General features: G+C 42.0%; 2 protein-coding genes across 3 annotated transcripts in view; one reads left to right on the forward strand and one right to left on the reverse strand.

The window, feature by feature from the left end:
* Positions 1-618: 618 nt before the first annotated feature.
* On the reverse strand, positions 619-193370 carry USP6NL (USP6 N-terminal like). 2 transcript variants are annotated; one of them, XM_070391828.1, is made up of 15 exons: positions 193241-193370; positions 174529-174615; positions 85637-85704; positions 82948-83030; positions 68817-68856; positions 57600-57680; positions 46278-46385; positions 40679-40788; positions 38385-38433; positions 36695-36815; positions 32589-32683; positions 31681-31746; positions 31489-31588; positions 28284-28436; positions 619-4283 (listed from the first exon to the last, which is right to left on the reverse strand). In XM_070391828.1, the coding sequence occupies exons 2-15, from the start codon at positions 174530-174532 to the stop codon at positions 2875-2877; spliced, it is 2487 nt and encodes an 828-aa protein (XP_070247929.1). In that variant the 5' UTR covers positions 174533-174615; positions 193241-193370; the 3' UTR covers positions 619-2874. The 2 variants fall into 2 exon arrangements, with proteins under 2 accessions (XP_070247929.1, XP_070247928.1); XM_070391827.1 differs by lacking the exon at positions 193241-193370 and adding an exon at positions 192382-192549.
* Positions 193371-280369: 86999 nt separating this feature from the next.
* Positions 280370-288358, forward strand: part of ECHDC3 (enoyl-CoA hydratase domain containing 3) — a 19832-nt gene continuing 11843 nt past the window's right edge. Inside the window, exons 1-3 of the mRNA XM_070391829.1 lie at positions 280370-280610; positions 284673-284794; positions 286667-286764. Coding sequence (XP_070247930.1) covers positions 280441-280610; positions 284673-284794; positions 286667-286764 — 390 coding nt within the window. The 5' untranslated portion in view covers positions 280370-280440. The remainder of the gene's footprint in view (positions 280611-284672; positions 284795-286666; positions 286765-288358) is intronic.

Consider the following 288358-nt stretch of genomic DNA (forward strand, 5'->3'; position numbering starts at 1 on the left):
TTCTCCCTCTCCCTTCCCCACTAAGTGAGGTACCTTGACCCACACCTGCCCTTCTTAGATACTCATCACTGGATCCTCTCATCAGAGTGCAGGATGCAGATGTCAATAAACTTGTTTTTTCCTTGTTCAGCTGTCTTTTGTCAGGGCCTGGCTAGAGAACCTAGAAAGGTAGGCAGAAAATATTTTTTTCCTCCCTACAGTTGATATCTGATTTTATATATATCTCCCAGCTTTAAAAAGCTGTCATTAAAAAAAAAAAAATCCTATTAAAAAACATAAGCACCGGAGTCAAAGTTCAACAATCCTTTGAGACTATGGTTCTAGTTTCTTTAACCTTTCAAACTAAACATTAAGAAAATATATAAAAACTATACCAAAGTGCTTAGTGTTTTAGGCAAAACTGCTATGAAGACTTTAACAAAACATTTACACCAAGTACATGCAGTTACAGAGTAAAATCAGTCTTCACACCATAAAAATTCTTACCAAATGTTTTTCATAAATATATTTTAACCCACTTTACCAATATTATTTCATATTTTATCATTATTTCATTATTTATCTTTAGTGAAAGATAAATCTGAAAGCGTGAAATTGTATGGTGGCAAAAAAACTTTAAATAGAATTTTCCTACTTGAAAACCTACCACAGCTATACATTATAATGGGGAAGACTAGAAATAATACCTTATTGCTATTAATAATGGCAGATTACATAAAGTAAAGGTGCTGTGATTCTAAACACAGTACTACTGGAAATTAATAACACATGTAACATAGAACTTGAGTATATAAAGCCATGTCAGCAAACACTGGCAGTATCTACTCAATTAGAAGAGAGTTAGCTTTAGAAGGCTCAGGGATGCAGCACTTCTGCCATATGAAAAAAAAGGCACATAAAAGACACAAAACAAAATATATGTATTACTTTTAGCATGTTAAAAACAATCACATCAAAAAAAGTATACAGATAAAAAATGTCATAGATGACATAAGAAAATAGTGTGTGTATACATATTTTGCATACATACATATATATATAAGTCTACAGTATTTACCACTGTTGATATATAGATTTTGGAGCAGCTCAGATGCTGCTATCATGAACTAAATTGTACAGCTTGATTTATTACAAGTCACAGAATCATGATTTAAAAATTAGAATTAATGTCCTCAGCTACATTTTTACATACATTTATGTCCAAGCTTCACATGATCTGAATCAAGAGCCCAGTGACGTCAGGATTTTGTCTGAGCTTCCGTGTAGTGCTCACCTGCTAATACACTGCATTTGTTTTGTCATTTAATAACATCATTACCAAGGTGATTAAGATTACATTAGACTCATTATATACATAAAAATTATTGTCACATTCACTAGCTAAACAAATGTTACTTTCATTTTAAAAGACATACTTCTGTACCTTGAAAGCTTAAAGCCACAACTTGTAACGAGAAGAACCCTCAACGTTAGGTTTTCCACTCTATTGTTCAAATGTGAACAAATAATGTTGAAAACAAGCTCTCTAAATAAACACAAAGTCCTATTTTCTTGGCATACTCCAAACTTTGTCAGTGTTTTGGTAACTGTAGTGTAAATAGAATATTGTAAAAGACATTGCTAATTTTTTTAACATGGACCTGAATTTTTGTCCCTGAAAAAGAAATATATTTTTGAAATTATGAAAGCCACACTATTAAAAAAGAAAAGGCCATAATTCAGATCATTTTTACAATTTTACATGCTGATAATTTAATGGCCTAAGCGGCGGCAATATCCATTGACTATTTTCTTGAAAGAAAAGAGTGCCAGGAAAAAGATCATGTAAAGGACCACCCAGCCCTTTGTAGTGAGGCCCTGCAGGAAACGAGGGGCAGAAGAAGCAACCACATTGCTAATCCTGCTTTCAAAGGAATTTCCAGGAGTGCGTTCTGCTGCCCCATGGGAACTTGCTGCCTCTCCTACTGGCACCCACAGGAGAGCTGCAGCCTGGGCCACCGCATTCCCTTCACATCTGGCAGGAACATTCTGCTCTGAGCTTTGTGAGCAGGCCAGAGCAAGGGCGCAGAGGCAGGAACAGATCTCGGTGCCCACGGATACATTGAGCCTGCACCTCTGGGCACATGGATACTTACACCTGTGGCCTTCAACTTACTTTCACTGCCACAATTTTTAAGCACCATTAAGTGGTTAGACTTTCCCTCCAATGTCTTTAATTTTCAGATTGAAAGAAAATGGCAGCAGAAAATGAGTATTCTGTGAGATCTGAATTAATCACCTCAAGGCAAACCCTTAGGTCAATTTAGGATCTGGGTTAAAAAATATGAGGGGGTGAGGGGACTTGACTAAAAGACCAGTTAAAGAAAAAAAGGAGGATAAATTATTTCATGGATCTAGATTAAAGCAGGTTTTTTAATGTTTCATTAGTTCTGTGTTGAAGTGTGTATGTGTAGATGTCTATATCTATTTAAAGACAAATACTCTACATAGAGCCTTAAAAATGTCTACTATTCATAGACAGTTTTTCAGTGCTTTGTAACATTACTCAAAGTAAAATGGGCTAGTAGAGTACAAGTGTTAGGTGTTGAGAAGTTATAAATGGAACTAAGTAGTTAATTTATTCTGTGTGCATCCCTAAATGCTATTGCTATGTTTCCACGGTAAATTAATAGATTCAGTGATGATGCAATTACAATGCTCATCTTCAGCAGCATCTACATGGGGATGAAAACACTCCCATCTATTCTTATTACTAACATGAGAATTGTGCGAATTGTTTACAATGGTACAAAATACTGCTTTGGCAATTACAAACATAGCAATGTTGATTCTGGGAGATTTCCACTCTGGTCTCCAGCAAGTATAGATGAATTCTCACAGCAATACCGATTCTTGAATAGAAAGTCCATCCCGCTTTCTGTAGTGATACACTGGAGCCGAGGGCCCTGAATACTGATACCCAGAGGAGCTGGCATCTTCTAAAGCCGGGGAAGTTCTATACCGCACTGGACCATCCACGGAAACTGGGGGGAGGCCATGGTCCTGAAAGGGTACATGTTGAAAGGCAGAATATTTTGTTAAATTGCTTAAGTGGCTACGGTTAGCATCCCGAGTCCATGACTGTTCAGGCATTTCAGGTCTGAATGTGTAACTGACTTCTGACCATTTTCTGTTATCTGGCAAATAATCCACTGGAGGAATGAGGAATTTTCCATTCTTTGGTGACCCTGAATTGCCCGAATATCCCCCAGCACCAATATCAATGGGAAGAACTTCTATGCGACTAGATGGTAGGACAACAGGAGCTGGACGGCTGTGAGATTTCTCTGGAGAAACATTGATGGAAAGAGTGGAACCATGAGGTCTCCTGGGAGGATTCATTTGAGCCCCATGGCTAAACTGTGGTGACACAAAGCTGCTGTTAGTGGTGGGGATGTGCTTTGGAGAATTTCCGTGGTAAATAGGGGGATTGCTGTAAGATGGGGGGTGCACGGGCCCTCGATCTTCCCCATCTAGGTGAGCTGGATATTTTGCATAACTTGGAGGCTGCATTTTAAAAGTAAACTTGTTTGATACTTTCGATGGACTAGAACTTGGCTCAGGAGGCTTCCTTGGACTGTGCGTGTAAACAATATTCCTCGGACTCTGAGAGTAAGCCCTTTCTAGTGCCTCTTCAACAGATGGGCCATTGTCATTTTCAGGTACATTATCATACTGTGATGCATTCGAGCCCCGTTTCCCTTCATCGGCATCCCAGACCTTCATCTTCTGCCTTGCATTTGACACCCGAGGATCTGCAGAATTCGGGATGGTGACTGTAAGCGTGGGGTGTGCAAATCGACTCTTGCCTTCAGTGGCGTATCTGGCAGTTCTTTCAATAGCTGAAACATCTGATGGTTTATTCCATTTGGGCACAAATTCCTTCCTGATATTTGGAAGAGCATTGCTATTTTGGTTAGCAGATGCATGGTCATATTGCCTAGCATTGTCTTGTGGACCTGATGAAGGTTTTCTTTGAAAGTCTGCTTCATCTTTAAGCTTTTTACTGTCCTCCTCCACTGATGCCCGTCCTGGCTGCCTCGCTCTTTCTGGTGTACCAATTCTGCCTTGATGGTGAGGGGAATGCTCGGGCTTTCTGTGAGGCGATGAGCCACTCTCTCTTCTGATCTTATTGGGACTTGATCTGCCAACACTTTGTCCATTGCTCAGGTGACTAATGCCAGCAGACTGAGGTTCAGGTGGAAGCTGTCCCAAAGGTTTCTTTGGAAATTCATCCTCTTTACCTAAAGGAAAGATATACTTATGAGTAACATTAACACATGCGTAAACAGTACCAAATATAAGAACCATGCTATGAATAATTGTATACTTTTCATATGTGTACTCATACACAAGCACACAGAATCATAGTTACAAGAGAAGCACTTTTTAGAGAGATTGACTGTAAAACACACCAAAATTCAAAATCTTATTAGGCAATGTGCAGGTGGTGAAAATATTTTATAACCTTATGTGTAACACATGATTCTTATATTTTGGTAAGACATACTGTTACATGCTTTTTTTTTTTTCAAGAATGCAAGGCTGATAGTCTCATTTCTATTCCTAAAACAATCCTGCTGTTCAATGTCTTACCATCACCTTCACTCTAACTTACTTCAACTTAACATGGCTTTGAAATCTCAGTAAAACTTTTCTTATCAACTTCAAGCAGATCTGCCAAATTTAAAAGCCAACTGCGATCTAAAGCTGTCCCCACATAGTTTATTATTAAGCACCTTTCACCATATTACTGCAAAAAAGAAACAGTACTCTCTATTTTAAAGCTAATATTCTAAGAGGATCCTACTTTAGGGAAAAAAAAGAAAGAAAAAAAAAAAGGAAATCACATTGGGCACTTTTAGTTTTATATTTTACTAGAGGCCTGATGCATCAAATTCGTGCACTGGGGGAAGGAAGGGGTCCCTCAGCCTGGCCTATACCCTCTCGCAGTCCAGGAGTAAGCTGGCAGTCGGACATCCTTAGCGCTGCCGTGTAGGCAAGAGAGGCTCCCACCACCTCCACTGTGCTCACCAGCCCTGAGCCCGGCTCAGGGTTTCTGACTGAGCAGCGCTCCTCCTGTGGGAGTGCACTGCCCACTAGGGGACAGCTCCTGCATTGAGTGTCTGCCCCCTGGTGGTCAGTGCACATCATAGTGACTGGTCGTTCTGCTATTCAGTCAATTTGCAAATTACCCTTTTATTATATAGGATTTTATTTTGTAGAGAATATTCTTAACCCAGCCTATTTCTGGTTTCTCTCAGTGCCCTCCTTCCTCAAAGCTGCAGTCTTCTGTGTTATTGATGATGACAGTGATGCCAGAAATTCTCCATCAACTTGAGTTTCAGGTTGAAGTTTATGTAGGAAATTCTCAAAGTCATCTGCAACTTCGTAAGGTTTCTTGGTAGCCTTTGTTGGAATCTAGCAAGCTCTTTGTTTATTCTTTCCTGCTGCTATCTTAGGAGTTCATTAATTCTGTGCTTATCCCAGTCCCGCTGTGACCTCTTCTGTAAATCCTTGGTTATAAGATCTCTCTCCAGCTAGTCTTCAGTTGGTTATTCGGGATGATTGTCCTATATCTCAGTTGTACTTCCAGTCTGGTCCTGGAAGGAGATGAGTGTAGCTTCCATCTACTACTCTGCCACTATCTTGGATTGAGAGTTTTATGTTTTAAATAACTAACATTAGAAATGAATGAGGAATTAAAGGAAGGTGCAATAAATTTGCCATTTAGCAGACACTGTGTAAACATGACCTATTACAATACCAATAATCAATAAATATCATCTTGAAAAAAACTTGTAAAAATTCCATTATTTAAGATGTGTTTTCACTAATTATTACAAAATATATTCTCCCTTAAAAATAAGCTGCTGCTCACTTCAACTATCCACTTGTTGTCCATCCAACAAATATTTATTGAGTAAGCTCTGCTTTGGGACTGTGCTAAGCAATGAATACATTAGTAGTGAGTAGGCACACCTGGTCTTTGTTTTCATGTAGTTCATTGTTGATAAGGACAATTTTGTTATTTACCCACATATCTTAATTTTCTTTAAGACATTTGAAAAAATAGTCAATGAACTTTCCTTTGGGAGGGGAGTGTGCAGAGAATGTGAAGAAACAATATTCTTTAAATAGGTAAGCTGCCAGAATCAATTAAGTTAAAAATAACCTTTGTGCTCTTCTAATTTGGTGGGTTCTTTTTAAGAAACAGACTTTTTTTCAAACCAAATTTCATATGAAACCCCAGTATATAAAGGAAATCTAAACAACGCTGCTCTAGTTGAAGTGGAGGGGCTCAGGTACCTCCCCTCACCCTTTTCCCACTTCCCTCAGCGGGACAGCTTCTCAGAGATTTCCAACCCTGCCTGCATTTTATAGGCAGGAGAGCAGTCTCGGAGAAGCCAAGTGATATTCAGGGGCAGGAAGAGAATGAGAACCAGGACCCAGCATTTTCACTCCGGGTCACTGTTTTCTTCCACTCTGCCATGTTCATTAAATTCTAGAGAAACTTTGGAATGGTTTTAACCAAATTTAATTTTACTTTGTCAATATTTGTGCAAGCTCTTTATTTTATACATGTGAAAGCACACGAAGTATTAGAATTGGGAATCGTTTGTTTCATTCATTCACCCATTCAACCAATAGCTATAGAGCAACTACTATGGACCAGGCACTCTCGTTGCTGGTGATGCACAAAAAAAACAACAGGGTGAAGCCCCGTCCTGTGGAGCTGCTATGCTAGTTGTGCAGGGCTGTGAGAACAGCACCAGGATTTGGGTGCGGCAGGGCAGAGCAGGGAGAGTCCCGGCAGGAACAGAGGTGCCTGTGCCAGGTGGAGAATGTCTGGGGACAATGAAGAGTCACATCACACAGGGCTTTGGAGACCACAGTAAGAACTCTGGATTTTTTTTCTTTTTCTGAGTTTACTATAAACTACTGAAGGCTTTTCAGCAGAAGAGTAACATGATCTGATGTCTATCTTATAAAGTTCACTTTGAAAGGTGAGTTGGACTTAGATTGTATAATAATTAATGAAAGTAACAGTAATAGCTAACACTCATTGAGCCCTTATATGTCAACACTGCTCAAAAGCTATACATACAGTATCAGCAATAGGCATATAACATAGCTTACTACTACTGTTCTCATTTTATAGATGAGAAAACCGAGGCAGACGTGTCCTTGCCCAAGTGCTCATAGCTAGCCAGTGACAGATGGAGAATTCAAACCCAGAGCTGATTCCAGAGCCTCTTCTCTTTACACTTACACTAAGTGTGAGGGAAGCTGTGAGGAGAGGTTGTGCTAGGATATGCCTTAAGGCAGAGCACAGACACTCGCTCTTGTGCTAGGTGTGACCTGTGAGTGATGAGCGGAGTAAGGTATGGCTCCTGGTTTAAAGACAGTTAACAGCTCGGTGGGTGTTGCTCAGTGGTTGAGTATCTACCTATAAACCAGGAAGTCAGGGCACATGCCTGGTGGCAGGCTCAATCCCTAATAAGGGGCATGCAGGAGGCAGCCAATCAATGATTCTCTCTCATCATTGATGTTTCTCTCTTTTCCTCTCCCTTCCTCTCTGAATCTATAAAAATATATTAAAAACAAAAAAAAAGAGACAGCAACAACAGACAGGTACTACTCAGGAACAGTAGGCATACCAAATTGTTCTGTGTCTTTTCATAATGAAGACATTTTATAATAAGTGACAAATGATTATAAGTGATAGCCCAAATTTTAAAATGCTTGTCACTGGGAAAAGTTTCCTTTGTTCATGAATGCTGCGTATAAAATAACCCGAAGTATTTCAGTTCAGCTCTGACTAGTCTCATAGGAAATACTGAAATCAGGGCAAGAGAGTTGACTCAAAGGCAGCCCAAGTCAAGAACTTTCACAAGCAGTTATCAGCCTTTCTGGTTAAAAACTAACAACAAAAATTGAAATCTATTTAGTGTCCCCAAAATGTTTTTATCAGCTCTACAAATAATGATTCATTAATTCCAAATAAATATATGAATTCCTTCCTCCCTACAGGCAACTGACCGCAACAAACACAAATTATCAAGAAGATATAAAGACCTATGTAATAGAAAAATTGAATCTATGAATTTTCGTTTAGTCCTCACTCTGATCATTTTCTAAGGGCATGCAACTCAGTTAAGTGACTGGCTAAGCCAATGGCTGGTTGATATTCCTTCAGATAATAATATGTCAATCATCAAAACACCCTTTTCAGGTTGGTACATGGGAACCTGATGAAAAACATAACCATTAATAAGAAAAAGAAAATAGTGGCACCCAGAGAGCGGTTAATTTGTGCCTGCAGATGCGTTGTTCCAGAGACAAAACTGGATCAGTTGTAGTGATCGTCATGCTGAGCCCTTTAAGCTGCCCTGCTTCTCCAGCATTCAGTGGCTTTTAGCAGCCTGCAGAGAGAGCCTCGTGCATAGAAAGTAATTTCAAATATATGTATTTTAAATTCTCCATACCAGTACTGTTAAGAAAAAAATAAAAGAATTGCTGCTGCAACTTGCATGTGTGCTCCCTAGAACTCAGGCTGTTAGTGAAAGCTTCTCTTAGTCCAGACTGTGGCTACTCAGACTGTTTTCCCACCTGTATCAATTCACAGCTCATGAGACCAAATCCACTTGGAACTGGATTTTTCAAAGATTAGCTAACTACTGTAGATTGAATGTCTATGGTCCACCTCCGCCCCCGAATTCATATATTGAACTCTCAGTGTAACCTTAATGTAATGGCATTTGTAGGAGGGGCACTGGAAGGTAATTAGGTCACAGGGTAGAGACCACATGATGGAATTAACATACCAACACACTCAGAGTGGAGTACCAGATAGGGCCTCAAAGAGAGGTGTGATCTGCCCAGTGTTCACCTCCCCGTCTGCAAAGGCTTCTAAAAAGTAGCCACGTTGCACTACAGGGACTGTAGCCCTCAAGGTTCCTGAGTTGTGGTCAGTAGTGGGGTGAGGGGAGGCCCTGGCGGAGCAGGGAGGAGCACCCAGTTGGAGAAGTGGTCAGAAAGGGAGCGCTGGACCTCGTGAGGACAGCCATCTTTTTGCCACACCCCTTCTCAAGTACACAGAGAGAGGCGACACCTAAGAGGAAGGCAGGCTGTTCCCTGACTAATGTGTGGAGTCCTGGACAGTGCCTGGCACAGGGTGGCCTCAGTAAAGAGCTGCACTGCCTGGGTCCCATGGATGGACTGGGCACTAGAGTTGGTGATGAGTCACCTGAGAACAAATTGGTGTTTTTCCTCTTCTTCAGCAGGGACTGTGCCTAAAACCACCTCATTGTTACGGGCTGAATTCTGTGCCCTTGGAATTCATATATTGAAGTGGTAATCCCCGGTAACTCAGAATGTGACTGCATTTGGAAGTAAGGCCTTTACTGAGGTGAGTAAGGTTAAATGAGGTCACTGGAGTGGGCCGTGAATCCAATATGATTCATGTCCTTATAAGAAGAAGCCATTAGGACACAGAAAGAAACAGAGACAACCACGTGAAGATGGCCATTTAAAGCCAAAGAGAGAAGAATCCAACTCTGCCAACACTTTCGTCCTGGACTTCCAAGCCTCCAGAATAGTGAGAGAATAAATTTCCATTGTTAAAGCCACCCAGTCTGTGGCATTTTGTTATAGCAGCCTGAACTGACTAAGACAAGACCCTTAGGTCTACATCCTAAATCTGAAAGTTGACTTGCTTTATTAAGTACCCATTTTATGGATTGCTTTTTTTCTGTTAGTAACATGCTGCATATTTCATTATTTATGATCATCTGCTTTTATGGTCCTAGCACATTTTCAATGTCCACAACTATAGTAATTAAAACTTATTTGACATACCACATCAAAGAGGCAACTGAACAGAACAAATGTGGAAGGTGGACGTAAGCGGTACCACATCCAAAGGGCAACTAGAGTTCCATTACTTTGCAGATTCCTGTATGTCATTTTCTAGTCACCAACTTATTGCTAAAACAGTCAGTTTGGGGTTGGCATCCATAAGCATTTTCCACAGACATCAGTTCCAGCTACTTATTGACACTGATGAAGATGAAAGTGCATCCTTGTAAGTGTGGTGCCCAGAATTTAAGCAATATTCTAGGTTTGGACTAACCGAAGCAGAATAAAATAGGGTATAAAAAGGAGCCAATGAGGGGAAAGAGGTTTTGAAAAACACTTTAAAGTAGGAGTGGAAGGAAGAAAGTGGGGAGGAAAGAGAACTAAGGGAGAAAACTGAACATCTTTGGGAAAAATAATACCATTTCATATACTGTTCTTATTCTAATATTCACAGGCTTTTCATCCTGAAATACTTTAGATACATAAAAGGCACACATCGATAAAAACTAACAGGACACACAGTAAAATGTAGCATAGGCATGTATTTCTCAGGACAAGCAATAGAAGAATTGAGAAGGAAGTAATGGAGAGGCTGAGGTGGTAATTTCATGCATGAAACAAAATGGAAAGGTATGCATCATACCCAAGTGGGAGATTTAATTTTTCAATATAAACGGTAAGAGAAGTATTTACCTTATACTTAACACTACTTTATATTCAAGTCAATAGATAAATTTCTCTAAGGAAGAGACATTAATACTCTATGCATCTACACATCGTATTAAAATAATAAGAAAAAGTTAACATGTTCCATTTACTGAATAGGCAAGAGGCCAAAATCCACATTGGGGGAGAAATCTGCCACTATTCTAAAATATCCAAAAGGCAGCATCTTCAAGTAATTTCATGCAATACATTTCTCTTTTCGACTAGACAAAAACCTACGTAAAGTGACTTTTTGTACTCTTTCCTATAATATATAAAATAACAACAGAATTGTGTGTAAGGTGTTGACAAAATGCCCATTGGTATATAGTAAATATACATTATAGTAATGACACACTGTTCATACATACACTACACATGGTTACAAATACCTAAGATCTGCATAGCCAAGAAACTAGGTATAGCAGGGTTTGTAGGGGAAAAAATTCAGTGCAAACAAAATGACACTGTATCTAATCTACACTAATAAAAGAGAAACATGGTAATTAGCGTACGACCGCTACCCTTCCCATTGGCTAATCAGCGTATCCTTATGCAAATTAACTATCAGCCAAGATGGCGGCCGGCAGCCATGCACTGAAGCGATCAGGGAGGCTTGCTTCCTCCAGGGACTGCAGATTCCAACGTTCCCCGCCTCACTTGCCTGGTCTCTCAACTGCAGCTCTAAGCAACTATTACTATGTTGCAAATAAGAAGCTAAACAAAACCAGCTTTCAGTCAGCCCCGGACCGCAACATTGTATCCATGTCTTCAGCAGCGAGGCCTCAGAGCTAAAGCTGGCCCAGAATAAAAAAAAAAAAAGAAAACAAGGAGTGGTTGGGAGCTTTTAGTCAACTGCCAGCGGGAAAACAGCCCTCAGCCCCTCAGCCAGCCTGGCCAGGCACCCCCGTGGGGACCCCCACCCTGATCCAAGACACCCTTCAGGGCAAACCAGCCGGCCCCCAAGCCTCTATCCTATATAGTAAAAGGGTAATATGCCTCCCGGCACCGGGATCAGCATGACAGGGGGCAGCGCCCAAACCCCCTGATCGGCCCTGCTCTGTGTGTGACAGGGTGAGGCGCCCCAACACCCCGCCCCCACGGGCCCTGCTCTGTGTGTGACAGGGTAGAACGATAACCTCTCCATCGGCCCTGCCCTGAGTGTGACAGTGGTGGCGCCCCAACCCCCTGATCGGCCCTGTTCTGTGGGTAATAGAGGGTGGCACCCCAATCCCCCTCCACGGGCCTTGCTCTGTGTGTGACAGGGTAGAGCCATAACCTCCCCATTGGCCCTGCCCTGAGTGTGACAGGGTGCAGCGCCCCAATCCCTTGATCCGCCTTGCTCTGTGTGTGACAGGGGGCGGTGTCCCAGCTCCCCTATCGGCCCTACTCTGTGAGTGACAGCGGGGAGCTCCTCAACCCCCTGATGGGCCCTGCTCTGTGAGTGACAGGGGGCAGCACCCCAACCCCCCTGATGGACCCTGCTCTGTTAGTGACAGGGGACGGCGCCCCAACCCCCTGATTGGCCCTGCTCTGTGAGTGACAGGGGGCAGCGCCCCAACCCCCTGTTCGGCCCTGCTCTGTGCGTGACAGTGGGTGGCGCCGCAACCTCCCCATTGACCCTGCCTTGAGTGTAATGGGGCGGTGCCCCAACCCCCCAATCAGTCTATCCTGAGCGTGACAGGGTGGCATTGCAACCTCCCGATCCGCCCTGCTCTGTGCATGACGGGGCGGCGCCCCAACTCCCCAATCGGCCCTGCTCTGATCCTGACCAGGGGCTGCACCCAGGGATTGGGCCTGCCCTCTGCCACCCGGGAGCAGGCCTAAGCCAGCAGGTCGTTATCTCCCGAGGGGTCCCAGACTGTGAGAGGGCACAGGCCAGGCTGGGGGACCCCCCCCCCCCCCGAGTGCACAAATTTTTGTGCACCGGGCCTCTAGTTACTTTATAAATGTCAATCTCTTGTTAGGAACTAGAACTCTATAAGAGGTACATGGCGAATACCTCAAATGTATAAAGACATTTAAAGACTATGGTCCTTTGCCCCCATAAAGATTTTCAATAAGCACAGAAGAAGATAAAGCAATTTAAAAAGAGGCAGTAAACAACAATGTAAGAAAGACCCTCCTAAAATGTAAGTGCTTAAAAACCCCAATTCCGCCCGGCTGGTGTGCTCAGTGATTAAGCATCAACTCATGAATCAAGAGGTCCCAGTCAGGGCACATGCCCAGGTTGTGGGCTCAGTCCCCAGTAAAGGGTGTGCAAGAAGCAGATGATTGATGTTCCAGTCTCTTATCAATGTTTCTATCTCTCTTTCCCTTCCTCCTTCTCTTAAAAAAAATCAATAAAAACATTTAAAAAAAAACCCAATTCCTCCCCTTCTTAAAGATAGTAATGCCAGTTAGGCTAGGAGGCCTTACATGATAGGGGTGAGGGCCAGACCAATGTGCTGGGATTTGCTTAATTTAAAGGTGTAGATCACATCTACTTTCTATAATGATTTGTGACCAGGGAGCAGACTAAAGACTAACAAGAGAAACGAATTCATGGCTCAGGATCCCGTATCGACATCTATCTTCCATAAGTATTTGTTGACTGATAACACTGTACAAGTTACTCTCATTACTGACCCAACACCTCTGAACAGTGTAAATTCTACATACATTGTTGGCACTTCAGCAAAGGCCCTGGGGGGCCCTCAGGACAACCTCATTTGTGGAGAACCGTGTCTCTCAAAAGATGAGGAGAAATGAAAAGTGGTGGAAAGAAGTGGCCAGAGAAGAAAAGAGGGGAAGAAAGAGAAAGAGAGGACAAGAGTGGGTGATTGTGGTAGGTGAATCATGGAAATGACCGAAAAGAAAAGGAAGGAAAGACGGCAAAGGGATAGGGAAGGCAGAAAGTGGAGATGGCCACAGGGAACCTATGAGGGAGCTTCTCCCGCCTGAGAGCAGGTTGTAATTCCCAAGTCTGAGTGGGGACTTGCTCATGTTACACTGGGCGGGGCAGAGGCCTTTGAACTCCAACAGCAGTACCAAACTCAAGGACTCTGTGCCCAGGCAATGTGACCTTTGCAAATATGAAATTACTTGACTTTGTTATAAAGGCGATTCTTTTAAGAGATTAATTATTCAACTTTCACTGAGCTAAAGATATACAGCATAGATCCTGTGAGGACAAATGCCATCACTAGCAATATTTTCATACGCTACTAAATGTTCTCTACCCTTTTTTCCACAAACATATATCCAATTAAGCATTAAACATTATTGTATAGCCTCTTCTTTGATCCACTGTAACCTACTCGAACACACACACACACACACACACACACACACACACACACACACCGCTGCACTTGGCCTTTGTTTGTATTAATTCTCCTTTCACCTCTAAGCAATTGAGTACAATGAAAGATTGAAACATAATTGATGTCAAAACAGATGACTATGCCCTGGCTGGCTTGGCTCAGTGGATAGAGCATCAGCCTGCGGACTGAGGGGTCCTGGGTTCGATTCCAGCTAAGGGCACATGCCTGGGTTGTGGGCTCCATCCCCAGTGTGAGGTGTGCAGGAGGCAGCCAATCAATGAGTCTCTCTCATCATTGATGTTTCTATCTTTCTCTCCTTCTCACTTCCTCTCTGAAATCAATAAAGAAATAGATTTTTAAAAAACATAAAAAAAAACAGATGACTTAAAAATAGGCAATAAGTATTAATATTTATAATCCATACTTTCATTCTAGACTTCTTTTCAATAGGCATAGTATTGTTTTGTTCACCCCATAATAGCTCCATGCCTAAAATTTCATTCTTTCCTTCTTCCCCCGAAACCACAGGAGTTTTAATGAAGAATTACCGCCCTACTCCTTAAAGGATAGGAAAGCACCACAATTCTCATCAGATACAACAGGGGATGTTTTTGTGAAAATATCACATTAATAATATTTTTTGCTGCTGTTGTCATCATATAAACGGTAAATATTTTTATGCCAGTGCCAACAATTATGATATTCTACTCAAAAAGGGAGATATAACTTGATATATTTAAGAATAAAGGCAATAATATTTAGTAGGTTTTTTAAGCCAACAAAAAGAATACTCTAACCATCCTTAAAAATATAAGGGAAAGAGTCCCGCTTAAGTCCCTCCGGGCTGGTCCATCTTTGATTTTATTCAGTCTCTGTCACCACCCAGTGGACAGCACACTCAACTACAAGCCTTGCAGATTAATTGCCTCAGAAGGCATTAACAGGTTTTTGCACCCAACAAGACATACAATTACAGGAAAGTGCTCTAAGTGCTCTTTCTTGTGAGCAACATTTTACTTTTAAATTTCAACAATAGGAGAATATATATATTCTGACTGTTCTAACAGTATTCACTAAGAAATGGTGGGGGCCACTGTCAGGAAAATTATCCTCAGAGATCTCATTCCCTTCCAGATCAAATATAAAGTTCAACTGAGTTTTAAATTACTGTCACAAAATTCCTTTTAATATACCATCAGCCAAGAGAATATGCAATTCAAACACTATTTTAGCCTCATAACTGGTGATCAAAAGAGTACAGTTTGCTTTCTAAATTATTGCTAGGTTATTTTAAAAATTTTTAAAAAATTACTGTAGTTAGGCTTATGGATTGAATTCCCCCTGCTCCATCATATTAAATCTGAAATATAAGGGAAGTAGAAAGAAGACAATTATTTAAACATTTATCATTTATACACCTGTTTAATACCACATAAATTCAGTAGATTTTTGTGAAAACAATTATTTTTAAAATTTGCACTTCGTGTTTCCTAACATTTCAATTCACATACACATACATCAAAATTGTTGGACATATGTGACTAACACTAGTTTCCATTATGTAAACAAATAAAAGTGAAAATGCACTCACTCAAAAAGTGGGTCAGAGGTTTCTCCTTTATAAACTAACAATAAAATGGACTTATCTCTCTCTCTCTCTGTGTATGTATTCAATCAGGATACAAAACAATTCCATCACTTCAAAAAAGGTCAGTAATGCATTCTGTCCTTTGCATTTTATTTTTGTAATGGTAGTAATAAACATTGCAACATATGAAGAAAATGTTTGTAAGCTGAATTAATAAATTTAAAGAACATTAGTAAGCAAAATACTAATTTCACAAACCTATATAATGCTGTATATGGAAACTTATCCTTGGGGATATTAAAAAACAAACTTACATTGACAAATGCCATATTCCAAAGGGCTGCTGAAAAAAATAACTGAAATGTGTATGTAAAGAAAGCATTTTGTAAGGAGTCTATTATAAGACTCAAAATTTGCTGTTACTATTACTCTTTAAAAGTGGCCAGGAGCAAGAATATCCCAAGAAATCAGAAACACCAATCAGAAAGAATATATGCACCCCTATGTTGATAGCAGCGCAATTAACAACAGCTAAGATTTGGAAACAGCCTAAGTGCCCATCAGCAAATGAATGCATTAAAAAACGGTGGCACATCTATACAATGGAATACTACGCTGCTCTAAAAAAGAACTCTTACTATTTGCAACACCATGGGTGGACCTGGAGAGCATTATGCTAAGTGAAATAAGCCAGTCAGAGAAACATAAGTATCACATTATCTCACACATTTGTAGAATATAATGAACAACATAAACTGATGAACAAAAACAGATCTAGACACAGAGAAGCATCGATCAGACTGTCAAACCTCAGAGGGAAGGTAGGGAAGGGTGGGAGAGGCGGGTAAGAGATCAACCAAAGAACTTGTATGCACATAAGCATAACTAATGGACACAGACAATAGGGGCTGAAGGCCTAGGCTGGGAGGGGGGGGGCGGGGAGGGGGCTGGGAGAGGATAATGAGGTAAAAGGGGACATATGTAATACTTTCAATAATAAAGAATTTAAAAAAAAAAGTGGCCAAGAGGTGGGATGGGTGGAAGTAGGAAAACAAGCGGGCCAAGGGAGTCTTATCTGTCAAACTAAGGAGTTTGGATTTTCTCCAATAAGCACTGAAGCCTCAGAAGAGCTGGCTGTTCTACAAGATCACTCTGGTTCAGCAAGGACGTAAGCAACACCAACACCAGGGCTTCCAGTGTAGCCGATGTGGCTCTGTGGTTGAGCATCAACCTCTGAACCAAGAAGTCAGGGTTCAATTCCCGGTCAGGGCACATGCCCGGGTTGCAGGCTTGATCCTGGGGGGTGTGCAGGAGGCAGCAGATCAATGATTCTCATCACTGATGTTTCTATCTCTCTCTTCCTCTCCCTTACTCTCTGAAACCAAGAAAAATATATTTTCAAAAAAGAAAAAGAAGCACAGAACTTGGCAACTATATGCCATAGCTAAATGGAGAGCCATTGGTGAAGGCAGCAGTGAGAAGGAGATTTTGGATAACTAAGAGGATGAGTGAATGTTGAGTACTTTACCATGATAGGAAATGCAATGCAGAGGAAAAATGGGAAAGGTTGGAGGTGGAATAGGAATTTAGACATTAGGTTTGAAGTATCTGAGGGGCAGGTAGGTGAAAGTGCCCATTTACAGGATCAGTTAAATGGGCCTGGAGCTCAGAAGTCCTAGTACGAAGATCTGGGTGGAGGTTCTGAGCTGGATGTCTTTGAAGTGACTGCATACCAGGGAAATGATGAAAGCACCTGGGGCAGTGTGCAGAATGAGAAGATGGCAAGAACACAACCTCCTAGAGGTCATTGCAAAGACCAGCCCAGGAAAAGGAAGCCGTGGAGGAAAAAGGAAAGGAATGGTTGGAGAGGCAGAGGGGAGAAAGTGAAAAATAGCAGTTACCTGGAAGTGAGCCACAAAGAACTCCAACTGTAACCCATACAAAGCCCTGCTGGGGCCACGTACAAATGAACATTTTCTTCCCATGTTCCAGCAAAAAATCTGGACAGCCGAAACCAGTTTGGCTCAGTGGATAGAGCGTCGGCCTGCGGACTGAAGGGTCCCAGGTTCGATTCCGGTCAAGGGCATGTACCTGGGTTGCGGGCACATCCCGGGTGGGAGATGTGCAGGAGGCAGCTGGTCGATGTTCCTCTCTCATCGATGTTTCTAACTCTCTATCTCTCTCCCTTCCTCTCTGTAAAATATCAATAAAATATATATATATATAAAAAAATCTGGACTGATATTACCAAAAAACAAACAAACAAACACACAAGAAAACAATGTAATGCTGAAGCTGGAAAAGTTTTCTCTAGATAAATAGAATAAAATTCCCAAATTACTCTAGAAAAACACAGACAGGTCCCAGAGCTAAAAGCAAGAAATGTTTTCTTTCTTAAAAAGGTTCCTTCAGTTTCCTATTTTCTCATATTTAAAATAAAAGATAAACTTAAAATGGCTCTCTCAATTATTCTCAGAAAAAGTCTCTCTCAATTGTTCTATATAGGTCATAAGCTATAAATGTGGACCAAACTGACAGCCATAGTAGATCAACATAGGCTTTCTAATCAGAATGACTTTCTTAAGTGACAAAAATCTCTGCCAATGGCTTTATTTGAATAGAAGATAGTTGACGAGAATACAGGGATATTTCTGTACAAATAATCACTAGCCAATGGGGTATGCAAGAAACCATCTGAGTCATTTTAATAGTTCACTTGTCAAAAGTACTTTTATTTAAATTGATGTCTTCATAGTTGATTCACTTGAAGGGATGGAGAGCTAAAACATTATATCTACTTATACATGTTTATTACTAGTGGCCAAAAAGAAGAGCATTATAGAATTAGTCAATAAAACAGGAAAATAACAGAAAACAGGACAGAAATGGTTGAAGTCAGATTAGCAATATAAAGGAAAGGTTTGATACACTCACAATAAATGAAGACTAAAAACACAAATAGTGACATAAGGATAAAGTGTTAGCAAATTAGGATTAGAATGGAACATTTGTTGATAAAAGCCGTCTACAAAAAAGCTACATTCACTTATGTAAATGTATGAAAAGGTTTAGAATATGCCCCAAACTACTGGCCAGTAATTTCCTTTGAAGGAAAGAACAGAAGTATAATGAAGTAATGGGAAGCCTTCACACATAACTCAGCATACTTCAACAATTGTCCAGAGTTCATATGTGGGTATATTTGTGTATTATTTGTGCAATAAAACTTGAGGAACGGGGGATTTTTAGGATAAGCCAGAGATATCTTGTTGCACATAAAAACAAAGAAGTATTCTAAGTCTACTAGTGTTGGATCAAAAGGACACAGGAATCAGTTTAAGAGAGATCCCAATGACCAAATGTACAACAATTTGAGCAATAAAACAATAATAATTATATCTAATTGAAACATTTAGAATAAATCAAATTCCACTAATTCACAATGAGAAAGCAAATGAAAAGGTCATTTGTTGCCATTGAACATAATCTAGATCAACTTCTAATTTTGAAAATTGACAAAGAGAAAGCAAGCATTTATTCTGCCTTTTTAGTAGGAAACACATCTATAATAATAAAAGCATAATATGCAAATTGAGTGAACTACCAAACGGCAGAACCATCCGGACAACCTCTGGCACGAGGGCGTGAGGGCATGACAACCATTTGCATACTAGCTCTTTATCATATAGGATAAGCAAAGCCGAGCCTTTACATCCTTCTTTAAACAAAAAATAATTCTAGATGGTTAAAGAATGAAGCAAAGACCTTGCTGCTAGGAACTGTGTCATTGATGACACACTTCAAGTTAAGATACAGACAATGTCCTCTCCAGAGACTTGTTCCCCATGGACTATCATTGTCTGGGGGACAATGAAAACAGGCCAGTTCAGTGGATGGCTCTGGAAAGTCTGGCTAATAATGAGTTTTCCAGTGCTAGTGACATGTGGGCCTTCAGACTGACACTGTGAGAGCTCATGACTCTGGGCCAAATGCCCTATGTGGACATTGGCCCTTTTGAGATGGCTGTGTACCTGAAAGACGGTTATGAATAGTCCAGCCTATTAACTGTCTGGATGAACTATTTGCTGTGATGGCTTGTTGCTGGGCCTTGGATCTGGAGGAGAGGCCCAAGTTCCAGCAGCTGGTACAGTGTCTCAAGGAATTCCACACAACCCTGGGGGCCTACGTTTGAGTTTCACATCCCACAGTGTCCAGGGCGGAAGGTGCCCACTGGGCTCACTGGGAGCCAGTCATGGATTTTCACCCATCCCGCGACATCAGCAGAAGCACAATCGTCTTCCAGAACACTGTGCCTTAGAAATGCGTCAGAATCTGAACTTTTAAAGACAGACTTAATAATGGGGAATATTTTTTAGATATCACTTTTATTAGGTTGAACTGAAAAGGTTTTTGTAAATTTTTTGGCCAAAAATTTTTAAAACATAGTTACTTTGGACTAGGGGTAACTTCTTACAAAATAAATAAACAGTTTTTAAAATTGTTTTAAAAAAAGAATCAAGCAATAAAAATAAAAACATAAATGCTATAAGATAGAATAAAGGTAAGTAAAAAAAGTTTTCACTCACTATGTAGAAAATCCTTTACATAAGACACAGAAGTGAGATGCCATAAAGAAAAACAATGGTTAAAATTTTTAAAATTCTATATGAAAAGCATCTGCAATGCATATATTAAACTAACCAATTTCTTTAATGTATCAACAACTTGTATAAAAAGGCCAATAGAAAAATGGGTAGAAGATGAACAGGGAAGTTTACAGAAAATAAATAAAACGCCCAATTAATACATAAGAAAGATACTTGATAAAAATGAAAGAAATGCAAATCAAAACAATAATGCAATACTCTGTCCAACCAGCAAAAAAGTTAAAAATTTAATAGTGCTATCTTGTGTTTGTGTGGGTCTAAACAGGTCCCACCACACATTACTGGTGAGAGTTCATAGTAATGCACTACAAGGAGCCAAACAGAAATAACATGCTCACAAAGGTTTTTAAAACTATACATGTGGCACAAGAACAGACATATAGACCAATGGAACAGAACAGAGAACCCAGAAATTGACCCAAGCCATTATGCTCAATTAATATTTGACAAAGGAGGCAAGAGCATACAATGGAGTCAAGACAGTCTTTTCAATAAATGGTGCTGGGAAAATTGGACAGATACATGCAAAAAATTGAAACTAGACCACCAAATTACACCACAGACAAAAAATAAACTCAAAATGGAAAAAGAACTTAAACGTAAAGTGGGAAACCATAAAAATCTTAAAAGAATCCATAGGCAGCAAAATATCAGACATATGTTGTAGCAATATCTTTACCAATACAGTTCCTAGGGCAATGGAAACTAAGGAGAAAATAAGCAAGTGAAACTACATCAAAATAAAAAACTTATGCACAGCAAAAGAAACCATCAACAAAACAACAAGAAAGCCCACTGCATGGGAGAACATACTTGCCAATGTCATATCCTAATCTCCAAAATTTATAGGGAACTCATACATCTTAACAAAAGGAAGTTAAACAATACAATAAAAAAATGAGCAAAGAACTTAAACAGACACTTCGAAAGTGGACACACAGAAGGCCAAGAGACACATGAAAACACTAGTGGCAAGGTGCACGAAATTTGTGCACATTAAAAGGGAATTAATTAGAGGAAACATTTTAATATTGCTATTTGCCCTTTATAATAGAAGTGTCAGAGATGAAAGAAAATTAGTGAAATGTATATGAAAATAATATATACACATATTAATAAATAAACATGATATAACAGCAAAGACATGATATGAAAACAAAAACATGATATAAAAACAACATTGATACAAATGACTGATAAATTAATTAAACTTGTTCTAATATCTCCCTGTATACCACATTAAAAGTAAAAACACTTTCAGAGTGCTGACTAATTTCCCTTGTGATGAAGTATTTACAACTTTAACTTTAATGTCACACGCTGTTCGAACTCGAGAGAAAGCAACATATAACTGACCATGTCTGAAAACGGGATTCGGTAGGAATATTCCTACTCTGTCTAGAATTTGTCCTTGTGATTTATTAATAGTCATCGCAAATGCTGGCATCACAGGAAACTGTCTTTGGATTAAGGTAAATGGGAGGCCAGTGTCAGAGTGGGACAAATCAATTCTTAGAATCAGAACAACCTCTCCTTCTGCAGATCCTGTTAATACTTCAGTTTCGATTATGTTAGGTTGCAATCTTTTGATAATCAATCTAGTACCATTACAAAGACCCCATTTACTATTAAGATTTCTCAGTAGCATGATGATTGCACCACTTTCAATTTTAATTTATGACATGGCATTCCTGAAGGAGTAATACTATTAAGAAATTCGATGGAAAAATTTTCCTTTTTGGCATCATCTGCTGAATCAATGGAGTCATCACTCAAATATGTGTGAAAATCTCCATCAAGTATATCCAAAATTTCTTCATTTAATTTATGAATGTGCTCATTTTTTGGACAAAGAATCACATGTTTAGATATATTTTAATATTATCTACAGATATGTATTTCCAAAGGTAGCTTCAATAATAGATCTGTTACAAATCATTTCACAGGGGATTTCAATAATATCCATTCCTAAATGAAAACTGCTAGCAAGTTTGCCATTTCCAAGTTTTACTAACCATTCACTATAAGCAGAATTCTCTGATCTCATATTTGTTTTAAGAGACAACTTTCTGAAACATCCCCAACCACTACAGTACTTTAAACTCGTTTGTACTATGGCTGATCACATAGCAGCAGCACAATACTGAGACATTGTAGAAAATCCCCTCCAATAAGGAGAACTTTCCCACCAAATGCAACATTCAAATTCATAATTTCTCTTAGTAATCTGTCTACGGCGTTTATAGCATGACTGGATGCCATGGTGCATTCATCAATAATGAGAAGTTTGACCTTTTTAATAGTTTTAGCAACTTCTCTCTTCATATCGAGTCTAGAAATTGAAGTTTCATTTAATGGAATTGGTAATTTATATTGGGAATGAAAGGTTCTTCCACCGAGAAGTAAATTTGCAGTAATTCCTGTGGACGCTGTGGGTAAAACAGTACCTCCTCCCTACTGTCAGGGTCAGGAGTGGGAGCGGGGGCAGGGCTGGTGGGGGAAAGGGCCTATTGGGGTTTTCCTTCCCATGGCTGCCAGAAGCTGGCCCCACCCGAGGCTGCCACTGCTTGCCATCTGTGTGACGTCGCCCCCACTCCACCACCGGTTGCCTCCCTCTTCGGGCAAAAGGCATGGGGTGCCATCCTTGGCTGGCCTGGGTCTCCCTCTGTGGAAAGATAGCTGGCAGGCCCAGCCCCTCTCCCACAGTGTCGCTGGCAGGTGGCCTGGGCCTTCCTTTGTGGGGCAATGGATCACGGAGCCCCCAGATCAATACCCCGCAGAGGGAGGCCCTTCCCACCTGGCCTGGGCTCTGCCATTAATCCCTGCCCACAGGGAGGCCCTGCCCACCAGGCCTGGGCTCTGCCATTGATCCCTGCCCTCAGGGATCAATCACAGAGCAGAGGGAGGCCCTTCCCACCAGGCCTGGGCTCACCATTGATCCCCGCCCACAGGGAGGCCCTGCCCACCCAGCTGGGTCTCTGTGATGGGCCTTCACAGCCTTGGCCGCTTGCCTCGGCCCTTGCAGCCACAGCTTTGTCCGGAAGTTCGTCCAGAAGGTCTCCCGGTCTAATTAGTATATTATTCTTTTATTAGTATAGATGCTCAAAGTCACTAATCATCTGAGATGCAAATCAAAACGACAATGTGATACCATCTCACACCTGTCAAAATGGCTATCATCAACAAATCAACAAATGAAAAGTGCTGGCGAGGATGTGGAGAAAAAGGAACCCTCGTGCACTGCTAGTGGGAATGCAGACCATTGCAGCCACTGTGGAGAACAGTATGGAGTTTCTTCAAAAAATTAAAAATGGAACTCCCATTTGATCCAGTAATCTCACTTCTAGGACTATGTCCCAAGAAATCAGAAACACCAATCAGAAAGGATATATGCACCCCTATGTTCATGGCAGCACAATTTACAATAACTAAGATTTGGAAACAGCCTAAGTGCCCATCAGCAGATGAGTGGATTAAAAATCTGTGGTACATCTACACAATGGAATACTATGCTGCTGTAAAAAAGAAAGAACTCTTACCATTTGCAACAACATGGATGGACCTGGAGAGCATTATGGTAAATGAAATAAGCCAGTGGGAGAAATATAAATATCACATGATCTCACTCATTTGTGGAATATAATGAACAACATAAACTGATGAACAAAAACAGACCCAGAGACAGAGAAGCATTGATAGGCCATCAAACCTCAGAGGGAAGGTAGGGGAGGGTGAGGGTAAGGGGGAGAGATCAACCAAAGGACTTGCATGCATATAAGCATAAGCAATGGACACAGACACCAGGGGGGTGAGGCCATGAGCGAGGGGGTGGGAGAAAAGGGGGGGATAAAGACACATATGTAATACCTTAATCAATAAAGAAAATTTTTTTAAAAAGTTAAAAAAAAAAAGATCATAGTGAAATGATTCTAGGTAACATTGTACCATAATATAAAGCTATAGTCAATATTGAACTCTTCCGATTAGAAATTACATTTATTTTTGCCATATGATTCCTTTAGCTAAAAATTTTCTAAATTTTGCATTCTTGGTTATTTATGAAGTGCTCAATTACTTTCTAAAAGAAAATCTTATTTTTTTGTTAAGAGAATTACAGAATCACAAAAATAAAAAAATCTCAGAAACAAACAAAAGAAAATTAAATGATTTAGTCATACCACTGTGAAGCTAGTAAATCCCATAATCTAGGATTTTTGTTGTAGAATTTGAGGCTCTTTCTACTATATTACCTACTGCTGCTTCCATCATTAATATTGTAGTCAGAAATTTCAAGGGATGTTTAGAAGGAAGTAATTACAGAATACAAATCAGTCAGAATAAGAGTAAGCAATTAAATCTTACCTTATGCAACATTTCATTTTAACCATCTATACCAGTGATGGCAAACCTTTTGAGCTCGGCGTGTCAGCATTTTGAAAAACCCTAACTTAACTCTGGTCCCGTGTCACATATAGAAATTTTTTTATATTTGCAACCATAGTAAAACAAAGACTTATATTTTTGATATTTATTTTATATATTTAAATGCCATTTAACAAAGAAAAATCAACCAAAAAAATGAGTTTGCGTGTCACCTCTGACACGCGTCTCATAGGTTCGCCATCACTGATCTATACTAATAAAAGGGTAATATCCTAATTAGACCACACGTCTTCTGGACATCCTTCTGGACAAAGCCACGGTGGTGAGGCCGAGGCAGAGGCGGTTAGGGGCGATCAGGCTGGCAGGGGAGAGCAGTTAGGGGGATCAAGCAGAGTGGTTAGGGCAGGCAGTCATGTGAGCGGTTAGGAGCCACCGGTCCTGGATTGCAAAAGGGATGTCCGACTGCCGGTTTAAACTAGCAGTCGGACATCCCCCAAGGGGTCCCGGATTGGAGAAGGTGCAGGCCAGGCTGAGGGACGCTGCCCCCCACTCCACCCCGTGCACGAATTTCGTGCACCTTGCCTTTAGTTTTCAAATAAGTATAACAACACTAAGAAGTGTGATGCCTTTATATGACAATATAGAAAAGAATGTGGACTGATACCCACCAAGTTACTGATGATGAAAAGTTGCATTGGTGAATGGAGAACTGTAATGTTTTACCCTGCATATTTGGCATGGCTTGAATCCTAAATAATAAAAGGCTAATATACAAATAGACCAAATGGCGGAACAACCGGTCGCTATGATGTGTGTGGACCATCAGGCGTGTCAGCAAGTGCAAGCAGGGCCCAGCGCCATCAGCAGAGGGAAGCGGCAGCAGCCAGAGTGGGGCTGCCGGCAGACAGGGAATGAGGGGAGGAAAGGCCACAGCAGGAGGGGCTGGGCAGGAGCACGGAGGATGGGCTGAGACCCGCCCCTGTGCCTACCATAGCCTCGTGGCCCACAGTTCCTTTCAAAGTGCACAAATTCATGCACTGGGCCCCTAGTTTTTTTATAACATCTGTGTCTTACTTTTGTAATTATGTCAACTTTAAAACTCACAGACTTCCGAGAAGATTTTCGCTGTTTTTAAACTGTTTAAATTGTTTTTGTTAATTTCCAAAACCAGGAAAATAACAACACACACACACACACAAATACATAGAGACAGAGAAGTATCCAACAGACTGTCAAACTTCAGAGGGAAGGCGGGGAGAGGGAATGGTAAGAGATCAACCAAAGGACTTGTATGCATGCATACAAGCATAACCAATGGACACAGACACTATGGAGGTGAGGGCATGTGCTGGGGGGTGGAAGTGGCCAGGGAGAGGTCAATGGGGGGAAAAGGAGACATATGTAATACCATATGTAATACTTTAAACAATAAAGATTAGAAAAAAAACTATAGATGTGATACTAAAATTTCTTGTTATAATGTTCATCTAATTATTTTAATGTTCCATTTTAGCTTACAAAATGTAAAGAGGTAACAATAGGCAGGCTTCAAGGCAAAAAGTCCAAAAGGAAATGTTGTAGACGTATAGGTGAAAGAGAGATTGTTGTAGTAGAAAGTGCACAGCTACCTGACCATGTTCAACCTTAACTGCCAGCATGATCAGAGCAAAACAGAGCCAATGTTTCTGGTCTTATTTATCTATAGCTCTCCCTTAACCCCCTGTCCCACTCTCCATCCCCATTCTACCATTTCCTAGTAAGGAGATCTTAGAAAGGACTGCAAGATTCCTCATGTGTAAAATGAAGACAAATACTTCCTTTTAAGTTATGTTTAGGGAATAATTGAGATAGTCCATGTAGTAGGTGGAACACAGTAAGTATTCAATAAAGATTAGCTGCTGAATTACATAGATTTTGATATTTCATTTCCGTGTTTAGACAGTTCTACTCTATGCATTTTTCTCTATATTACTTTTACTAAAACTTGCCTTAAACTCTTTTTAAAAAGTAGCCAAGATACTTAAAAATAAATATTAAAGTAGCAAGGATGTAGTTAGTAATTGTGTTCCAAATGCATTCCTGCTACAAGGAAGAATCAGTAGAAATTGGACATTATCATACTGAACAAGAGAGGACTGACCTCACTTAGAAAAGGTGATGGTTTCTGTGCCCACACTCAATTACTGTTGTAATGTTTTGTTTTCCACTGAACCCTGATGACCCAGACAAACTTCAGAGAAACACTAATGATTAGACCCCTTTAATAACTAAAAGCAGAGCATCTTGGTTTTCACCAAAGGCGAAAAGATATGCTTGTTCATGAATATATTTCTGCTTTTTCTGTACACACACATCCAAGGAGACATCCAAGTATGGGTCACATTGATTGGAAATGCTAAATCCAACTGCACCTGAGGTCTTACATAACTGACCACATTTACTTTTCATCTATCACCATGGTCTTCCACTTCCCGGCTCCCTTCCCACACCCATCCATGCAACAAAGGTAAGGAAAGGAAAGGGCAGAATAACTTATTGTCAAGTATTACCTAGTCAAAACTCTTAAAGTTATTCCTACTGTGATAGTTCTACATTTCCTTTGTTCTTCCCACTCATCCTCCATTCCCCTTCCTCGGATCCTTCCCCATGTATCCTATACAGTGGGGCCTTGACTTACGAGTGTCCCGACTAACGAGTTTTTTTGAGATACGAGCCGTCTCTCAGCCGATTTTTGGCTTTGAGTTGCAAGATCAAAAAAATTCGGGTTATGAGCCAGCTTCAGACACCCCATCGCTAGTTGGCGCAGCGAACGTCACAGTGATTTGACATACGAGTAATTCAAGTTATGAGCTCCGTCACAGAACGAATTAAACTCACAAGTCAAGGCCCCACTGTATTTATTTAGCTCTATTATTACCCCTTCACAATCTATTTATCTTTGTGTAAATCCCATCTCTCCTGTGTGTACCCTCAAAACAAGAAGCATGTCTTTCTTTTCAGTTGTTCATCCCTCATAGCACCTAGCAGGAAACCCAATAGGAGGTACTAGAAGATGTCTTGAAATCTATAATAATAGAAGTGTAATATGCTAATTAGACTAAACAACCTTCCAGATGAAGTCACAGCGGTGGGGGGGGCTGAGGCAGAGGCAGGCGTGGTAGCGGCAGGGGCTAAGCCCCTTGCACAAATTTTGTGCATTGGGCCTCTAGTAAGTAAATAAAATATATCATCTTACAGTGTAGTACACTGCAAAGAGCCCTGGATTAATAGTCAGAAAACTTGGACTCTATTGTGAATAATGCTTTCTGCTGGTCCTGTAGCTTCATTTATAAGCATTTTAGTATCAGTTTCCTCTTCTATAAAATAGGACCTTTACTTGCTCTGTAATTGCATATGGTTTCATAAATTGAAATGATGAAAGTAAAAAAGAGCTTATTGTTATGTTATTTTAAAGCTATATGGTTATTTATGTTGAATAATATTACTTGTCAACCAAACTTGCTAAATTTAAGTAGGGATAGTACAGTTATTCTATTAGGAAATGCAGATTTAATTAATACATTTATTTGCTTTTTCTTAAAATAAAGTCATAAACAGCTGGTAAAACACTGATTTACAGTACATCATCACAAGCATGTATAATAATTATGTTTGAAACAGAAATGGCCCGTGTTAACTGTGCCGTATTTCCCAATTATAATTATGATTTGGATAAAGTGTTTGGATATTTCTTACCAGGTTCTGGAAGGTCTAATTTTGCCCGCTTTAGTTCTGCCATAGAAATCTGAAGTTGATCTATTACAAAGTCATCTTCAAAGAAAAAGTCTTTTGCCAAGGTCTCCTGAAGAAATTCTACAAGTTCTTCCATAGACAATTTCATTAAATGTTCTAAGAAAAGACAAAATAAAATACTATGTCAACAGCTACTTTAGGTTGAGAAGATAATGTATTCTATTCTGGTGTAGTATTTTTTTTAAAGGGGCACAACAAACAAATTAAATATGGTATTGCGAATATCACTGAGATTCAGTATGACAAAACAGTCACAGAGAAAAGCAGGTACTCTTAGTGTGGGGGATGAGGAACTGAATACTACTAAACACCTTCTTATTGGTTTAATAATAACCATACCTAGGCATTCATATTAATCCAGAGCAAGAGCTTCTTAGATACAAGAGACATAGACCACCTACGATGACATGAGATCTTTCTGTTTTATTGACATGGAGCTCCAAACTCACTTTTAGGTCTATAATTTTACTGTTTCAGAATTTCAAAAAAATATGGACTAATTTTACTTATATTTCTACTTATGAAATTAATTTTATAGGAGAAAACTCAAATTACAGATATAAAACAAAGTAAAAATGAACTAAGATCCCATAGCAACTGCCCTATAAGATGTGTATACATGTATATCAATTTAAAAAGTAAATAACGCCACCTTGTTTCCCCCCCACTCAATAATCTATATCACAGATATCCCTTATTTCAACAAGTATAACTGTACACCATCATTATTACTAACTGTGTGAATGTACTATAATTTTTAATATTGGGCACCTAAGTAGTTTCTTTTTTCTCTTTTTCTTACTGTTAAACCCACTGTGTGGTGAACCTGTGGGGCAAGGATGGTCCATGTCTATAGTTGCATGTGCACTTCTAATTAGGCCATACAACATAGTTTTATGTTCATTGTATTCACTCTCATATGTTGTTCTAAAATGATTCATCTGTTTAGCTTCCCAACTAAATTATAATCTAACTAGGGGCCCAGTGGAAAGAAGTCTGTCTGCTACTGTGTATATTTTCTTAGGAAGAGAAAGCTCAAAGACTTACAGGAAGTTCATTCACTGCCATATAAAGCTTCAAAAACTGTGTCTGGGCCCTTAACCAATAGTTAGTTGAAGCTCCCAACATTTTCTCTAGGTTATTTCCCAGTTGCTTTAACACTATTGAGACATTGTTCCTCTGTGGTGCCAGCAGCAGGTGCAAGAGGGACCAGCACCAGCAGCAGGTGCGAGTAGTGGGTGCTGCCCCAATTGCCCCTCAGGAGCAGGGGGAGGTGGAGAAGCCCTGAGGGAAACAGTAAAATTATAGACTGTGGTTTGTGTGTTGGGGGAGTAAGGTTCTGGGTGTAAGAGAAACAAAACCACAACACTTCTGAATCCTTTTCTTTCAGAGTAAATAATACAAATGTGATTTTAAAGGGGATTTTCATTCCCGTCTAAAGTTTGGATAATCTGGTGCTCATGAAGTTTACGCTTTTCAGGTAAGCAAACAAACAATCTTATATTAAAGTATCTAACGTCTGCTTAGAACAATGCTAAGCACAGCGTGGGAAAAACTACAAAACATGACCTCAAGTACTCAATCCTTTATAATAAAAAGCTAATATGTAAATAAACTGAACTGGTTGCTATGATGTGCACTGACCACCAGAGGGTACACGCGGAACATGGCAGGCATCAGCAGCAGGCTGCAGAGCGTGGAACATGGCGGGGTGTTGGCTGCAGCAGGATAGTGGAGCAGGTGAGCAGGGGCACCAAACCAAGGTGGAGCACCGTCACTATCATCGGGGCGAGTCTCTGCTGGTTACTGAAAATTCCTTGCTCCTGTGCACCTTGGTCCCACCCGGTACTTGCATCTGCTGCCGGTGCCGGCCCCGGCCCCGCTCAAACCTGCTGCTGGCCCCGATTGCTAGGCACCATCAGCAGGTGCGAGCAGCAGCTGCTGGCCCTGACTGCCCCTCAGGGCTTCTCCACCTCCCCCTGCTCCTGAGGGGCAATTGGGGCAGCATCCACCACTCGCACCTGCTGCTGGTGCTGGCCCCTCTTGCACCCGCTGCTGGCATCAGCCCCAATTGCTCCATGCCGTCAGCGGGTGCAATCAGGGCTGACACTGTCAGCTTGTGGGAGTGGCAGAAGCAGGAGCGGGGCTGCCAGCAGACAGGGGGCAGGGAACTACGGCAGAAAGGGCCAGGTGGAGGCACAGAGGATGGGCGGAGACCTGCCCTTGTGCCCACCGCAGCCTTGCGGCCCACAGTTCCTTTTAAGGTGCACGAATTCATGCACTGGGCCCCTAGTTAGATTATAATTTAGTTGGGAAGCTAAACAGATGAATATTTGAAAACAACATATGAGAGTGAATACAATGAACATAAAACTATGTTGTATGGCCTAATTAGAAGTGCACATGCAATTCTAAAGCTTTCAGTGATTCTCTTCTCCCCAAGTTACAAAAGGAGTCATAATTTTTAAGGTTGAATTGAGACATTAAGATGAATAAGGTTCTTCATTTTATGAAGAAAAACTCTCATTTCTTGATTTTAAACAAGGCATAGCACATCAAATTTACTGAGCCCTAAAAATATTGCAACTGCAGACTTTTTAAAGCCTTGTTGCATTTAGGCCATGCTTGCCCCAGAGGCCACAACGCAGCCAAGCAGATAGATGAGCTAGAGTGTCCCCATCTCTTGTCTACACCTAGGAGCTGGATGCTTTTCTTCCTGGATAAAAGAAACAGTAATGGAAAATATCCTCTCTAGACCTTTAGACTAAGGCGCCTGGTTTCTTTGGTCTCCCTCCTCTCTTATTACAAAGCTGAGATTCAGACTGATGAAAAGAACAGGGTCCCAGTGAAAACAAATACTTAATAAGATTATTAGTATTATTAGCAAAAGCAGCACATTGCATTCTTCTGTTTAAGTATGAAAATGAAACTGATATAGAGAAAAGAATCAAAGACCTTTGCAATTAAGTAAACTTCTTCATAAGAACCAATGAAAGTAAATTATCAACTGAAGATAATTTGTTCACTGATTTTCAGGAATTTTTAAAAATCTCTACTAAAAGAAAATGAAGTTGAGTAGGAAATGAGAACTCAGAGTTAAAACATGACTAGATTTTTGTGAAATCTTTATAGTTAAACATTTTCTTACTTTTGTGTAATTTTAAGATTGTATAAGACATAGCAGTAAGAACTCGTTCTCCTTCAAAGATGTAGATATCCCATATTCTGAGGTTTAGCGTAAAGGGAGTCTATAATTAAAAACAATAAAGAAATAAGATTAATAGTTTGCCCTGTCTTATATTTATAATTTCATGATTGGGTTTTATAAAGAAATACTCACACGATCAAGGAAACATTGAAAAAACCATTTCATTGTGTAAAAACTTGTGTAGATTTCTTGAGAATCCTGAAAAAACAGAGACTTCATAATTTCTGGATTGTAGCAAACAAAACATGACATATAACACTAAAAGTTACAAAAGCTATAGGGGGTTGGCTGTCAAAGCTACACATAAAACCATTTCATTACAAATCTTTTTTCATGTTGCTGGAGGATATCTATTTTTTCTCTTTTTGTTTCCTCTCCTCTCTCATTTTTTACTTTTGAAAATCAAATGCTTCTTATGACAGGATTGTAACACAACATTTTGATTCTCTTTAATATAGTTTATAGTGAAGTACCTTTGCTTTACTAAACTACTGTTTTTTATCATAGATCATATATATGGTTCACTAAGGATGAGTTTATATGACCTTTAAAATATTTTTTGTGCAATAAAAACACCTTCAAGCCCTGGCCAGTGTGGCTTAGTTGGTTGGGTATCATCTCGTTTACTGAAAGATTAGTGGTTTGATTCCCGATAAAGGCATATGCCCAGGTTGCCATTTCAATCCCTCCTAGGGGGCGTGCAGGAGGCAGCCAATCAATGTTTCACTCATATTGATGTTTCTATCTCTCCCTCTCCCTTTCTTTCTCTCTAAAATATCAATAAAAATCTTTTTAAAAAATGCCTTCAAAATTACTGAAATATCATAGCTTCAAAGAAGTTTGAGTGAGGGCTGTGATAGTTGATCAATATTAAATTTCACAAACCCATGTTCTTTAAACAATTGGGAATTATAACTGCATACTAAATGAAATGGACAACAACATAAATTGATAAGGTAATTGGGACCAAAGGCTGCACTCAATTCTGCTAGCTTTATTCTTGGTGTAAATGGGTTTAAGTCAATGTCACGTCTACCTACCAAGTGTTGCTTAAGCTTGGACAGAAATTTATTCAGTATTTTTTCATGATGTTCTTGAAACCTCAAGAGTTTAGGAAAACCATGGACAAAAAAACCTAGAATACAAACATAAAAATAATATTTCTTAAATAAGACCAATAAAGGTTCCTATTTTAAAATACAATCTTTTTTTCATTTTTAACTGTCAATAACAAAAAATAAATCCAGTAGTTACCAAAATATTTTTCCTCCCCACCAAAAAAATAATTGTGTATGAGCTTTGATTAATAAAACCCTGTAGCACAGTATTTGTTTTTTAAAGATCTCCTATAACCAGTGAACAGAATATTTCTGAATTAAAAGGAAAACGAAGAAGCTAAGAAAAAATGAAAACTGAAGTCATTTATCAAGATTATTTGTTCTCTTAAAGTATTGGGCTATATCTTTAATGTGCAAATTTTTATAGGTTATTCTAACTCTGATTTCTTATCATTTTGTTTTACTGTTAATATATTACACAACAAATATTTCATTACTTTTTCAAGATTTACTCTTAACAATTTAATTAGTATCATGCTTCCAAAGTTTTTAGCACTTTTAATCTTTTTATAAGTGATATTTAACAGCAGATAAAAACATTGGTACTATGTGATCAATGTTATATCAAAAATGGAATTTTATCCCAACTGATTATACAATACCCTATATAATAAAACCATAGTATACAAATTATGCCGAAACCGGTTTGGCTCAGTGGATGGAGTGTCGTCGGCCTGCGGACTGGGGGGTCCCGGGTTCGATTCCGGTCAAGGGCATGAACCTGGGTTGTGGGCACATCCCCAGTGGGAGATGTGCAGGAGGCAGCTGATCGATGTTTCTCTCTCATCGATGTTTCTAACTCTCTATCTCTCTCCCTTCCTCTCTGTAAAAAAATCAATAAAATATATTTAAAAATAAAAAATAAATAAATAAATAAAACCATAGTATACAAATTATCCCCTCAACTGAGAGTTTGACCAGGGGGTGGGGCTGGCTGGGGGAAGGGAGGAAGGCCCTGGCTTGTGGCAGGCAGCTGGGGGAAGGGAGGGAGGCCCCAGCTGGTTGCCGCCAGCTGCTAGAGATCCTACCAGTGTACAAATTTTGTGCACTGGGCCTCTAGTAATGTATAAAATTTCTAGATGGCAACTAATTGTAAATAGTCAGTATTAATTTTGTGTATTTAATTCATGGAACCTTACATCTATTTTTATTCACAAGTTTTCTTTCAGATATTCCACACATTCCATTAAAAAGGATATACACTTAATGGATTCACAATTTTTCCATTTTGTATTTAACAACCTGGGTATGTAACTTTGAAAGATGTTAATATTGTTTTTGAAAAAAGAATCCAGGGCAAACACTGTGTGTTACATATGCCCTCCCTAGATATTCCTGATGTATGAGCTTCTTAAAGTTTCTCAGTTGTTTTATAGACTACAGAAACATTTTTCTTTGCTTAACTCAGTCTCCCAGACTTATTTGATCTTGAAACCGTTTTTACCCCACAAAACATCTGTTTCCCAAAGTAAAACTATGTTCCTCACACACTTTTGGGAAACACTGCTTTATATATTCTGGGGAAAGGCTATTTCATAACTAATTCTGTTTTCTAAGGTGTGTGTAAAAATTTCCACAGAGATTCTATTACTTCCCTAGTAATATTTTCCAGTGAAATGATTTCATTAAAAAATCCCTATCTCTGTCTGTGCCACTTTCATGGTCAATTTGATAGTGATGGAAACTGGAAGAATCTCAAGAAGTCTGTATTTTAAAAGTACTGCCCTTCAATAACAAGTACTAGCAAAGATACCTAATATTCCTTCACTTTTCAGTGATATCCCAGACTTGATATTTTAAATCTCATTTCTTCAGCTCTCACTTTATTGTACATACTTATAAATGATACTTCCATATATGAAATGCAAAAAAATAACTTTTCTAAAATAGGGCAGTCTTCTACATATTTATGTATACTTAAATTATAACATTCCACTGTATTTCAACATATATCAGCAACACCATCCCATGGTAAAGCAAAATAAAGACTGACAGGCAGTTATTTTTCCTTCAAGATGCTTTTTAAATCATGCTATTGAATGGCAGTTCAATGTAATATGTCAGACTTTTGGAGTCTGTTCATGGGGTGCAGAGTGTCCAGAAACAGTTGCCATAAATATAGTATTTATCTTTTAAAAATACACAAGGGACACTGAAGGAAATAGCCAAATGCTAACACACATGAGTGCACATGTGCATGTACACACACATACAAAATACACCCCAGCCAACCACATAGTAAGAATGTGAGATTTAATAAACTATAAACTATGGGAAGTCATGTGAGATTTAATAAACTGTGAACTATGGAAGGTCATGTTAAAATGTCACTTTAAACATGTGGCAGGTTCCCCAGAATATAGGTTTAAATATTCACCAACAGAACTTACATGACCCATTCTTGTAGTGATTGGTGTTAGATTTTGCTTTTATTTGGTATTATCACATGAATGGCACTGGGAAAATAATTTTGCACTATTTGGGACATATGTCACTTTTATTTCCAAGATAAGTTGGAATCCAAATTCTTAAATAAAATTCATTGCATATGCTTCGCAAAGAAAAGGACATGGTTATTAAAATCAATCTTCTAACTTAAAAAAAAAGTATCCAGAATGTGTTACCAACCTTTTATGTAAAATGGAATCAATTTTACAGCTGAAAAAACTAGAACATACACTTGTTACAAAACTACTTAGTTCTTATGTACCTTTTCTTTAACCGTTTGAGTCCCAAGCAGCGCAATCGCGCTGCTGAGATTTTATGTCGAGAAAACATACGATTCGTTTCAGTCGCAGGGGGTATTGAAAAAACACTGTCGAAGAATCCCAAACAGCGCAACCGCGCTTTCTCTAAATGAGTACAAGAAGACCCAAACAGCGTGATAGCGCTTGTTTTATTTTATGTCGAGAAATACCAAGCAGCGCAATTGCGCTGCTTGGGACTCAAATGGTTAAACACTTTAAGCACCATTTTTCAATCACTATTCTTTGAAAAAGAGTTATATATCACAATATCCAGTCAATAATAAACAGTTCACTGAAATGATGATAATTGTATGACTATTTAAAAGTTTTGATCAAAAGGCATCTTTTATTTCTCCCAGTAATACAGCTTTTCTAAATTCCTCCAAACATAAATTAGTTTATTCTGATTGGAGAGGCAATTAAAAAAAAGAATTTTTAAATGCCAACAATATACTCTGGGGTAAACACAAAGGAATATAAATGTGAACAGAAAAAAATTAGAAGAGTTCAATAAAGAAGAGTGAAATAAAAAATTAGTAACAAACACTAATTAACCGAATAAGCCCCCAGACAGTAAGTTTTTGTACTTAACTCTTCCAAGCATCTTCCAAAGTTTGTGCTTTAATTTACCTTCTTTCACTCTCCCTTGCTTATTATTTATGACGAGAGACCCGGTGCATGAAATTCATGCACTGGGGGAGGGAGGGTCGTCCCTCAGCCCAGCCTGCACCCTCTCCAATTTGGGACCCCTCGGGGGACATCCCTCTCACAGTCTGGGACTGTTGGCTCCCAACCACTCGCCTGCCTGATTGCCCCTAACCGCTCTGCCTGCCAGCCTGATTACCGCCTAGCCACTCCCCTGGCATCCTGATTAACGCCTAACTGCTCCCCTGCCATATGATCGCACCCAAATGCCCTCCCCTGCTGGCCCGATCGCCCCCAACTTCCCTCCCCTGCAGGCCTGGTTGCCCCCAACTGCCCTCCCCTGCCGGCCTAGTCGCCCCCAACTGCCCTCCCCTGCTGGCCTGGTCCCCCCCAATTGCCATCCCCTGCCAGCCCAGTCACCCCTGACTACCCTCCCCTGCTGGCCTAGTCACCCACAACTTCCCTCCCCTGGCGGCCATCTTGTGGCTGTGGGTGCCACCATCTTTTCGAGGTGGGGCAGTCAATTAATATATTCCCTCCTTATTGGCTGTGGGTGCCATCATCTAATTGACCCCCATGAGGGTCAATCAGCATATTCCCTCTTTATTAGATAGGATAACTATGGGGCTTTCTTACCATGCATGGCATGTTTGGGGCCTGAGAAGAGTTTGACCAGGGCCCAGAAGGCATCTTCTTCATTCATATACATAAGGAGTAAAGCTGTGATCTGGCTCATCCCCTGACAGTATCCAACTTCCTGAAGAGCAAATGAGAACAAAGAAACTGGGGGTTTTAAGATCAAATTACAAGCATATGCACATATAAAACTGACCTATAAAATAATCAGAAAATGCATAAATACATTCTTGAATGAGCAATTCCACAGAAAAATATTAACATCTTCATAGTACTGAGCCACATACTATGAAAGAATAAAATTGTGTTCAAGAATAAATGTAGAGGTATGAACAAAGTCTGAATCTAATTTTTTTAAAATGCCAACAATATACTCTGGGGTAATACTGTTCAATACTGATATACCTTCTGTAAAGAGCACTAGCAGTTGTTTGTTTTTCTTTTTTATGTATGATTCTCAGCTCGATATTCCTCCTCTTTGCTCACATGCTGGCAAATCTCTCTCCTCCTACAGTTCCCAATTCACTGTCTGGCCTTCTCTAGATTTCTGGACCTTTATGTACACACATTTGCAGCCTGTGCCCCTTCTCTGAGAACTGACCACTCTCCCCATGTCCCCTGCTCATCAAGTGGCCGTAGATGTACATGAACCAAAGCTGATGGAGCAGAAGAGGACATCTGACCTCAGGGGAACAATTAATTGGCTGCACTGGCTAATCACAAACTCTTTCCAGGAAATCTGAATGAAGCCAGAGACTGTAACCAGATGGTAGTATGTCCTTGAATAGAGTGGTTACGGTGAGTCTGTGGATGCAATTTTAGCCATGGAAAAACTGATAAGTAGGCAAAGAAAGCAACTGGAGAGAGAAATACTGGAATAATCAGTTTATAGAGGTAATCAGAGTCAGCTCAAGAGGAAGAGAGAAAAAGTATAGCTCTTTCTCACCGATGGCTTCCCACCAGCTTCAACCCCCAGGAGGTCCAACTACTGCTTCATTTCTATGAGAAGTCCCTTTAATAAACTTCTTTTAAACTTGTCCTAGTTTGGGATTTCTGTCCCTTGCAACTTAAAGGTTTTCATCATAATAAAAATGACATATCTCAAGGTCTAAGGCTGTCCTGCCTAAAACCTAGTCAACAAGCATTTACTTAACATCCAAATTAGGCTCAACCTTAATTGATCTTGCCTAAAATTATTATCTCCCCCCCAGAATGATAAATACCTTTTAAGAACAACATGTTCCATTACCAGAAAGGTTAGTCTTAGCCTGCTCTTTGGAATAGCAAGTAGGCACAGGCAGTACTGAATGGATAAAGTGCAAAGCAAAAATTAATCTAGCTATCAACTTCCTGTCCTTCTACCGCTGGTCATTCCCAGTCCTGTTTGCTTAAAATTAAAACAAACAACAACACAAAAATAATAAAACAAACAGGCTGGAGAAAGAGGGGAAAAGTGAGATTCACTGATATGCTGTGATTTTTCCCATTTCCAAATCGGCTTTGCTCTAGACCCAGGGTCATTGTAAGGAGCCCTGAAGAGATCCGCAGAGATCAAAGGCTGTGGAGACCATCTAGTTCTGACATGAAGAAACTCAGCCCAAAGGGCCTTGTTAGGAAGGGAGTGCGGAAAGATTCTCCTGTTCCTCAGAATACTCCCCAAAGAGCTACAGGCAGGCATGCTCCAACTTACCGTATTATAAATAGAATATGCAGCAAGAACATGGAACAGGGACTGTTGCCTAGAAGTGGGGGGAAAAATTCATATTGAACACAACCTAGTTATTTCACACATTTTAAAAATTACAAACTTAAAAAAATAGGTTGACTGAAAACAGATAATCCACATAAAATTACTAATATAATAAAGAAATGATCCCAAGCTCAAATTTTAACAATTTCTATATGGTATAAATTTGAGTTAGATAACATTCATTTTGATAGAAAGAATTTATGCCAAAAAACACAATAGGCTTCACAATTACTTAAATTCGTTGCCTTCTTTCACTGAACTATTCTCACTATAAAATCATCCCCATGGAAGCAACTGAACCTACAGAGCCATGGAATGGCCTCAGTTACAGTGCCAGTCAGCTAGGTGTACAAAACTGTAAGGCTGAGCAATGTCTTCCAGGAGGTTGTATATGCTTTAAATCAGCCTGCAATATATGGTGCCGTCTTCCATAGCCAGGATCCAGGGGTCCAAGCCTGAAGGGGTGGAAGTGGGAAGGGCTCCACCCACTATTATCTCTGGTATTTTACTAGCAAAATGTTTGTTTCCCTTCTCATCAACCTTAGGCTCTCTGGCAGTCCAGAGGTCTTAGTTCCAAAGAGAGGAAGGCTTCTACCAGGAAACACAACGATTCCACTGAACTGGAATTTGAGACTGCCACCCAGATACTTTGGGCTCCTCTTGCCTCTGAATCAAAAGGCAAAAAAGTGGCTGGGATGACTGATCCTGATTATTGAGGGGAATTTGAGTTGCTACTACATAATGGACATGAGGAAGAGTATGTCTAAAATATAGGACATTTAGGATGTTAGCATTACCAAAACTTGTGATTCAAGTCAATAGCAAACTACAACAATCCAATTCAGGATGGGTTGCTAATGGTCGAGACCTTTCAGGAGTAAAGGTTTAGGTCACCTCACCAGGTGCATAACCACAGCCAGCGGAGGTACTTGCTGAGGGAAAAGGAATTAGGGACTGGATAGTGGAAAGAGTTATAAACCAGCTCAGACCATATGCCCAATCGCAGAAATAAAGATTATAAATTAGTATATTTTTCTTATTTTGGTATATGTTTGTATATGTTAAAAATATTTTTTCTTCCTTCTCTTTTTTCTTGTCACCGTATGAGATATAGTAACAACAGTTAATTTTATATCATAGTAATTAGCTGATAGAATATTAAAGCAGAACAGTAAACAGACATCCTTTTCGGGGAAAGAGTTAACATATTCAGTCATAAGCAGTCAGGGCAAGGTATAACTTTGTTATTGTCTTTATATGGAAATTAAACTGACAAGGGTTGACTGTGATGGTCAACTTTGTCAACATGGTGAGACTACAATAGGTGTTGCTATAAAGAAGGTATTTTGCAGATGTGGTTGAAACCTATAATTGGTTGACTTTAAGTAGAGCAGATCATCCTAGATAGTCTGGGTGGGCCTGATTCAATCAGCTAAAAGGCTGTAAGAGCAGATCTGTGGCTTCTCTGAAGAGGAAATTCCTCCTGTGTCAACAGCTTCAGCTCATGCCCAAGAGTCCCAGTCTGCCCTTTGGACCTCAGACCTGCCTAGTCAGCCCCAAAACTGTGTAAGCCAATTCCTCACAATAATTCTCTTTAATATATAGTGTGTCCCCCCAAAATATATACACACAGTTTGAATAATTATAAAGGCAGTGTTTATTAAAATACATTTCATTTTCAAAATTGAACTATCAGCTGTTAAAGTGTATATACATTTTTGGGGACAACCTGTATATCTTTTATTGGTTTCTGTTTCTCTGGTTGAACCCTAACCAATATAGAGGTCAGCAAAACTATACCTTTCATTCATAATTGTCATAGTCATTTCATTCATTCATCTAACTAAAGTTTTTTTAGTTTCATCTCCATATGAGGTCATAGTTATAGGGATATATTTATCACTGACACAGTTCTCGAAAAGCAACACAATCTATCATTTCTTTTCTAAGACTTTTAATAAAGTGCCATATTTTTAAGAATTCACACATCATAAAATGATTCTTTAACAATTTTATAGCACCAACTATGTAAAAAATTTAAAAGTTTAAGTTAACTTTGAACCTAAGTTTCACACAACATGAACCAAATGATCTGCAAAGTGTAAAATTTCAGAACCTGAATGAAGATTAGTCTTTAGGAGGCATTCTAACACTCACATTTTAAGTTAATAAAGATTTTGATTCAGACTACTTACAAAGGCTATTTACAATGCATGATATCAAACTTTACTTACTTAACACCGTATCTGTCTCTAAACATAATATGGTCCCTAAACGTGCGGTTGACATCAAGGTCTATTTGTCTGATATCAGGTGAACAACCACGTGCTCTGAGTTTTAATTTCTGAAGAGGAAAAAAAGGGGGGGAATAAAAGCACATTTTTATGAAAATCAGCTTTTGAAAAGTCTATGACAAATCCTATCTAATAACAGACAAACATGGTAATTAACCGTACCTCCGACACGCTTCCCATTGGCTAATTAGGGTGATATGCAAATTAACTGCCAACCAAGATGGCGACCGGCAGCCAGGCAGCTGAAGCGAACAGGAGGCTTGCTTGCTCCAGTGATGGAGGAAGCCAAGGTTCCCCGCCTGCCTTGCCGGCCTGTGAGCTGCTCTCTAAAAAACAATGTTGCAATTATAGAAGCTAAAAAATACCCAGATACATGCTTTCAGCAGTCAGACCTGGAGCAGCAGGACCGAACAATGTTGCAATTATAGAACCCAAACAAACCCTAGATTCCTGCTTTCAGCAGCCGAGGCCTCAAGCTGGAGCCGAGCCTCAGAGCTAAAGCCGGCTCTCAGCTCCAGGGACAGCCATAGGAGGTAAATAAATCCCAGAATAAAAGAAAAAAAGGAGAGGTTGGGAGCTTCAGTCACCCGCCAGCCTGAAAACGGCCCTCAACCCCTCACCCAGACTGGCCAGGCACCCAAGTGGGACCCCCACCCTGATCCAGGACACCCTTCAGGGCAAACCAGCTGGCCCCCACCCGTGCACCAGGCCTCTATCCTATATAGTAAAAGGGTAATATGCCTCCCAGCACCGGGATCAGCGGAGCCTCCCAACACTGGGATCAGCGGAGCAGTGAGGCCTCACTGCCCTGGTGTCAAGTGGAGCCTCGAGGCCTCCCAGCACCGGGATCAGCGGAGCAGCGAGGCCTCACTGCCCTGGTGTCAAGTGGAGCCTCGAGGCCTCCCAGCACCGGGATCAGCGGACCAGCGAGGCCTCACTGACCCGGTGTCAAGCGGAGCTGCGAGGCCTTCTGGCCCCTGGAGCAGTGTGACAGGGGGCAGCGCCCAAACCCCCTGATCGCCCTGCGGCTCTGTGTGTGACAGGGGGCAGGGCCACAACCTCCCTATCTGCCCTGCTCTGTTTGTGACAGGGGAAGGCGCCCCAACCCCCTGATCGGCCCTGCTCTGTGCCTGATAGGGGGGAGCTCCCCAACCCCCTGATCACCCTGTGGCTCTGTGTGTGACAGGGTGGAGCTGCAACCTCCCCATCGACCCTGCCCTGAGTGTGACGGGGGAGTGCCCAAACCCCCTGATTGGCCCTGCTCTGTGTGTGACAAGGTACGGAGCCCCAACCCCCTGATCGGCCCTGCTCTGTGCATGACAGGGGGCGGTGCCTCAACTCCCCAATCGGCCCTGCTCTAAGCCCGACCAGGGACTGCACCTAGGGATTGGGCCTGCCCTCTGCCCCCCGGGAGCAAGCCTAAGCCAGCAGGTCGTTATCTCCCGAGGGGTCCCAGACTGTGAGAGGGCACAAGTGGGGCTGAGGGACACTGCCTCCCTGCCAGTGCACAAATTTTTGTGCACTGGGCCTCTAGTATTAAATAATTTTCATTTTAAAAGTTCTTTTGGTTTAGGGAAATCATTCCCATTGTTCAAACATGAAAAAATATAAAAAGGTACACAATGAAAAGTTTCTTTCCCATTCATGCCCTATCTCTACTACTCCCATTTCTTCTTTTCCCGTCCCCTTTTCCCTCCTGTCCTATCAATAGAGGTAGAAACTAATTTTGGATAGAGAACTTTTTGGAGTTTGCATTGCTATGTAAAAGCTCTTCATAGCTAAGCCATGTAGTCTACTATAATTTATTTTTTCTTTCCAACACAATATTCTTGTTTTTCTTGGAGTTGATCATTGCATTATTTTTTGATTTGCTTGTCTTCTACACAGCTGTCACTAACTCAATCCCAAACTCACTTTAAGTTGCATAAATCTCTTCTCGTGATGCTCAAACAGAAGGGGTATTTTCTCAATTTCAACTGTTTGCAGACATCGCTCCCAGAGCCTTCTGACCTGCTGTAGTTTGGGCTACTGCACTATCCTTGGGGTCTCCCTTTACCATCTGCTAGGCATCTCTTTGCTTGGGCCCCCTGTTTCCTGCATTTCACATCTTCTTTCCTGGTTTATTTCCTTGTTCCGGAGGACCACATCCTCCAGTAGCTCCTGTGAAAGGGTGTATTTTTTGAAACTTTGAATGCCTGATAGCTACCTCCTTTCTTATTTGGCCATTTTAAATTTTAAATTGGAAAATATTTTTGCTCAAAAGGCATTGCCTTCATTGTCTTCTAACTTCCAGTGTTTCCATTCTAATTCACGCTTCTTTATATGAAGTCTGTTTTTTCTCTCTAGAAGCTTATAGGAGTTTCTCTCTCCAGGTTGAAACTTCACATTTTTGTGCTTGGTTTGGATCTATTTTTAGCCACAGGATTGGGCATTTGATGGATCTTTTCAATCTTAAAAACTCATACATCTCTCAGTTCTGAACAATTTTCTTCAATAATTCCTTTGTTGATTTCCCCAGCCTCTCCTCCCACGACCCCATTTTCTCTTTCTGGAACTCTTATTATTACAGTGTTGGATCTCCTGGGCTGTCATTTAATTTTCTTATATTTTCTCTATTATTTTCCATCTCTTTAACTTCATAATCTATTTTCTGGGAAATTTCTTCAATTGTTATTTTCAACCCTCCTCTAGAATCTTTCATTTCTATTATCATTTTTATAATCCTAAACTCTTTGCTGTTCTCAAATGTTCCTTTAAAGAGCATTCTATACTTGTTTTATGGATGCAATATCTATTTTTATCCTTCTGAGGATATTGATAGTTTTTTTGTTTTCTTCTGGTCTGTTTCTTGCAAGTTCCTTTATTCCCATTTCCCCTCATTTCTCTTTCATATTAGCTCCTTTTCTCAAATGAACAGAGATATTTCGTTGTCTCTTATATTTAAAAGTAGGGGACTAACAGCTGGTGGAAAGTTCTGTGTGGAGAGGTGGGGATTCACAACTGTCTTCAGTGGCTGGGCAGTTTCACTGGGGTTCCCCTAAGTCAGTATCTTTGGGTTCATTTTCTTAGGGTGGTCAGATTCCCCAGAGAAGGCACTTCTGATCTGCCAAAAAGACAAGCACCCAGCAGTCGATGTTCTGGGAGCTGAGTGGAAGGAAAGGCTGCAATGCCCCAAATTCAGGATATTCAATTCCTCCGTGCTTGCACCACAGCAGCCCACCCTCAGCAATGCCTGTGTTCTCCAGCCCAGAGGCCCTCTGTTTTACCCTCTCCAAATGGTGAACCTCCAATCTCCTGCTTGGGTTGGGGAAGGAGACATAAGGGCTCTAACTGCTTCTGCAACAGACTTTTAACCACTTCTACTATGTTTAGCTTCACTTCCACTTCCAGAGGTACCTGGAATTAAGCAATTATCAAAACTTTTGGAGATTCTGAAATATAAATCAAGTGTTTCTCCAATTTCTCACTAGTAGTCCATGATTAGTTTTCTCAGGTTTGCTAAGACTACAAAGTATCTGTCTGAATTCTGGTTTTCAAAAATTGACAGCTGTTATCTCTTCTATTTTTTCTTCCTTGTGGGTTTGCTTTTAAAACACTCTCTGCTGTCAATTTAGTGGCATTTCACCCACATTTAATCAGATGGGAGATTAAAATTTATATAACTTATACTTACCCATGCTTAAGTCTCATTAAGCCATCTACACTAATAAAAGACAAAATGCAAATTGACCATACTTTTGCTACATGTTAAGCCACGCCCATCAGCCAATCAGAGTGACTATATGCAAATTAACCCAACCAAGATGACGGCCGGCAGCCACGGAGCTGGAGCGAGCAGGAGGCTTGGTTGCCCCAATGATGGAGGAAGCCAAGCTTCCCGGCCGGCTGCTACCTCCTCTCAAGGCAACAAAGTTTCAATTATAAAAGGTAAATAAACCCCAGATACCTGCTTTCAGCCAGCGTGGCCATGGAGCTGGAGCGAGCAGGAGGCTTGGTTGCTCCAGTGATGGAGGAAGCCAAGCTTCCCGCCTGCCGCAGCCAGCTCTGAGCTCCACTCAAAGCAACAAAGTTTCAATTATAGAAGATAAATAAACCCCAGATACCTGCTTTCAGCCGGCCATGGCCACGGAGCTGGAGCGAGCAGGAGGCTTGGTTGCCCCTGGCGATGGAGGAAGCCAAGCTTCCCTCCCGCCCACCCTGGCTGGCTCTGAGCTCCTCTCAAGACTACAAAATTTCAATTATAGAAGGTAAATAAATCCCAGAATTAAAAAGAAAAAAGAAAAGAAGAAGAGGCTGGGAGCTTACGTCGCCAGGGGGCTTAGCCAGCCTGAAAACGGCGCTCAGCCCCTCACCCAGACTGGCCAGGCACCCCAGTGGGGACCCCCCACCCTAAAGGGGGTGTGGCCAGCCTGAAAACAGCCATCAGCTGTCACCCAGGTTGGCCAAACCTCCATGGGGTGAGGGTCCTCACTGGATGGGGGGGCTTGACCAGCCTGCAAACAGCCACCAGCCCCTCACCCAGGCTGGCCAGGCACCCAAGCGGGACCCACACGCTGATCCGGGACACCCTTCAGGGCAAACCAGCCGGCCCCCACCCATGCACCAGGCCTCTAGCCTATATAATAAAAGGGTAATATGCAAACTGACCCTAACAGCAGAACAACTGGGAATGACTGGTCACTATGACACACACTGACAACCAGGGGGCAGACTCTCAATGTAGGAGCTACCCCGTGGTGGTCAGTGTGCTCCCACAGGGGGAGCTCTGCTCAGCCACAAGCCAGGCTGACGACTGCCAGTACAGTGGTGGTGGTGGGAGCCTCTCCTGCCTCCACAGCAGCGCTAAGGATGTCCGACTGCAGCTTGGGCCTGCTCCCTGCTGGCAAGTGGACATCCCCCGAGGGCTGCCGGGCTGCCAGAGGGATGTCTGATTGCCAGCTTGGGCCCGATTCCCCAGGGAGTTGGCCTAAGCCAGTAGGTGGACATCCTCCGAGGAGTCCCAGACTGCAAGAGGGTATAGGATGGGCTGAGGGACCCCCTCGAGTGCACAAATTTTTGTGCACCGGGCCTCTAGTGTACATATAAAAGCCTAAGCAACCATCTGACCGTTCGCCTGGTAGCTATGATGCGCAATGACCACCATAGGGCAGACGCTCCGACGAGTAGAGGAGGGAGCCCAATTCATCGTGGAATCGGTCATGGGTTAGGTTGCTGCTAGGGCACTGTTGGCCCCGACTCTGCTTCACCCGCACCCCGCACCCACAGACGAGGGAGGAGGGAGCCCATTTCCTCACAGAATCAGCTATGGGTTAGGGTTACTGGTAGGGCACTGTTGGCCCTGAATCTGCTTTACTCGCATCCCAGATTGCAAGAGGGCTCAGGCCAAGATAAGGGACCACTCCAGTGTATGAATCTGTGGACCGGGCCTCTATCATATAATTTCAAATGATGATACGAATACCTTACATCACCTTGAATGCTTAAAGAAATGAATTTTACTTTTGAATTTCAAAATAACAGGTTGGCATCAGATACTCACATTATAAAGGTCCCTTGTTTCTTCTTTCATTTTCGGGATCTCAAGAAGTAGAGCCCAGACTTCACCTCGGAGCTGGAGTGGGATCCCTTTGTAAATCCTCCTATGAAACTTATTGAAAGGAAACATAAATTGAAATTACAAACTGACAAAAGCTTAGACTGGTCCCTTAAATAAAATTAATTAATATTTGTTAGTCTCTTATTTTCATAGTATCCATAATAATTAATAACACATTTTTAACATGGCACATTTGGATATTATCATCTCTATGTTTCAGATTTTAATATGGAGACATAAATAAGAAAGTAATAAAATGTTAAATACGCCTAGTACATTAGTATTTCCATACCATTCATAACAAAGGTGTTCCCTAAGTAGCATGAAAGCATAATCAATGCTTTTTTAAAGTTGTGAACATCTGATTTATACATTCCCTATACATATATATATATATATATATATATATATATATATATATATATATAAAATTGGTAATATGCAAATTAGCCGGCGTCACGACTAGCTCAGGAGGAGCTGTGTACGCAGATGGGTGGGAGGGGACTGTGTGCTGCCCCCAGCCCCAGCAGACACACACCAGGAGTGGGGGCGTGCTCCAAGGAGCCGCAATGCGGCTCGGAGTATGCCCCCGGTGGGTGGCGGCAGCAGCCGGAGCAAAGCAAGCCCCAGTTCCAGATGGTTGGTGGCGGCTGGAGTAAAGCAGCCCAGGTCCTGGGTGCCTGGCAGTGGCAGGAGCAAAGCAGCCCGGGTCCGGGTGGGTGGCGGCGGCAGGCAGAGCAAAGCAGCCCAGGTCCTGGGTGCCGGAGGGAAGCTGGTGCTGGCAGTCAGGGGAAGGAAGGCCTATTCTTGCACGAATCTTCATGCATCTGGCCTCTAGTTGATATGTAATTAATGAATTACACACTTTCTCCCTTTTATTTTTTATTTTTTAAATATTTTGATTTTTTACAGAGAGGAAGGGAGATGGATAGAGAGTTAGAAACATCGATGAGAGAAACATCAATCAGCCGCCTCCTGCACACCCCCTACTGGGTATGTGCCCACAATCAAGGTACATGCCCTTGACCGGAATCAAACCTGGGACCCTTGCGTCTGCAGGCCGACGCTCTATCCACTGAGCCAAACCAGTCAGGCCACACTTTCTCCCTTTTAATCCACACACCTAAAAGGATCCAAATAGCAAAAAGGTTTCCTTGTGCCAAAAGTGTCTTCATGGAGTGTAGACAGTGCTATTAACCCCTACTCTCTTTCCCACAATCTTCTCACCTTCTCTCTGGGCTCTTTACAACAAAGCAGGCCCCTACGTCTCATAATCTTAGTTAATTCCACCCACAAACTTCATAACCCTCTTCTCCCCCACACTTTCCTTTTCTCTTTTAAATTCTTAATAATTTCTTCAGGAAAACCTTTTTCCTTCTTAGTGACACAGATCCTATCTAATCAGGCAAAAGTAGTAATAAATCTCCATCAGGAAGGAATAGCATCACTTTTGAATGAAATTATCCATAAAACATCAGTATCATCAACTCTTTGGTTCCTTGAAAGTATAATGCTAATGCTCTAAGAATCACTCAATTTTCCAGTCTTGTAATTATATGTTTTTCCTCAAGGCTAATTACTCAAAATAATATACAAACCTATTATGGTCACTATAAAGTTTGCATAATAAAACCTGGAAACTTATATCCTTATGATCAAAACAATGTATTTAAATAGTATGGCTAAGAAAATAAGATGCAAATTTTAATAAATGAAATGTTGGTGAACTATGAATAAGCAGAGTTCAACTTCCACCACTACACTACTTACATTTTTTAAAACTAAAGCTTTAAGAAACTTTGATTAAATGATTTAAAAGGAGTGACACTGTAGAGCAACTTTTACTATGGAACAGTGAATATTGTGAAATCGATTCAATTAGATAATTACATAATTTCAGTTTTGTTCTTTGGTATAAACATAATATGCCCCATATTTAAAATTTCAGCAGATAGTGACTAAAATCATAGAAGCTTTAATGCATGCAGCAGCTCTAACTCGAAGAATATAAACAGAAAGGCTTTGTGTAAACTAGACTCTGCTACTTGTAACATTTCCCATGTACTAAACATTTAGCACCCTTAGCTGCAAACTGAATGTGGTAAAAAAGGAAGTGATTTATTTTCTTAAAGGAAGTTTGTCATCTATACTCACCTCAAAATCATAATATACTTTTTAAAAATATATCATCCACTAAAAGTTACTTCAAATTATCTCCTAAATTTCTAAAGATGCTTCACTGTAAGCATCCTATATAATAAAAGCCTAGTATGCAAATTGTCCCCTCGGGTGGTCATTTGACCCGGAGACTGGGAGTAGTTCAACCTCTCACTATGATGTGCGCTGACCACCGGGGGGGGGGGGGGGGGCGGGCGGCACGAAAAATGGTGGGCGTCAGCCACACGGCGCTGGCAGTGGGTGGCAGTGGAAGCGCTGCCGGCCCTGATGAGCGGGAGGATGGTTGAGCAAGTGAGCGGGTGCAAGGTGGGTGCGAGCTGGGGTCCAATTGCCCCGACAACCGCCCTCCAGATGGCAACCAGCAGTGGCAACAGCAGGGGGCAGGGCCGCTGCCTGGCTCCCAGGCACTGAGGGAGCCAGGTGGGGCTGGCCATGATCAATTGCCCCGTAGGTGGGATGGTGGAGCAGGTGAGGGGGTGGTGCCAGGCCAAGGCATGGTGCCAGGTGGGGCTGCAAGGCTGGGGGCTTGAGCTGGGGCCCGATCCCCAAGGCCACCCTGAGGGACCTCACCCATGCATGAATTCATGCACCAGGCCTCTAGTCTGATATAAATATCAGAAAGTATGGAAATTATTACAAATGTAAAAAATGGAATTTTAATAGTCAAGTAGAATATAATGGCAGATAAACAGATTAACTTTGATAGACCTGAATCTCCGTTAAGCAGATGTTTTTCAAAGAGTAAAATAAGAGCTCCGACATGTACTTCTTAAACTATATTACTTAAAAAGCCTTTTGACATTTGATTGTTGTCACTCAATACTGTGTTCAACAATCGTATATAAATTACTGTCTATTATTAATCCTAAAGTTTAATAGAAATTTAGAAAAAAAACCCATCAAATTCTATGATAAATTGGGGAGAAATAATAGAGAAATATCAGGTAGCAATAAAAAATTAATGGTCCAGTGTTACTACAGGGCTAAAATAAACAATCAATCACATATGGAAAAGGTTGCAAAAAGAAATGTTGGTACATTATTACTATCATCATCAACAATAACAATTAAAGTCAACTTTTAATGAGCATTTATTATGTATAGAAAACTTTTAAAAGTTATTTACAGATATTTATCTCATTTAATCATATTGATAACTCTATGAGAATTATTACTCCAATTTTATAGATATTGAAAGTAAATCACAAAGAGGTTGAATGGCTTGACTAACAGCACATATAAGATGTTACCGGTTAGTAAAAAATACTGATTTTACATTTTATAAAAAACAAAGACTATCTTTCAAGATCACAGATAGTATCCATTATTCTGCTCAACTGTACTTATTTACTAAAATACATGGAACAGAAAAATATTAAAGAAGTCCAAGAGCAAAAACTATTAAAATAATGGTAGTAAAATTGTACCTAAAACTTAAAAGCAACATAAAATATTAATCTGGAATTTAAGCTGTGAGGGGTAATGAAATGAAGCATGTGCAAAAGTCATATATAGATGGGAAAAAAATATAGATAGAGAACAGACGGGCAGCAGCTAGAGGGGCTGGGTGAAAAAGGTGAAGGAATTAAGCAAAAACAAAACAAACAAAAAACCCTTAGACACAGACAACAGTATGGTGATTACCAGAGGGAAAAGAGGGTGGAGAGAGGTGGAAGAGGGATAATGGGGGATAAATGGTGACAAAGAAGACTTGATTTTGGGTGGTGAACACACAATACATTATACAGATGATGTATTATAGAACTGTACACCTGAAAACTATATACTTTTATTAACCAATGTCACCCCAATAAATCAAAATTAAAAAACCAAAAAAGAAAAGAAATTATGAGGCCCTAAAATAAGAATTTTTAATTATGTTTATTGCTTTTCAAATATTTGTACTGTTACATGACAGGCTGACTTATGATTATATATCTTTCCTCACAAATTTTCAACTATCATAAAAATTTTGTAAAAACAGTAGAAATTACATCAAAGCACAGGAGTTGTAATAAAATTTGCTTATTCTCCAGAACAATAGTCCAGTTTACATCTGTTAAGAATCTTTCAATGGACAAAGTAGTGTCTCATATTTCTAGAATAACTCAGGAAATCAAGGTACAGAGAAGTGGTTCACCTAGGTTAGAGAATTATCTTCTTACTCCTACTTCAAGGTATTTTTGCACCATCTTTTAGAAATTACAGCTTTATTAAAGTTGCAGAATTTATCAGGTGATAGCTGATTGTCCCAATTCATAAATGAAAATCATTCATTCATTCAATCATTCATTCGAAAAAGAATGCCTGCCTGCCTGATCACCCCTAACCTCTCTGCCTGCCTGCCTGATTGCCCCTAACTGCCTCTGCCTGCCTGCCTGATCACCCCTAACCTCTCTGCCTGCCTGCCTGATCGCCCCTAACTGCCTCTGCCTTCCTGCCTGATCACCCCTAACTGCCCTCCCTTGTCGGCCTGATCTCGCCCCCAACTACCTCCCCTGCCAGCCTGGTTGCCCCCAACTGCCCTCCCCCGCCAGCCTGATCTCGCCCCCAATGGCCCTCCCCTGCCAGCTTGGTTTCGCCCCCAAAGGCCCTCCCCTGCCAGACTGATCTTGCCCCTAACTGCTCTCCCCTACTGGCCTGATCGCCCCTAACTGCCCTCCCTTGCTGGACTAATCTCACCTCCAACGGTCCTCACTTGCCGGCCTGATCACCCCTAACTGCCCCTGCCTCGGCCCCCACCACCATGGCTTTGTCTAGAAGTCAGACGTCCGGAAGATGGCCGGTCAACCTGGTCTAATTAGCATATTACCCTTTTATAAATAGATTATATAGGATAGGATTGCTTAAATGGGGTGGGGGGAGCCTTTTTCAGCAGGAGGAGATGTTCTTGGCAGACAAAAATACATAATCCCTATATCTGGACTGATAGCCAGCCATATGCACTATACTGCCAAACCGGTCATTAAAAAATTGAAAGACTTTCTTACACCTTCCACCAAATAGCTGCTGCCCTTAAAACCCCTCCTCAGCCCCCACCTTAGGTTCTGCCTTTGCAGTTCACCCAGATTAGGTTCTGACTGGTCAGTTTCTATACCAGAGTGTCAAAAGCTCTGCCTCCTAGGCAGTCATTGGCTCCTCGCACTTCACCCAGATTTGGTTCTGATTGGTCAGTTTCTATGCCAGTCAGCGTAAAATCTTTAAGGAAAAAATAAGTAAGGTTGTCTGAAATCTACCTTTGCTTTCAGTATATCTGTTCACTGGTCAATACAATCAAGCAGTCTACTTTAGTCACACAGATACATTTAAAAATCCATCAACTAAAAAAAAACAATTCCATTAACTCGCCTGATGTTTTCAATACCCTTTTCAAACCTGAGTGATTCTGAAACAGTGTTAAGTGTGCCGGTCCACGTCGTCATGGCTGCCATAGAGCAAACCTGTCAGCCCAGCAAGTTTAACTCAATTCTGTAGGACTTTCACAACTGCAGTGTATACCATGAAACACAAGTTTATCCTCAGAGCTGCTGACGCTCCTCACTGCCTCCCCATTTCCTGTAATCATCCTTGCTCCACTGGCTCCTTGATCTCTTCCTCTAAATAGACACGAGGCTCCATAGTTGAATCTGAATAAGTTTTAAACCATCCACAGGCCCTCCTGCCTTTTATAACTGCCTCTATTTCCCTCTGACCTCTTACTGACAAACACCAAAAGGAAAAGCTACTGTAAAAGTTGGTACAATGAACAAGCCCTGAAGTCTGGCCATAGGATCTCTTGCTTAAATTTTATTTCTAAATGTGATGCCTTCATTTCACATTAGTAAAATAAAATGTTGGCTAAGATGAGTCCATTAGTTTTTTGACCAATAAAGGTCCATTCAGTTATTTGATCAAGAGAAAAATATATGTATCTGTAGTAGGTACCCTGCTGTGACTTAAGACACTTACATCATGACTAGTTAAATCATAATGGGTTCCACTTAACAGAGATAACTTCCATTAATAGACTATACTTCAAAAATACATACTATTGTACATAGGGAGCAGTCACTGTGAGAACACACAGGCAATACAGCCTTACTGGAAACTTTTTCATCAATGCTTGTATCCTAAAAATCCAAACATTCTCTATGAGAGCTATATTTTTATTTCAAGATATTTCTATGGCCCTAGCTGATTTGACTCAATGGATAGAGCATCGGCCTGCAGACTGAAGGGTCCCAGGTTAGATTCTGGTCAAGAGCACATACCTTGGTTGCAGGCTCTTCCCTGGCCCAGGCCCTGGTCAGGGCTTGTGCAGGAGACAACCAATCAATGTGTTTCTCTCACATCGATATTTTTCTCTCTCTCTTTCCCTTTCTCTTCCACTCTCTCTAAAAATCAATGGAAAAATATCCTCAGGTGAGGATTATGTGTGTGTGTGTGTGTGTGTGTGTGTGTGTGTGTGTGTATAATGTATATATTCATGTTCTATGAATTTCTTTGTTTACTACTTTGCAAGTAAGGAATCCATGGAAAGAAAACTGAGAAGACAAGAAAAATACATACTACTTTTTTACTTCAATGCAATTTAAAACTAGGTATGATTTGAAAGCAGTGATTCTTTTAGAAGGTGCATTCTGTTCACACTAAATTGGACCATATATGTCATCCAATAACTCTATCATTATGGTTGTGGGAAAGTGCTTTAAAATTATACATCGAAGAAATAGTTCTGTTAAAATCTCTCTAACTGGGAACTAAATTAGCCAGAGTTGTTGTGCAGAATGATAGCCTAGTAGAATTTCTCATTTTACAGAGGTTTACATACTATCATAGATATATACTATATACTAGGCAAGAAAAGAAAGCCCTACAACTCTACAAATATTTTATTAGGCTGAATGTGAGATTAAAGCATAGGTGCAATGCACCAAAATTTATCCACTTGAGCAATCTTTCCACAAAGACAAAAGGTAAAGTATAATTGTCAACTTTGGGCCAATCTGAGAGATTCAGCAAAATATTAAACAAGAGCACAGGCACTGTAACTAATGTTCTACTTTGAACTGGTCCTCTTAAAAACATCGTGACTTCCAACATAATGCTAAAACACACAAATAATAAAATCAGCAAGATACTCACTGCTGATGAAAATATAATAAGAGTCTAAACTTTAAATAAGAATATTTAAGATGCTAAAAAAAAAGCAATTTAAGTTCCTTCTTAAAAATTCCCACAACATGTTATAGTTTTAAAGACTCTCAAAAGTCCTGTAGTAAAGAAACACTGTTTAACTATGTTTAGCTCTGATTTTCTCTACTTTATTTAGCTATAAAGCCTTTTTTTCATGCATTAATAAGTAACACTTACTGACTCTGTACTAAGGGTGCTTTATAGGAATTAATATTTAATCCTCAAAACAACTCAGAGGTAAATTCTTATTATTATCTCCATTTTGCAGATGAGCAAACTAAGTCAGAAAAAGGTAAAATATCTTCCCCCAGGTCACACAGCTAGTAAAGTGGTGGAGCTGGGATTTGAACCCAGGATGGCCTGGCTTCAGAGTCTATTACTAACCATTAGGCAATACTGTTTCTATGTAATATTCATTAGAATCTAAGAGACTGATTTCTTTCACTGGAATTCTTATTAACAAATGCTGACATACAATTTGTATCTATGCAAATAAATAAATAACACAGAAAAAAAAGTGTGAGGAAATAGAAATCCTAATAGTTAATTCAGTTGTATTTTCCTGTAAGAGTATGATTTCTTTTTTTGTTCAAACTCCCTTCAAAAAACTAACAGCAGTAATGAATATTTACTGAATACTTACACTCTGCAAGTGCTATATGTGCATTAATTGCTCACTTTTCATCCCTTTGCAATGGGTATGATTATCTCCATTTTACTATGAGGAAATCAATGCAAATGTTAGCTGTTCTCAAAGCACGGTCTATGAGGTCAAAGTTGTTCTCTTAATAATACTAAAATGTCAGTTGCCTTTTTCACTATACTGCCTTTTGCACAGTAGCAGAAAAGCAATGGTCATAAAACTACTGGCACCTTCACACAAATCGCGTGGTAGCAGCACTACGCTAGTGGTCACTATATTCTCCACTCACAGTTTAACACAAGTCTGTTTTACTTTACACGAAGCTGTAGAAATTATTAATTTCATGAAATCTCAACTCTTGAATACATATCTTATTAATATTCTGAGCGATGGCATGGGAAGTACACATTGAGAACTTTTCTGCACATCCAAGTAGTACAATGATGGCCTCAAGAAAAAGCACTTACAAAATTGTTTGAATCATGACCTGATTCAACTGCTTTTTTCATGAATTATCTTATTACTTAAAAAAACTACTGAGTAATCCAACTATAGTTATTCAGATTTGGGTATTTAACATTTTCTCAAAAATAAATGAAGCCTGCCCTAACTGGTTTGGCTCAGTAGGTAGAGCGTCGGCCTGTGGACTGAAAGGTCCCAGGTTCGATTCCGGTCAAGGGCATGTACCTTGGTTGCGGACACATCCCCAGTGGGAGGTGTGCAGGAGGCAGCTGATCAATGTTTATCTCATCGATGTTTCTAACTCTCTATCCCTCTCCCTTCCTCTCTGTAAAAAATCAATAAAATATATTTTAAAAAATAATAATAAAAAAAATAAATGAAGCCTATCCCCTTAAGGAAAATATCTGATAGTATTTGGTACCACTGATAGCATTTGACCTTACAAGCAAAATTAGAATTTTAGAAAATTTCCACCCCATAAACTTCACAATTCACTAATATTTAAAGACTTCCAGGTTGGTGGTGATATTAATAGATGTGTATTTTTTTAATTGGTTTAAAACTGAGCATAAACTCAATGCAGGGCAAAAAGGTTAAAGGGGACCTTTGCTAGAAGCTTCTAGAAAGAGACTGTTCCTGTTTCGGGAAAGAGGTCAGAAGCCAGTCCTCTCTGAGCAGTGGGACATGTGGATATGAAGCCTGAAACTACTGCAATAATTGTGATCCCAAAGGGAAGCCAACCTCATGGTGAAGCTGACACTGCCGAAGGCAGAAGAGAAGTGGAAAGAAATTAAGTCACCGGCAATGTAACTGAGCAGCTGGATTAAATCACTCCTGAAACCCAGCCTACTTCTGAACTACCCAACACATCCTCTTAACTGTGAAAACAATCTGAATTGGGCGCTCTGTAAAAACACAAAGAATCCTATTTTGTATTGCATGTAATCTATACTAATAAAAGGGTAATAAGTTAATTAGAGCGGACGTCTTCCGAATGTCCATCTGGACAAAGCCACAGTGGCTGTGAGGGCCTAGGGCCGGTGCCGCGTGTGTGCGTGTGTGTGTGTGTGTGTGTGTGTGTGTGTGTGTGTGGCAGGGCGGGGGGGGGGGGACCGGGCCCATCCAGCGCTGCGGCCCCTTTTGTATAGGCAGTGAGAAGGCGGCATCGCGCCCCCTTCTGCAAAGGTGGTGCAAGACAGGCCGCAGTGGGGCCGGGTCCTAGTGCTGCCTCTTCCGCAGAGGCAGCCACAGAGGCAGCAGCACAGGTCTGGTCCAGGCTCCCCACCTCCGCAGAGGCTGGACAGGGTGCAACCTGCTCTGCATCAACCTCCCACAGCCCCTCCTGAGCCGGCCTGGCCCCAGATCACCCCCTACCCACCAGTGGGCAGGGGGCGCTGAGAAGCAAGGGCTGAGGGCCGGCAGCTGCAGTGGCCGGCAGTGGCAGCAGCATGGTGATGGGGGCAGTGCCTGAGGGCTTCTGAACCATGAGAGGGGGCAGGCCGGGTTGAAGGACTCGCCCCCCAGTGCACAAATTTTCATGCACCGGGCCTCTAGTATTATTATATTCCGATCGTTTTTCTTGAATAATTGGTGTTTATTGCATGTAACATTATATTTAAAATCGTTTTTCTTGAGAAATTAAGGTTTATTGCATGTGACATTATTATATTTAAGATCGTCTTTCTTGAAATATTAAAAAATAAATAAAAATAAGTGAGTTATAGGAGATACACACATATATAATATATATGATAGACATACATATATATCATACGTACATATGCATATATACTAATTCATGATAATTCGTATGTTTGAAAATATTTTTTTTCAGTTTGTGACCTGTCTTATAACTTTATATGTTATTATTAAATGTTGAGGTCCAGCCCCAGCAGGTCCAGGGGTTCCCAAAGGTCTGGATGGAGTCGGCGAAGAATGAAGGACACGAGACAGCGTTCAGTTGATCAGCAGCCTAGCCAGGATCTCCAGCCAAGTTCTGTCTTTTATTTTCTTGTTACATCTGTATTTATACCAGTTGATTTTAATCCTGTCAATTTCTATTCCAAAGGTTAGGGCGTTTCTTATCTCCATTTCAGGGAGTAAAGATTATGTAGCTTAAGGGTGATTGTTCGTAGTTAAAGTGATTAACTACCCGCCTGGCATTTAGTTAAGGGGTTTTATTCCCTCCCTAACTTCAGGGAAAAATCCCTACCTGGGGAAACAACCTTTCTTGGAGAAGTAACCTTGGTTAAAACACATAGCGCTAAGGGGAGCAAACATATTAAGAACAGTATGCCACATATGCCAGGTCCCTTGAAACATATGCTGTGCAGATGTTTCTTCCCTGCAGCGACCATGTCAAACAGTAAGGATGGACTGGCTTCCGGCAATTAAACAGAAACTTAAAATGAAAAAAAAAAGAATCCTATTTTGAAGCATTCCACTAAATTCAATTAAACTAAAAAAGTTTTTTAAGAATATGAATGTAGCCCTAACTGGTTTGGCCCAGTGGATAGAGCGTCAGCCTGCGGACTCATGGGTCCCAGGTTCGATTCTGGTCAAGGGCATGTACCTGGGTTGGGGGCACAACCCTGGTAGGTGAAGGAGGCAGCTGGTCGATGTTTCTCTCTCATTGATGTTTCTAACTCTCTATCCCTGTCCCTCTCTGTAAAAAGTCAATAAAAAATATATATATTTTTAAAAATAATATGAATGTAATAGTCTTATAAATAAATAGAAACTATTACTGGGAAAATCCACATTGAACTTGTATAGTTTCACCAAGAAATAACATTATTTTTAATTACCTTTTCAGTGTTCTTGTATTTTTCCCATCCTTTTAGCATTTTCAACCACTTAGCAGTTCTTTCAATTTCCAGGTGCTTTTGCTAAAACAGAATTGAAATTTATTGTTACTATTTGTTCAAGGCTTCTTTACTTACAAATTTCAAAACAATGTCTAAGAAAATGCTGCTAAAAAAGAACTGCTGAAAGAGTTATGCTATATTAAATAGCAAGTATTCTATTATTAAGTTGTATTAATAATTTCACAGTTGTACCAATGGAATTCCATAGTGAAAATTAAAGCTACACAGGAGGTACTTCACTGGGATAGGTAAAGAGAAGGGAATTATTGAAATTTTCCAACATACTCTATTATACAAATTTAAACCAAAAGGAAATTTAAAAATATTTTGAGCTATCTTTTAACAACAAAAACAAAACTTCAAAATCTCATTTTCTTCCCTTTCTCTACCCCACACATTTTACTGAGTTCTAGCTTTGTAATGTTTTCAGTGACAGAATTGGATATTTATTGATTCATGGAGTGATTAATATTTAATTATCACTACGGTACTGAAAAATTATACAAAAGTAAGTACCACTTGCTACTGAAAAAGAAAGTTTGCCATTTGCTCAGGGTGACTGATATGGAAACATGTTGTGACAGGTGCTGTTACACAGTGTCCGGAAGGGTAAAAGTAAGGTCATGGTGGAGGGAGAGGTCAAACCCGCCCCATGGATGGCAGAAGATGAGCCTTTCATAAGGTATGGAAGGATTATCAGGATTTTCATCAAGTGCAATGTGGGGAAGAATACTCTAAGAAGCATGAGTGGGTGGAGTTCTGGGATAATCAGCATTAGATGAGGCTGAATGGAAACATAGTCTTGTAGGTCACACTAAACAGGGACCTGGAGCAAAGCTGGGGAATGGGGAAGGTGGCACAGAAAGTGCTTCTTCCTCACGTCTTTGCCAGGAGAGGGATATTGTTTTCCTAAGGAACTGGGCCTGCTGTCCAATCTCCTACTCGCTCCTAAGGTGGTAGAGTGACTATGTGGTTAGTAAATTTAGAAAAAGAACCGGGCGTACAGCCCTCAGTCCCTATTCTTATAAGCCAACAACTCTCAGAAAGCATGTTTGTTCTCCAGTCTTTCAGGCAAGAAAAAACACCCTCCTCAGGCAAGAAGTCTGTGGTGACCTTAGCCTATGACCAGGTGAACAAATCTGCCTCCTTTTAGGGGTCAGTACCAGGACGCCTGCACACCGTACCCACGCTCTTCCCTAGGAAAGTTGCTGGGATGTTTGCTGTTTCCCCACTGCCCAGATCAGTGCTAGGCACAGGGTAGGCACTTAATTATTTCATTTTCATGAGAGCATCACCCAGCATAATTTTCCCTTATAAGTTAGCTGAGATTCTGCTATTTTGTTCATTTTTCTCAATCCCTACATTTTCTTTTTTTGCAGGCCTCTGTAAGTATAAGCATAAGAATAAAAAGCAATGGAAATGAAAGATTCACAGGAAAGAAAATTATTCTAAGGATACATTTTGATGCTCAAAACGTATGCTTACTACAACACTATGAGGTAAACATAGCCATGCACATTGTACAGATAAGGAAACAGAAGCACAAAAGGGTTAAGTTACTGTCCAAATTCCCCCATCTAGTAAGTTCAAGTTTGAAGGGGGTTTGAGTTTGGACAGTCTGGCTGCAGGACCTGCACTTTTAGCTCCACATCTATTTCTTGCTTCCAACATGGCCCTGCTCTAGCTCAGGCAATGGCACTCCTGGATGAAGGCAACAGCTCCTACTGACTGTCTATATGCCAGCCTCAAACGGGCAGGTGGCACATGCCCACCATCAATATTTTCAGACTTAAAATGGGCATAAAATCCCAAAGAAGAACAGTGCACCATATACTTAATATATACTTCACCAAAATCCACCCTGAATTTAGAAAAAGATTCTCACCAATAAGAATATTTTCTAGAATTTTACTTTTAGGTATATTATTAAAATTCTTTAATTACTTCTTAACTCTTTATAAAAATTTTGATGGGTTTTTCATAATAAAAGATGATCACTTGTGAGCAAAAGGTATTGTTATAAATTCCATTTTTCAAAAGACTAAGCATATCCTTCATTATATTATTAGTGATAAAATGTTGCAGATGGTTCTAGAAATATGTTTAATTTTAAAACTCAGTCGGGCACTGAAATCTAATTAATGTTTCTGCTCAATGTGACTTTAGAGAAGGCGAAGCTATGAAAAATTAAGATTGATCTAAGCTGCCATTTGGGGTTTTTTTGCACTTCCTTTCCTGACTTATTCAAAGCATGTCTTCTCCACCAACAGGAAAGCACCACATAATTCAAGCCAACCCAAGAGTATAATAACACACTTTGCCAGGAACAACCCTGCTGAGATCTAGCCTGTCTCTTGCTATCTTTCATTTTTATGACTATGAATTATCAATTAATCACTTTAAGAAGCACTCTTTTTGTAATGGCACTCTTTGGTATTCTAATGCTTATCATATATATATATATATATATATATAATTTTAAATGCTATAAATTCTCACATGCAAAGACAACACACACACACACGACTTTTAAGAATCATGAAGCATGATTTTCTTTCCCCTGCAGCAAAAAACAAAAATAATACACCTTGAAAAAAGCTCCCACGCTATAGGATTTTTAAAATTATATATCAGTAGTTGAATCTGGTTTAAATGTTAAGTCCATGATACCATCAGTTCAGCTATACCAGACTTGAATGCATGTGAATGTCTTTCCCCGACCCCAACTCATGAATCTATAATTTATGGATAAAATATACTTTATCACCAAACATGCTACAGCTGACTATTCCAGAATTAATTGAAAACCATGTGACAAATGTCAACTCAAGTGCTCTAGAAAAACAGGCTGAGGAACAGCATCTTGCCATGAACTAGATTAACACCAACACAAACTAGAACATAACAGCAAGCTAGAATTTCAACCTATAAGTTCAGCAAATACTTGAAATTCAACATATCCAAAACCATTTCCTTCACCATGCTATTACTCTCCTCTTTCCTATCATAAATTAACAGCATCACTACTCACTAAGTCAAACAAACTAGAACCTTAAATTGTTCTCAATCTTCATTTTACCTTCCTTCCCACATCCAAACTACACTCTGCTGGTCCCATCCATGTCTCATGTTTCCATCATGTCCTCTGCCCTAATTCAGGTGATCCCAATTCCTAGATGAAAGCATTAGCTCCTTACCCGTAACTCTGATGGTCTTCAAAAAAGCCTCTACACTGCCTCTACACTGCCACCACAATTTTTAAAACCTGTCCCAGTTTAAAATCCATCACTGGCTACCCATTAATCATCTACAAAAATGTTTCACATGGATGGGTCTTCACAATATGGCCCCAACTCACCTTCTTGCTACTCTTATGATTTGGCATCTTGAACTATTTGTCATTAACACATAATGCTATTAATTGGATGATCTGTTCCTTAACAGCTCTACTCAGTGGTTTTACCATACACTGATAATCCCTGTCTGAATCAATTCTGATTTTGATAGTGGGAAATGATGTTTGTTTGTTTTTTCTAATTCTATGATTCCTTCTTTATGACTAACTGACATTTTTCTATTAAAAAGGATTTCCTTCCTAGCTCCTCCACATTTTTTAACCGTTTGAGTCCCAAGCAGCGCAATTGCGCTGCTTGGTATTTCTCGACATAAAATAAAACAAGCGCTATCACGCTGTTTGGGTCTTTTCGTACTCATTTAGAGAAAGCGCGGTTGCGCTGTGGGATTCTTCGACAGTGTTTTTTTCAATACCCCCTGGGACTCAAACGAATCGTATGTTTTCTCGACATAAAATCTCAGCAGCGCGATCGCGCTGCTTGGGATTCAAACGGTTAATATCACTATGATACAAAGGGCTATTTTACCAATGTATTGTAATCTACTATCATTATTCTTTTTGAAGTTCAAATTGTCCCAAATTTAGCTGACCTCTCTTATTTGGATCGAGATTTCTCCCTTCAAGTGGATCCTTTAGACATACCCTATCTGGCACAAAATAATTCAGGCTCACTTTATACGCTTTCTACCTAGACTTTCAACAGCCATTTCTTTAAGAAACAGTGGTTCTTTTAATGGGAAATGATACTCAAAAATTAAGACCTGGGTACTAGATATGCTCATTATTGCAATTTTTAAAATCATATAGGAGACCTGGGTATAAGAAACTTCTACTCCCCTAAGGATATGACAACATGTATCAAAAGGAAAATTATGCCGAGGTCTTAGTCTCCATCCTACGTTCTCTACATTTTTCCATTAACTCCACTGACTGCAAAAATGGTACACTGTTGTATACTCCCACCCCCCAAGTGTTGTTAGCAGCAAAGGACTAAGCTTACATTTGAAGTGTATATTCAATTATCTTAAATTGCCGTCCCCTATGAGTCACAACTGCCCCTCTCCTATTTGCGCAAGGAGGGTATAAAGACTAAAACTGGACCAGCATCTTGTTTGTTACCTCTCAACCTCTATATATTTTTAACCATATGCAGGACCAGTAAGCACTTAACAACTGCTGATCACCCACATAAGTATTAGCTTCCCTTCTATCTGGTCCAAGGCTCCTCCCACTATTAACATGATTAATAATCCAGATAGTAAAGGCTAAACATACACACAATGCACGAATGGATATTAAATAGCCTTCTCTTCTAGAATAAGAAATCTTAGGACTTTAATGAAATTTACGTCTTCAGATATTTTTTTGTCTCTCCTACATTAGGATGGCTGACAGGATCAAGTTGACCAGAGACACGAACACCTACACCTCACCAGCAGAGGTCAGGAGAGGACAAGAAGAAGGAAAGCTTTGTGTTTTGACAGAATAACATTGAGAAATCTATCAGTCATGTATTTTAAGATTTCAAAGCACATAAAATTAAAATATAGTTTCAAAAGATATGAATAGACTCCCATATTTTGTAAGCCATGCAAAATATTGCACTACATAAAGGAATAGATGAATCCACAAAGATGCATAGTTTTACATATCCTTTCTCCTTATTAAAAACATCAATAAGCTCAATGGAACAATGTAACTCATTATTAATATTGTTCTCTATAGAATAAACACAATAAGTGTATTTGTTTATTTGTTTAATTGCCTATTTGAAGGAATCCAAAGCACTTTGTAAATATCAACACTAATCCTTGTATAGGGGGCTATCCTTATCTTATACAAAATATCCTTATTTTAAACAGAGAACTGCCTTCCATAAAATACTGTATTGGCAAACTTGAAATTAAAGCCATGATTACTTGACTATGTGTTAGTGTAAGAGCTTCCCAAGAGACAATAAGTGTTCGCTTCAAGTGTATGCTTTCTAGTGATTAATAAACACCTTACTAGTAGATGTCAGCAAGGCTATCATTTCCATTGATTTTATTCAACAAAGTCATACATGTAAAATTTTCTATTAGTTTCCTCGAAATGGCAGAGCTTGGCCATCAGGACTGGGCAGTTACTGAAGAATATATAAACTGAAGTTAGACCAGAAAAATTAGAGGAAATCCTGATAAACTAAAAAGTCTGTAGCTTTATATTGCTCTGCCCATGTCTAAAGTTCCCCCAAAAGGCAGGTCATGCAATATGAGAGTAGTTTATATATGAAAGGCACAATGGAATCTCAATCAGCAGTCTCAGAATTCTGCCCCTTTCTCAATATAAGACTGACAAATGAATATAAAATTATATCTTTGTTAAATTATTAAGGAGTGCATAGGTCATTTTTTAGTGATTTCCTATTATATTAAACTCTTGAAATTAAACAACCAATTAATTACAACCTTGACTGCATTGTGCAGGCAAATATATTTTAAAAGGGACTTCTACAATGTCAACACTAAAAAAATGTTTATTTAAAAGTAATATTTTTTTAAAGCCCACCTAAAGTATGCATCCTCTAAAATACAGCTTTTGTCTTATATTTCTTCTTTTATTTACTGTCACATTTCTGAAATCTAAATCACTGGATCCAAGACTTTTGGACTTTCTGGACCAGAAAATTATTTTTAAAAGGAGAGGGGGTAGGCATTGCAGAGAGAAGTCAATATTGAGTTGCCAGGTTTCCCTTTTGCAAAATACAGGTGTATTTTGTTACAAGATACCTTCCAACTCTTCTCTCCATGATTTCTCACACAAAGGGTATTTAACATTTGAAGGGACAATCTTGGCAGTCTTCAAATCAACATATTTAGTTGTAAAGCAGTTATACCATTCACCTGGTCATTCACTCAGCCACTGCTTACTGCAACACATACTAACATACTATGTGCACTACTCTAGGTTCTGGGGATACAGCAATGAACAAAGAGGTTAAAAAAAAACAAAACCTCATATTACATCCTAGTGAGGAAACTTATAAATAAATAAAAAAGTAAAATATTTATTTTGAAATAATAAGTGCTAAAGAGAAAAATAAAGGAGAGAAGAGAATAATTAGTATTGTGGGGGACAGTTCCCAATTTTAGAAATAATGGCCAGGGAAGGAATTTTTCTGAAGGTGACATTTGAGACCTAAAGTAATGAGGGACCGAGACTTGTCACTATCAGGGGGAAGAGCATCCTGAGAAAGGAAGCAGCCAGTGCAGAAAGCCTGATAGAAGGAATGTGTTGGGCATGCTCAGGAAGCACTAAGGAGGCCAGTGAGTGAACAAGGGAAGGCAGTAGGAGATGAGAGGCTTCACACAAACCAGGGCATACAGCGCTTTGCAGGCCATTATAATGACTGTCCCTCTTCCTTGCTTCAATTAGAGAATGACATGATCCTACTTATTTTAACAGGCTCATTCTGGCTTTCTGGTGAACAGATAGACTCTGCGGGGGGAAGGGGAAAGGTGGCAGAAGTAGGAAGTTAGAAGCTCCAGAAGAGATGCTGCAGTGGACCAGGGGGCAGAAGTGGAGCTGGTGATCAGATTCTGAATACATTTTAAAGGCTAAGAGATGAAAAGAGAGGTAAGAAAAAGTCAAAGCTAACTCGGAATTTTTTACACTGAACTAGAAGAATGGAGTTCCCATTTACTGAGATAGAGTTTATTAATAGAAAGAATTTGAAGAGAATAACAGAAACCCCAGTTTGAACATTTATCAGATACCTAAATGTATATAGTCAGTCAGACATCTAAGTCTAGACACTGAAATCTATATACAAAAATATACAAGTCTGGAATTGAGGGAGCCAATCATCAACATAACGTTGGCATTTAAAACCAAAAGCTAGATGAGATTACCATAGAAGAAACACAGATAGGAAAAAGAAGTTCAAGGCTGAGCCAGGAGGCACCCTGAAGTATAGATCAAGGAGGAGAGGAAAAGCAAGCAGAGCAAACTGAGAAAGAGCAGTCAGTGAGGAAAGAAGAATACGTGAGTTCTGAAGTCTAAGCAAAGAGAGTACGTCAGAATAGATAGTAACCAATCATGTCAAATGCTGCAGCTAGGTCAAGAGGAAGTCTAGGGATTGACTAATGGATGTAACAGTATAGAGGTAATTAGAGACCATGATCATAGCAATGGGGTGGGGGTGGGAATTAAAATCTAATTGGAATGGGTACAAGGAAGAACTGCAGGAAAGGAAGAATATAGAAACCGCTTTCAAGAGTAAGGGCAACAGAAAATGCTGTAGGAATCAGAGCAGTAGCTGAGGAGGAAATAGGGTCAAAAGAAGATTGGTGTTTTTGTGGGTTTATTTTTTAATGGCAGTAATAATAGATTTTACTCTAATGGAAACAAGCAGAAAAAGAAAGAATTCAGGAGCGAGAGGGAAGAATACCTCGAATGATGTTCCTGAATGAACAACATATACATGCACAGGAACTAGAACTTTAGGCACAAATGATGACAGGCGGGTAGGTGTGGTTGTGGAAGTCCAGGGAAACTCTCTTTTGATTGCTTCTGTTTGCTTATCAGAAATAAGCAGCAAGGCCATTAGCTGAGAGAGGACGGAGGAGTACTGGAGGTCTGAGAGGGGAAGAGAAGGCTCCAATAGTTGAAATGAGAGCAGACATTCATTCACTAGGGAGGAACAGCGTGACTTCCAGGCAGTGCTAATGCTCCAGCTGAGGTTTGTGATCATAAACGTAAAGTAAAACCAGTCAGCACAGCTGTCTTTCCCTAGTTGCATTTTGTCATGCAGGTGCAGGCACTGCAGCAGCAGAAAGTTGGTTTTAACTAAGGCTGTCGTTTAGCCCAGAAGAAGCAAGAGAGGAGAGGGAGGTTAAGGTTTATGCAAGTGACTACAGAATTGAGCTGGGAAGAGAGGGAAATGAAGACATGAGTATAGCGAGGGGCAATGAAGCAGTGCTGGTATCACTGGGGTCCAAGGATTAGTGTAATCTGGGCACTAGGCGAGAGGAAAGGGCAGAGAGTGGAAACAATCCTTAGAGGCAGAATTTAGAAATTGCTCACTGTTATTCATCACTTACTTCTCATTCATTCCTTAGCCACAGATCTGCTTTCCCCACCACCAGCCATTTCATTTCACTAATACTATGCTACCGAAAGCCACCAATAATCAATCAATCTCTCACATATTACCTCACTTGACCTTCCTCTGGTCACTGGGCAGACAGTGAGCATCTCAAAGGCAGAAACTATGTCTTTTTGATCCAAATATTCTAGGCAATACCTAGTCCAGTGCTCTGCAAGAATGTAGCTATTAAAAAAAAATTCCTGCTCTTCCCCAAAGCGGCCATAGGTGACTTCTGAAAATGGTTCACTATTCATTAGACCCAGAAAACCCCACAAAATCAATCACACCAATCAAGAGGCTCAAATCTCCGCATTCACTTTAAGAACACTCGTGAAACTGCCCAGGCCATCAAGGGTATGCATATTCAAAAAGCCACCAAGTATCTGAAGAATGTCACTTTATTTATTTATTTATTTATTTATTTATTTATATTTATTTATATTTATTTATTTATATTTATTTATATTATTTATATTATTTATTTATATTTATTTTTATTTATTTATATTTATTTATATTTATTTTTATTTATTTATATTTATTTATATTTATTTATATTTATTTATTTATTTATTTGTTTGTTTGTTTGTGCCCTTGACTGGAATTGAACCTGGGACCCTTCAGTTCGCAGGCCGATGCTCAATCCACTGAGCCAAACTGGTTAGGGCAAAACGTCACTTTAAAGAAGCAGTGTGTGCCCTTCCGTCGTTACAATGGTGGAGTTAGTAGGTGTGCCCAGGCAAAACAATGGGGCTGGACACAGGGTCGTTGGCCCAAAAAGAGTGCTGAATTTTTGTTGCACGTGCTTAAAAATGCTGAGAGCAATGCTGAACTTAAGGGTTTAGATGTAGACTCTCTGGTCATTGAGAACATTCAGGTGAACAAAGCTCCCAAGATGTGGCATAGAACCTACAGAGCTCATGGGCAGATTAACCCATGCGTGAGCTCTCCCTGCCACATTGAGATGATCCTCACTGAAAAGGAGCAGACTGTTCCTAAACCAGTAGAGGAGGCTGCACAGAAGAAAAAGATACCTCAGAAGAAACTGAAGGCACAAAAACTTATGGCCCGGGAGTAAATTCAGCATAAAATAAATCTAAATAAAAGTAAAAGAAAAAATTCCTTTGCCAAAACATCAAGGTCTGATACTGAGAGAATCAGGAAGTCACAAGAGAATTCAACTGTATGCAGTACCTATAGGGAACTCTCTCTCTCTATATATATATGTAACATGGCAATTTTGTCTACATCTCAAAGTTAAGTTACAGTTTTTATTTTCAGAAAATTTTGATTTTAGAAGATTTTCTGAAATGTTTTTTCAAATTCCAATTTTAATTTTAGCTCAATTATATGAAACTCAGCCTCCTTCCTCATCAAACAAGGAACAAATAGGAACAAACCAAATCAGTAGCCTCCTTCTCATTCTACAATTCACTTTTTGGTACAACACACACACACACACACACACACACACACACACACACACACACACTAGAGAGCGGAAGAGAGATTCTGACCAACTTTAAAACATTCAGTCCCTGGTCTCAGCTATGGAACCAGTTCCCTGTCCAAATATAATGAAGAAAGGGGAAACTCCCGAGCTACCAAAAAAAGTGACGGTTTACTATACCTAAGACTTCCCTAAGTCCTTAAAAAGCTAACATCTCTATTTGACTACAGCAAACTTTGTTGTTATTGGTGGGAAAGTTGTCCTGCATGAGACAGCCCTAACCAGTTTGGCTCAGTGGATAGAGTGTCAGCCTGGGATCTGAAGGGTCCCAGGTTCGATTCTGGTCAAGGGCATATGTCTGGGTTGTGGGCTCAACCCCACTGGGGGTGTGCAGGAGGCAGCCGATCAATGATTCTCTTTCATCACTGATGTTTCTATCTCTCTCTCCCTCTCCCTTCTCTGAAATCGAGATATATATATATATATATATATATATATATATATATATATATTTATATTTATATTTTTTAAACAACAAAAAAACCTCATGGGACAGTGATGTTCCAAAGAGCTACTGTTTTAGAATAGTGCTCCCTCAGCCAAAGAATACATAAGAATCCCTTGGGAAACTTTTTACAAATTACCTGCCAGCCTCCTGCCCAAAGTTTGACTTGATGAATGAGGTGGGTCCTAAGCAACTGTGTTCTCTAAAGGCTCTGCATTAGGAAGCACTCCTAGAGTGAGAACTACAAATCTTTTTTTTAAAATATATTTTATTGATTTTTTACAGAGAGGAAGGAAGAGAGATAGAGAGTTAGAAACATCGATGAGAGAGAAACATCGATCAGCCGCCTCCTGCACACTTCCCACTGGGGATGTGCCCGAAACCAAGGTACATGTCCTTGACTGGAATCGAACCCAGGACCTTCCAGTCCGCAGGCCGATGCTCTATCCACTGAGCCAAACCGGCCACAGCTAGAATGCAAATCTTTACTGTTGCCTTTCCTTTATTCAAATATCTATCAGAAGTCCCAGCAATCTCCTGAAATCATTTCACCATTAGTTTAATTACTTTTTTATAGTGATATACTTAGGGTCAAATTTTCACAATGACTGCCCCACTTCTATATAACATGGCATTCAGAATCAGGAAGGTGGTAGATTTTATTCCTCTGATAAACCCAATTCACCAGTAATGGTCAGTAAATGCAGAGCTGGCCTTACCCGTTCCACTGCTGCATTATGATATGGGAGCTCCTCCTCACTGCAGAGAAAAAAAAAACAGTACATGTCAAATAGTCGCAATAAACTTTGAAAAAATTGTAAACCAATAGGTACACATGATGTACAACAATCAATTGTGATTACAAACATTACATAGCTCCCATTCCACCTAATTCCTTATAAAACAAGTAGCTATCTGTAACCACAGTGCCCCTTATCTTCACATTTCTAGACCTGCACTATCCAATAAAGTAATCGCTAGGCGCATGTGGCTATTTAATTTTAAATGTGAATTAAAATTAAATAAAATTAAAAATTCAATTACTCAGTTTCATGCTATAGTTCGCCAACCTTCATTCTCTGGCTCAAACCATGCCTATAATAAATGATTGCTTAAAAAATTAGTATATTGCCCTAACCCAGCTGTGGGCAAACTACAGCCCGTTTGAAATGAATAAAACTAAAAAAAAAAAAAAAAAAAAAAGACCGTACCCTTTTATGTAATGATGTTTACTTTGAATTTATATTAGTTCACACAAACACTCCATCCATGCTTTTGTTCCGGCCCTCCGGTCCAGTTTAAGAACCCATTGTGGCCCTCGAGTCAAAATGTTTGCCCACCCCTGCCCTAACTGAAAGGGCGAGGGCTATGCCCTCCATCTTGCCTGTATCCTCCATGTTGGGGCCACGTGCGGCCTTCTTCCCGGAAGCCCAGGCCTCTGCTGGCCACGCCCGGGATTTTAAACTAACCAATGACAATCAAGGGAAGTGCGCGCCATAGATATGACCACATCCTGTTGTAACAGGACCCGGCTTGCGCCTGGCCAATCGGCAGAGCACAGTCCTTTCTCCTCCCCTTACTCTGACCCCCCCCTATATAACCGGTCTCTGGGTGGGGTTGGCTCTCTTGGCCACTTGGCTAGCCGATGTGTCGGTGAGTCTGGTGGATGGAGAGCTCAAGCTAGCTTGAAATACAGATTCTTATGCTTTTGCATCGGATTGGATGGCTCCCTGATGTGGTTTCTTGGGAATCTTGAAATCTGGGCATAACACTAACCAGTTTGGCTCAGTGGATAGAGCCTGCAGACTGAAGGGTCTCAGGTTCGATTCCGGTCAAGGGCATGTACCTTGGTTGCGGGCACATCCCCAGTAGGGGGTGTGCAGGAGGCAGCTGATTAATGTTTCTCTCTCATCGATGTTTCTAACTCTCTATCCCTCTCCCTTCCTCTCTGTAAAAAAATCAATAAAATATATTTTTAAAAAATTAGTATAAGGAAATAAAACTGCCTCCAACAAACTTATGAATTAAAAAGCAAACTTCACCTTTTATTCAGTAAATAAGAAAATCTTCATTTGTGAAAATGTCAGCTTTTAACATACAATAATAGATAAATTTCACTTTTCTGAAAGTAATTTTGTGATATCACCTCTAATATAAAATATTCTGGGACTCTTATATCACTGTAAGTAACATAAAAACAATTTGCTATCCATAAACAAAGTTATGTGCTTCAAGTTGCTATCTCAGTAGAATTTATGTTTTGGCAATCATATGTACACATTCTTGCCTCAGTTTCTCTTGAGATCACATAATACCACTTTGCAGAGTGCAATGCATTCGTATTCAAGAGTCCAGTATTTCAGAGTAGCAAAGAGTTTTGCTATCCTGATGACTAGAGTCCTTAGGTGAACCACTAAGTTACAGCCATGGAACTAACAAAAAGGTGTAATAGTTGAATAGAGAGATAGTCCAAACCCTCATTTCACAGATATGGAAACTAACATTTTCACTTAGTCACACTTAGCCTCATGTAGAGATGCTCAGCATTATCTAACCCAGTAAGTTAAAATTAAGATATAACTTCTGGTTTAAAAGTATACCTATCCATTCTTCATTTACTGATAGGAAAGGACTTGTTGACACCACTGGAATGTGGTTCCTAGGTAATTAGGTCAGCAGTGACACCTTGAATGGTATTTCTGGGGTAAGTGGACTGCCCTGGGCAAGACCAACCTTTTGTACAGCTGATTTGAGCTGATCCTGACAACTGTTTATTTGAACATTCCAAACTGCAAAAGAAGTGCTACCTATGGCTGCCTATCACAGGAGAAGTTTTTTGAAGTTGCTGGGTGAACTTCTTTGGTATCCTCCTATTTACTAAACAAGACTGACAGACCTATTCTCAACCCTGAATCAGAACCAAGTTTTGTACTTGTCTGTGGAATGATGCTGATCATCTGCTCAGGCTACATGGCCTGTGTTGGGCAGGTCCTACAAAACTAACTGCTTTGTGAAATTCAAGATGAGACAGGACTTCGCATAGCACCCCACTCCACCTTAACCTCAAATCATGCTATTGAAACTCTGGGAGGAAGGAATGCCAGAATCTAATCTAATAAAAGAGAAACATGCTAATTAGTGTATGACCGTTACCCTTCCCATTGGCTAATCAGGGCGATATGCAAATTAACTGCCAGCCAAATTGGCAGTTAACCGCCAACAAAGATGGCGGCTAATTTGCATATCAAAGGCAGGGTAGGACAGCGTAAGCCACCATCCAGGCCCCCCGTTTGCCATGGGGTCTGCTGGGTGCTGATCACTGCACCGGAGCCCTCGCCCATCCCCCTGTGCGATCTGGGTCTGGTGGGGGCTGGGGCCAAGGCAAGCGGGTGCCGATTGCTTCGCCCGCCTACCAGAGACAGGGGCCCACTTCCGTGTGCCATCCGTGGGCGGGGGCTGGGGCCAAGGCAAGTGGTGCCAATCGCTTAGCCCACCTACCAGAGACAAGACACAACATGGGGCCTGCGGGGGCTGGGGCAAAGGCAAGTGGTGCTGATCGCCTCGCCAGAGCCCTGCCTGCCCACTGCAGACATGTCCCAATGCGATCCGGGGGGCGGGCGGGGGCTGGGGCAATGCAATCTGTGCAGATGCCTCGCCCGAACCCTCGCCTGCCCACCGGAGACATGTCCCAATGCGATCCGAGGGCAGGCGGGGGCTGGGGCAAATGCAAGCGGTGCCCATTGCCTCGCCAGAGCCCTCGCCTGCCCACCGGAGACACGTGCCAATGCGCGTGGGCTGGGGCAAGGCAAGCGGTGCAGATGCCTCGCCGGAGCCCTCGCTTGCCCGCCGGTTGGCGGGCAAGGGCTCCGGCGAGGCAATGGGCACCACTTGCCTTGCCCCAGCCCCCACCCGCCCCCGGATCGCATTGGGACATGTCTCCGGCAGGCAGGCGAGGGCTCAGGCGAGGCGATCTGCATCTGGCAACCCTCCCTGATTGACCACTGTGATTCCAAGCCAGTAAGGACTGCCTTCAGGACTGTGCTCCGCGTCCCTCACCCCCACCCCAGGCCCGAGAGCAGTGGGGGGCAGGGGCACCCAGGAGTTTGGGAATGCAGCACAGAGACATGTCCCAATGCGATCAGGGGGCGGGCGGGGGCTGGGGCGAATGCAAGCGGTGCAGATTGCCTCGGCGGAGCCCTCACCCGCCAACCAGAGACACGGGGCCCACTCTGAAAGAGAGAGAAAGAGAGAGAGAGGCGGAATTTTGCATCCCGCATCCTTCCCTGATTGACCAGCACGAGGGGCTGGCACAATGTGGGCTGCCTCAGGACTGTGGATGGTGGCCCAGTGGAGAGCGGTTTCTCTATGCATGGTGCCCAGGGATGGCTATGAGCTGCTGCAACCCCACCCTACACTTCAGGGTTGGGGAGAAGGCTCGCAGCCACCAGCACCCTAGGCTGCACCTCCTGTGCCTCAGCCTGCCAGGCTGGCAGGGTCCAGAGCAGGTGAGCTGCTCCCTTCCCCCAGTGGTAGAACAGGGAGGAGAGCGCTGGGTGCAGGGAGGGGACCTCAACTGGGATCCTCCTGGTGTGGGGAAGGGGCCCGGCCTGGGCCCAGTGGGGAGCTTAGGAAGTCTGGCTAAGCAGGCGCTGGTTCACACCAACTCTTACTCTGCCATCTTCCTCCAGCTCTTCAAGCTAGCCCCCCTGCCCCACCTGTCCAGGGCAACGGGCTCTGGGTGACCTCCCTGAGCTCAGACTATGGACCCAGAGACCTCAAGGAAGAGTGCAGAGGCCGGTGAAGAAGTACCAGGGCAGAGTTGCTTCGGTGTCTCCGTGAAGTTTGCAACTGACCCATGGTGGAAGCCCCAGAGGGGAAAGGCCACGAGGCATGAATTGCCAGCACTTTAGCCACTTGAAACAGCTCCACTTGGAATGTGAGGCATTTATATGTTCAGCTGAGATGTGAGAGGGCTGAACTCCACCATCGCTGGGCTCCTGTCAGTCCGAGGCCCAAGCGTCCACCATGACAAGGAAAGAACAGAGTGAGGGGCCTGGAGGAAGGGAGGACAATTGAAGAAAAACGTGTCTAGACTTTCCCCAGCCCTCTCCTTCTTTCTGCTGCCTACAAGAGCCCAGGGCTGGCCACAATTCTGTCTCCACCTTTTAGGCCCCTATTCTCCAACCACAGAGGAAAGAAATAAGGAAGGAGTCTGTGCTGCCTTCAGAAAGTATCTATATACCTGATCGGTCAGTTGCCTTCCACAGAGGGAGCCCAGACTGTGGCTTAGGCCCACTCCCCACAGGGACATCAGTAGGACATCCTGTGAGGGCTCCCAGACTGTTAGAGGGGGCAGGATGGGCTGAGGGATGCCCCGCGAGTGCACAAATTTTTGTGCACCAGGCCACTAGTCTACACTAATAAAAGAGAAACATGGTAATTAGCATACGACCGCTACCCTTCCAATTGGCTAATCAGCATATCCTTATGCAAATTAACTGTCAGCCAAGATGGCGGCCGGCAGCCATGCACTGAAGCGAACAGGGAGGCTTGCTTGCTCCAATGACTGCAGACTCCAACGTTCCCCGCCTGACTTGCCGGCCTCTCAGCTGCAACTCTAAGCAACTATGTAGCAAATATAGAAGCTAAACAAAACCCCAGAAACCGGCTTTCAGTCAGCCGGGCTTCAGCCAGCCTGACCGCAACACTGTATCAATGTTTTCAGCAGTGAGGCCTCAGAGCGAAAGCTGGCCCAGAATTAAAAAAAAGAAAAAAGGAGCAGTTGGGAGCTTCAGTCACCCGCCAGCCAGAAAACGGCCCTGAGCCCCTCTGCCAGCCTGGCCAGGCACCCCAGTGGGGTCCTCCACCCTGATCCAGGACACCCTTCAGGGCAAACCAGCTGGCCCCCACCCGTGCACCAGGCCTCTATCCTATATAGTAAAAGGGTAATACGCCTCCTGGCACCGGGATCAGCGGAGGAGCGAGGCTTCCTGGCACCAGGATCAGTGTGACGGGGCAGCGCCCAAGCCCCGTGATGGCCCTGCGGCTCTGTGTGTGACAGGGTGCAGTGCCCCAACCCCCTGATTGGCCCTGCTCTGTGAGTGACAGGGTACGGAGCCCCAACCCCCGTAATGGGCCCTGATCTGTGAGTGACAGGGGGCAGCACCCCAACCCCCTGATTGGCCCTGCTCTGTGTGTGACAGGGGGTGGCGCCGCAACCTCCCCATCGACCCTGCCTTGAGTGTGACAGGGGGCGGTGCCCCAACCCCCTAATCGGCTCTACCCTGAGCATGACTAGGGGTGGCATCGCAACCTCCCGATCCGCCCTGCTCTGTGCATGACAGTGGGTGGCTCCCCAACTCCCCAATCGGCCCTGCTCTGAGCCTGACCAGGGGCTGCACCTAAGGATTGGGCCTGCCCTCTGCCACCCGGGAGCAGGCCTAAGCCAGCAGGTCGTTATCTCCTGAGGGGTCCCAGACTGCGAGAGGGCACAGGCCGGGCTGGGAGACCCCCCCCCCCCCCGAGTGCACAAATTTTTGCACTGGGCCTCTAGTCTATCTATATAAAACCCTAATATGCAAATCGACCGAATAGCAGAACGATCTACGAAGACCGGTTGGCAGGGGGGAGGGGGGGAGTGAGCAGGTGGTGCCAGGCCAGCCAAGGTGGGTGCCAGCAGGGGCACCCCGAATGCCCAGCCAGCCACCCCACAGACTGGCCCTGATTGCCATCCAGGCCTAGGGACCCTACCATATATATTGGGAACAGTCTCTTAGATTTAAAAATTAAAACCTGGCAAGGCTACTCTAACACTGAAAAAAACAGGATGATGCAGAGATGACATGCATGGACTCTGGCTTGCACATTTTATGGTCAGCCCTGATTCTGACACTTATAACTGTGTGACAAAGTCAATTACTTAACTTCTCTCTGCTTCAGTTTTTCCACCCATAAGATGGGGAAAATGGTACTACTGCCTCAGAAGGATCATGTTATGTACTACTTTTTATAATCAGGGCCAAAAAAAAGGACCTGCCATAAAACAGCAAGATGCCTTTCACCTGTATGAAAAGTATGTTCACTAGTGAATGCAGTGTCCTGGATTGTGAGAGGGATGTCCGAGTGACAGTTTAAGCCCGTAAACCAGCAGGTAAACATTCCCCGAGGGGTCCCAGATTGCAAGAGGGCGAGGCTGGGCTGAGGGACCAACACCTTCCCCGCCCCTCCCACCCCCCCCCCCCCCCCCGTGCATAAAATTATAAAATTCGTGCACCGGGTCTCTAGTATACATGTAACCACAGTCAGCCTGAGACAAAATCCAGGAGTACACAAACCTGGTCTTAGATTTCCAATTAAGCAAATATTTCACATAATTTCCCTGTGGCAACCCCACCAGGATCTGGTTGCCTATCCACTCCCCATATCATGATACCCAGTTACTGAACTCCTACTATCCAAACATTTTTTAATGTTCATTTTAAAATTTATTTATTTAAAAATTAAGACACAATTGACATATAACAATGTGCTCCTTTTAGGCTATAACATAAGGATTTGATGTATGTATAAATACTGCAAATGATGATATTAGGTTTAGTTAACATCCATCAGCAACCATGCTTACAGATTTTTTTTCATTATGATGAGAACTTTTAAGATCTACAATATACAATACAGTATTGTTAACTATAGTCACTATGCTGTATACTGCATCCTCAGGACTTACTTATAACTAAAAGTTTATACTTATTGAACACCTTCACCCATTACCCCCAACCCCCAGACATATGTCCTTGACCAGGAATTGAACCTGCAATCTCCTGGTGCATGGGATGATGCCCAACCAACTGAGCCACACCAGCCAGGGCCCCAACATCATTTACTGAAGAGACTACTCTTTCCCCATTGCATATTCTTGCCTCCTTTGTCATATATTAATATGTAGGTTTATTTCTGGGCACTCTATTCTGTTCAATTGATCTATGTGTCTATTTTTATACCAATACCATAATGTTTTGATTATTATAACTTTGTAATACAGTTTGAAATCAGGAAGTGTAATGCCTACAGCCTTGTTCTTGTGCAAAATTGCTTTGGTAATTTGGGGTCTTCTGTGATTATATAAAAATTTTGTAATTGTTTATTCTATTTCTGTAAGATAAAGCCATTGGAATTTTGATAGGGACAGCATTAAATCTGTGTATTGCTTTAGGCAGAATGGACATTTTGACAATGTTAATTCTTCTAATCCATGAGTATAGAATATCATTGCACTCATTTGTATCTTCTTCCATTTCTTTCATCAATGTCTTACAGTTTTCAGAGTACAGATCTATTACCTCCTTGGCTAAATTGATTCCTAGATATTTTATTCTTTTTGATGTAACTGTAAATAGAATTGTTCTCTTAATTTCTGTTTCTGATAGTTTGTTACTGGTATATAGAAACGCAACTAATTTTTTGTATTTTGAGTTTGTATCCTGCAACTTTACTGAATTTGCTTATCAGTTAACAGGTTTTTATTTGTTGTTTTTTTGGTGGAGTCTTTAGCCTTTTCTATATATAAGATCATATTATCTGCAAATAGAGACAGTTTTATTTCTTCCCTTCTGATGTGGATGCCTTTTTTTTTCTCTTGCCTTTTTGATCTGGCTAGGACTTTCAGTCCTATATTGAAAAGAATTGGTGAGAGTGGGCATTTGATTTTAGAGGAAAAGCTTTTGGTTTTTCCCCACTGAGAATAATCTCAGCTGTGGATTTGTCACATATGGCCTTTATTATGTTGAGATACAGTCCCCTCTACCCATTTTGAGAAGTTTTTCATGAATGGATGTTGAATTTTGTAATAAGCCTTTAGAATTCATAGATGGATGACAGAGCTCAAGAATTTGGTCAATACCATTACAAACTTTTGAACAATAATAGATACAGAGGCAGAGCTGCCTCAAACTGACTATCAAACTGCAGTGGGAAGGCCAGGGAGGGGTGGGGGACAGGAGGGAGGGGAGCAAGAGATCAACCGAAGGACTTGTATGCATCCATATAAGCATAACTAATGGACATAAGACACTGGGGGGTAAGGGAGGGAAGGGGTTTGTCAAGGGCGGGGGGGAAAAAAGGACACTTATGTAATACCCTTTGTAATACTTTTAGCGAAAAATAAAAAAAATTTAAAAAATAAATAAATAAATAATGTGATGGTAGGAAAAAAAAAAAAAAAAAGAATTTGGTCAATCCACATGGATTTTCATGCATTATTGCTCCATACTTAAAAGCTTTTATACAAAATCTGCTGTGTGTACAACACTCATCTCCAAAAAACAATTCCTCCTCAAATCTTTGTAGTGGCATACATTGATTTTCACAGCCTCCCAAGGAGAAAGCAGGGGAATACTGCCTTACCAACAGCTACACAGAGTGTCTAGATATACATGTAAAGCACTGTACCAACCTCAGGCACAGGTGCTGACATATTAAAGAAACACACAAATATTGCTGAATGAATACATGAAGGGGAGGATGAATGCATGCCTGCATGCATGTGAGCATCTTTACCTTGTCACCTAAATATCCTTCAAGTAGAAAAAAAAAGGACCAAAATCTGGGTGAGTGGACTATTCCTTTAGGTCAGCAAACTACAGGCATAGATCAAATCCGGCCCACTGCCTATTTTTGTAAATGAAGACTTATTAGAACACTGACACACTCATTCATTTATGTATTGTCTGTGGTTGTTTTCATGCTACAATGGTAGAGTTGAATAACTGTGACAAAGAGTCCATAAAGCCATAAATATTTCATACCTGGCTCTTTACAGAAAATTATTGCCTCCCCCTGCTTGTTCTTAAAAAATGTTTTTAATACATATCAAGTAAATTAAAAAAAAATTAGTGTCAGTATGAGAATTCGTATCAATTGGCTTCATTTTTAAAGAAGTGATGTAAACAAAGGTTTATGCTCTAAGGCAGTGGTTCTCAACCTTCCTAATGCCGCGACCCTTTAATACAGTTCCTCATCTTGTGGTGACCCCCAACCATAAAATTATTTTCGTTGCTACTTCATAACTGTAATTTTGCTACTGTTATGAATCGTAATGTAAATATCTGATATGCAGGATGTATTTTCATTGTTACAAATTGAACATAATTAAAGCATAGTGATTAATCACAAAAATAACATGTAATTATATATGTGTTTTCCGATGGTCTTAGGCGACCCCTGTGAAAGGGTCCTTCGACCCCCAAAGGGGTCTCGACCCACAGGTTGAGAATCGCTGCTAAGGGAAAGAAGCACCTAGAAGCTGCTCAAAGAAAACACCAAGCTGACAGTAAGAAGCTATGCCTCACAGAAACACAGTAAGTAAAAACAGCAACAACACAGTCACCCCTGGAAAGAGAGGAACTTTAACTGGATCTATCTTTTCATCTGCTATTAAATATAGAATTACTAATTAGAATATATGTGTCTGTAATTTTTCAATAGTTCAGAGCATTTCTATAACTTGAAATAAACTTTCATTTGGAAACTTAAAATTTAACTTGTTAGAATCAGTTAAGCTGAATATACTGACTAAATGTTTTTTCTATTTTTGTAGTAGACTTATTCCAGTCAAAATTATTAGTTGAGTAGAAAGAGTTCTTAAGCCCTTGTCATCAAGAGAGATATTTTTTAAAAACAAAAACACCTTTATTCTGGCTTTCCAGTATTTATATAGACATCATAAACTACAATCAGTTAAATTTTATAAACGTATGCTAGTACATTTTGATAACTAGTTGAAAACCTGAAGCTTGGTATTAATTTTATCTTTATTTTTGGTACATTTTCCTTCTAATTCTTCTATTAATAACTTGTGACCTAAAAACATTATCTATTATTATCCAAATACCAAGCATTCTTTGTGAGCAGAGTAGCACTGGTTATTTTTGATAAAAATGTTGAAAGTTCTCTAACTTTTTAAATAAGCTCAATTTCTCCACTCTCAGATGCAATGCAGTCACAGCATACAGACTGGGGATAGCACCCCATTTCTGAGTACTTAACAAAGATATTCTTGTTCCAGCATCAAGCCAAGCTGGTTTGGCAACAGTTTTCATATTTATTGTGAAATCTTTTATAAAACCAAGTTATTCCTGTACTGCATTTGTTAATTACTGTCATCCATCCCCACATATCATAACAAGTAATTTAACTTACTATAACTATAATTAGATATGAAGTCAGCAGCCTTCAGAGAAGGCTACAAAGTTAGTTTTTGCTATTGCATTGTATTGACATTGACACTTAAAACCCAATTTCATTAGAGAACCAATCAAAAATTTCAAAGAACTAAGACAGCAGAAAGAAATGCTCTTTTGATCAAGTTGTGACAGGAAGCAATATCTAAACGCCTAGGCCATGTGACTTTATTCAATAGCACTCAAAAAACTCCAATCCACAGTGACAGCAATAAAAGCCACCAGCAGCGACCTCTGCAGAAAGCGTTTTACTGAAATTAGACATTGTAACAAAAATCAATGACTTCAGTGAAACTTAATAAAGTCTAACATTACATTAAAATCCATTTCTATGCTTCATTATTTTCATTTCTGCTGCCTGCCTTGGAACTGCATCCTAGAGTAAATTTTTAAAAAATTACCATGTCAGTATGAGAACTCGTATCAACTGGCTTTGTTTTTTAAAGAAGTGATGAGCTTAGCTATCTGAGCATACCTCAGTACATGTGATCAGTTCAAACAGTATCCCTCTCTTAGGCACCCTTTTTTTCTTTAGGCATTTCAAAGCCTTCTACTAGGTTTCTCTTATTAAAAACACAGGAGAGCAGAAAAGACAGTGCAATGCAGAAGTTCAGAACACAGGCTCTGCTGTAGGACTGCCAAGGCCCACAACCCAGATCTGACACTGTCAGCACGACTTGGGCAAGCTGCATGACCACTTTGTGCTTCATTTTTATCTAAAAAAAATGATGAAAAGAGTACCTATCTCACAGTTTTTTGAGAGAATAAATTAGTTAATCCATGAAAAGAGCATAAAACAGTACCTGTTACACAGTAAGGGATCAATAAATATTAACTAATATTATTAAGACAGATTATTGACTGACTTTTTCTCCACTAGTGCCAAATGGACCGCAGCAAAGAGAAAAAACAACAACAAAATAACTGAGTGCGATTTTTAGACTGCCAAGTACAGGCCAGAAACTTACTCAAGATGTTCACAGCAATGAGAAAAGAGAATTTAGGTAATTACTAGACCCTTTCCGGGAATTCACAGGTTTTTCATATGTATTTTGTACTATATTAGACCATTTTATGATTAAACCATCTCTTAGAGTGGTTCACTCCCATCAGAGGAGGTCAAAATCAGCTGAGTTGTATTCCACCTGCTAAATCAAAATATGGGATAGACCCCAGAAATCTATTTTAAAAAAATAAACAGTTCCCAGCTGACTCTAATGTGCAGGCAAGTTTGGGACCCACTGATCTTGACCAAGCTAAATGATCAATTTGTCCTTCAAAACTCCTTCACATACCTCAGATCTGCCTGTTAACCCACACAAATGTGTAATCATTTCCTGCCACATTGGTGGCCAACCTTGATTTACTTAAAAAAAAAAAAGTGGAAGTGGAGGGTTAATTTAAGAACAATATTTTCATCATAGTTAAATTCTGCTCTGTTACTCTGCTGAAATTCAAAGTCTTCTAATTATAACTACTCAGGAGAACATTTTGGGTCTGCTAATGTCATGTCTTTAAATATAATAACAACACCTGATATTTGTCCAGACCTTTATGGAGTATTCTATCATTTTATGTCTTCAAAGCTTCCACGACACTGTCAGCATGCAGAGTAGTTTTATATGAGGTATGAAATGGTTAACTGAGCCAGTGAAGACACAAGAAAAGCATATATTCTCTAACTTTCAGAACTGTTATGTTTATCTATTTGCTTATTTTTCCCTGAGAAAAACATTAGACAACCAAATACTGTCTAAATGCATGAAGACTAAACAAAAGGAGAGAACAAGTTCTGCGTACTATAAGTTCCTGCTATGAACTATACAAAAAACTGTATTTTTCCTTCAACATTTAATCATATATCATAAAATAAAAATATCTGGCTTCTTCCTATTTATAATAAACAAGACTGAACAAATACATCTGAATGAGAAGTTAATCACTGAACTGTATGGAACCAAACACACCACAGAAATGAAGAGAAGTATCCAGTCTATGGGAACCTGACTAGACAATGCCAGAATCAGAACAGGCAGATTCACATCATTAGCAGGATGTTTCTAAGAGTCAAAATCCTTTTAACCACTCTATTTTGTAATGGTCTAGACCAGTGGTTCTCAACCTTCTGGCCCTTTAAATACAGTTCCTCAGGTTGTGACCCCAACCATAAAATTATTTTCGTTGCTACTTCATAACTGTAATTTTGCTAGTTATGAATTGTAATGTAAATATCTGATATGCAGGATGGTCTTAGGCGACCCCTGTGAAAGGGTCATTTGACCGCCAAAGGGGTCGCGACCCACAGGTTGAGAACCGCTGGCTTAGACCACTGTCAACTCTTTATATAATACTAGTGGCCCGGTGCACGAAATTCATGCACATGGAAAGGGAATTAATTAGAGGAAATACTTTAATATTGCTATTTGCCCTTTCCTCAGCTGTGATGAGGAAGCTGGGGTGACAGCCACACTGTCCCCAGAAGCCTGGGTCAAACACTGGAGGGCCGGTTGGGGGCGTGACTGGTGGTGAATTGCAGCCAGCCCTGATGTCCCGGCGGGAGAGCAGGTTGGGGGGCAGCGACTGCGGGCAGATAGCCGCCCCGCCAGACCCAATCTGCCAGCGGGGGAGCGGCTTGGGGGACGCCCGCCAGCCCTGGGTCGGGTCGCACACGGGTCGCCCGCCATCCAGGTCACAGATAGCAGGCCTGGATGGTGGAGGGGCAGGCAGGATGGCGCTGTCCCATCCTGCCTGCAGTATGGCGCTGTCCCATCCTGCCTGCAGTATGCAAATTAGCCGCCATCTTTGTTGGCAGTTAATTTGCATATCTCAGTGGTTAGCCAATGGGAATGGTAGCGGTTGTACGGCTAATTACCATGTTTCTCTTTTATTAGATAGGATATTCAGGATGAATGGAATTAATTTTGAGAAGCAAATGCCTAGCTGGTATGGCTCAACGTCAACCTATGAACCAGGAGGTCAAGATTCGATTCCAGGTCAGGGCACGTGCCCAGGCTGTGGGCTCAATCACCAGTAAGGGGTGTGCAGGAGGCAGATGATCAATGATTCTCATCATTGATGTTTCTATCTCTCTATCCAACTTCCTTCCTCTCTATGAAATCAATAAAAAGTACATTAAAAAAAATTTTTTTGAGAAGCAATAACATGAATACATTACCATGAATACAACTATAAGAAAGATCAATGGCATATTTTTTTCATTGCTCAATTTCAGGCTGCATAACATTAAAGTTCTAATAGCTAATTATTCTTAAAATGCATTTCTATAAAATAAAATGTTTTATAATTATTTTTGAAATACAAATTTTTATTAATTTCCATTTAATTCTGATAAAAGTATTAATCCAACTCATTTATTGCACTAAACGTTCTTACTAAAATGTAACAAATAGTGATAAAGATTGTATTCTTACAAAATAGTTGAATTTCAATGATAGAGGTTAAAAATGCCAGGAATGCAATAACAAAAAAAGCATGTTGCAGGACCAGTCTTGGAATCTTATTCACAACAGTGCTAGTAAAAATAAATAAAATATAACAGGTGTCCGCAAGAGCATCATAATAAAAAGATTAGCTTTCAATCTATGCAACTTACTGTAAAAAGCCAAATCTATCCGTGACTTTGTAAACAAGGTAATCAGCATCTTCCCAAGGTTCAATCTCTGCACCTTCTCGTCCCTATAATAGTGAACAAAGAAGGGTGTTATTAGAAATCTATAAACCTGAGTAATTTTTCAAAAAAAAGACCAAAATCAAGGAGTTCTTTTTTTTATGTATTAACAGTAAGAGCTAGAAATGAGGCACTATCCACTTAACTTTAAATATATACACACACACACACACACACACACACACACACACACGCGCGCGCGCGCAATATAATCACTATTTTCTAGTTACAAACTTTGGAAGATACTATATGTAGCTAACATGTAACTAAGCTTTTTTTGTTGTTTTTTTGTTAATCCTCACCAAGGATATTTTTCCATTGCTTTTTAGAGAAAGTGGTGGGAGGGAGGGATGGAGGGAGATGAGAGAGAGAGAGAGAGAGAGAGAAAACACTGATGTGAGAGAGAAACATCGATTGGGTGCCTCCTGTACATGCCCCGACAGGGACCAAGGATCAAACCTGGGACTGAGGTATATGACCTTGACTAGAAATTGAACTCTTTAGTACATGGGCCAACACTCTAACCACTGAACACAATAGCCAGAGCACATGTTACTAAGTTTTAATCAGACTTGGGTTCCTGTAAATACCGGGAAAGGAGGGAGCAGCAGAGGATAAGAAAGTCACTCAAGAATGAGCCATCAAACTTTAAAATTTTAGAGTGAACCTGTCTTAGGAAAAAAAGTATTTCTTGTCTTTTCATCCAAACTTCTCACTAGAGTGGGCTATCCACCTTGTCTCTCTACTTTACTTACAGATACATAAGCCCAGAAGTTATTCCTGCCAAAGTCATAAATAATCTCCCACTGTTAAAACCAGTGGACACTCTTCTAAGGGAGTTTTTCAAAGCAGTTAGCAGTGTTGCTCACTCCTTATTCCTCAGCCTCCATGGCACCACCTCTCCTGGTTCTCCTCATGCCTTTCCAACTCTTTTTTGGTGGCTTTTTCACAGTATCTCTTCACTGTTGGTGTGGCCATAACTTTGTCCTCAGCCACTGCTTTCTCATTCTCGAAGCTGTTAACTAGCATTGTTGATGCAGGAACCCCAAATGTAGCTGTCTATACCAATGTTGTATGTGAGCACACAACAAACAAAGTAAGTATAATATACTAGAGGCCGGTGGCACGAAGATTAGTGCAATAGGCCTTCCTTCCCCTGGCTGCCAGCAATGGTTTTCCTCCGACACCCAGGACCCAGGCCTTTGGTCCGGCTGCCTCAAGGCTTGGCTTCTCCACTGCGGCCACAGCGAGGCTTGGCTTCTCCACTCGGGCCGCAGCAGCGAAGCTTGGCTTCTCCGCTTGGACCACAGCAAGGTTTGGCTTCTCCGCTCAGGCTGCAATGGAGAAGCCAAGCCTCTTCAGTCTTCAGTCGTCTTCAGTCTTCGCTCTGGGCCTGCATATGCAAATTAACCACCATCTTTGTTGGGTTAATTTGCCTACTCATCCTGATTGGCTGGTGGGCGTAGCAGAGTGACACCAATTTGCGTGTTTCTCTAGGCCTGGTACATGGGTGGGGGCCAGCTGGTTTGCCCTGAAGGGTGTCCCAGATCAGGGTGGGGTCCCACATGGGTGCCTGGCCAGCCTGGATGAGGGGATGATGGCTGTTTGCAGCTGGTTGCACTCCCTTCAGGGTGGGGATCCCCACTGGGGTGCCTGGCCAGTCTGGGTGAGGGGGTGAGGGGCTGAGGGTCGTTTTCAGGCCGGCCGGTGACTGAAGCTCCCAACCACTTTTTTTCTTTTTTCTTTTTTATTCTGGGATTTATTTACCTTCTATGTCTGTCACTGGAGCTGAGAGCCGGCTTTAGCTCTGAGGCTTGGCTCCAGCTCTGAGACCTCGGCTGATGAAAGCAGGTATCCGGGTTTGTTTGGCTTCTATAATTGAAACACTGTTGCAACTCCATCTCTGAGGCCCGGCTGGCTGAAAGCAGGTTTCTAGGGTTTGTTTAGCTTCTATAATTGCAACATGGTTTCTTAGAGTGCAGCTCAGAGGCTGGCAGCGGCAGGCGGGGAACCTTGGCTTCCTCCATCACTGGAGCAAGCAAGCCTCCTGTTCGCTTCAGCTGCCTGGCTGCTGGCCGCCATCTTGGTTGGCAGTTAATTTGCATATCACCCTAATTAGCCAATGGGAAGCGTGTCGGAGGTACGGTTGATTACCATGTTTGTCTATTATTAGATAGGATAGTATGTTGAAAAAATAAGTGCTACGGTGAAAAGTAAATAAGAAAAGGGGATACGGAATATAGAGGGTTTTAAACAATGTGGTCAGTGATTTCACTAAGGTAGCATCTGGGTGATGTCTGAAAGAGGTAAGGTGAAAGAGGCATGAGCATGGTCAGGATCTGTGTGTTCTCAGCAGAAGAAATAGCCAATGCAAAGGCCCTGAATGAGAAGCAAGCCTGGTGTATTAGAAAGCAGCAAGAATTTGGAGAGGTTGGTGCAGAGGGAAGGGAGGAGAGAACATTTGGAGATGAAGTCAGAGAAGGATGACCTCAATGGTCACATGAAGTAAACAAACTGGTTCTGTAATTTAAGTGCTCCAAAAAGCAAATCCTTTTCCATTTATATGTTGTTTTTATTAATAAAACTTACTCAAAGAGTAAATATGAATACTTACTCTGTCATATTTAGCAACTATTTCAGCTCGCTCCTGTGCAAGTTTGAGTGCTACATCCTGGTCAGAATCTGTGGAGAGATCAAATTTAGATGAACTATTATTTAAGGAATCATAAAGTTAATTAATTATAAAACTGACAAAACAGATACAAATAGAAGAAATCCATTCTGCCTAAGATGACAAATCAGCAAAAATCAAATAAACTTAAAAGGATGAGTTAAGTGTCTGTAACTACAACCTTAAAATATCAACATATATATCATTTCAATATTATGTATAATATTGAAAAAAAAGCAACTTTGTTAACATAGCATTAACTTAGGGCAGTGGTTCTCAACCTTCCTAATGTCACGACCCTTTAATACAGTTCCTCATCTTGTGGTGACCCCCAAACATAAAATTATTTTCGTTGCTACTTCATAACTGTAATTTTGCTACTGTTATGAATCATAATGTAAATATCTGATATGCAGGATGTATTTTCATTGTTACAAATTGAACATAATTAAAGCATAGTGATTAATCACAAAAACAATATGTAATTATATATGTGTTTTCCGATGGTCTGAGGCGACCCCTGTGAAAGGGTCGTTCAACCCCCAAAGGGGTCGTGACCCACAAGTTGAGAACCACTGACTTAGGGGATATGATAAATCTTATCCCTCAAGATTCAATTTTGGATCTAATTTCAGAGAAATGAGTATTAAAGGAGAATCTGAAAGTAAAAGCTCTAAGTTTTCAGATGAAGCCATTTGGGTCGATGATGAAGAGAGCATTCAAGGCTCTTAAAAATTATTGGAACTCATCCACAAAGAAAACTAAAGCAAGTTATACTTCAGGAGTTTTTTCAAAAGAGTATTTCCCTTACATGATGAAAATAATCATTTCTTCATTTAACCTCTGAAGCCCCCCCCCCCATCAATGTCCCATATACTATGATAATCTTCAATTTTACCCTCCTCTCCGAAAATACACACACACACTCTTCTTTATTACCATTAGGTATCTTTCAAAAACACAAATCTGATAACAAAAGTAGAGATCATAACATAAAATAGTATGAATATGACTATGCATACCAATTACCATGAATAAAAATAAAAGACCAATGACAGATTACATAAATGGTACCACTGATCAATAAGAAATCTTCCTTGATTCCAACAGAAGATTGGGTCAAGGTTATGAGCAAGAAATTCACAAGAGTAACAATAGCAGGAACAACTATATTTGTACTCTTACTAAGTGCTAGTAGAGAATAAGATACTGCCAGACAGCAGATGCTACTGTAAAGAGCACTTCATAACCCTCTAAGATAGGTATTCTATTAATCCTATTACACAGATGAAAAAATTAGGTTTAGAGATTTGAACCAACTTGTCTAAGGTCTCAACGCTAGTTAATAGCAAAGCCAAGATTCAAATCCAGACAGTCTTCACTCCATATAAGAATTAGTTTATAAAAGTGATGACTAAAGAGAAGAAAAAGAACTTCCAATTAAAGATGGCAGATGGAACATACATATCCATTCCTCCTAAAACAGAATTGAAATGACAATAGAGGATTCTTTAAAGCCCTTCCCTCAAAGGCTTAGCAAATGGTAATTCCTGAGGAGAACAAAGGGTGGGGTTAAAGGCATCAACTCTCTGAGAGTTGAAGGGATGTGCATATATGTACAGAGGTTGGGAGCACAGAACCAAACCCTCCATCCAAAGCATGAAACCAATAGATGATGTCTAAAGCTGCAGAAGCAGGAAGTGGCAATAGACGTGTGTTATCTTGCACTATGGAAGTAAGCACAAAAAGAATCAGCTAGGGGAGTAGGCAGTGAGGAGGAAGGGGTATGGAGTCAGCTATTTTTCAAAATAAGTCTTACAGACTGCTGAATCTTAAACCAAGTATAGCTCTGATAAAAATAAAATCTAAATTTAAAAGGCATGACATGGGGGGGAAGGGCGAATCAAACTCATTAAAAACTCAAGATACACAAGTTTTAAAATATCCCTTTGCACCTATCTCAGACTAATAAAAAATGCAATGATATTGCTCAATGCTGACAAAAATGTGGGCCAATCTGAAATATCTTACACTGGGGGTAGAATTATAAATGCATAAATCTTTCCAGGAAGCAATTTGGTATTATGTATCAAAAATTTAAAAGCAGGCATATCCTTTACCCAACAATTCCACCTCTAAGAATTTATGTCAATAAGATCATCAAATGAGCACAATATTGTTTATAATAGTAAAAATAGTAAAATGGGAACCTGTAAATTTTTAAAACTATATTTAGTAAAAAATGTTTATGCCACTGTTTTTCTTGGTTATATTATAAAATGTCAATATGCCGTCCTTTGGGGGAAATGTGAATACGTAATATAATGGTTTGAGAAAATAAAAATGCAGACTAGTTTAGATTTTCATAGTAAACTAATGCAATCAGAAGTCTGGGATAATCAACCGTTATATACATACTAGAAGCCCAGCGTGTGAAATTGCGTGGCCCCGCCCACTCACGCAGCCCCACCGTCCTTAAAGCCCTGCCCACCTGCGCCAGTCTTTGGTCATTACAGCATTAGGGTCACTTGGTTTATATAATATAGATTCTTTATCCTATTTTAGATTTATTAAACGTTGTCAATTCCTCTTTCCCTCTTCTGTTGCCCCCCTTTAAACATTACACTAACACTTCTACAAAAGGGAAGAGAAAGCAAATCAATAGAAATTAAACACAAACTAGAAAACTTGACTAGTTACTAAGTTGCATTTCCATGAACAGAACAGCTAAGCAAGAATTTCTATCATGATTAGGCCAATTCAATGGATGAGCATTTTCTATGAATGTATTTTTTTTAATATACAGTGGGGCCTTGACTTACGAGTTTAATTCGTTCCGTGACGGAGCTCGTAACTCCAATTACTCATATGTCAAATCAACAGTGAACGAGTGAGACACATGATGCTGGGCTGATGTTGTGGCATTCACTGTGACGTTTGCTGCGCCAAGTAGCAGTGGGGTATCTGAAGCTGGCTCGTAACCCGAATTTTAGCTCGCAACTCAAAGCAAAATATTGGCCGAGAGACGGCTCGTATCTTGAAAAACTTGTTAGTCGGGATACTCGTAAGTCAAGACCCCACTGTATTTTTATTGATTTCAGAGGAAGGGAGAAGGAGAGATAGAAATATCAATGATGAGAGAGAATCATCAATCTGCTCCCTTCTGGGGGAACTGAGCATACAAACGGGTATGTGCTCTCACCGGGAATCAAACCATGACCTGGTTCATAGGTCAACACTCAACCACTGAGGTTCACCAGCTGGGCATCTGTGAATGTATTTTATACCAGTCCTTTATTCCTGCTACCAGTCATAGGAGTCAAAACTTATTTACAACTTAGTGACGAAATATTTAAAATAAAGGCAAAAACGGGAAACAGCATGGAGTTGGGAAGTGATGCAAAGTATCCCAAGAAACATCAGTGTGGCAAACTGAATCATCTCCAGTCTAGAGAATTCCAGGAAAGAAAACCTAACCATATAATAGGCTGTATTGGAAATGGATGAAACTGCATCCTAATTTTATTAAAGAAAGATGATATACTTTACTAGTAAGATGATTAGAATAGCTAACGCTAAATCAAATACATGTTCTTTAAATTCTTTTAGAAATTCCTTATCTTAGTATTTTCCCATGGGGAAAAAATTTCACACTATTAATGAATATATTCTAAAAAGAAAGCAAATTTAAAGTCAAATTAATTTTATAAAATACAGTCAAACCTGCTTCTTTGAAGAAATGAAATGGAAATGCCAATCTTTTCTAATATGGAGTTTAAAGACATCCTATATAATAAAAGCCCAGTGACCAAATGGCAGAATGACCAGAACAACCGGTTCACCAGTCGCTATGACGTGCACTGACCACCAGGAGGCAGACGCTTAATGCAGAAACTGCCCCCGGTGGTTAGTGCACTCCCAAAGTGGGAGCGCCACTCCGCTGACCAGGATGAGTGGCGCTCTCACAGCGGGAGCAGCCACTCAGAGGGCGGGTCCACAACTGCTCAGCTGACCGGGAAGGGCGGTGCTCCCACAACAGGCCAATCCCTGCAGGCCACATACCCCACCAATGCACAAATCCTGTGCACCGGGCCTCTAGTTATTTAATAATCTGTATTGCAAAACAGTCATCTTTAGAATAAGAAATAGCATCCTTAAGCTTAAGCCTGCTATAGTTGTGTTTCATACTGTCTGATCTATAGTTGAGAAGTTATTAAGAATTACACTCAAATACTTCCTTTGGTTTCATTCTGCTTGCTTATTTAGAAATTGCATTGCAAGAACAAGAGTTTGCCCTAAAACACTGACCACAGGAATATCAACAGCTGTCTTGTGTCTGTGTGCAAGTGTATACAAAGTTACAGGCACCTCTTAAACGTGACAGCTGTGTCACTTAGTACTTACATCATACATCATTCTCAAATTCAAAAAATCTATTACATTATTCAAGCCAAATTAAATCAAATTTAATTCTTACTGACTGTATACCCTATCTAATAAAGAGGGAATATGCTAACTGACCCTCGCGCCATCACAAAGATGGCGGTGCCCACAGCCAATAAGGAGGGAATATGCTAATTGACAGTCCTGCCCTCAAAGATGGCAGCGCCCACAGCCAATAAGAAGGGAATATGCTAATTGACTGCCACACCCACCCTCTAAGATGGCGGCGCCCACAGCCACAAGATGGCGGTGCCCAGTCCTCTCAGCTCCACCAGGGCAGCGGTGCGCGGCAAGACCTGCCTCTGCGTGCCTGCCTCCAGAGACCCCCAGTCCCCTCAGCCCCCCAGCTGCCCAGGGCCTCCCAAGGCTCAGGTAACCAGGGCCGGCTGAGGCTTGTGCTGCCACAGTGGCAGCAGCAGAGTGTGATGGGGCATCGCCTTCCCCTGATCGCCAGGGTCGCCTCCCTCCCCTGAGGGCTCCCGGACTGAGAAAGGGGACAGGCCAGGCTGAGGGTCTCCCCCTCCAGTGCATGAATTTTTATGCACCGGGCCTATAGTCTAATATAAAAAGGTTTCAAAGTTTAAGAGGAAAATTTTAAAAAGGATAAAAGGTGTTTAGATTAAATAATACTCAATGATACAAGAAAACATCTCTGAGTCCAGATTTATGAAAGAAAATGACAACTATAGTATCTTAAGAAGTGTTTTATAACATTTTAAGAAGGCCATTATTTCACTTAAACACAAAAACCGTTAAAAAATCAAGTATCCTCCTGAATTACATTTTTTAAAAGCAGGCATTGTAACTCAGTATTACTCAAATTCAAATAAACAAATCATTCAAAGTTGTTAAGTTTCAAATTCAGTCCCATAAAACAAAATTGACAGGAAACCATTTTCTTGTTGTATATTTTGAAAGATGAACATTGAGTATATATAAATCAACAATTTTAATTTTAAAATTACTTTACTGTTTGTTAGATACCCATTCTCGCCTTGGGAATTAACAGCTTCAGTCCTCATAGAATAAAGTTATCTATTCCAAGCTTTCATTATTAGTTTATAATTCTAAAGCACACCAAGAGTGTTAGGTGGTACCCCACACATTCTGCAACAAACTGAAACAGAAAAATGGAAGGCAGCTCTGTTTTACTGGTGAAACAAGCACAAGAAAGAAGACATTTCAGATACATTCTAAAAGAGAAAAAAGACCTTACTGTGGTTACACAAACCATAGATATTCAAACAAAGATGATATTTGTTGAGGGTAAAACATGTCTTTCAGGCTAGATCCCAAGTATGAACCACACCAGCCTACACCCAGCATTCCATCTAATAACAAACAGGGGCTTTAAACAAGCAGCTTCAGAATATTTCTTACTCTTGTAATTCAAAACTAGCCACATTCTTATTTATTTTAATAAAGTTTGCCATGGAGTAACAAAGAAAATTTTTATTTAAAACATTAAAGCTAAATAGAAATGCTCTCCTCCTCAAATATATTTTATATTGTAACATAATCTTAATGATAATTTTTAAAGTGAAAACTGCTGTTTCAGGCACTGAGCAAATATATGCTAAATTCTGAGATGTTTTGTACTTTTTAACATACCACGCGTATACAAATGAAACATGTTTTATATAACAATATGTATAACTATTGTAGATAGCACTGTGAAATTTTCTATTCTATTTGTTCTTTCCTCTTCTCTCCATTGCTTCCTTCTTCCTTGTTTTCTTTTAAAAGGGTAGGGACCTACAATTTGAAAAGTAATAGCCAGATTAGAGGCATGCTTACGAACATTAATTACACTGAACTGGACACTAATGAATTAAGTTGATGCTCAGCTTAAGTCAGTTGTAACATTCAATATATGCAACAACAACAAAAATCTCAGAAGTTTAGAAAGAGGGAAAAATGTCAAGTCATATACTACAGCATAAGAATCAGGCTGGCAGCAAACTTCTTATCAGCTAGAAGATAATGAAGCACTATTGTCAAAGTTCTGAGAAAAAATGATCATGAACTTAGAATTCTATACCAAGCCAAACTATCAATTAAGCATGAGGAAAAAATAAAACCATTTTTAGATATTACAAAATAATGTAAGCTGAAGAATGACCCCCCAACAAATGTCCACATCCGAATCTCTGGAACCTGTGAATGTACCTCATATAGCAAAAGGAATCTACAGATACAATTAAGTAGGGATCTTGAGATGGGGAGATTACCCTGGATCATGCAGGTGAGCCCAATGTCATCATAAGGCTCCTTATAAAAGAGAGATAAGAAAATCAAAGGAGCAAGTAGGAGATGTGACAATGGAAGCAAGAAGTTGCAATGATGTGAGGAAGGGAGGAGTCATGTGGCCTCCAGAAGTCAGAAAAGGCAAGGAAACGAATTCTCTTTTGGTGGCTCCAGAAGGAACCAGCCCTGATGACACCTGACTCCAGCCCAGTAAAACTGACCTCAGACTTCTGGCCTCCAGAACTATAAGAAAATAAATTTATAGTTACAAGTCACCAAGTTTGTGATAATTTGTTACAGCAGCAATAAGAAACTAATACAAGAATTCAAAGTTTACTGCCTTGCAATGTTTCTCTTAAGAAGGCTCTGAGAATATACTACAGAAAAACAAAATAACACCAACCAAGAGAATTGACAAAGACTGTCTCCTTGTGCAAACATCAACCAGGCTCCACAGAGCCCTCCTCTCAAGTAGGCCCCAAACTTGGTCTCCTGTTCTGTATTCCACCGGCCTAGCCCAATTTTAGCAACAATCCTGCTAAGTCAGTTGAGCGAGAGTCGCCCGCTTCTCCCCCCACAACCCTTGATATCTGATCACCTTTGATACCTGGTCAGAATTCTCATTCCCCACCCGTAATATTTGATCACTCTTGATATCTGGTCAGATTCCTCACCCACCACCTTTAATATCTGATGACCCTGGCCTGCCTTTATCAATAATCCTGTTAAATCGATTTAGGAAGAATCTCCCTGTCCTTGATGTCTCCTCTTAGTAATTGTGCATCCACCAAATTCTTCGCTTTGCTTGTTGGCTATAAATCCCCACTTGTCTTTATTATATTTGAAGTTGAGCCCAACTCTCTCCCCTGTTATTATAGTTTTGATACCTGATGCATTATTCCTGGGTAAAGATTTTTTTACTGTTAACAAGTGTCATAATAATTTTTCTTTAACAGATAAAAAAGAGGGGCAGACACAGGATCCATAAAATCTCAGGAAGCTAAAATTAGACATTTCCAGATGCCAACTGTGTAATTGCCTAGAGCAGTGGTCGGCAAACTGCGGCTCTCGAGCCACATGCGGCTCTTTGGCCCCTTGAGTGTGGCCACGAAGTTTCAATCGCACTGTACATGTGCGCCCGCATGTGGTATTTTGTGGAAGAGCCACACTCAAGGGGCCGCAGTTTGCCGACCACTGGCCTAGAGAGTAACCAACCAGCCTATATTAGAATAGGAAACACAAAGTTTCTCAATAAAAATGTGTATTCCAGACAACATAGATCCTGGATATTATTAATGATACAGTAAAAGCTTACATATGAAAAACACTTAAAGAAGATGAGGGGACTATTAGAAATCTCATAACAAGCAAAACAGTGTTAAGTCAATCAAATATGACGTAATGTACAAAGGGGCATGGCTGTGAATCTGATGGTATATGGAAAAAGTGAGTTCATTTTTCAATATTAGGATTATATTTCCTTCCTATATACCTCAACATAATATTTGAGGTTGAGGTAAATGATATTAACATTATTGTTACAATATCATTAATATGATTATTGAACTCTGATCTGCACAAATACACACACCCCACTCCAAACCTAACCCTCCATCCTAGAAGCAGCCACTTTTACCTACAAAAGCACTCTCCACACCACACTCAGATCTGCATGCATGCAGGCGCACACACATATATTTAAATCTCTCTCTTCTGTTCAAACACTAGAATCATCTTATAAGTAATCCAACACCTTACTCTCTTTTGTTTAACAGTACATCTTGGAGACTGTGCACTTCAACACCTACAGATCTCCCCAGTGGTTGCCAGTAAGGGTTTTAGCAACTTCCATGCTGTGGTATTCCCCGATGATGGCCAATACCAAGCTACCAAGGTGATGTCACTGAACAGAAAGTTCAGGCTGGTTCCAATACATCAGTGTTTCTACCTCAACCTTCTTGATAGTTGTAAAATTTCCCGACACATTAACATAATTTATTCAACCAATCCTCTCTTAGGAATTTGAACTAGGATAAACTGAGAGAGTCCACTTGCAATGGGAGTTAAATGAAACATCAGGAGGTAAAAAGCACAATAGTCAATAGTGACCAAGACAGCTGAAAAAAATAAGAAAGCAGAAATGACCAGTAAGCTGAGAAAAAGCAGCTGTTGCAGAGAGGAAAATAGTACCTAATGTACAGAGCAAAGCAGAGACCCTTTTGCCTCAAAAAGAGTCAGCCCAGCCCTGAAGCCGCTTCATGCTTCAGTTCCTGGTAGCTTTCACTTCAAGTTCAATGTATTCACATGGCACATACTCATTTCCTGAAGTAATCTGAATAAGTTATTCATGTCTGTGATTTGAGTTCTTTAATTCCATCTCATCTTTCAACCAAAAGAGGGTCTATGAATCAACAGTACCTAAGCAACGGTTTCAGTTATTTGGATTGCTTCCTCAATATAACACTAAGATATATCAACAATAAAGATTCTTTAATTTGGCTCAAATAAACTCACAAAAATTAAAAAAAGATTCTTTAAATTGTAAAATCTTAGTAGGCACCACTACTAAAACTTCAACATTTATTTTGCTGTGCTCTAGATCCAGTCTAAAAGGAATGCTCAGAGGAGAAATAAGCAGAATTAAGCAGATCAACTACAAAATACAACTAAAAACAAACAAAATAAAGGAAGGTGCTACAGTCATAAGATAACCCGAAATACTGCTTATTTTGACAGGCCATTCTGTGCAAGATGAAATTAAATATGGGCACCTCAAAGTTACATATACCTGGTCCCCTCCCCCCCAAGAAAGCTTATTCTTAAATAGCGTCCTGGGATACTGAAGAAGCCTAAGCCAAAAGCACCATCTGTGGTACTGTGAGAAAAACTGATCCAAAATCTCCTGTCCCTTTATTCCCTCCTTTGGGGTGGAGGTGGGGGTGTCTATAATCTAGTGCTCCTTTGCACTCCAGCCCAGTCCCATTTCTATCTCTCATAATTCCGTTAATTCTATGTTAAACAAATGTCTTATCAAAAAATGCACAACCTCAAAAACCCATTTATCTCCTTCCTTTCCCCACAGTGTAATAATCTTAGAAAACTCATCTGGCTTCCTTCCCTCTTTCTCATGTTCACTTGGTAACAACACAACAAAAGATTCTCATCATAGATGCCATTATAAAAACAGTATAAGTAATCATGATCAAGGAGGGGAAAGCCAAAGGTGAAAGCTAAATGCATGAAAGAACCAATGCCATAAACCCAACAGTCCTCAAAGATGCTATCTTGAAATAGAATTTTTTTAAAAAAATATAAAGCCCTAACCGGTTTGGTTCAGTGGATAGAGTATCAGCCTGCATGCAGACTGAAAGCTCCCAGGTTCAATTCTAGTCAAGGGCATGTACCTTGGTTGCGGGCACATCCCCAGTAGGAGGTGTGCAGGAGGCAGCTGATTGATGTTTCTAGCTCTCTATCCCTCTCCCTCTCCATAAAAAAATCAATTAAAAAATATATATTTTAAAAAAAACAATAAAAGATATGAGAAAGCTAAGAATCTTTGGCAAAGATTCTTACTTTTTGCAGTGAATGTATATCTGGAAAATAGTATATAAATCCAATTTTAAAAACAAATTGATATATTAAGTACTTAACTGATTAATTCACATTAATAATTAATTTTGAGTTTGTATCCTGCAACTTTTTATTTTAAGAAATATTTAGTGAGCATTTACCATGTGCTAGACACTATGATAGATCCTAGAATACAGATATCCCTTCACTGCAAAAAGTACACCTTTGCCAAAGATTCTTAGCTTTCTCATCTTTTATTTGTTTTTTTAATTCTATTTCAAAATAGCATTTAAGATTCTACTGAGTCTAAAATTCAGATATGAGAAGTCACGATCTATTTCTAACACTTCTGATTATTTACTAATCCTTCATATACATTAAGGAATGAATGGATGGATAAATAAGCAGAGGCAAACAGATGGAGATGAAGGAGTGAATGTATGCTTGTCAGGGGCTCTTAAATGATGCAGAAAACCAGAACTTGTCTGTTATCTCTACATTCTAATCCACTCTTCTCCACGTGCTTTCCCTTTACCTAGTTTCCAATCTACTCACAGAATTTCACAGTCTCTCTTTCTGTTCTGGAAGGTCATGTTGACCTGGCTGTGTGCTTCCATCAGGCTTCAAGTAACTCTGAACTCTCTCGCCACTCTTCCCTTACTCCTCTCATGGGGCAGGAGTTGGGGGGTCAAGGAGTCTGAAAGGAGCACCTGAGCAAGGCTGAGGCCAAGCTCCAGCCGTTCTCTCTCAGCCACCCTGTCCCTGGGTGCAGGCCCTCTGCTCTGCTCTCCACGTAGGAAGGCAGCTGTCCTGAGGGGAGGCCTAGGGTTGCTTTTCTGGGGGTAAGTCTGTCTAAGTCAAGACGAGGTAAATAAACCCTTTCACTTCAGATATAATGTCAACTGTCCTGCAATCAGCCAAGAGGAGTCATTCTGATCTTCATCTGTCATTCTCCTGTGTCTTAGTTCTCAAAGAGAATAATCACTACTGGTTCCCTAGAACTCCCAATCAGACAAGTAACTCCTACATTTATATGTAAAATGATTCACATAGGAAAAGGATATGAAGTGGTGTAATATTACTTAAATAAATACCATGACTACTGATGAAAAACTTAATTACTGGTTGTTGAATATGAGTGTAATTCCCATTTTGGGGGCAGGGTTGAATGATGATAAAATTGCCAACAACAGATACTTAGAACCAAGACAAACATGAGTCATTTTACTCACTTAAACCCGCCTACACTTGCTGGCAAACTCAAGATTATACCTTAGCTGCAATTCCGCCACGTATGATCGTTTTAATAGATGACACAAGACTGGTTTGAAACAACTCCTTGTTTGTGGATACTTTATAACCTGTTTAGTCAGAGTTTATTGCTGCCAGACACCGTGCTGGGCATTTATATACATAATCTCATAATCCTCACAGTGAACCACCTATTCTGTTAGTTTAATACTATCCCCAGTTTACAAACTGAGGAGTCTGAGGAGTAGCGAGGTTATGTCATTCTGATCCTATGGTAAGTAAATGACAGAGCAGGACTTCAAAATTAGGCTTTCTAATTTCAAAGCCCTGTTTCTTACCACCAAGCCATTTTGCTGAAGTTTAAGTGAAGGATCCTTTTATATTTCTTCTCACTTCTGCTATTTCTTTTCTTAGAAACGCCTATGAATTCTTTTTTTAAAAAAATATATTTTATTGATTTTTTACAGAGAAGAAGGGAGAGGGATGGAGAGCCAGAAACATCGATGAGAGAGATCGATCAGCTGCCTCCTGCATGCCCCCGAGCGGGGATGTGCCCGCAACCAAGACACATGCCCCCGACCGGAATCGAACCTGGGAACCTCCAGTCCGCAGGTCGACGCTCTATCCACTGAGCCAAACCGGCTCGGCAACCTATGAATTCTTAACGGTTGTGTTTTCTAGGTTCCAGTAACTTTCCAATCTTATCACACTACATTGTCAATTATTTGTGCAAATGGAGGCCAGTAGTGTTGTAGAGGATCCAACAGCCATTAATATGAAATATTTTTTGTAGCCATAAGCAACTGTACTGGCTCTGTTATGTTTTAAGTTGTGTGTTTTAGGAAAACAACAGAAAATAATTGAGAAACATTTAAAAAATTGACAGAGTATTCACCAGTGGATACTGATATTAACTTTATTAAAATATACTTTTACTTGATGATAAAATCAAATGCCTTCATTAGTAATTTCTATGATTATAGAAACAATTCTGTTGAATCCATATTATTTACTTAAATTTCATAACTCTTTCAGCTGATTCACAATTGTAAGCATGTACAGTTATATTCATTACAACAAAAATTTGTGTTGAAGTCAGCCCAAGGGGTTGAAGAAATGATACAAATGCAGCTAATTCTTATAGACCAAATATAAGACAAAAGGGATGAGAGAATTCAGACTGCCCACCAGAACAACTGAGTAGCACACAGGAAGACTTGTATTAATACACTAGAGGCCTGGTGCATGAAATTCGTGCACTGGGGAGTAGGGGCGGTGTCTCTCAGCCCAGCCTGCACTCTCTCCAATCTGGGACCCCTCAGGGGATGTCCGACTGTCCATTTAGGCCCAATCCCTGTGGACATCCCTCTCACAATCTGGGGCTGCTGGCTCCCAACCACTCGCCTGCCTGCCTGCCTGATTGCCCTTAACTGCTTCTGCCTGCCAGCCTGATCACCCCCAACTGCCCTCCCCTACCAACCTGGACACCCCTAACTGCTCCCCTGCAGGCCCAGTCACCCCCAACTGCCCTCCCCTGGTGACCTGGTCACCCCTAACTGCCCTCTCTTGTTGGTCCAATCGCCCCCAACTGGCCTCCCTAGCCAACCATCTTGTGACCACATGGAGGCAGCCATCTTGTGCGAGGGTGTGAAGGTCAATTTGCAAATTGCCTCTTCATTATATAGGATAAACAAGTTCCCGAATGCCCTTAGGTTCAAATTGGACAGAAGGCCATCAAAAACAAGCAATTTAGGACATAATCAATACAAATGTCATATCACACTGAAGCTGTCATCCATTTAATCATTTGAAGAAGAACATGAACTGATAACATTGAAGAAGAGTGCCCTAAGCTCCAAACACAACACCACATAATTCTCACAACATGCAGTTGCAGTCAACATACCTCACTAAACGAATCCTAAGAACATTATAAGTATCTCCAAGGTGTATGTGTGTTTAATATAAGTATTCTTAACATTCTGTTACTCTTATTGTGCTAATAATATTGTGTTAGGATGACTTGGATAAGTAAGATTTATTTTACATTAACAAACATCAAAAGTGCAACACATATGTGGTGGTCTAGATGAATTAAGTACCAACTAGGGAACTGGGCTCCTAAATCATAGCTAGCATTTATTTTGCATGATATAAATGTTTTATGTATAATATTTCATTTAATGCCTTCATATCAAAACTATGAGATAGATATCATTATTGTTCATTTAGCAGATGAGAATTTGTTAAGTTAAATAACTGACAAAGATCACACAGCTTTGAAATTTAGAAGGGGCATCTGGAACAAGGCAAAAAGTCTCCAGAGTGCTCTTAATCACTCTACACGGCCTTTGAAAAAAATAAAATGGCAAGCAAATGAACAAAGGTTTATCAAGAGAATCTGTCAACGGGGATCCTCAAAGCAAATAAGGGAAACAGGCCAGGGAAGTGCCCACCAATCAATAGGAGGACAAAAGGGGTGTTTCTGAATAGAAAAGAGGCCAGAAAAGCTGTTGGGAAAAAAATGAAGGCTACTCAGGAAAAATAGTTTGTTTATTAATAGCTCATGTTTAACTGTTATGTGTCAGTCACTGTGCTAGGTACATACATTATCTTATTTAATATTCAAATAGCCCTACTGTCATTTACATTTTAAACAAAACTTAGAAGTCAAGCAACTTGCCCAAGGCTATATTAGTGTGGGAGCCTCAATTCACACAGACATCCAGAAGGCTCCAAAGTCTGTCCTCTTGCTCACTATGCTGAGAGACAGACAGAGAAAAAGGGAGAGAAATGTGTCTGTGAACCTCTAAATTAATAAAGTTTAAGCTACCAGCTAGTGCATAGGAACCAGGAAGCAGGGGCGTGGAGTTCAGTGCTAAAGCCTCCATGCTCTGGTATACTTCCTCAGTAATACCTACTTCCTCCTGACCTGGTACAAAGAGAAACCTCCCCAGATCTGCCAATGATGACTTCCCAAATTACTAATTCCTGTACCTTTCCAGATAGCCAAGTTCCCAAGGTTTTACTCCACTGATACCATAAAGCTGCCACAGAGTTTTAAGGATATAAAATAGATTTCAATAGTATCTGATTATTATGAACAAGCAAGCAAATATTTCCAAATGTTAAACTGGGACAACTATATATTGCTTTCATATATGACTAGGTACAATTAAGCTTAGTTTTTTATGCTGTACTAGTTATCAACTGCCAGACCCTGGTCAGAAAACAGGGAAATGTGAGCTCCCGGTCAATGGATTTCAGTCTTTAACTTGTACTCTCTATTCAATATAACCCAGTCCCACTCTTATTTTTTTCAAACCCTTTAAAACCGAATCTTTATTTTTTCTTTATATAACACATATGTTTTTCAGAGTAAAGATTCATCAACCCTAAAGTACCTCAAACTTTAAAAAAACAGTATTTCCGACACTACTACTGGCAATTTGTTAACATATAATATTGTGCAAAAACTTTAGTATTTTCCTGACAAAGGGGTCTTAATAAGACAAAGTTAATATTTTCACAAAAGCTAAAGGAATGGGGAGTAAATTTATTGCATCATTGCCTCAATGGAAGCACAGCTGTTTCACACAATGCACTTAGTAAAATTATTGTGTCAATTCGATTTGAACATCATCTTGGAACATAAATGTGCATAATTTAAATTATTAGCTTTTGACTTATACCAAAATATAAGTGAAAGAATTTTCCATCTGAATTAGAGCAAAATCAGCAGTGCAGCACATTAATACTGTAATATCTTCAATAAGTAACTGTCTAGGACCAATGAACAAGTCCTCTTCACTTTTGGCATTTTGTTGGTCAAGAAAAGGTTAAGTAAGAAAGTTCTTTTAGCTTTATAATGAGACATTTGGAAAGTGATTATATAATTAGCCACCATTTTTGTAGTCATCTGTTTATTCAGAAGTGTTGATGGAGAGCTAGCCATGTGCTCTGGACCCTGCAGTGGAGGGGACGATCAGGGAGCCTGCCCAAGGTAGCAGGGGACTCCAAACCCCACATCGTGATAAAGGCTTCAAGAAACATATACATACAGTATGCTGTGAGAACATAAGAGGGAGAACTGGACTCTGGTTGGGGGAGTCTGGAAAGACCTGAGAAAGGTAACCTTTAATTTGACATCTCAGCTGTATTTGACAATATAAAATATTTCCTTAGTCTTGAAATTCATTGCCTAAATTGTACAACTTCCCCTCAGTTCTCCTACCCTTGCTATTTTTTCCCTCAATATTCTGTGTTAATTCCTTCTCTTCTGCTTATTCTTGAAATATGAGGTTCCCTAGGATCTGCTCTCTAAGAGTGGCTCTCATCTCATCCTTGGCATTTGAAAATTTCAACATTGGAGCAACTCCTGAAGGCCATGACATGTAACAATTGGCAATCTTCCTGAGGCATGAATTTGATTCAAGGATTGTCAGTATGAAAGCAGGTCACCTGCCCAGTGAGTGAGCCTAAGCTACCTGGCTCAAGCCTATCAAAGTAGCTTTGCTTTTTTCTCTACTCATTATCACAAACACACTAAGTCCCGTGGTTGGAGTAAAACAAAACAAAGGAAAACATAAAATGTAATGGCCTCAAAAAGAAAATAAGTAATATTTTCTAAGTAGTTCTGAATTGAGGGATTTACTAAGGTAACGTGGAAACAGTATATGGACCTGGGCCTGAGATCCCAAGGACACCAGATGGCCAGAAAAAAAAACACAGATAGGCTAACCACAAGTATGTCACCACCCCTCTATTCCCTGCTCAAAAAACGCAAAATCTTATCTCCCTTCTAACCACTTGTTTCTCCTACCCAGACATGGAAAATTCCACAAGCCCACCTTTTTCAAAAGTTTCACTTTTTCATGCAAGTCTGCTTCATCCTCAGTTTATAGAAGCATCCAAGCAGAGTCAGCCCCATCTGTGCTTGAGCATAAGCTTAAAAAAATGTGTCCAAAAAATTTCTCTGGGGTTTCCTCTTGATCTCTATCTGGGGAACCCAAGAACCCCAATGCCAGTAATAACACAATATAAGCCCTCTAGATGTGATCTACAGAAGTCTTAAATGACAGATACCACCACAACTGAGCCACCCAACACCTAGAATTACTCCAACACCAAACAATAAAACAATAAATCAAATACTATGCAAAACAAAACAAAAAAAAAAGTCCATAAACAAAAAAAAAAGACTGGAATGAAATACACCAAAATGTTAACAAACATTTTAACTTCCAAAAGAAATAGGAATAATTTTATTTTCCTTTTACATTTTTGTATTTTTTTCTGAATGACCAATAAAACACATATATTTATCTATCTATATCTATCTATATAAAAGCCTAAGTGACCATTGCAACCAGATGACCAAACAGGCTGCATGGGGTGACCAGGCTGGCAGGAGGGTTAGTGAGGGGCAACCAAACGACTGAACAGCAGGCTTCGTGAGGTGACCAGGCCAGCAGGGGGGTTAGTGAGGGGTGACCAAACGACCAAACAGCACGCTGTGTGGGGCAACCAGGCCGGGGGGCGAGAGGGGGGGCAGTTGGGAAGTTGGGGTGATCAGGCCAGCTGGCAGAGGCGGTTAGGGGTGATCATGCTGGCAGGGGGGGCAGTTAGGGGCGACCAGGCTGGGAGGGGGGGCAGTGAGGGGTTATCAGGTCGGCAGGCAGAGGCGGTTAAGGGTGATCAGGCTGCCAGGCAGGTGAGCAGTTAGGAGCCAGCGGTCCAGGATTGGGAGAGGGATGGGGCCTAAACCGGCAGTCGGACATCCCCCAAGGGGTCCTGGATTGGAGGGGGTGCAGGCTGGGCTGAGGGGACCCTTCCCCCACCCCCACCATACATAAATTTTGTGCACCAGGCCTCTCGTTTTATTATAAAATATATGTTTTAGCCCTCGCTAGTGTGGCCCAGTTGGTTGGAACATTGTCCAGTACACCAAAAGCTGGAGGGTTCAATTCCCGGTCAGGGATACAAGAATTGATCAGTGAGTGCATAAATAAGTGGAACAACAAATTAGTGTTTCTTTCTCTCTCTCTGTCAAAATCAATAAATAAAATAAAAATAATAAAAGCAATAATCTTACATGAAAGGAGAGGAAAGTGCTGCCACTGGGCTCCAGGTTCATATTTAGGATTCTTTACAGTAATCTATCCATTCCATCCCCATCCCAATCTCTCACCCTCAATTACCAGGCCAAAATCGTATACATAGGTTCAATCATTTTCTAAATCCACATTTTACACAGTAGAGTAAGACTCTAAAAAAAATCATTAAGAAAAAAAACGAGCCTCTTCCAGAATGACGTACTAGTATTTAATGAGTTTGCCAATTTCTGCATGAAATCTTACCTTATCTCAAGACGATTGAATATAAATAAAAACACATTTTACATAAGAGAGCTGCCATCTTTCTCACTGTGTTAAACATTTCTTACAAAGCACTGTTTAAACTCACTGAGTGAACATCTGAAATTATAGAAGGTATTTATAATAGCAACACCAATTCCTTCTTTATAAGTAAGGCCAACTTCACAGTGCAGCAGCAAAGACTGCAAACAACATAAGTATACCAATTCAGCTATTAAAAATCATGAAGAAAAATTATGTACTGATTTGAAATTATTTCCAAGATATATTGTAAATAGGGAAAAAAAGCAAGGTTCAAAACAGTCATACAACTTATGGTCGGGGATTAGGGATGCACATAAATATACAAAGTTAATAGTGGTTATCCTGGGGGAGATCAAAAGTAGATAACTGAATGAAATGACGCATTTTTCACTGGATACCTTTAGTAGACCTTCAATTTTTACCATGTGTATGTTCTACCTAGTCAAAATATAAAAATCATTTAAACAATTGTAAAGATAATGTTAGGAGAAAAATCCCTCTACAGGGAAAAGTTAAAGATTTAATACTATTCCAACGTAGCTGCTTCTACACAAGCAAATGGTTCCCTTCTCTACCACACCCTTCTTTTAGCCCCCAATGATCGGGAACATTAGAAGGGTCAAGAATAAGCCACCTTAGCCCAGCCTCAACCCATGAACCAAGAAGTCACTTGTTCGATTCCTGGTCGGGGCACATGCCTAGATGGCGGACTCCATCCCTAGTAGGGGGGGCGTGCAGGAGGCAACCAATTGATGATGTTTCTCTCTTCCCTCCTATCTCTCTGAAAAGCAATAAAAACATATTTTTTAAAAGTATAGAAAAGTAAAAAAATTAAGTCACCTCAGCCTTTTCTGATAGAATGCTTTCACCTTTCAGTTTTCTTTACTGCTCTAAAAGAAGGAAGGAAAGAATACAAATTCAAAGAGACAGAAACTATGGCCACATAACTACTTCTTTCTTGTTACCAAAAGAAAACCAATTAATACTTGCTCTTCCATTCAGCAGACCATGTAGGCTGGGAAGCAGTGTGGTGCAGAAAGAGGAAATTAAGTGTCTATATTCTACATTCTTAACATGTGAATCAAAAACCAGGCCCAGAGAAGCATATCCTTACTCACTGCAATAATTTTCAAAAGTGTTAGCACTTTATTGAGAACTGCAAAAATTAAAGAATAATACAAATGGCCCTAGCTGCTTTGGTTTGGTGGATAGAGCATCAGCCTGTGGACCGAAGGGTCCAGGTTTAATTCCAGTCAAGGGCACATGCCTGGGTTGTGGGATCAATCCCCAGTAGAGGGCATGCAGGAGATAGCCAATCAATGATTCTCTCTCGTCATTGATGTTTCTATCTTCCCTTCTCCCTTCCTCTCTGAAATCAATAAAAACAATAATAAATTTTAAAAATAATAATACAAAGGCTAAAACCATTACATTTTATGCTATTAAGGGCTAGTTAAAATACTTTAAAAATAAGTTCAACCAAATAACAGGTTACAGGAGAATCTGCTACAGCAGATTACACTGCAACTTTCCTGATTAATTCACTTACTGCGATAAATCTGGGTTGTTTTAAAATGGATTTCTTACAGGACTTTGATTTAAAGCAGTTATCACCAACTGGTGGTCCATGGACCACTTATGGTCCGTGAGGTCTTAAAGCTTGGCGACCGCTGATTTAAAGTGTTTTTGAAATGCCTTTAAGCCTTTTCAAGGGTATTTTTCCCCTTTAAGTCATATTTTCTATAAGACATTGATCTTACCAAATGTAGTTGTGCCAAAAGAAGTCCTTTTCAAGAACATCTACACTAATAAAAGACAAACATGCAAATTGACCGTACCTTTGCTATGCCATAAGTCATGCACGCCAGCCAATCAGAACGACTATATGCAAATTAACCCAACCAAGATGGCAGCCGGCAGCCACGGAGCTGGAGCAAGCAGGAGGCTTGGTTGCCCCAATGACAGAGGAAGCCAAGCTTCCCACATGCTGTAGGCAGCACTGAGCTCCACCCAAAGAAACAAAGTTTCAATTATAGAAGGTAAATAAACCCCAGAATAAAAAAAGAAAAAAGAAAAAAAGGAGAGGCTGGGAGCTTCCGTTGCCGGAGGGCTTGGCCAGCCTGAAAACAGCCATCAGCCCCTCATCCAGGCTGGCCAGGCACCCCAGTGGGGAACCCTACCCTGAAGGGGGTGTGACCAGCCTGCAAACACCCATCAGCCCCTCACCCAGGCTGGCCAGGCACCCCAGCGGGACCCCACCCTGATCCGGGACACGCTTCAGGGCAAACCAGCCAGCCCCCACCCATGCACCAGGCCTCTAGCCTATATAATAAAAGGGTAATATGCAAACTGACCCTAACAGCAGAACGACTGGGAATGACTGGTCACTATGACACACACTGACCACCAGGGGGCAGATGCTCAGTGCAGAAGCTACCCCCTGGTGGTCAGTGCGCTCCCACAGGGGGAGCTCTGCTCATCCACAAGCCAGGCTGATGGCTGCCAGTACAGTGGTGGTGGTGGGAGCCTCTCCTGCCTCCCCAGCAGCACTAAGGATGTCAGCCTGCAGCTTGGGCCTGCTCCCTGCTGGCAAGTGGACATCCCCCGAGGGCTGCCGGGCTGCCAGAGGGATGTCTGACTGCCAGCTTGGGCCTGGTCCCCCAGGGAGCGGGCCTAAGCCAGCAGGTGGACATCCTCTGAGGGGTCCCAGGCTGCAAGAGGGCATAGGCCGGGCTGAGGGACACCCCTCCCCAAGTGCACAAATTTTTGTGCACTAGGCCTCTAGTACTTTAATAAACTTGTGGAATACAATTCACAACATAAACTGATCAACAAAAATAGATTCAGAGACATAGAATAGAAGCTTCGAACAGACCATCAAACCTCAGAGGGAAAGCAGGGGTAAAAAAAAAAAAGACTGTAAGAGATCAACTAGAGGACTTGTATGCATGTATATAAGCATAGCCAAAGAACACAAGAGAGTAGGGGGTGAGGGCATGTCCTGGGGGGTGGGAGCTGCCAGGGAGAGAGGTCAGTGGGGGGGGGGGGGCAGAGGGAAGGAGACATAGGTAATACTTTCAACAAGAATTTAAATTTTAAAAAAATGCAACTGTCTAAAAATTGTAAGCCCAGCTGGTATACCTCAGCGTGGACCCAGGAACTAAGAAGTCACCAGTTTGATTCCTGGTCAGGGTATATATAGTATGCCCGGAATTGCAGGCTAAGTCCCCTGTGGGGAGTGTGCAGGAGGTAGCAGATCAATGATGTTTCTCTCTCATCGATGTTTCCATCTTTCTATCCCTCTCCCTTCCTATCTCTCTAAAAATCAATAAAAACATAAAATTAAATTAAATTAAAATTGTAAAACATTTTCTGCCCAACCTGTAGAATTCTTGTGACCATAACATTTAATCAGGCCTCATAAAAGCATTTTAAAACCTAAAGTACTATATAAACATAAGATATTTATTATTAATAAAGTTTTAGGGACAAAATTAATAAGATTAATTGTAAGGTATCTAAGAAGTAACAAGTGTTTTAAAAGTTAAAGGAATTGGAAGGAATATGAAAGTGTATCTATCTAGCTCAACCTCCCACAAATGATGACATCTCTCATATCACATCCTTATTAAGTGGTTACTTAGTTTAATGCTTCCAAAATCTCACAAGTCAGCCCATTCTATCTTGAAATGTTCTAATTATTATTAGAAATGTCTTCCTTTTAGTTCTAAACAAAATTAGGCTTTCACATGACAAACCTATAAATAACAATCACTGAGATATACTGCACAACACATGACATTTTGTTAAAGTCCCCTCTGAAATCTGACACCCTAATTCAACATGATACCCCAGAAAAAGTCTGATGTGAAGAGAACAACTCTATTACCTCCCTTGATCTGCAACCAAACCATTCACTTTCCTTTTCTGACTGGCAAGTCCATTAATGGGCTCATAATTAGCATATACTTCATTGAAAACCTCTCAGTACTCTCTTAAGAGCTGTCTCAATCTCAGTGTAGAACTTAGCATTCTATCATTTGTAATTAAAACTGTTTTTCGCCAAAACCGGTTTGGCTCGGTGGATAGAGCGTCGGCCTGCAGACTGAAGGGTCCCAGGTTCGATGCCGGTCAAGGGCATGTACCTTCGTTGCGGGCACATCCCCAGTAGGAGGTGTGCAGGAGGCAGCTGGTCGATGTTTCTCTCTCATCGATGTTTCTAACTCTCTATTCCTCTCCCTTCCTCTCTGTAAAAAATCAATAAAAATATATTTAAAAAAAAAACAAAAAACTGTTTTTCATTTTACTTCATTATTCGAACCCGTAAAGCTTTTCTAAGTCTGAATTTCAAAACCTTTCTCAAGCTATCTCTGTCAACTTTGGACCCTACCTCTTCCTTCATAAATCCAATTATCATAACCAAATTTTCATTCTAGCCACTGAAAAACTGTTGAATAAGCTAAGACCCTAAGACACACTAAAAAAGACCTTCACTCTGACTGACAAAAATGTAAATATGGTCCATCAATAAATTATAAAATCCTTAAATGACCTATCACTTCTCATCTGTGGTGGCATCACAGAAGTTTATCGAATACCTTTCTAACATCTAAATAAAACCTATCATCTCCAACATTTCCACCCTGGCCAGTGTGGGTGTCATCTGTGCACTGAAAGGTTGTCAGTTCAATTCCTGGTCAGGGCACATGCCCGGGTGGTGGGTTCGATCCCTGGTAGGCAATGTTTTGTGCTCACATGTCTTTCTCTCTCTCTCTCTCTCTCTCTCTCTCTCTCTCTCTCTCTCTCTCTTCCTCTTCCTTCCTTTCTCTCTCTAAAAAAAATCAATTAAAAATCTTTTAAAAAGAACTTTTAGGATTTTTTGTTGGAATTTTTCTATATCACGAGGTGGCAGCATTATGATGTAATTACAAAATTCATCAAGCTGTGTGCTTTGAACGAATTCACAGTATGTAAATATATACCTCACTAAATCTGAAAAAAAAATTTCATCTCACATTTTTAATAATCAGTCACTGTAAATTTTATTACACTAAACCTTGCTGCTTTTAGAAAATCTCTAAATTCATGCCCTAATTTGCCACTTCTAGGCTGCTATAAAAAATCAAGTAACAAAATTTATGTGAGCAGTATGAAAAATAATTATCAACAGGCTGAATGAGAACCTAAAGGCCTCTCTAAACAGCACACAAAAGTTTTAATACACTGACTCTGGCATCTATTTTGCAAGCTATTTGCTTCCTTCAAGGTATTAAGTGACAGCTCTGGAAGTAACCATAACATCTAAATAAATAAGGGATCATTAAATAACAATGATACCAACTAACATTAATCATACACCATGAGTCAAGCACCACACAGATCATGAATAGCTATTTATCTTACTCTTCACAATTTGAAGCAGTACTCCTACCAGACAGGCCTCCTTTTAGTTCCTAATAGCAACCTTTTTGTGTAGGTACTTCAGGACCAACCCACATTCTATTCCCTCTGTCTGGAATTCTCCTCTCCACCCTACCCCTCTTCCCTCTTCCTTCCCATCTTGGACAAAGAGCCACCTGTTTAGGGAGATCCTCCTTTAGCTGTTCTCTTACATGGTGCCTTGATATCTTCTTCACAAAGAATACTGTAATTTTAAATTATTTTATTGTTTGTTTACTTGTTTGCTTTCTGTCTTCGCCAATGGATCCACAGATCAGGCCATGTTATTCTACTTACCACTGTAAACTAGTGCCTAGTACAGTGCCAGACACAAAACTGATGCTCAGTAAACTTAATGAATGACTAAATGAATGAATAAAAATTTTCTAATATAATCCTAACACAACCCTTGTGACACAGGCATCACTGTAGAGATGAGAAAACTGAAACATAAACATAGGTTAACTTGGCCCACAATTGCACAGCCATTAAGTGGTGGTGCCACAAATCAAACCCAGACCTTGCTGTCTCCAAATCTTGTGCACACAACTGTGTTAATGTCTATATGATATTGTAATCAAGCTAGTTATTAATAACAGGAAAGGAGCAAAGGGAAGGCCAAATATTATAGGTATGTGATTTATACAGCTTTGCCAGGAAGCTACAGTTTAACATTTCCCAGGGGTCCATTGGTCTATTCCCCTCAGATCCTGGAAGGGAGGGACAGGACAGGGAAAGAACAGACACATACCCAGTAAAGTCTGGGTGATGCAGGGGAAGGTACGGGTCTGTCAGTCACATCTGGGAACAGGTCACTGGCCAAAGCAGGCAGCCACTGCAAGCGTGGGAAGATTGGAATATTTAATCTCCTAAACAAAGGAGTTCACTTTTTTGTTTGCTCACACATGACTGCTGGCTTGCGGAGCAACTGACAGGCCCAAATCTTCCCTGTGTCACCCAGACTGAGCATGTGCCTGTTCCTTCCCTGTCCTGTCCCTCCCCCCAAGGATCTAAGGGGAACAGACAGGTGGCCCCCTGGGGAGTGTTAAACTGCAGCTTCCTAGCAAAGCTGCATAAATCACATGCCGAGGCCTACAGTATTTGGCCTTTCCTTTGCTCCTTTCCTGTTATTAATATCTACGTTGATTACAAGACTATCATATAGACATTAACAAACTCCTGCACTCACCTACATGGCCCACAGCTAAATGGACCCCACACAATGGACTGCAACTAGCCTGATGCTGTACCGGACCCAACTCTACCAAGGAGTGGAACACCTCTGGACACTGGCTTTGCTTCTAGCTCTGCTGAATCCCCAGATGCACCTCTTACAGGACTGGATTAAGGGAAATGTGACTTTAGAAACCAAGGGATGTAATTCCACGAAAATAAAACTTTCTACAGCGTCTCATCCTTCCAGGGGGCCTCTAGAAATGCTTATTCCAGAGGTGCCCCAAGGACCCTACTCCTACTAGTAATGGAGAAAGACCATCCAAGCTTTTCTCTGATAACATAAACACAGTGCAGCAAAACTCATCAAATTTAAGTCCTTAGTCTGATCCTATTATAAACTCTAAGGACTATTTAAAATATTTCCCTGGAATTTTGCTTGATCAAATATTCTTGGAAATAATTTGGCCAGCTCAATTGTTAAGCAGAAATATTTACTAGGCCTGATGGCTTTAATTGGGTACAACAAAATTTATAGTACATTTCTAAACAACAGATGCATGTTTCCACTAAAGTAAATTATGAAGTATTTATACATTCATCTTATTAACAAAGAGCTTGTTGTCTTACTACTCTTACACACTACTAACTCTCACTATATTACACTTCCTGCCAAGACTAAACAACAAAATGCCAGCCATCATAAGTAAAAGCTTTGAATATGCCTTGAGGCGTGGCATATACACACCAATTAAGAAAAAAACAAAGGATATATTCAGCAATGTGAGACTTACTATAGCAATTCTATTCATTGGGAGAAAAAAATAAAGCCAGGAAAAGAAAGGCAGAATGAAAGAGCTTTTGAATGACAGTGAAATTCAACAAGTGAGTCAGGATAATGAGTCATTCCCAAGTGTATTCCTCAAAAATGTGAACAGATACTACCATAAATCCCAAGATGCTAATTATAATCTCTGTCAAAATAAGGAAATAATGCTGCTTTATGTTGAATTACTGTTTTCAATGGAGTCATAGTTTTGCCACATACATAAGAATTATATTTTAAGACCAGTCTCTGAGATACTGCCTGGAGATAGGGGCAGCTATAGAATATTCTAAGGTTATAGCTGCAACCAAAGTAAAGTTATATAATATCCTTTAAAGTCGGAAAAGGTAAAGAAATCCTTTTATATTGATACTAGAGGCCCGGTGCACAAAAATTTGTGCACTCGGGGGGGGGGGGGGGGTCCCCCAGCCCGGCCTGGGCCCTCTCGCAGTCTGAGACCCCTCGGGAGATAACGACCTGCTGACTTAGGCCTGCTTCCGGGTGGCAGAGGGCAGGCCCAAACCCTAGGTGCAGCCCCTGGTCAGGCTCAGAGCAGGGCCGATTGGGGAGTTGGGGCGCCGCCCCATCATGCACAGAGCAGGGCAGATTGGGAGGTTGCGATGCCACCCTCAGTCACGCTCAGGGTAGGGCCGATTGGGGGGTTGGGGCACCGCCCCCTGTCACACTCAAGGCAGGGTCGATGGGGAGGTTGCGGCGCCACCCCCTGTCACGCACAGAGCAGGGCCGATCAGGGGGTTGGGGCACTGCCCCCTGTCACGCACAGAGCAGGGCCCATCAGGGGTGTTGAGGCTCCGTACCCTGTCACGCACAGAGCAGGGCCGATCAGGGGGTTGAGGAGCTCCCCGCTGTCACTCACAGAGTAGGGCCGATAAGGGAGTTGGGGCACCGCCCCCTGTCACACACAGAGCAGGGCAGATAAGGGGGTTGGGGCGCTGCACCCTGTCACACTCAGGGCAGGGCCAATGGGGAGGTTATGGCTCTACCCTGTCACACACAGAGCAAGGCCTGTGGAGGGGGGTTGGGGCGCCACCCTCTATCACCCACAGAGCAGGGCCGATCAGGGGGTTGGGGCGCTGCCACTGTCACACTCGGGGCAGGGCCGATGGAGAGGTTATGGCTCTACCCTGTCACACACAGAGCAGGGCCGATCAGGGGGTTGGTGCGCTGCACCCTGTCAAACACAGAGCCGCAGGGCAATCAGGGGATTGGGGAGCTCCCCCCTGTCAGGCACAGAGCAGGGCTGATCAGGGGGTTGGGGCGCCTTCCCCTGTCACGAACAGAGCAGGGCAGATAGGGAGGTTGTGGCCCCGCCCCCTGTCACACACAGAGCCACAGGGCGATCAGGGGGTTTGGGCGCTGCCTCCTGTCACGCTGATCCCGGTGCCGGGAGCCTCGCTGCTCCACTGATCCTGGTGCCGGGAGGCATATTACCCTTTTACTATATAGGATAGAGGCCTGGTGCACGGGTGGGGGCTGGCTGGTTTGCCCTGAAGGGTGTCCTGGATCAGGGTGGGGGTCCCCACTGGGGTGTCTGGCCAGTCTGGGTGAGGGGCTGAGGGCTGTTTTCCGGAAGCGAGTGACTGAAGCTTCCAACCGCTCCTTGTTTTCTTTTTTTTTTTTTTTTATTCTGGGCCAGCTTTAGCTCTGAGGCCTCGCTGCTGAAAACATCGATACAAAGTTTCAGTCCACCTGGCTTTCAGTCCAGCTGGTTTCTGGAGTTTTGTTTATCTTCTTATTTGCAATATAGTACATAGTTGCTTAGAGTTGTAGCTCAGAGGCCGGCAAGTGAGGCGGGGAACGTTGGAGTCCACAGCAAGCAAGCCTCAGGCTGGCTTCAGTGCCTGGCTGCCGGCCGCCATCTTGGCTGACAGTTAATTTGCATATACTCACTGATTAGCCAATGAAAAGGGTAGCGGTCGTACGCTAATTACCATGTTTCTCTTTTATTAGTGTAGATTATACAATTTACATTATGCAGAGAATTAATACACATCAAAGAGGAAGCATACCAACTAAACATGTTTTCAATCTTAAGTAATGAAACATTGATTTTCTTACAAGAAACCCTTTCCTAATTTGTCTTTTACAACCAACAGCATCACCATGACAGACCTTCAATTCAAAAGCTTAGTGTCATTTTTAACATTTTTTTCTTTCAACCCTCTATATGTAATTTCTCACTAATTTCTGAACATTTTTTCAATCATCCCTTACTTTTTTTATTTCTCCCTTTACATTGATCTATAATCATATTTTGCCCATGGCATTATATTTGTGGAATGGAAAAAAGGGTATTGTTTCAAGACAGTGTACAGTAATTCCTAAGTATGGTCTATTGGGATCAATTGGTAGGTATGTCATAAGTAATTTGCCAATAATAATAACTAAAATCATTTGTATTCAAGTCTTCCTCTATAGTAACATTCCTCTCATTAACTTGGATTTCCATGTTTTCTTGTGTGGGAATTAAAGTGATGGCATTTAGGCAAGTATGGGAGATATAATACATAAACCTTCAATGAAACCATTCATTCAGTGAATGTCAATTATTATCTATGTCACAACTATATAAGACTAAAAACCAATGACCTTTAATACATTAGTGTTGAATATATGAATATGTAAATTTGCTCTATTAATTAGCATTAGATTTGACTGGGTAAGCACAAAACTTAAAGTAGCAAGGCTAAAACAAGAGAAGATGTTGATTTCTCTCCTGATATCTAGGAAATCTAGATCTAAGTCCTCTAGGTCTGATATGAGGACTCTAGAGTCGACAGGATTCCAGGCTCTTCAATCTTTCTTCTCTAGAATCCTCTTTAAGACTTCCATCCTCAAGTCAATTCATGGTCCAAAGATTGGCTGTTGGATCTCCAGCCATTACATCTGTATTACATACAGCAAGTATAAAGGAAGATGGGTGGCAAGAGTGTAAGAGGGAAAGAGTGTCAATACTGCCTACCCCAGATAAAAACTGCTAAGAGGAAGAAAACTCAACCATTTTTACTGTCTCCCAGGCCTGGGAAGACAAATACTGGCACTCAGGGCACTTAAGGCAGGCAGGGCCAGAAGGCCAAGATCCCCAGAGAAAAGAAAGCAAAGAGAAGTCAATCTAAAATCTCATTGCTTGACTCCGCAATGTTTTGCCAATTCATAAGCAGCACAGACTTCAGGAAGCCAAGTAGAGACTAGCAATAGCAGTTAAAGAGCTAAACAGAATTTCTGGCAGTCCTGGGAAGATAAAAATTGGAGTTCAAGACCCATCCAGGAGGCATGCCCCTGGTAGGCACCCCAGATTTTCAACTAAGATCCCTGAATGACTACACCCTAGGATTAATGGAGAACTAGAAATAAACAGAGCCTTATAAATACTAAAACTCAGGCTTGCAACAGCTCAAACATAATGAACAAAGTTGCTCTGTCTGTTCTCTAACTGCCTGCCAGCAGCTGAAAATTTATTCAAAACCTCTACAAATTTTTCATGTATAATAGTTGCCATCCAATAAAAAGTTTGCAGGCTTACAAAGAAATCATATCAAACTTAAAGAAAAAGGAAAAAAAAAGAAAAAAAGATCCACAAGGTAAGATAGATTCTGCAGTACCTGACAGAGAATTTTTATAATTAACATGTTTAATAAAACTGATGACACAATGTAGATTCTCACCAAAGACCTGGAATCTTTTCTTTAAGAATATATAAATTTTAGAATTGGAAAAATACAATCACTGAAATTAAAAACTCAACAGATAGCCTTAACAGATTAGACACAGTTAAAGAGAGGATTAATTACTAGAAAATCTCTAGACTAAAACAAGAAAAGAAAAAAAAAAAAGGATAGAAAGTACATGAAAGAGCATAGGAGACATAGGAGACACAAGGAAATGGCCTGACACACATTACAATTGAAGTCACAGAAAAGGAAAATTGATATAATGGTGTGGAAGCAGTTTTAAAGATCTAATAATCAAGAATGCTAACTCACAGATTCAAAAGGCAAAATAAACCTCAGGCAGGATATATACAAAGAAAAAAACCACCAGGGCACATAAAAGTAAAAACTTCTGAAATTTAGAGACATAGAAATTTTCAAAATAGCCAGAGGAAAAAGACATATAACCTTCAAAAGAACAGCAATAAGACTACTACAATTTTCTAAACAGAAATGATTATAGTTGGAAGACAACCAATTAACACTTTTAACATGCATGATGAAAATAACCAGCAACTTAGAATTTTAAGAAATTTAAAATACATCCTTCAAATTGAATTAAAATAATACGGATATTTCCAGACAAACAATATCTGAGATATTTAATGGTCAGCACACATACACTAATATAAAAGGGAGTTCTTCAAGCAGAAGAATATGAACACTGGTAGAAGAACATACATGAAGGAAGAAATAAAGAGTAATGAAAAAAGATAAGTATAGGGATATTAAATACATAGGGCTTAAAATATCTGTAGAATTAAAATATACATGAACAACACCTAAATGCAGGAAGGATATAGATAAAGGTCCCTAGATTTTTCTGATAAATGGGTAACTGCACTAACTTGTATTTTCTAATAAGGCAGAGATGAATAATGCAATCTAGGGTAACACTAAAGAATAGCAAAATAATTTATAACTAACAAACTAATAGATCTCATAATGGATAGTAAAATTTTTTGAATAATCTAAAATATGACAAGAAATGACAGAAAGAGAATTTAAAACCGGTGGGAATATATAAACGAAGTCAGATTTATTAGACCTATACATAACAGTAGTACATATAACAATAAACTGAACACTCCAATTAAAAGAAAAAAATTATCAAATGAAATATAAACATATATAGAAACATCTGAAATATATTAACATAGAAAGTTTAAAGGGGAAAAGAATAAGAACAGCTATACCATGCAAACATGAATATAAAGAAGTTGACATAATTGTATTCATATTAGACAAAATAATCTTAGGCAAGAATAACTACTAGAAATAAAAAAAACCACACACATTTCATAGCAACAAAAGAATCAATCTATAAGGAAGACATAAGTATAAGCCTAATAACATAATCTCAAAATATATAAAGCAAAAATTGGCAGAATTCAAAGGAAAAATAGACCAAATTACAGTGAGAGAATGTAATATAGAGAGGTATCAGGAAGAGTATCTCTAAACCTCTCTTTAACAACAAATCAATCACATTCAATACTTTGAGCCTATCAATGTAGCTCTCAATTTCATTCAGAAGAACCTTGATTTTTTTTATGTTTCTTGTATGAAAGAAAAAAAGCCCATTGATTATTTCCTTTCGGGTCATAACTAGAGGATTTTAAAATCCTCTAGGAAATTCCATGTCCTCAAAAGAATTTTTAAGAGATTAATAAAAGCTAATGCATACAACTCATTGTGAATTATGGCTATCATTAACTACACATCAGATTAACTTTGCTATATATGTTTTCTGTCTATACTAAACTTCCTGCATGCTAATTGTTTTCATGTTCACTCAGCTCCGTTTTTCATTCACAATTTCATTCAACACATTAGAGAGAAACTTGCAACCATCTGCTTAATCAAAACTAGACAATTTTTAGTCATAGAAAAGATTGAGGAATAGTCACACAAAAAGACATATGGAGCCCAATACTACAAAGCCAACAAGTATGATACCCAATATTTAACAAGAGCAATTAAAATGTGTTACCATTTTAGCACCTTTTTTATAATATAACCAAAGCAACTAAAGATGGATGGTAAAGTGTACACATTTCTCTACTTGGCATAAGAATTTAAAGTGGTGTCAATAACATATTCTAATTCAAATAAGATTTATTATTTTAAAAGCAAACTTTAAAGTGGATTATCACCCGTGTTAAAGTGATGGGGCTGAAAGTCTGACTTACGTGCTTTTAAAAGGAAATGGAAGCAGAGAAAGTAAAGACAGTGAGTACAGACAACTCCTTTACTGCAGAGGGGAATGGAGAATCGGAATGGTTGCTGTTAAAGTGAGTAGAGTCAAATGCAGTATTGTTTCATTTGATTAATGATGGGTATGAGCCAACAGAGGAAGAAAACTGATGACACGAGAGAAAGAATAGAGAACTGAGTGAACAATGTTTTGGGGAGGGTGAGAAGACAGAGAATTTAGTGCACAAGGAAAGGAGCTAGCATTACATCCGAGCAGAGAGAGTTCATCTATAGTAGGAACAGGCAGACTACATGGGTTCAGTTACTGTGATGTAGGTAATTGATACTACTAGTCCATTGAAGTAATTAGCTTCAAGTTTATCAGTAAAGAAGGAAGCAAGATTATCAGCTGAGAATTGGATATGGGGAAGAGATGTTGAAGGTTTGAGAAAAAGGGGGGAAACGGAGATAGTTACTTTCATGAATTAAGTAGGATAATGTAGTATGACTTCCAGGCAACAGTAGAAGTCCACCTAAAGATCAAGATCATGAATTTAAAGTACAACTAGTCAGAAGGTTATGGTTTATTCTCAAGTACAAACATCTAGCTGCATATGTACAAACAAAACGGGTATAAAGTTAGCAAGAGCCTGTTGGGAGGTAAGAGGTCAAGGTCAGTTCAGATACCAAAAAGATTATGAGGTCTTGGCTTCTGCCCCGCCCCCCTCCCCCCCTACTAAATTCCACTCCAACAAGTACAGGTGTTAATGCCCATGTACAGAAGAAGACCAGCATCACAGGGATCTGTCTCCTTTTCTGACAGCATTCCCTTGGGTTCTCTCTCCTTCTCTTCTATCCCTGTCTTCAAGAAGTTCTCCAGAAGTGATTATACCCATTCCCAAAATGATGAAACCTATATCTATGTTGCTCCACCCTATTCTACCTGAATGCTAAACTCATATTCTGCTGCTTTCTGGATATCTACATCTGGCTATTTTGAGGATAAATCCCAATGTTTCTGAAACAATCCTTGATAATCTGGTTCTAGTCTCAGGTTGTGAAATTCCAAACATCTCCTACCACTCCCCATCCTCAGACCTATAATCACTGTACTTCTTCCCCAAACACACCCAACTCTATAACTACTGCACACCTCTACAGAGAGTCACATTTAATTACCTCATTAATTTTATATAAACTATTCTATATATATATAAAAAGCCAGCGTCCATAACGACCGGAACAACTGATGACCAGTTGCTATGATGCCCACTGTGGCCAGCGAATTGGCCTGATCAGGGGGTGAGGCTGGCCGGCCAACCTCCTGTGGCCCCTCCCCCTCCCCCAGGCCAGCCCCGCCCCTGATCGCACCGCCCACCCCAATAGGAGGCAGAGCTGGCTGGCCAACCTCCCGCAGCCCCTCCCTCTGGCCATCCCCGCCCCCTATGTGCCCCCACCACCCTGAATGGCCTGCAGCCCCTCCCCCCTCCCAGGCCCACCCCTGATGGGCTCCCCCACCACAATCAATGACTGGGCCAGCTGGCCAACCACCCATGGCCCCTCCCCCAAGCTAATGGCCCCCAGTCAGCACCCTCCCATTCGGGGGCAGGCCTGGCTGGCCCACCACCCACAGCCCCTCCACATGGCTATCCCCACCCCCAATCAGCCCCCCAACCCCAATCAGGGGTCGGGCCTGCTGGCCAATCGCCATCTCCTCCTCCTGCCATCTCCCACCATCTCCTCCTCCCAACAGGCCCGGCCCTGATCTGCCCCAACTGGGGCCAGACTGGCTGGACCCCACCCATGCATGAATTCATGCACTGGGCCTCTAGTATCCACATAATCCTAATCGAATTGCAAGTTACAGCATACTGAAGTTATATATAAATATGTAAAGTACTCAAACAGATCTACCCCTCCTTTGTTACAAATATACAGCAAATACTGTGAATTTTTTCTGGAATGTTTTTGACAATGTTTGAATTCAAAGTATGTCTAAAGTTAACCATAGCTTATTTTGTGTAATATTAGTATACTAGAAGCCTGGTGCACGAAATTCGTGCACTCGGGGGGGAGGGGGGTGTCCCTCAGCCCAACCTGCACCCTCTTGCAGTCCATGAGCCCTTGGGGGATGTCCAACTGACAGTCCAACAGTCCAACATCCTTAAGCCAGCAGTCTGACATCCTTAGCACTGCCATGGAGGTGGGAGAGGCTCCCACCACCACCACCACCACTGCGCTCACCAGCCGTAAGCCCAGGTCAGGGCTTCTGGCTGAGCGGCGCTCCCCCTGTGGAAGTGAACTGAACACCAGGGGGAAGCTCCTGTGTTGAGCGTCTGCCCCTTGGTGATCTGTGCATGTCATAGCAACTAGCTGTTCTGCCATTCGGTTGATTTGCATATTAGCCTTTTATTATATAGGAAGGATGTTTTCTTTAATTTCTATTTTTAAATAGTTTGTTGATTTTTAGGAAGGGAAGGGAGGAAGAGAGAAACATTGATGTATAATATCCATTGGCTGCCTCCTGTACTCCCCCTACTGGGGATCCAGCCCTCAAACTTTCAGTGCACTGGACAATGCCCAACCAAGTCACACCAGCCAGGGCTAACTTCTCTTTTTATTGTTGTTGACCTTATTACAGATGCCCCCCATTCTCCCACTACCCCACTCTACCTCCCTCCACCTAGCCCCAGCCCCCCACCCCTGCTGCCCATGCTTTTTGTTGTCTGAGTCCATGAGCTATGTATATATGTTCTTTGGCTAATCTCTTCCAGTCCTCCCCACCCATCTCCGCTCTGAAATCTGTCAGTCTGTTCCATGCATCCATGCCTCTGGTTCTGTTTTGTTCGTCAGTTTATTTTGTTCATTAGATTCCACATGTAAGTAAGATCATGTGATATTTGTCTTTCTCTGACTGGTTTATTTTACTGAGCATAATAATCTAGTACATGTTTTATAATTGCCTAAATGATACATCCATATAAACTACTAATTTTTTTTAAATTCTACTTCTGAAAAAAAATCTTAAAAAAGCAATAGATGGGTGGTGGGCACATGGTGCAATATACAGATCTTGTAATGTAGAAACCCACACCTGAAACCTATATGTTCATGTTGACCAATGTCACCCCAAAACATTTAATAAGTAAAATTTTAAAAAAACAACAATTCAAGCCATCTAGTCAAGCTTGGTTACATACTTCTATAATCATGACAGTATAATTTTCAAAATACAGGAAATAAGAGACCTCCCAATTCCCTAAGATAAAGGTCCAAGTATAATAAAGCAATGAAGGCAAGTCCCCTTAAGGAAACAGATTTGTGTGTGTGTGTGTGTGTGTGTGTGTGTACCTAAGGTACTGTGTAGGCAGTATACAGAGTGTAATATAAAAACTAGTTTTTCAGGGAGTTTCTGAAGATTATAAATAAACTAGAGGTCCGGTGCACAAATTTGTGCATGGGTGGGGTCCAGCCAGCTGGCCCCAATGGGGGTCAATCGGGCTGGGCCGGCAGGGGGAAGGGGCCGTGGGCAGTTGGCTGGCCAGCCCCGTCCCCTATGGGGGGCGGGGGGGCGATTGGGGCCCCGATCAGGCCAGTTGGTGCTGCAGTGCGCGTCATAGTGACTGGTCATTCCGGTCATTATGCCGTTCCGGTCGCTTGGCTTTTATATATATAGATGTGTAAATGCTTTAGCATGTTTAAATTAAAGGCAATATTTACTGACCCAAATAACAGTTTCTACTTCTTAAAGACACATGAACAGGAAAATTAGAATTTCAAAACGATTACAAAAATAAGAATTACCTTAGTCATTTTTTAGTGCAATAAAAGAGCAATTTTAAAATAATTTTACAGTCTTGGCCAAGTAGCTCAGTTGTTTAGAGCACTGTCCCAATATGCCAATGCTGTGGGTTCAATATCCAGTCAGGGCACATACAAGGAGCAACCAATGAATGCATGAATAGGTGGAACACTAGATCAATCAATCTCTCTCTCTCTCTCTCTCTCTCTCTCTCTCCCCCCCCCTTTTTCTCTCTCACATCAATCAATAAGTAAATATTTAATTTAAAAAATCATTTTCCAAATTACTCAGTAATTCAACATCCAAGTGAACACATAATGCATCCCCAAACACTGTCGTAATAAGACTCTACAGCTTAGAGAATATTAGTACAAAATCTCACTTTGGCTTCAATCATACAATTTAACATTGATGGGGCTCAAAACATGCATATCATCTAAGTAACATTAAACTATAAAAATACATGGAAAAACAATGTACTAAGCCCAAACCTAGTTTTCTTTCTTAAACGATCACAACGTAGAAGCTAAAGCTTGATCAACAGCTTAAAACACAAATTATTTTAAACTGATTCTGGAGAAAATTGATTTCAACTAGGCAAGGAGGAAAGCCCTGTCTAGTTCCAATGGGGCATCAATCCTGATTATGAATACCACCTCTAACACTTTTCAGCAATTTGATCTTAACCTCTCTCAGCCTCATTTTCCTTATTTGTAACTGAGATTTTACCATGCCATGCAAGGTTGTCTTAAGGACTTGAGACCAAGCCTATAAAACAAGTAGCAATTGCATATGGAAAAAAGACTAGAATGATATACAATAAAATATTAACAGAGATCTTTCTTGAGTAATAAAATTACAAAGAATTTAAAAAATCTTCCTTTTGTGTATTTTGTATTGTCCAAGTTTCTTGCACAAAGAATAATAATTCTATAAAAATAAAATAATAAAGTACTGTTTTATTTTAAAAATACAATACATTATGCAAATCTCATTTCACATTATCTTCTACAATAAGTCACTATTTCTTGTTTTTAATATTTTTATTGACTTTATTGGGGTGACATTGTTTTTTTTTTGTTTGTTTTTTTAAATATATTTTATTGATTTTTTACAGAGAGGAAGGGAGAGAGATAGAGAGTTAGAAACATCGATGAGAGAGGAACATCGACCAGCTGCCTCCTGCACATCTCCCACTGGAGATGTGCCCGCAACCCAGGTACATGCCCTTGACCGGAATCGAACCTGGGACCCTTCAGTCCGCAGGCCGACGCTCTATCCACTGAGCCAAACCGGTTTCGGCTTGGGGTGACATTGTTAATAAAATTATATAGGTTTCAGGAGCACAATTCTGTAATACATCATCTGATTGTATTGTGTTTACCACCCAAAGTCAAGTCTCCTTCCATCATTATTTATGCCCCCCTTACCCTCTTCTATCTACTCCTATCCCCCTTCCCCTCTGGTAATCACCATGCTGCTGTCTGTGTCTATGAGTTTTGATTTTTGTGTATTTTTTGCTTAACCCCTTCATCTTTTTCACCCAATCCTCCAATCCCCTTCTAACAACTGTCAGTCTCTTTTCTGTATCTATGAGTCTATTTCGTTTATTTTGTTCATTAGAGTTTCTCCAGGTTCAGCCATGTTGTCACAAAAGGTAAGATTTATTTCTTATTTGCAGCTGAGTAGTATTCCATGTATAAATGTACCACAGCTTTTTTTATCCAACAGTCACTATTTCAATAGTTGCTATGTGCCAGAAATTATTTCACTTACTGCTAACAGTAATCACTGAATGTGCCATCCAGACAATTACAAAATATGTACTAATATTAAGCAAAAGAGGATTTTAAATGTAAGAAAACCAAGGATCAGAAAGGTCACTCAGCTAGTGCATGACAGCACCTGTATTCAAACCTGTCTTATCCATGTGGTCTAGGAACAGTATTACACAGGGTTATTATTAAGTTGTCAACAGAGGTGAGAATCATCTTACCATTAAGAAATGGGGGGAAAAAAACGCAAATATTTGAATGTTCAGGGGCTTTTTTTCTTACATAACCCTGCTCTAAAACATCCTGTCACTTTTCTTTACTACAGTAATAAGTTTCTCTAAAAGAGAAAGCCACACTGTTGGATTCTGTTTTTTAAAGATTCCTAAGTTTAGTGAACTCCATATATAAAGCCATTTCAAATAACTAAACCACAGCTGAGACTCAAAGGTAACCAAAGAAGAAGAAAAAAGGCCTCAGAACAATGAAAAATAAATGTTCAAACAACAAATTAAAGTTTGTTGTTTGTACATTACCTATAAAGTCTCTCAAAGCCTTCATTCAGACCTAATTTATCCTGTTTTTATTCAGAACGATTTTTAGACAAAATTAAAACCAAATTGATGGCTGCTTCATTTCCAAGTTAAAGAAGATTAGAGCAGGAAATGAGAAATGGAACAGACTACTAGAGACAGATACACTGATAATGTATAAGAAATAGCCGAAACCGGTTTGGCTCAGTGGATAGAGCGTCGGCCTGTGGACTGAAAGGTCCCAGGTTCGATTCCGGTCAAGGGCATGTATCTGGGTTGCAGGCACATCCCCGGTAGGAGATGTGCAGGAGGCAGCTGATCGATGTTTCTCTCTCATCGATGTTCCTAACTCTCTATCTCTCTCCCTTCCTCTCTGTAAAAAATCAATAAAATATATTTTAAAAAAAAAAAAAGAAGAAATAACTACCTGCCTGAGTCAGAAACTTAAAAAATTTATAAGGAAGAGTTAAAAGGCATTTCATCTAAATCTATTTTCATATTCAGCAACCCTGAATGCCCTGAATACCTCATCAGGACCAGAGTTACTAAGGAAAAATATTTAGTATACTCTATAACATAAAATGGCAAAATAAAAATTTAAGTAGTTTCATCCAGATTGTTAAAATATACAACTTTATGCTTGAAGCACTCAAAAAATAAATCACATTGTAGAATACTTCATTTTCTAACTGAATGGCTATAACGTGCATGTAAAATATTCAAGCACTACAGCCGCTTATTAAAAAAAGTGAAATCTCTTCCCCAATATCCCTTTGCCTAAGGGATATCCCAGTGTTAACTGGTTTTGGTGTGTTTCCATAACGTCTTTCTCTTCTGCATACTCCAAAACATACATAGTCATATCACACAAACACACACACACACACACACACACACACACACACCCCAAAACATATACAGTCACACACACATGCACAATATAAACACATACCTATGTAATGAAGGGCAGGCAATAGAACCATACTGTACATACTCTTCCGCAATTTTTTTCTACTCATATATATTTCATGCCTATTTTCCAGGTCTGTTCATATAAGTCAAGCTTAGTATTTTCAGTGGCTGGCTGTGTGTATCCACTCTAAGGATATATAATAACGTATTACCCTTTTCCTACTGAAAGCTAGCTAGTTAGTTTCTGGTGGTTTGACAATACTGCAAACAACGCTACAGTGAAGATCTCTGTGCACACATGGAGGAACAGTATTTCTTACAGAAGAGAGTGTCTCGGTTTCATGAGGCACTAGTAAATAAGTTTAAGAGAAATAACAGCATTGATCTCTTGGCAGTTTTCTTTTTCTTTTTTTTTTTTTTTTTTTGATAGTTGGATGGATTTTTTTAATTTAAATTATTTATTGTTTAAAGAATTATATTTGTCTCCTTTTTCCCCCATTGACCTCTCCCCAGCCATTCCCACCCCGCAACACATGTCCTCACACCCCTACTGTCTATGTCCATGGGTTATGCTTATATGCATGCATACAAAGTCCTTTGGTTGATCTCTTACACTCCCTGCCCCCGCCTTCCCTCTGAGGTTGGGCAGTCTGTTCGATGCTTCTATGTTTCTGGATCTATTTCTTGGCAATTTCTTTAAAAACTAAACATCTATTTACCATTCAATACACCAATCACATTCTGGGGTATTATCCCAGAGAAATGAAAATCTTTGTCCACACAAAACCTGTACATGCCCATAGCAGCTTCACAAAATAGCCAAAATCTTGAAACAATCCAAATATCCTTCATACTATAGGATACCACCTCAGCAATAAAAAGAAACAAATGATTGATATATAAAACAATCTGCATGGAAACTGAGTAAAAAAAGCTAACTCCCAAAAGGAAGATGATTCCATTTATATAATATTCTCAAAATTACAAAATTATAGAAACAGGAAACAAATTAGTAATTGCAAGAGGTTAGGGAAGGGCAAAGAGGGTGAGTCAAATGGGTGTGACTATAAAGGGGTAGCTTTGTAATTGATGGAACAGTTCTGTATCTTAAACGTAATGGTGGTTACACGAATCTATACATGATAAAAATGCATAAACCACACACACACACACACACACACACACACACGGGTAAAACTCGTGAAATCTGAATAAAGTCTGTGGATTGCACCAATGTCAATATCCTGGTTTTGATAGTTATCTATATAACCACTGGGGGAAACTGGGGGGGGAAGTACATGGGACCTCTCAGTTCTGTGCTTCGCAACTTCCTGTGAATTTATAATTATTTGAATTTTAGTGTATGTGCTGCCAAAGCGAGCAATGAAATTATTTCAAAATAAAAAGAATACTTGATCCTATTTTTGAAAACACCATAATCAATATACCCTTTCCCAGTTTTCAACTTTCTCCCAGAAAAGTTTGGGTAAATTTTTTCTTCCTTTCACTTCCACTCCAAACCCCACATTTCCAGTCAAGGTTTCACATGATAAAGTCACTGCTTCTGCCACCCAATTCTGCACATAGACAATTCCTAGACACTGAGAATTAAACCCAAAGGACAACAGAATCTATATATATAAAAGCCCAGTGGCCAGAATGGTGGAACGACCAGAATGACCAGAGGCTATGACGTGCACTGCAGCAGCCAACCAGCCTGATCTGGGCCCCGATCAGCCCCCAACACCTCAATTGGGGGAGGGGCCGCCAGCCAACCACCCACAGCCCCTCCCCCTGGCTTGCCCCCGCCCCCAATCAGCCCCCAACACCCTAATCGGGGGCAGGGCCAGCGGCCCCTCTCCCCTGCCGGCCCGGCCCGATGGGCCCCTATCGGAGAGGGCCAGCCGGACCCACCCATGCACGAATGAGTTATATTATAACCATCCCAAAAGTTTTTCACTGGCATTTTCAATTGCTTACTCTACAGAAAGATAAGGGCTTTCCCACAATTATTTAAAGGAATACTAAAATGTTCTTAAATAGTAACTAGATTAGCCTAAATCAGATTTTCCAGGAACAGCATCTATATTGTGTTGAATGTTTTTGGTAACTTTAGTGATGAAACTAAACAGATGTTCAGGTTAACAGTCATTAAAAGCTCTCCATGACTAAGTAGCATAATGAACTTTATTAATCACTGCATCTGGTGTCTACTAAATAAGAGAGAAACAATACTCCAGCAGCCTATTTTTAAAGGGTAACAAGTTATCTGAACAAGACACTGCAGAACTTGCAAATTATATTTAAATTCTATCAAGATAGTGGTACAAGCATTTCATTCCAAGAATAAAATAACTCATGGCAAACCTAATTGTTCTCTAGAGAATGTTTATAATATCTACTGAGCAGTCTGTTTCAGTAATAAAATAACAGAGTAAAAACAGAATCCCCTCATTAATTAGGTAACTGATTAAATAGAACAATTATCTCTTATCCATATGTGCATTCATCACTTTGATGATAAGCTGTATAGAGAAACAAATACCAGGCAAGCTCATCAACCACTGCATTCTTCAGAACTTTTTTTTTAAATATATTTTTATTAATTTTAGAGAGGGAGAGAAACATCAATGATGAAGAGAATTGTTAATCGGCTGCCTCCTGCACACCCCCTACAGGGGAACCTGGGCACATGCCCTTGACCAGAATCGAACCCGGGACCCTTCAGTCTATAGGCCAAGGCTCTATCCACTGACCCAAACCAGCTAGGGCCAGAATTAACTTTTCTTCTAAATGGTGAATGAATTATGGCCCTTGCCCTCAAGAAGCTCACAACTTAATACTCAGAACTTTAAAAAGGAACCGTAAGTATCTTTACTAATAGCCTAGGTGGCGTCACGTTGTCACAAGATGGCATCACAAGATGGCCACACGCACAGCAGAGGCAGGGCCCAGCAGCCACTCTGCACAGTGAGGACTGGGGGTCCTGTGGCTCTGCATGGCACGGAGGAAGCCAGTCCTGGCATCTCTGCCGCCTTGCCCAGAGGAAGCGTGTTGCGGCAGGGGAGGACAGTTGGGGGCAATCAGGCCGGAAATGGAGCGCAGTTGGGGGCAATCAGGCTGGCAGGGAAAGGTAGTTGGGGGCAATCAGGCCAGCAGGAGAGGGCAGTTGGGGGCAATCAGGCCGGCAGGGAGCAGTTAGGCATCAATCAGGCAGGCAGACAGGCAAGCGGTTAGGAGCCAGCGGTCCCGGATTGTGAGAGGGATCCCAGATTGGAGAGGGTGCAGGCCGGGTTGAGGGACACCCCAACCCCCGTGCACAAATTTCATGCACCGGGCCTCTAGTATCCTATATAATAAAGAGGTAATATGCAAATTAACCCTCACGCCCTCACAAGATGGCTACCTACAACCAGGCCGGCAGGGGGGTTAATGAGGGACAACCAAACAACTGAACAAGCAGGCTGCATGGGGCAACCAGGTCGGCAGGGGGGTTAGTGAGGGACAACCAAACGACTGAACAAGCAGGCTGCATGGGGCGACCAGGCTGGTGGGGGGGCCATGAGGGGTGACCAGGCCAACAGGGGGGACAGTTGAGGGCAGCCAGACCAGCTGGGGGGGCAATAAGAGGTGACCAGGCTGGTGGGGGTCAGTTAGGAGCGACCAAGCCAGCAGCGGGGGGCAGTTAGGGGCGACCAGGCCAGCAGGGGGGGCAGTTAGGGGGAGCCAGGCAGGCAGGCAGGTGAGTGAATAGGAGCTAGCAGTCCACGATCCTCAGGATAGGCCCTAAACTGGCAGTCAGACATCCCCTGAGGGGTCCCGGATTAGAGACGGTGCAGGCTAGGCTGAGGGGACCCCCCGACCCATGCAGGAATTTCGTGCACCAGGCCTCTAGTATGTTATAAGGTAGTAAGTAGAAATACATGCAAAGAGCTATTCTAAATCATCATTAAATAGAACCTGGTACCCATGTCCTACCAGTTTCCAACTATCCTCCATGCCACCTCTAAAAACCCTAAGGAAACAACACAGGATATTGACTCAATGTCTCAGAGAAGATGTCTGAGTATCTCTGATTAATCTGCAAGACGATACATAAACTTGATTCACATTACTGGTTTTATAATATCCACTAGAAGCCCAGTGCATGAAATTGTGCAGCCACGCCCACCTTGCGTGCAGCCCTGCCCACCCATGCTGGTCTTTTGTTTGTTACGGCGTTAGGGCAACTGGGTTTTTATGATATAGATTCTTCTCCATCAAGACAATAACAAGATAACTTGCATAAGATATATTTGTGACAGTATGTGCAATCTAAAATGCAGCTATCCATAGATATTTATGACTTGGCCATTGATATTGTTATCTATTAAGCAACTTATAACAAACGGGGATTCTGTATGGTCTTATTACACCACAGGCATACACTGTCTACAGAAGTTTACATTAAAGTGTTTACACTTTTTCTTCATATGGAGGAGATAAGCCTGTTTAAAGTGAAAAAAAAAAGACCTAAATTTTACTTAGATATCATTAGTATAGAAACATAAAAATTAAGTTTTGATTGTTATATTGGATGGTATTTTTTCCTTTTGATTGACTTGTTTCCCTTTGTTATATTTATATGATAAAGATGTGAGCATAACCAAAAAATAGAAAACACAGAGAGAAGCAACAAACAGTAAAGCAAAGAATATGGAAGATAATTTAAAGTAAATCAAGATCCTCAATCAGCATCCTTTAAATATGTGTCATCCAGAAAATCACCAAATGGTGATTTGTATGTCACCATGTTATGGGGGTTGTACCCTACAGTGATGAGAACTATCATCCAGACCCCTTCCCAATGAAGCAAACATGCACAAGTAGGAGGGCCTTGAGAGAAGCAACACAATTCTGATACACACACAATTCTGACATCACAAATGGTGGAATGGGTTTTAAATTTCTTTTACTGCAAAGATTATTTGAACAAACCTGTTTTAATATTAATAAAAATACTCACTGCATTTCAAAAACTGAAGATTCTGCCCTAATCAATTTGGCTCAGTGGGTGGAGCGTTGGCCTGCAGACTGGGGGGTCCCAGGTTCGATTCCGGTCAGGGGCATGTATCTTGGTTGCAGGCACATCCCCAGTAGCGGGTGTGCAGGAGGCAGCTGATCGATGTTTCTCTCTCATCGATGTTTCTAGCTCTCTATCCCTCTCCTTCCCCTCTGTAAAAAATCAATAAAATATATATTTTTTTTAAAAATGAAGATTATTTTATTCAACAAGCATACACTGGGCATTTATTAAATGCACAGACAAAAATACTACACATTCTGGGAGAGTTCATATACCCTTTGAGGAGATGAAACCACCATTAAATATTTTTAACAACAAAGGTACTGATTAACTAAACAATGGATAAAGGGCTAGAATTGATGGCAGAGTGAAAAATGAATTGGAAAGGGCAGGCTTGAACTCCCAAAATTCCTGACAAAGGAAACTGCTTCACCCTGAAAGCAGTATACACTCACAATAAATTTTTAGAGCTAGAGTGCATAACGAAAACATTATTCTAAATTGTGGCCAAATATAAAAATGAAAAATGCATTCAAGCAGGTTGGTGTACATAATTTTTTTCTCAAAAGGGCAATAAAGATACAAAAAGGACAAAAAGGTAATTACTAGATATTAATAAATTATAGAGCATAATAAATCTCAACACTATGCACATTTATTTACTTAACAAACACTATGTGCCAGGTGCTATTCTAAGCACTTTACAAATGTTGACTCATGGTCACATCATGGCTGCTACTACTCTAGGAATCTGACAGGAAAACTTGCCCAGAAATCCCCAGCAAGGTTTGCTTACAACTCAGGAAACAGACTTTGGTGGTTTTTTTGGTGGGTTTTTTTTTTTTTTTGGTTTTTGGTTTTGTTTTGTTTTTTTATTGATTTCAGAGAGGAAGGGAGAGGGAGAGAGAGAAAGAAACATCAATGATGAGAATCATTGATCAGCTGCCTCCTGCAAGCCCCAACCTGGGGGACTTGAGCCCACAACCCAGGCATATGTCCTTGACTGGAATCGAACCTGGGACCCTTCAGTCTGCAGGCCGATGCTCTATCCACTGAGCCAAACCAGCTAGAGCTGTTGGTTTGTTTTTTAACTGAGCACAGTAGCACCCCAAACAAAATCAATGTTATTTTGTTCCTAGTAAAAAATTAAAGGAGAATGGATATTGGATGGGCAATGATAAGTGTTTGTTTACCACAAGAAGCCATTTCTCAACTTCTCAGTAAATAATTCATATCATACTATCTTCTTTTTCTGATCAAGATCATTAAAATTTTTATGTATCAGAAAGAACTTCAAACAACTGAAGTATACTAGATACTATGACTTCGGTTTCTGAAGCTTAAATAGTCAACATGTATAGCAAAATATGGATATATTTTAAATATAAGATTAAAGCTATTATCTTATCAGACCATTACAAAATACCTCAAAGGGCAATCAAACATTTCCCTGTCCATTGTTTGTTATTAGCTGTATTACTTTACTTATTTAAGGATCAGTTTATGACACCTTTAACCATCTAAAACACAGCTAAAAACAGAATGGAAGCAAAAACGTGCAATAAGCCAAACATTTATTTAAATTAACATTAATTGGTCAACTTAATAAATATAATCGTAATACATAATTTTAAAGGTATAGGATTAGTGATAAAAGTAAGATGCTAAGAGAATACAAAGAAAGGAATGATTAACTCAGACCTAGAGCAATGATTTTTCACTCTTTTTCATCTTATGGCACCCATAAACTAATTACTAAAATTATGTGGCACCCCCAAAAATATATTTTTGGAGATTAAAAATGGCAGTGGAGTAAGTAGATGCTGCACAGGCATGCTCCCAGGACCAAAGTGGAATTACAACTAAAAACAGAAAACTTCCTGAACAGTTAACAGAAGACTTGCCGGAGAGAACCCTGATAACTGAGGACCAAAGGGGGAGACTGCACAGAGACTGATGGGGCAGAGGCGGGAAAGGGCTCATGGGCTCCCACAGACAACAACTGAAGTTTTGGAAAAATATTGAGAGGCGCCAATATAATCAGGTCAGAGAGGTCAAGGAACAAACGGCACCAGAGCGTTACCAGAGTGTTACATTTAACAAGCACCAGAGCAATCAGGAAGGTTAGGAGGGGGAGATGGAACAATCAACTTTTATGGGACACAGCTGCAGCCAGGGAGGTTACGGAGATGGCTGCAGCCCGGGAGTAAACTGAAAAGCAAGCAACCTGATAAGAAAGTGGACAGGCATTAATTCACAACGGCGCCAAGATTCCCAGAAGAGTGACCCCTTTGCTTCCCCCGTTTGCTCCCCCCGTTAGCTAGAAAAAGTATATAACCTATGCCTGAACCCTTAGTCGGGGCTCACGGCCGCTGCTCTGCCGCGTTCAGAGTGAGTTGTTGTGGGCCCCAACATGTTGGAAGCTAAATAAACCCCTTGCGTTTGCATAGAAAGCGTCTCTTGGTTCTTTGTGACAGCGGCTTGCACCCCGGACTTTACATTTGGAGGTCCCACCGAGATACCGGCGGGGGTGAGAGGGACCCCTTATTTAGGGCTGGAGGCTCTCCCCCTGCGGGGAGGAGAGGGACCCCCTATTTAAGGCAGGAGGCTCTCCCCCACTTGTCGCCGGGCACGCAGCGAGGTATTTGTTGCAGCCGCCTCTGGGTTCCAACAGACGCTTCTTGGGGTAAGTGACGGCGCCTTTCTGAATAGCGATCGCTTAGATATTGGAAACACAAATTTAGTTAGAGCTGGCAAATCTGTTTGGTCGGGTGGCTGTCGGGGAGGGGCGTGAGCCTCCCCCGACTGCGACAGACAGACGTGTCGGGAGGTCGCAGGCCACAACCCCGGGGGACGCCCTGGTGGAGTCTGGAGAGGACCAGGGACGCCTGGTGGACTCCTGTCTGTTCCGTCAGTTAGGTACGGATTCTGATTCTGGTTCTGTAGTTCTGTTGCCAGCTAGGTCAATTGGTTCTGTAAAACCTTCTTTTTGGATCCTTCGATTTTTGTCTCAACGCGTTGTGTCTGTCTTTGTCTTTTGTTCTTTGTTTCTTGTCATTGGTGTGTTGGTGTGTTGGTGTGTGTGTGTTCTCTCCTCCACCCTCTGCTCCCTCCCTCCACCCTCTGCTCCTCCTGGATGGACGCTGTGGAATGGACTCAGACTGCTCCTTTGGGTATTGTGATTGATCAGTTCAAGGAGATTGCGGGAGGCTTTAGAGCTCCCTCAGAAATTAGGAAGTTGTTAAGAATTGAATGGATTGTTTAAACTCTAAATGAATGTCGGGTGAAAGTATGTGAGTGTAAAGGCAGGGGAGGAGTCCCCGCCCGCGCGCCTCCCAGGCAGGGAGGGTGAGCTGGAAATCACTGCCTGGGGCCGCAGGAGCCGCTTGCTCTGCAATAGGGGGCTCGGCCTCCGGCCTGGTCGGCGGCGGGCGCTGGGCCGAGGCCGGAGGCCGGGAGAGGCGGCGGCAGCCCAGGCAGCCCGAGCCCCGCAGCTTGGGCCTGCGCTCGCTCAGCGCCATAGGCGGCGGCGCGCCTTCGGGGGGCGGCGCTGGGGGGCTCGGGCCGGGCGCGGACTCGTTCGCAGAGCCTGGCGGCGGCGGCTGCGGCCGGCGGTGGCCGGCGTTGGCCCCGGGCTTGTGTGGAGCGCGGGGGGGCGGGGCCGGCGAGTCGCTTGCAAGAGGCCGGAGCAGCGAGGCCCCCGGCGGCGTCGGGTCCGGGGGAAGGTCTGGGAAAGGTCCCGCGCGGAGCCCACGGGCCGGACAGCTGGGGGCGGCGCGGCTACTCTGGACGGGAGCAGGGCTCTTCCCATGGAGATCGCGCCAGCTAGATGACAAAAAGTCCTTCTTGTAATTGAAAAGTTTTAAAATGTGTCTGGTATTTCTGTTCACATATAAAGAGAAAAGCTGGTTTAAAACTAATGCGCGCAATTGTCCTGTTTTTGGACATTTAGATAGAGTTTTGAACTAGAGTCTCTTCACACATGTACAGAATAAAACCCAAGACTGATTATTTCCTAAGGAAAATAGCTAATTTTACCCAGGGAAGCAATGCAGGCTTGTTCTAGCAACAAGCCTCCAAAAGAAAATTCAGTAAGATTGCCTCTATTACAAAATTTGCCAAAGTACATGCCTTAATAATAATAATTGAATTTGAATCTCAAGAAATTATGTAGCTACAAATTTGCCTCTTGACTTTCCCGAGAGAAAAATGGTGGTTTTAAAGTCAAGGGCTGGGCCAGGCCTGTTTGCCAGCCTCAGGTGTGGTTTTCCATAGCTGCTGGAAACTTGAGACCTTAAAATTTACTAAGTCAAACAATAAAAAAAAAAAAAAAAAAAAAAAAAATGTTCATCTAGGTATTATTAATCTAAATGTGCCTCATACAAAATCTAGAAGGTAGAATTGAATCTATTGGTTAATTGTGCCTTATATTTTTGAAGTTTACAAGAAGTCGCTGACCACAGAGAGACAGACAGCTATCCCAAGATGACGTCAACAAGGCCTGTATACTCACAAACTGATAATTGCTAGCTGTGGTGATTCAAAGTTTTAATGGGAAATGTTATCTATCTTTATTGTTTAAGTATATGTCTTTGTTGTTTAAAATTGTTTAACTAGTGAAATTTTTGTTTGTATCTCCAAAAAAAAAAAAAAAAAATGATGAATGTATTGCTAATCTGAGGAATGTTAATTACTTACATGTCACCTTAAAAATTAATTAAGGCTCAGAGTTCTAACTAACTGGAATGTACAACTTTGATGTGATGGAGAAAGGTAAAGAAATACTTAATGGAAGGTCTGAGGCATGGTTATGCATTTTTGAAGAACATAGAAAGAAGGTTTGAAGACTAACCTAAAAGAATGAAATTTGTAAAGATTGTGTATGTAATAAAAAGAAAAAGATAAATGTTAAAAGAAAGATGAATGCATGATAGACCAGTAAGCTGGGACAAGTAGAATAGGGAAACTAAACAAAAATCCTGTTTTCCCTAAACCAAAGACATTTGGAGTAAATGCTTTGCATTTGCCTCCCTAAACAAAGGTTAAATCGTTTATGTCAATCTGATTAGTGTCATTTGTTGTCCATGCCCAGGGACAAATGAAGTTAGAAAATAAGCCTTATTTTGATTAGTTCTTTCATTCAGAAGGAGCTAACCCGGTCCCTCCCTGCAACATGAATGATAAAATGTATGTTAAGAAATTTTAAAATTGCTCAAAACTCGCTGCCTTGGGTCCAGTTCTGCATGTATAAAAAGGGACAGAGTAAGGTTTAGTAGCAGGAGTGGAGAGGCAGGCAGAGCAGGAGCAGGCCAAAAGAAGCTGGCGAGGCCATCCAAACCACCCAGCCGCTATTGGCCAGAGCCGCCTGAGGCAGACCTCCTCGGACTGGCAACAGCTGACTCTGACTAGGACAGGCTGGGCTCTTTCCAACTGGGCCCCCATGAACCGATGGTCGAAATGAAAATCGGGGGCCAGACTGTGAACTTTATGGTTGGTACAGCGGCAGAGCACTCGGTAGCTACTCAGAAGGTAGCTCCCCTCTCAGGACAGGAAGTCACCATTATTGGAGCTACCGGGACCACAGCTTCAGACTGTTCTGCCGCCCCCGCCGATGTCAGTTAGGCGGCCATCAGGTGGTTCATGAATTCCTATATTTGCCAAATTGCCTGGTCCCTCTAATGGGCAGAGACCTTTTAGCCAAAATGAAAGCAGAAACCACTTTTGCCCCAGATGGCTCAGCACAGCCTTGCCTAGGTGAAGAGACCTCTTCAATGATCCTGCCCTTAGCAGTGCCGAGGGAGGAAGAATGGAGACTTTATACCCCCCCAGCCAAAGGCCCCCACATCTGTTCCTGTCAGGCCCCCATCAGGGGACTTGGATGATGTTCCTGTTATCTGCTCAAGAGCCCAAGACTGTAAAGATACTTGTTCACTAAAAAGATAATTGTCTCTTTTCTTGAGAGGGCTCCAGAGGGCACACGAGGACATTTGGCTGCGCCTTGGCGCCACCCAGGCAAAAGGCACCTCCTGGAGCCTCAATGGAAAGGTCCCTACACCCAACTCCGTGGTGCTGACGACCCCCACCGCTCTCAAGATAGACGGCGTCGTGACCTGAGTCCATCACACCCACGTCCGGTCAGCGGACCCATCCATGATCCGGAAAGACTTCGTCAAGCTACAGCGTGCTCGACCTGCCTGATGCTGGTAACATTGAATAGACTTAGATAATGCCTGCATCTTCATGGACATGGCTCCAAAGAGACAAGGACAATTTATAGAATCACATGTTTAGTAGCAGAAGATGTGGCTGCCTAAAGCGGCCATGATGCCTATATTATGTTTCATTGTCACATTAACCTTTAATTCTCTTGCAGGTTTAAATGTATGTTGACTATCCTGGAAGGGTACTATGTGGGGTGAGCCCCAAAAAGTAAAGGGTGCCTAGCTGCCAAGAGGGCAGATGCCCACCTGGGCAGGGAACAGTGCCCATCAGGTTTTGGTCTCTATTGAGAGACAGCTAATAGTTGGCAGCCTGTGTACTGCTTGCAGGCCTTTATGACCATGCCCATGTCAGGGGTAGTCTGAAAAGAGAAAAAAAAAAAAAAAAAACCTGTTTAGAGTAAAAAGTCTAAAGCATAGTTATACATAAAAAAAAAGTTTAATGCCAACAACTAAAAGGAATTAGCAAGGAAAATCAAAAAATCTTAGAGTAGATCAGTATGTCTTTCTTCTTATGTAATTCCTCCGAAATTTGGCAATGCTAACATGGCAATACATTTCTTTGCATAGATTCAATAAGACCGGTTCCTAATAGTGGTTTTATTAACAAAAAACTTTGACTGGAGTATCATGTTTTAAAGAGCCCTGTCTAAGCTCTAAAGACTTGAAGCCAATAAAAATGCCACGAAGGAAGCCTGGTATTCTGCTTGGAAGCCCTGAAGATGGCTGGCGCTGGAGTGTCAGGCCGATGCCCTACCATCACTGGCGGTTGGTAAGAGTAAAAGGGGAGCAGTAGGGATGCCTCTACGTTCCTGCGGAGCCCCCACACGCTCTGGGCCGCAACAAGTAGGAAGGCTACTGAGATGGGCTTAAAGCCTGGAGCGTGGGCTCAGGTGGAATTGCTACAGGTGAAGAATTCACCTAACTCAGCAGATACTGCAGGCGGGCCTGATGGCAGCTGGGTGGCATGGCTTCCTAGCCCTACGGGGCACATTAAAATTCAACCATAAAATTCCAGCAAAGGTAGTCAGTTACCATTCTTGTTGTGTTTATACAAACATCAGGACAGTAGATAAATTAATCTTAATTTGGCTTTTTAATAGCCATGGAGAAATTTTAAAAAGAAAAATCCTATTTCAATAGAAGTTGCTAAAGCTAAAATAGTTTCTTTCCTTATCATCAGGCAACAGTACTCAGCCTTAGCTGAGCCTAAGGGTCTCTAAGATTAGAAACCGTCCACAGAAAAAGGGGGGAATGAGAGGCGCCAATATAATCAGGTCAGAGAGGTCAAGGAACAAACGGCACCAGAGCGTTACCAGAGTGTTACATTTAACAAGCACCAGAGCAATCAGGAAGGTTAGGAGGGGGAGATGGAACAATCAACTTTTATGGGACACAGCTGCAGCCAGGGAGGTTACGGAGATGGCTGCAGCCCGGGAGTAAACTGAAAAGCAAGCAACCTGATAAGAAAGTGGACAGGCATTAATTCACAACGGCGCCAAGATTCCCAGAAGAGTGACCCCTTTGCTTCCCCCGTTTGCTCCCCCCGTTAGCTAGAAAAAGTATATAACCTATGCCTGAACCCTTAGTCGGGGCTCACGGCCGCTGCTCTGCCGCGTTCAGAGTGAGTTGTTGTGGGCCCCAACATGTTGGAAGCTAAATAAACCCCTTGCATTTGCATAGAAAGCGTCTCTTGGTTCTTTGTGACAACGGCTTGCACCCCGGACTTTACAATATCTCAACTGAGAGGGGTTACCACTAAGAACTCTGGGGTCTAATCCCCAAGCTGGGCCCCCCAGCAGAGAGTACCAGAACTGAGAAAGGTACCCACATAATATCTGGCTGTAAAAAGCAGCAGGGTTGCTGCCTGCCAGGGAGAGACAGCTGGAAATTCAGGAACCCTCTGAAAGGGCCAACAAACAAAATTCCCTGTGGAGCCACCCACCTTGTGCTCTGACGGAGGGCAAAGTGCACTGAAGCTGTGTGAGCAAAAGCCAGGATCAGGGGCTCTGGGGTTAGAGCTCAGAAGGCAGACACCCTAGTTTCCTGTGCTGAATCATTTCCTCACACTGCAGAGGTCATCTTTCTCACACAGACATTTGCTATACAGGTGACCTTGCCTAGGGGTAAGACAGCTGATGCATCCTATTTGAAAACACCTTGCCCCTCCCTGCAGAGTTGCTCAGGCCCATTAAGAGACTGAGAATAGCAATTAGCCTCCAGGCAGAAGCAATTGCCCCAACGGTTGGAAAAAACTCTTGCCACACCTGTGGACAATTGTGTGAGGGCAATTCAAGACAAAATCCTATCAGTTGTAGACAGAGGTGGTCTCTGGAGGCTTTGAACCTTTGCCTGATCTAATTCACTGTCCTCCACTAGAGATTGAGATGCATAGCAGACCTACCTAATACATAGTCACAAACTCAAACATGCAGCCAAAATGAGGAGACAAAAAACAACCCCCAAATGAAAGAACAAAAGAAGTCTCCAAAAGAAGAGATAAATAAATGGAGATAAGAAATTTATGTGATACAGAAGTCAGAATAATGATGGTAAAAATGCTCAACAGCATGAGAAAAGATATAGTAACTAGGAAAATAGAAATAAAGAATGACATAGCACAAATAAAGAACACATTGGAAGGAATATACAGTAGATTAGGGGAAGCTGAGGATCGAATCAGTGAATTAGAAGACAGGGTTGAAAAAAATCACTCAATCAGAGAACGAAAAAGAAAAAACAATTTTAAAACAGGAGGACAGCTAAGGGAGCTGTGAGACAATGTGAAACATAACAATATTAAAATATAGCAGGTGTGCCAGAAGGGACAGAAAGGGAAAATTGGATGGAAAACATGGTTGAACAAATAATGACAGAAAACTTCCCTAACCTGGTAAAGAAAAAAGTCACACAAATCCAGGAGGCACAGAGAACCCCAAGCAAGAATAACCCAAACAGGCCCACACTCAGACACATCATAATTAAAATGTCAAAAATTAAAGACAAAGAGAGAATCTTTGGCAGCAAGAGAAAAGAAAACTGTTACCTACAAAGGCATTCCCATAAGGCTGACACCTGATTTCTCATCAGAAACTCTACAGGCCAGAAGGGAAAGGCATGAAGTACTCAAGGTAATGGAAAACAAGGATCTCAAACCAAGATTAATATATCCAGTAAGGCTATCATTCAAAATAGACAGTCAAATAAAGAGCTTTCCGGACCAAAAAAAAAAAGGCTAAAGGAGTACATCTCCACCAAGCCAGCATTACAAGAAATGCTAAAGGGACTGCTGTAATGATAAGAAGAAACAGAGAGAGAAACCTAGGCATACAGAAGTAAAATGGCAATAAAAAAAGTACCTATCAATAACTTTAAATGTAAATAGATTAAATGCTCCAATCAAAAGGCACAGGGTAGCTGAATGGATACAAAAACATGATCCAACTATATGCTGTCTACAAGAGACCCACCTCAGAACAAATTTTCCATGCAAATGAAAAGAAAAAAAAGCTGGAATAGCAATACTCATATCTGACAAAAAATAGTTTTTTGCCAATCTGACAAAAAACAGGTATAATTTTGGTTTACAAAAATAATAATAGTAATTACCTGCCCCCTTTGCTCCAAAAGTTACTTTTTAAAAAATCAGGTGCCTATTTATAATAATAAAAGCATAATATGCTAATTAGACCAGACAGCCAATCAACCTTCATTCCGGATGTCCTTCCGGACGAAGCCTCGGTGGCAGGGGCCAAGACAGATGTGGTTAGGGGCAATGAGGCAGGCAGGTGAGCAGTTAAGGGCAATCAGGCAAGCAGGCAGAGTGGTTAGAGGCAATCAGGCAGGCAGAGTAAATCCACTTATAAAAAGTTATCTTGCAGACATAGCTCTGTGTTCTAAATAAAGGACATTCATTCACTTAGCACTGTTTATAACAGCAAAAGACTAAACAACCCACAAACCTATCAGTAAGGTTAAAACTAATAAATATATGTTTCAGCCATACATTAGAAAATTATAGAGCATTTCAAATGAATAAGATAAATCTACACATACCTACATGTTAAGATCCTCTGACATATCTATATATATAAAAGCCCAGTGACCGTGATGGTGGAACGACCGAAAAAGACGGTCAGTATGACAAGCACTGACCACCAGGGGCAGACGCTCAACACAGGAGCTGCCCCCTGGTGGTCAGTGCACTCCCACAGCAGAGTGCCGCTCAGCCAGAGCCGGGCTCACAGCTGGGGAGCACAGCGGCGGTGGCAGAAGCCACTCCCGCCTCCACAGTAGCTCTAAGAAGCAGTGAGCCAAGCGGTAAAGCGCAAGCAGGCAGGAAGTAAGAAGTGAGCAGTCGGGCGGATAGGAGCAAGCAGGCGGGCGGTTAGGAGCAAGGGGTCCCAGATTGCAAGAGGAATCCCTTGATTGCGAAAGGGTGCAGGCCGGGCTGAGGGACACCCCTCCCCTGCACAAATTTTGTGCATCGGGCCTCTAGTTAGGTGAATAATATAATTTGCATATGCAAATAATAAAACATTTACGAAAAGGATATGTTTCGATATATGCCTGTAAATTCACAGAAAAGTTTGTCAGAATAAGCACCCACTTCTGAACACTTCCTTTAAGACAGTGGTTCTCAACCTTGGCTGCACATTAGAATCATGTGGGAATCTTTTTAAAATCCTGATTTCTGGGCCTCATCCTCCGGAAATTCTGTTTCTTTGTTATGGGGTGGGGCCACAACATTAGTAACAAAGAAACAGCATTTCTGGAGGATGAGGCCCAGAAATCAGAATTTTAAAGATTCCCAGGTGATTCTAATGTGCAACCAAGGTTGAGAACCACTGCTTTAAGAAGAGGAATAGAAGGAAGATTTAGGTTTGGAATTTTGAGGGGTTTTTTCACTTTTCATTCTAACTTTTTGTAAGAAAAATGCATGTACATACAGTATTACATTTGTAGCTAATAAAAATTACGCACAACAGTATGGTGATTAGCAAAGGGAAAGGGGGTGACAGGAGGTAATAGAGGATATGGGGGGAGGTAAATGGTGATGGAAGAGTATATTGTATTGTGTTCACCAACCTTGGGGTGGTGAACACAATACAATATGCAGATGCTGTATTATAGAATTGTACAACTAAAACCTATATAATTTTAGTAACCAATGTCAACATCAATAAAGTCATTTAGAAAAATAGTAACTAAACCAGGTAAAACCAGGTTCACAAAAGCCTTACTTGGGAACTGTGCTACTGAATGATGCCCAGAAAGGTAAAAGCTGCCACTCAGAACACATGTAGTATCTGTACCATTTGTATATACTGCATGTGTGTGAGTGTGTGTGTGTGTGTGTGTGTGTGTACGCGCCCCTGTGAACAAGCCAAATTCTCCCAATAACCTGAGGGTCATGTAGGACAGGCACACATATTATTCACATTTAAGGTGTTTCTTGTATTAACTGAACTCCTGAGAGGACAGGCCTGCCACAGACAAAGTGAAGGCTAGTCAGGTTACCAGTCACCAAGTGCTCCCCAAGGAAGCGCCAGCATCCAAGCACGAGCAGCGGAGCTGAAACAGACTTCTTAGAATTTCTCCAGGAAACCGTCGGCTGCAGTGGAGATACAGGTGCTTAGTCCAGCAGCTACTTCCCAACCTACTGTGGTGTTTGAGAACATGGCTTTTCCTTCCCGGAAATGAGCCTCAATCCCTCTAAAGCTGCCCCACAGGCAGAGCCCAAGCCCTCAGCAAAGCAAAAAGTAGTGGAGCCTGGGCCAGACTCGGATATGGGGGCAGCTCTCCACCTTGTCAAGGCAGAAGTCAGAGCTGCTCTTGGTATCAAGTCAAGACCAGGAACGTGAGGTGAGCTGGGCTTCAGGGCAGCGCCCAGAGCCACTAGGAGAGACTGAGCAGGAGTCATATTCTCACCTGGTGTTGGTGAGGTGGGTGTCATCTCTGCCGGAATCACAGTCATTAACTGAAGTGTCTCACAGGTGCTGCTGCCACACCAACTGCAGTGATGGCGAACCTTTTGAGCTCAGCGTGTCAGCATTTTGAAAAACCCTAACTTAACCCTGGTGCCGTGTCACATATAGAAATTTTTTGATACTTGCAACCATAGTAAAACAAAGATTTATATTTTTGATATTTATTTTATATATTTAAATGCCATTTAACAAAGAAAAATCAACCAAAAAAATGAGTTTGCGTGTCACCTCTGACACACGTGTAATAGGTTCGCCATCACTGGCCTAGAGGCTCCGTTCTCCTGGGCCTTCCAATGGCTGAGATGGGAGGTGGGCTGGCATCCCTGGGTTCTCCTGCTGGCACCCATACTGCTGATGGCCACTGTGGGCAGTGGCTTGATTTACCAGCCCAAGGATGAAGAAGAGGACCCTGAGGAACAGTACACCCCAATCGGGAGCCCAGGCAAGGCTAAATGAGGCTTTGTGAAGGGCCATTTCACACCACTGACCACTCTTATCCCTTCTCCATCTCCAGGAAGAGCACCAAGGTCAATTTTGCTTGGATCCTAGTGGTTTCCCACATTGCCTCTCTGCCATATTGCAAGTTTAGTTTTATTCCATTAACTATAATCATTTTCCCATAAAGTCAACACCTATTGTTGCTGCAAGTTCTGGGTCAAAAGTATCATCTGTGAACCTCAAGAGCAGGCTACACTTGCCCAGGCCACTCTCCCGACGGATAAGGATCTTCAAAGTGGCCAGCACACTCCTTGTCCATCCTGGCCCTTGTCAGCTCCAAGCCCAGCTGCTGGTCTGGCTCTCAATCCTTCACTAGGGAGAGCTACCCCTGCATGAGGCAGAGGTCCCATGAATGCGCTGGGGACCCAGGTGCCAGCGCAAAAAGTAAGGGGGGATGACCAGGGAGTGCACAACAGATGGGGTAGGGGGTACACGGGCACCCTTCAACCAGTGGCAAGGGGCCAAATAGGGAGTAGGTGTCGCAGCAGCTGAGGCATCAGGGAGGTGCATGGACAAGCTCCTGTCAAGGTGCCAGCCTCGACCACAAGGAGGTGGGGGATGGGATGGGCGGGAAGGGGTCGGGTGTGTGGATGCCCAGGCCCAGAGGAGGGTGGTGGCCAAGAAGCCTACAGCAAATGGGGGGTGGGGGTGGGGGTGGGGCAGGAATGGAGCACACAGCAGAAATGAGTGTATGGGGGAAGGGGGACATACTAGGGGGGCTAACAGGGATGGGGTGTGTCAGGTGGACTCACTGGAGTCCAGGAGCAGGAGACAACGGAGAGGGAGCCTGCAGGGAGCACAAGGTGAGGGGCGAACTACAGGGGGCATCATGGGAGGGCTTGTTGGGGGGTTGGAGGCTGTGAGGGTGGGGGGTAGAGGTGGAGGTTTCATCCAAAGAAACATGAGGCTTTTATTTTCTTTTTTAACATGAGACTTTTAAGGAGAACACCAGGCTCTTAGATAATACACAGCTACAATGATTACATTTGTGCCTAAAGTACATTTGAATAGATTGTATGGTTTTACAAAGGTGTTTTCCCTTCCTAACCTAGTCAAGCTGGGCCTTGAGATGCAGGCTAACTAGGACATTACAGAGGAAAACTGAGATAGTTTATTTTTCCATTTGGCATAGAATCACTGATCCCATTCCTTTCCCTGGTTCACAAGATTAAATTGCTTTAACTCTGCCCATGATGACCTCATGGCAGAAGATACGACCCACTATTCTGCCCAGAGTATAATACCTCTTAGACTAGACTGTCTTAACATGTACCTGCTGCCTTTCTTTCTTTCCTCCCATCCTCCCTCCTTCCCTTTCATACATAGCTGAGTGTTCCAGGCATAAACAGGGATCATATCTTATTTTCTATCCCCAGTGACTAGTAAAGATTGAACACCTAAATGCATATATTTATGCACATTTGACCCTGTCGCCTATAATGCAAGGATACTTTTCCAAAGACCAGTTATCCTGTGCCTAGTGTTCCTTTATTCTGTCCAAAATTGTATTACAAAACATCTATTCCAATCCATTTCAACTATCTGACAAATGTCAATCATTTCCATCAGTTCCCCACTGCATCATTAGAATAAAGAATGTGGGTCCACTAAAATTATCCTTCAAACAATGTTATTAGTTCTCTCCCTTTCTTATCATGCTAACTGTTGCAAAATTCTAAGTTTCTTAAAGAGCATTAACATGAACTCTTAGTACTGGATTTCACTAAGTGCTGAATAGGTTGGGATACTTAACTTCAATGACAAAATGACAAAGCAGTGATTTAGCAGATGTTCTGAAAATTTTAGGGAAAATATTCTTTAATTTCCCTCCTTCCCCAAAGTAATTCTTAACCATACCTTGGGTCCTACTTATAATACAGTATATCAAGTTTGTTTATTACCTCATACTAACAAAAACTAATTAATAAAAACTTTTCAAAAAATTTATCATAGCCCTAGCCAGTTTGGCTCACTGGATAGAGCTTCGGGCTAGGGACTGAAGGGTCCCAGGTTCGATTCCGGTCAAGGGCATGTACCTTGGTTGCAGGCACATCCCCAGTAGGGCAGGAGGCAGCTGATCAATGCTTCTCTCTCATCGATGTTTCTAACTCTCTATCCCTCTCCCTTCCTCTCTGTAAAAAATCAATAAAATATATATATTTTTTAATTTATCATATTTCATCCCCAACTTTGATACTTTCCTTCACAAATCAATTTCCATACTATTTATTAATAGTCTAATATTAAATGTGAATACAATACATTGAAATGTTGGTCTCTATATTCATCAAATTTATACTATATTTTCAAGAACCGAGTCAAAAACTTTTCGTATGTCTTTGTTTTATATATCTGTAGGACTTTGCCATTTATTAATATTAAAAACTGGTAAAATGTAACAATATTTTGCAAAAGGATAAAATGGTAAATAAGTTACCTAATGATTAAAAATACTATTAGAATAGGTTTAGAAAACAAGTGTCTTAAAAAAAATCTATGTATAAGTGACTCTGTTTTCCCAGGTTACAGAAAATTCTATCTGGAAAATAATAAAAATAAATATAGGACCAAAAGCTGTTCTACTGCTTTAGTATACAGTATCATTTAGTATTATTTTTCTATATTAATATGGCATTTCCCAAAAGTAATTACACTATCCATGTATGTGTGTGTGTAAGCACATTTTATTTATTTGTTTTTAATATATTTTTATTGGTTTTAGAGAGGAAAGGAGAGGGATAAAGAGTTAGAAATATCAATGATGAGAAAGAATCATTGATCAACTGCCTCCTGCATGCCCCCTACTGGGGATCGAGCCCGCAACCCGGGCATGCCCTGACCGGAACTGAACCTGGGATTCTTCAGTCTGCAGGCCGATGCTCTATCCACTGAGCCAAACCAGCTAGGCTGTAAGCGCATTTTAAAAGGCAAGAAAAACCCAGCCAACCTGGCTCAATGGTTGAGCATCAACCTATGAACCAGGAGGTCACAGTTCAATTCCTGGTCATTGCATATGCCCAGGTTTCAGGGTCAGTCTACAGTGGGGGTGTGCAAGAGGCAGCCAATTGATGATTCTCTCTCATCACTGATGTTTCTATTGCTATCTCCCTCTCCCTTCCTCTCTGAAATCAAAAAAATATATTTAAAAAATAAAAGGCAAGAAGAATATCATTATTCATTTCTCTGGGTATATTCCAACTAATCATGATTGTGACTGTAAACATAAAGTAGAAAAAATATTCCAACAAACAAATTCTGACCGTAAAGATGAAACTGTATGAATCTGATCATTTCAAACAGATTAGGATTAAATTAACTAATTTATACTATCCTGACATAGTAAAAGGAGTAAGCTTTTCAAAAAATACCTAATTGTTTGAATCCTGCTATTCAGAGACAGGAATGCAGTCTTTGGAGGAAATAGAAGGAGAAATAAAGTAGAAAACAGGAGGTAAATAACATAATGTGTTTTCAAAGGTAAATGACAATAGTTTCTGTGCTTTTGAGATGCATTTTTGTCCATGTATCATATTTCCCCATAAAATGAGGATAGACAGGAAGATTTCTAAGCTTTCTCTCAGCTATAATATTCTGTTGGTTGATTATACAATACTAGAGGCTTGATGCACGAAATTCATGCATGGATAGAGTTCCTAGGCCTGGCCAGTGATCAGGGTCAATCTGTGGGGCTACTGGCAGGGCAATCGGGGGGCCCCCAGTGGCACCCGCCTTGGCAGGCCTGGTGCCGCCCACTCGCTGGCCCTGTCCCCCACCGCTGCCGATTGCCTCCCTCTGCAGGGTGACCGGCAGGGCCTTCAGGGGCCCCTGCTGACACCTGCCTTGGCTGGCCTGGGGCCTGCAAGCTAGGAGCAGCTCCTGGGTTGAGCATCTGCCCCCTGGTGGTCAGTGCACATCATAGTGACCAGTGGTCCCACCAGTAGTTCTGCCGTTTGGTCAATTTGCATATTAGGCTTTTATTATATAGAATGTCATATTATTACTTCATACCATCACTCTAAATTATTTTACATAGGACTTAAGGAATCTCATAAGCTTTCCTTTAAACATAGATTATATCAAGCTTTTAAAAATCCAAATAACTTATATATCATCTGAGTTATGCTATTCAAAAACATAAAGACAGAAAAGTATATTTTACATATATAAGATATATACGTAAGTTTATCAATTAACTGATTTTAACGCATAGATTAAATTAGTAAAATTGCCAGTATTATAAACTTAGTTGCTGGCCTATATTTTTTAAAATCAATTCCTAATTGCCACTTTGGAGATTTACTATTTCAAATGTTTAAAAAGCAAAGTATACAAGTATTTCTTCCAAGATGTGTCTGCATTAGTTCATTTTAAGAACCATAAGTCAGACATGCAATTTAAAAAAAAAATTGAAAATGTATTTCAGCATATCCCAAACTGAGACAGGAGTATTTGAAATAAAAACAGCATTGATTAAGCCTATAATCATAAGCAGAAAAAATTAATTATTCACTGAAAATGCAATAAAATCTACCATTCACTATTTCGTATTTGTAACTACTAGTTTATCAGCTATTCACAATAATAAGAATCATCTAGTTCTTTTGCCCTGCTATCGGCAGAATCCTAGGATGCTCCCTTCTGGTTTCTACCATAAACACTTATACTTTAAAATTAAAAGAAAAGAGAATTATATAAATTATTCTTCTCCCTCCAAAATACATAATGCAAGAGTATCTTTACAATGTGAAAAATACTGCTGCAGCAGATATGTCATAACCTCTCCTTGCTCTTCATACCTTTTAATATAATAATATGTGGCTAATGTGTGGTCTAAAAACAGTAATAATAAGGCATGTTAACATTTATGCCATAACCTGATTCTTTCAGATACCATAATATATCAGAAGCACAAAAGCATACACAATAACTCAAACTCCTTTTTTATATCTGTTCCTTAGGTCCATATTTGTAAAAATCTGAGCAGTGCCTTAAAGTGCTCCAATTGTTCATTCTAATACTGCTCCTACCTTCCTTTGCTGTGGCTGCCTTTTGCCTCGATGGTGTCACCAGCTCCTTTACAATCTGGAAGACTTGAATCATTGTTAGTTAATAAGCCAAAGACCCCAGCTGCTTCCTCCAGAAATCCAACAAGTTTCATCAGCAAGAGCTCATGGCATTTCTGCTTTCAGGAAGCTCAGGAACGAACACAGTTCAACTTCTGAGAAATAAATGCTTTGCTTAGCTATCCATGACGGCTCTGAAGCAGTTAATAAGAAACAACGAAAAGATAGGCTGTATCTTCTTGAAATGATGGATTCAACGTGATTTCAGCATATGTGAAAACCAACATCCTCAATGTCCCAAAGGTATGACTTTGCAAAGCAATAACAGTTATAAACAAAACAAAACGTGGGTAGTCATCTGTAAATCACTAAGCAGAGTGAAAACATTTTCTCACAAAAGTCATGACAGAAAAAATAAAGTGCTGTGCTGTAAATTCTCACATAGCGGATCACAGATGCTATGTGCAAGTTCTTAAAAACACACTCAGAAGCAGTCAACCAAAATACCCTGCACTGTCAAAGCCTTAATACTTTTTTCCAATTTCTCAAAAAATCTCGTATTTAAAATACAGGAAATAAAATATGGATAAAAATAAAACTCTATCTTGCGAACTCTAAGTCCCCAGAACTGCATAAAAGATATACCTCAAAATATATCCTCTAAATTCCTTGCCCCCTACCACACACACACACACACACACACACACACACACCTCTGACATTCTAGTAGATGAAGAGAAGTTAAATTCACTGGTCTCACCATTAGAGGCATGGACCAGAGAATTTCAAATCCAGTATAACCACCATTTCTGCCATGAGTTTTATTTTTTTTTATTTTTTTAAATTAAATCTTTATTGTTCAGATTATTACATTTGTTCCTCTTTTTTCCCCCCATAACTCCCCTCCTTCCAGCTCCCACCCCACCCTCACTCCCCACCCACTGTGTTCATCCATAGGTGCATGATTTTTGTCCAGTCACTTCCCGCATCTCCCACACCCCTTTTTCCCCCAAGAATAGTCAGTCTATTCCCTTTCTATGTCCCTGATTCTATTATAATCACCAGTTCATTCTGTACATCAGGTTATTTATTCACTTGATTCTTAGATTCATTTGTTGATAGATGCATGTTTGTTGTTCATAATTTGTATCTTTACCTTTTTCTTCTTCTTCCTCTTCTTAAAGGATACCTTTCAGCATTTCATATAATACTGGTTTGGCGGTGATGAACTCCTTTAGCTTTTCCTTATCTGTGAAGCTCTTTATCTGACCTTCAATTCTGAATGATAGCTTTGCTGGATAAAGTAATCTTGGTTGTAGGTTCTTGGTATTCAGCACTTTGAATATTTCTTGCCATTCCCTTCTGGCCTGCAAAGTTTCTGTTGAGAAATCAGCTGACAGTCGTATGGGTATTCCCTTGTAGGTAATTGAGCCTCTTTCTCTTGCTGCTTTTAAGATTTTCTCTTTGTCTTTTGCTCTTGGCATTTTAATGATGATGTGTCTTGGTGTGGTCCTCTTTGGATTCCTTTTGTTTGGGGTTCTCTGCGCTTCTTGGACCTGTAAGTCCATTTCTTTCACCAGGTGGGGGAAGTTTTCTGCCATTATTTCTTGAAATAGGTTTTCAATATCTTGCTGTCTCTCATCTTCTGGCACTCCAATGACTCTGATATTAGTCCGCTTAAAGCTGTCCCAGAGGCTCCTTACGCTATCTTCACATTTTCGTATTCTTTTTTCATTTTGCTTTTCCAATTGGGTGTTTTTTGTCGAATCTTTGGTTTGATTCTTGCACTCCTCTGGTCTGCTATTGGGTATAATATTCTTTATTTCAGTCCGTGTATGCTTACTTTCTAATTTCTTTATCGTAGCATCGAGGGTCTCATTAGTTTTCGTGAGGCTCTGCACAAATTTATGGCAAGCCCTCAAAATTGCGATTCTTAGCTCCATATCCTCCATTTCTGTCATGTTTTTTTGTCTCCGCATCTTTTATGCTTTCTTGGTGCACCCCCTTGTGGTCTCTGTGCGCAGTCTTGTTCTAGCCAAGCCTTAATTGTTGTAGTTAACACTAGAGGGATTTGACCCCCAGGCCGACTGGCTATAGGAATCAGCTGTATGGAAAACGTCTGCCTTCTGGGGAGGCGCTAATCCAGCCTTTGCCTGAGGCGATTGGCAAATGGCTGTGCGCAGAGTTTGGGCGGGGCGGGATCAACAGGGCGGGGGGAGGGAGCAGCTATGGCCACGCTCAGTCCCGTTCCCAGAGGCTCTGCTTCTCAGAACCCCGGCAGCCACTGCAAACCTCGGAGAGAAAGCTGCCCTCAGGTTCCAACTGATGCCGGATAATCCCGCTTCTCCCGTTTGAGTCTGGGTCCCTAGAGACTCGCCCGGATCTGGAGCCCAGAGTCTGAGACTCACTCCCGACCGAAAACGACAACCGCGCCCTCAGCCACCAGCCCGCTTTGAGCGCGCACCTCGGTACCTTTGTATTTTCCACACTGCGCCGCCTCTGAGCCTCGATTTGCTGTTCTCTTTCCTTCTAGTTGTAGAGTCTCTCTTCAGCCAGCCTTCCTGTGGTTCTGGGTGATGTCCGTTCAGTCTTTTAGTTGTATTTTTGAAATGGTTGTTTGCGGCAGCGGTCTCCGGTGTTTACCTACGCCGCCATCTTCTGCCATGAGTTTTAACAGCCAAGTTTCAACAATGCTCAATTAATATTTAATACCTTTTTTTACACGTTCTATTTTTCACATAGCAGCCCTTTTCAAAGTAAATCCACAGAGTTAACTAAAAGAGAAAACTGACAGTAAGGTTAATATGATTAAATGTTATGATTTACTAAAGCGAATTTCCATTAGCAATTTGTTCTCCTTACTGTGCTGCAAACTTCCCTCTCTGAATTTTCTTTTCTTCTCCTTTATTACTTTGATATTCTTAATGTATCATAAAACAATAACTCCCAGAGCAAATCAAAGGCAGTTCCTTTGCCTCCACACAGTTAAAGGCTTGTTATTTTCCCATTTTTCAATTGGACTACTGAGGCACATAGCGAATCAACCAAGGTTGGAAGTAAAACATAGGATCCAAAATTCAAAGGCTTCTCCTGCTTTCTCTGACACTAAGCCTCTTCTGTAAAAATGTACAGAGTGACGTTTCCAGCTCTTCAAAGAAGAGGTGCTATAATGTGTGCATATATATCCACCCATAATGTATTCTCCATATGGGTGTTAATTTAAGACTTCAGTACTACAGATCTATGGTAGTGCGAAAATATTTGCAAATGGAGGACAAAACAGGGCATTTATCTTAACTACATATTACCTTTAAAGACCATGTTTGTACTTGCAAACTAAATAAAAGCAAGAATTAAGATGGGTCAAAGACCAAGTTTTAAACCTCAAATCAAAATTGTACTCTTACTTAATACATGAATTTGGCAATGTAGCAGGATACAAAATTAACCCCAAGAAATCTGAGGCATTTCTATACACCAATAGTGAACTTTCAGAAAGAGAGATTAGGAAAACAATCCCATTTACCATCGCACCAAAAAAATTAAGATACCTAGGAATAAACTTAACTAAAGAGGTTAAAGACCTCTACTCAGAAAACTACAGGACGTTGAAAAAAGAGATAGAGGAAGACATAAACAGATGGAAGAACATTCCATGTTCTTGGATTGGTAGAATCAACATCATTAAAATGTCCATACTACCCAAAGCAATCTATACATTCAACGCACTTCCCATTAAAATACCAATGGCCTTCTTCAAAGATCTAGAACGAACTCTCCAAAAATTCATCTGGAGTAAAAAAAGACCCCGAATAGCTGCAACGATCCTGAGAAAGAACCAAGTAGGTAGGATCTCAATGCCAGATATCAAGCTGTATTACAAAGCCACTGTTCTCAAAACTGCCTGGTACTGGCACAAGAACAGACATATAGATCAGTGGAATAGAATAGAGAGTCCAGAAATTAGCCCGAACCAATATGCTCAATTAATTTTTGACAAAGGAGGCATGAACATACAATGGAGCCAAGATAGTCTCTTCAATAAATGGTGTTGGGAAAATTGGACAGACATATGCAAGAAAATGAAACTAGACCACCAACTTACACCATACACAAGAATAAACTCAAAATGGATAAAGGACTTAAATGTACGACAGGAAACCATAAAAATTCTAGAAGAATACAAAGGCAACAAAATCTCAGACATATGCCAAAACAATTTCTTCACTGATACAGCTCCTAGGGCAGTTGAAACTAAAGAGAAAATGAGCAAATGGGACTACATCAAAATAAAAAGCTTCTGCACAGCAAAAGAAACCATCAACAACACAACAAGAAAACCCACCTTGTGGGAAAACATATTTGCCAACGTCATATCTGATAAGGGCTTAATCTCCAAAATTTATAGGGAACTCATACAACTTAACAAAAAGAAGATAAACAATCCAATCAAAAAATGGGCAAAGGATCTAAATAGACACCTTTCAAAAGAGGACATTCAGAAAGCCAAGAGACATATGAAAACATGCTCAAAGTCACTAATCATCCGAGAGATGCAAATCAAAACAACAATGAGGTACCATCTCACACCTGTCAGAATGGCCATCATCAACAAATCAACAAACGACAAGTGCTGGAGAGGATGTGGAGAAAAAGGAACACTTGTGCACTGCTGGTGGGAATGCAGACTGGTGCAGCCACTATGGAAGGCAGTATGGAGGTTCCTCAAAAAATTGGAAATGGAACTCCCATTTGACCCTGTGATCCCACTTCTAGGAATATATCCCAAGAAACCAGAAACACCAATCAGAAAGGATATATGCACCCAGATGTTCATAGCAGCACAATTCACCATAGCTAAGATCTGGAAACAGCCTAAGTACCCATCAGTAGATGAATGGATTAGAAAACTGTGGTACATCTACACGATGGAATACTATGCTGCTGTTAAAAAGAAGGAACTCTTACCATTTGCAACAGCATGGATGGAACTGGAGAGCATTATGCTAAGTGAAACAAGCCAGTCAATGAAGGAAAAATACCACATGATCTCATTCTTTCATGGATAATTAAGACCATTACAAACTTTTGAACAATAATAAATACAGTGGCAGAGCTGCCTCAAACCGATTGTCGGTCTTCAGTGGTAAGGCCAGGGAGGGTTGGGGGACAGGAGGGAGGGGAGTAAGAGATCAACCGAAGGACTTGTATGCATCCATATAACCATAACTAATGGACATAAGACACTGGGGGGTAAGGGAGGGCAGGGGCTTGTCAAGGGTGGGGGGGAAAAAAGGACACATATGTAATACCCTTTGTAATGCTTTAAGCAATAAAAAAAAAATAAAATAAAATAAAAAAATAAAGATCACCTTAGCAATGGAGAAAAAAAAAAAACAAAGAAAAAACAAAATTGTACTCTTTAATGAATACCTATGAAGATTTGATATAGACAAATCAACATTTACTTTTTATTCTCACCCAAGGATATGATTTTTATTGATTTTAGATAAGAGAGGAAGGGAGAGAGAGATCATCTGCCTCCCGCACACTCCCTGACCGGGAATTGAACCCTCAATTTTTTGGTGTACAGGATGATGTCCAACCAACTGAGCCACCTGGCCAGGGCTAGACAAATCAACCTTTTATCAAACTCCTCAAATCAAGTTCCCCTAATTCTTTATAATCCCTGTTCTGTTTCCCAGGGCAGTTCTGAACACGAAATAGGTATTGTATCTCTGCATTTTCCAGTTCTTTGCATTTCCAGCTCCTGAGAAATTACTTCTACTCTTCTGGAAAAAAAAAATGTCTTTGAGAGGTACTTTTCTGTTAGCTTTGCTCTCTCCCAGAGTATTTCTCTTTCTGTGCAAGGAAGGGGATATATAGGACATGACCATCTCAGTCAACTCTACGCTCCATATCTTATAAGTAAAGAGAAGAATATTTTATTCATGTTTCCATAAATCTTAATACTCATCATCATCTATCTCACTGCTATCAGTGCTGGTTTTGAAAATGAAAATCGTCTGACTGGCATGGCTCAGTGGTTGAGCATCAACATTGACCTATGAACCAGGATATCACAGTTCAATTCCCAGTCAGAACACATGCCCAGGTTGGGGGGCTTGATCCCCGGTGTGGGGCGTGCAGGAGGCAGATGATCAATGATTCTCTCTCATCATTGATGCTTCTATCTCTCTTTTCCTCTCCCTTCCTCTCTAAAATCAATAAAAATGTATTTTTTAAAAGATGAAAATCATATAGTAATCAGTTTGGACACATTGTTTCAATCCTTACCTTCTGCTAAGCTAAGCAACCAACAGCTTTTCTTCTCTTGTTCTCTTCTCATTGTTTTATCACACACTGCATCAGTAAAAATATTTGAGCACATATTCTATTATATGTAACTGAGCTGTGCTTTAAAATATCAAGATCATGAAAGGCAAAGAAAGACTAAGTAACTATTATAGATTAGAGGAGAGTGGAAAGCACAGAGTTAAGATAACTAAATGTAACACATGATCCCAGATTAGATATTGGACCAGAAAGGAATGAGAGAAAATGTATGACATTTTGGAATAATTGATAAAATTAAAATACAATCTATAGATTATCAGTGTTAATTTTCTGACTATGAGCATTACACAGCAGTTATATAACAGAATATCCTGTGTTTTAAGAAATATACCCTGAATATGAAGTATTTAGGAGCCAGTACTTAAATTTACTCTTTAATGATTCAGGGGGGAAAAAATATTAATATAGAATGAGAAAGCAAATGTGGTAAATGTTAACATTTGGGAAATCCAGGTAAAAGAATATATGAGAATTTGTGTTATTCTTGCAACATTTTCCTAAGTCTGAAACTATTTCAAAATAAAAAGTTAAATACTGACTATATATTCCAATATGTATACTTATTTAAGAATGATATAGCCGAAACCGGTTTGGCTCAGTGGATAGAGCGTCGGCCTGCGGACTGAAGGGTCCCAGGTTCGATTCCGGTCAAGGGCATGTACCTTGGTTGCAGGCACATCCCCAGTAGGGGGTGTGCAGGAGGCAGCTGATCGATGTTTCTCTCTCATCGATGTTTCTAACTCTCTATCTCTCTCCCTTTCTCTCTGTAAAAAATCAATAAAATCTAAAAAAAAAAAAAAAAAAAAAAGAATGATATAGAAATATCTACATAAGTTTAATCATACAAAAGAGTAATTTTAAAGGATGAGATAAATATAAAGAATACACATGTGCATATATGCGGTTTCCGTTAACTCTGTGTACAAACACTTGTGAACTCTCATATTTGCTTTCTTCACCCCATAGGTCACTCTGAATCCTCCTGGAATGAAAATTCCAAAGGCAGACATACCTCTGGGTTACTCTGACATGGATAATTTTAAAAGAATTCATATCCAGCATTGGCCAGTTTTGCACAGAGTTGGCCCGCATCCTTCGGTTGCACATTGGATCCCTGGCCCCGGTCAGGGCTCATTCAGGAGGCAACCAATCAATGCATCTCTCTCACATCTATGTTTATTTCTTTCTCTCTCCCCCTCCCACCCTCCCTTCCTTCCACTCTCTCTAAAAGAACAATAAAAAAAATACCCTCAGGTGAGGATTAAAAAACAGAATTAATTTCCAGATCCTTAACTTCCATATATTAAGGATTGCTAAAGCTGACCTGCTTGAGAAGATGCCTGCAGCAGGGATCCTCCATTCCCATCTCCCTTCACAATCTCCTTTCTCCAACTTTATAAGAAGGCCAATCCTTGCCCTAACTGATTTGGCTCAGTGGATAAAGCGTCAGCCTGCGGACTGAAAGGTCCTGGGTCAAAGGCACATGTCTGGGTTGTGGGCTTGATCCCCAATAGAGGGTGTGCAGGAGGCAGCCAATCAATGATTCTCTCTCCCTGTTCCTTCCTCTCTAAAATCAATAAAAATATGGTGTGTGTTTTTGTGTGTGTGTTTTTTAAGCCAACCCTCATTCATCTTACTATGGTACAGTGCTCCACAGGGTGAAAACATGGGAGGTGGGGGACAATTCCTTTAGTCAAGGCACAATAAATAACAGCCCATTCCCCTTATAAAAATATGACTTTCTAATAAAACATTACTTTATAGTAAATATTTATCAAAATTTATATTTGTTGTTTTTACCAATGGCATTAGGATAAACCTCTGTGAGGAAAGTGGAATAGATGTATAATTTCAGGGGAAAAAAGTATGCAAAATCTCTGGCTACTAAGAAATAGCTTATTCATTTTTTAAGTGAATGACACTGTGATACTTAAATGTACCTGGATATACTTACAAGGAGGATGAAACTGTTTTTGATTGTTTTGGGGGGTTTTTTTCCTTATTGGGCCTCTGGAACAAAGAACTGGTTTAATCATATTGCTTAGTTTTTATCATTGATCCATGCACAGCCCAGCTTTATTTATTCACTCAACTATTTAATTATACTTAAAAATGTACCAAACTCCAGAAAACAATTACCCAAAACAAAAACTAGGACGTTCAACATAAGCTACATTTAACTTATAGTCCTGCCCACCCCATTTCAACCCAAAGTAACAATCATCCTGAATCCTATACATACCTATGATTCCCTTTTTCTCCTTTATTATCTACTAGAGGCCCAGTGCACAAATTTGTGCACAGGTGGGGTCTCTCATGGTGGCCTGTGGAGATTAGGCCCCAGTTCGCACCCCCAGCCTGGAAGCCCTGCAGCCCCGCCTGGCACCCTGCCTTGGCCTGGCACTGCCTCCTTACCTGCTCCATCATCCTGCCTATGGGGTGATCAATTGGGGCCAGGCCACCCGCCCGGCTCCCTCAGTGCCTGGGAGCCAGGTGGCAGCCCCATCCATCATTGCTGCCACTGGTCACCATCTGCAGGAAAATCAGCGGGGCAATCGGGCCCCCACTCACACCCACTTGCCTTGGCCTGACGCTGCCCACTCACCTGCTCCACCATCCCGCCATGATCCTGCTCTCGGGGCCAGTAGCGCCTCCACTGCCACCTGCTGCCAGCACCATGTCGCTGACACCCTCCATGTTCCATGCCACCCCCTAGTGGTCAGTGCACGTCATAGCGAGCAATTGAACTCCTGGTCTCCCTGTCAAACTCCCAGTGGAACCACCGCCCAAGGGGACAATTTGCATATTAGGCTTTTATTATATAGGATATATCTGTACCTAAAAATGTGTGTGTGTGTGTGTGTCTGTTCTGAACTTTATAAAAAGAATGCCATGTTTTATATAATATTTTGGTAACTGTATTTTTCTTAAAAATGATTCTATTATATTCTAGACCAGTGGTTATCAATCTTTAATACATACTGAAATTGTCTGGGAAGTTTTAAAAAGTATGATGCCTGGGTCCATCCACAGGGATTTTGACTTCTTTGTCCTACAATGCAGCCTGAGCACTACAAATTTTAAAAGCTCTCCCAAATGATCCTAACATTCTGCCAAGGTTAAGAACCACTATTCTAGAAGAATGATATAGGAAAAGCTAATTACATGTGCATAAGTAAACATAAAAGGAACAAAATATTATGATTCCACTATTGCCATTTACACACACACACACACACACACACACACACAAAGGGTGCACAAAGAAAAAATATTAAAATGTTGCCCTAGCCCATTTTGCTCAGGGGATAGAACGCTATACTTTTCTACAGAGAACAAATGTTATTAATTCTTTAAAGATATTACATTTTGGTTTTATAAAAAGCTGTATCACCTCACCAAATATGATAAATAAATGGCAACTAAGCATATGAAAGGAGGCTCAATATCTTAGGTCATTAGGGAATTTCAAACAATGAGATACCACTACACAACTACTAGAATGGTTAGAATCCAAATGCTGTTGAGGATGTGGAGCAACAGGAACTATTTCATCACTGGTGAGAATATTAAATGATACACCCACTTTGGAAAAGTTTGGTGGCTTTGTATAAAAGTAAACATTTTACCATACAATTCAACAATTGTACTCCCTGTTACTTACCCAAATGAGCTGAAAACCTCTATCTACACAAAAACCTGTATATGAATGTTTATAGTAGTTTTGTTTATAATTGCCAAAACTAGTCAGCAACCAAGATGTTCTTCAGTAGGTAATGGAATAAACTGTGGTATATCTAGACTATGAAATATTATTCAGCAATAGAAGGAAATAAGCTATCAAGCCAAAAAAAGACATAGAGGAACTTCAGATATTGCTAAGTGAAAGGAGCCAATCTGAAACCATACATACTGCCTGATTCGAACTATATAACATTCTGGAAAAGGCAAAACCATGGAGAGAGTAAAATAACCATTGTCTGCCAGGGGCTTGAGAAAAGAGAGAGAAGGATGAGCAGGTGGAACACAGAGAATATTTAGGTGGTTAAACTAGTTTATGCTATTGTAACTAGAGGCCTGGCACATGAAATCATGCGTGGGTACCGTCCCTAGGCCTGGTCTGCAATCAGGGCCATCTTCCCCAGAAGTCCGCAGGGGAAAGGGACTGAGAGGTGGTCACGCCTCATAGTGACTGGTCCAGTGGTCACTCTGGTCGTTCCGCTGTCGGAGTCAATTTCCATATTACCCTTTTATTATACAGGATAGGATGGTAGGTACAGGTCCATTATACATCTGTCAAAACCCATAGAATGTACAGCACAGAGAATAAAACCTAATGTAAAATATGGACTTTAGTGAACAGTAATGTATCAATATTGGCTCATCAACTGTAGTAAATGCACCACACTATTGCATGATGTTAGTAATAGGGGAACCTGGGAAAGTAGAGAGTAGTATGAGGGTGTATAAGGGAACACGTGGTACTTTCCACTCCATTTTCCTATAAACCGAAAACTGTTCTCAACAAAGTCTTTAAAAAAATAACAGAGGAATTCTATAATATATATTTAATCTATATCCTACTCTTCAGACTTTATCTGAAATAATAAAAGATAAATTAAAAAATCGAGAGTTTTCGCCGAAACCGGTTTGGCTCAGTGGCTAGAGCGACGGCCTGTGGACTAAACGGTCCCAGGCTCGATTCCGGTCAAGGGCATGTACCTTGGTTGCGGGCACATCCCCAGTAGGAGATGTGCAGGAGGCAGCTGATCGATGTTTCTCTCTCATCAATGTTTCTAATTCTCTATCCGTTTCCCTTTCTCTCTGTAAATCATCAATAAAATATATATATTTAAAAAAATCGAGAGTTTAACTGGAGAGAGTGCTTAAAACAAAAATATTAATTGCCTATATATACAAGAGATCCAACATGGCTTGGTGAATAAAATAATGTTATAGTTGCCCTTGCAATGATCTGCCTGCAAACAGCTGTGATCTAATTCTTTTTTAAAAATATAAAACTATTTATTGAACACTGTTTACCAGTATTTACAATAAAGTAAACAATATACAGTTGGATAACATTCTGTTTACTACAAAGCTATTGTTTTTCCTGGCTCTGTTGAACCAGTAACCCAAATGCTGGGGCTGAGCCTACATGTAAGGAATGAGTTGGAGTAAAGAGAAAACATGCAGGTCAAGAGTTTAGATTGCAAAAGTTTGTTCAACCATTTATTCCAGCAGGTCCTAAATTGCCAAGGTCTCTAATGATCTGATTAGAAATCCATGAATAAAGTCTTACACATTTCATGATCATAACATTTTAGTTAATATAGTACAGGGATTTCAACTTCTTGTAAAGGGACAGTCTATTAGGTGAAACCTTTTTATAAGTTTAATTGCTTGCCTAATTAAAACACATGAGGGAGACACCGGAGACATGGGACCTGGAGCTGCATGGAGGTGGTTAATAATAACTCTTCAAGTCTGCAATAAAAAATGGCCTCCAATAAAACTACATTGCAAATATGGGAAACAGAATGGAAAGAGTAAAAAAGTAGAAGAGGCAGAACCTGATGAATTTGTAGTGAAAAAGTATTGGCCTGATGTGTAGTAAATGGGAAAGTGGAGTATTTCCTGAAGTGGAAGCGATTCAAAGATGCTGACAATACTTGGGATCTAATTCTTTTTTAAACAGATAATTCTTAACTCAATCTTATTTCCTACATTTGTATTTTTATTATACATGGCCACCCAAAAACCACTAACTTTTGGCTAACCCCAAAACTGCTGACTTACTTTTCGTCCCTATCACTTCCAAACTCAGCATTCCCAAAGTAGAACACAAGGGAGAATGCCTATAAGAGAATAAAAATGAGACAAGAGAGAAATGCAACAGGCCAGGAATACAAGCATTCCCTATTGTCCACCTATTTGGACATTGCAACTTATGCCATTCTCCTTTCTCCAAATGAAAGAACTTCTTTCAGATGAAAAGGGGTCAATAACAGGACTTACATGAACAAACAGCTAGGTAAAGGAAGAAAATCAACTAGGTAAAGAAAGAAAATCTTTTCCCACCAGTACTCATGCTCCAAAAAACAAAGAAGGAGGGAAGGAAGGAGGGAAGGAAAGAGGAAGGGAGGGAGGGAGGAGGGAGGGAGAGAAGGAGGGAGGGTGGAGGGAGGGAGATGGGGGAAAGGAGGTGGGGGGAAGGAAGGGGAGAAAAAAAGAGGAAGAAGGAAAGAACCAGATTGAATTTAGTCTCATTTGTATTCTTTCTCTCATTCATTTAATAAAACCATGAACAAGTTCACTGGAGCATCCTGTTTAGTCCTAAGTGTAAAGGCCAAGACAATCAGTATTATTTTAAAGCAAAATCATACTACCATTTCTAACAAAAAATGTTATAGATAATTCAATCCAACTCTTAACTTCCTAGAATCTTAAAGAAATACAAACTAATTTTAAAAGTATATTTTCTTCTTTTTGTCAATATATATCTTTAATAGATTTCCTTATTACAAAATAATGCATGTTTACTATAAAAAATAAGTATCCAAAAATATGTCAACTTTTGGTTCCCCCAAAAGTTAACTCAATTGTCCCTTATTCAAAAGAAAATAAAAATTTCTCTTAGGCCCTAACAACCTTTTAGATTTATTCATGTATTTTTTTGCTGATTTTTTAAAAAATGGAGTATTATTATGCATACAGTGGGGCCTTGACTTACGAGTGTCCCGACTAACGAGTTTTTCGAGATACGAGCCATCTCTCGGCCGATTTTTTGCTTTGAGTTGCGAGCTAAAATTCGGGTTACGAGCCAGCTTCAGATACCCCACCGCTAGTTGGCACAGCGAACGTCACAGTGAACACCACAACATCAGCCCAGCATCACGTGTCTCACTCGTTCGCTTTTTGATTTGACATACGAGTAATTTGAGTTACAAGCTCTGTCACGGAACGAATTAAACTCGTAAGTCAAGGCCCCACTGTACTCTTTTGGAAGTGTATGCATTTTTCACATTTTAAAATATTTCATCAACATCTTTTTTATACAATCAACACAGACAAGGATACTTGCATTGTGCTCTGCATCTACAAAAACTTGTTGATCATATGAATAACATCCCAACATCTTCTCATTCTTGGCATCAATTTAGATTTTTTTCTAACCACTTTTCAGAAAATTTGTTTTGACTTCCTGGAAATATGTTTTAGGATAAAAGTGCTGTCATCTTTTTTCAAGACATGTAGATAAATGAGAAGGAAAAAATGTGAGAGGCCACACTTTTTGTGACAAAAATAATCTGTAAATATTCCAGATGTCAGCTAGCCTGAAAATAGAAAAGATTACTAAATATTAAACTATAAACTCACTTCTGACTGGTCTTCTCTTGGGCTTAAAACAAAAGTTAATATACTTAATTTCTTTGTCATTCTATTTAAATTTTAAGGGTGGGATATAATCATTTTTTTGTGGAATTTTAAAAATCAATCGCTACAAACTCATCAATATTAAATACATCATATGTTTGTTACTAAAAAAAATGTTATACATTCTTTCTACCTAAAAGCTATACTATTTTCTGTTCCAATAATGTTCAGGTGCTTGTACAGTAATTCCTAATAATTCATAGTGGGTATTTAAAAGTTAACACTGTCGGGAGAATTGAAGATGGCGGCATAGGTAAACACCGGAGACTGTTGCCGCAAACAACCACTTCAAAAATACAACTAAAAGACGGAACGGACATCAACCAGAACCACAGGAAGGCTGGCTGAGGAGAGACTCTTCAACTAGAAGGAAAAACAACAGCATTCCGAGGCTCAGAGGAGGCGCAGTGTGGAAAATTTAAAGGTACAGTGGTGCGCGCGCAAAGCGGGCTGGTGGCTGAGGGCGCGGTTGTCGTTTTCAATCAGGAGGGAGTCTCAGACTCTGGGCTACAGATCCGGGCGAGTCTCTAGGGACCCAGACTCAAACGGGAGAAGCGGGACTGTCTGGCTACGGTCCCTCCGAGGTTTGCAGCAGTTGCTGGGACAGAGAGGCAGAGCCTCTGGGGACGGACTGAGAGCAGCCATAACTGCACCCTCCGCCCACTCTGTTGATCCTGTGCGACCCGCCCCGCCCAAGCCCTGCGCAGAGCCATTTGCTGGATCGCCTCAGGCAAAGGCTAGATTAGCACCTCCCCAGAGGACAGAAGTTTTCCCACAGCTGATTCTCACAGCCAGTTGGCCTGGTGGTCAAATCCCTCTAGTATTAACTACACCAATTAAGGCTTAACTAGAACAAGACTGCGCACAAAGACCACAAGGGGGTGCACCAAGAAAGCATAAAAGATGCGGAGACAAAAAAGCATGACAGAAATGGAGGATATGGAGCTAAAAATCGCAATTTTGAGGGCTTGCAATAAACTTGAGCAGAGCCTCACGAAAACTAATGAGACCCTCGATGCTATGATAAAGAAATTAGAAAGTAAGCATACACAGACTGAAATAAAGAATATTATACCCAATAGCAGACCAGAGGAGCACAAGAATCAAGCCAAAGATTTGAAATACGAAGAAGCAAAAAACACCCAACTGGAAAAGCAAAATGAAAAAAGAATCCGAAAGTGTGAAGATAGTCTAAGTGCCTCTGGGACAGCTTCAAGCGTACAAACATCAGAATTATAGGGGTGCCAGAAGATGAGAGAGAGCAAGATATTGAAAACCTATTTCAAGAAATAATGGCAGAAAACTTCCCCCACCTGGTGAAAGAAATGGACTTACAGGTCCAAGAAGCGCAGAGAACCCCAAACAAAAGGAATCCAAAGAGGACCACACCAAGACACATCATCATTAAAATGTCAAGAGCAAAAGACAAAGAGAGAACCTTAAAAGCAGCAAGAGAAAGAGACTCAATTACCTACAAGGGAATACCCATACGACTGTCAGCTGATTTCTCAACAGAAACTTTGCAGGCCAGAAGGGAATGGCAAGAAATATTCAAAGTGCTGAATACCAAGAACCTACAACCAAGATTACTTTATCCAGCAAAGCTATCATTCAGAATTGAAGGTCAGATAAAGAGCTTCACAGATAAGGAAAAGCTAAAGGAGTTCATCACCGCCAAACCAGTATTATATGAAATGCTGAAAGGTATCCTTTAAGAAGAGGAAGAAGAAAAAGGTAAAGATACAAATTGTGAACAACAAACATGCATCTATCAACAAGTGAATCTAAGAATCAAGTGAATAAATAATCTGATGTACAGAATGAACTGGTGATTATAATGAATCAGGGACATAGAAAGGGAATGGACTGACTATTCTTGAGGGGGAAAGGGGAATGGGAGATGCGGGAAGAGACTGGACAAAAATCGTGCACCTATGGATGAGGACAGTGGGTGGGGAGTGAGGGCAGAGGGTGGGGCGGGAACTTGAAGGAGGGGAGTTATGGGGGGGAAAAAGAGGAACAAATGTAATCTGAACAATAAAGTTTAATTAAAAAAAAAAAGTTAACACTGTCAAAAGGTAATCAACTACACTAATAGAATTTTTTTCATAGAAAAAAACTAAAACCAAACAAAGAAGATATGAAGGTTAAATGTCCTGAAATTGTAGGATTTGGAAAGAAGCACATAGTATGTGTTTATGGATGACATTATCCTTCTTTCACATAATCTCAAAGCATATTAGATGTTAGTGCTTATGAACAAAAGTACCTGTATTGATGTAATTAAATTAGCAGTTTTTTCAAAACCAGTTTTAAAAAATACTTTACCAAAAGGCAATTCATTTTACTTAGAAAAAAACAAGCAAGAAACCTCTCAACTCTGCAGCTCAGTGGAAACTGTTATAAATATGTGCAAAATATGTTTCATAAACATGGGAAATAAAAATATATTATCCCAATGTATCTTCACAATATCTAGAAATTCTTAGTGTATTGATTACATGAATATGATAAGGCAATGAAATTAGGTTCATCCATTCAAAATGTATTAAGCACTTAATATGTACAATGCTTATTAGTAGGTACCTAATAGGTACAATGCCAGTTGAAGGTTATAACAAGGGTGATCAACCTGATCAACCTCCTTCCATGCTACGATGAGAAACTGGCATGAAACACACACAAAATTAATTACTAAATTACAATTGAGATGACTCCTCCAAATAAGTATAGGATGACAGGAGAATATACCCTTAAGTGAAAAATTAATGTGAATTAAAGGCCATACATAGTACAGTTGACCTTAACGTGGGAGGTTAGGGGAGTCAATCCTCAGGCAGTTGAAAATCTGCAAATAATTTTTGATTCCCCCAAAAGTTAACTCAATTGTCCCTCAGTATCTGAGTGGGATTGCTTCTAGGACCCATGCTCATACCCTCTCCAACCTCTTTTAAGAAAGATAGGAAGACATAGGCAAAAACATTTCCATACTATAAATCTATCCTAAGGAATTATTTCTGGTTTGGTTTTGTTTGTGTTTTTGTTATTGCTTTTTTAAAGGACAGCCCTGGCCAGGGAACTCAGTTGGTAAGAGGGTTCTGCCAAGGTTGTGGGTTCGATCCCTGGTCAGGTCACATACAAGAATCGCCAATGAATGCATAAATAAGTGGAACAACAAATCAATGTCTCTCTCTCTCTCTCTCTCTCTCTCTCAAATCCATTAATAAATAATAAAAAGGGCAAATTCACCAGTGATAGTCATTCTGTGAATATTTTTTTAATTGAACCACCACAGCCCAATCAGCATTGCTCAGTGGTTGAGCTTTGAGCTATGATCCAGGAGGTCAAGGTTTGATTCCTGGTCAAGGCACATACTTAGGTTTCTATCTCTCTCTCCCTCTCTCTTCCTCTCTGAAATCAATAAAAATATATTTTAATAATTTAAAAAAAATTGAACCATCCTAAATAACCAAAATATAGGGAAATGATGCATCATTGCCTTTAAGTAATATAGTAATTATGTATTCTAATTATGAAAAACAATTACAGAAATGTAATTGTCTAAGCACAATTCAATGTTATAAATCCAAATATAAAATTGCATATACACTATGAATTCAATTATATAAAATATATACTATTTGAGCAATACCAGAGGGTCATACGCAAAAGAGCAAACAGTTGCTTTAATACAGTGGGGTTACAATGACTCCCCCCCCCCCATGTCAAAGTGTGCTTATTTTAAAATTATGGTTATACTTTTAAAACAACAACTTGAAGGAGGTTGGGAAAGATGAAGAGACTAGATTAGTTTAGATGAGTTAGATAAAGTTATGTATAAAATGGAGGAAACAGTAGAGTGTTTAACTAAACCAAAGTTATAAACTTAATCTCCTCCAACCACCTATTTCTCAACCAATGCTGAATTTTCCTTAATTTCTTCATCTTAATCTCAACCTCTTAACTCCAGGTCTTCACACATGTTATTCCCCTGCTTAGAACCCTCTCCCTTTTCTTCTTTACTTAGCCAGGCCGCAACTGAAATGATTTCCTAGTGGTGGTCCTTCCTGCCCTCTCTGCAGATCAGCTCCCTTGCTCCTGCTAACACTGTATTTCCCTTTTTGCTTTAATAATACTGTGCTACTTGTGCAGCATCAGTTTCCCAATAGTTGTATGTTCTATATGAGGCCAAGAACCATAACTGTCTTGTTTTTGTCTATATCCCCAAAGACCAACACAGCAGAAGTATACATGGAGGTACTCATAAAGTATCTGTTAGTACAACAATAAAATCAGCCCCTGCTGGGTGGCTCACTTGGTTGGAGCATTGTCCCAGGCACCAAAAAGATTGCAGGTTGGATTCCTGGTCAGGGCACATAACTAAGTTGCGGGGTGAGGTCCCCTGCTGGGGTGCAGGCAGGAGACAACTATTCAATGCTTCTCACATTAATGGTTTCTCTCTCTTTCCCTTCCTCTTTTCTTCCCCCCTCCCTTCCTCTCTCTCTAAAATCAATAGAAACATATCATCAGGTGAGGATTAAAAAAATTATTTATTCAAAATCATATAATCTCTTTCTTTAAACAATTTAAAATCAGACTCAAATATCACTCTTAAAACATTTTAAGAAATTAATGTATAGCATCATGTGTCTTAGACTTGTCTATAAAACAATATATCAATCACTTACACTTTGCATAATATTCCAAATCAATTTTCTAGCTTTCAATACACCTTGCAATTATTAAACTTTTAAGAGTCATAACTATAGATGGTAAGTATCCTGACATTTTACATCCTATATAACAGTGGTTCTCAACCTTCCTAATGCCGCAAACCTTTAATACAGTTCCTCATGTTGTGGTGACCCCCAATTTCATTATTACAAATTGAACATAATTAAAGCATAGTGATTAATCACAAAAACAATATGTAATTATATATGTGTTTTCCGATGGTCTTAGGCGACCCCTGTGAAAGGGTCGTTCGACCCCCAAAGGGGTAGGGACCCATAGGTTGAGAACCACTACTAAATAATAAAAGGCTAATATGTAAATCGACCAAACAGCAGAGTTATAAATGGACAAAATACAAACAATTGGTAAATCAGGATAAAACGCATTTGGGAAATAATTTTGGACACTATTTTTACAGCTTTTCTTGTCATTTTGAAAAATATGAAACAAAATATGTAAAATAATGCAAATCATCTCCTAACAAGAACTCAAAATATTATAACTGAATATACTCTATAAGAAATGCTTCGCCCTAGTTGGTCTGGCTCAATGGATAGAGCGTCAGTCTGTGGACTGAAGGATCCCAGGTTCAATTCTGGCCAAGGACACATGCCTGGGTTGTGGGCTCGATCCCCAGTAGGGGGCATGCAGGAGGCAGCCAATCAAGGATTCTCTCTCATCATTGATATTTCTATCTCTCCCTCTCCCTTCCTCTCTAAAATCAATAAAATACATTTTTTTTAAAAAGAAATGCTTCATTAAATTCACATTTAATTCCCCATAGTATCAAACTAAGAATTATTCACTTTTCTGCAGTAAGTGGTCAAAAAGAAGATAAATTAGCTAAAAATAAAGTATATTCCATTTTAAATGATCAATATTAATACAATGAAAATTAATCTAGTAAATTTTCTGAGAAGCAGTTTTTGCTGACATTCTTTATCACCTTACCCACATTTTATTGCTGCCATGATTCTGATAGGCTATACACAGTGTTTCTCAACAGAGACTGTTATGCACTCTACCTGGCCCCTGCCCACAAAAAGGCAATGGGCTCCCCCAATAACTATGACAACCAAAAAGTCTGCGTACATTTCCAAATTCACCTCCCCCATTAAGAATCACTGATTGTGCCGAGACCGGTTTGGCTCAGTGGATAGAGCGTCGGCCTGCGGACTCAAGGGTCCCGGGTTCGATTCCGGTCAAGGGCATGTACCTGGGTTGCGGGCACATCCCCAGTGGGAGATGTGCAGGAGGCAGCTGATCGATGTTTCTCTCTCATCGATGTTTCTAACTCTCTATCTCTCTCCCTTCCTCTCTGTAAAAAATCAATAAAATATATTTAAAAAAAAAAAAAAAAAAAAAAAAAGAATCACTGATTGTATGTTCATTTTAAGAATGATTGACATGTAAAACTTATATTCCAAAATCTAAATTTATCAAACATAGATGGGTCCTAACAAATTGATACTTTTTATAATTCACAGGGGGGTTTCTTTAAAGATTCTGTTAAATGCAGATACACCAGTATTTAAAACACAATTAATTCAACTTAAATTTTCATGAATTTCTGCCAACTTCTGAGGTACAAAGTTATTCAATAAAACAGAATATATATCTAAATAAGCTAGAAGTTTTAGCCCATACCTAGGGAAAATGTTTTTATAACTTGCTGGGGGATTTTTCTATTTAGGAAGAGGCAGAAGAATCCTTCAACCACCATTAAAGGACTTAGCAATCTACTCAATTATTTACAACATTTAGTGTTATAGCAAATATTAAAACAAATTGTTCTTCACTTCAGTATGAACTCTTAGTCTACTACTACAGTAGATGAAGATATTTACTCCTCCTCTAATGGGAAGCTACAAATACCACTACATTACAAATTATCCACTGCCATTACTTTTTCCTCAGATCAATGAGAAACATTTCATACCCAGAAGTGACCTCAAAACACTCACTCCATTAGACCAAAGGGCAGGATCAAACATTCCAACATAATAGATTCCCTCCTGAAGTGCCCAGTAAGAAGAGAATTAACATCCAGAAAGACTCTCTTAGGAAACATGTCATGTAATTAGTTACAGAACAAAACTTGCTTGAAGTAAAGATTAAAATTTTAAAATAGAGCAAATAGGCTTTACTTTCTTTTAACTTAAAACTTGGGAAAAGAAGATTAAGTAGTAATCTAAATAATCACTTTTGGTTTTGGGGGCTTTTGGGGGGCTTTTTAAAAACATATTCCACCAAAATGATCACCTAGATATGATCTGGCATTACATCAACTACTCTTGTTGTGATCTCCATTAAAGATCTAAGAGGTCCACTTCTAATTATAGGCATGCTTTACATACATCATTTCATCTTTAGCACCACCTAGTAAAACAGAATTTTGAATATTTCTGATTAATGCTAAGCATTGCAAAATATGCAAATACAGAAAAACAAGAACTTAAAGAATGAAAATCAAAAGGCTTTTTGTAGATTGTAATAAAGTTAACAATTCACAATGAAATGACCACGTCATAGCATCATATGATACATTTTTCATAAAAATTCAGCTTCAGAATTTATAAAGATCTAGACTAAAAGCTGAAAAACATCCTAACGCATTTAACAAATTCTCTAGACCATCCTTGGGCAAACTACGGCCCTCGGGCCGGATCCGGTCCATTTGAAATGAATAAAACTAAAAAAAAAAGACCGTACCCTTTTATGTAATGATGTTTACTTTGAATTTATATTAGTTCACACAAACACTCCATCCATGCTTTTGTTCCGGCCCTCCGGTCCAGTTTAAGAACCCATTGTGGCCCTCGAGTCAAAAAGTTTGCCCACCCCTGCTCTAGATCTTACAGTTGAGACATCCCAACTAGTGTTTCAGGGTGTGTGGAGAAAGTGATCCCCTCTGCTGTCAAGGTAGTTGGGCACCAAGGGCAGCTTTGCCTGAGGTGTCAACGCCAGTGGACTCCAAGCTTCAAACAGCTCTATCAGTTTATCCCACATGCTTTCTCTGAGCAGTTCATGACATGGGAAGGGTTAGGAAATCCTGCAGAGATAAATCCCCCCAGACATACAAATATCCAACCTTTCTTTTACTCTATAAAGAATACTGGAAATTTTAGTTACCCATCAATATCACCCAAATCTAGATTTGGAAATTCTATCTAGACATTAATGATGTATCTTCCTGTTGTTGTTTTTTTAAACCTCAACCTAAGATATGTTGGTTTTTTTTATTGATTTTTAGATAGACAGGGGTGTGTGTGTGGGGGGGGGGGGGGGGGGGAGAAAGATCCATGTGTGGGAGAAACATAGTTCAGTTGCTTTCTATATGTGCCCCAACCTAGGTATGTGCCCTGACCAGCAATCAAACCCGCAACCTTCTGGTTTACAGACAACGCTCCAACCAACTGAGCTACCTGGCCAGGGCTCTTTCTAGCTTTTAAATATTGCTTCTCTAATATTTTTTAGAACCTCTTTTCTTTTTTACTTTTAATATATTTTACTCAATCTATCCAAAGTATTATCATTTCAACATATAACCTATAAATTTTTAATTGAGGGGAAATTGTTATATAACATTATATTAGTTACATAATTATTAAAAAACATAATAATTTGGTCTTTGTATATACTACAAAGTGATCATCACAATAAGTCCAGTTACCACCTGTCATCATATAATTGATCCCCTTCACCCATTTCACCCATACAACCGCCTTCTTCTCTGAAAACCACCAATCTATAAGTTTTGTTTTGTTTCTTTATTTGTTTTCAATTTTAAATAAAGTGAAATCATACACGATCTGTCTTTCTCTGTCTGACATATTTCACTTACCATAATACCTTAAGGTCTATTCATGTTGAAGCAAATGGCAAGATTTTATTTTTACGGCTGAACAGTATTCTATTTTGTATGTATATATGACCTTATTTATCCATTTATCTATCATAGATCAATGGAATGGAATAGAAAGGCCATAAATAAATCCATACATATATACTCAAATAATTTATAAAAAAGGAGCCTAGAATATACAATGGGGGAAAGACAGTCTCTGCAATAAATGGTAATGAGAAAACTGGTCAGCCGCATGCAAAATAATGACACTAGACCAGGGGTGGGCAAACTTTTTGACTCGAGGGCCACAATGGGTTCTTGAACTGGACCGGAGGGAGGGCCGGAACAAAAGCATGGATGGAGTGTTTGTGTGAACTAATATAAATTCAAAGTAAACATCATTACATAAAAGGGTACGGTATTTTTTTTTTTTTAGTTTTATTCATTTCAAATGGGCCGGATCCGGCCCGCGGGCCGTAGTTTGCCCACGGCTGCACTAGACCATTATCTTATACCATACACAAAAATTAAAATGTATTACAGATTTGTATGTAAGATGTGAAACCATAAGACTCCAAAAGAAAACATACGTGGTAATAAGCTCCTTGACACTGATCCTGGCATTGATTTTTTAGAACTGACTCCAAAGGCAAAGGCAACAAAAGTAAATATAAATAAGTGATACTACATCAAACTAAAAGGCTCTGTATAGTACCGGGAACCATCAACAAATGGGAGAAAATATTTGCAAATCACAAATCCAATATTCAAAATATCTAAGGAACTCATACAACCAATAGCAAACAAAAATTTTTTCAATTAAAAATGGATAGAGGATCTAAATAGACATTTTTTCAAAGAAGATATACAGATGGCCAAAAGGCGCATAAGGTGTTCAATATCAATAATTTCAGGTAAATGAAAACAAAACCACAATGAAATAACACCTCACACCAGTTTGAATGGCTATTATCAATGAGACAAGAAATAACAAGATTGGAGAGGATATGGCGAAAAAGGAAACCCTCATAAACTGTTGGTGGGAATGTAAATTAGCTTCTCCAATATTTCTTTTTCAAAAACAGGAACGCTGATAAATTCAGTTCCCACTCCCTGGTAACTGCAGCATAACGTAACCACCACAACATGCCCTCACCTTGAATGGTCCACTCAAGGATGACTTACATCACTAGGCAAAATCATCAAATTGGCAAGAACAAGAAAGAGAACTCAAAGTCTATTTCAAAGGGAGACTGAAAAGAGCTGAAAACTAAGAACAAAGCTAGAAAAGGCAAAAACTGCTTATAACTGATCTTTTTAGTTTACATCTAACAAAAATGTCTACTTGTCAGAGTAATTTTTCCAGAAGGAAACCTTAAAGTGCTTTCATCATTGAAATCCTTAAATAGTTCCTTAAGCCCTACAAGATAAATTTCAAACTTCCTGGAATGTACATGGCCTGGCCTTTCATATCTCTAATCTCCAGAATGTTCAACTACTTGGTAACAACTACCCGTAGTCAAACCTTTGTATAACTCTCACACGGCTCCACCTACTTGGAATGCTTCATCCTGTCTCTGTCTCTGTCTCTCCCTCTCTCTCTCTCCCCCCCCGCCCTTCTTTCTCTCTCACTCTCTGTCTCCTTCTATCTTTCTCTGTCTCTGTCTCTTCAGGGCAATAGCTCAAATTTCACCTTAAAATATGTGGAATAACTACCACATACTAAGGACATTACTTAGAAACACCCAAATCTATGCACTATTTATTGAACACCATTAAGTGCCAGGAATAGTGTTTAGCACTAAGAATAAAATTGTGCCCACAAGAATCTATAGATTAGATAAGAATGAATAAGCAGGTGATTTTAATACAGTATGATAGGTACCAGAATGAGGCAAGCAGAGTTCTATGGAGAGGAAGTGCAATGGGACTCACCTAACCAGCTGAGTGGTGCAAGGATGACAGAGAGGAACTCTAGGAACTAGGGAACTAAGCAGAAACTGATTTTTTTCTTTTAATCTTAAATGTGAAACAAGGACATTGGGCTTTATTTGTTGATTTGTTAATCATCACCAGAGAATATATTTATTCCATTGGTTTTTCAGAGAGAGTGTAAAGGAGGGAGGGAGAAGAGGGACAGAGAGAGAAACATCGATGTGAATTAGACACATCAACTGGTTGCCTCCAGCAAACATCCAGACCAGGGGGTGGGAGCGAACCCAAAACCCAGATACATGCCCTTGACTAGGAATTGAACCCAAGAGCCTTCAGGTCGCAGTTTGACGCTTTGACCACTGGCCAGGGCTTTGGGGCTTATTTTAACACCAGTGGCATTGTTCATTCTTTGTGGCTCCCCTGTCTTTGCAAAAAACAGAGAAATTCCAGATAAAATATAAAAACAAATCATCAACATACCTACATCCCAAAACATGTTAAACATCTCTATGGATCAAAAATCTAACAGGAACACAAAATGTGAGCCAAGCTGAAGCCAGGAGGCCTCCTGGGCTCTGGGCCCCAAAGCAGGAAAATCAGCAGGAAGTTGATTCTAGGGTAATTGTAAATACAAGGGTTCCATATAAAGCAGGGTAGTAGCCAAGCTCTTAGATTAAAACCAAGGACAGGGTGGCACTTCTTGATTATGAAACCAGACTGAAAAAGACTTCTGCTAACTGCACTGAGGCTACAGCTTAGGGTGCTGCTGACCTAATGCCAGCTGACTCCGTGACTGAGTCTGTCATATCCCCAACGTCACTATGGGGCCAGGGCTCTGATCCACTGACACAAGACCAGATTCTGATCTGGGAACAACGAAGCCAGGCAAGAGGCAACTATAAGTCTGCTAGACCAATCACAAAAAGAGATACAGAGAGAGAGAGAGAGAAAATAAGAGAAAGAAAAAGAATCCTCATCAAAATGTGCCTGAAAAATTATGAAACATAAAGAAAACACCAACGATATCAACATAACAACCACAACATAAATTCACTGGACAAAAAATTTTAAAATAATCCAGTGATCTAAAAAAGACTTTAAAATAAACATGTAAAAGGCTCACAATGAGATGAAGGAATAAAAAAGAACCAGAAAATTAAAAAAAAACACAAGGAGAGGTGAGAAAACAACTAGTGGATCTAAAAAAGAACCGATAAAAAAATCTTACAGCCCTGAACAGTGTGGGACATTTGTTATGGCCTCAGTCCCATGCACCAAAGGTTCTCAGGCTCAATTCAATTTCCAATCAAGGGCACATATCTGGGTTACAGGTTCAATCCCTAGGCAACCAATTGATGTCTCTCTCACATATATTTCTCTCTCCCTATCCCCCTCTCTCCTTTCCACTCTATCTAAAATCAATGGAAAAATATCCTCAGGTGAGGATTAACAAACATACCAAAAAATCTTGCAAATGAAATATAGCCATTGTAATTTACATATAATAACAGGGCTCTGAGTTCTTAGGGGCAGCTGTGTACAAGACATTGTTAGACACTGAGACTCAGAAAGGAAAGATACGGGGTACCTGTCCTCAAAGAAGTCACCATATGTAACAGTGATACTAACAGAACATTAAGATTACAGAGTAAAACAAAATTTAGTTAAATTTCAAAAATGTAAGTATTTAAGTTAAAAGGCTTGACATTTCTAAGTTTCACAAACTAATATCACCACATTTATTAGAGTTGGCACTTTATATTAGATCAGCGATTTTCAACCTTTTCATCTCATGGCACACATGAACTAATTACTAAAATTCTGCAGCACACCAATATTATACTTTTTGCCGATCCGACCAAAAAAAAAAAAAAAATAGGTATAATTTTTATTCATTTATACCGAATGGCTATTGTGGTGTTGGCTGCTATCATTTTTTTATTTGACAATCTAAGGGAAAAGATATCAGTGTCCCTGACTAGTCAGGCATTGCATGTTTTAAAAATTCTTGCAGCATACCAGTTGAAAATCACTGCATCAGATAAACATTCTCACAAAACTTCATATGAATGGAGCTGAAATAACAAAAGCAGCTTCTTTCTTAATCTCTATTTGAACTCATCTAGCAACTATCTTTGTGTATCCAAAGTGCACCACTGTGAAAATGTGCACACTAGAAAGTCTAAAAAATCAAAGACTACTTCTTGCAATATTATTCTTAGTAGAAACCACTCAAAGATATCACAATAACAACAGCTTCATTTTCATTTATCAACTAGAGGCCCGATGCACGAAATTCGTGCAAGGGCCTTGGCCCCCTGCCACCGCCACCATGGCTGCCTCTGCTGTGGCCCCCGCCCACTGCAGCTTTGTCCAGAAGGAAGGACGTCCAGAAGGACATCTGGTCTAATTAGCATATTATGCTTTTATTATTATAGACTGCCTAATTATTTAAACTGTTGATAAGAAAAGGTACTCTGGTCAATATTAAGGTAAATACAGGGTGGGGCAAAACTAGGTTTACAGTTGTGAGTATGCAAAACACAGAGTTTATTCTTATATTATTATTTAATTATTGTATTATATTCCATGTGAACAACTGTAAACCTCATTTTGTCCCATCCTGCATAATATGAATAATATGTGAAGAACTTTAAACTCCCTAATATTATAGTAATAAAGAAATGCTCACTCCTTCCCAAAATTTTCATAATCGAAAAAGCTGTCATATATCAAAGTTATCAGGGTTATGATAGGGTAAAATCTGAACTCTGTCCTCACTCTCTAAAAGTAAACAGTTAACACAAAATAGTAAAATCCAGTTCTATTCACAAGCAGAAGTGGCTAGAAATGACAAAAAAAAATTACATATACAACTGAGAAGATGAAATCTACATCAAATTTGGTAAGTCTATAGAATAGACTTGGTACCTTGTTCCATCAAAGATGTTGATAAAGAGAACTTTATTATTCTTTTTTTGTTTAATTTTGTGCTTGAACATAATATTAACCCATGTTATTCAATAATCAAATTTCACACAATAAAACATCTGCTGATTAAACGTCAACTGCAATTTTCCCTCCTTCATATTTCTAATGAGTCATTTTCCAATAGCTAGTCAATAGAAAATTATAGATAATAGAACATAAATCAGCCAAGAAGCTAATAACACAGATTTTCTTACCACATCTAAGTTCTTAGAATAAATCAAACATCAAAAAGCAATTCCTTGTTTAAATAGAGACAAGTGCACAGTACTGGGCTAAAACAGATTATCCAATCTCTTGGATGAAGTGACATAATTTCAATTTGTCCAGTAATAATTTTTTTCTCTTTTTATATACGGCATTGCACACACTCCTCAGACCATTGAAATGAAATAAAGGACACTTACTCATGACTGGAAATGTCTCTGTATGTTGCCCCAATCAGATATTAAGCCAAAATCTGCTGTCCAAGATTTCCCGGAGGAATACATGTCCTAGTCAAAAAACAAAGAGAAATAAGTCATATTTTGTGAAAGTATTTAAAATTAAGTTTTCTAAATGGAGATGAAAATAATTTAGTGTAAAATTTTCTATGTCCAAAAGAACCTCTTGGTGTCATCTATAATAATAAAAGCATAATATGCAAATCGACCAAAAGACCGAACAGCAGAACCACAGTCGGGACGACCTTCCAATGACCACACTATGACACCCACTGGCACCAGACCAGCCAACGCAAGTGCAACGTGATTGGTTGAGGGCCCAGCCATGACCCCATGATTGCCCTGCAGAGGGAGGCCCAGGCCACCAACCGGCAGGCTGCGGCAAGTGGGCAGGGCCTCCCTCTGCGGGGGCAATCCATCGGAGCCCTGGCCAAGTGGTTAGGGCCTACCTCTTTGGGGCGATTGATGGCGGAGCTCCATGATCAATCACCCCAAAGAGGGAGGCCCTGGTTACCTGGTGGTGGTGCTGCGGCAGGTGGGCAGGGCCTCCCTCTGTGGGGGTGATTGATTGTGAGGCTCCTGGACTGTGAGAGGGCACAGGCTGGGCTGAGGGACCTACCCACCCCACCCCCCACCGAGTGCACCAATTTCATGCACCGGGCCTCTAATCTAAACATAAAAAAAATGCCAATCTATCTTTAGAACCTCATAATCCCATTCTATTTTTCTTTTTCTATGAGAAGTTACCTCAAATGTAAATAAAATGTATAAAGTAATTACCATACAGAAACTCAGTAAGGTGATCTTTGTCTTAATATTAAACAAGCACTCCAGCTAGGGTAAATACAGCACATCACACCTGCTAAATTTACTATGACTGCATACAAATTATTTATATACACGACCAAATAAAGTTTATCAAAGTTATTGCTATAGATTTTCTCTAAAAATGAGCATTTTCCTCACTATAAAAGTAATATATATAGTTTCACTGATTTAAAAACGTTGAAAACAATACCAAAGTAAAAAAAATTATATCACAACACCACACTACTATATTTAGGGTATATTTGGGGTATATTTCTTTTCAAGGCATTTTTTGTAACTATTTCTTAAATGTAATTTATAAACATTACATACAAAATTTTGTATTTTATTCTTTTCACTTGGGTATAACATAAAGCATCACCTTGTAATAGCATAAATATATTTAACCTTTCGCTAAAATTTACATTATAAATTTCCTTTCTGCCCAGCCAGAGTTGCTCAGTGGTTGAGCATTGACCTGTGAACCAGGAGGTCATAGTTCACGGCACATGCCTGGGTTTTGGGTCGATCCCCAGTAGGGGACATGAGGGAGGCAGCCAATCAATGATTCTCATAATTAATGTTTCTATTTCTCTCTCCCTCTCCTTTCCTCTCTGAAATCAATAAAAAAAATTTTTCACAAATTTCCTTTCTTGATTAATGTATTTTTAAATGAAGCATAAATTAATATTAATGCTATATTTAAATATAACAATGGATGCATAAATACCTCCCCAAATCTAATATATGAAATTCCACAGATAAGACCAAATTAAATACAAAATGTACTAGTATACTTATGCTACCTGATATGTAGCTTCCTTCAATCACAAGAAATGATGGTTACTTTATTTGCTAAATCAATTAAGAAAATGGAATAATACTAAGGACCTCTGCTTCTAAAACAGATAATAGATAAAGTTAGGATAACAGGTCCTAACAGATAAAGTTAGGATAACATTCTTTGAAGAAATAACGCTTGCCCCATATATACACTTTACTCATGTATGTAATATACATGGAAAGTATAAATTTACAAACTGACCATTCTGTATGAACAGTATGGCTCCGCTACTGTAATTAACAGTGGCATACAATCATAGTGCTATCACGTAATGACCTGACCCTCATCCCACATGCTTTCTTCTTTATCTATACTGTAGATACTATTAAATGATTTCATTTCCAGATAATCCAATTACCACAAAGGAAATGAGAAGTTATATGGAAAATCCAAAACTTATCTACATGTTAGTTTTAGAATACATGATGGAAGTTTCTCACTATCAATATTCTTTATGAATGGTGTTTCACTGAGTCTATTAGATTTTTTTTGCCCTCCCAGGAACTATGAGGTTGAACATGCTGAATGATGACATGGGAAGGCAATCCCATGTTAAAAATACACAAAGTAAATGAAATGTTCACAGATGACCCAGGAGTTCGTTTACTTACACTTGTACAGTCTAATCTCCTTGCCCAGAGACTTTTCTTTTTATTCATGTTTGGATCAGATTTTTTAATCTTAAACTTAAAATACCAAAATGGCAACATCAAAGCACTTTGTACTAAGCAGTATGCCCCTTCTGTCAATAATCATAAGCTGCCAAATAAATAACTATTTCTGGATTGAAGTTCCTAAGATATCAAGAGTTGTTTCAGCACTGGCTGGTGTAGCTCAGTTGTTGGTTGGGCATCTCTATGTTTTTATTAATATTTTCATCTTTTAACATACTTAAATTCTTTGTAGAAGAAGGAAGACAAATTCTTTCTCATAATTTTTAACTTCATAATCGGTTTCTACTTGAGAAACTTCTAGCACTCTACTATGAACTTTTCCATTCTTATCATTCAAGATAAGAACATCTTCAACTAAAACTAAAGCTATCAGAAATGTCAGTTTCCAAGACTTTTGTGCCCAAATGGTTTGTACACCCTTTTATTAGATGGCACCTAAAAATGCTTGATAAAATATGAGAATTAACCTTTTAAATGCACAGCAAAGCTCATAAGAAGCTCAAAGACAAAAATAAATAAATGGAAGCACAGAGAGTATAGGGAATGATGCCAGCAACTGCCCTTAGACACATTTGACAATCTCTCATAACCAAGCTGCACTGTCCAACACTGTAGCCACTAGGCACATGTAGCTATTTAATTTTAAACTAATTAGTTAGGTAAAATTTTAAGTTTCGTTTCTTTCTCAAACTAGCCACATTCCAAATATGGCTATAACTGCTGTACTAGCACAGATATATAGTATTTCTAGTTACAGAAAATTCTATTGGACAATGCTGAAGGGCTTTCAGAATTAACAGTTTGCATAGGATAAAGCCAAACCTTTACACTATATAATATGGGAAGTCAGACTACAGATAAGCACATAATAAAGCCTGGCAACTAAAGGACTAGATCATCAGTAAAAGTAATAAACTATGAAAAAATAAATACCTCAAAGGGATGCTATAAGGAAAGTTCTGCCAAGTCTAGGTTTATTCGTGTTTAGGGAGAGGAAAGAGAGTATTCCCTGGAAATCTATAAACAAACCAACCTTCACAAGGGCTTCAAGTTCAAGTTCAAACTGGTGTATGTTGAGAAAATCTTAAGCCTAGAAATTAAGTGGCCCTGGGTTGACAGTGTCCTCAATTGCAAATTCCCCCTGGGAGAAAGTAGTATTAGCTCAGGTCTCATAAGCATTTCCACAATTGAAGGCATAATAAAAAATGAGCTCAAAATGTAAAACTATGCATAATAAGCGAAATTCAACAGAAATAAGTTAGACTACTCAAAAAAACTTTTAAAAAGAACAGCAATGCTTCCAAATACAATATAAAATGGAAACTATGAATAAAAAAGAAGGAAACAGATTTGAAGAATCAAATGAAAAATAGAGACTGCCAAACCTGTCAGCTAGAATTAAGTGATCACAGTGGTACACCACTGAAATTTAGCAGTTGCTTGTTACACAGCAAAAGATGGCTAATGGAGAGGATAAATGTTAATTTTAAATGCAAGTTAATTTGTGAGTTTTAATTTTACTAAAATATTTTACTCACTAAATTTGTGAATATATACATACACATACATAATACCATTTATATAGTTCCAAAATACGTAAAATTAGCAGTATGTTCTTTAGAGACATATGCCTATCTGTAATAATAAAAGTATAATATGCTAATTAGACCAGGTAGCCAAACAACCTTCCGGATGACCTTCCAGACAAAGCTGCGGCTGTGAGGGAAGCCCGGGTCCAGGGTCCCGGGTGCCAGAGGGAAGCCAGTGTTGGCAGCAGGGGGAAGGAAGGCCTATTCTTGCACAAATATCGTGCATCGGGCCTCTAGTGTAATTATAACTATGAACAAAAGCAAGAGTTGAAACTGATGGTTTCCTCAGGAAAATAAAATGGAGTAGTGCGGAGATGTGATCCAAGAGGTATTAGTAATATCACTTAAACTGAGGGAGGGGATAGTATGGACATCAGTATATTAGATTATGTAACACATATTACAAATAGTTTTTTGTATAAATGTAATATTTTAATATAAAAAAGTGAAAATTTTCCAATAAAATTCAGAAATAAAATTATTGTAAATAAAAGTAACCTAATATATGTAAATGTCATAAAGGAGTTAAGTGCACTTATAATCTTTAAGCCATAATTAAGAGAAAGAAACAGATGTGATAACTCATTTACTCTTTAAAAGTTAAAGACAAATACAAGTGACAGCTAGTTCCACTACAAATTGCAAGATGGCTTTTCTGTGCAACACATTATCCACATGTAGAACCAGCTGGGCTACCCAAAGAGCTGTCCCATTTGTGATGTCTGATCTCAGCTGTCTGATCATTGAAGCTTCTGATCTCACCTTCGCCACTGTGTAATCCAAATTCATTTTCTAATAGAAAATCCTAGATCCTCTTTTGCTAAATTGCTATTTGTTGAACTGCCATTCCAAGAGAAAGCTTAAGAAAATTCCCTTCATTGAAGCATTTGTAATCGCAAAAAAATATATAAACAATTTAAATGTACAATAATAAGGGATTGACTAAATGAATGTTAATTTACACGTAATGGACTATCATGCACCATTGTAAAATGTCTCACAGAAATCTGACAATGAATGTATGCTCTGCAATGTGCTTTATGCAACTTTCTCACAACCAGCAAGATGTAATAAAAAATTGTGCCTCAACCAATTTAAATTTATTTACAAAAGACTTATAAACCAATACTTAAATGATTAATGTTCAGTGTTTAAACTTAAAAGATAGATAATACACAAATTTACTATCATTCAACAAGTATTTGCTGAGCAGCTATTATGAGTCAGGCAGTGCTCTAGGCTCTGAAGACACAGCCATGAACAAAATAAAGAACCTGCTCCCCATGGAACTTACATCATAGTGATTTTAGTACCTTTTTTTCTTAATTCAGATACACAGTTTATTAGTTCAAATATATTATGTCAGGGCAGAGTCCCAGGTAACATATTCTCATTCCAGATAAAGAAATAACTTTAGTTAATATTAAGGTCATTATTTATTGACATAGAAGGTCTCACCACTGTACTTTCACAATTCTTGAGCTTTCTATTAAAAAATGCTTTTTTCTGCAATCTATACTCCCTGAAACATAATGCTAAATTCCCACAATTTTAAGTATTTTCCCATCTCAAGAGAAGTAAAGCAAATCTTTTATTGCTTCAGTAAAAGGTTTGTTTATCCTATTCACTAAATCAACAAAGTACTTCCTGCTAAAAAGATCAGAGAATGAGATGGGCAAAATGAGAAATCTTTTGGTTTCCTCAGTTTGTTTACACGTGTATGTTAATGAAGCATCAGATAAGAATGAGGTCTAATTTCCCCATCTACAGGTGGAATTTAAGTTAGGTTTCCAAAAGGACTTATCAAATTCTGGTAGCTTTAGGTTAGTCAACATGTCAACTTCTAAGTAGTTAGGAAAACAAATGTCCCTTCTAAGGCCTCCTTACTTATCTGTTACAGAGGCGGGATCTTTTAAAAGTGGCTTAGAATTTGTTTACATGTCAAATTTGCCTAATTCTCTCGATATATACTATCAGAACTGTACATAATGCCTGAGCTCTACAGATAAAAGTTAAAGTGAAAGATACAATACCTCTGATTTTCAGGAGCTGACATCCTTTTAAAAGTGAGTTAAAAATTACAGACTGCCAACTACAATAGTATGCACTATACCTGACACCATGAGACATATAAAGAAAAGCAGACCTGATTCTAGGCCCTATCTTCAAGAAATTTATCTCTAGCTGGATTCTTAACACAAGACTGAATCCATCCATTCATTCAGGAAATACTAACTCAGCCATACAATAATGCAAAAACTTCTCAAGGGACTTCAGATACAATAATCAAGAGAAACCTGTATAGTGATTACCAGAGGGACAAGAGGGTGGTGGGAGGTAGGAGAGGGTAAAGGGAGGACAAATGATTATGAAAGAAAACTTGACTTGGGGTGGTGACCACAAAAGACTATATACAGATAATGTATTATAGAATTGTACCTGAAACCTATATACTTTTATTAACCAATAAAATGAGATAAAGAGAGAGAGAGAGAGAGAGAGACCTGGTTCCAGCATCCTGAGCTAACAGAATACATTCAGGACAAAAGTACCAAGGGAAACCAGAATGAGATGGGAGTTAAGAGCTTCAGCTCATTCAAAGGCCAAAAATAGGGAGACCAAGATGGCGGCGTAGGTAAACACCGGAGACCGCTGCCGCAAACAACCATTTCAAAAATACAACTAAAAGACTGAATGGACATCACCCAGAACCACAGGAAGGCTGGCTGAAGAGAGACTCTACAACTAGAAGGAAAGAGAACAGCAAATCGAGGCTCAGAGGCGGCGCAGTGTGGAAAATACAAAGGTACCGAGGTGCGCGCGCAAAGCGGGCTGGTGGCTGAGGGCTCGGTTGTCGTTTTCTGTCGGGAGTGAGTCTCAGACTCTGGGCTCCAGATCCGGGCGAGTCTCTAGGGACCCAGACTCAAACGGAAGAAGCGGGATTATCCGGCATCAGTTGGAACCTGAGGGCAACTTTCTCTCCGAGGTTTGCAGTGGCTGCCGGGGTTCTGAGAAGCAGAGCCTCTGGGAACGGGACTGAGCGTGGCCATAACTGCTCCCTCCGCCCGCCCTGTTGATCCCGCCCCGCCCAAAGCCTGCGCACAGCCATTTGCCGATCGCCTCAGGCAAAGGCTGGATTAGCGCCTCCCCAGAAGGCAGACGTTTTCCGTACAGCTGATTCCTATAGCCAGCCGGCCTGGGGGTCAAATCCCTCTAGTGTTAACTACAACAATTAAGGCTTGGCTAGAACAAGACTGCGCACAGAGACCACAAGGGGGTGCACCAAGAAAGCATAAAAGATGCGGAGACAAAGAAACATGACAGAAATGGAGGATATGGAGCTAAGAATCGCAATTTTGAGGGCTTGCCATAAATTTGTGCAGAGCCTCACGAAAACTAATGAGACCCTCGATGCTACGATAAAGAAATTAGAAAGTAAGCATACACGGACTGAAATAAAGAATATTATACCCAATAGCAGACCAGAGGAGTACAATAATCAAACCAAAGATTCGACAAAAAACACCCAATTGGAAAAGCAAAATGAAAAAAGAATCCGAAAGTGTGAAGATAGTGTAAGGAGCCTCTGGGACAGCTTTAAGCGGTCTAATATCAGAGTCATTGGAGTGCCAGAAGATGAGAGACAGCAAGATATTGAAAACCTATTTCAAGAAATAATGGCAGAAAACTTCCCCCACCTGGAGAAAGAAATGGACTTACAGGTCCAAGAAGCGCAGAGAACCCCAAACAAAAGGAATCCAAAGAGGACCACACCAAGACACATCATCATTAAAATGCCAAGAGCAAAAGACAAAGAGAAAATCTTAAAAGCAGCAAGAGAAAGAGGCTTAATTACCTACAAGGGAATACCCATACGACTGTCAGCTGATTTCTCAACAGAAACTTTGCAGGCCAGAAGGGAATGGCAAGAAATATTCAAAGTGCTGAATACCAAGAACCTACAACCAAGATTACTTTATCCAGCAAAGCTATCATTCAGAATTGAAAGTCAGATAAAGAGCTTCACAGATAAGGAAAAGCTAAAGGAGTTCATCACCGCCAAACCAGTATTATATGAAATGCTGAAAGGTATCCTTTAAGAAGAGGAAGAAGAAGAAAAAGGTAAAGATACAAATTATGAACAACAAACATGCATCTATCAACAAATGAATCTAAGAATCAAGTGAATAAATAACCTGATGTACAGAATGAACTGGTGATTATAATAGAATCAGGGACATAGAAAGGGAATAGACTGACTATTCTTGGGGGAAAAAGGGGTGTGGGAGATGCGGGAAGTGACTGGACAAAAATCATGCACCTATGGATGAACACAGTGGGTGGGGAATGAGGGGGGAGGGTGGGGTGGGAGCTGGAAGGACGGGAGTTATGGGGGGAAAAAAGAGGAACAAATGTAATAATCTGAACAATAAAGATTTAATTAAAAAAAAAAAAAAAAAACAAAGGCCAAAAATATACATATTTACAGTTTGAAGAGAGGAAGATTCATATAGGATGTCAATAAACTTGAAATTCAGCAAGCTGATGACAGACCTTGTTAAAAAAAATTAAGTCACTCAATATATAGGAAGTCCCAGATACATATAGACCAGCTCTGTCATTAACCAGTTCTAGAAATTCAGATCAAGTCACATCACTTCTCTAACCCTGTTTCTTTATCTATAAAATTACAATTAAAATTTCCAACCTGTCTACCATTCAAAATTATCATGGGTTATGCATAAAAAATGCTTTGGTAAACTAAATATCTTATATATTTGTCATATGTACTAGTACTGATCCATTTTTGGTCTTACGATATAAAATAAAGGAGTTGAAATACAATTTTAAGTTCTTGTTCTAGCACTGAAAGATTTATGACCTAAAAACTTATTTTAATTCACTGGGTAACTAAGAAAGATTCTAGCTTCCTTAGCATTATAAACAGGATCAGTTGATCATAACCAGATATGAACTGAAACAAACTAATCTAAAATGTTGGTTATTTTTTAAAATGGGCCCGATTTAAATGACACTTAGAAGAGAGTCAAAATGACTATTAACAGTGAAATAATCAAAGGCAACCCTAAGTTTGAGAGGAGAACCTAGATGGGATTCTGCTGGCAATCCTGTGACAGCAAATCATCAACTTTGGAGGAAAACTTTTTTGTAATAGAAAAATATTTCCCAAGCAAATCTGAGGAAGGAGCTTAGAATTCAAAATGGTAATAAAAAGCTGGGTCAAAACAAAGTGTGATATAAACTGATGAAGAATGGGGCTCAAGCACCCCAAGAGCAATTTCTTAAAAATTCTCTTAAGCAATTAATATAGATAATAGGCTAATGGTAACTACTCTTAGCGGCAATTTGAATAGATATTCTAAAATATTACTTTTTTAGTCTACTACTTCACAATCAGACTCTTCTACCTAGTCTTTATATTCTAATAACTAAGCATCTAACTGGGAAAGTAAAACACAAACACATGAAAAATTGCATAAAAGGCAAGATAAGGGATATGCATTTCCAACAAAGATAAACCAGGTATTACAGATCAACCTTCTTGCTTGAAAAGAAAGCTAGACCAAAAAAATATATACATTAAGTATATTTTTAAATTGTTAAAAATATCAGAGGGTATAAATTGGTACAACCACTTTGGAAAACTGTTTGCTAGTAACTACATTTATATTTATATATTTATTCACATTTTCCTATTACTCAATAATTCCATTCCTAGGAATATACCCAAAAAAAGGGAGTACATATGTTCAACAAAATACAGATATTATTCTTAGCAACTTTATTATAATGGCTCAAAACTGGAGATAATTAAATGTCTATTAAGAGTAGAATGGACAAATAAACTGTGACACAGTCATGTATTAGGTTACTCTAAGGCAGAGTGTATTTTCCAACAATGGTCACTGCATTATTTCTGGTCTCACATGCTGTTCCAGAATTATGCCTCTCCCCAACAGTAGGCAGAATCCATTTTTTTATCTCTTTAAACCTGGGTAGACTCCTAACTGCCTCAAAGAATAGATTGAAGTGGAAGTAATACTGAATAAGCTTCATATAGGATGTCAAGGCCAAGTCATAGAAGCCAAAATAGTGCCTGTCTGGCTCACTGGCTCTTCACTCCCGTTCTCACCACATGTGAGCATGCTCAGGCCACATTTAGGTGTTCTGTCATCAACCACCAGACATGTGAGCAAACCTTCAAACAATACTAGACTCAACCTTCAAGCAAACCTACTTGAAAGCAAATGAAACAGAGGTGAGCATTGCCCAAACTGCAGATTTATAAGGGGGTATAAAATGTTTTCATCATTGAAGTCACTGAGGTGTGAGACAATTTTTTAGGTGCCACAGTGCCCAGAACAAGTTCAGAGCAATAAAAAAGAAACACCACTGCTACATGCAACAACATAGCTGAATCTCACTGATACAATACAATGTTGAATGAAAGAAGGCAGACATAAGATACTACATACTGTATGATACCATTCTGATGAAAAACTAGAAAATGCAAAACTAGTCTATGGTGACAGAAAATTGAGTAATTGGTACCTGAGGCAGGAGAGGAAGGTAGTATAATTGGGAAGGAGTGTGACAGAGCCTCCTGGGGTGGCAAAAATGTCCTATATATTGAAGTGGGTATGGTTATATACACTTAATTACATTTATAAAAACTCTTTAAGGTATACATTTAAGATTAGTACATATTTTTATATGTTTAATATACCTTCATTTTAAAAAGGGGGGGGGGGGGGGGGGCGGGCACCAAGACCTAACAGTATAATGAGGAATTACCAGCTACAGAGATAACAGGAATCCAGAATGGGGAGCATAGCATTTTACTCCTGGAATTGTTAGCCTAATCAAAACAGGTGCCTGAGAGGCTAAAATGCACTTAGGCGGACTTACAGGTTAAGAGGACAAAATATCAGAGTACAAGATCCACCAAAGGAACCACTCCCTGCTCTCAAATGAGACCTTAAAAAGCCGAATTCCAGAAGAATGGACAGCTCAGAAGTAAACTAAACTAACTCCTTGTACAGACTCCCAAAAAAATCTGTTTGGATAAAGGTGATCCTAAGTGCCTGGCAAAAGTCTTACTAAATCTATAATTACTTTTAGGAATACTTTTTCAAATACAATAAACAGTACATAACCATAGGTAAGCCAGCACATAAGATTAGCTCCTCGTGAAATAACAGACCACAAAACAAACAAAAAACCTATAAGACTCTGAGATAGAGCTGCCATGCTTACTATGTCCAAAGAGATATGTGCAAAGCTTGAAATTTTCTTAAAATACATTTTTTATTGATTTCACAGAGGAAAGGAGAGGGAGAGAGACAGAAGCATCAATGATGAGACAGAATCATGGAGGGGCTGCCTCCTGCATGCCCCACACTGGGGATCAAGCCCGCAACCTAGACAAGTGCCCTGATGGGGAATCAAATCGTGGCCTCCTGTTTCATAGGTGATGCTCAACCACTGAGCCATGCAGGCCGGGCAGAGCTTGAAAATTTTGACAGGAAATTAGAAACTATTAAAGTGGCATAGCAGATTTTTAAAACATCAAATTGAAACTTTAGGATGAAAAATACAATAACCAAAATTAAGAACCCAGACAATACATGTAAGAACAGATTAGACCAGCGGTTCTCAACCTGTGGGTCGCGACCCCTTTGGTGGTCGAACGACCCTTTCACAGGGGTCGCCTAAGACCATTCTGCATATCAGATATTTACATTACGATTCATAACAGTAGCAACATTACAGTTATGAAGTAGCAACAAAAATAATTTTATGGTTGGGTCAGAAATAAGAAACTATATTTAAAGGGCCAGAAGGTTGAGAACCACTGGATTAGACAAAGACGAGGATGAATTTAGTGAAGATAGGCCAGAATCAAATATCCACAACAAAAAAGAAACAAAAGAATGGAAAATATAAAAGACAGGTGAAATACACAGAGGATTCGGGTGAGATCCAACACTGAATTGACACCCTAGAACAGCCGTGGGCAAACTACGGCCGGTGGGCCAGATCCAGCCTGTTTGAAATGAATAAAACTAAAAAAAAAAAGACCGTATCCTTTTATGTAATGATGTTTACTTTGAATTTATATTAGTTCACACAAACACTCCATCCATGCTTTTGTTCCGGCCCTCCGGTCCAGTTTAAGAACCCATTGTGGCCCTCGAGTCAAAAAGTTTGCCCACCCCTGCCCTAGAAGGATGGATCTGGGGAAGAAGCAATATTTGAAGAGATGATGATTGTGAACTATAAAAAACTGGTGAAATACATTAAGTGATGGCATCAAAAGGTATTTATCCCAAGAGAGAAAAGAAAATAGAGAAAATCATCTGAAATCAGAAGATAAAAAGAAAATCCTTAAAACAGTCTGACAAAGAAACAAATTATAAACAAGAAAGCAATAAATTGCAGCTGACTTCTCAATAGAAATAAAGTCAAATAGTTTAGAATAATCTCTTCTCCAAAAATAACACATAAGTATATGTATTTATAGATCTCTAATCCAGAATTTTACACCTAGCTAAATGTATCTTTCAAGAATATAGGTGAACTAAAAAACATCCTCAGACAAACAAAAAGTTTGAAAATCTGTCAATACTAATCCTCTTTAAAGAAAATACTAAAAGTATTCTTCAGGCAGAAGAAAAACGATTCCAAATGAAAGGTCAGTAATACAAAAAGGAATATTAAAAAATACATTAAGTCTAATTGAATAATAACAGCATAAAACAATAGAAAAACTTCTTCGGGAGTTAAGTATACATATATGTATGTATGCATATCTATATAATAAAAGCCTAAGCGACCATTAAGACAGAACGACCAGTCGCTATGATGCGCACCCACTACCAGGGAGCAGACACTCAATGCAGGAGCTGCCCCCTGGTGGTCAGTGCACTCCCACAGGGGGAGCACCGCTCATCCAGAAGCCAGGCTCACAGCTGGCGAGTGTAGCAGCGGTGGCAGGAGCCTCTCCTGCCTCCGCAGCAGCGCTAAGGAGCAGTGAACCGAGCAGTAAGGAGCAGTGAGCAGGTGGGCAGTAAGGAGCGGGGGGATCCCGGACTGTAAGTGGGATGTCCTCTGAGGAGTCCCGGACTGCGGAAGGGCGCAGGCCTAGCTGAGGGCCCCGCCTCACCCCTCCAGTGCACAAATTTCATGCACCAGGCCTCTAGTACACATATATGCACTTGAGTGTCTGCTCCCTGGTAGTCAATGCACATCATAGCGACTGGTCGTTCTGGTCGTTCTGCCATAATGGTCGCTTAGTTTTTATTATATAGATATGCATACATACATGATAACAACAAAATAGGTAATAAAAGGACTTTATTGGCTTTAATGTTTTTATCTGCATTTAAAGAATGCATTATCTGAAAAAAGGGTGAAAGTTTCAATTGATGTTGCACTGTGATAAGTCAAGAATACATTAGAATTTCTTAGACAAACACTGAAAGAATAGTAAAATATATATATAATCCCGAGCTAATAAAAAATGAGGAAGTGAAATAATTATTTTTAAAAAATCAACCCAAAACAAAACTATAAAGAGAAAAAAAGAACATGGAACAGGTTGAGACAAATAGATTTTTTAAAATTTTTTTTATTGATTTCAAAGAGGAAGGAAGAGGGAAAGAGAGACAGAAACAACAGTAATAAGAGAGAATAACTGATCAGCTGCCTCCTGCACGCCCTGCACTGGGGATAGAGCCTGAAACCCGGGCATGTGCCCTGACCAGAAATCAAACCGTGACCTCCTAGTTCATAGGCCGATGCTCAACCACTGAGCCACACAGCTGGGCAGATTTTTTTTAATTTTAAACATTAATGTCAGTAGTCACTGTATGCCACTTCATTAATTTTTATAACAAACGCTGGCAAAATACACAGAAATATCTAGCCCACACACAAATACCTAACCTTAATTTCAACCTCCTCATCTATTTGATTTTTTTCCATTGTGACTAACTTTTCAAAACCTTATCTTTTCTTATGTTACCACAGATAGGCTATTGAGCATTAAAATGTCCAAAAATGAAACAGGAATAAAAAGCACCAAGAACTAACTGCCTTATAAATACTGCATTTATTCCATAATAAAATATTAATTTGCCTTTACTGATCTATATAATATTGCTAACTGAAATTCAGACATTAAGAAGCTTAAAATGATATCCTCACTTATTTCATGAAAAACATTCCTCTAATATTTTTAATTCACTTGCTAATTCAGTGAAAGGAAAATTCCAGGATAAAATTTTACCTTTTTCTACACTCATCAATGTTAGCAAGACACAGGTGCAACATGTACCTCTATCAGAGAATATTTAATGACTTTAGAACCAAAAAACACTTAAGCAAACAAGACATGAAACTCCAGTCACTCCTGATCTTCCTAGAAGCAAATTAAACTCCTACCACTTACTAATTTTATTTTACTTTTCAGGGTAGATTGGTATTCCTATTTTGTGAGTAGATATTCTAAATAAGGTAGTCTAAGCTCTTCTAAAGGAAAATGCCATCAAGGTTAAATCAAAATATTATACTGACATCAGTATATAATACTATGCTGATATCAGAAGACAGTATCTCTGTAAGGACATTAAAGAATCTTTTATTTAACATCTAATTCCAGTTTTAGAGATATAAAAACTAACAAGTAGCTGTGCCAGAGTTATGACAGTAGACACCAAAGTGTGCAGAGTCATTTCCAGGTCTAGTGCAGTTAGAGTCCACTAGATTGACGGCCTTTCTATAATTGCTATGGAACAAGATGATTAGAGTATGGTGCCAAGAACCTTCTCTATACAACTAACAGTGGTTGCTTCCGTGCCACGTAAGGCACTATCTAATAAACACGCATTCTTATCTAACCTTCTCAACAGTCTCTTCAAGGGCTGTATACATGCTCTTTTCTCATCCTCAAAGGGTCCACCCACCCACCTCCCCTTTGCAACTAGCATATCCTCCTCATCCTTCAAGTCTTGTAAGTCACTTCCTCAGGATAGCTTGTCCTGACACCTCCAAATCAAGTCAGGTTCCCTACTTACATGTCAGAACTCCCTGTACTCCACTTCAAATTTTCAAAAGACTTATGCACCCTATTGCTAAAAACAAGGTACCTAATTCAAGGTCTTGGGGTATGTTAAAGGCACTCAAGAAATATCTGTTCAATAAACAAACTTAAATTTATGTTCCCCAATTTTACAAAAACAAAACAAACAAATTTGAAATGTAAATTAATTGCATGAAGCAAAATAGACTGGAAATGGCACAGACCAGTAGAGAAACCAAGTGTTTGTGACTCTAATTCCCATGCTCTATTCCCACATGCTATAATGAAGTGTGCTAGAAGGAAGAATTCTTTCAGGTTAGTATTATCTTTGTATTGACTCCCACTGTAAAAATTGAGACAGTTTTTAAAAGGGAAAAATATGAATCTCTAAACATAAGTAAATCACATCTAAGAAGACAATATGCCTTCCAAAAATCACACTGAAGAGACAAATTATAACTTTCAGGTAATAAACAGTCTGAGTATTGTTTATAACAATATCACTGCACTAAAACAAGAATGGTTAAAGTGAAATTGCAAACATAAACCACAAAATGTAATCTCTTCTCTCTTTCTCTCTACCTGAAGCAGAAAGTATTGTTGCTAAATCTTTTGCCAGCTTCAAACTGTCTTTTCATCGCTAGCACTTTGTAAGCAAAATAATTTTTTCAGTTTGCCACTAACTTGAATTTACTGGCCTCTTTTTCACCCATTTCCACTGGCTACAAAATGTAACAGTAACTTGACATAGATAAGCACATGTTGGCAAAGATTGGCCAGTGCAACCTCTGCTTGGCACTGGAGGCCCAGCCCAGTCTGGGTCCACATGCCCGGAAGTTGTCTTGGTTCCCAAAGATGCTAAAGGATGACCAGTCCATTAACAGATGGTGTCAAAGCTGTCACTTCTACTTTCTGACTTGTTTAACCAACGGCAGTTGTCCTTACTAGGAGCTATTTCATGTCAAAACACTGTTCAAACTGGTAATGGGATATCCTTACCAAAAATAAGTTACAAGAGACTGACAAGTCCAGTTAAAACCAATAAGGAGGCACCAACACCAAGACTTAATGTTTGGCACACAATGCTCTTTGAATGCCTTTGTGACAACTCAAAGGAATTTCTGTTAACTCGGGAGACCTCTACTTGAAATTAAGGCTATGGTTTTCCTTTAAAAACTAATTTCTACTTTTATTAGCATAATTTTTTTTCTTTTGACATATTTCAATTGTCTATGTAGCATACAACATAGAATTAACACCCATTTTGCGTAATAAACTAGTCTATCTTTACAAACTTTATTATAAAAGAGAAGCAAACTCAAATATATTTCTTAACTTTCGGGTCTGATGGAGTGAGAAATAAAACCAAATAAACCACCCTGGACGATGGGCTCAGTTAGTTGGAGCACTGTCCCCTGCACCGAAAAGTCCCTGGGTTCGATTCCCAGTCAGGGCACAGACCCAGGCTGCGGGTTCATCTCAAGTGGGGTGTCTAAGGAAGGGAACCGATCCATGGCCTCTCTCTCTCTCTCTCTCTCCCTCTCCCTCCTCTCTCTCCCTCCCTCTCCCCCCTCCCTCTCTCCCTCCCTTCCCTCCTTCTCCCTCACTTCCTCCTTCTCCGGCTAAAATCAATGGAAAACATACCCTTGGGTGAGGATTAAGAAAAAAGAAAGAAAAAAAAGGCAAATGAACCACTGTTTCCTTGATGCTGGCTAATTCTAATTCTCATGAAGGTGACTTCATGAAAGAAAAAAGGTACCCTCATTTCCTCCAACAGAACTTCCCTGAGATTCAACCTATGAGGGAGCTGACCAAGGCGCTCTTTAAAGTTCTGTCCAACTTTGCTGAGCTACAAAATACTCCCTATCCCAAAGACTTCATTCTCTTTAGAGATGGGTTAAGATAGAGCTGAAACCACTTTCTTCCAGCCAACGAAATATCCAGGGTCGTGTCCCCACTTTTCTTTTCCACTTGTGTCACGTTTTTCCAATGACTGGGTACTGCCCATTCAAAAACACCTTTCCCAGCCCCGTAGGGGACGCGGTGCGCTCCTGCGGAAGCCCACGGACGGGGAGGCACCTGCAGTGGAACGGGAAGGGGACGGGAGAGGAGCTCCATCTCCACGGTCAGCCATGCCCACGGGCGGGGCCGCACGCCTCCCGTCTTCGGGCTCTGAAACACCTGCGAGTGGCCATCCCCACGCCGCAGCCACGCCAGGCGGCCCCCGCGACCTCTCCCGCCAGCTCCGCACGGAGGCACTGATTTCCAGGCTCGGCGCGTCCCGCCCGCCCCGTCCGCCCCGCGCCCGGTGGAAACAAAGTTCCCGGCGAGAAGGCGGGCGCTCCTTTCCATGCACGAAGTTTGCCTCCGTCCTGCCCACTGGGGCTCGGGGGCCGCAAGTGAAACTTGCCAGGGAGACGCGTCTCGGGGGCCGAAACTTGCTCAGGGCGCCGCGGGCAGCGGGTCTCCCTCCCCGCGACCCCCCGCCGCCCGCAGCAGGTCGCCCCGCGCCGCCCCGGCGGACCCGCCACGCGCGCCCCCGCGCCCCCCACCGGCGCCCGCCTACCTGTCAATCACACCCGGGGGACCCCACAATCCTGGTTCCGAGGGGGACGAGGGCGGCCCCGCCAAGGTTTCCGGAGCCCGCCCCCCGCGAGCGCCCAGGGGCGGCCGCCGCGCGTCCCCCTCCCCCGGGTCCGAGAATGGCGGCGTCCGGCTCCCCGGGGCCAAGTCGGAGTCCCTGCCCCGGAGGAAACCCGGGAGACGCCGCGGGCGGCAGGCGAGAGGAAGGGAAGTTACCTCCGGACGGTCCCGGCGGCGGCAGCGGAGGGCGCGGAGCAGGGCGTCCCGGGGGCCCAGCGGGTCTCGCGCGGCGGCGGCTACCGCAGTGCCCTCCGCCCCATTGTTTCCCTTCCAGGAGGATCCCCGCGAAGCCGAGCCCGGGAACCAGGAAGTTCCCGACCCGACACCTCCTGCCGCCGCTATGGAAACGGCCCCGCCTCCCGGGCCGGCCCGGGACCCCGCCTCCGCGCAGCCGCCCCGCCCGCCTCACGGGCCGCCGCCAACCGTCGCCGCCGCGGCCGCGGTTGCCGCCATCTTGGCGGCCCCTTCCCGGCGGCCCCAGCCGCCCCGCGTTCCCGCCGCCGGGGGCGCGCCCGGCTCCCCGCGGCCGCCGCGGGAAGCCCGCCGCTGAGGCTCGGACCCGGGCGCGGAGGGAGAGGGCGCGGCGGGGGCGCCCGGGGGACCCTGGAGGCGCCGCGGGGACGGGCAGCCGGCACCTGGGGCCCGGGGGGGGCGGTCCAGGAGGGGGGGGCGGGACCCGCGGGAGGTCCCCGAGGCGTCCGGAGAGCGGGGTCCCCGCGGCCGATGGCCTGGGCGTTCCTTCCTGAGGCCGCTGCTCAGCCGCGGCCCCCCCTGAGGCGGCGGGCTTCATGTCTCGGTGCCTCCGGTTCCCTCTGAAAGTGGCGCAATGACAGCGCCCCCGGGAGGGCTGTGACCGGCCCGAGCGCAGCTGCAGCCCCGGGCCGTGCCGGGGACACTCCGCTCAGCCGATGGCACGGCTCTGGCGGTGCCCGGTGCGCTCCTTTCCCAGGACCGGCATCTCGGGGTTCCGATCGGCGCGGCTCTCGGGAGGCTGCTGTGCAAAACCCCATTCTACCTGCGAGGTCTTAAATGCTCATCCTTCGTCCCCTCTGTCTCCAGGTCAGCTTTCCTTTTTAATTCCACGGGAGCTGTCAGGAGTTCTCATCTCCAGAGCTCCCCTGACGAGGTGCCAGGAAGGGCTGAATGCCTTCAACTTTCCAGCACTGTAGGTGCTGCAGTTAGACGGTGGATCCGATAGGAGCTAGAAAAGTTGGGCTGTGCGAACAGCGGGAAGGCTTCCTGTCCTGGTTCCGGGGACGGGAGGACCGGAGCTGGCCACTCCGCCCGGTGCGGTGCCCTCCCCTTCCCCGCAGGTGAGACTGACACTGAGACCCGGGTGCTGGGGGCCACGTGGGCGAGGAGGGACGAAGGAGGTCACATCTTGGCAAACCTGAAGGACTAGACGGAAGACTAGGTCTCAGGTGGTCCCTAAGGCTCCTGGCTCACACGTGTGATCTTATTTGTGCACTTTTAAGAAAATACAAATGTATACTTCCCTTTGGGTCTTTTTTCATGCGTTTAGGCCAGATTTGTGAAGACTGGTGTTTATTTTTATGATCCTGATCCAAAAATAGCATAAACTGTTTGATCTATGAATTGAGGTAAAAACAGATCAGGAGTTGGGAAGACATGGGAAACATTTTCAACATCCAAACACTTCTCCAGGAGGCAGGGAGGGGGATTCACCAAACATCTTATGAAAATATGCGTTACCTATGGGCACAAATAGGGTGGGGAAGGCCTGGGGGGTGGGAACCTGGGGGGGGGGGGGGGGAATGGAGGGATAAAGGGGAACATCTGTAATACTCTCAACAATAAAGATTTTAAAAAACAAAAACACTTCTTATGGAATGCTCTGATTAGCTGTCACCAAAACTGGGCTATCCTGAACTCCTGAAAAGCAGAGGCCCCACTCACACAGCTTTGTAGTCCCACTGGACCCACAGATTTCTTTGTACATGGTAGGCCCTCAATAAATGGTTATTGGATTAAATTGCCAGGTTGTGGTTCAGCTCTCATCCTTTGAGGAGACCTTGGGAACCACTAAGTCACACAAGAAATGTTACTCAAGGGACATCCCTGCAAACATCATAAACAAGAATCCAAGTCACTAGTTAATAATGAGATCATGGGAATTTGGATGATCTACACTGGCCACAGGTTAATTTGCAAAATGAAGTAAAAATTTCAGGTATGTTTTTTTCATAAATTATACAAGTAATTTTTTTAAATTTTATTTTGGACTTCATGAGCACCATTAATTCAATTTTATACTTCAATAATCACAGTCTGACACTGTAGTATTTTTTAAAATATTTTTACTGATTTCAGAGAGGAAGGGAGAGGGAGAGAGAGGGACATCAATGATAAGAGAGACTCATCAATCAGCTGCCTCCTGCACACCTCCTACTGGGGATCAAGCCCGTAACCTGGAATCGTGGCCCAGACCAGAATCGAATCCGGGACCCTTCAGTCTGCAGGCCGACACTCTATCCACTGAGCCAAACCAGCGAGGGCTATAGTATTAAAATTCAGAAATCCCCACATCTTTTCCCATCAAAGTGTCATCACTGAGTCATGTCACATCAATATAAAACTTGATTTGTTTTATTAGGTATAACTTCTAGGGCTTACCATAATTTTATTATTAAGCCTCTTAGAGGTATTGTTAAACTATAAACACAGATTTTTATCTTCCTTGTTTACTAAGATATCTCCAGGGTAGTGCTTGACATGTGATAGGCATGAAACTTGACTTTTCTGTGGCATTTTAACAAATTTTAAGTTTATGTCAATGATTTTAAAAAAAATATAGACTCATTTGTCTAAACCAGAATGGGCAAATTTTTTCTTAAAAGGGAAAGATAGTAAACATAAGAGCAGTCATAGATAGTATGTAAAATAATGAATGTGGCAATGTTCCACTAAAAAATGTACCTATAGAAATAGGTGGTTTTGACTCACAAGGTCATATATTACCCCTAAATAATTATATTCACTCTATGATTATATTCACTCCAACATTAAGTGCCAGATATTAAAATACCCTTTAACTGAAGGAAGGATAAAAGCTTGACATCAATAAGGCACCGAAAGTGAAAAATAAAAGGGGGGGCGGGGGCGGCAGAGAAAGAGAGAGAGACATATGGAGTAACAGTTTGTGCTACCAATTAAAATATTTCCCAAATACCAAAAGTTCAAAACTACAACCAATGCAATACTAGATAGATGGACACTTGCATTTCACTTTTACAAAAGTTCTACGTTATACAAATGAAAAGAACTTAAATGTTGCCAAAAGTAAAAGTATACGTTTGAATCCCCCACAAGGATGCCATAATAATTAAGGCCAGAAGTACAATTTGTGGTAAGAACATAAAAACAGAGGACATAGAGCAAAAAATTCTACAAAGCAAACCATCCATCCTTCACTCACATCTTCAGAATATGGATGAAAGGGTAGGCCCTAGAGTTTCCTGTAAATTGAGACTTCGAAATGTAAACTCATGGCTATCTGAGCCATTTAATTTTTTTAAGAGGGGTAAGCAGATAGTTTCCTAAGGGAGAATTTTTTTTTTTTTTAAATAAAGCTGTGGGAAGCCTTGCAGGGCAAACTTCATCCTCACAAGCAGCAGTGCTTTCTGAAATTTCATAAGGAACCAATGCTCCTCCATCGGTCAGGAAGTCAGTTCCAATGACACTGCACATAGTTGTTCCTCATGGTTGGAAAGAAAAAACAACAGTCAACATCTATGTACTCAGTATAAGTGAAAATGTAATGAAGAACCAACAGCCACATCCACACTGTTCATGTTAAAAAGTCATCCTTTGAGAAGTTATTCCTTGCAGGGCTAGAAGACAACTCCATGGGAAGATTGTGAACCCCATAAAATTGTATGCAAGATGTTGTGTATGCGGTTTGTTACTTATAACTATCTGAGTTTGTCTTGTTTGTTTGTGGGTGTATTATTTTGTTGTTGTTGTTGTTGCTGCTGCTCCTGCTGTTGTTAATCCTCAACCGAGGATATTTCTCCACGTGTTTTTAGAGAGAGTTGAAGGGAGGGGGAGAGACAGAGAGAGAGAAACATTGATGTTAGAGAGACTTATTCATTGGTTGCTTCCCGCATGCACCCAGACTCAACTGAGGTACATACCCTTGACCGGAATCAACCCCCGACCCTTCAATCTGAGGGTCTATGCTCTGTCCACTGAGCCAAACCAGCAAAGGTTGGTGTATTATTTTGTTCTTTTTTTCTTTTTTTTTCTGTCTCCTTATCTTAAGAATGTATCTGCCATGAAATTGGGAAACTTATCTTCTTCCCTAATCTATCCCGTGGTCCAGATCAATATCTAATACAGAATTAGTTCCTATAAATAATTGTACAAGGAATGAAGGAAGAGGAAGAGGGGAGGAGAAAGGAAGATAAGGAGGAAAGAATGCAGGAAGAAACAAAGGAATACAATACCATTTTAGGGGAAAAAATTCTAACTTTTCTCATATACTCAAAAGTATCTGTGACTCAAAAAAAAAAAAAAAAAGCAGGAATGACTAGTTTTTAACTACAAAGGCTGCCTTTCATTATCTCCTCTGCCTTTTTGCTCACAAACCATCCATCTCCTAATTACATACCAAAATGAGTATCATGGTTTCCCAAAAATCTATAATGATGCCTTATCATTTGAAAAGTGTCTCCTTATGTTTTTATAGCTTTCGAGAATTCCTTCTGCCTGCTCAACTTATAGCTGAGAACCTCTACATTTAGCCACTTCTTAAATGTCACGCCATTTATTTATAATTTGTCTCATCAAGCAGAGGTGTATTAAAAGGTATTGTAAGGTATTTTTAAAAAGTGAAGTACAAGTTCAAGGCATTTTTATCTCAGTTGTGGGGTAATAAAAATTTGCCTCTGTAGATGATTTTAAATTAGCTTTTAAACTCTTATGCCCATCCTATATAATAAAGAGGTAATAGGCAAATTGACCCTCACTCTGTCACACTGTCACAAGATGGCTGCGCCCACAGTGGAGGCAGGGTTCCTGTAATGAGCTGTAATGAGCAATCAGCAGGGACCTGAGGCTGCGTGGCTCCATGCTGCAGTGGGGGACCTGAGGCTGTGCACATCCCCACCCCGCGGGCCTTGATGGAAGACCTGAAGCTGCGAGCCCCCCCCCCCCCCCCCCCCCCCCCCCGCCTAGCAGGACTTGATGGGGTTGGGGCTGGCCAGGTCTGGATCTCGCCCAATGGGGGTGGGCCAGCTGGGTCTGGGTCTCGCGCAATTTCAAGGTGCGCATAGGTGGGTGGGGACTTGACTCTGGATCCCGAGGTGTGCCCCATATTCTGACAGGAGGAAGATTTTCATATACATTTTACTAATTTTCTTTCATCTCGGACACTTCTATTATAGAGAAAGGGCAAATAGCAATATTAAAATATTTCCTCTAATTAATTTCCTTTTAATGTGCAGGGATTTTGTGCACCAGGCCACTAGTATCTATATAAGTTGCATGGTAGCAAGTTTTCAAAGGTGTCCCCCCTCCACCAGAGAACCATGCCTCCAATATTTACATCCTTTAGTATCATCCTCCTCTTACTAGTAAATCTAGAACAGCCCTGTGACTTTTGGCCAAAAGAACAGGGTGGGAGTGATGCTACTGATAAGTTATTTCTAAGGCTGGATTGTAAGAAGTCTTGCAGCTTCCGCCCAGGTCTCTGGAACTCTAACCCTCCCAGAGCTCAGCCACCTCACTAAAAGAAGCCCCAGCCCCATGGAGAGGCCACCTACAGGTGGTCTGAATGAACCTTTGCTGAGACCCTGGTAAAAGCCAACATTGACTGCAAGCCACATGGGTGAGCTATCTTAGTGTCCAGCACAGACAAGCCTTGAGATGCCTTGAGCCCCAACCATATGACCCCATGAGAAACCCCAAATGAGAATGTCTCAGGTGAACCCAGTCAACCCATGGAACCATGAGAGCAATAACAAATTGCTGTTTTAAATCACTGAGTTTGGAGTGGTTTGTTATCCAACTACAGGTAACTGGAATAAGTTGATTAAAAATAAAATGTTAGAGAACCAAGATGGCGGCATAGGTGAACACCTATACTTGCTGCCTCTCACAACCACATCAAAATAACAACTAAACAGCAGAACAACTACCACCCAGAACAGCAGGAAAGCTGGCTGAGTGGAAGTTCCACAACTAGAGAGGTGAAGAAGGTACATTGAGACTGGTAGGAGGTGCTGGCACCTGGATGTGCTGCTCTTTTAATTGGGAGGGAGATACAAGCTCCCGCTTGCTCTGAACTCCAGTTCCGGGCGAGACTCTGGGGACCCAGGCACATACGGGGAGAAACTGGACTGTCTGGCATCGGGACAGGAACATGAGGGCGGCTTTCTCTCAGAGGTGCTCGCAGCGATCATTGTTCCTGCACAGGGGGCACAGGATGTGGAGACCCGGGGACCTCTCTGGTGCAGGGCTGACTGGCGGCCATTGCTTTTTGCTCCATCCTGGTGATTCTCAGAGACCCCTTCCCACCCAATTTACAACCCCACCCAAGCTGTGCACAGCAGCTTTTTCATATGAATGGCCTGTGCTTTCTCCACCTAAAACCTATCAAACTGCAGCTGGGTCAGAGAGCCCCAGAGCTTCCAAAAGAAGGCCCAAGGCTGGCGGCAGCACCCTGCCTTGCTTCACAACTGGGCCTTGTCTGGACACTTCCAAACCCCATAAAAGGGGAGGAATCTGCAGATGACTCTGTAGCTCCTGCTGGGTGGCCCCAGACAGTGGCTGACCTTGCACCTCCTTAGAGATCCAAGAGCCAGTGTACCCAGTGGTCAGAGTGAAACCATACTGGATTACAACTCTTCACATCCATAAGAGACACATTCAAGGGGCAGATTCAGTGAGCACCAAAGCCCCACTGAAGCAAGTCCTGCCCCATAAGGGTGTCTCCAGCACAGAAGTTCTCCTATTGTAGACACAGCTGGTCATCACAGCCAATTGGCCTGGAGGTCAATTCCTCCCAGTGATACCAAGAGTTATCAAGGGTCAACTACAACAAGACTGTCCAAACAGCCCACAAAGTGGTAAATCAAGACTGTCCAAACAGCCCACAAAGGGGTAAGTCACCTCAGGTGAATGGGGAGGCTGAGCCACTGGGCCCTACAGGACACCTATCACACAAGGCCACTCTATCAACTCAAGGAGACTCAGCAGATAGCCAGTACATAGAAACAAACACAGGGAAAGCAGCCAAAATGCAGAGACAAAAAAACAAGTCACAAATGAAAGAAATGGATGAAAGCAAAATACTGGATATAGAGATCAAAACCATGGTTATAAGATTACTTAGAGTCTTCTAGAAACCTCCGAGAAATTTAGTGAGACCCTCAAGAATACGAAAAAGGACCAATTAGAAATTAAGCATACACTGACTGAAATAAAGAATAATATACAGACTCCCAACAGCAGACTAGAGGATCCCAAGAATCAAGTCAAAGATTTGAAATACGAAGAAGCTAAAAACACCCAACTGGAAAAACAAAAAGAAAAAAGAATCCAAAAATATGAAGATAGTGTAAGGAGCCTCTGGGACAACTTCAAGCATACCAACATCCAAATTATGGGGGTGCCAGAAGAGGAGAGAGAGCAAGATATTGAAAACCTATTTGAAGAAATAATGACAGAAAACTTCCCCCACCTGGTGAAAGAAATAGACATACCAGTTCAGGAAGTGCAGAGAACCCCAAACAAGAGGAATCCGAAGAGGACCACACCAAGACACATCATAATTACAATGCCAAGGGCAAAAGACAAAGAGAGAATCTTAAAAGCAGCAAGAGAAAAACAGTTAGTTACCTATAAGGGAGTATCCATACAACTGTCAGCTGATTTCTCAACAGAAACTTTGCAGGCCAGAAGGGAGTGGCAAGAAATATACAAAGCAAAGAATATACAAAGCAAGAACCTACAACCAAGATTACTCTACCCCGCAAAGCTATCATTTAGAATTGAAGGTCAGATAAAGAGCTTCACAGACAAGAAAAAGCTAAAGGAGTTCATCACCACCAAACCAGTATTATATGAAATGCTGAAGGGTATTCTCTAAGAAGAGGAAGAAGAAGAAAAAGGTAAAGATAAAAAATTATGAACAACAAAGTGATAACAAATACATATCTATCAACAAGTGAACCTAGCCCTAACTGGTTTGGCTCAGTGGATAGAGCGTCGGCCTGTGGACTGAAAGGTCCCAGGTTCGATTCCAGTCAAGGGCATGTACCTTGGTTGTGGGCACAACCCCAGTGGGGGGTGTGCAGGAAGCAGCTGGTCGATGTTTCGCTCTCATCGATGTTTCTGACTCTCTGTCCCTCTCCCTTCCTCTCTGTGAAAAATCAATAAAATATATTTTTTAAAAAACACAAGTGAACCTAAAAATCAAATGAATAAAAAACCTGATGAACAGAACAGACTGGTAAATGTAATAGAATCAGGGGCATGGAAAGGGAGCAGGCTGACAATTCTCGGGGGGAAGGGATTACAGGGGGTGTGGGAAAAGACTGGACAAAGAGCTTACACCTATGAACAAGGTCAGTGTGGGGGGAGAAGGCCTGGAGTGGGGTGGGAACCAGGTGGATGGGAGCTATGGGGGGAAAAAAAGAGGAACATCTGTAATAAACTGAACAATAAAGATTTTTAAAAAGTTTAAAAAATAAATAAATAAAATGTTAAAAGCTATAGTTAGCTACATTTTAGCTAAAATCTCAAGAAATAAATCACTATAAAAACTAACAGAAATGCTGTATAAGCAGGTCAAGTTATAAAAGAACAAGGGGTATATAAAAGTCTAATTACTATGTTGTTCACCTGAAATATAATATTGTATGTCATCTATAATTGAAAAAACATTTTTAAGCCCTTAAAAAGTATCCCCTCCCCCCAAAAAATAAGGTAAACTTTAAGAAATCCTAAGGTATTGTTTTTCAATATTAATTTTTAATATTGCTATTTTCCCTTTCTCTATAATAGAAGTGTCAGAGATGAAAGAATATTAGTAAAATGTATATGAAGATCTTCCTCCTGTTGCTGATTTTTCCTGTTTCTGCTTTGGTGGGATGATATGCTGGGCATTGTGGGACAACATGATGGCCTTAACCTTAACGCATCTGCAAAGTAAATACACTTGCAATTACATTAGACTTAAATAGATAAAAAATAAGTCCTCACCACATGCTTTAGCTATAAAAGGAGAGGAGAACTGGTCACAAGTAACCTGACTAAAGATTCAATGAAGATAAAAAGCAACAAGAAAAAAATACTTTAAAAATCCATTCAGCCTCTCTTTTCTATTTTCTAATACTTCATGATAATTGCAGGCCCATAATTCCTAATCTGCAATTTTGAAATCCACCAAGCTCTGAAAACCAAAAGCTTTTTCCCCTACGTTTGGCATCTACCTCACTTGGTAGCAAAGGAACTGTCCTTTGTTCATGGTCTGTACCTTCTTTAACATGAACACTCATCCAGTCACAGAACTGTTAATGTGTTTGATTACAAGGTCCTGTCCCAGATCCCTTCAAGCTGCCCCACAGCCAATATGCAGTGTATGTGCTGGGTCCTCCTTCTAAAAATTGAAACCTCTGAGTTCCAAAACACTTCTGGTTTCAGACTTGAAGCAGACTTTATTGCAGACCTGAAGTAAACATTTTTGTGCAGGGGGAAGGGAGTAAGGGGGGAGTCACCAGACACTCTCTGTATTCAGACAGCCTGCATTCAAATCCCACTCGGCTGCTTGCCACCTCTGAGACCTGGTAAGAGGTGGCAAGTCGCCCTCTGCCTCAGTTTCTTCCTCTGCAAAATAAACATGGTAATAGAAACTACCTCATGGGGTTCTTTTTAAAGAATATATTTTTATTGATTTCAGAGAGGAAGGGAGAGAGAGATAAAAACATAAATGATGAGAGAGAATCATTGATCAGCTGCCTCCTGCATGCCCCACACTGGGAGCCCACAACCGGGGCATGTGCCCTGACCGGGAAACAAACCTTGACCTACTAGTTCATAGCCTGACGCTCAACCACTGAGCCACGCTGGCCAGCCTTTATAGGGTTCTTAAGAGAACTAAATGAAATTATGTGTGTCAAAGCTTTAGTCCAATGACTAGTAGTTAGTAAACACTCAACAATTGTTAACTCTTTTGTACTATTATTAAATGTAAGCTTTTATGAATTCAATAGAACTAATACCTCAGTTATGGTTCAGTGCGGACAAAAGAAACTACTCAGGTATGACCAGCAGAAAGGTATTTAATATAGGGAATCGTATGCATGAAAAGTCTCTGGAAGGAGAAGAGGGGTGAAGGTTGAAAAGGGACCCCCACTGACTCTCAGGTTGTGCCACATCAGCGTGGACATCAGGAAGCTGCGGTACCCGGTATCAGACACTGCAGGAAACGGTAGGAAATCATTGCCAGTGTCACAGCTGCCCTGCAGTTTAGAAGCTGGTTACTGCCAGGGCGCTCTGGGGAGTCCAACTTCACTGCAAACATTGATTATCTGGCCCTAACCAGTTCGGCTCAGTGGATAGAGCGTCAGCCTGCGGACTGAAGGGCCCCAGGTTCGATTCTGGTCAAGGGCATGTACCTTGGTTGCGGGCACCTACCCAGTAGGGAGTGTGCAGGAGGCAGCTGATTGATGTTTCTAACTCTCCCTTTCCCTCTGCCTTCCGCTCTGTTAAAAATAAATAAAATATATATTTTTTAAAATTGATATCTGTCAAACCCTCATGTCAAGCACTGTGCTGGAGGAAGAATGACACGCTCCTTATGCTGTCCAAACCCCGTGAGTGCGTCTCACTGGCAGAACCTACACCTTATCAGAATTGTGTGCAAGTGCACCCCCGTGACCCAGAAAATAACCAACACAAGTAATTTAATAATGTAAGTTCCGTGTGTACAACAGTGAGGTAGGAACTGCAGCATAGAAGCGCTTAGTGGTGTGCCCAGAGCTGCACAAGTCGAGCAGTGAGAGTCAGGTCCTCACACCATCCTGTGTGTGTTTCTTCATGCCAGTGTGTCCTATTTAATCATCTGAGTTCTACTTGACTCCCAAATCCTGCCGTTTACATTATTATATACCTAACGTTTTTCTTTAAGTGGGCTCACATTTCTACTTAGATCAATTTAAAGAAGTTTTTGCATCAAAATCTAAATTATAATGCACATCATTTAAAGTGGAAAATAGATGTCGTGAAATATAAAAGATACAAGTAAAAATGAACGCACTGAAAATGAAACAATGGTATTAAAACCACTTACATAGTGTTGCCCACTGAGAGCTCTGAGCCTGGAGCCTGATCTCTCTCTTTGTTGAAAAAGGAGATTCGTGTATGTTAGAGATATTAAACATACTATTAGCTAACATCCTAGCACAAAATTGAGACTTTCACTGATGCATTCACGGGGACTAAAAGGTGACAAAAATCTCTGAAAAGAAATTAAATTTCTCACTATGAGAGGCAATGTTATTTAAAGCCTTTCCCACCTGACCTACCATCACTAAAACACTTCCCACACTTTGGGTAACACTGATTTCTGCCACATCATTTTGAAAGTTTAGTTGAGAATCAGTATTTACTAATTCAATTTTTAAAACTCTTGATAGCTGAGTATTAAATGCATGTCAGTATGTTTTGCTCCTACTGACTCATTCATATAAGATTTTTTTGTCGAAATGAAATTCATATAATATAAACCTTACCATTTTAAAGTAAACAATTCAGCCCTGGCCCCTACAGCTCAGTTGGTTGAGCATCGTCCCATGCACCAAAAGGTCCCAGGTTTGATTTTCAGTCAGGACACATGCCTGGGTTGTGGGCTCAATCCCCAGTAGGGAGTGCGTGAGAGGCAGCCGATCAATGTTTTTCTCATCGATGTTTCTCTTTCCCTCTCCCTTCCTCTCTCTCTAAAATCAATTTAAATAATATTTAAAATAAAATAAAGTAAACAATTCAGTAGCACTTAGTGCATTCACAGTGTTGTACACCCAATATTCATCATCCCCAAAAGAAACTATGTACCCATAAGCAGTTACTCTCCGTTTCCTCTCCCCCAGCCCCAGCAAACACTAATCTCCAGTCTGTCTTTTACTTAGCATAGTGTTTTTGAGGTTTACCCATGTTGTAGCATGAACCAGTGCTACCTTCCTTCTTATAGCTGCATAATGTTCCATTGTTTGGATACACCACGTTTGTTCACCTATTCAATCATTGATGGGCTTTTGGGTCATCTCCACCTTTCGGCTTCTAAGAATACAGTTACTATGAATGTGTGTGTACATGCATTCGCTTCAGTACCTGTTTTTTAGTTAGTTTGGATATAGACTTAGGAGGGGAATTGTGAGTCATATGGTAATTCCATGAGATTAGCTATCTGGAGATATTAACTTACCCAAAGCATTACTGTAAATTTAGAGTATGTACTAAAATCTCAATTTTATTAAATGTAACCAATTCAAACTAAGCTAAAACTGAATATGAAACAAAATATAAAGGTAGTCGTCTATATGAAATCTTGAAAAAGAAGAATCAAAAGGCAGTATTTTGTCATTCAACCTTCCCCATCAAAGGTAAATATTACACTTAGTAGATATGAATATTTCTACAAGACAAGGGTATACCGCATAATCTTATAGAGATCATTTGCCAAATTCTATCATGGCTTGGATGTACCATCATTAAAAACCCTTTTACTTCCTTTACTATTTCCAAGTTCTCCAAACAAGTTTCTTATTGCTATTAGGCTCCTCAGGTAAATTCTTAACAACATAAAAAGAGTGTTCTGAATGGAAGACAAAAGAGTTTAAACCAGTAAATACTTTACATTTGCATTTTAAATTAATACAGGATACTAATAACCAAGGCAGTTCGTCAGTAAGCCAACTGTTATAATACTGAGACCAAGACTCAGATATCAAAGTCTAGAGTAGTGTGTCGAGTTAGGCCATACCTAGTAGTCCACATTGAGAAGTCATGAATGGCATGGATGGAATGAGCGTGGGTCCCTGCACCTCTGCTGGAGAACACAGCCACCCAGTAAAAATACCCAACTGGTTTTTACCTTCATGAGCAATAAAACGTGATTGCGTTAAGCTACGGAGATTTAGAGAATCATCTATACAGCAGCTCATTTTACCTTGCAATCACCTTAATAAACACCAAGGAAATAACAAGATGCCTAGAGAAGCTGGATGAGAAAGCAATGGTCAGCAAGAATACATGTTGCAATGCAGCTGTCAGTGGCCTTACAGCAGAATCCTCTACTCTGCCGCCTCCTCCTCCAGGTCCACCCTTTATCTTACCTTCTATTCATAGCTGAGTTTTTTGAAAGAGTCTACATTGTTTTCTTCACGTCCTCACTTCCCACTCTTTCCTCTTTCCATAAAATCTAGATCTGCCCCACACTCTGCTGAAGCTGCACCAATGACCTCCTAGCTGTCTATCCAACTGAATGCTTTTCAGTCTATATGGAGTGGCTTCTAATATGCAACAACATGCAGACTTCAAAAAGATGTAATTGACATGTTTCCCCATCTAAAAAGTAATATTAGTAAGCTCCTTTTCCCACTAGAGGAAATCCAATCTTAACCATTATTGGGGTTCCTTACCCAGGTCCTGGGTCATCCAAGGTTCAAGAGGATTTTAGACAGCACAGAATACTGGGGCCAGGGGCTTCAGTTTGTAAGAGTCTGGAGTGATGGGCTTCTTCTTCAGCCCCTACTCTTCCCTTGGGGGCAAATGGCTCCCCTGCTTTTGTTCTCAGCTGTGCACAAGCGGTGCTGCTAGACTAAGAAACCTGGTAGACAATACACTTGGGCCCCACTGTCCTGTGAGTCCACGGCCTCAATTCACTGCCTTATTCTTCAGGACACTCTCTCCTGCTTACCAGGACACGTCCAATTTTTCAGTCTCCTTGGAGCCCTCCCTCTGCTCTCAAACAATTCAACTCTTTTTGACATCACCCCACTGCCATGGTGGGCGGGGGTGTGGAATCCTTGCTCCCCAAACTCAAAATCCCTGCTTGGGCCAGGGAAAGGTGAACATATTTCCCACAGAGAATTAAAGACTCGGTAGATTAAAGTTTGGCACTTGTCTTGCTTCAGCTGAGGCGGAGAACAATATTCCTCCTTGAATGTCTATTGAATTCTGTGAACATTCCTTCTGACTTTTTCTTCCTTCTTCCTGGTTATTCTCTCTTAGTCCTCTTTGCTCTGCCTATCCCTAAATAAATGGTCTTCTTCCCTCCTCCTGGCCTCCTTTATTTTATTTTAAGTCCTCCCCCCAGGAATGATATACTTTCCATTGATTTTTAGAGAGAGTGGAAGGGAAGTGGGAGGGGGAGAGAGAAACATCAATGTGAGAGAGACACACAACAATTGGTTACCTCCCTCTAGCAGGGGCAGGGGATAGAACCTGCAACCCAGGTATGACCAGGAATCAAACCTGTGACCCTTTGGTCCTCAGGCTGATGCTCTAACAACTGAGCAAACCAGTCAGGGCTTTTCCCTCTTTTTTATCCCTAAAAGTACTCTGAAAAATTATGTACTCTTCCTGTACATTTTTTTAACATTCTATACATATATATATTTTATTGATTTAAGGGAGGAAGGGAGAGGGATAGAGAAATAGAAACATCAATGATGAGAGAGAATCATTGATCAACTGCTTCCTGCATGCCCACACTGGGGATCGAGCCCGCAACCCAGGCATGTGCCCTGACCGGGAATCAAACTGTGATCTCCTGGTTCATAGGTCAATGATCAACCACTGAGTTACACTGGCAGGGCTCCTTGTACATTTTTAAATTGAAATTTTAAAATTTTATCCTAAATCTAAATAGTTGCAAAGAATACATTTTCTTTTCTTTTTTTTTTTTTAACATACTTTATTGATTTTTTACAGAGAGGAAGGGAGAGAGATAGAGAATCAGAAATATCGATGAGAGAGAAACATCGATTAGCTGCCTCCTGCACATCTCCTACTGGGGATGTGCCCGCAACCCAGGTACATGCCCTTGACCGGAATAGAACCCGGGACCCTTCAGTCCGCAGGCCAACGCTCTATTCACTGAGCCACACCGGTTTCGGCTACATTTTCTAGTACATCATAATTATCAATATTTTGAAATGAAACTTTTATAATGTTCTTTTAAATAAACCTAATGAAATCTACAAAACATAATGATATGCTATAACCCACCATCATCCATATTTTAAAATATTTGAACAATTCCTTATTTAACAGTGGGCATTTTATATAATTTCTTTTTCCCTTTGATGTCATAATTCCTTTCTCACAGAATTTAACCCTAATGTAATATATTTTATACTTTATAGCCCTTATTGATCACTCTCTTACTTCTCTGGAAAACAAGTAAAAATTTAAATGTGTTTGTGTTTTCCACAGTCAGAAGCCTCTAAGTCAGTGGTTCCCAACCTTCCTAATGCCGCGACCCTTTAATACAGTTCCTCATGTTGTGGTGACCCCCAATTTCATTGTTACAAATTGAACATAATTAAAGCATAGTGATTAATCACAAAAACAATATGTAATTATATATGTGTTTTCTGATGGTCTTAGACGACCCCTGTGAAAGGGTCATTCGACCACCAAAAGGGTCGCGACCCACAGGTTGAGAACTGCTGCTCTAAGTGTTAAAAATTTCTTCTGGATTGAGTTACATTGCAATGATTAATGGTACATAATTGTTATACATTTTATAAATAATTATTAAACAGAAAAATAGCTTTATTGAGGCATAATATAGATACAAAAAAATTACCCGTTTAAAGTATACATTTTGATGAGCTTGACAATTGTCTTCAGTTATATAACCAACACCACAATCAAAATCAAGAAGATGGAAAACATTTCCTTAACTCCAAAAGTTCCCTCTTGCCTCCTGAGTTATGCTTAAAATCACAGATTGATCTAGAATCACAGGTGACTCGTGATGGTTTAACAGCAGACAACCCAGTAAGTTTCACTTCAATTCTGCCGAATGCAGAGAGTGGACACCACTGCCTGGCAGAGGTTCTGGGGTTTGGTCACTAGAGTCATTCGCTTTCTCAGAACCAGCACCAGTTTTTTCAATCGCCCCTTTGTTTGCCATCCTGGAGATGGTTTACCCGCCAGAACAATGCAATGTGGTGAGATGAAGAATGTGCCTTTCTTTTTGAAAGTAGAAGAAAGACAATTGCAAAAGGATAAAAAGGAGACACTGTCCACTCCCCAACCCATCACAGGCACATCTCAGACAAAGCAATTAAAGGAATGATTAGAAATGGAAGCTGCGGATCGAGAAATGGATTCCCTTAAAACATCCATGCTTGTGTAGCCCTTAGAAAGTCTTCACATGCCCCTAACAGTACTTTATCCCAGTTTAAAGACCTCTGCCTTAAATAGCTAGTGTTAATCTGAATTCAGCCCCAGGTCATCCTCATCGCCTCTAGTTCTACACATCCCCTCTGCCACATTTCACCTTTGACTTCAACCACCATGACAGGCTGCTAGCTCCCAACTCTCTTCCTCCAGATCAGACCTCTATCCTGGGTCTAAGAACCATGTATTCAATTGGCTGTTCAACATCATCACTTCTCACTCTTCTGAGTTTGATATGTTTCTTATATGTACAAACTTATTCTATACTAGATTTATGAAAAATATTCAACCTCATAAATTAAATTGAAAACTAAGCAGCTAGCATTGTTCTATTCTTTTACTATTACGTGTTCTCATCTATATACACATGCAATAATACAAAGTATCTATGTGACTCTTGCAGTAAATGCTTGGGATTACAGAGGAGCACACTGAGACTCAGGGAGATAAAGTGAAAAGTCAACTACATTCCAGAAACCAGGAAGGAAATAAAAGATTTAGTCTCTGCCTTGACTCAGTTGCAGAGAAATTTCACAGGAAGATATTAAAAATAAACCCAAGCCTGTGCACAGTAGGAGCCAAACAACTGCTCAGGTAGATGAGGCAGAGGACATCTTTTCAATAAAACACAGAATAGATTTGCAATCAATGCAAAGGCACTGTATCTCATCTCCTTCTAGAAATATGAAAAAATTAAAAGTAGTTGGGAAATCAATTATGCTACTCATAGTACCTAAGACCCAAAAGAATGTGATGAACAATTTCAATGATTTAAGGTTGTTCAGCCAGAAACAGGAGGTGAGATGTGTCACTTCCTTGGCTTCCTTCCAACAATTTAATTCCATACAAAAGGGAGAAAAAGGTTTTCCCATTCAGATTGTCTTTGCCATAGTCATTCATTGAGTGTACATTTCCTGCCATGAGTAAGGTGTTTGTGGATTGTGGGGGAAAGCAATGTTTTAGGCTCTTCATCTTGAACAAGCGTGTGTAACAAAAAGGGGCATTCTGGCTTCACTCCCTAGCTGCTCTTACTCAAACCAGAAACAAGCTACGTGTCACCTACTCCCACCTTTAAATGAAAAATTAGATTTTAGCACCTCAGTGACACAAAAGTACCCAGGACTTACTAAAGTTACTGAATGTAATACATTTTGTCATCACAAAGGTCATGCTTATTGTAAACAATTCAAACAATACAGTGGTAGGCAGAATAAAAAGTCAAAGTTCCACTCCACAGCTCCTTCCCCCGTAGGAATTCCCTGTTAAGAGTTTGAGGTGAATCATTTCATACCTTATCTCTTTCTATACATTTACAAACGCACAGTATATGTTTTTAAAAGCCTAAGTGGTGCCCTAGTCATTTTTTCTCAGTGGTTAGAGGGTCGGCCCATGGACCGAAGGGTTGCAGGCTTGATTCCCTGCTCTGGTCAGGGCGAGTGCAGGCAGCAACCAATCTATGTGTCTCTCTCATATCGAGGTTTCTCTCTGTGTGTCTCTCCACCTCCCTTCTATTCTCTTTTCAGTGCAAAAAAATATCCTTGGGTGAGGATTAACAAAAAAATACAAAAATTTTTTAAAACCTGAAATGGTATACCACTTATAGTATTCTGAGATTTAGATTTTCATTTAACAACTAGAGGCTCAGTGCACAAAATTTGTGCACGGGTATGGTCCCTAGGCCTGGACAGTGATCAAAGCATGAGCGTCTGGCGTGGAAGGACAGGTCCCTGCTGACCTACGGGTCCTAGGCAGCACCTGGGCCCCTGGGCCCCGCGCGCCACCCTCACAGCACCCATGTCCTCACCCACAGATGCAGTGAGCGCAGCCAGACGCTGCGGGCTGGGGCACAGCGTGGACCTCTGGGCCACCCGCAGCACTACACGAAAACCGGGCAAGCAGCATGCTCTCTCCCAGCTAGCCTTGCCCGTGGGCTCCTACACAAACCCATGGGAGCCCGACTGGCCCCTGCAGTCCCAGTGGCTGCGACCCAGCTCACCCGGAAGAGGCCGTGCGAGTGCAGGGCAGGCTCCTCGTGGGTGTCCAGCACCTGAGCATGGGGGCTTCCCTGGTGTGCGAGCCCTGGCGTCCCAGGGTAGGGTAGCAGGGGGAGTGAGAGCCAGCTTGGGGCTCCCCACATTCTCACCGTACCTCTGTCCCCGTCACCCCCGCCTCCAGGTAGCCGGTGAGAGGTTGCAGCTCACCTCCCCAACACCCCTCCTGCCACAAGAGGTTGGTCACAGCCACCCACCCCCAGTTCCCCATGCCAGCCTGGGGCCTAGCTCCAATTGGGAGATCAAGGCCTACAGGCCACTGGTCACTGTCTGTGGGGTGATTGGTCAGGGTTGGGCGCCCCACCTGGCTCCCTCAGCATCTGGGAGCCAGGTGGCATCCCTGCCCCTTGCTGCCGCTGCTGGTCTCTGTCTGTAGGTCAATCAGCGGGGCAATTGGGCCCCCACTTGCACCCACCTTGGCCTGGCACCGCCCACTCACCTGCTCCACCATCCTGCCACAGTCCCGTTCTTGTCAGGGCCCATCAGGGCTGGCAGCACCTCCACTGCCGCCCATTGTCAGTGCTGCATTGCCAGTGCCCACCATGTTCCACGCTGCCCCCTGGTGGTCAGCATACATCATAGCGAGCAGTGGAACTCCCAGTTGAGGGGACAATTTGCATATTAGGCTTTTATTATATAGGATATAATTTAGAGATCATTTTAATATAGGTCAACTTTATTCTTTTTAAAATATATTTTTATTGATTTCAGAGCGGAAGCGAGAGTGAAAGAGAGATAGAAACATCAATGATGAGAGAGAATCATGGATCGGCTGCCTCCTGCACGTCCCCTACTGGGGATCGAGCCTGCACCCCAGGCGTGTGCCCTTGACTGGAATAGAACCTGGGACCCTTCAGTCCACAGGCTGACACTCTATCCACTGAGCCAAACCAGCTAGGGCTAATTTTCTTTATTGATTAAGGTATTACATATGTGTCCTTATCACTCCATTGCCCCCTCCACCCCTTCCCTGCTCATGCCCTCACCTCCCTGGTGTCTGTGTCCATTAGTTATGCTTATATGCATGCATACAAGTCCTTTGGTTGATCTCTCCCCCTTATCCCACCCTCCTCTACCTTCCCTCTGAGGTTTGACAGTCTGATCAATGCTTCTCTGTCTCTGGATCTGTTTTTGTTCATCAGTTTATGTTGTTCATTACATTCCACAAATGAGTGAGATCATGTGATATATATCTTTCTCCAACAGACTTATTCACTTAGCATAATGCTTTCCAGGTCCATCCATGTTGTTGCAAATGGTAGGAGTTCCTTCCTATTTACAGCAGCGTAGTATTCCATTGTGTAGATATACCACAGTTTTCTAATCCACTCATCTGCTGATGGGCACTTAGGCTGCTTCCAAATTTTAGCTATGGTGAATAGTGCTGCCATGAACATAGGGGTGCATATATCCTTTCTGACTGGTGTTTCTGGTTTCTTGGGATATATTCCTAGAAGTGGGATCACTGTGTCAAATGAGAGTTCCATTTTCAGTTTTTTGAGGAAACTCCATACTGTTCTCCACAGTGGTTGCACCAGACTGCATTCCCACCAGCAGTGCACGAAGGGTTCCTTTTTCTCTGCATCCTCGCCAGCACTTGTCATTTATTGATTTGTTGATGATAGCCATTCTGACAGGTGTGAGGTGGTACCGCATTGTTGTTTTGATTTGCATCTCTCAGATGATTAGTGACTTTCAGCATGTTTTCATATGTCTCTTGGCCTTCTGTATGTCCTCTTTCAAAAAGTATCTATTTAGGTTCATTGCTCATTTTTTTTATTGGATTATCTTCCTTTTGTTAACTTGTATGAGTTCCCTGTAAATGTCGGAGATTAAACCCTTATTGGAGATAACATTGGCAAATATGTTCTCCCATGTAGTGGGCTTTCTTGTTTTGTTGATGGTTTCTTTTGCTGTGCAGAAGCTTTTTATTTTGATGTAATCCCATTTGTTTATTTTCTCCTTAGTTTCCATTGCCCTAGGAGCTGTATCGATGAAGATATTGCTTCGGCATATGTCTGAGATTTTGCTGCCTGTGGATTCTTCTAAGATTTTTATGGCTTTCCATCTTACATTTAAGTCCTTTATTCTTGTTAAGAGTTGCATGATATTCTTGATTTACCACAATTTATTGGACTATTCCTCTATTGGTGCACATTTAGATTATTTTCAGCATCCTGGTATTGCAAACAAAGGGGCAAGGGACAGCCTTGTACACATTTTTGTATACATCTGCCAGAATTTCTCCAGGATAGATTCAATAAGGCCCATTGGACACTGGATTCCTGCATTTAAATTTGAATTAGAATCACACAGCAATTTATGATGACCTTTTCTTTTTGATCTTTCTTCTTAACTCACAAAATTTGATCATACACATTCAAGTTGGGAGAGACCATGCCAGTGTTGGGAGAGGCCTTTGGCATCTGGGGTGTCTTAGTCAGTTCAGATTGCTATAACAGAACTACCATAGAATGTGTGACTTAAACAATAAGCATTAATTTATCACAGTTTTGGAGGCTGGGAAGTCCAAGATCAAGGCACTGGTAGATTCAGTGTCTGGTGAAAGCCTGCTTCCTGGTTCATAGTCCTGTGGCTATATCCTAATATGGCAGAGGGGTGAGAGCTTCTCTGGGGGGCCTGTATAAGGGCCTTAATCCTGTTCATGAAGGATCCATCTTCATGATCTAGTCACTCCCAAAGGCCCCACCTCCTAATACCATCACCTTGGGGATTAGATTACAACATATGAATTTTGGAGGACACAAAACTTTCGTCTACAGCAGGGTGGGACAAGTCTTCATTGACGGGACTGTCCCACCAACTACAGGCCATTTAGCATCCTAGACTCTGCTTATTAAAAGCAAGTCACACCCTGTAGGAGTTATCTATTGCTGCATAACGAATTGCTCCAAACTTAGCCCCCGAAAGCACTAATCATTCATTATCTCACAGTTTCTGTAGGTCAGGAATCTGGTTTGCAGGATTCAGCTCATCACCACATGGGCCTCTCTGTGAGGTTGCTCATGACAAGGCTTTCCACGGAGCAAATAGAGAGAAAGAGATAGACAGACAGACAGACAGAGGGTTCAAAAAGAAAGCTGCAGTTGTCTTTTCTAATCTTATTTCAGAAGAGGTGGATTTTCACTTCTGCTGCATTCTATTGGTCACACAGATCAATTTTGCTACAACGTGGGAGAAAATACAGAGGGAATTTTGAAAGCTGGCTACCATATACCTACAATCATTGCACACAGCAGAAATATCCCACACATATTCCCAACCACTCTTCCCTCTTGAGTTAAAAATATCACCTTATTTCATGGCAAGGAAACTGAAGCAATAGAGAGAGAGGCAGTGGCTTTGCTTAGGTTCAACATTGGTTAGTGGCAGCACTCCTGTACCATATGGCCTCTCAGCAAATGCATCTGTGGATAATGGTTGGAAATCATGTGTGTTCATTCAAGAAAAAAAGACATTATGATAATAATCATATTAGGTTAACAGTAGATTTTTTTCCCCTGTGCTTAGAAATTTCAGTATTTTTTATATGGGATAAACTAAGCTAACAATTTAGAACTCCTCTCCAATTTTCTCAAATATGGTTAAGACTCAGCCTGCTACTATAATTTTTAGTATTGGCCAAACATTCATGAAATATTTTTTCATATGCCAAAGAATTCGAATCTTGCAAAGAGCTCCTCAATTTGGAGTGAGAGGAGTTGGGAGGGTGTGATAATAGTCATAAGCCTACTGATACTGATGATGATGAGTCCATGGCTTTATAGCATTATCTCATTTAATTTTCACCACAATCCAGTGGAGGTGAGTATTATTATTCCTTATTTTCCAGGTGAGGAAACTGTGATCAAAAAGATCTAGTAATTGCTAAGTTACAGAGCCTGGACAAAGGCCAAGTCTCCTTCTGTAATCTTTGCCCTTGATTATTAGAACTGAATTCTTCAGACTTACAACAAAGAGTAGTAGTAAGTTTTTTAAGAAAGGCTAAGAGGAGAAGCTATGAAGAAGACCAAAAGAATTATAATCCTTAAAAATGAGAGAACTAATTATTTTAATCACTGGGATTAGACTATATACTGAAGACTGTCCCTAAATTGATAATGAAATTTACAAAATGATGTGATTATGAATAACACTGGGTTTCTGGATAGTCAGGGACAGGTATATTACCTTGACACAAATACAGTGAGACATCACACTCCATGTCAAACTTTTAGAACTGACAATAATCTGTATACATAAAATTTGAGTAGTCCTGCCTGCCAACTCTCACCCTTTGCTTCGTTGGTCCATTTTGACACAGCCATCCCTATGTTCACAGCCATCAGTCATCTGAGCCTTACGTAATCTACCAGCATTTTAAGTTCCACATTTATTCTACTCCTAACTATCTAAAACTGACAATAACCACTACTATTGAACACCAAGTGTGTACCAGACACAGTTTTAGGCATTTTAGATACATGACCTAATTTAATCATTGTAATACTTCTCAAAAGATAAGAAATCAAAGTGATTCATTTAAATAATCTTCCAATGTCAAAACTAGTGAACACATCAATCAAATTTAGAGTCATCTGACTCTAAAACCTAAGCTCCTGTAACATATCACACTGCCTCCCGTTAGGGCTCTGATGGAACGGTTGGTACATACTTTCCTTGGGCAGTGTTGACACCTTATTTTGATCAATGGTGAATTAGTATACTTCTCCTTTCTGCATTTACCTCCACCATCCAATTTTAGTTGATTGTATTTTTTCTGTGCTTTTCTTTATACCTTTAAAAATATGTGGGCCATATGAAACCATACCATAGAGATGAGGGTCTTGCAGTAATTTTATTGGAGGAATATTGTGGGAGAATTGAGTCATCAAAATACACATGGTGGGGGAAAAAATACACATGGTGGTATAAGTACACAAAACTCTAAAGAGCATGCCCCAGCTCCCTATTCACAGTGTAACTGATGTAGAGTAAAAATTCCATGATGAGAACACCCACCAGATCATATAGTGAACAATCAGCAAATAAACTTTGTTAAATGATACATAATTTTAATTGTTGCCCTCATATTTGAGATACTCTATTAGATAATCTCTTTTAAATAATGGATAGAGGATATAAAATAAACTTTGCTAAACAAAGACCATGACAATTACTCAACTGGTGGGCATTATGCTCAAAATCAAAATAACCAAACCAACAAGTGAAATTTCAACCATATAAATAGATTTTTTTGCTATTAACGCCAATAGCAGTGATAATTATTTTAACAAAACAATACCATCTGTCACACTGAATGTCAGTTTCTAATTATATGAGTTTTGTAGTTGTGCTAGTACTTAATATGCATTGATTTTTAGCATTGTATAAAAGCTTTACATATAGCTTTCTATCTGGATTTAAATATTAAATGTATGTATCATCAAAAATATTTCTGTTGTGAGAAAAACATAAACCAACCTGGTTTTTGTTCATCTCTCACAGCCCTCCTGGCTCTAATATATTTTAGCCATCTCTTCACGGGAAATATACACAGTACCCACAGTTCTGTCCTCAGTCCTTTCTCTTTCTCTGCACTTGAATTTGGGAGAACTCATCCACTCATGCAGTTTAATATTGTGAAGTGACTCTCTAGTCTCTACATCACTATCCACGATCTCTTCAAACCTGCATTTCCGCTTATCCAAGGTACAGGTCTACCTCCGGTGTGATGTAACAGACACTGACGAGACTCCCTATCTCTCTGTCTGTCTCTCTTCTGTCTCTTTCTGTTTTGTTTTAAAATAAGATTATTTTAACTATAATAGGTTAAGGCCACTGTCTCTTTCCTCTTGGATTTTCTCTCCATCATCTTTCCCTTTGCACAGACATCACTAGAATGGCTGTAGCATTCTGGATTCCAGCTAAGAGGACGCTGAGCTGGGGTGCATCTTACTGGGTTTGGTGGCGCATATCCATGAGGTTCAATCACGTGAGTGTATGATAGTTGCCAGCCACCCTGCTGTCAGAATAGCTGCTAGGATTACTCCTACTATCCATTAGGTTGACTCCCCAAGAAGGTATGTTGTGATATGATATGCAAGTGTCCTACTGCACCCAGCCTTGAAAGGATACAGGTACTGGAAGAAAAACAAGTTTAAAATATGCACTAGGCTCTCACTAAAACCCAACAGGAAAGAAGTCCTCTCCTGGCAAGAGTACTCACTAATTCAGCAGGGTCTTTTCAATGCACTGCCCCCTCTGTTTTTTGACAGGAATCGTGTAAAACAGGATGATCATAAATTCTGTGTTTATAGGACACATATTGCAAAAAACCTATACACAGCAAGTACATCAAAAGCAGTTCATATGTGAAAAAAGCCATCTACATGTCCAGAATAAAAATCTACAAAGCAAAATATAAGAGAAATCTATGAAATAAGAATGTTTTGTCTCATATATTATCTTATTTGATCTCTATTGCAGAAACAGAGCAGGTATATTTTCACCAATTTTCATCGGAGACCCAAAGAAGTTGTCTAAGCCTGAATGTGCACCCGACACCCCTGCTTTCTCACAGCACAGAAGGAACCTCAGCCCCTGGCCAGCTGGTCTACCAATCTCAGCCTCAGCTGCTCTTGTAGGTGACATTGGGTACAGGTGCTGGTCTTGCACCATTGTCGGCTGTCAGCGCTGCTCTGCTCACCATGACCAACTGTGCTGCTCACACAGACCCAGCAGATGTGTGGATGGCATTGAAGTGCCAGGTGCCAAGTGTGCTGCTTAAAGGGTACTGCCAACCAGCCAGAGAAGCTTTCTGCCTTCAATGTGCTGGTGTTCCTCCCTGACATGTGGCTGTAGATAGAAAACATTTCCCCCTAACATTTTATTTTTTTTAAAGTCTCACCTACAGAAAAGTGAAAGAATAATATATGAATAGCTATATACTCATCACCCAGACCCAAACAATTTTTATCATTATGTCTATGTGCCCTCTTGCCCTCTCCCCTTCTTCCCTTGGCCCACTACTCACCACCTCTCTCCCTCACTCCCCTTCCCCTTTCTCTTCTCTTTCTCTCTCCATCTCTCCCTCTCCCTTTTGTTTGAAAGTAAGTTGTGGACATCAGGGCATTTCACCCTAAAATCTTCTGCATGTGTCTTATAAGAGGAGAGACATTCTACTACACAACCATAACCAAAACCATAACCAATAACATATCACACCCAAGAAATGTAACACCAATACAATAGTATTATCTAGTGTGGAGTCCAAACCCTACTTTCCCAAGTTTGTCCCCTAAATATCTTCCATAACTCTTTTTCAATCTAGGACAGTCAAGGCTCGTACAGTTCACTTGGTTCTCATGTCTCCTTAGCCTCCTTTTATCTAGAATAGGTCCCCATATTTGGGTGTGTTTTTCCTTACATGACATTTTTGAAGAGTTTAGGCCACTAGCCTTGTAGAATACCCCACAATTCATATCTGTTTATTTCCTCATGATTAAAGGCAAGTTGAACCCTTTGGGCAAAATATTACATGGTGTACTTTCCATTGCTTCTCATGAAGATTGTGCCTGATAATGTTGTCTCACTATTGGCTATGCTCAGTTGACTACTTGGTTAAGATGGTTTCTGCTAGATCTCTATTGTAAAGTCATCTTTTCCCATTTGTAGTTAATAAGTAACCTACAGGGTGATAAAGGGAGACTTTATAAATTGTGCAAATATCCTGTTCGCAGCAATCTTTAACCCAATGATTTTAGCGTCATTATTACATTGGTGGCTGAAAAAATGGTAATTTTTCTAATTCTATTGTTCTGTCTATATGTATAACATGGTGTTCTTCATAAAAATTTCCCTCCCCTGCACGCACCTTTTTAGTATCACTATAAATACATGGACTCTTTTGTAATTTCATGTTTTATAATCCATTGCCATTATTAGTCCTTTTAGTGCTTAAATTGCCCCACAATTAACCAATGGGAGCCCCTTCAAGCTGGCTCTTCTGAACTTGAACACATCTCCCATTTTCAGGGTCAGCTTTCTGGGTGTGTGATCCCTACAGTTACACAGACCCTGCTCTTAGAAAACCCTTGCATGGTTCAATGTGCTGCTGTGGCTGAACTGACATTCTTCATAATTTTTCAACAAGGAGCCCTGCATTCTCATTTTTCACTGGTTCATCATTGGTCTTTGAGCACTGTCTTGCTTTCTGCCATGAGAAGATATTCCAAATACATTGTACCTTCCCTGTCCCTGATCTGGAATTTAGGGGGAAATGGTATTTAGAAACCAAAATCCGAGTATAATGTGTCCATTGATCCTAGAGTGACATTGCTTCAACGTGCTGTTAGTGGTGAGAATAGCAGAACTCCCAGCACCTAACACATAGTCTAAAACTCTGCACTAAGAGAACTAAACTCTACCATGGCTTTAGGCAGCATAAGGCCATATAGTATTCTAGCATTACTCTAGGCCAGTGGTTGGCAAACTCATTAGTCAACAGAGCCAAAATACAGTACTTCTTCAAAATAGACTTGCCCAGGCCGAAAACCGACTTCTGCGCATGGGCCACGAAGTTTCAATCACACTATACGTGCGCCCGCACGTGGTACTTTGTGGAAGAGCCGCACTCAAGGGGCCAAAAAGCCGCATGTGGCTCCCGAGCTGCAGTTTGCCGACCACGGCTCTAGGCTCTCCCTGAAATGCCTGCCTGGAAAGCTCAACACTGCCAGGAGCATTTACTGTTTGTTTCAGCCAACACCTGAGACAGGTCCCTGACAACACTTTCTTAAAGCATTTACTAAAAAGGGCTTCCAATTGTGAATTCCTCCTTTATCCCTTTGAGATGTACAAGTATCTCCTGCGACTCAGAAGGGTCTTCCTCAAGGCCATTCTTTTGAAATGTCATCATCAGGGCCTCTATCGCCCCATTTCTGTGGGAGGATAGACTCCTAACAGCCATCATTTCCAGCTGGCAGGCACAAGTGGCCTAATCACACCTACACCAATTGTTCTTTGTAACTGTTTGCTTGAACCCCTCTCTCTCTTCCCCTCCCAGTCCTGTCTTCTCCCCTTAAAACACCCAGTCCCCCTGCACAAATCTCAGCCTTTTCTTTACTGTCAGTAGTTACTGAATACTACCTGTTTTCACAGCTTTACCTAACACCCCACTCTGTCTCTGACACTGGATAGAGCTGGAAAATCATGAATTCATACTGAGATCTCCACTTTGAATCCAAGAGTAACCATTTCTCCATTTGGTATTATTTCCCTCCTCCTACCGTGAGAGCCATAAGTCACCCCACACAATCTGTATATTTACTCATTTGTTGTGACCTACAATATACACAAAGAAGTTTCAGTGTGATGTTACTGATGTTACTATTAATTACAAACCCAATTCATAAGCCTCCTGCAGGTCTTTTTTCTCCTAGAATATATCCCACTAGTCAGAGTACAGGGTTCAAAAGTTACCTGTAATTCTTATTTCTCCAATTCTTGTTTTGCTATCAATTGCTAACCACTTAAATTCCTTTGTTTGCGCTCAACATTAAGATGTGTTTTTAAATCCTCTTTGGTTTAACTTTTTGAATATTTAAAATATTTACATGGTTCAAAATTCAAAACTGAAAAAAATACACTAAGAGGTGTCACTGACACTCTCATCCCTACTCTGTTCACATCTGTGCCCTCTAGGTGATCATTTTCATTTGCTTCTGGTTTATCTTTCCAATGATTCTTGTGAAAACAAGACACACACACACACACACACACACACACACACTTCCCTTTCCCCTTATCTTACCCAAATGGTAGCCTGTTTTATATATTGTTTTCTACATTGCTTTTTTTTCACTTAATAATATAGCTTAGGCATTCTTCCAGTTCTTAGCAATTCCTTTATTTTTTATGACTGTATAATACTCCATCCCTTGGCTATTCCATGATTGAGTCAACTAGTCTCTTATGGATGGGAACTTTGTGCTTTCAACATTTTGTTATTGTAAGGAACACCACAATCAGTAACCTTTTCATACATTGTTTTGCATTTCAAGGGGTGTTTCTTCAGAGTAGAGTCACTGAAATTAGGTTATTGGATCAAAGGGAACGCAGCCCTGCTGACACCTTGACTTCAGACCAGGGAGATTCATCTGATGTTGTCTTATTAAATGTTGCTAAATTCTCCTCCTGAGATGAACTGCTTTGTACTCTTGCCAGCAATGCCAGGACAGTCCTTTTTCAGATGTGGAAATGCTAACGTAGGGAAACGTACCTGTTGCAGATGCCTAAGATTGGAGGGTTTATTCTGTGTGTTGTCTGTTGCCAGAAAGCCAGTCATCTAACTTGTATAACCATGAGTTTGCTGTGTTTGTGTGTCCAGCAAGGCTGAAATGAGAGTTCAGTTAGGCAAAGAGGAGGCCACAAATGAACAGCAAAACCTTTCTTGATGAATTAGATATTAAACCACCTTTAAGGAGAACCCTAAATATAGATTGTGGAGGTTCTGAAGCACTGGTCTCTCAGGAAACCTATGAGAACACAAAGTGAGAAGCACAGACACTCCACCAATCAAGGAATTAGGGTTAGAGCAGCTCCACGAGGACCAAGGTAAAAAAAAAATAATAACAACACATACACTGCACACAGAAAGCAGGTATGAAGGCCTGGCCCCTGCTTTAACTAGCAAGCTTTTTAGCTAGAATGAGGAAGTTGAGTAGTTTAATTAAAGCTCTCATGAGTAGTTTATAGATTTAGCTTTAAATACAGTATTCAGGGTGATTAGAAACAACTGCACGTTTTGAATCCAAAATTTAGCTAACGGCACCCCAAACTCATAAAAACCCAGTGTATTAGTTTCCTATTGCTGCTATAACAAATTACCACAAAGCTAGCAGCTCAAAAGAGAGCAAATTTATTCTTTTAGAGTTCTGGAGGTTAGAAGTCTGAAAGGGGACTAACTGGGCTAACATCAGGGTGTTAGAAGGGCTTTTCCAGCATCTAGAGCAGTGGTTCTCAACCTTGGCTGCACATTAGAATCACCTGGGAATCTTTTTAAAATCCTGATTTCTGGGCCTCATCTTCCGGAAATGCTGTTTCTTTGTTATGGGGTGGGGCCACAACATTAGTAACTAGAGGCTGCAGCATTGTCTGGCCTGTGGACTGCTTCCATCTTCAAGTGGCCAGTCAAGTCTTTCGCACGTGGCACTCTCTGACTGCGACTCTTCTGCCTACCTCTTCACCAGTTAAGAACTCTTGTGCTGACAGATAACCCAGGATAATCTTTTTATTTCAAGGTGAGCTCATCAGCAACCTTAATTTCACCTGCTAACTTAATTCCCCATTTCCCCCTAACCCGACACATTCATGGGTTCTGGGGATTAGGATGTGGACATGTTTGGGGGCTGTTATTCTGCCTACCACACCAGATAATACTGGACTTTCTTATTCCTACGTCCCAACATAGTGTAACATTCAAAATTCTACAAAGCCTTGAAAATAAAGCGGATCTTCATTAAAGGTCCCTCGAGGACACTGAGAAAGGAGTTTCAGCTCCTCCTGCAGTCAGTCCTCTTTAGACATCTCTTCTTCCTCCTCCTAAGTTTCTTCCCAGCATTCCACTCCCCTCTTCTCTCCTTCCAGACCTATTTTTCCTTCTCAGTATCACCCATACCTCCCTTTTTTTCTTAGAGAAACTCTGCCCACACCTGTTCTCAGCCTCCCCATTTGCACCCCCATTTACCCCACACAACTCCCTGTAGAATGCAGGGAGGTTGGATACATTGTTTGTTCCTCCAGATTCAACCTCCCACCTCTCCCTCTATTCTCTGTTCCTGGGAGGCTAATCTTGACCTCTGGCTCCTGGTTGGTTTGGGTAGCGCAAAACACCTGCATGAGATCTGGGGTCTAGAGAAGAGGGAGGTGGCGGGGGGTGGTCTATTCTCCCCTTTCCCCAAGGCTCCAGCTTCTGTCTGGTGGCCCTATCTCCAGCTACAATTCTTCATCCAGGTTCTGCTAATCATCGCCCCTTCTTTTCCCTTCAGGCCTTGGAGTGTACCAGCTCCCCATTGTTGCTGGCTCTGGGGTTAAGCATACTTTGTTGATTTCCTTAAACCCTCCCCATATCCTTATAAATAGTACCTTCATTAAATTCTGTTCAATATCCATGTCAATATTCCAAACCATGTGTTTCCTGCAGGGACGTTGGCAATATAGTGACAATAGTTTTATTTGCAAGTTATTACAACACACACATTCACACAAATTTCTGACTCATGCTACAATATAGATCAGGGGTCCTCAAACTACGGCCTGCAGGCCACATGCAAATACAAATATTGTATTTGTTCCCGTTTTGTTTTTTTACTTCAAAATAAGATATGTGCAGTGTGCATAGGAATTTGTTCATAGTTGTTTTTTAAAACTATAGTCCGGCCCTCCAACGGTCTGAGGGACAGTGAACTGGCCCCCTGTTTAAAAAGTTTGAGGACCCCTGATATAGATGAACCAGGAGGACATTGTGCTAAGTGAAATAAGCCAGTCACAAAAGGACAAATACTGTATGATTCTACTCACTGGGGGTACCTCAAGATAGTCAAATCTATAGAGATAGAAAGTAGAATGATGGGGCCAGGGTCTGTGGGAGGTGGGAATGTGGAGTTTAGTTTAATGGGCAGAGTTTCCGTTTGGAAAGATGAGAAAGTTCTGGAGATGGGTGGTAGTGATAATAGCACAACAATATGAATGTACTTAATGGCACTGCACTGCACACATAAAAATGGTTAAGACAGTACATTTTCTTATGTATATTTTCACCACAATTTTAAAAAGAGAGAAAACTGTAAATATTCCTGTCATGTACACCATAGGAATCTCAGCTTGAGTACAGACTATGACTGTTGCCTATGATGGGTTATACCTAAGTAAGCTCTGATAAAATGGTGGAATGGCCTGACAAAAGCTCATCTGTAAGAGGGTTGAGAATTCATTTTAAAGGAGGAAAGACCCAGGCATCATGAGCCTGGCCCCAAAACACTGTCTGGTTCATCAGAGTGTTAGAGCAAGTTTCCAATTCAGGTAGGGTCCCCTAATACACTCTCACAAACCTTCACAGTCTTTTTTTTTTTTTTTTTTTAATATATTTTATTGATTTTCCCCAGAGAGGAGGGGAGAGGGATAGAGAGTTAGAAACATTGATGAGAGAGAAACATCGATCAGCTGCCTCCTACACACTCCCCACTGGGGATGTGCCCTCAACCAAGGTACATGCCCTTGACTGGAATCAAACTTGGGACCCTTCAGTCCGCAGGCCGACGCTCTATCCACTGAGCCAAACCAGTTAGGGCAACCTTCACAGTCTTGATAGCACTTCCTGTAATTACAACCAAATAGATATTCAATGTTTCCCCATGCACTAAAAGCTCCATGAACGGGCCTTTCTTAGTTCAGAGCCTGATAACAAAAATACCATGGACAGGGTGGCTTATAAACAATAAACATTTACTTCTCACAGTTCTGGAGGCTAGAAGTCCAAGGTCAAGCTTACAGGCAGATTCAGTGCCTAGAAAGGACCTGCTTTTTGGTTCATAGACAATTGTCCTCTTGTTGTGTCCTCACAGGAAGGGGTGAGGGAGCTCCTTGGGGTCTTTTTTATAAGGACACGAACCCCATTCTTGAAGGCTCTGCCCTCATGACCTAATTATCTCCCAGAGGCCCCACCTTCAAATACCATAATGAGGGCTAGGACTTCAACATATAAATTTAGGGAGACACATTCAGTCCATAGCCAGGGCCATGACTTTGTTCATGGCTTTGCCCCCAGCACCCAACTTACTCTCCCTGGCAGTAATACCTGCTCATTCCATAGCTGAATGAAGAGCGAATTATGAATACAGTATGGCAGTTGTTAGCATCACATGGTCCTCCCAGCTCAGGAAATGCATAGGGTTACAGGATTGTAGTTAAAATAACTGTTGCTGTGAACTCCATAAAACTCCAGGGGCATAAGCAACATCAATTAGGACCTTTAGAGAACATGGCAGGTAGATGAGAGCTATCAGGATGAGCATGAGCCTCAGGATTTCAGAATTCACAGCAGCATACCACCTGGCAATGGGTCATGGTCAGTCACACTGACTTTTCTTCTTTTTTTCAAATCCAACCTCAAAATAGTCTAATGTGAGCCATCCTAGAGCTCCAAAATGACCTTTCTCTCTTTATTATCAATGTTTCAAAGCCACATTAATCAAGCTAATTATATTTAACTTTAATGGATTTTATAACTATTAATATAATTCTTGAGATATTTTTGCAATATTCCCATCCTGTTCATATATTCCTCATTTAACATTAATGCCAGTGGCTTTCAATCTTGACTTGAAACATGGTGAACTGTTTCTGTTGTAATATCGTAACTTGGTTTACATTGGTAGCTCTTGGGAAGGGTTCTGACCTCCACCAGGATAAAGAAAAACCAAGACACCACTTCCTGTTTCTCTCACCACACATACCTGCCAACATTTATTCCAAGCTGTGTGCCTATTGGCTCTCTGTCTTGTTAGGGCCTCAGGCTACAATTCTAGTTAGTCTGGAAACTGTCTCTGTCTCCTTTTTAAAATAACTTTTTATTTTTGAAATTATTACAGATGTCCTTTCCCCTAATTGACTCCCTCCACCCTGCACTCCCCATCCCAGGCCTTCATCACATTATTGTCTATGTGCATGGGTTATGCATATATGCATATAAATTATTTGGTTAATCTCTTCCCTTCCCCCACCCTCCCAACCTCAAAATAGTCTAATGTGAGCCATCTCAGAGCTCTAAAATGACCTTTCTCTCTTTATGATTAATGTTTCAAAGCCACATTAATCAAGTGGTTTTGAAACATCCTATCTAATAAAAGGGTAATATGCAAATTAACTGTCACTCTGTCACAAAGATGGCCCAGTCCTCTCAGCCCTGCTGGAGTCCCCCAGTCCTAGGGGGGCAGCTGCTGAGAGCAGGCAGTGTGAGCAGCCTGGTGGAATGCCTCTAGGCAGCGGGCATGGAGCGGTTGGGGGAAGGGGGGAATGCTTGTGTCGTTGCTCGAATTTCATGCACCCGGCCTCTAGTTAATAATAGAGAAAGGTCATTTTAGACCCCCCCCCCCCCCTTCCCTCAGAGATTCTTCAGTCTGTTCCATGTTCCTGTGTCTCTGGATCTATCTTGTTCATCAGTTTACTTTGTTCATTAGATTCCACATATGAGTGAGATCATGTGATTTTTGTCTTTCTCTGACTGTCTTGGTTTGCTTAGCATAAGACTCTCCAGGTCCCTCCATGCTGTCTCAAAGGGTAAGAGATCCTTCATTTTTATTGCTGCATGGTATTCCATGGTGTAAATGTACCACATCTTTTTTTTATCCACTCATCTACTGATGGGCACTTGGGCTGTTTCCAGATCTTAGCTATTGTATATACAGCAGCTATGAACATAGAGGAAACTGTCTCTTCAACGTCTTGGGTTTTTGTCACCTCCTACTTGAGAATATACTTTTATTTTAAAAACGCAACTCAATATAGTTGTTGCCTAATGCTTTCTTCTGTGGGTACTTCCAGATTCCCAATAATGACACAGTTTCCTCCTTCTTCCCCCTTTGCAACTAAGACTGGAACTGAAATACGCAGGCGTAGTACACTTCATGCTGCTCCTTTCCACAGAAAGACCAGAGGGGAGAAGCGAGCAAGGGACAAGAGGCAGTTGTTTGGGAGCATTAAGATTTACCTGGAGAGAATTTTCTGGACCAGGCCCCTCCTGAATGCTGGAGTTTTTGTTATATCTCCTGCAGGTGTAGTTAATGCTCCTCAATATGATTTCAGCATTATTCTTAGCAAAGGCTCACAATGTATTTATTTTTTTTCCAGCATCCAAAATCTCCTTAATAACATGGTAGGATCTGGGGTTAGTTTTGCAGCCACTGCTGGCCTGTGGGCCTCCTGTGTGCTAGAACTTGTGTGGCTGTGAGGGGTCCCAGGGCCTCCCCGAAATGCAGGGGCACCTCTGGGCCCTGGCAAGGGCTGGAGAGCAGGACGGTGCCACAGCCCTGGGGGTCCAGGGCCAGCGATTCAAGGGGAGGATCTTCCTCAGCTCCATCGCAGCTGCTCACACCTTCAGTTTGGACACCTCCTGGATATGCCACATCATTGGTTCTAGTCCCACAGCCACAGCAGGTTGGCCCTCCCGGCCGCCAGGAAGCTTCATCTCCCGGATCATCCGGGAAAGGGACCCAGGCAGCCGGTTGGTGCAACTCAGGAACAGCCTCTTCAGCTCCATGTGGTTGAAGGTGGAGTTTCTTCTGGCCAGAAACCTGTCCAGCTTGACCACCAGCCTTAGGCAGAGTTCCTGCTCTTGGGCTCCTTGCCCCAACCTTTGGGTCTTTGTTGTGGTAGGTGCATGATGGCGCCTAATGCTCCACCAGGTCGGGAAAGCTCACCTTGTATGTCAGTAATCTATTACTTTGCATTCTCTTCCGTGTGATGTATTTTCTTATTCATGGCCTCTGACTCTTGCCCTTACCCTTATCTGTGCCACATGGACACACTAAATCTCTGACACATTCTACATGAATGAACCTTGGAAACACTGTGCTAAGTGTAAGAAACCAGTCACAAGAGACCAAATTTTCTAAGATTCCATTTATGTGAAATGTCCAGAATAGGCAAATCCACAGAGACAGAAAATAGAACAGTGGTTGCTAGGGGTTGGGGAGGGGCGATGGGGAGTCAATAATAGATGCAGGCATCCATTTTTTAAAAATATATTTTTATTGATTTCAGAGAGGAAGGGAGAGGGAGAGAGAGATAGAAACATCAATGATGAGAGAGAATCATTGACTGGCTGCCTCCTACTTGCCCAACACTGGGGATTGAACACACAACCCGTGTATGTGCCCTGACCGGGAATCAAACCATAACCTCCTAATTCATAATTCTACTCTCAACCACTGAGCCACACTGGCTGGACTCCTTTTTGAGGTGTGAAAATGACCTCAAATTGATTATGGCAATAGATACACAATTTTGTAAATATACGACAAACCACTGAATTGTACACTTGTGAATTGTATGGGTTGTGAATTATACCTCAGTAAAGCTGTCATCAGAAAAACAACAGCTCACAATGAGGGGAAAGAAGAGAAAAAAAAGAAATTGGTATTAGAGGAAATGAACAATGACACTTAGAGAAATCAGAGGGAGATAATGAGTGGGGGTTTTGCCCTGGGTGGTGTGGCACACTTGGTTGGGTGTTGTCCTGTGCACAAAAGAGTGGTCGGTTAGTGTTTCATCCAGTCCAGGTTGCAGGAGATTCCACAGTCAATGTTTCACTCTATTCTCTCTCTCTCTCTCTCTCTCTCTCTCTCTCTCTCTCTCTCTCTCTCCTTCTCCCTTTCCCTTCCTCTTCACCTAAATATCATTTTTTAAAATCTTTTTTTAAGACAGTGTGTCTATTTCCTTAAGAGAGAGAGAAAAAAAGTTCTTGTAAAAAAATAGAGAGAGAGAGAGAGCTTTTCACCCAATTCTTGACATGTTGTTCCTAAAGGATGTTCTGGAAACTGCAGGAGGGGGAAAATACCTGGGTCAATGTTGCAGAAGTGAAGACAAAGGGCAAAGCTAACAACAGGATCAAACACACCAAAGCCAACAGCCTGAACATCAGGAAGCAGAGCGGAAGAGACAGCCCGGAACAAAGCCACAGGAAAAAAAAAATTTTTTTTTTGAAATAAAAATTAAGTTAAATGGGACAAGAAAGCCTACTTTCTTTTTCCTGGTCTGTGTTTTTTCTTCTTCTTCTTCCTCCCCCCCACCACCACCCCCGCCCCCACCCCCCGCCTCCACACACACACCTACTCACACCACCCATACCTCTCTTCCTCTCTCTCTTCCTCTCCTCCAATAGAGTCCCCATTCCAGCTCTGTTCACAACAGGCTCAAGCTAGTCGCAGGCCTTGGGAACACACAGGAGTAAGCCAGGGCACGGCTGGCCTGAGCTTCCACCAACATCCAGCTCCTGAGCAGCAGTGTCCCTTGTCCCCACCAGAAGGCTACTCATGAGCCAGGAAGAACCCAGCTTCACAAAGTAGCGGGGAAAGTCCCTTGATGCTAGGCCAACTGGCCACTTGCAAGAGCAGACAGTTTCTTGGAGCTGGTTCCTTCTACTTCCTCTCTCACCAAGCAGCTGGCCCGGGCACTAGACCATGAGACAGGAAGTCCTGAGCTTTTTTAAGCTGTGACATTCATTGGGGGCGGGGGGGGGGGGGGGGGGGGCAAATCCTTTCTATTCTGTATTTATGCAACTTTTTCTAATGGGTCCCTTAGGGCAGCGGTTCTCAACCTGTGAGTCGCGACCCCTTTGGCGGTCGAACGACCCTTTCACAGGGGCCGCCTAAGACCATCCTGCATATCAGATATTTACATGACGATTCATAACAGTAGCAACATTACAGTTAGGAAGTAGCAACGAAAATAATTTTATGGTTGGGTCACAACATGAGGAACTGTATTTAAAGGGCCAGAAGGTTGAGAACCACTGACTTAGGGAGACAGACATTATCCTTGCAGATGCTATGATTCCCATCTTACAGTTCTGAAACTGGAACAGGGAAACAGCAGTCCCCATGTCACAAAGTGAGTCACTGGGTCAGGCCAGAATTAGAATGCCGCAGGCCCCAGAGCCAGGTCTTATCAACCAACAGGCTCGGTGTTATTGTCAGGCTGGCGCTCCGATAGAGCCTTGTGAGGGAGAACATAGAGCTACATGAGACAATATATTAGTCTACTCACACATTTCTTTTTTTCATGTTATTTCACCTCTTTTACCGTGAGAAATCTGAAGCTTAGAAAAACCAAACAAAAACCCCATAGCCTTTTCTGATTCTAAATCCTATGTACCGCCTCTAAAACATTTAGCTAGTCTTTAAATAAAATAATACATCCATCCACATTCCTCCCTAACGTGTGTCATGCTTTTAAAAAATTCTTTAAATTGTGTAAACTTAAACAATACTAAATTGTAGAACGTTGTTGTTTAAGCGGAAAAATCTGTCACAAAGCTAGGTGCTTTGGCCATATAAAGACTTGAGGGAGTCTGGGAGGGCAGAGGGAGGGGAAAGACTCTGAACCCTTTCTGTTTCATTTGGTTCAGGATGACGAGTCTCCAAAGCAGACCTACAATAACCCGGCGCCAAGAGCAGGATGACCTCACCTGGGTTTGTTCAGATCCGTGCACAGAAACTCATTCTGGGACTAACCATGACCTGGCTTTGTAAGTATGAATCACATTTCCAGAACTACGCATCAAATCAGACTGTCTAAGGAACCATGCATGTGAAAATCAGAAACTCAACCCCTGGGAAGAGTTTTTACTAATTATTACTACCATTTTACCCATATTCCACCAGCCTTCTACCAAGTCCAAGAAATGCATAAATAAATAATCTCCTGTAGCATTATACCATCAAGAAGTATTTATTAAGTACCTAATTGCTTATGGTTCTGGGCTAAGCACTGTATAAAGGGATTTGCATAAAACAGGTCTCTCTCACACTCTCTAGTTTTAAGACCTTACCATGTAAGGTAGACAGCACTCACCTGGACAAACAGGTTCTGGACACAACAATAACAGCTGGGAACTTGAAAACATACCAGTGACTGGTCACCGAAGCATTCATCTGGTCATAGTCAGTGCAATTTCGGGGTGGGGAGCCAGGAAGGAGCACAGGAGGAATATAGCTATTGGGTTTCTAAGGGCCGCTTGGGTTCAGTGGCAGACACCACCCAGACCTCGTAGAAGACACCAAGTCCACCTCCTAGTAGGTAGAGAAAGCTTGGGGATTAGATTCCAGACCGTGGGGAGGAGGTTGGGTTGGATTAGGAGGAGGCAGAGGGCAAGCAGCAGGGGTGTGGCCAGCAAAGAACCATGAAGCAGAGATGGCTCTACTGAGAAGAGCTAGGCAAGGGGAACCAGCCAGAGAGCAGCTGTTGCTGGCAGCCCCACCCATGGCTCCAGGCCAAAGGGGTTTCCCAAGCCTTCCATTGTGCTCAGAGACTAAGGTGATTCTAGGATGCTGTGGTTGGTGGGAATGGGGAAACGGAGGGTCTAGGTAAAAGTTAAAATGTGTTTTGGAAGTCAAGGGGTCAGGGTATGAAAACATGTCCTGCTCAGAGGAAAGCCCTGCTCAGAGGAAGTGCTAGTAAGTGACAGGATCGGTCATACCTGGGAGAAGGACATCCTTAGCCCGGCCCTTGAGGATGAGAGGACCTCAGCAAAGCCCTTGATATTTCTGCTGACTAACAACAACCACACAAAAGGGGGTAATCAGTTCCGGTGGGCCAGCCGATGTCCTTTAGAATCAGACTTTGTAAAGGAGCTATGGGCGAGTAGTAAAACCTGACTCAGCATCATAAAGCCTCAAAAGTAAAGGGAATTCTGTCAGTAAAAGCCATTGCATTTACTAATTAATAACTGTAAGTTTTATAAACCATTTTAGATCAGTGGCAACACCTCCCCTGGTTCCCCCATAGTCCAGACCCCAAACACAGATACTGCATCTCACTCCCATGAGAGGGGCCAGGTGCTGGATGATGCTGGATGACAGTGTTCCGTTTCAACCCCCTCCAATGACACACATCTTTCTGTAATGATGCATGCACATATTTGTTAAAAGATACGTCTAACGCATCGTAATGAGAAAAAAATGATGGTGGCATGTGGCCAATAAATTTCCTCCACCCCCAATAATGCTCAGAAAAATTCAAATTATAATTGACAGTGAGATATGTCTTTGCAAGACAGAGTTGTAAAAAAGCAAGGTTGTCCATAACCCAGGTGGAAAAACAGATTCTCTCCTATACACTGGTGGTGTACTGATACCACTTTACTGAGGATAGCAACTTGGCAGTATTTATTTTTATAAAATGCCCATGACTTTTAACCTTTAAGTCATTTCCAGGTGTCTCTCCCATTTTCCATCTGTCCTAGAGAATTACTCAAGTGTGTGCACAAAGAAGGAATGGATGTTTATAACATTTAAAACAGGGAAAAAATGGAAACAACTTAAATAGCCATCATTAGGGAAACTGGTTAGATTTTGGCATACCCATGAAATACAATATAGCCACAAAACAATAATGTAGTAGATTTATATGGAAAGGATCACATAAAAATCTTATGGGAAGACCTCAAAGACATGTCATTTATTGGAAGCTGCAACAGAACACTAAGCATAGCATTATGTATGTAAATACACCCACAAAATGATATCTTTCTCTATGTAGATATGGTCATGCAAATGCATACAAGAAAATCTGGACAAATTTATAGAAATTACCTCTGGGGGAGGAACTAGGCTGGGGGTTGGGGAACTAAAGGGGATTTTTGTCTTTCTCTGTTTAGAATTTTCTTTTACAATGAGAATAGAATGTATTCATGTGTTACTTGTGAAAGTAAAAACAAATCTTAAAAGAATGGAGGAAAGGAGCAGAGCACTGACTTCATTAGCCAGAAACATAAACAAACAGAGTTGACTGACGATTGTGAGTGTGATGAATGGAATTTCTCAAGGAACTAAGCAAGAGGACTCTTCATTCTCTCCCTCGTGCCCTTGACCTCTGGAGTTGACTGTTGGACACACAGGTCCCATGCCTCTCTCTTAGCTGGGTGGCCACAGCAATTGATTCTGAAGCGTGTGGTACCCCACACCACTATCCCACCCCCTCAGAACGAGGACTACACACGCTCAGGACCAATGACTGTGGGAACTAAATAGCTAGGGACCCCACACCATGTGCTCGCCTATAGCTCCAAAACTCACTGCCAGGCCAGAGCTTCATTACACAATGAATTCATGACCACACGGCTCAATCTTAGTGAGTCTGAGTACAGTTTTGAAAGACACTGGAACAGTTTGAATGTACTGAATTGGCATTTTAACAAGTAACACACAAGAGAACTGCTGAGTGGCAAGGGTGACAAGAATACAGCCTCTCCCTAGCCTAAGAAGTGATAGACATAGAAAGGAGCATTGGGTCAGACCTTAAAGACTGAAAACACAAACAAAGAAACAGCAACAAAAACAACCTAAAACGGGACTGGGGAAAGGAAGAAACCCGGAAATAAAAAATAACGAAACATCAGGTTGGTGGTTTCATTTTCCTCAGTATTTCCGCCTTCATACTTCACTCTTGCTTTTTTTCTTTTTTCTCACATGGGAGGTTAAAATGGTGAAGCATGAGTGAACCCTTCATCCTCAGAGAATATTTGGCATAAAATATTAACCACATCAGCCTTTGTTTTCTTTAGAGAGGAACAAAACAATATTTCTCATCTCAACCCAGCTAACATGAACATTTAAAAAATATTTTGCTGGCAAAGATTACAATCACAGATGTATTGAGCCAAACAGCATCACATTGCCTTCCTCGTTAATTTAATGAATTGTGACTTCATATGGAGGTTCATATTCAAGGACTTAATACTAAAAATGGTATTACTGTCTTGACTCTATTGAAATTATAATGAGAAAATATGATCATATGTTGATTCTGAGGTCTATTTGGAAAAATATTATTCCACATAGATAATGTGCCTACTGTAACCCACTATTTCTAGGAGCTTGGTAGATGAAATAAAACCCAATTAAATTCTGTTGTCTTCGTTGTTAAATCTAGGTCATTATATACATATACATATATACCAGTACACACAAATATACACACATGTATACGTATATAGTAATATTCTGTTTTCCACAAATTTATGTAGGTTTGAAATTTTTCATAATAAGAATTCTGTTGTCTCTTTCAAAATCTCTCAGATTACCCTTTACTATCACCTTGTTCAGACCTTCACTTGCTTGTGGGAAATGACTTGGCAGGAGGTTTTTCTGACTTTCTCTGATTCCATTTTGCAGCCCAGCCTAGATTTAGCAGTCACATGACTCCTCTAAAAGAGATTCTGTGCTCTTCCTGCTTGACAGACAACAGTGTCTTCCTGCGCTGTGCCAGCCGCAACCCTGAGACACAAGGATAAGGCTGGCGTGAATGGATTTGACTGTATTGGGGGCCTGGACTCCAGGACTGGTTTTAACTCTGGCAAAGTGGACATTGCTGCCATCAGTGACTCCTTAATTGGCCTCAACTACATGGTCTATATGTTCCAGTATGATTCTATTCATGCCAAGTTCAAAGGCACAGTCAAGGCTTAGAATGGGAATCTTGTCATCAATGAAAAATCCATTCCACTTTCCAGGAGCGAGATCCTGCCAACATCAAATGGGGAGATGCTGATGCTAAATATGTCGCTCACTACCTTGGGGAAGACTGGGCTGGGCTTCTCACCAACTCTGTGTCTATGCCCATGGGGCACTCCGCCCAGAATGTGCTTCCTATTGCTTTCACTTACCTGAAGTTCAGCACTGGAATCCCATCCTAAATCCTGCTTCCCCCACTCATTCCCTGGTCTTCAGCACCTGAAGTGTGAACCATTATCACCTGCACACTTGGATGCAAATTTAGCATTTCTGTTAGTGATTCTCTCTCAGCTACTTAAAAGACAGGAAACAAAAGGAACAAGCACCAACTAACAGATGTTTATAGATAAATTATTTATCAATTTCAATATAATGATGCTTCTAAAGGTAGACAAAAGTAGAATCGCTAACAATAAAAATATGCGCTCTAGCTGGTTTGGCTCAGTGGATAAAGCGTTGGCCTGTGGACTGAAGGATCCTGGGTTCTATTTTGGTCAAGGGCACATGTCAGGGTTGCGGGTTCCATCCCCAGTGGGGGGCGTGCAGGAGGCAGCCAATCAATGATTCTCTCTCATCATTGATGTTTCTATCTTTCTATCTCTCTCTCTCTCTCGCCCCCTTCCTCTCTGAAATATATATATATGACTGGGCCATGCCTTAGTTCAACACATATTATTGAGTATCTTCCATATGCAGTCATTTTCTGGGTACTTAAGAGACATCAATGAATAAAACATTGAATACATATCCTCATTAGGTGTATATTTTTGTAGAAGCAGAAAACATAACTAATGTATAAAATAAATGTGTGTCATATAGTATATTGGAAGATGGCAAGTACAATACAAAGAAAAAGTTGGAAAGGATAAAGGAAACTTGATAGTACATGGTGGGGAATGTGCAATTTTAAATAGCATGGTGAGTGTCTTAGTCCCTATGGGGGCTATAACAGAATACAAGAAATTGGGTGGCTTATACACAACAGCCATTTATTTCTCATCTTTAGAGGCTGGAAATCCAAAATCAAGGGGCCAGAAGATTCATTGTCGGGTGAGAACACACTTCCTGTTTCATACAAGGCAGTCTTCTCACTGTGTCCGAACGTGGTGGAAGAGGCTAGGGAACTCTCTGGAGTCTCATATAAGAGCGCTAATCCCATTCAGGAGGGCTGTACCCTCATGACCCAATCATCTCCCAAAGACTCAATCTCCACACACCATCACTATTAGATTTGAGCAGAGCAAGGACAATGGGCCAAGTACAGAAACTCACCAGGGCAGAAAGCCCCGGATACCTACCATGGGGTTAAACTGGGGAAAAAAGAACCTGGCCCCAGGGTAACCTATCCTCCCCTAGCAAATCACTGGTCATGTGGTTTGGACCCCTCATATCATTGGTCAGGCAGTTTAGAACCCCTGACCATTTCCTCCCTAAAAATAATATCTAGGCCTCAGGTGTATTTCAGTTCTAGGCCCAGAAAAGCAGCAAAACCAGACAAGTGGTGCTATTGCTGCTTCAAGACCAGCTACATTGACTAATGCCCCCCCCCCCCCCCCCCCCCCCGCGCCTGGCACTAACCAATCAGTGGAGACTACCATCCTGAAAGTGCACACCTGGAAAGCTGATGAATATTCTATTAAGCCCCTCCTCTGAGACCTCCCTTAATATTTCCACCTGCAAGAAAGAGATAAATGTGCTCAGGCCAAAGGACCCATCACACACTCTTTCTCCAAGGAGCACGCCCCTGCCATTCCCTTTCCACTCCCCTTCCCCCACAGGCACAGATCCCCCTAACCTTCAAAGGACCCCGTGAGACTTGCAACCAGGGGAGCAATGGGCAGCGTTAGCTCGTCCCAGGCTAATAACCCCCTGAACCTGTCTCCAAGGGCCCCTTTTCCCTGACTTCTCAGTGAGCCACAGCAGCCCAGCCTAGGCTCTCCTACTGCTTCTTCTATGCTCCTCCTTGTTTCCCTGTCCTAAGTATGTTTTTGCTGCCATCATGGACCCAGTACCCTTTGGCTCAGTGCTGGGTAGCCCTTCCCTTTGGATACCTCCACTCCTCAGCCCCTTTTCCTTAAATAAATTCATTTTCTTTAATCACGGTCTGAGATGGCTATTTAGCCAGCCCCCACACCACTCACTTTAGTCTTTCCATCACCTTGGCGGTTAGGGCTTTAACACATGGATTTTGGGGGAGACACAAAATTCAGAACTTAGCAGGTAAGGAGGCCACATTGAGAAAGTGACATTTATAAAAAGACGTGATGAATGTAAAAGAGTTGGCCATGAAGATATTTGGGGGAATAGCATTCCAGGCAGCCACACAGAAGAAAGCTAAGCAGGAATGAGCCCAGTGGATCTCTGTCATCTCTCGATGTAACCACTCAGCACCCCGAACCAGAAAACACCAAGTTTCCTAACTCACCTCCTTCTTTCCTGCCTTCCTGATACTCCGTACTTTAGTGTGTCAGACTTTCCAGCTCCAACAACCATCTGCATTACATGACAAATATCCAATAAATATTAATTAAGTAGGGAGCAAAGAGATAATGCTATACCTTTATAACTCTCAGTCATTTAATAGCAAGGATCTCAAAGAGGACTCTCAAAACACATTTGTTAATAAATGGCCTGATTCATTTGTTAATGAATGGCCTCCTATTTTTACCAAAGTTTACTATTATTTTGGAACCCTTTTCTTCCATCGATTTCATGTTGTGTCCTTTCGAGACTTATGGGAGAATGAAATATTCCACTCTAAACCTTTGATGGAAACCGGCCAAGTCCATGTTTGAGAGGAAGAATGGAGGCAAGAGGTGGAAGGGATGGAAAGAGGGAACTGCCAGGCCTTTCAGAAGCGCAGGTGTGGCCTTCCTCTGGGAAACCCAGTCGGTGAGTTCAGCCTCATTTGTCCAGCATCCAGGGAGTCCCCAGTGCTCAAGGACAACCTGGCTTAATAGGAAGTCTCTGCAAAGTGAAAATAATGAGGCATACCAGCCCAGAGAGCTATAATTTATACATTTTAACTTAAAAACACAAGCAATGAATCATGTTTATCCCCATATGGAAGTCATTAGGGAAAGTGGAGTTGAATAAAAGTAAAGAAACAAAAATTAGGATTTCACCTGCCCTTACTTTTAGTCATTTATCACCCAGCTATACACACACTTTAAAAACCACAACAAGCAAAATTACCCAACTAGAAAACACCTTGTCACCTTAATTAGATCAGATCTTATCTTAGCCATGACAGAAATAGTGATTTTTCTAACTAGAATTTAAAAACCACCTCTCTCTTTGGGAGTTACACTTCTTGACACAGATTAAGGCAGGCAGGCTATTTATTTCTTTATCTCACCCTGACACTTCTGTCGTCTTCTGCAGAATAATCGCTCCAGGTATAACAACAGCCCCAGGCACAGGGGTCCATCCATACATAGCCCTGTGCCACAGTGCTGAGCAAGACAATGTGGTCTCTGCCCCTAGGGGACTCATCACCTGGGAGAGACACAGACATTAAATGGGAAAAACCACAAATAAAGCTTCAATTACTTAAATTATTTAAACTTTAAATATATATATATATATATATATATATATATATATATATATATTTGTTTTATTTCAGAGAGGAAGGGATAGGGTGAGTAAGATAGAAACACCAATGATGAGAGAGAATCAGTGATCCACTGCCTCCTGCATGCCCCCCACCGGGGACTGAGCCCACAAACCAGATATATGCCCTGACTGGGAATCGAACCGTGACCTCCCGGTTCATAGTTAATGCTCAACCACTGAACCACTCTAGCTGGGCAAATTATTTAAACTTTTAAATTTAAATTATAGCTATGCCGAACCGGTTTGGCTCAGTGGATAGAGCATCAGCCTGCAGAGTGAAGGGTCCCAGGTTCCATTCCGGTCAAGGGCATGTACCTTGGTTGCGGGCACACCCACACTGGGGGGTGTGCAGGAGGCAGCTGATCGATGTTTCTCTCTCATCGATATTTCTAACTCTCTATCCCTCTCCCTTCTTCTCTGTAAAAAATCAATAAAATATATTTTAAAAAATAAATAAATAAATAAATTATAGCTATGAATATATAAGGAACTCATACAAATTAACAAAAAGACAAACAACCCAATTAAAAGATGGGGAAAGGACCTAAATAGATACTTCTCCAACGTGGACATACAGATGGCCAGGAGACATATGAAAAAATGCTCAAAGTCACTGATCATCAGAATGATGCTAATTGTGGCCTCACCCCATAACAAAGAAACAGAATTTCTGGAGGATGAGGCCCAGAAATCAGGATTTTAAAAAGATTCCCAGGTGATTCTAATGTGCAGCCAAGGTTGAGAACCACTGGTTTAGAGGGACTTTACCTAGATAAGTGGGGATGGGCGTGCAGAGGGGACAGGCTTTCTTTAGGAAGTCATACTTAAGCTGACTTGAGGCTTACATGGTGGAAGAGGCTAGGGAACTCTCTGGAGTCTCTGGGATAAGGGAACTAATCCCATTGATGAGGGCTCCACCCCTCATGACCTGGTCATCTCCCAAAGGCTTTAGTGAGGACACAAAGAAGGGGAGAAGGTTCCCACAGAGGAAAGGGACTTGGTGCTTTCAGGGAACTAAGAGGTCAGGGTTGCTTCAGAAAATTACAGTGGGAAGGGATTACATTAGTCATGGTTCTCCAGAGAAACAGACCAATAGGATGTATATACGGGGAGATTTATTATAAGGAACAGGTTCATGTGTTTATGAAGGCAGGCAAGTCCCAAGATCCGCAGGTGAGTAGGCAAGCTGGAGACCCAGGGAAGCTGAAGGTGTATTTCAGTCTTAAGTCCAACAGACTTGTGACCCAGGAAGAATTGGTGTTTTAGTTTAAATCCAAAAGCAGGAAAAAAGCCGATGTCCCCGCCCAAAGGCTGTCACAGCAGCCTGAACAGATAAAACTCGGCCCTTTACAGAAAAAAAGTTGCCAGCCCTTGACTAGAAGCCAGAGGGAAGGGGTGGACAGGTTGGAAACCCAGGAATGGAACAGGGGGGAAGAGCGGCAGGGGGCGATCCCTCCCACCTTCATCCAGGACTGAGAGCACGTTAGGGAAGACCTCTCAGGGCAGCAGGTAGGACCATACAATGCCTTGGTTGTTCAGAGCCTCCGGGAGGGAAAAGACTCCCCAACACACCTTCGAGCATGTCAGCACGTTACAAAGAGATTCACATTTGGATGGTTGTCTCATTTTATTTGTACTTGTGTGTTTTCATATTAACTTTGAAAACGTTCCCTTAAACAAAAATCCATTCTGCCTTATAGAGTCTGACTGCCCTCCCCAGTGCTAGGTACTGATCGCTGGGGCAGAGTGACATTTTCCTACAAAGCTGGCTCATTATTTGGCTTCTGGAATTGCAAATCCAAGAACCAAATGGCACAGTCTGAATACATCGGGGGCTGAGGGGGGAGTCCCACCAGAGGTGCCCTGAAACAAAGGAAACAACTTCAAAACCACATCATGCAATCTGGACCTGTTACAGGACAGATGGGTCTCTGAATTGTTTGATTCCACGAGCAGAACAGAGGAAGGAAACGTTTTAAAATGAGATTATGTTATTTTCCCCAGTGCTTATTATGAAACCTTCCTGAAATGAACTTTAAATATCGGCAGCCCCTTTCAGGGGAATGAATGGGATTCAGCCAGCAGGGGTTTGCAGGGAAGTGGTTCCATTATGAAAGATGTGGAGAGGCAGAGGTTGAGATGAATAATGGATCCCTGTGGGGTCCTTTGGCTGGGTGAAAAATCAGGCTCTAAAACACAGCAGCCTGTGTGAGGAGAGGACGGGTATCTTTGAAAAAGCTCTGTGCCCCATAAACATTAATTAAGGGGTCCTTTTTCAAAAGACATCAATTGTAATGAATAAAAGGACTCTTGCATTCTTTGCCCTCAAAAGAAAAGTGATTGACAATTAGTTATTGTATAGAGGAGAAAAAAATCCTGCAAGTTATGAAAATCTCCCCCAAATGTAATCACGCAATCATTCTTTATAAGGCTAGGCTGTCTATACAGAATTTTCCAAAGCAAGTTGTCTGTATTAGTCAGCCCCAAACCCTGCTGAATAATAATGATAATGATAATAATAATAATAAGGCGTTCTGCTAGCATTCTCTAGTCAGTGACTCCCAGGACTAGCCAGGGATTTGTCTCCTTTGCATGGGTGTCCGCCTACACACACCTCTAAATGTTAGGGTTCCCCAAGACCTTCTGAGTTGGAGCCCACATCCAGCTTCTTACCTAACATTGTCAGTGAGAAGTTTGGAACATGTGAAATTTAATGAGCTTCCTCATCCTCCTCCCAGTCTTCACCAACTCTGTAAATGGCACCCACATCCAGCCAATCACCACGCTAGAAATTAGGATTCATCCCCTGTTCTATTCTCATCACCGAGCCCTCAGACCATTCTCTGCAGAGTTATGAAGAATGCCTTCTCAAAGCGTAAATAAGACCATAGCACTGCCCTGCTTAAATCCTTCACTGAATTCCCATTGCACTTAGAATAAAATTCAAACTCTTGCCATTAGCCTACAAAGCCTGCATGGTCTTGTCTGGGGATTTCTCAAGCCTTTTCTCAATCACTTTTTCCTCACTCACAATATTCCAACACCACCAGGGCTTTTCGGTCTTAACACTCTTGTTCCTTCCACTCTGAGCTTCAGTGTTTCCTGTTGGCTGTGCCTGCAGAATTCACCACACAACATCTCAGACCACCACTTTGAATATAGCACAACCTCCTTTTTCTTTTCATTTCCAGGGTTTGGGGCTGAGCTATTACTATTGGAGTTAGACATGGTCCTCCAAATAGCACCCTTTTTCCTCTATCCAAGTTCTAAGCCTTTGAGAAATAAGTCAAAGAAGCCAAGCAGATGGAGACCAAAATATCACTGTTATTATGACTGACAAAAATGAATCTTTGAAAATGTGGTTTCTAGTATCTGCAAACTAGTGGCTTCCTAACACTAACCTAGGTTCAAGCAGACCCGCCCACCCTTCCTAGGCTATGCTGGGTCAGGGCAGACCCTCACCGGGTGGGGGGTTTTGCCCCTAGAATGTTACAGGAGGGAGGGGCAGAGCAGACGCGTGCTGGCTGCAGGCAGGCTGGCTCTCCTAGAAGAGGAGGGACTGGATCTGCAAACCCAGTTTCCCTCTCCTAATGCAATTCTTCCTCTAGGAAGTGACGTGACAGGAGGAAACCAGAGGGTTATGCTAGCGAAGCTCCCTCTACATGGAAGAAAACCCTACTGAGCTGCTCTCACTGCCCCTCAATGTTACCCCAGAAGTGCTCACTCTGACTCCCCTCTCCTGAGCTGGACTGGGGGTCTTCATCCGGCTCTCCTGGCACCCCCAAAATGAGAAACAGCATGAAAGCCCCCAGCAGGTAGGCACAGGCCCTGATACTCCTTTCCACAGAGAAGGGAAGTCTGCCCTCCTCACACAGGGCTTTGCAAGACTTTTCTTCTTAACATTCGTAAGACAGAAAAAGGGACCGTCAGACACAGGCCGCCCATGACTCTGCAGTTAAATGGTTCCATCCATGGCTCAGTGGTTTGACTTCCTGGCAACAGCATGGGCTCTCACAGATTGAACTGGTCTTTTAAAACCAGGCCAGCTGCATTTGAAATCTATCTTCCAAGGAGATTTAAGCCGCCCCCACGTGGGGCACAACACGGATGCGGCTCATCCTTCTGCAGGCATCACAGAGAAAGTGGTGTAATCACCACTTGCGATCTACAACCTGACCAACTCTGTGCTGTCTCACTCTAGCACTCACGTTCTTCTTTGCAAAGGGTAAATATTTAAGCCTGAACGGCTGCAGAGAACGAGGAAGAATGCGCTCACATGTAGGGCAAGCAGCCCATGGGGGAAGGCTGACCTCCCAGATTGAGGGCAGGAGAAACAGAGTTATTAATATGGAAGTCACAACCTAGATGAGACAAGGCTGTTCCCAGGACAGAGGAAAGCTTAGCCCTGCCCCAGCCCCCACACTAGGGGACCCTGTGAGCCAGAGGACTAAACAGAGAGGACTAATCAGAGATCCACTTCTGTGTGTATACACAATAGCACTGAAGACAGGGACTCAACCAGACATGTGTGCACCTATGTTCCTAGTAGCACTATTCATTGCTACTGAGAAAGCCCCAACACTGCACAGATAGACATACACTTACATCTAGGCATGTCAATTTGTACAATAAATCCTTAAAGAGCAACCGCCAGCCCACATTGTTCCACAGGCACCCTCCAACCAAGCAATCCTTTAGTGACTTTCAAACAGGTCTTGGTGATTCTGTTAACCATCAGCTTTCCACAACTGTCCAACTGAGGATGGGATGGATGCCCAGGGAGACTTAACCGAGTCTGCAGCCTTCGTAGGCATGACCCTGCGTCTAAAGCAATATTGAAATCGTGCCTGCACTTTACCTGGAATGCCATTCCCTGGATAATTTGTCAGACATTTCTGAGTTCTTACTCTGCCAGGCCACACAGAAAGGAGCAGATCCTTAAAGCATAAATTGGATGAGGTAAATATTAGAGGGATGGTTTGGAGGTGGCAGGCGGATGGCATTCAGAGGGGACCACATGAGCAAAGGCATTGAAAGGGAAAAACTGAGCAACTATGTGGAAATCACAAAGACCGGGATGTGCAGCCAGGCCAGAACTCAGTCTGTACCCTACAAGCAGTGGGAAGTGACAAGATCGGGGGCCAGTGGGGAAGCTGGACTTGCAGGAACCAGGACAGGTGGCACAGACATGGGTCAGAAGGCTGTCGCTGCAGCCAGTGTTCCAGGGAAGCCTTGTAAGGTGAGAGGTTTAGGCTGGTCCTTAAATGATCCAGACCGGATAGGCAGTGGCATAGGAAAATGAAAAGGTCTGTTTGGGCTTGGCTGGTGTGACTCAGTGGTTGAGCATCGACCCATGAACCAGGAGGTCACCCCCTAGTCTGGGCACATGCCCAGGTTGCAGGCTCCATCCCCAGTTGAGGGCATGCAGGAGGCAGCCGATCGATGATTCGCTCTCATCATTGATGTTTCTATCTCTCTCTCCCTCTCCCTTCCTCTCTTTGAAATCAATAAAAACATATCTTTTTTTTTTTTTTAAAGGCTTGTTTAGGTTGAGTGAGGACCCACCTAGGGAGTGGGTTTGGGGTCTCATCTGTGGTCCTGGAGTCACGGGGCAGAGTAAGTAGCTGTCTGAGGTGGGTACAGACAACTGCAAACAGACTCCCACTTCCATTATATCTATTAATGTTCTTTTTTTAAAAAAAATAAGTCTTTATTGTTCAGATTATTACAGTTGTTCCTCTTTTTTCTCCCCATAGCTCCCCTCCACCTGGTTCCCACCCCACCCCATGCCCTTACCCACCCCCCATTGTCCTCGTCCATAGGTGTTCGATTTTTGTCCCGTCTCTTCCCACACCCCTCACATCCCCTTCCCCCTGAGAATTGTCAGTCCACTCCCTTTCTATGCCCCTGATTCTATTATATGCACCAGTTTATTCTGTTCATTATATTTTTTATTCACTTGATTTTTAGATTCACTTATTGATAGATATGTATTTGTTGTCACTTTGTTGTTCATAATTTTTATCTTTACCTTTTTCTTCTTCTTCCTCTTCTTAAAGAATACCCTTTAGCATTTCATATAATACTGGTTTGGTGGTGATGAACTCCTTTAGCTTTTTCTTATCTGTGAAGCTCTTTATCTGACCTTCAATTCTAAATGATAGCTTTGCTGGGTAGAGTAATCTTGGTTGTAAGTTCTTGGCATTCATCACTTTGAATATTTCTTGCCACTCCCTTCTGGCCTACATAGTTTCTGTTGAGAAATCAGCTGACAGTCATATGGGTACTCCCTTGTAGGTAACTAACTGTTTTTCTCTTGCTGCTTTTAAGATTCTCTCTTTGTCTTTTGCCCTTGGCATTTTAATGATGATGTGTCTTGGTGTGGTCCTCTTTGGATTCCTTTTGTTTGGGTTCTCTGTGCTTCCTGGACTTGTAAGTCTATTTCTTTCATCAGGTAGGGGAAGTTTTCTGTCATTATTTCTTCAAATAGGTTTTCAATATCTTGCTCTCTCTCTTCTTCTGGCACCCCCATAATTCGGATGTTGGTACGCTTGAAGTTGTCCCAGAGGCTCCTTACACTATCTTCATATTTTTGAATTCTTTTTTCTTTCTGTTTTTCTGGTTGGGTGTTTTTAGCTTCTTCGTATTTCAAATCTTTGACTTGATTCTTGGGGTCCGCTAGTCTGCTGTTGGATCTCTGTATATTATTCTTTATTTCAGTCAGTATATGCTTAATTTCTAATTGGTCCTTTTTCATATCCTTGAGGGTCTCACTAAATTTCTCGGAGGTTTCTAGAAGATTCTTGAGTAACCTTATAACTGTGGTTTTGATCTCTATATCCAATAGTTTGCTTTCCTCCATTTCTGTCATTTGTCACATGTGTCTTTGTCTCTGCATTTTGGCTGCTTCCCTGTGTTGATAGAGTGGCTTTGTGTGGTAGGTGTCCTATAGGGTCCAGTGGCTCAGCCTCCCCAGTCACCTGAGGTGGATGCTATTGGTGCACCCCTTTGTGGGCTGTGTGCACAGTCTTGTTGTAGTTAAGCCTTGATTGCTGTTGGTATCACTGGGAGGAATTGACCTCCAGACCAATTGGCCATGAGGACCAGTTGTGTCTACAATGGGAGAACTGCTGTGCTGGAAACACCCTTATGGGGCAAGACTTGCTTCAGTGGGGCTTTGGTGCTCACTGAGTCTGCCCCCTGAGTGTGTCTCTTATGGATCTGAAGAGTTGTAATCTGGTGTGGTCTCACTTTGACCACTGGGTACACTGGCTCTTGGATCTCCAAGGAGATGCAAAGTCAGCCACTTCCTGAGACCACCCAGCAGGAGCTACAGAGAGATCTGCAGATTCCTCCTCTTTGTTTGGGATTTGGAGGTGCCCAGATGAGGCACAGCTGTGAAGCAATGCAGGCTGCTGAGGAGCCTTAGGCATTCTTTTGGAAGCTCTGGGGTTCTTTGACCCACCTACAGTTTGTTAGGTTAGGTTGCAAAAGGCCAGGCCATTCATATGCAAAAGTCTCTGTCCACAGCTTGGGTGGGGTTGTAAACTGGGTGGGGCGTGGTCTCAGGGAATCATCAGCCCTGCCCCAATAGGTCCCTGGGTCTCTGTGTCCCATGGCCCAGTGCAGGAACAATGAACACTGCAAGCACCTCTGAGAGAAAGCCGCCCTGGTGTTCCGGCCCAATGCCAGACAGTCCAGTTTCTCCCCGTATGAGTCTGGGTCCCCAGAGTCTCGCCCGGACCTGGATTTCAGAGCAGTCGGGAGTTTGTATCTCTCTCCTGATTGAAAAATACCACAGCGTATCCAGTTGCCAGCCCGTTTCACACACCTCCGTACCTCCACTCTAGAAAAGCACATCTAGACCTCCTACCAGTCTAGATGCGCTTTTCTCTTTCCTTCTTGTTGTAGAACTTCCACTCAGCCAGCCTTCCTGTGGTTCTGATGATATCTGTTTTGTCTTTTAGTTGTAGTTTTGATGTGGTTGTGGGAGGCAGCAAGTACAGGCGTTTACCTATGCCGCCATCTTGGTTCTCTCCCCCTATTAATGTTCTTGAAAGTCAAATCTGCTAAAGGTGGTTCAAAGGACAAAGGATCCACTTCTGGGTATACGCACAATTGCCAGAGGCAGAAGCCACTCATAAACAAAATGTGACCTATCCTTACAAAGCAATATTAGGGCAGTCTTAAGAAGGAAAGAATGGTGACACATGCTACAATATGGATGAACTTGAAGACATTATGCTCAATGAAATGAGTCATTCAAAATATCCATCCATTCAAAAAGGACAAATATTACATGATTCACTTATCTGAGCAGTCTTAGAGTAGTAAATGCATAGACACAGAAAGTAGAATGGTGGTTGCCAGGGGCTGGGGAGGAGGAGAATAGGGAGTTAGTGTTCAATGTGTATGGAAATTAAGTTTGGGAAGCTAAGAAAGTTCTGGAAGTGGAAGCTGGTGATGGTTGTACATCAATGTGAATGTACTCAATGCCACTGAACAGTATACTTTGAAATGCTTAAAATGGTAATTTTAAAAAATATTTTATTAATTTTTTAAAGAGAGGAAGGGAGAGGGATAGAGAGTTAGAAACATCGATCAGCTGCTTCCTGCACACCCCTTACTGGGGATGTGCCCGCAACCAAGGTACATGCCCTTGACCAGAATCGAACCTGGCATCCTTCAGTCCGCAGACTGATGCTCTATTCACTGAACTAAACCGGTTAGGGCTAAAATGGTAAATTTTTATGTATATTTTACTGAAAACTTTTTAAAGAGAAAAAGGAAAAGTAAATTAACATTCATTGAGCACCTAGTATGTATCAGTACTGCGCTAATTGCTTTAAGTACTTCGATTTGTTTAATCCCAAACAAAATCCCCTGGGCTGCATGCAGGGTGGCCAGCAGCCACACCTGGTCAGGTATCCAGAGACCATCCTCCATTCTAGCTCTGGGCCTGGCCCTCGAGGTGGGGGGGGCAGTGTGCACAGCATTATCTAAGCCCCTGCCCCAGGGCCGTGATCAGAACAGCCTTCCAGGTGTCCTGAGAAAAGGCCCCTCACCTAGCAGACAGCCCTTTGTCAGCTCAGCCATCCAGGCCCTGCCCTGCCCCTGCCTCTGGCCCTGACGTGGATGTGCTCAGAGAGAAAAGAGCCCCGAGTCCCAGGAGTCAGAGCTCTGTGTGACTGGGATGAGGAAAAGAGGGACAGGCCCTCGTCACAAGTGGGGCAGCCTGCTGTTTGAGAACCTCCGAGGGTGATGACAGCCTTGCTAGAATCTGAAAGACAGTTAGGATGTCTCCTCAGAGATTTTCTGAGCAGCATCCTGAGGTGTACGCACTATAGTGTTGAAGGCAGGGACGCAAACAGACATGTGTGCACCTGTGTTCCTGGTAGCACTATTAAAATAGGTGAAAATTGGCTCACAAGGTGAAACCACCCTGCCATCCCTTGTTTGTTGGCTGGCCTGGCCTTGGCTTTTGTTTTGATTTCTCCTAGAAAGGCTGCCTGGGCTCCATGCCCCAGCCTATGCCCAATCCAGGAAACTGAGACACTGCTCAGCCTGCTTCTTGGGGAAGGCCCTGAGAGATAGAGCTCTCCCTCCTGAAAGGTCACAAAGCTGCAGAATGAAGTCTGCCCTCATCTTGTCTCCACTTTCCCGAGTCAGCTACTGGGTGAGCATCACTCCCTCTCTGCTCAGTCTCACTGAGCCAAGTGAAACAGAGCAACTTTTATAAGACATTCCTTCAGCATCTCTGCCTCCTATCGTGAAGGTCTGTGCTAGATCTCTTTCAAAGTTTGGTAGAAGCTTCTTTCTTTGTTAGTGAGATAACAATCGACTTAAGCCTCTTGTACTTCCTTACTCCAACTACAGTGAAATAGAGGGGCACTTAGGATGGAGACCACATGCTCTTCAGGCCTTTCCTCTCTGTCTCTATCTCCTTCTCTCTCTGGCTCTCACGGTATACACACACACACACACACACGCACACACACACACAAACTCACATGTTTGGAACGAGAGGTAAAAGAATCTACCTTTCAAATGCCAGGGCTGCTGGGTCATGGCGATGAGCACACCCCTGCCGGCCACCCTGGGACTGCGGGCTGTGGGAGGGCTGGGTGGAGAGACACGGGGGAGGCCCTGCCCTGGCCACTTGCACAAGCAGCTTCCAAACCAGATCTGCAGGCCCAGTGTCCTTTGTTCTTCTGGGCACCTGAGGCCCGTGTTAAACCAGGGCTCCTACTGCTCGCTCTTGGAGGAGAGAGAAGAAGGTAAAATTTCATTTAAATGAACCAGCTGCTTTGCACCTTCAAATCATAACTAACTTTATGAGTCACCGCTTCTTCCTCGCCACGTCATCAGGGCTCCCGCTGTCTAGGGACTTGGTAGGATCTAGACTGAGAGAACTCTGGGCTTGGGAAGAGCAGACGCCGGTTCATTTGTTGTGGGCAGGAAACAAAGGGGTGGTGCAACCTGTCCTCATTGGGCCAGTGGCTTGAGCAGGCACCCCACCTGTCACTACCTTTGCCAGTTGGACTGGCTGGGGAAATGGATGGCTTCCCCTCAAGCTCGGGTGCCTGCCAGACCGGGGTTCTTGAGGCTGTCCCTGAATGTCTTGGTCTGGCTTCTAAAGCGCTTTGTGTGTTATATGACTCATAGTCCAATTAAAATAAAAGTGGCCAAGGATGAAGAGTGGAAGGGAAAACAGGAGAACTACGCAGAGGGTGCAAGACAAGTGAGCACTCACATCGCAGGCATGGCTTACTCTAAAACACGCCAATCCCAAGTCTCAATTTACCACATTTCAATTGTCTAGTATCGAGGCCATTATACTCATTACAGAATGTGAATTATTTTATTTTGACCCCAAAATATCCATCAGAAGCTTCCTTTGGGTCATTTTTCTAGTGAATTTTAAATATCACTAAATTGTCAGAAATTCAATAAACATACAACTGTTTTGGACATCACCCCGGGCCCCCACCCCATTGTGCAAAGCAAGGTAGTCTTGGATTGTGAAGCTGTCTGCCTAAGCTTGGAAAACACCAAAAGCTTTTGTAATTCTACATAATAACAAGTGCTCATTTGACATGAAAGAACATGCAATATAAACACCAGCTCATCAAAGAACTTCAAACATCTTAAAAAGGAGAGTAAACAATACCATTCAGGAGCCAAACCTGATAACAAAGCATCTCACAGGAGGAGTCTTCAGTGGCCAGCCAGGCCCCACAGGCATGAGGCCAATGGGGCCCTACTCCCAGGCTCTTCCTCCTTCGTAACCGGACCTGCTGAAGAGGCAGGCGGGACTGGGCTCCTCCACTGTCCCCAGAGCTCGCCCGGCGCACCACTGCATGGATCTTATTTTTAAAACAGGGTGAAGTTGGGCCTGGGCTTGGGAAGAGGTGCCTAGGACCCTCATGGACCCCTGTTCCCAGTGGCCCTCTTATCCCTATCTGGCTCAAAGCTGGACCTGCAAAGTAGATGAAGCGAGTCTTAGCTTCCTCCTCCTGCCCACCCAAGTGTCTGTGTCACTCCTTCCCTCCTTCTTGCCAGGCCCCAGCCCCATCCTATATTATCCTAAAGCTTAGACTTTAAGAAAGGGGTGGGGGGGCCTTTTTTTTGCCAAGGGCCATTTGGATAGTTATAACATCATTCGCTTCATATAATTCACTTAACATAAACTTATGCTGCTATGAAAAAAGCTTCTAGGTTCATTGAATTTCGAGTCCTGCCTGTGGTTACCTTGGCAGGGCCAGACCAAATGATTTCTAGGGCCTCATAAAGTGCTCAGGCTGGATGTTGCCCACCCCTGCTTTAAGGGAAAGTGTGATGGTCATTCATCAAGAAGTCAAATAGCTGATGTTTGACAGCTGTGCTGTTACCTCTGCGCAGCATCTGCATTCTTGGCAAAACCTTGAGGAAAAGAGTGATGTTTAATTTTATGTGTCAATTTGACTGGGCCAAGGGATGCCCAGATAGCTGGTAAAAGATTATTTCTGGGTGTGTCTGTGACAGTGTTTCCAGAAGCGATTAGCATTTGAATCGCTGGACTGAGTAAAGAAGGTTGCCCTCCCCAGTGTGGGTGAGCAGTATCCCATCTGTGAGGGTCTGGCTGGAACAAAAAGGCAGAGGAAGGGTGGTCTGCTCTCTGCTGGAGCTGGGACATCCATCTTCTCCTGCCCTTGGACATCAGCAATCCTGGTTCTCAGACGTTAGGGTTTGGATTGGAATTATACCAGTGGCCTTCCTGGGCCTCCACCTTACAGATGGAAAGTCATTAGACTTCTCAGGCTTCATAACAAATCTCCTACTGCATCTATCTCTGTATATCCTATTAGTTTTGTTTCTACGGATAATACAAAAACAACAACAACATATATGGTCTAACCAGAATTTCTGATGTCAGAAGGAAGAGGAGGTTTCGGGGGAGGTGTGGACGGGGAGGAGCTCCATAGGGAAGCCCTGAGGTCACACTGAGGAAGTGACATCCAGGTGAGCCACACACAAGACCAAACCAGGTACTATGTGTAGACCAGTTATTCAGGAGAAACCACTGCACAGTGTCTCAGGTACTTCTCCTTACCCACCTTTGATCATCTACTCAACCAGGAGTCAAGGGTGACCAACTTTGCCGGCTCTGTCTGATGTGGCCTCAGTGGTGCTCTAGGACAGGTGCTCTGACTCCCAGAAGAGAAGATTCGCCACAAAGGGGCTTCATACACAGGTTGAAGGAAGTATCTGGGAACAGAAAATGGCGTCAGCAGGAGTCACGCTGTCCCCAGGTGTGTCCTCTAATTGTCATCTGGGAGAAATGCAGCTACTCCAGGCTTTGCCATTTAAACACACAGGAGGAATGGCTTGCTAGTGAACTCATTACCATCCTTGCCCAAAGAACCAGTTACACCTGCTCACTACCACCCACAATCTGCTGATGCTAGGCTTGGATGCTAGGCCCGGAAAAGCCTCTGTGAGTCTCAGTGCCTGGGCAGACATGCCTCCCTTCCCAGCCACACCAAGAAATATTTCTTCTTGGGTGAGGAAAAAAGATTTTCTGTGTTTGTGGAGAAATAGATGGCCCATGACTCCCAATTGCTATGAACCATCTCTTCCCCATGCTCCCCTAGTATTGCCCATAAAGTCATTCATAAAGTTGTGGGCCCCACAGTTAGCCCTCTGGATGGAACCTGAAGCATACCACAGGGTAGGGCCCACTTTAAGACAAGGGGTCAGCCTTTTGTCATCAGGCAGTCAATGTCGTCCAGCTGCCCTGGGGACAAGGGAGGTTGCATAGCATCCTGAGTGAAGGGGAGAGCTAAATGTTGTTAGCGACCAACCCAGACTATTAGATGGGATCCGTAGAACCACTTGTGTCTACCACAGCCTGAAACACTTAGGGCATTAGAATTTACTTCTTTTCCTTTGATTCAATTTTTTTTTTCTGGACAGGTTTCTTCATCCATCAATTTGCATAGATATTTCCTTCTTCCTTTTTTTTTCCTCCTTTATTAGTTTTGCATGTTTTCTGCCCCAATTTTCTATTTCTCTCCTAGTGTGTGGTTGATTTCTCTGTGGCCTATTTCCCTCCTATCTGATCACTTTTGTGTCCACTCTTCCTAGCCACAGCGTGGCCACGGGGGTTTTGCAGACATAGCCACTTCTCTGTGCCTGGTCATCCCGATTCCTTTTTATATCCTATTTTTGGGGGCAGAGATAGGGGAGAATGGAGGTAGGAGCTACCTTGGGTATCATGTGTCTTTCCTTGGCAACCACTTTTCAAATTTACAGTGTGTGATTATATTCTTTTCCATACTTGATCACCAACAGTGAGGTTTTTGCTGTTGATTTCATTAGGCTTTGGGGAGAGGGAAACTTGTGGTCTGGCTTTATTTATTTTTAGAAAAATGCAGGTCTACGGAGTTAGAAACCAGCATTCACCAAGCAGGGTGTGGGCAGCAGAGAAAAGAACAGGACACCAGGCTGTGGGGGTCACCTCCTGGTTCTGAAACACTGGCCCCAGTCTCCTCCACACCGCACCTCCGCCAGTCTTTAGCCCCTCGCCTGGAGACAGACTTCCTCTCAGCCTCAACCAGAACCAAGGAAACAGGGACCTGCTTTCAACTGAACTGACATCTGAGGAAAATAAATCCTTTCATTTCTGTTAGAAGCCTCCACCCTCACTCAAAACTAACCTCTATACCAGTAATGGCAAACCTTTTGACCTCGGCGTGTCAGCATTTTGAAAAACCCTAACTTAACTCTGGTGCAGTGTCACATATAGAAATTTTTTGATATTTGCAACCATAGTAAAACAAAGATTTATATGTTTGATATTTATTTTATATATTTAAATGCCATTTAACAAAGAAAAATCAACCAAAAAAATGAGTTCACGTGTCACCTCTGACACGCATGTCATAGGTTCGCCATCACTGCTCTATACTCACATTCGACCCTTAGAGATGACCCCAATGGCTATCACTCTTGCAGGACCTTATAAAGAACCCACATGTCCTGATTCCTCTGCCCAATCCTTCTCCAAGTGAACAGGAGTCTCCATGTACAGTAACTTGCAATTGGGGCATTTGAGGCTTGAAATATGACAAGTGGTCTCAAGCCAATGGAACAAGCTTACTTAGCATGGTAAGGGGAGAGTGGCCCCTGCATAGGCAAACTGCCCTCCATGCACCCTGATATCCACAGCAGGTGACACAGGGATAGGACTTACCTGGCCACCCAGCCAGAGAGCAGCACTTGGGGTGTGGGTGTGAGAGGGGAGGAACATGATGGGACAATTCCTTAGGAGTTACCGGCTTACAACTTTGTACGATCTTTTCAAATCATTATTTCAAAATCATCTGCACTCTCTAAACTCCTGTGGCAAAGCATGGCCTTCCTGCCCTGATTTGGGCCTCACATTGTCCAGGGAAGGTTCCTGGGTAACTATAGGTCAGGGGTCCTCAAACTTTTTAAACAGGGGGCCAGTTCACTGTCCCTCAGACCGTTGGAGGGCCGGACTACAGTTTAAAAAAAAACTATGAACAAATTCCTATGCCCACTGCACATATCTTATTTTGAAGTAAAAAAAAACAAAACGGGAACAAATACAATATTTGTATTTGCATGTGTCCCGCGGGCCGTAGTTTGAGGACCCCTGCTATAGGTCCTTGGGTCAGTTCCAGCTCCTCCAGGAAGCAGGTTATCCCCTTCACTTACATTCACACAGTGTATGAAGTGGGCATGGGCGCAGGGAAAACCAAGGGAGAATCTGCTAAACAGCGAGAGATCAGGAGCCAAGTGCTGCATAATCTTGGAGCAGGGGGAGGAGGGGAAATATGCAGCCACTACTTGGCAAACCCACCTGTATGTCTGCCAGAGACATTAGAAACTCCTCACCTGGTTCCTGGCCACAGATGCTCCGTAACAAGCCCAACAAGAGGTGGCTCCTCCCCCTGGCAGCGCCGGGAGCCATCTGGCTCTGCACTGCATTGTTCACAGAGTCTGGGGTTTGGCATGGAGCCAACAGGTGGTGGGTGTCAGCTCGGAGGAGGGGCAGGGACACAGAACTATTCCCACCCCCCACCTCCGACTTCAATTATAATAACTGTTTATTTCAAGCACTGAGATTCCTGCACTGGGATTACATTTGCCTGAGAAGTGGTCACAGGAGCAGCGATGGAACAGACTCTCCACTTTCAAAGGCAGCTCCCAGAACAGACCCACCTGGGGAAGGTCCAGCCCTGTTCGAGCTGCAGGAAGTGCTCCCATCACCCTGCACACAGGGTCACTTCCCTTTTATTTTAACTCTTTGTCACTCAGGCCCAGTCTAATGAACAGGAAACCCATGTATCTTGTTCATGGGGTTCTGCCTTCCCCTCCTCAACCCCAGAGGCCCACACCATCTGAGCAGAGAATACTCTGGAGTCCGCTGCTAGCAACTGGCTCTACTCAATCCCACTGGCAATCTCTGCCCACCTCCCAGCCAGAGTCGTGTACACGTTGCTTGGGTTCTTGGGGGCAGGGTAGCGACAGCCTGAGGTCTAACTCTAGCCTGGAGTGCTCCAAACGTAAGCTCTCACCTGGACTTGTTTCCTGGGGCTGCCAGAACAAATGAGCACACACTGGGTGGCTTGAAAGAACAGAAATGTATCCTCTCACAGGTTTGGAGGTCAGAAGTGTGAAATCACGGTGTTGGCAGGTCGGTCCTTCTGGAGGCTCTCGGAGAGAAACTGTCCCTCGTCTGTCTCCTGTGCTGCATCCTCCACATTCCTGGCTTGAATCTGCATCATGCTGATCTCTGCTTCCTTTCACACGGCCTTCTCTCTGGTTCTCCTCTTCTGTGTCTTATAAGGACACCTGTCATTGGATTTGGGGCCCACCTCGTGAATCCCGAATGTTTTCATCAGGAGATCCTTAATTTCATTTTATCTGCAAAGACAATTCTCCAAATAAGGAAATGTTCACAAGTCCTGGTGGACATGTCTTTTAGGAGAACACCATTCAATCCAGGTATATTAGTTTGCAATGGCTTCTATAACAAAATACCACAGGCAGGCTTGGGGGTTGGGGAGAGTGCAGACATTGTCTCAGAGTTCTGGAGGCTGGAAGTCCAAGATCAAGATGTGTGTTTGGGGTTGGGGGGCAGGGAAGTGGGGGGATGTCTCCCAAGGCCTCTCTCCCTGGCTTTAGATGCCATCTTCTCTCTGTGTCCTCACATGGTCTTCCCTCCATGTGTAACTGAGTCCTAATGGCCTCTTCTTATAAGAACACCATCCATATTGGATTAAAAACCACCCCAATGATTGCATTTAATTTTAATGACCTCTGCAAAGACTTTATCTTCAAATATAGACACATTTTGAGTTACCAGAGATTAGGGCTTCAATACATGAATTCTAAGGGACTAGAATTCAGCCCGTAACAATGAGGTGGTTTTAGGCACAGTCCCTGCTGAAGAAGAGGAAGAACACCAATTTGTTCTCAGGTGACTCATCACCAACTCTAGTGCCCAGTCCACCCATGGGACCCAGGCAGTGCAGCTCTTTACTGAGGCCACCCTGTGGCAGGCGCTGTCCAGGACTCCACACATTAGTCAGGGAACAGCCTGCCTTCCTCTTAGGTGTTGCCTCTCTCTGTGTACTTGAGAAGGGGTGTGGCAAAAAGATGGCTGTCCCCACGAGGTCCAGCGCTCCCTTTCTGACCACTTCTCCAACTGGGTGCTCCTCCCTGCTCCGCCAGGGCCTCCCCTCACCCCACTACTGACCACAACTCAGGAACCTTGAGGGCTGCAGTCCCTGTGGTGCAACATGGCTACTTTTTAGAAGCCTTTTCAGGGGGGGAGGTGAACACTGGGCAGATCACACCTCTCTTTGTGGCCCATCCACTATTCCACTCTGTAAAATCACCATATGGTTAAACAAGTTCTGTCTGTTGGGATGCTTTTGATGAGAAGCAAGATCAAACCGAAATCGAAGTGTGAAACCATTAGAGAAACTTACTGGCCCACATAAATGAAAAGCCCAAAAGTGGTGTGAACTTTAGGTAAGGGTTGATCTAGCAGTCCAACAATGCCACCAAGAACACACTTTAAAAAAATTGCAGTTTAATTAACATACAATATTATATTAGTTTCAGGTAAATAACATAATAATTCATTATTTGTATATTGCAAAGAACATACTTTCTTTCCATGTTTTGTCCCTGTTTGTTTTCCTGGTACTGGTTTCATGCCAAGGCTCTCTCATCTTTGGCTACCCGATGGCCCAAGATAAGCTCCTAAAATAACCTGCCGCAGTCCCACAGAGCAAGGAAATAGCCTTGCCCATCTGGATCAGAAGTCCTGAGCATCATTCTGATATGGACCACGTGGGTCACATGCCCATCTCTGAACCAGTCAGTGTGCCTCCGGGGAGGTGGGACTACCTCAGAAAAACAAGGACCCATTTCTGGAGCTGGAGGGTGGTGGTAGAATATCCATCCCACCCAAACCACAAGGATTGGGCCACAAAAGGAGGCTCACACAGATGATTGAGGGGCAGATATACATCCACTACACAAGTTGCTAGGGTGTGCTGAAGAAAACAAAACATAATTACAGCACGAAAGGGAAATTGTATGTAGACAAAATGTGGGTTGCCCTATGATCCGGGGGCAAAGTCTTCCCAGAGTACTCTCACTGGCAGAATGATGGCCCAAAGAGAGTCTATGTCCTAATTCCTGAGACTGTGAATATGCTCCCACATCCACAAATATCTTACATGGCAAAAGGGACTTCGCAGATATAATCAGCTGACCTTGAAATAGAGAGATCATCCTGCATGGGCCCAGTATAATCACATTAGAGGCCCAATGCACGAAATTCATGCAAGAGTAGGCCTTCCTTTCCCCGGCTGCCAGCACCGGCTTCCCTCTGGCACCCGGGACCCGGGCTTCAGGTCTAATTAGCATATTACGTTTTTATTATTATAGATGAGCCCTTAAAAACATGCAGACGAGGTAATCAGAGAATGCAAAGCACAAGAAGGATTCGATGCAGCATTACTAGCTTGCATATGGAGGAGGCCAAATGAGAAGGAATGTGGATGCCTCTAGGTGCTCTAGAGCGGCCTTTGGCTGACAGTAAGCCGAGGAGGAACACTTCAGTCCTACAGTGGCAGGGCACCGAATCCTGCCAACAATCGGTGTGAGCCTGGCAGTGGATTCTGCCCCAGTGCCTCCAGGTAAGAGTCTTGATTTTGCCTGTAAGAGCCTGAGCAGAGTGTCCAGCCAAGCCCGACTTCTGATCTACAGAATTAGGAACGCGTGTTGTCTAAAGCCACTACCACTGTGGTCATTTGTTATGCATCAAGAAAAAGCTATGAATATAGTGATGTAGGTGAGTGTATTAGTCAGGATTCTCCAGAGAAAGAGAATCAATACTATATCTATAGATATATATGAGAAATTGGCTCATGTGATTATGGACGCTGAGAAGTCCCACAGTCTGCTGTCTGCAAGCTGGAGGCCCAGGAAAGCCAGTGGTGTAGTTTCAGTCCAAACCCAGATGCCTGAGAACCAGGGAACCGATGGTGTACATCCTGGTTCAAGACCAAAGGCCCACGAACCAGGAGCACTACTTCTGAGGGCAGGAAAATTGGTTGCCCCTGCTCAAACAGAGAGAGAAAATTCGCCCTGCTTTGCCTCATTGTCCTATTCAGGCCCTCAGCAGACTGGATGAGGCCCACCCACATGGGGGAGGCCAATCTTCTTCACTCAATCTACTGATTCCAATGCTAATGTCTTCCAGAACCACCCTCACAGACACACCCAGAAATAATGTTTTACCAGCAATCTGGACATCCCTTGGCCCAGTCAAGGTGACATAAAATTAACCCTCACAGCACTATTATTCCCCTGTTTTACAAATGAAGAAAACAAGGCACAGAGTGGTTAAGTGTCCTGCAAAAGGTGGCACAGCCAAGAGGTGATGTGCTGAGCTCTCGAAACCAGGCAGTCTGGCTCCAGACCCTGTGCTCATGGCCATTGTACCATCCTAGGGGGGAAATGTGGACTCAGCAACAGCCTCATTTCCCAACTCTGCATTGGAGTGGGCAGGTTTCTTTGAGGTGAGAAGTCATCTGGGTAGGGAACATCTAACCCAGGTTTCCAGAGCATGCCTTACAGCTCTCCCGTGCCAACACTGGACGCTCCATTCAGAGGTGAGGCTCACTCTTCATCTCCAGAACAGACAGCCTCTGAGGCCCTTGAAATGGAGTTTCTCCTCGTGTCCCTTTAGCACATTTAGGCTGCAGAAGTGACTTAAATCTGAGTTGCCATCCGATGTAAGAGGAGGGTAACAGTAGTAACGAACACCTACTCTGCCCTCGATGTACCAGGCACTGTGCGATTTTGTTCAATTACTATGGTAGCCTTCTGAGATGGATCAGCATGGTTCTCAATGCAGAGGTGAATAAACTCAGGCTCAGAGAGACCCAGCGACCTATCCAAGGTCAACCAGCCATTAGGCAGCACAACTAGGTCCCAACTCCAAAGCCTGAACCATCACGCCCCTGGGCCTGCCAGTTAGAGAGGGCAATGACTGTCAAAGTGGGCCTGGCAGCCTCCAGATATGACAGGGACCTCTCAGGAAAATTACCGGTAAAGAGGGTGTGTGGCAACAGGTGAGCAGAGATTGGCTTTACAGTGGGGACTAAGGAAAAACTAGACACAAAGAATGTCATTTCTTTGCAGCATGAGGTGTTTGGCACAACACTGTTATAGGCCTTCAGTAAGCAAAGTGCTGGGTTCACAGCATGAGGTCTGGGGAGGGGGGGCGTTCATGGGGGAGGCACACAGCACCCCAGATCTATCAAATTCAAAACTGTGGGGGTATCACTGTCATCTCCATTTCTAACCAGCTCCCAGGTAAGCCATAGGTACAGTGAAGTTTAAGACTTACTGGCTGTTATGGGTTGAATTGCCTTTCCCCAAAATTCATACATTGGAATCCTAACTCCCACAACCTCAGAATAGGACCTTATTTGGAGGTAGGGTTTTTAAATGAGGTCATTGGAGTGAGTTCTAATCCAACTGGTGTCCTTTTTAAAATATATATATTTTTGTATTGATTTCAGAGAGGAAGGGAGATGGGGAGAGAGATGGAAACATCAACAGTGAGAGAGAATCATTGATCGACCGGCTGCCTCTTGCACAGCACCTACTGGGGATCGAGCCCGCAACCCAGGCATGTGCCCTGATTGGGAATTGAACTATGACCTCCTGGTTCATAGGTTGATGCTCAACCACTGAGCCACATTGGTTGGGCACGATGGGTGTCCTTATAAGAAGAAATTTGGACACAAAGATGTGCACAAAGAGAAAATGATATGAAGAAACACAAGGAGAAGACGGCCATCTGCAAGCCAGAGAGAGAAGCCTGGGACAGACCCTGCCCTCAGCAGGAACCTACCCTGCTGACACCCTGATCATGGACTTGCAGCCTCCAGAACTGAGACAACCAATGAAGCCACCCAGTTTGTGGTACTTTGTTACAGAGGCCCTGGCAAGCGAACGCAATGTCTGCACAGAGAAACAGACCTTTGCAATGCATACATCTACTGTGGGGTGAGAGTGGGGTTGCTCAGAATATTCTGAACTCAAAGATAGGAATAGTATTCCGTTTTCCTTGGAGCAGGGGGAGCTTCTCACTCCACGTTGTCCGAGTGAAGTAATCTGAGAGCAGCAGAAAAACAGTGTCTGTTTTCTGGGGCAGGGAGGGAGAGACAGAACAAAAGGATCTGTCCCAGGGAGCTGAAAAAGTGGGAGGAAGAGCGAGAGAAACAGGGATCCTGGGAGACAGCAGTTTTTATTCATTATTTGTTCTTAATTTCCAGGCTGATGCCACAGCGGGAGGAGGGGTCTTTTCTCAACCTGCAAGAGTTTGAAAAATAGGACTCTGCTGGCGTTTTGCAAGCATGTTCCTTTATAAAATAAATGACCCTCTAAAAGTCTCCCATGTGGGGGCATCCGCTGAGTTCTCCTGGATCCCAGGCCGCTGTTCCCACTCCAGGGTCTCTGTGTTCCCGGAATGGGGGCAGGGCTGGCAGGAAGGGATTCCAGCCAATTACCAGGCAGCCTCTGTTCTGTCCAATGTCCATCAGCCCTTTGTCCCCACTAGAGCCCTTTAGGCTTCATGTCCCTGGAAATTGTGTTTTTGCAAGAAGAGAGCAAACGGGGTGAAGGCAGGGGAACCCCAGATCTCCCTTGGGACTTAGGGCAGGGCCTGTAACCCGCATGGCAGCTGGTCAATCCATGCATGTTGAGGAGAGGCCCCAGGGAGTACACAGCTTCTGACTGAGGCCCCTCGGGCTTTAGGATGGCCGCCTCTCTGCCTTGTTCTATTTCATCCTCCTCGGCACTGAATTCTTTCCCTTCCAGCCTAAAAATTCCCATTTGCAATGAGCTCGACTTCCCTTCTCTCTCAATCCTAAGACATTGAGATGCATCACAGAATGCTGTGGCTGGAGGGGGACCTTCGGAATCATGGTGTCTGCCTTAATTCTATTGATAAGAAAAATGAGACTCAAAGAAGTTAAGGGCATTGTATCTGAGACCACTAATGACAGCATGGCTAGCACAGCCCAGTCTCCCAAACCTCTCCCAGGGGTTTGTTGTTGTTAATCCTCACCCAAGGATATTTTTCCATTGATCTTTAGAGAGAGTAGAAAGGAAGGGAAGAGACAGAGAGACATCTATGGGCCAGGGACTGAGCCTTCAACCCAGGAAAAGGCCCTTCAGTCCCCGGGCCAATGTTCTATCCACTCAGCCAAACTAGCTAGGGCTCCCAGGGAGCTTTTTATAACACAAATTCCAGTCCCATGAGGCACTGGAGGGTGGGAAGGGTGTGGAGGAGGAGTTCCCTGATCAGGTTTGTTTTCAAAACACTGTAGAGACACCCAACCCTTTCCTGCTCAGGACTTGAGCATAGACTGTCCTCCTGCCTAAAATGCTCTGTGCCCACTCCTTGTCACCTAGTCCACATCTTTTCCTTCTTCAGATCTTATCTTGAACTTCATTTCCCCGAAAAAGCCATTCCTGATTCCACAGATCCTTTAGGACCTGAGGCAAATGTTCTCTCCACAGCCCTTTCTCCCACAGCACTCACTTGTCATTACTATTGCGTTCCTAGTGGGCAGTCTGCTGTGGAAGGTCTATCTTCTGCTAGCATCTAAACTTCCCAAGGACAAGAGCCACATCTTTCTCATCCAATGTCCCCAGCACCTCAAACAATACCATACCCACAAGAGGCAGTTTATAGATGTATGTCGATTTGATGGCTGAGAAATCCTGCAATAAAGCAGCCTATATTATTTTGTTTTCATTTAGCATTTCCCAGACCTATTGGAGCATGGAACAATAACAGCCTGAGGAACTAGACCTATCCATGTGACAAGGATACACTTTGGGGACACTGTGCCACACTGCACACAGACTGCCCCAAATGAAAGCCTTCTGATGCTCCCTGTAGCGCTGTCCCAGGAAGAACATGTCTGACAAAGGTGACAGCATGGCTGGTTCTTGAGGACATTTTGCTCAGTGAAATCAGCCAGTCACAAAAATGCAAGTACTGTACGATTCCACTTGCATGAAATATCTACAGCCGTCAACTTCATAGAGACAGAAAGTAGAATGGTGGTTGCCAGGGGCTGGACAGAGGACCAAAGGCGAGCTTTTATTTAATAGGTGCAGAGTTCTACTTTTGCAAGATGAAAACATTCTTGAGATCTGTTTCACTACAATGTGAAAATACTTAACATTATTGAAATGTACATGTAAAAATGGTTAAGATGATCAATTCTTTTTTATTTTTTTAAAATATATTTTTATTGATTTTTTACAGAGAGGAAGGGAGAGGGATAGAGAGTTAGAAACATCGATCAGCTGCCTCCTGCACACACCCAGTGGGTATGTACCCGCAACCAAGGTACATGCCCTTGACCAGAATCGAACCTGTGACCCTTGAGTCCGTAGGCTGACGCTCTATTCGCTGAGCCAAACCGGTTAGGGCTAAGATGATCAATTTTATATTATGTGTCTTTCACCACAATGAGGACATGCATAAAGAAACATGCACAGCTGGTGTGGCTCAGTAGCTGAGCATCGATGTATGAACCAGGAGGTCACGGTTTCGATTCCTGGTCAGGGCACATGCCCGGGTTGTGGGCTCAATCCCAGTGTGGAGCGTGCAGAGGCAGACAGCCGATCAATGATTCTCTCCCATCATTGATGTTTCTATCTCTCTCTCTCCCTCTCCTTTCCTCTCTGAAATCAATAAAAATATATTTTAAAAAAGATTGGTTGAACTTACAGTGTTTTTTGCACACTGTAAAGCAAACTATACACATGTAAGGCTTTATGACAGGCCTACTCTCCAGTCTGAGAGCAATGCCTGCTATAGCAGGTGCTCAGTAATATTCATTGACTGAGTGAGGAAGCTTTATTATCATTCTTCTTATTTTCTTCATATGGGGAGAAGAAAGGACATTCCGGGGAGTAGGGGGAAGAGCAGCAGGACCTCACCTGATGAACAGGTACAGGACTTTCAGAAATAGGACTCCTGGATCACCCAAGTCTGTGCCATCTGAAAGAAATGTTCCCCGTGTAACTAGGTGTTAGAAGTAAAGCTGGTTCCTAACAGAGGCCCTTTTGAATTCTGCAGTCACACCCTCTCCCCACCACCTTTTCTGCAGAATAAGTAGGAGGGATCCTGAGATCCCGAGAAAGAAAGGCAGGTGCTGGCAGAGGGGGCTGCTTAGCAGACGGTTGCCAGTTCTGCGTGGCTGGGCTGCATCAACATGCTGTGCCTGGACAGACCTCGGGAACATCAGAGGAAGATCTCTGAACATAACTAGAATCCAGAGTCCCCCATCTTCTTCGCATCCAGACCCCTTCTTTGCAGCCGGTCAAGTTCCAGGCACCAGCACAGCTCAAGCAGAATAACCAGCACACCAGGCTCCTCCCTCAAAGGGAAGCACTTATTTAGTCAGCACCTCCAGGCCCTCCCTCGGCCGCTTCTCACTTTCTGGCCCCCCCTTGGCATCGTTCCAAGGATGTATGGGTATATTTTTCCATTTACATGGAGCATCTCTGGCATCAAAACATTAGAAACACCACCTTATCTTTCCTTTCCTGATAAAAATCACAAAATCCTTGCTATATGTGTTTACTGTGAGAACGGTCTGTTATGTCGGGCACCCCCGGGCACCCCCGGGCACCCAGCTGTTCTGGTTCCCCCTCAGCAGCACCTCTGAGAAGTGTGCTGCATGAAGGTGTCTGTGTTTCCAGAATTCAAGGTGCAACGGCCGGATTATGCACCGCACTTGTATGAAATCACCCCAGCAGGCGTGGAATTCGCGTGAAGTCCAAGCCAGGAGGGAAGTCGTTGGAACACCCACCCCTCTGAGTGTGCAAACACTAGCGAAGGAACGCCTGGGTGGGTATGGCAATCCGGATAACAGCTGCCCACGCATTTACACTTTTCTAACAATTTACGAATGAACATCCACACCCTCGCTGCAAAGTATCCGTCAGACTACATCCACGCCTGAGGAAAGGCAGCTGCACGGAGAGGATGATAACCGGGGTTCACGTGGACTAAGGCTTGAGCACCCCACGTCTGTCCCTTAACCTTCCTGGACCTTCTCTGCCGTCACTTGGAATGTTCCTAAGAGGAGGCGGCGGAGAAGGAAGTCATGGATGTCTTTGAAAGACTTTAAGAGCCTGGTTGGAAAAAATTCCTGCCAGGTTTCCAGGGGGCAGCTTCAGCGGGAGGAGGCAAAAGTGATGCTACAACAGGGGCCTGTGTCTCAGTATCTGAATGGTACGCGCTGATATTTTCCTCTGACATGACGTGTGACCTAACCACAGGTAGTCCGGGAAACCTTGGGTGTCCCCCACAGAGGCTACAAGCCCGGCCCTGGACCGACACCAGCTCCAGGCCCTGAGGAGGAATCAAGAGCAAAATCTAATCAGAAACCGGGGCTCCATCCCCCACCTTCTATGCAAAGTTGCCTTAAAAGTCACTCGAACCCACAGGGGTGATGCCTTTGCATCACAGACAAGCCCTAGACCAGTGACGGCGAACCTTTTGAGCTCGGCGTGTCAGCATTTTGAAAAACCCTAACTTAACTCTGGTGCCGTGTCACATATAGAAATTTTTTGATATTTGCAACCATAGTAAAACAAAGACTTATATTTTTGATATTTATTTTATATATTTAAATGCCATTTAACAAAGAAAATTCAACCCAAAAAAATGAGTTCACGTGTCACCTCTGACATGCGTGTCATAGGTTTGCCATCACTGCCTAGAGGACGGTGGAGTGGCAACTGAATTTGGCCCCAGATAAAGAACTGTCCTTTTGCCCTGACCAGTTTGGCTCAGCGGATAGAGCGTCGGCCTGCGGACTCAAGGGTCCCAGGTTCGATTCTGGTCAAGGGCATGTACCTTGGTTGCGGGCACATCCCCAATGGGGAGTGTGCAGGAGGCAGCTGATCGATGTTTCTCTCCTATCGATGTTTCTAACTCTCTATCCCTCTCTCTTCCTCTCTGTAAAAAAATCAATAAAATATATTTTAAAAAAAAGAACTGTCCTTTCATAAAGGGAGCGGCTGGCAGGGAGTGAGAGGGCCGAGGCCCAGCGGGTGCAGGGAACAAGAAGGGACTGCTGTGGTGCAGGTGCCACCAGCAAGCAGCCTGAGAGGCCGCCTTTGTGTCAGGCCTCCCCACGGGGTCCCCTCCCACCCCAGCCAAAGCAGGGCTGACCACATGCCAGAGACCAGTGGGAGCCAAAAACAAAAACCCAAAACAAAAAAGACGACGACTGTCCAGGACTTTGACCCGACCAACCTCACAGCAGAATGCCCGTTCCATCTTGCCATGAAAGATGAGGCAAGGCCTCTGCCTGGCAAGGAGAGAGAGAGAGAGAGAGAGAGAGAGAGAGAGAGAGAGAGAGAGAGAGAAATGGACAGATGAGGAAAACATATTAAGAATAACTTTTCTTTCTCCAACTGATTTGGAAATCAGGTGGTTGGAAACAACAGATGGTGACTGGAGAGAGAAGCGGATGTCACCCAGCTTTAAAAAGGGGAATTGCTGATATCTGAGCCAAAAAAGGACCAGCTGAAACCGAGAGGTGGCTTAGCTGCAGAGGAAACAGTCTGAAGGTCCCATCACAGGTGAGAGAAGTCCAGGAGGAGCCAAGTAGAGAGGGTGCAGGGTCAAAGCCACAATCACGTGTGGGCAGCAGAGCTGAGCTGACCTGGGGCCCAGAAGGGGCTTGGGGAGGAGGCAGTCGGCCAAGAGCAAACAGCAGGCTCCAGGATGGGGGCCCTAGCTCTCTCAGCAGGGTGCCTGTGCCCCACCCCACAAAGGGAGAAGGAAAGTGGCCACTGGAGGAGCCAGCAGGGCGCAGGGGGTGGGAGGGTTGGGGGGCGGGGCTAAACTGTGGAAGGGGGGGGACCTTGTGGCAGACACTGGAATTCACCTCCCAGCAAGATTGTCCTTGCTTAAAAAAAGTCACCCTACACGCCCAGCGTGAACAGTGCAAAGCTAATTACTGCGCGTCTCCTGTTCTTGCAGATGCTGATGCTATGAGATAACCTGAACAGGATGTTGCTCACTGGAAGTTGACTTTTCGGGTTGGTGGTATAAAACGTGTGTATGGGGTCACTCGTGTTGTGGCAAATGGCAGGATTTCCTTCATTAAAGCTGACTAGTATGCTAAGTGGAATAAACCAGACACTGAAGGACAAATACCACACGATGCCCCTTGTATGTGGAATCTAAGAGCTCAGAAGCAGAGAGTGGGCTGGCAGTTGGCAGGGGCTGGGGAGGGGAAATGAGGAGACGTTGGTCAGAGGGCACAGATTTTCAGTTATGCAAGAGGAGTCAGTCCTGGAGAAGACTCATAATTGCCATGAGGGTAGACCTTATAAGTGCCCCTCACGATGCCCTGTTCAGGGCATCCACAGCAGAGTCTCACTCTAGTCTCTGCTGTTTAGATGTCATTTTTATGTCCTTTTTTTTTTTTTTAATGGGAAACACTATTCTCACATCATTGTGATTCTTCCCAACTTTTGTTCATTTGACAGAGTTTCCTGATGTTTGGCAGCAGCCAGAATGGGTGGTGTTGATCCCTTAGGCAGACAGGTGAGGCCGGAGGTGGAGTCACCCTGGGTGGGTGGCCAGTGGCATTGCCCAGTAGGCTCCACAAATATAGTACCCATTACTGTTTACTGTGTGTGCCACAAAACGGGAAAGGTCGGGAAGCCCTGCCTAATGGTATAACCTTTGCTGACCTCTTTGGGTTTTGCCTCTCAGCATTCAAAGTTAACTCTAAAACGCTTTCTCTTTCAAAAACACTCAGCTCTTGCACGTGAAATGGGCCCGGGGTTTTACGTCATGACCGATAACCATGAGTTTAAATATGATTTGAGACTCAGTCAACTGCTTGGTTGTCTCTGGGTAACTCTGTGATGCCCTTTTGCTGCAGCACAAGCAGATCCCCAAGAAAACAGATGCAGCCTCTAAGAGGTAGGAGCAGGCAACAAGGGCAGTCCTCTCTGGCTCCTCCTTTGCTCGGCCCCACAGGAAAGGTGTCGTCACCCTCCCAGAGAGCACTTTTGACTCTGAGGCCCCGCCCTTCCAAGTCCAGAGGCTGCCTCCTTGGGCAATGCAGCCAATCTCGATGGGCTGGTTTCCCAGAAGAAAGTAAAAAGAGAGAAGCACTCCCAGTGTCATCAAGATCAAAAAGAGAAATACGTCTCTCCGTCTCCCGTCTCTCCACTGCTGGGCAGAGCAGCACTCAGCAGGGAGGGAACTGTTTTCAGGAAGCTGCAGTCCTGATTCACTCCCCCGATAGACAACGTGTGCTATTTGAGGTCAGTTGCTCATCCTTTCTGTGTCCCAGTTTCCTCTTGTGCAGAACAGGCACTAATCATACTACAGCATGTGTTGTGGAAACGGATGAATAATCCGGCCTCCCGCCGAGGATGGATGCTGTGAAATGTGGACTCAGGAGCAGCGATGAATGCTTATCACGGGGAAGGGGGAGACGTGCTCAAATGCCGAGTTTCAGCGTTGGCTGTGGAAATCCGCTTAAAGGAAGGGTCTGTCCTCGAAGGACATGTTTCTCACAAAAGGAACGGGCAGACAGAGCGCAGCAAGTTTCTGTGATTCATGAGAAGACTCTTTGCCACTCATGTCAAGTTCCCTGGGGTGTCTGTTAGGAAGAAAATTAAGCCCTTCGCTTGCTTTAGGCCAGTGGTTCTCAACCTTGGCTGCACATTAGAATCACCTGGGAATCTTTTTAAAACCCTGATTTCTGGGCCTCGTCCTCTGGAAATTCTGTTTCTTTGTTACTAATGTTGTGGCCCCACCCCATAACAAAGAAACAGCCAAGGTTGAGAACCACTGCTTTAGGAGAACTCAGAATCCTACTGTGGTATACTTGGAAGGGTCTTCACACATCTTCTGGTTTCATGGTCTTCAAAGTTTGAAGAAAAGGTTCTACTGATTTAAACCAAACAAACGAGTTTGGGTAAGACCCCATACATCACACAGACGCGCTCAAATAAGAGTGGAGCTGTTCAGGCTGACGCTGAGGCTGGGACTGCACTTGGCCCCTCAACACCACCCTCCTGCAGCCCACAGTCCAAGGGACCCTCCTCAGAGCCCCCAGGGTTGCTCTGATGACCCAGTTTGAGGACATCCTGACAAAGACTCTCTCCTTGACCAAACCCTACACAGCCCCTAACTCTTTTTCAACCAGGCCTCAATTTTTGGACTTCTGTGTTAATCTCTGTATTGTCCAATTTTAGCAAGAATCCTAAGATGGGTTAGCTACACCCTCCGTATCTCATCAGCCTCAATATCTGATTGGGTACCTTAACCTCCACCATCTCCCAGGTGATGTCTGATCACCTGGCCAACCTTTAGTAAGAATCCTGTTAAGACAGTTTAGCCCAAATCCCCCCACCTCTGGTGTTTCTTCTTAGTCATCTTCCATTCACCAGCCCCCACCTGCTGCTGGACTATACATTCCCACTTGCCCATGCTGTATTTAGAGTCAAGCCCAGTTCTATACTGAGGTCTCTCTTCTCCTATTGCAAGAGTCCTGAATAAAAGGTGTATGTACCACTTTGACTACTGTCCAGCTCTGATTTTTCTTTAATAGTCCCAATTAGCTTAACTCTCTCATTTGATAGATGAGCAGACAAGTTTTGAGAGGTAAAGTTACTAGAATCTGGATGTCTTGATTCCAGGCCCGGGTCATGTCCCCCTTCACCACACTGAGAATGGCGGAAGCCATGGATAAGAGTGTAATGGAAGTGGCAATGGCAGGGAGTCACAGCAGGGAGGCAGGGAGAAGACAGACGGAACGCAAAAATATGGATATAAGCAACATTTTCAAAAAACCAAGGGGGCATTATCTGACTGAAGGAGGTCAGTTCCTTCGTGTATAAAAGAGAGTGCAGACAAAAGGAAAGAAACCCCTTCCCGATGTTAAGAGGAGATGATGCCAGGATCCGTTTCGGTCCTGTGAGCGAGAAGGCACATCGCCGTGTTACAAAGGGGCAGAGATTACTGAGATTGCCTACATACTGAACTAGGCATTTTGTAAAATGCTGTTTCTTAAGTTCATGATAGGCTAACCTCAAAATTATAATATCTGGGTCCTTCTCTGGAGTTTTTACTAATCAATCTGTGAACTATCTGGGATGGTGAACCAATAAAGGTGTAGTGATTCTCGATTTTCCTGTTCCTGCTCTGCTCACCCCCATTTCTGCCATGTGTCCCCTAGTTGGTATGAATGCAGAAGAAGTCTTTAACATACCCCCAAAACTGTTAATTTTACAAAGCTGTATGTACATGTACAGTATAAGGCATTCAGTGAGAATTTCAATCTTTGTGGAATAAATTCAATCATACCAATAGGTATTTTCTAAATTTGATCCAAGTTCAAACCCTTTCTCTTTAAAACACCTGAAAGGAGAAAAACAATGTTACTGGAGGACAGTTTGGCAACAGGTATCAGAGGCCACCAATTATGTTCACATCCTTTGATCCAGCAACTCTGCTTCCAGGAGGTCATCCTAGAGAAATATCAGACTTGTACAGAGAGATCTATGAAAAAGGCTATTCATTGTGGCATTATTTACTAGTATAATATAAAAATTAGAAACAATTTAAATGTCTGTCAAGAGAGATTGATTAAATAAATTATGGTAGAGCTATATGATACAATAACATGCTACTATTAAAATCATTTGTAGGAGAATATTTAGTGTCATGGAAGTATTTGTAATTTACTAGAGGCCCAGTGCATGAATTCATGCATGGGTGGGGTCTGGCTGGCCCACCCTAATCGGGCAATTGGTTGGGTCGGCCGGGGGCAGGGGCCTCAGGCAGTTGGCCGGCAGGCCCTGCCCCTGATTGGGGGTGGGAGGAGGAGGAGGGGGACAATGGGGGGGGCAGGCCAGGGAGAGGGGCTGTGGGCAGTTGGCCGGCCGGCCTCACCCCCTGGTCAAAAATCTCAGTTGATGCCGAAACCGGTTTGGCTCAGTGGATAGAGCGTCAGCCTGCGGACTGAAGGGTCCCGGGTTCGATTCCGGTCAAGGGCATGTACCTGGGTTGCAGGCACATCCCCAGTAGGAGATGTGCAGGAGGCAGCTGATCGATGTTTCTCTCTCATTGATGTTTCTGACTCTCTATCTCTCTCCCTTCCTCTCTGTAAAAAATCAATAAAAATATTAAAAAAAAAATCTCGGTTGAACTCCCAGTAGAACTCCTGGTCGAGGGGACAATTTGCATATTAGCCTTTTATTATATAGGATTAACGAGAAAAAGCAGGTTGTAAAAGGAGGTTGTAAAACATTACACTGTCTTATTCCAAGTTTATATTGTATGTTATAAAATATATACATTAAGAAAATATATAACTTAGATGTAAACTGAGATCTCTCTACTTCTCAAGCTCTAATGATAATTGGTTCCGTTCCTTTTCACCAATTCCATGGATTGTGGAAGTTCAAAGCCTTCCCTGAGATTCCTGCCATTTCTAAGTAGCAGGGTGAGAGGAAGACACCTATGTTATCATGGCTACAGCATGTTGACCCAGTTGTGAAACTCAGCCCCATCTGTAATTTATATAGAATACGATTATGCACAGACACCCACACATACTGATACACACACACAATAGCACAAAGCACCTGAGAGGGTGGAGGGAAGGGTGGAGAGGTGGAGGATGAGAAAGGAGGAGTTTCTATTTCAGCTTATAAACCACTTTAAACTGCACCTTCAAATTCTGCCAGTGTATTCAGCTTATTCAAATTCAGTTTATCCAAATAAATAAACATGTACATTTTTTTAAAATGAAAAAAATAAAAGTGCTGGATAATGACAAGGATCAGGAAAGCAACGGTTTGACACATGTAAATCCAGGTATTCAAGTGTCCAGGTAGCAATGCATGTGGCTATTATTGTGGAGGCGTTCCTGGGTTGATTCTAATGAATGCTTTGTACATTTAGACCACTAGTGAAAAAATTCAATTTATCCCACATGACAGAGTTCTCAGAGCTTATTTCCCATGTAAGGTCCCGACATTTAAAATGGAAAGGAATTCATTCCAAAATAGAAATAGGATTCTGATCCAAACAAACTAATAGAAGAGATTTGCCACCAACTTGTTATAAAAGAAGAGAATGGTGATGCTTTTTCAGTACAGGGAAGGTAGGTCTTCAAAGCACCACATACACTTTAAGAAAGCAAAATCAGAGGATTTGACAGGGGATTGAAATCCCATTGTCTGCTCCCAGCTTATGTTTCAACATTTGGTTATCTAAATATCAATCTCCCCGTGAAAGGGCAAAGAGCTTGAAAGGCAGCCCAGGCCTGCACACAGCCTGCCCTAGTCTGCTTGGGCTGCCATAACAACGTGCCACAGAGTGAGGGGCTCACACAACAAAGGTGTATTTCCTCACGGTTCTGGAAGCTGCATGTTAGAGATCAGGGTGCTGGATGGTCAAGTTCTTGATGAGAACCCTGTCCCAGGTTTGCAGATAGCTGCCTTCTCACTGCATCCTCACATGACAGAGAGGGAGAGAGAGAGCTCTGCTCTCTCTTTCTCTTCATATAAGGACACGAATCCCACCATTGAGTCCCCTCTCTCATGAGTTCATCTAAACCTAATTACCTCCTGAACCCCCCATCTCCAAATGCCATCATACTGTGGGTTAGGGATTCAACATAGGAACTTTGATGGGTTACAGCTCAGTCCATAGCCCAACTCCCAGCCCTTCTTCATTTGGAGACTCATGATATCAAGGCTACATCCATAGTCTGCGATCATAGATTGGGCCCCTCATGCAGAGAAAGCAGGTGTGGTGCCTTGCCTGGTCTCTCTGGCCAGGCGTAATCTTTGAATTTGATTTAATAACTCTCTTACTTTGCCCACTAACTTGTCCCTTACATTTCTCTTCTGTCATCCACAGATGGCCAATACGACCAGTGAGGCAGAATTCAAAAGGAGCCCCATTATCTTTAAAATAGTTTAGAAATAATTCTAGTGCAGGCTCTATACTTTTGCTTGGTTAGGGCGCCCTCACGTGGTTGTAAAGGGAACTACCATTTAAGTTATTTGAAAAATAACCACTTGGAATCAATCATCCATAACGTTTGCCTTCACTGCGCACCTGCTGTAGCTGAAGCATCGTGGTGGCAGATATAAAGATGATTAGAATGTAAATCTTGCCCTCAAGAAACTCAGTTTAACAAAGAAGATAAGACATGCAGAACGAAATTTGGAGAGGCAGAAAGCAACACATACTTTTTTAAAAAAAATATGTATTTTTATTGATTTCATACAGGAAGGGAGAGGGAGAGAGATAGAAACATCAATGATGAGAGGGAGTCATTGATTCGGCTGCCTCCTGCATGTCCTACACTGGGGATTGAGCCCACAACCCGGGCATGTGCCCTGACCGGGAATCGAACTGTGACCTCCTGGTTCATGAGTCCATGCTCAACCACTAAGCCACACCTGTCAGGTGCAACACATACTTTTAATTGCTCCAGAGAAAATGCCATGGAAGGCAAAATGAATTCCATTGTAGATACTGTATTTTGATATGTACCTGGGTCTAATGGAGGGCCGGTCATTAATTGATTCACTCATGAATTCTTTTAACTCATGGTAAAATGAAGTCACTCGAGCAGAAAAATGAAAGAGTTATGGAGATAATAGCAAGGAACTTTGTTTTATGGGAGCATTAATGTGTGAAGGATAATGATTTAAATTAAGATCAAACTTGATGTCAACTGTTGCTGAAAAATAAAATAGAATAAAATTTAAAATATAAAATAAGTTTTAAGAATTTTTTTAAAAAATGGTCACACAAACTTGGACTTCTCTGGGTGACAAAGTGGGATCCAGAGAAGGCATTTGAGCAGAGGAAAGAAGCTCACTTACTTTTTGATTTATTCAGCAAATATTAGTGTGCCTCCCAGTGGGAGGCACAAGGTGCTGGGTACCAGGTGCTGAGAAAAACACATATGGGCCCTGCTATCACAGAGCTTATATAGCAGGGAGAGATGATAAAGAAGTATCCATACAAATAAATTCCTGATTGAAGATTATGCTAAGGCAGATAATGAAGATCAAGATCCTGTAAGAGAATACTGAGGGGTTGGAAACTTACCTGAAATGGAGGGTCAGGGAAGTCTTCTTTGAGAAAATGACATCCTGAAGGACCCACAATGGCCAGGTAGAGACTTGGGAAATGAACCTTTAACACTTGCGTACAGGCCTGAAGGAGAAAGGAGTTTCCTGACCTTGAGAGACTGGAAAAATGCTGACGTGAGTGGAGGGCAGGAACAAGAGAGGGGGTGGTAGGAGGTGGCATGGAGGGAAATGGCACTAGTTCATGCTGACCTTACATGTCCTGACAGTGGGCCTGGGTTTTAAGTGCCACAGGGAACTGGGGAGCAACTTGACTGTGTCTCCAATGTGTAAACATCTCTCTGCCACAGTGTGAAGAAGGGGACGTGGGCAGCTCTGGGACACCAGTAATGGGGCCTCTGCGGTTGCCAGGTGAGACAGTGGTGGCTGCACCAAGGCCGCAGTCAATGGGGATGGAGAGAAGGGCTCCAAGGAGGCTAATCTGGCCGCAGTATGGATTACAAGGGAAAGGCGAGAGGTGAGGGGGCCATATTCAGAGGCCACTGCAATTGTCGCAATGGGGCATGGGGGTGAGACACAAGAGGCTCCTAGGAAGGTCAGTATGTAATTTGAAACAGCCTCATCCAAACTCTGAGGACGGGGAACCCCCAAGCTCCCAGTCTAGAGAGAAAGAAAGTATAGGAAAAGCATTCAAGGAGACATGAAAGCTTTGAGCTTATGTAGGAATAAAAAGAAGATGTGTGATCAAGTGAGGGCAGAAGACAGGTTTGGATTGGGACCTCTTAGCTTTGGGGAATAAGGACAATAGCTGACTAGGTATCCAGATAGGAGTGAGAAATAAGGCCAGAAACAGTGGTTTAATTAGATTGTGATTCTCTACTTCTGCCCAAGCTAACTTTCACTTGGGGAAGGGGAAAGAAGATATGCCTAAGGGAATGGGGCTAGAGGCGGGGTGCAGTGGAAGGAATATGAGGGTATCACTGTGGGGAGCGGGGAGGGGGATTGGAAGAGAAAGACAACATAAAGGCACCTAGAGCTCAAGGTAGCTCCAAGCAATTCAGATGGAAGTTACCAAAACTACTTTAATACACCACTGACATCACTGGATAAATCCTCTAGACAAAAAATCGGCAAAGAAACAGCAATCCTAAATGACTCACTAGATCAGAGGGACTTAATTGACATCTTCAGAACATTTCACCCCAAAGCCACAAAATATATGTTCTTCTCAAGTGCTCATGGGACATTTTCAGAAATAGACCACATATTGGGTCACAAACAAAGTCTAAGAGAGGAACAAGAAAAGCCCAGAGTGAGCAGAAGGAAGGAGATAATAAAGATTAGAAACTAAAGGGATCAATACAACAAGAGGATATAACCCTGATAAACATATATGCACCCAATGCAGGAGCACCCAAATACATAAAAAAAATCCTGGAAGTTACCAAAACTAACTCCCACCTATTTTGAAATTGTATTACATTATGTCATGTAAAAATAATAGCAGCTCAAAAAGAATAAAAATGTGAACATTAGACCTAAAAACCATAGGAAGAAAACATAGGTGGTAAACTCCTTGACATTGGTCTTGGCAACAATTTTTTGGAGTTGGCATCAAAAGCAAAAGCAAAATAAATAAATAGGGCTACATGAAACTAAAAAGTTTCTGTACAGCAAGGGAAACCGTCAACAAAATGAAAAGGAAACCTACCAGTGATCTCACTTATATGTAGAATCTAATGAACAGAATAAACTAACAAAGTGGAAGTAGACTTTGGACTTAGAAAACAAATTGACAGCTGTCAGAGGGGAGGGGGTTGGGAGTTGGGTGAGAAGGATGAAGGGATTAAGCAAAGAAGAAAAAAAAAAGAAAGACTCTTGGACACAGACAACAGTATGGTGATTGCCAGAGGGAAGAGGGAAGAGGGGATAAGTGGCGATGAAAGGAGATTTGACTTGGGTGGTAGACACACAATACAATATACAGATGATGTATTGTAGAATTGTATAGCTGAAGCCTATATAATTTTATTAACCAGTGTCACCCAATAAGTTCAATTAAAAAAAGAAAGTTCCTCAAAATTAAAAACAGAACTACCATATAATCCAGAAATTCCATGTCTGGGTATTCATCAGAGGGAAACAAAAACACTAAGTCAAAAAGACATCTACACCCCTATGTTCATTGCAGCATTATTTATAATAGCCAAGACATGAAAACAGCCTATGTGTTCATCAATGGAGGAATAGATAACATGGTGTGTATATACAGCCATAAAAAAAGAAGGCAATCCTGCCATTTTCAACAACATGGATGGGCCTCGAGGGCATAATGCTACATGAAATAAGTCAGACAAACACACAAAGACAATATGCTGTCACAAGTAGAATCTAAAAAACAAACAAACCAAAATACACAACTGAAATTATAAATACAGAGAACAGATTGGTGTTACCAGAGGCAGGGGTGAGAGGTCGGCAAAATTGGTGAAGGTGGTCAAAAGGCACAAACTTCCAGCTATAAAATAAGTTCTGGGGATGTAATGTATAGCATAGTGACTACAGTTAATCACATTTATCTTTAACTGAAAGTTATTAAGAGAGTAAAGTTACTAAGAAAAATAATTTGAAACTATGTGTGGCAATGGATGCTAATTAGACTTACTGTTGTGATCATTTCACAATATAGACAATTATCAAATTATGTTGTTCACCTGAAATGAATATGTTATATGTCAATTATATCTAAAAACAACACAAAACCTTGAACTTTAGAGCTATTCATCTCTGCACAGGGTTAACAGACTTAGAAGGCTGACACACCTTGGGGAATTGGTTCACACCTACTCTCTTAATGTTTTTCACTCTGTAAAGTGCCCAAAGCTCTCCTCAAGAATCACAGAGAGGTCAGCTCTAGCTTTTGTAAGCTCTGGAATCCTTAGCACAGGCTCAGAGGTAACTTGCTAAGATCATTAAACTAGTAAGCTACTAACTACCAAGAACTAAACTGCCCCATCCCTCCCTCCTAGAAGCTAAGTAGAAAATTGTCCCCCTTCCAGTCAAGCAAACTCCCCCCTTCTCTCCACACCCCCCCAGACCCCATCATCACCATCACCACCACCACACCACCACCACTACCACCCACACCCACCACCACACCACCACCACCACCCCACCACTACTACCACCCGCACCACCACCACACCACCACCACCACCACCACACCACCGCCACCACCACTACCCGCTCTCCACCGAGGTTCTCTGGGATATTGGTGCAATAGATCACTCCGCATTCACAAAGGAATGTTCCATTTGGCTGAAGGTTAACCTGTTTGATGGTAGGACTCCTACTATTTTCCTTTCCTCTTACAGTTATTGAAACATAATTGAACCTTCTCTTCGAGTGCTGGGATTGTAACTACTGGGAGGGGTGGTGCAGACGGGGGAGGTGTGGAAGACTGGAACCAGCAGGTTCCCACCCCTGCCCAGGCCCTGGCACTAGTTCTTCCCAGGCTAGCAGGCTCTGTGGTCTGTTGTCCCTTCCTCATCAGGGGATTGTGAATGTTGAGCTTCTTGGCTCTGTGGCCTCCCCATGGCTGTCTTTTTCTAGCACCATTTAATGGGTCAAACGTTCAACATTCATCTCCCAAATGACTCCTTGCCTTCCAGAAAGTTTCCATCAATGCCATTATTAGAATCCTTTAACTTCTCAAGCTCATTCAAAGCGTTATCTATAGCCACGATGCATGAAGCACACACCTCTTCATCAGTTTATATCACTTTTCCATATCCTTTACCTAAAATTACTGGCTTTGTCTGGTTTAAGGCATCTGAGCAAACTCAAGAATACTCACTAAGTGGGGATAAAAGGAAGTTAATTTCAATCATATACACACCCTTCCTCCCTTTTTAGTTTGTAAATGTTCAACCAACTTAAAGCATGGGTCTTTGTGAAGAAATTTTAGGTTTGCAAAAGGCGTTTGGAAAATGACTGGTGGATTATAAATATAAAGTAAAACCGGGGCACTAAAAAGCACCCCCAGTTGTGTGAAACAATGAAAGATCTAAGCATTTCTGGTTTATGGGTGATTGACTCTCCTATGACTTTTTTTGGGAGGGAAGGGAGGGGGGCAGATATGAGGAGAATGAGGGTGAAAGCTAGACTGGCAAGCCAGCTGGAGCAAGAGGGATCTCAGCTGAAACTAAGCTCCCACAGGGCACCTCTGAAGTGTGTCATTACATGCCTGTCTTAGAGGAGCCTGAAATTAATAAAAAAGAAAGTTCAAAAACCACTCCACGTGCAGCTGAAAATCTGCCCTTTACTGTTCTTTCCCTGCACCCTGAAGAATTCTGATACTTCCTTCAGTCCTACAGCAACCCCGAGACACCAGGTTCCCCAGAACGGCCGTTTATTCTGCGTTCTGTCTGCAACGTTCTGCCAAGCATCTGTGGGTCTTTAAAGGAAATGTGAAACGTAGCAAAGACACATCTGTATGGCTAAGACATGTGGCACTGGGAAGGAGCACATAAATCAAAGGCAGAGAAAAGCCTGCTGGCAACCTGGAACTCAAATTGTGTCAGGGAGAAGGCCCACGTGGAAAAAATAGATTCGAAGGGCACTGAGCAAGAGAGAAGAAAGACAAGCAGCCCCTACCAAAATTAATGAGAGGCAGAGGGGGCCGGGAGAAACAGACTGCATGCAAAGACTCTCGCACTGCTGGAGGATGGACAAGCATTTCAGCAAGTGACATCGACTCCCGCCTGGATAGTGCTGTTGCTGTCGGTCTCCATATCATCACTCTCAAACCAGAGTTGCGGGCTCTGGAAGAGATGAAGGGAGGAAGGAGACAGGAAAGGGATGGGAGAGCAGGGGTAGGAATTTAGGTGAGCGTGGAAACCTGCATCCCAGCCCCATCTTTTAGGTCACCTCCACAGCCCAGTCCCACCGTCGTAACCTCTCTCAACTGGGATAATGACACCTGCCTCACAAGTTATCCGCAGATGGCACCAGGAAAGCACCACGTGCAGGCGATGGCACAGAGGGGGGTTTCTTAAAGAGCAGCTGTTTCTATTATTAAATAACATTTAAAAGCAGGTGGATGCTGTCTCTGAAACAGTTCTGCCAAGCATCTGTGGGTCTTTAAAGGAAATGTGAAACTCAAAACCCAATATTCCTGTTAGGTCCTCTACTCCAGTCCTATGATGGGATGAAGCAGTTTCTTCATCTCCCCACTTCCCATAATTTTTTTTAATTTAATACTTATCTAGTACTAATCTAACAAAGGCAAACACAAACAAGCAAAAATTAATGTCAGAAAACTCCATGAACATCCAGCCCCTACCCTTGCCAACAATAACAGTATCTAACATGCAAGTTTGAGCCTATCCAGACCAGAATCCCAGAAAAGCAGGTGACTTTGATGAATGACTTCAGTCATGTGATTCTGCGCCATCCTGAATGCTTCCACTCGAAATAAATGAGCACTCCAACAGCAGCTGCCCAAACAATAAAATTATTCCCCTCTACAGACTGCCATGAGCACCAGAGGTTGAAGGATCAACTGGATATATCAAAAACCTTATTAAAATCAGGAGTGTTCAATGTTCATTTACTATCATAGATTGTTCCCTGCACTGTCACAGACAATTGCACTCATCAAAAGAGAAAACCCCACGGTGTGTCTTTTTAAAGCACAAATGTTAGTCTCCGGGAACTCTAAATAGCCTTTGCTTGTCAGATCTGCAACAGAGCCCGTGCCCAAGCCACCCTCTGGGCAACATCCCTGTTTGGACTCCACTGCTCTCCATTGTTCTCATGGGGAAACGAGCATGGCCCACTGGGCCCACGAGACGGTACTATCAGTACTTTGTACTAACCTTAGGACGAAGGTGAGAAATGTACTCTGCTGGTGGACTCTGGACCGTGATGGTGATCATTCTGATCAGACGTTTTGATCCCGCATGCCCTGCAGCCTCAGGCAGTATGCTCTGCCTCTTCTGCAGCACCTGACATGACTAAGAGGATAGATACAAATCTCAGGTGTTCTAGAAATTTAACTTCATTTTATTTATGAGCTGAACTTCTATTTCAAACTCTCATTCTGCCTTGTGGCAGAAACTTCATCTAAGCCGATTTGGAGTCCTATCCCCGACCCCTGAATAACAAGTGTGGGTTAGTTTAGAACACCAAGGCTCTGTGCTTGGGCGGTTATGCTAGTGACTAGGTAGTCATTAGGTAGTCACTACTAAAAAAAGATTCCAGCTCTCTTCTTCCAAATATATAGGAAGCTTGTAATTCCCCACATACCTGAAGTGTGGCCACACGACTTGCTTTGGTAAATGAGATGTGAGAGCAAGTGGCTTTTCCAGAAGGAAGCTTTAAGTGCCAGCTCGTGCTCCTCCCCATCCTTTTTTAAATTTATTTTTTTTATTCCTCTGCCAACTTTCCAGACAGAGGTTACTCCAACAGGTCCCTGGGCGAGGACAGCACTGACCTAGCTCAGAGCTTTCCGCTCATCTGCAGTAGACCTGTAGTGTGAATGAGAAATGAGGCTTTGTTGTTGAGCCACTTAGGCTTGTTTTGTTGTTGTTTTTGTTACCTCACCATATTCTGGTCTACCTACAGGTGATGGCATTCATCGAAAATGTCCTCATTCCCACCTTGTCTTCAACGTGTCAATCTGTGGGGGGCCTTGAGAAAGGCACCCAGTGTAAGACGAGTGGGGTGAGACCCGACCTGGGTTCAGCAACCTTGGTACTTCAGCTCTGGCTAGGAAAGAATTCAAAGCCAAGACTCAAACTATAAGAGAACATTTATTTAGAAAATCAAAGAGGTAAAAGAAGTAATTCATAGAAGAAATGGGCCGAAGAAACAAGTTATGGAGGCAAAGGAAGGTCAAGGTGATGCGCTTAATGGGATGGGGAGGAGAATGGGGAAGGGCAAGGTGCAGCAGCCTTGCTCCTGGGAGAGCCGCTAGGTCCTCCTTCCTAAGAGTTCTAAGGGTGTCGTCTTTAGGGACAGTCCCAGGAGAAAAGCTCCGTAGACTATTAAGCAACTTTCCAGGTGTGTCCTTTCAGGGTTGGGGTCTCCACTGATTGATTGGTTGGCACCAGGGCAGGGGGTCAGTATTCAGTGCAGCTGGTTCTGAGGTCAGCTGCTTGTCTGATGTTGCTGCTCCTCTGGGCCTGAAGCTGGAAAACAACTGAGGCTTAGATGTTATCTCTAGGAAAGAAAGGTCCAAACCGCTTGACCATCAATATGCTAAAGGAGGAAAGGTCACCCTGGGGATGAGGTCTCACCCTATAATTGTCCATTGCTAAGCATCCAGGGCTGTCCACCTGGTGGCTTCCTCAGGTCCAGACCTCTCCCAGCTGTCTCTGAGCCCAGTGGAATGCCCGGTTGTCACAGCATCACACTGGGCCATGTGAAATTCTGGGAGGTGTTCAGGCTTATCGCCCAGGCATTCCGTGCCACCTGGAGTCTCATGATTCCCCTGAGATACCAACAAGGAAAATGAGCAAGCCTGCCTCCTCTCTAGCTGGGGCTTCCTACCATTTCCACGTCCCCAGGAGGCTTTGGCCCATCCCTTTCCCAAATCCTACAACAGTTGCCCTCTTCTAGCATTTCCTACAAGCCCTACTTCCCCTATCCTTGCCCCCCAAAACTGGAGAACATTAATCTGGTCTCAGGCAAAAAGCCTTGTTCTGATTTATCAGTAGCTCCCTCCCCTGACCCCCCCCAACCCCCCTCAATCTCTTATGCCTGTTTGGTGTTTCCCAACCCCCCTCTGCTGGACTTTTACAATTCAAAAGCCAAGAATTGCCCCCTGTTTGTCTCTGAATTCTGTCAGAGCCCTTCATCCTTGAAGGCAATGAATGAGAACACCCCGGGTTGTCTGCATGGAGTGGAGACCAAGGAAATGACCAAGGTGCTGGTGATCTCAATTGATATTTCAAAATATCCTTCTGTACATGTGTTCTGCCCAATTATGAAGCTGAGAATAAGAGCCTCACTCAGAGGAACCCAGTGTATGACTATTTTAAGCCACTGTACAATCTCAATGGCCCCACTGTAGTATGCTTTTGTACAATTGTTATTCTTGCAAAAGTCAGTGTGAAAGGTGAGGTAACAGAGCGAGGTCCATTAAGTCACACTACTCACCACCTGATAACATTCATTTTTCTAATCTAGGCAAACCACCACATTCTTGGTGTTGGTGCAGCAAGGAACAGATCTGCCCCCACGCCTCACCTCTTTATCTAGCCTTGCAAGGCAAACAAATCGTGGAGATAGATGGCGGGCAGGTTGGCCTGGCCTGATCCTTTCGGGGGCCGGGAGCCAGTGTCCGGAAGAGTGGAATGCGGGGAGGGACCAGGGAGCTGGAGGAGAACCGCGCGGGGCGGGTCAGGAGGGGAGGGGTCAGGGGCGGGACTCCAGGGGCCGGGCGGCGAGGTGGGCGGGGCCGGGGCGGGGGGCGGGGCGGCGGAGGGATCCGGCCTGGGGAGTCGGTCGGGACCTGGGCCTGGGACTTCCGAGCCGGATCTTCCCACGGCCGGAGCACCGCACCTGCGCCCTCGGAGCGCGTCTCAGACCCCATGGCCGCCGCCGCGGGCTTGCGGGCCTTCAGGGCCAAGGTGCCCGACTGGCTCCGGCACGGCCGGTGCGTTCCGCTCGCCGCCGGCTTCTGCAGCCGAGGGCCGGCCGGGGCCGGGCAGCCGGAGCCGGGGTCGCGACTCACGAGCTCGCGGCAGCGGGACGGCATCAGGTCAGCGGCGGGGCGCGGGCTGCAGGCGTGCGGGGCTGTTCCCGGGTGGGCCGGGCTGGCGGGGGACGGGCAGAGAGCTGGGCAGGGGCAGCCCGGCACCGCGCCCGCCACCCCACGCGGGGTTCCATGCGGGCTCTGTCGGTGGCGGCGCCGCCCGCCGCCCTGGACCCCCGTTACCCGTCTCCGAAGGAATCGCGGATGCGGTGCTTCAAGGAGCCCCCTGCCTGGGCGCAGGGGCGTTTGGGACCCTGCAGAACCCGCAGGAGGATCTCAAGTGGGACTGCCTCGACGGCCCCGAACCCTCAGACCCGCGGGCCCGGGGGGTGCAGCTCTGCCGGTGCCCGCGCCGCGCGCCCCTGAGAAAGCCCTGCCTGGAGGGTCGGGGCCAGGAGCGGGGCCTGGCTCCACAGCCGGTGGAGGCCTGGCAGAGCCGCTGCTTGGCCCGCACCCAGAAGTGCCCAGTCGGTAAACAGAGTGAAGGACACACCACCCCGAGCCCTGCCCTTTGTCTCCACGGGCCCCAAGCCCCTTAAAACCACCCCTGTGCACAGTGCAAGCCCCTTAAAACCACCCCTGTGCACAGTGCAAGCCCCTTAAAACCACCCCTGTGCACAGTGCAAGCCCCTTAAAACCACCCCTGTGCACAGTGCAAGCCCCTTAAAACCACCCCTGTGCACAGTGCAAGCCCTTTAAAACCACCCCTGTGCACAGTGCAAGCCCCTTAAAACCACCCCCTGTGCACAGTGCAAGCCCCTTAAAACCACCCCTGTGCACAGTGCAAGCCCCTTAAAACCACCCCTGTGCACACAGCGCAAGCCCCTTAAAACCACCCCTGTGCACAGTGCAAGCCCCTTAAAACCACCCCTGTGCACAGTGCAAGCCCCTTAAAACCACCCCTGTGCACAGTGCAAGCCCCTTAAAACCACCTCTGTGCACACAGCGCAAGCCCCTTAAAACTACCCCTGTGCACAGTGCAAGCCCCTTAAAACCACCCCTGTGCACAGTGCAAGCCCCTTAAAACCACCCCTGTGCACACAGCGCAAGCCCCTTAAAACCACCCCTGTGCACAGTGCAAGCCCCTTAAAACCACCCCTGTGCACAGTGCAAGCCCCTTAAAACCACCCCTGTGCACAGTGCAAGCCCCTTAAAACCACCCCTGTGCACAGTGCAAGCCCCTTAAAACCACCCCTGTGCACAGTGCAAGCCCCTTAAAACCACCTCTGTGCACACAGCGCAAGCCCCTTAAAACCACCCCTGTGCACAGTGCAAGCCCCTTAAAACCACCCCTGTGCACAGTGCAAGCCCCTTAAAACCACCCCTGTGCACAGTGCAAGCCCCTTAAAACCACCCCTGTGCACAGTGCAAGCCCCTTAAAACCACCCCTGTGCACAGTGCAAGCCCCTTAAAACCACCTCTGTGCACACAGCGCAAGCCCCTTAAAACCACCCCTGTGCACAGCGCAAGCCCCTTAAAACCACCCCTGTGCACAGTGCAAGCCGCACCGTGAAGTCAAGGTTGCAGGGCCTCGAGCCCCATCCAGGCCTCAGCCTGACATTTGCCTGGCCAGTCAAGGACCGCATGGGAGGCCCGTTTAGCATACCTAAGTATTTAAAAGTTACACACCAACTGCTAAATGTGTTTTCTTCTGCCCTGACAAGCAGTACTTCATAAAACCTGGAAGGTCATGTTTGAATTTACAACCCTCAGGCTCCTAGGAGTCCCCCCACAGTGGAGAGCCAGCTGCTGACCTGCAGTTTTTCTTTTCTTCCCAGCTTCTGCTCACCACTCCGGCCTCTTCACCCCTCCTTCCCGCTGCTCTTCCAGGGGCTTGGCCCATAAACCTGCAGACACCCCATCCACATGCCCTCTCTGTCCTCTCACTCCCCACAGACACTTCCTCTTGGTCAGCCCTGGGACCTAGGGGTGCCCACTGCACAGCCAGGGAACTCCAGGGTCTCAGGTAACGGCAGCAAGGTTTGGAAGGGGCAGGTGATTCCAGGCGAGCACTTCCCATGATCCTAGTGGTGTCCTGCTCGCCTGAATGGGCAGAGCTGGAAAGAGGCCCAGAGCACCGTGTTCCAAAGTGCATGACCAGGCAGGGGCCCGTCCTGCAGGTCTTCAAAGGCACTTCTGCTTCTGCAAATTTGGTTCCATCCGGTCAGGGACCTGACTTGTGGCATGGCAGCCCAGTTGTGAAAGGAGGCCTGGTTGAGTTCTTCAGAGTTAAACACGAATCAGGAAGGGAGATAGAGAAGAACAACCTATCATAAATGCTGGGAATTGTTCAGTAGGAAGGAGGCCCCCAAATCCAGCATGGAAGCAGCACTGTGTGACTAAGTAGGTGAGCTTGAGCAGCTCAGTCAAGCTTGCAGTGTTCCTTTTCAAAGCTGTTCCTCTCAGCAATAGATGAGGGCCAGCTATGAATTGGGTACTGCTCTAGGTACGAGCAGGAGCTCTGAAAGTGGCTGGCATTTAGATGTTAGCAGAAGACTAGGAGCCCATGGGAGAAGAAGAGAAGGACTAAAAAGCCAGGAGAGAAGGCATGTGTTTCCAGAAGGAGAGCATGATCCAAATGGCCCCTGGGTTTGGTTCAGACAATTAGGAGCTGTTAGGTGAGAGTAGTGTTAGTGGAGTGGCAGGAACAGGGGCAGGAAGCCTGGTTAATGACACTAGTTGAAAAGTGAACTCAGCAGCTTAGAGCACGATCAAAGGGTGTGTCATATGCAGGCCAAAGGATTAATGAGACCCATCTGCGCAGACACTGCCATGAAGCACTGGCGTTTGGGGCTGGCATCTTTTTACACAATTTTGCCTGAGGCCTTAGACTTTTATTTAAGCATCTGTCATGGATAGGATGGCAGCTTTTTTAGTATACTACAGCAAGCACATCCATTATTTTACTGGAAGGTTTATCAGCAATTCTGTCACCACCATCTCCAGGTCACTCCCCCCACCCCCAACCCTCCACCTCCAAATACAGGTTTCAAAGTCTATCAGCATATCAGCCGCAAGTCATTTTTGTACTTAGGTGACAGCATGCACATGAGAAACAATGATGAATATCACAGCCATCTAAAGATGGCAGCAAAACGGAAATGGTATTCCAAAGAAAAGGGTATTACACTGAGATTCAGTCATCAAAGTAGTTTCCCAGAAAACAGTGGCATAGGAGGCTATTTATGGAGAATCCAAGTTGACACATAGCAGTAGGAATATCAGATTTGAAAAAGAATGAGGAAGGCTGAAAAAATGTTGGTGGAGGCTGATGGGAAACATATAAAACGTATATTAATAATCTGGTGTTTGGTTTGCTTGTTCCTTATAACAGCAAAAATAAGACATTTCTGTGTATGGGCGGTACAATGACAATACAGGTTAATCAGCATACTTAGAATAGTGAGCAGGCCTCTGAATGCCAGCTTCCAGTGAGATAACACGTCCAAAAGAGCCCTCTTGCTGTATGGTTCTGTCCTTTTGTTCTTCACATACCATCCCATGTTCAGGCAGCATGAATTATTGTGCAGAATTATGGGATGCCACTAGAAAAGATGGAAAAATGCTGTCATATGTGTGTATGGGCAGCTGCACCTTGGCTGCCTCTTCGGTGCGGTGGGTAGGAGGACATGGGGGCAGGTTCTTCGTTCTCTTCCTAACCTAATTTATTTCTGAGGAACAATGGGGAGAAGTTGAAGGTGGCACCGTGTGTCAGATCCCTCTGGCTCCTGCCGCCGTCTTACAAACTGCGCAGCCTCTGGGCGGCAATGATTTTGGAACGACTCTGATTTGCCCTTTTGGTGTTGACAGCAATGTTTCTGACAGCAGATCTGAAAAAGAAACAAATCAAGGGAAGAGGGAGAAAACGCAGCCTGCATTTCCGGACGTCTCCTTGTTTTGACTTAGCCGTAACTCCGGAGAGTTGACAGACCATCTCAGTTGCCTCTAAGCACCAGCAGTTCTCTTCTCTGGTGTTTTAAAAATAGCTCCCAAATTAGAAGGAAATGCAGGGGTCCTCACTTGTTTTGACTGGTGCATGACCCAGTAATTATCAAATGTTCTTCGCAGGAACATTGTCTTGAGCAATCCAAAGAGGAGGAATGCGCTGTCACTGGCAATGCTGAAATCTCTCCAAAGGGACATTCTTCATGAGGCTGAAAGCACAGATCTGAAAGTCATTATCATTTCAGGTACTTCTCTGATATCCCTCCTCAGGGTGCTGAAGACTTCTCTCAAAATTCTTTTGTTGGCTGGGGCAGTCCCTCAGTTAATGGGAGAATTGTTTGGAAGCTCCTTTACAAGAACATTCATTATGAAAAACTATTGTGTATTTGGAGGGCTTGGTCCTAACACTTACTTTTTTTTGTTGTTGACATTGTTTTTCCCTAACACTGTTAACTGGAAATTATAGCAAAGATTACTGTGCAGGGAAAATGTCTTTCCTTTTTGTCAGATACATAGCATTCCCATTGAAATCAGATAATTGGTTTCCTCATGGACCGGATAAGATGAGTTTAATCACTGATCCTTTGGGTAGCCTAGCAAGTCGATGGGACCAGGCTGCTCAAGCATTTGATTGGTTTGTCTGTCTGTTCCTACCAAACTTTCAATCAATATCTGCAATCTTCTTCAGTTTGCTCATTTCTTTCCTTGCTCTTCTCCAGTAAAAGTTGTTCATGAATTATCTAGTGATGATGGTGATGGTCTAAGTAATATCAGTGTCAGCATTTTAAAGCATCCATAGAAAAATAAAATGGATGATACCCTGTGATGTACTTTTGTTGTTATAGAAATTAAGAATTAGTATTTCTGGAGGCAGATACTCAGAATGTTACCTTATCTATGGTTGAATATAAGTTTTTTTTTTAAACCTATTTTTTTTTTAATATATTTTATTGATTTCTTACAGAGAGGAAGGGAGAGGGACAGAGAGCCAGAAACATCGATGAGAGAGAAACATCGATCAGCTGCCTCCCGCACATCTACTGGGGATGTGCCCGCAACCCAGGTACATGCCCTTGACCGGAATTGAACCTGGGACCCTTCAGTCCACAGGCCGACGCTCTATCCACTGAGCCAAACCGGTTTCGGCGAATATAAGTTTTCAACTGTTGAGAAGAAATAGGACAGATATCGTTCGTCAGCCACGGGGATGTTACCCAGATGCAGCAAAGACAGTTAACTTCCAGACAACACAGTTCCCTCACTTGTTTAAAGGGAATAATATTGCCCAACAAAAGAGTCACAACAAAAGGTAAATATGAAAAAGTGTTACCAGCTTATCAGTGGAATTGCATTTTGTTGTTATTAATCTTAACAATAACAATAAAACCACATCCTTAGGTCCCATGTTAAAAATAAAGAGGTTCTCACCCTAGCTGGTCTGGTTCAGTAGATAGAGCGTCAGCCTGCGGACTGAAGGGTCCCGGGTTCCATTCCAGTCAAGGGCATGTGCCAAGGTTTTATGCTCGATCCCCAGAAGGGGGTGGGCAGCTGAGCAATGATTCTCTCTCATCATTGGTGTTTCTATCTCTCTCCCTTTCCCTTTCTTTCTTTAATCAATAAAAATATATTTTTTAAAAAAATAAAGAGGTTCTCTTCACCCTCTGACCTTCCTGATTGCAGCCTGCAGGGATGGCCATTGTCTGTCGACTAAATGACAGGGTTGCTGCAGAAGGCACAGTGGATTTTGATGGACCTACATGAGTCAAAAATTTAGGCCAGATCAAGTCCAGAAACAAAACTCTGAGACTGGAGGGACAACTCTGAAAGAAGTCATCCATCTGCTTTGGTTACTGCATGTGTAATTGCACATGTTCATTGATTTCCACCACGGACCTTTTAGAGTGTAAATGCCTCCCGTTGAATTGTCATCACAAAATACTGGCTACAACTTTTCCAGTTAACTGGAATTATTCTTACCAAATTGGGCCATTAACTTTCTGTGTCCACAGCAGTGATACAATTGTTCATTAAAATTATTTAATTGACAAATAAATGACCTTCCCAGTTCTGCTGTTTACACCTTTTTATTTTATTTTCTCAATTGGAACCATTTGCAGCTGAGGGACCTGTATTTTCTTCCGGGCATGATTTAAAGGAACTGACGGATGAGCAAGGTCCAGAATATCACACCGAAGTATTTCAAACCTGTTCTGAGGTAAGCCAGAGGACAACTTGCATTGCAAACCTGAAAATGATAATTATACACATTAGATATTGGATTAGGCTTCTAGTTTACAGGAAAGGTTTTATCTGTGAGACCTAACCACTGCAGAACTACTAAAACCTCTGTGGCCATTGGTGAGTCCTTCATCCAAGCAACAATTTGATTTAGACTTTTAAAAAGCAACCATAGTTTGCTATTGATATGTGATATGCCAAAGATAGGGAAATATATGTTGATATTGATAGCTGCCATCTCCAGCATCATGGGTATGTCTTGGAATATATGTTTTAAGAGGTAAAGGGTAGAAATGTACATCTTTATAGAGAAAGAACCTAAGATTATCATTTAATTTTTTAACTAAAACAGTTCTGTTAATGGGAAAGAGAGAGCATTCATAAATGGAATAACAGTAACCATTTTAAAATTCTGGAGACTTATGAGGGGAACTGGGTATCACATGAGCAAGTTTTTGGCTGTTCTCTACCAATAGCACTGTTTTAGGAATTTTATTTATTACTAGAGGCCCGGTGCACAAAAATTTGTGCACTGAGGGGGGGGGGGGGTCCCCCAGCCTGGCCTGTGCCCTCTCGCAGTCTGGGACCCCTCAGGAGATAACGACCTGCTGGCTTAGGCCTGCTCCCGGGTGGCGGAGAGCATGCCCAATCCCTAGGTGCAGCCCCTGGTCGGGCTTAGAGCAGGGCCGATTGGGGAGTTGGAGCGCCACCCCCTGTCATGCACAGAGCAGGGCGGATCGGGAGGTTGCGATGCCACCCTCAGTCACGCTCAGGGTAGGGCCAATTGGGGGGTTGGGGCACCGCCCCCTGTCACACTCAAGGCAGGGTCGATGGGGAGGTTGCGGCGCCACCCCCTGTCACGCACAGAGCAAGGTGGATCAGGGGGTTGGGACACTGCACCCTGTCACTCACAGAGCAGGGCCAATCAGGGTGTTGGGATGCTGCCCCCTGTCACTCACAGAGCAGGGCCGATCAGGGGGTTGGGGCGCTGCCCCCTGTCACTCACAGAGCAGGGCCCATCAGGGGGGTTGGGGCTCCGTACCCTGTCACACACAGAGCAGGGTCAATCAGGGGGTAGGGGAGCTCCCCCCTGTCATGCACAGAGCAGGACCCATCAGGGGGTTGAGGAGCTCCCCCCTGTCATGCACAGAGCAGGGCTGATCAGGGGGTTGAGGAGCTCCCCCCTGTCACTCACAGAGTAGGGCCGATAGGGGAGTTGGGGCGCCACCCTCTATCACCCACAGAACAGGGCCGATCAGGGGGGTGGGGCACTGCATCCTGTCACACACAGAGCAGGGCCCTTCGCAGGGGGGGCTTGGGGCACCGCACCCTGTCACACACAGAGCCTCAGGGCGATCAGGGGGTTAGGGAGCTCCCCCCTGTCACACACAGAGCCGCAGGGCGATCAGGGGATTGGGGAGCTCCCCCCTATCAGGCACAGAGCAGGGCTGATCAGGGGGTTGGGGCGCCTTCCCCTGTCACGAACAGAGCAGGGCGGATAGGGAGGTTGTGGCCCTGCCCCCTGTCACTCACAGAGCCGCAGGGCGATCAGGGGATTTGGGCGCTGCCCC

This window comes from Myotis yumanensis, unplaced genomic scaffold, assembly GCF_028538775.1.
Source record: "Myotis yumanensis isolate MYYU_CA2020_CCGP unplaced genomic scaffold, mMyoYum1.0.hap1 SCAF_1, whole genome shotgun sequence".
NCBI lineage: Eukaryota > Metazoa > Chordata > Mammalia > Chiroptera > Vespertilionidae > Myotis > Myotis yumanensis.

Bases quoted from the DNA above. Each gene is read 5' to 3' on its own strand.
- USP6NL (XM_070391828.1), bottom strand. The intron at 38,434-40,678 runs GTAAGTAAAGTT...CCCCACTTCTAG, and splicing joins AGAGACAGATACGGTGTTAA to GCAACAGTCCCTGTTCCATG. The intron at 36,816-38,384 runs GTAAGTTGGAGC...TTTGCTCTTCAG, and splicing joins CATATTCTATTTATAATACG to GAAGTTGGATACTGTCAGGG.